Source organism: Periplaneta americana, chromosome 3 (assembly GCF_040183065.1).
Source record: "Periplaneta americana isolate PAMFEO1 chromosome 3, P.americana_PAMFEO1_priV1, whole genome shotgun sequence".
In the NCBI taxonomy this organism is placed as follows: Eukaryota; Metazoa; Arthropoda; class Insecta; order Blattodea; family Blattidae; genus Periplaneta; species Periplaneta americana.
In genome coordinates this window covers 27,751,490-28,039,392 of record NC_091119.1, presented here as the reverse complement: position 1 = coordinate 28,039,392, position 287,903 = coordinate 27,751,490, and the positions used below count along the sequence as shown (strand labels likewise).

General features: G+C 36.1%; 4 protein-coding genes across 7 annotated transcripts; all 4 read left to right on the top strand.

Annotated features, from left to right (window-relative positions):
* The first annotated feature begins 1,209 nt into the window (after positions 1 to 1,209).
* LOC138695882 (cytochrome P450 9e2-like) lies at positions 1,210 to 43,839 on the top strand. 2 transcript variants are annotated; one of them, XM_069820222.1, is made up of 8 exons: positions 1,210 to 1,353; positions 28,352 to 28,755; positions 30,289 to 30,453; positions 32,446 to 32,651; positions 34,339 to 34,519; positions 38,502 to 38,723; positions 42,787 to 43,041; positions 43,335 to 43,839. In XM_069820222.1, the coding sequence occupies exons 2-8, from the start codon at positions 28,362 to 28,364 to the stop codon at positions 43,508 to 43,510; spliced, it is 1,599 nt and encodes a 532-aa protein (XP_069676323.1). In that variant the 5' UTR covers positions 1,210 to 1,353; positions 28,352 to 28,361; the 3' UTR covers positions 43,511 to 43,839. The 2 variants fall into 2 exon arrangements, with proteins under 2 accessions (XP_069676323.1, XP_069676324.1); XM_069820223.1 differs by lacking the exon at positions 28,352 to 28,755 and having other exon boundaries at positions 1,300 to 1,353.
* A 4,923-nt stretch (positions 43,840 to 48,762) lies between these two features.
* On the top strand, positions 48,763 to 74,930 carry LOC138695881 (cytochrome P450 9e2-like). Of its 2 annotated transcripts, none has more exons than XM_069820220.1 (8): positions 48,763 to 48,893; positions 55,099 to 55,502; positions 59,954 to 60,118; positions 61,636 to 61,841; positions 64,161 to 64,341; positions 67,714 to 67,935; positions 72,164 to 72,418; positions 74,608 to 74,930. In XM_069820220.1, the coding sequence occupies exons 2-8, from the start codon at positions 55,109 to 55,111 to the stop codon at positions 74,790 to 74,792; spliced, it is 1,608 nt and encodes a 535-aa protein (XP_069676321.1). In that variant the 5' UTR covers positions 48,763 to 48,893; positions 55,099 to 55,108; the 3' UTR covers positions 74,793 to 74,930. The 2 variants fall into 2 exon arrangements, with proteins under 2 accessions (XP_069676321.1, XP_069676322.1); XM_069820221.1 differs by having other exon boundaries at positions 48,873 to 49,005.
* Positions 74,931 to 114,197: 39,267 nt separating this feature from the next.
* Positions 114,198 to 218,231, top strand: LOC138697009 (uncharacterized). The gene is made up of 16 exons (XM_069822600.1): positions 114,198 to 114,256; positions 120,273 to 120,682; positions 127,714 to 127,875; positions 129,593 to 129,798; positions 136,326 to 136,512; positions 140,713 to 140,934; positions 149,643 to 149,897; positions 154,095 to 154,270; positions 172,625 to 172,779; positions 197,474 to 197,874; positions 200,129 to 200,290; positions 205,353 to 205,558; positions 208,047 to 208,233; positions 212,085 to 212,306; positions 215,288 to 215,542; positions 217,170 to 218,231. The coding sequence occupies exons 2-16, from the start codon at positions 120,286 to 120,288 to the stop codon at positions 217,337 to 217,339; spliced, it is 3,363 nt and encodes a 1,120-aa protein (XP_069678701.1). The 5' UTR covers positions 114,198 to 114,256; positions 120,273 to 120,285; the 3' UTR covers positions 217,340 to 218,231.
* Positions 218,232 to 234,461: 16,230 nt separating this feature from the next.
* On the top strand, positions 234,462 to 284,255 carry LOC138695879 (cytochrome P450 9e2-like). Of its 2 annotated transcripts, none has more exons than XM_069820213.1 (8): positions 234,462 to 234,615; positions 251,582 to 251,970; positions 254,838 to 254,999; positions 261,250 to 261,455; positions 272,407 to 272,593; positions 277,034 to 277,255; positions 278,743 to 278,997; positions 281,774 to 284,255. In XM_069820213.1, exons 2-8 carry the CDS (start codon positions 251,595 to 251,597, stop codon positions 281,941 to 281,943), a joined length of 1,578 nt encoding a protein of 525 aa, XP_069676314.1. In that variant the 5' UTR covers positions 234,462 to 234,615; positions 251,582 to 251,594; the 3' UTR covers positions 281,944 to 284,255. The 2 variants fall into 2 exon arrangements, with proteins under 2 accessions (XP_069676314.1, XP_069676312.1); XM_069820211.1 differs by having other exon boundaries at positions 234,526 to 234,656.
* The last annotated feature ends 3,648 nt before the right edge of the window (positions 284,256 to 287,903 follow it).

Here is a 287,903-nt window from a genome sequence, read left to right as displayed (position 1 = left end):
AGGGAAAGACAGACGTATATCACGGCCTGCTGGAGTATAGTAAACACAGAAAACATTTTAAAGCAACAATGTTGAAGATAGATATTTTTGTTTTCCAAATTTGCCGTCATTGAACAGAAACCAAGATGGAGATTTCGTTGCAACTAATTAGAAATTCCTCTTTCAGGTATGTATTAAACGATTTTCGCACAAAATAATGTACGATACACGAGTGGTATGTTTTCTTTCAATTCTCGGAAATCAAAAAAAGCTCTCCAACTACGTTTCGCTTTTTCAAACTTTTCCTCGAACATGAAAACTTTAACATACCGCTCTTGTAACGCATATTACTATTATGCTCGACCATGCCGCAATGTAGTAATTATACACCTGGTAGTAGCCCTCTTATGCACCTCATTAAAGTACACCTATTCATTATAGTTCAGTTGTTCAGCCAATGAGAAATCACCATTGTAGCATTATAAAAGCGCAAGTATCGATTATTCTCGGATATGCAATCGAAAGACAACTAGCGAAAAGTCACGGAGGCTGGAAATCCAATACTGTCGCAGAAGGTTATGTTCTGTTACTATAATAATTAGCGTTAATTGTAAATAATATTCAAATAAATTCAATTTGTCATCTCGTTTTTCAATTCTAAATGAATTTCCAGGTTATATAAAGACTAATGTTTATATTATTCTCTAGATTATCAAGGTCTATGACATTCGTTCCTCGGAAAAAATCAATATTTTCGCGTCTGCGCACATCTCACAATTTAGAAGGTCAGTTCCGCTCCTCACTTACATAACCATAACATGAATACTTATGAATAATTTCAAGTTAGAAATATGGTCGCGCATTAAACGTCGTATGAAACTTGACTATAATGGTAATTAAGACGCTCGTATGAAAATTATGAAACTCGCTTGCGCTCGTTTCATAAACAAACGTACTCTCGTCTTAATTACTACCATTATAGGCTCGTTGCATAATGTACTATTTTGCCGTACACATACAGCAAAGAACTTTCTAATCAATAATCTTATGTTATGAATAACAGCAGTTTACATGTAGGTATGCCAGAAAGATAATAGTAGACAATTTATTCATAAGCAATGTCTGTTCCTGGTGGAAGGTTCATCAAAGCTCGCAATACCCTTAAGAAATAATGAGACTACCAGCTGTCACTGATACGACCGCACGCCGACTGCTACGGAGTGTTATGATTGGGTGGCCGATGAGATGACCTTGGGAGCAGATTGTTTTGGTGCCATAGTCCAGAACTGCGAGGCATTTCATATTACGCTGTTCCCGACCCGGACACAGTCATCTCTCTGTAGCTGTCAGAATACACGCCCACGAAGAGAAGCTGTAAGTAGGATATTCAGTAGAGATACGGTCTTGCATTTCAGACTAGTTTACTCGTGTGAGAGAAGCTATGAGAAAGTGTTCATTCCTATAACTGACTGAAATATATAGGCCTAACTCTAATATGTTTAACAAAACACTGTTGTTTTATTAACTAGTGACAATGCCAAACTATATAGCCATAGCCATACAATTAATTAAGCGAAATCGGAACACAGTTAAACAGATTTTGACCTATAAATACATTTTGCACAAAGAAGAAAAAGCATGAAAGATTATAGAATATTATTACATTGTTTTTGTATTCGATAAAATTTTAACTGGTTATTTAAATATAGATTTCAGCAAAACATTGTTTAAAACTCGGAAAGTTACGTACGATACGTATTTTAAGCTTGTGATGCATCACAATTAACTTATTTTCGTGATTGAAATATACGGTAATTAAAAAGTGTGATTCCAAAATTCGCCCAGTTCATTTGGCCATTTCTATGATTTAATTATGCATATATAAAATTATGTTGAGATCTCTATCATCATATTTTAAGGGGAGAGGATGGTATTTTTTGGTGACAAATGAGTAAATTAAAAAACGAATTCTTTAAAATACTCTGTGATATGTGTGGAATGCATAGCATAACATTTTGTGGGTATTTGTGCCCTTATCGGATGTTGAGTCGCCATTTTTAAACTTCCTGCGTTATGGATTTTTAAATCACTCGCTCACTTTTATTGTTGTTTCCAGTAAATGAAACTTAAAAAAAAATGTGTTTTTTTTTCTTTAAAATATCCTTTGATATGTGTGGAATACATTGCATAACATTTTGTGGGTATTTGTGCCCTTATCGGATGTTGAGACGTCATTTTTAAACTTCCTGCGCTATGGATTTTTAAATCACACGTCCGCTTTTATCGGTTTCCAGTAACTACATTTTTTTGCTACATTGCCAGACAAAAATAGATATAATTTCTGAACTATTAAAGATACATGTATGAAATTTAGAACACACATTCTTTAGACTATTAGGAAACTTTTCTCTGTAACAGAATTTTGTTAATTGATTTCATTTAAAAAATACGTCCGTTTGTTTGCAAGAAAGGAAATCAGAAAATTGTTATTACATTTTAATTGTATATTTTACAAACGTAGGGGCTAATATCAAAATTCTGTTACAGACAGTTTGTAGAACATGCTTTTGCAAATACATTGCAAAACACTGTTTGAGTCTATCTTTAAAAACGGTTTAGATATATCGGTTTTAGTATAATCCTGCATTGGGTATATTTTTTCAGATTTGGGCTCCCAATTTTATTTTCGAAATACTTTTATTTGGTTGAGTTGCCACAGCTATGAGCTCTCTACATACAAAAAATTAATCATTTACACTAAATAGGAAAAAAGTTTAAAATAATACCATTCTCTCCAAGCTTATTTTCTTCCAAAACAATGTCAATCCTTATCTAAAAGTTTGTGTTATTATGCATGTCACTTGCAAACTCGCTAAGCCATTAGATCAGTAGATAAAAAAAAACTAGCCCAGTGGCTTCACAAGAAATGGACTTAACGCGTTTTGTGATAACACTCTTCAATTACAAAATTCAGAATGGAATACACTTTTCATGCAATTCTTCGCTCTTTCATCCCTACAAGTATTCTGCGATTAGTTTATTTAGGTTTGGTTCAATCTGTCATCCATAATCGGATGGGAGGAGCAACAAAATTTACACTTTCTCCGCTAATTTTGCTTCAAAGCGGATAATTAAGATGTGCTTTGATTATCCAACAAATTAAATTTATTCCTATTTTAATGCTTTCCAAATGGAACAAATACATAAATAGGCTATACAGTACATTTTCAAAATATTACTGTAAAAATCGTCTGCAATATATAGAAGAACAACATGTTTATCCTACCAGTAGAAAATTGACATGTCTTTTAGCTGAACCTAAATGTTACACAACCACTGGAATAAATCATAGCCAGAGTTACGGGTCAAGATTATACAACTCTTTTGATAATAAATCCAGACCAAGGTTATTTTTAGTTTAATAAATTTAAGGAAAAAATTAAGCAAATTATTTAGTATTCATGTTCCCTTTTCCTTTTCTCTCTTTTTTAATTTCGATATATACTATTTATTCATTCCAATTTATATTCTGGTCTTGACTTGATTCTCTACTTTATCTTCATCATTATCTCTGTTTTGTAATAATTGTATTGGTTTTATAATATTTTGTATGCTCGACCATGTCGAAATGTAGTAATTATACACCTGGTAGCAGTCCTTTAATGCATGTCATTAAAGTACACCTACTCATTAAAATACAGGTGTTTTCAGCCAATGACAACTCAGATTACAGGTGTTCAGCCAATGACAAGTCAGCTTTGTACCGTTATAAAACCCGCAAGTATCGATTATTCTCGGATATGCAATCGAAAGAGAATTAGCGAAAAGTCACGGAGGCTGGAAATTCAATACTGTCGCAGAAGGTTATGTTCTGTTACTATAATAATTAGCGTTAATTGTAAATAATATTCCAATAAATTCAATTTGTCATCTCGTTTTTCAATGTCGAATTCAATAATCAAGGTTATATCAAGTTTAACCGGATTACATCAAGGTCAATGACATTATTGTTCCTCGGAAAAAAACCAATGCTTTCGCGTCTGCGCACATCTCACAATTCATGACCTAGAACAAGGTCACTTCCGATCTTGTCAGATACAAATAAAATGTATACATCTGAATAATTTCAAGTTATAAATATGATCGAGCATAAAAAGTCGTATGAAACTCGCCTATAATGGTAATTAAGAAGCTCGTATGAAAATTATGAAACTCGCTTGCGCTCATTTCATAAAAATCCATACTCGCTTCTTAATTACTATCATTATAGGCTCATTCCATAATGTACTATTAAACTTCGTTATGTTCCATTTGGTACAAAATAGTTGTTTTTAGGAACCGTCCCCGAATACGAACTTCCTTAAACGGGTGTTTGCTATATCAGTAATATGTCGATCGTCCAGTTCAAAAGTGCAACAACTCAAAAATTGCCATTTTTTTAGTTATTTATACTACTGAAAGCCCCTTTCGGAGCTCTTTCAGATTCAATATTGAGATAAGTCATATTTACAACCAAAAAGAAAAAAAAAAAACTAAATAAACTGCTTTAGAAATAATTATAACTATGGACTTTATTAATTCATTATTAGTACATTTCGAAATATATTAATAATGAACTGGAAGATTGTGATAAACTCGTCCTGAATACTGACTCATTTCTAATTGTCGTGGTTATGAACCAGAACTCTGTTCCTTTATAAGTGATTTATTTGAAACCTTTAACTGAAGATATCTCAAAACTGGTTTTTTCGAGATATCGCACTTTTGAACTAGACGATCGATGTATTTATTTTGTATTTTAGGTAGCAATGAATACTAAATACTCTCGAAATTCTAGATGCTCGTCTTAAATACTTCACTTCAAGAGCTGTAACTCGTCAAAATTTTATTACTTTAAAAATTTGATTTCAATAATTTCTCGGATATAAGCTTTGAGAGCGATGCTGTAGAAATTGGTCTGGGCATATACGCTACGTAGAGCGATTTCTCTCACACTAATCTACGAATTTTGTTCTTATTTAGTATCCAGAAATCAAATGATACACATAAAATACAATAGTCTTCATTTGAGAATAAAAATAAATACAAGTCAGTAGTGACGATTCAATAATAATAATAATAATAATAATAATAATAATAATAATAATAATAATAATAATAATAATAATAATATTTACTTACTTACTTACAAATGGCTTTTAAGGAACCGGAAGGTTCATTGCCGCCCTCACATAAGCCCGCCATCGGTCCCTATTCTGTGCAAGATTAATCCAGTCTCTATCATCATACCCCACCTCCCTCAAATCCATTTTAATATTATCCTCCCATCTACGTCTCAGCCTCCCTAAAGGTCTTTTTCCCTGCGGTCTCCCAACTAACACTCTATATGCATTTCTGGATTCGCCCATACGTGCTACATGCCCTGCCCATCTCAAACGTCTGGATTTAATGTTCCTAATTATGTCAGGGGAAGAATACAATGCGTGCAGTTCTGTGTTGTGTAACTTCCTCCATTGTCCTGTAACGTCATCCCTTTTAGCCCCAAATATTTTCCTAAGAACCTTATTCTCAACACCCTTAATCTCTGTTCCTCTCTCAAAGTGAGAATCCAAGTTTCATAACCATACAGAACAACCCGGTAATACAGTATAACTGTTTTATAAATTCTTTCAGATTTTTTGACAGCAGACTAGATGACAAAAGCTTCTGAACCGAATAATAACACGCATTTCCTGTATTTATTTAATTTCATCCCGAGTGTCATTTGTATTTGTTACTATTGCTCCAAGATATTTGAATTTTTCCACCTCTTCGAAGGATAAATCTCCAATTTTTATATTTCCATTTCGTACAATATTCTTGTCACGAGACATAATCATATACTTTGTCTTTTCGGAATTTACTTCCAAATCTATCGCTTTACTTGCTTCATGTAAAATTTCTGTGTTTTCCCTAATCGTTTGTGGATTTTCTCCTAACATATTCACGTCATCCGCATAGACAAGAAGCTGATGTAACTCGTTCAATTCCAAACACTCTCTGTTATCCTGAACTTTCCTAATGGCTTATTCTAGAGCAAAGTTAAAAAGTAAAGGTGATAGTGCATCTGCTTGCTTTAACCCGCAGTGAATTGGAAAAGCATCAGACAGAAACTGGCCTATGCGAACTCTGCTGTACGTTTCACTGAGACACATAATAGTAGTAGTAGTAATAATAATAATAATAATAATAATAATAATAATAATAATAATAATAATAATAATAGCTTAATAAAAGTAGTAATAAATTTAGAGATTTGTGTTGTTAGGTATATAAAGTCCTAAATGAAGTATTCTATCACACGCATTATTTTTTTCCCCAAAAATTGCGCTGTGCTTTATTTTTTACAATTGCGGCTACTTGACTTTGGGTAATTCGCCCAAATGCCCTCCTCCCATTATTTATGGGTGACCGGCCGAAGCTGTAGTACATTTTTCCATTCTAGGCGTTGCCCTTGGTGCGCTGTTGAAGGCGAAATACATGGCAATGCATGAGGAAGTTGATAATGAACTATGGTAATGATAAAATACTGGTATGGAAGCATCGTCTTGTCCACGCCTGTGGGGTAAGTCAGCGCATCTGGCCGCGAAACCAGATGGCTCGACTTCGAATCCCTTATTCCCTTATTCATCTGTCTTAAAAAATTTTGGCTTCTTTTTCGATAATAATCTAAATTGGAATTTTCAAGTTAAAGAAACGATAAAAAATCTGTTCCTCCATTCACTTTTTGAGTCGCTTAAGAAACTTCTTGCCCCAGCAACTAAAACTTACCCTAGTACAAACTCTAGTAATGCCACATGTGACGTTTTTTTAAGTGACCTAAGTTCTCAGCTGTCAGTCAAGTTACAGCGAGTTCAGAATATGTGCGTCAGATACGTATGCAACATCCGACGTTACGATCACATATCACCGTCCTTCGCAAGTCTTTCGTGGCTCCGACTTAAAGAACGTAGAACTTTACACTCCTTGTCATTACTCTTTCGAATTCTGCACACTTCAACACCAAATTACCTTTCGTCTCGTTTCTCTTATCTATACTCTAACCACGACGTAAATACCAGATCACTTATCTGTGGCACGCTAAGTATACCTCTTCATAGAACATCTCGTTATTCATCATCTTTTACAGTATCCACCTCGCGACAATGGAATTCCTTGTCACAAAGTATTAGGGGCTGAAAGACAATAAACAGTTTTAAAACAGCTTAAAAGATAACCTTCTTAGCATTTCACTCCAATCATACTGACTTAAACTATTACTGTCTACATTGTTACTCCTTTCTTTAGACATGCATCCTGATAGTGATGTATTTTCAAAATTGTCTCATAATAATCTCTTTCTATTATCTAACATTATTTGAAATATATTAACATTCTATGTATTTTAGCTTAATTCTGCTACATAGTTTGTATTTCAGTGTTTAATTAATAGTTCATAGTATTTTGTTGTTTAATTCGTAAATAACTCTTGTAAACAAGTAGCTCTTATCTAAATCAAATTGTTGAATTCTTTGTAAGTTCATACATATGTATGTCTACTTTTTGCTGGTTGAGTGGAAGAGATGGCCTTACGGCCTTAACTCTGCCAGCTAAAATAAATCATCATCATCATTATTATTATTATTATTATTATTATTATTATTATTATTATTAATCCCGGTCGGGGTAAGTTATCTGGTTGAGGTTTTTCCGGGGTTTTCCTTCAACCCAATACGAGCAAATGCTGGGTAACTTTCGGTGCTGGACCCCGGACTCATTTCACCGGCATTATCACCTTCATTTCATTCAGACGCTAAATAACCTAGATGTTGATAAAGCGTCGTAAAATAGCCCAATAAAAAAATCACCGTCTTTTTCCACCAGAAATTCCACTTGGATCCTTTCGAACTCGGGATATCAGCCTGGAAAGAAGGCGCTCTAGCAGCTAGGGTATAGAACACAAAATTTTCTTATGTCAATTTTTCATATATGTTACTATTTTGTTAGCAGGCAACGTTTTGCAAGTCCGTTTGCTGAATATTATCGCAAACTCGGCTGGGTTCCAGGTTTGTTATTGTGCTATCTAATACCTGAAATTGGAGTTGAAAGGTATTACATAACAAACATTGTGTTATACAATACAGGCCATGTACACACACTTTTTTTATTACTCTTGGTTCCCAGATTCTTCATGCGTAAATATAGTACCAACCTCTGAGTATAATCCTGTGTTTACACGCGTACGTTTTACATAGAGAGATTCGAAGCCCGGTCTTTGTAACGATAAGAAAGAGCTCTATCGCTAAACCATAAAGGCTTCGTAGTGAGTAGGGTAAGGTTGCGTATATCGCACCACTTTAGCATTTATAATTTTTATTGAACAATACAATTTTTATTTTCTGCATTCCTTTACAGAAATACATTACCGGAACATTTACCTTTCATGTAAAAAAGAATCCTTGAATTTGATTTAATATTTTTGAAGTAGAATGACATTTTCGAAACACCTGTCAGTGGTGCCATTTAGGCAAATAGTTTCCTGAATAGCACCTGCGGTTTCTTAAATCGCACCTCTTTAACTGCAGGGAACAGGATGAAGGAAAGCTTTTAATATTGAACATATTGAACGGTATTTAATATGAATAATGTAATAAATGCAAATTACAAGTTTATTGAAATTAATGAAAGAGAGTAACGCATCTTCAAATGAAATTGAAAAAATAGAGCATAAATTACCTAACATTTAAACTTCCTGAATGCGTTTTTTATTGTTACACATTTGCCATGTGCTTCACCAGGCAGTTCAAACTGTAAACTGCGTCACCTTTTCTCCACGATTATCTCGAAGCCACCTAAGAACTGCTTCATGATTTAGCTGTCTGAAATGGTTTGAAGATAGAAACATCTAAAGGCTGGGCCTCTGAGTATTATGACGAGGAAGCTGAAATAGGAGCACATCATTTTCCCGAGATAATCTAGCTTCTAAATTTTTGGAATGGTTCGTATAGGTGGACATACAGAAGCAGCACTTTTTTCTATGGCAGGTTTGAGTGGCAAATAAAATGTTTGAGCTATTCGACAAATAGTTCACTGTTGATGTAACCTGAATCAGAGCAAACAAATAACGAGCCTGGAAGAACACCAGCTGATAATGTAGGATGCACTGTTTGACGTTTAAAAATGTTCATAGGTGGCACAAAAATATCTGGTACGCTTGTACAACACTCACTTGTTATATTAACGCCCTTTTCACCGCTTGATATTGCACCCAGCTGATGCATTCCTCGTTCAGTTAAAAGTTTTGGGCCTTCTTTTGTACGGCTAGAATTGCCACAGTTGCTCATATCGCACCGGTGCGAATTAGGCACCTACAAAGTGGTGCGATTTAAAAAAACTACGCCATAAGTTATTATTTCCTTCATTCTAGCCTATAATCACCACATGTTCGAAAATCCTACTACGTTAAATGTTCTTTAACATTTCTTTTAACCAATAACATCTTAAGATTATGGATTTCTTTGCCTACAGATCCGTTATTTAGTTACAAAATGTTAGCTAAATATACATCCACCTAAGCGATTATATTAAATACTCTATCACCACGTTGCTAGCACTAAGAAGTGGCAGAAATCAAGTGACATGGTGGAAGTTCATATGGTAGATTGTAACAATACCACTAGATGCCACATTACTACAGTAACTTGTTTTAAACTAGCAGTGGTGCCATTTAGGAAGCGGTGCGATTTATGCTACTCTACCCTATATGGTTTCGTGACATACAGATACGTCGCTGCTACGACTTGACTTCATTCTCGGACCTCGATGCTTAAGGCTGGTTCACAACAAATCGGGAACGGAAACGACAACGAGAACGAGAACGGAAATATTGTTAAAATAAATGTATTTAAACGTGAGTATTCACAATTACCTCTTGTGAATGCTCACATTTAAATTAATTTATTTTAACGTTAATTCCGTTCTCGTTGTCGTTTCCGTTCCAGGTTTATTGTGAACCAGTCTTTAATATTTCCCCGTGTGAATCGCGCGTTAACCCGAATGACGCAGACAAATTCACGGTACATGAGAGAGACCATTTTACGTGTCAAAGGGTGTACATTTAAGTAATGAATTCAAATTACAAACTAATTAATTAATTCTAATAAGAGTTGTCTAGGAAGGCAAATTTATGTGTTACAAGTACAGAAAAAGTTTGTGTTTAATTCGTTCTAGAGAATTTATTGTTAATACATAAATGAAAAATGCATTTCAGACCTGTTACGAAATTCAAAATATTGTAAAACAGCTGCACACGTTCTTGTATTTCAAGCATAGATTTCATACTTAATTAAAACAGTTGTGTTCTTTGACAAAATCAAGTAGACGTAAGATCCAATAAAGGAAAATTTGAAATGTAAGGACAAAAGTTGTGCATTGTAAATACATTTACTATTGCCTTTTAAGGGGTTAGGTAAAGCTTATAGTAGTTAAATTTTTTGAAACATTCAACATTTTTTCTTCCATTACTGTATCTTGTACCATAATGAAAATTGGTATGTGTAAAATACTGTCCTTCTGCTATATAAAAAAAATTATTTTTACATTTTAAAATCCTATTATTAATAATAATAATATTGAACTGCCGCCCATTGAGGATAGCCCTTACGGACTCAGTATATCCTCAAAAAAATTGAAATACATATGTAAACATAGATATTAAATTTTAAAGAAGGGAAACAAAGAAAAGGGCTTGAAAAATTACAATTGCTATTAATGTGGCACCATGTGATTAATTAGGATTTGGCAGGATTTTTTAACACAATTATCACTATGATATATATATATATTTTTTTTTTTTTTCAAAATTCAAAATGATGCCAGTTTACTGTGCAATGATGAAGCGTTTCCCTATCTATACTAATATTAAATCTGTAGCCAAAATTGTTCTGTTAATTTTCGCTTTCCCAAAACTAATTGGTAATGACAATTAATAACATGTTAAAGGAATTGCCATTGCACCAAATGAGTGCTCTCTGGATCAAAATGATCGCATTTTAATATTTTAATTACAATTTAAATTAAGTAACATATTAAACGATTTATCCTTCTATCAAACACGAATGTTCGCTGGATCAAACGTCCTATTTTAATTATGTAATTACTTTATATTTATTTCTAACGGGTGCAGCGGAGCGCACGGGTACGGCTAGTAACTCATAAACTTGTTAACTTTTTCATGTTCTCTCTCTTTTATTTTACTGCTGAAACTCATGTTTACAATATCATGCCTTTTCAACTACATTCCTTAATGAATAATATATATATATTTTTTTTTGTGTTAGAAGGATATACTGATATTTGACAATTTTTTAGATTAATTTAGTTTTTATCAGACAATCTATCAAAGGTAGAGAAGTTATCTTACATCATATTGTAGATATGACATGAATAAATACACACAAAAAATTTCATCACAGAATGTTGGATAGTTGGTGAGTTATGTGGGAAACGCTTCATCACTGTACAGTAAACTGAATTTTGGGGGGGAAAAAATTAAATCGTAAAAATATGTTTTTTCATATAGTACAAGGACAGTGTTTTACACATACTAATTTTCATTATTGTACAAGATACAGTAACGGAGGAAGAAGTGTTGAATATTTCCAAAATTTTAGTCCTGTAAGCTGTACCTAACCCCTTAAGGCACAGTTTACTTACGGTTATGAATAATTAAAGAGAATATAATATATGTAACGTTTTGTCAAGGAATTTCTATAAATAATAAATCGTCTTACAAACATAATAACTAGGAAGCAATGTTCTGTCGTGTAATCTTAAAACACTGCGAGTACAATTTTAGTCGTTCGTCTACAACCCACATGTACATTTGAGAAGTGTGTCAAGTGTATTTAAGTAAGCTTGCGTCATAAAAATTGTGCAAGTCCTCGTGGGAGCAACACTTGATGGATTATTGTCACTTATGCCACTGCCTAACGCTAAATTGGAGCTTTTGTCGGTTGAGCTAACACCTTGATGACCAGCTAACATAACATTTGCAGTCTAACTTTTTTGAAAGTTTTGTCTTAAGGTGAAGAAAGTCTATACTGCAATAGTAATATGCGTTACAAGAGCGGTATGTTGAAGTTTTCATGTTCGAGGAAAAGTTTGAAAAAGCGAAACGTAGTTGAGCTTTTTTAATTTCCGAGAATTGAAAGAAAACATACCGCTCGTGTATCGTACATTATTTTGTGCGAAGATCGTTTATTACATACCTGAAAGAGGAATTTCTAAATAGTTGCAATGAAATCTCCATCTTGGTTTCTGTTTAATGACGGCAAATTTGCAAAACAAAAATATCTATCTTCAACATTGTTGCTTTAAAATGCTTTCTGTGTTTACTATACTCCAGCAGGCCGTGATATGCGTCTGTCTTTTTTTCCCCCCAGTCTATAAATGCGAACTTAAAACAAACGGCTTCCTTAATATTACATGCATCACGAATGCAGTAACTTTAGTGGAGTTGTAGAGTTTAATTAATCTTTGCAAATATTTAAAAACAATAATTAACAGTGCAATTTAGGTGAAATTGCAGTGGTAAGTTTCCAATTTATAATTATTACTATATTGAACGTCTCTAAAAATAATATGTTAAAAGCCTAAAGCAGTAAAATCAATATGTCACTTAAGCGGTAAGAAGAGGGAAATTGTTATGTGTTAACACACATACTGAATACTGAATGTGGAATTTTAGACTTACCGCAGATTGGTTTTGTGCGGAAACCAAGCAAATACGCACGATCTCGCACAAATGTAATATTCCAGTATTCAAGATTTTATTTTATTTACGTTTTATAAGATAAAAAGTGCAGTTTCATTAAAACACAATTAACTCGAGTAGAGGCGTTATTTTATCACAGTTCCTGTCATTTGCTCTGTGATAGCAATCCTTGTTTGTATTAGTACTTCCGATATGGAAAATAAGTGCAATAACACGCTGTGACGTCATCTTATCGTAACATAAGCAGTCACCTGGTCGACTGCAGCGCCCTGACCTTCAAGGTCAAGTAGGTAGTTCGCCTTGCAGGGTAGTAGGACCGATTGCAGTAGTAGTAGTAGTAGTAGTGTTTTATACAGGATGAACCTAAGTAATGTCATTAATTGTAAGAGGTTATTCTTTAAGATATTTAAAACAAAAAAAGTTTAATACAATTTTGCTTGTTTTTCCTTCTTTTTCGAAAAAAAAATATGTGAAACATTTCCTAGCGTATTTTGGGAAATCCACTAATTTCATCCCCAATATGTTCTGTCAATTTAAGAGAGCAATATTTATTGATAATAAATAATTGGAAGAATTTTAGTTTTCTTCCCTAAATGAGCAGAAATTTAATCGGAACTAATGTAACATTTTTTAATTCCTTTGCAGAACGAAAAATTTAATTTGTTCGCATCAAATTTCTCTTTTTATGTGTGCCATTACTCCTCTCCAGAACATGATAGAACCTCTTTGGAATTTTTGAACCCCCTATACATATTTTAGTCTCTCTGCTGCACCTGGTCGTCTCCACACGAGTATTTTTCTCGAATATGGGTGTAGAGCAAAAGTCTTTCAAGAACTTCGCCATTACCACTGCCACCGGGTATATACCCATTGCAGTGTGAATAAATACATACTTACATACATACATTATTCAGTACAATTGAACTGATTTTTCTATCTCTACCACTAAAATAAGAAATTCCAGACAACCTCTGTGGTGTAGAGATTAGCATCAGAGGGCCCGGGTTGAATATTCTGGTTGAGATTTTTCAGGGATTTCACTCGACCATAAGGCAAAGCCAAGAAATTCGGGTCACAACATCCCTGAATATCACCGGCTTCATTCATTACCAAAATCATATTCCTAACAAATCAGTAATACATCTACAGACGCCACCTAGTTCACAACAATAGAACCATTCTCAACAATAGTACAACAAGCCTTCGGATTTCACCCAAAAGATTAACTCGTGATATGACCAGAGATGTTAAAGCGAGTATAAATAACAGCAAAAAAATTCCATTGTAATAATGTGAATAAACTAAAATACTGGTTACCATGGTGTCTACTGGATAGAAAAAGTAATAACTCACTTATGTATACCCAATGTTTATGATTTATTTGAGTATACAATAGTAATATACGTTACAAGAGCGGTATGTTGACGTTTTCATGTTCGAGGGAAAGATTGAAAAGGCGAAACGTAGTTGAGCTTTTTTAATTTCCGAGAACATGAAAACAAACATACCGCTCGTGTATCGTACATTATTTTGTGCGAAGATCGTTTATTACATACCTGAAAGACGAATTTCTAATTAGTTGCAATGAAATCTCCATCTTGGTTTCTGTTTAATGACGGCAACTTTAGAAAACAAAAATATCTATACTCCAGCAGGCCGTGATATACGTCTGTCTTTTTTTTCCCCCCAGTCTATAAATGCGAACTTAAAACAAACGGTAAGGTTATGTAATGATTTATTTTTTCATTTTAATATTTTAACGATATTATTTATATAACATATTGCAGTAATAACATCGGCATCTGGAATCTTGTTGATTTTTTCACGGCTTCCATAATGTTACTTGTATCAGGAATTCTATAGCTTTCGTGGAGTAGTAGACTTTACTTAATTTTTGCAAATATTTAAAAACAATAATTAACAGTGCAATTTAGGTGAAATTGCAGTGGTAAGTTTCCAATTTATAATTATTACTATGTTAAACGTCTCTAAAAATAATATGTTAAAAGCCTAAAGCAGTAAAATGAATGTCGCGCTTAAGCGGTAAGAAAAGGGAAATTGTTATGTGTGTTACGTTGGGAATACTGAATGTGGTATTTCACACTTACCGCGTATTGGTTCTGTGCGGAAAACAAGCAAATACGCACTATCTCGCACAAAGAATTTTCTATAAAAATTTATCTGTTACTTAATGATAGACAATTTTGATATGTGTGCTGGCTGTTATTACCAACTTACTATTACTATCAACTCTAGACAAACCCGTAATTCTTTCAACTCGGTAAATGTCAGGTTGAAAGTCGCATTATGAAATAGGTCACAAACGTCTCTTATCAAACCCTTCTGTACTGTCAATATTATTGTTCATGTTATCATAACACTGGTTTAAGTGCTTAAGTTAAAAGCCATTGATCACATTTTGGTGGATATCTAAGCGACATGGAGATAATCGGTAGGCCTATAGCCCTACTCTTTCATAATCACTGGTACAATATTGAGGTGAGCATCAAATCTGCCACATAATCGAAATACCATGAGCAATTGAAAGCTTCAATAAAGATGTAACCAACAAAACTGTAATTCTTCAGGAAAAAGGAAAAATTATATAAATTGAACCCACGCTCTAAGACAACTCAGGATCAGCGGGGAAACGTGCTACCGCCTGATCTATGCCGGTGTTACTTCTCCTTTACACTAGACCTATATAAATATTTACAAATTTTCAGAGGGGATTTCCACTTGATCCTGTGGAAGGTTTCCATGTCATGTTGATCATAATAGGAGTTCATTAATGTAATAGCGCATTCGGACCTGTAAAACAATGATTCAGGAAGATAATTCTTTACGTAAGGTTCATTACCTGTTTTTACAGTGACAGATGGCATTGGCAACAGAACTAACATAAGAATGAATCACGGAAGCAGAGCTCCAACGTCATGCCGACGATTTTGTGCTTCTTTTTCTAGTTATTACGAGTTTCTTTTTCAATCCATTTTTGGCTTCAGGAAGGGAAAAGGTACGAGAGATGCAATTGGACTATTACGAACAATCGGTGAAAGATACCTACAGAAGAAGAAGTGTATATAGTCTACTATTTGTGAACCTAAAAAAGGCGTTTGACAGAGTGGATTGGAACAAAATGATGTAGATCCTAAAGAAAACTGGCATGGATTGGAAAGAGAGGAGGCTATTCATTAACCTTTATATGAAACAACGAGTCAAATTCAGAATAGGATAAGAAATGTCAGAAGGAAGTGAAATGAGAAGAGAAGTACGTCAAGGATGTCCTTTATCGGCTAACCTTTTCAACATCTACTTGGAGGATATAGTGAAGAACTGTCTTCAGAACATGGGAGGAGTGATAGTAGGAGGAAGAAGAATAATAGCAGAAGAGAAGATGATAGTAAAAGATATGCTACAGAAGCTAAATGACAGCTGTGAGCAATATTTTTTTAATGAGCAAATATTTATTCAGAACTACAAAGAAGAATTCAGAATTACAAAGATTACGAATTACAAAATATAATTACTACAAACAGAAACAGAAATAAAATAATACACAAATATAAGAAAATAATATTAATAAAATTTGAGAACCGAATGAGCAGCGCCCGTGAATGGAATGTATGGAATGAAGATAAATGCCAACAACACCATCGTCATACGAAGAAAAGTAAAGAAGGTAAACATGCGAATTCTAAATGAGGCAGTAGAATAAATGGACAGCTTCAAATGCCTGAGGAGTACTATAAGCAGTAACATGAATTGCTGCCAGGAAGTCAAAAGGAGAATAGCAATGGAAAAGGAAGCTTTTAATAGAAAAAGGAGCATCTTCTGCGGACCTCTGGAGAAAGAACTAAGGAAGAGATTAATGAAGTGCTTTGTGTGGAGTGTAACAGTATATGAGGCAGAAACATGGACATTACGACGAAGTGAAGAGAAGCGAATAGAAGCATTTGAAATGTGAATATGGATAAGGATGAAGCGTGTGAAATGGAGACAGAATAAGAAATGAAGTTGTGTTGGAAAGAGTGAGTAAAGAAAGAATGACGCTGAAACTGATCAAGAAGAGGAAAAGGAATTCGCTGGGTCACCTGCCTTTTCAAAGATGCACTGGAAGGAATGTGAACGGGAGAAGAGTTCGGGGTAGAATAAGATATGAGATGATAGACGACATTAAGATATATGGATAGTATGCCGAGACTAAGAGGAAAGGCAGAAAATAGGAAAGACTGGAGAATGCTGGGTTTGCAGTGAAAGCCCTGCTCTTGGGCAGAACACTATGAATAAATTAATAGAGTAAAATATTTAACTCTATATTATTTGTACATAAGACTATAAAATGATTCTCTTTTGTGGGAGGAAAAAATAATAAAAGGTAAAGTCATCTCCTTAGAGCTCATGGAGGACCACAGGGTCACTAGAGATTAAGGGTCCCATCTTTACAGACAATCCGCATTAATGCCTACAGTAGGGATGCCAGTCTTACATACACGCCGCGTTTACTATCAAGGAAATGCCATTGACACTCAATTCTGTTACATGTTGAGTAAACCTCGGGAGTATAGTGCGACCGAAAGAATTAGACTCGATCGGGGATCCAACCAGTGACCTTACGACTTTGCAGCGTTACTCCTTAACCACGATGATAATGCATGTCCCAAAATAAAAATAACAGCCAGATATAATTTTAGAAGGGTGAATAGTATTCTAAACATAAGATGGAAATAAATGTGAACACGATGAAGACCACAGTTATCGGAAGAAAACTAAAGAATTCTAAATGAGGACAGCAATATTGAAGCATTTTGTATTGTGTAATAAAGGAAAGGAAGTTCATGCCCTAAAAACGTGAAGAATATGTATGCATTTATGCCGTAAAAATAGATAAATATGCTACAAAATATGCATTATCAGCCTGAGATTATTTTAACAGAATAATAAAGTATACGTAACTGATGTTTAAAGTCTATGGATTTTGAAGTGCTTGCCTCATTGCTGAATGCTCCATTTATGCTGTTAGAGTTCACAACTAAGCAGTGACGTATGTTTTCTGTTGTCATTCTTCGCCTGTGTCTCTCAGCATAGCTTTGTAGCGCGAAAAACTCCGTTCTATTTCACAAGAAGTAAGAGGAGCTTGCGCAAAAGCTATGAGCTGTTCTATAGAAAATTTTGTTGGTTTTTGGGGTATTTTTCCTTCGAGAATATCTTGAATTTCTTTAAGTTGATAATAGCCAGGGTTTTTGGAAAGAATATTTGCTGTTTTCTCGTCCACTTTATCTCCTACATTTCCTGGAACTGATGTTAAACTGGATATTGTTCTATCGAAATCTGCTAAAGACTGCAGTAAAGGAATACCAATTGCTAACTTGAGAGGCTCCCTATGAGGGCGTCATCGTTATGGTCAAAATTCATAAACATAAAATAGTCGTGTTTACGAGGTTACACACTTTTAAAAATGAGGGAAAGACAAATAAACATACATAATAGCCTCTGCAGTTTCCCTGCATAAATGTTAAAACATGATGTTTTTATAAATAAAGGCAAAATATGCACTTTTATACAACACAAAAGTAATATCATTGTATTCAGAAATTTGTGATTCATATAGATATTAGATAATCTTTCAGCATATTCACACAACGATAGAGAACAGATATGATATGGTATGATATGATATGATATGATATGATATGATATGATATGATATGATATGATATGATATGATATGATATGATATGATATATGATACGATACGATGTGATATGATATGATATGATATATGATACGATACGATACGATATGATATGATATGATATGATATATGATACGATACGATATGATATGATATGATATATGATACGATACGATATGATATGATATGATATGATATGATATATGATACGATACGATATGATATGATATGATATGATATGATATATGATACGATACGATACGATATGATATGATATATGATACGATACGATATGATATGATATGATACGATATGATATGATGATATGATATGATATATGATACGATACGATATGATATGATATGATATGATATGATATATGATACGATACGATATGATATATGATACGATACGATATGATATGATATGATATGATATGATATGATATGATATGATATGATATGATATGATATGATACGATATATGATATGATATATGATACGATATGATATGATATGATATATTTCTCAACATACTCGGTCCTGCTGACCCTTCACATTTCTGTATTCGGGCCAGGAATTCCTTACTTACACTATTTACAACTTTAACGCAGACGTAATGTGACCCTTGAAGCCTGATTTTTTTACTATGTCTTTCATGTCCCTTCACTTTCACTTAACCGTCCTTCTAATTTATTCATTTCTTGTCCTACTTCCCTTCTCTTATTCTCAACTATACTTAAAACTATTCCTACATTTAACTTCATTCCCCTTTTCTCATAACTAAATACTGCTTTCTTGTAAACACCGTAATACATTTAAACTTATTTAATATAGAATCCTATATATAGTTACTATTTCACTAAAGATTTAACCTATTATTAAATACACTGACTAAACACTTCTTAAGTAACACATTAGCGCTCGTAGCCTAGCACATTAGTTTCACTTTATTTGTAACACTATTTAAACAAAACTATTATTCTGTAACACTGAAAAAGTGCAACAGTCCGATTTCATTTATCCGTTACATGACTAATCCTGCTATTATTTCAACCCACTAATACACCACTTCCTGAGATTATTGTGCGAGATCGTGCGTATTTGCTTGCTTTCCGCACAAAACCAATACGCGGTAAGTGTGAAATACCACATTCAGTATTCCCAACGTAACACACATAACAATTTCCCTCTTCTTACCGCTTAAGAGACATATTCATTTTACTGCTTTAAGCTTTTAACATATGATTTTTAGAGACGTTTAACATAGTAATAATTATAAATTGGAAACTTACCTCTGCAATTTCACCTAAATTGCACTGTTAATTATTGTTTTTAAATATTTGCAAAAATTAAGTAAACTCTACAACACCACAAAAGTTACTGCATTTGTAATGCAAGTAACATTAAGGAAGCCGTGAAAAAATCAACAAGATTCCAGATGCCGATGTTATTACTGCAATATGTTATATAAATAATATCGTTAAAATATTAAAATGAAAAATAAATCATTACATAACCTTACCGTTTGTTTTAAGTTCGCATTTATAGGCTGGGGGAAAAAAAGACAGACGTATATCACGGCCTGCTGGAATATAGTAAACACAGAAAACATTTTATAGCAACAATGTTGAAGATAGATATTTTAGTTTTTAAAAGTTGCCGTCATTGAACAGAAACCAAGATGGAGTTTTCATTGCAACTAATTAGAAATTCGTCTTTCAGGTATGTAATAAACGATCTTCGCACAAAATAATGTACGATACACGAGCGGTATGTTTGTTTTCATGTTCTCGGAAATTAAAAAAGCTCAACTACGTTTCGATTTTTCAGTCTTTTCCTCGAACATGAAAACATCAACATACCGCTCTTGTAACGCATATTACTATTATCTTCTGGTTTCGCTCTCCTAGTGCGATTTACACTCTCGATACTTACCCTTCTATTACCCGCACTTATTTCACTTCCTTGTTCAATAGAGAACAAATATGCAAATGCATGAACTTCCTTTCCCTAGTAATAAGCATCATCATCAGCAAACCATCTACTGCAGGTAAGCTCAAAATTGTAAAAGCGCCGATTACACGGATGATGCTGCACTGCATAACACACAAAGCGTAGGGACTGGGCTCCGCAACTACATTGCAGCACCGCCCGTGTCATGGCTCTCATACTCTTACAAATACGGATAATAAACTGCATTTGAAATAGGAAAGAATATACACTGTAATATTCAGTTATTACATTGTGTATTATATTTAATATAGTTATGATATATCATAGATAATGTTGTTTTCATATTCCACCATACATTGCGGTCTGTTCAACATGTGGATTCTTTTCTGCAAGTAATCGGAAATCTATTTCCAACGAATTTACTGCAATGCGCAGCTGATTAGAAGATGCTCCTCTGTTAATCGGAATCTATGTTTGGATTTAGCAACTTTCATTCTCTAAAATTATTCTTCGCACACGTATGTCGAGGCGAAGGTAGCTAACATAGTGGCAGAGAATAAGCTCATCTTGGGATATTTCGTTTTGTTAATTTGTTAATACTTCTACGCTTGTAAAGTCATATTCTCTGCATTTAGTTCTGAATTCTACGTTACTTTGTAAATCAATTAACTCGTCCTGGAACTGCACTCTCACGGACTGTATTAAATTTACTATAAAAGGATTAACAAAAAGATTAATATCACTTTCCATACGTCTAAGATCACTAAATCTATGTTCTGTGAATTCAGATTTGAGTTGTTCCAGTACAGAGATATAATTAACTATATTTTGTTCAGGTACCATACATCTCTTTACAAGTTCACCATCCGTGAAGAGTTTTAGTGCCTTAGCTAATTCCCAACACACTACATAACTTGCTCCTAAACATAGACTCTACAGTAAATTCTTCGACTCTCTTCAATGTTTGGTCTTTCATTAAGTGCTTTCAATTCTTGAAACTGTAGTGCCTCTGAAAAATTATTTCATCATAACATGTATTTCTGTTGGAATATAATAATAATAATAATAATAATAATAATAATAATAATAATAATAATAATAATAACAATAATAATAATAATAATAATAATAATAATAATTGTAATAAACCTAACAATAGTAATAACAATACTACTACTACTACTACTACTAATACTAATAATAGTAATAGACCTAACAATAGTAATAACAATACTACTACTACTACTACTACTACTAATAATAATAATAATAATAATAATAATAATAATAATAATAATAACGTTGGTATATGAATACATATTACTGAAAACAGCTTCCCTGTCACTTCGGCATGTTCTGGATGGCAGAGCGTATAATGTCGTTTTATGTTACTCAGTAGTATTCCTGACAGTACCTTACAACATAGTAAACACTTTTGCGAACGCAAAACAATTAATAGTCTTCCTCCCACACTGTACGGAATGATCGTTTGCTTACAGAAGGTTTTGACTGTGTCATTGTCCCGTACTGTTCGTGCGTTTACTAAGTACTTGAACTGCCTTCCGCAGTCATCCGTCGAGCTTCGAACGAGGAACAGCACGCTCTACATTGGAAGGTTGTGATTACAGAACGTAATCGGGAGTCAGAGAATGAGCATACCTGATCTACTGGAAGCTTAGTTTTTTCGCCTTCATAACAACTCCATTCACTTTACCAATTTATTAGGACTATAATATGAAATCAGCTTATAAATTCGATTTTGTGACTTGTATCTCAGTACTGTAATTGAATACGCTTTGATTCAGCCCGTGATGTGGATGGCAAAAACAAAGAATACCTACATCCGTTTGCTAAGTAAGAATCGTGGGGCCTTGGATAGTGTGAGAATCCGAAAGATGAAAGGGAGTTCTCGCCTATGCTATGTGACCTTCAAACTTAATCATCTCTGAAAGTAAACAATGAAACATAAAAAGCGTATGACATAATAATGTTTCTCAATGAATAATTGAGTAGGGCCAGTTCGGTGTCCAGACCTGCCTTGAATAATTAGTAACGTTTCGGACATGTTTATTGCGTCACGTATTACGTCACCCCTTTGTAGAATGAAGAGCTCTTGTTGTAATCGTTGATGACAGGTCATTTTCAACAAAAACATTTTAAAACAGTCTTACTGTTTAATCATCAGTTATCAGCGGCGTGTGATGACGACATTTTCTGAGAAGCAATTCCATGGAAACACTGTATGTAGGCAACACGCATCGAAGCTCAGTCGAGCAATGGCATACATACAGGCACTGCTTCCCTTCACGTCACGCTACCGCACGCCACTGTGACAGTTATGTTTACATCCATTAGTATGCATATTTACAATACTTGAGAAAGTCTTTGTTGAAACGAGAAGAGTACCAGATCCAGGCCCATATTTATCAATGGTGAAGACAGGGGCAGTTGCCCCGGAGCGGCAGAATATAGGGGGAGGCATTTTTTAACCGTAGGGCTTGCGAAGTATTCACGAATTTTGTTATGAAGGAGGAAAAAAAATACACTTTATAAATCTGTACTTAGTCAAAATTTGTATCATATAATTGTTTCCGAAAAAAAAAATAATGATACGATAGTCCAACATGCCCAAAAGGAATAGAAGAATACTTTTGCTATAACAAAGAACGATTACAAATTCATCTGTTATCATCTCTTCCTAAAATTATTATTGGAAGTAGAGCGACAAAGCCACCGGCGTGGCTCAGTCGGTTAAAACGCTTACTTGCCGGCCTGAATGTGCGCTCGGGTGCGGGTTCGATCTCCGCTTGGGCTGATTACCTGGTTGGGTTTTTCCGAGGTTTTCCCCAACCGTACGGTAAATGCCAGGTAATCTATGGCGAATCCTCAGCCTCATCTCGCCAAATTCCATCTTGCTATCACCAACCTCATCGACGCTAAATAACCTCGTAGTTCATAAAGCGCGTTAAATAATTAACTAAAAAGAACTAGAGCGACAAAATATATTATCTTGGATAAATATAGCCCTACCAGGAAAGCTAAATAAAATATTGGCCATTTAAGGAAATCGCAAATATTATCTAAAAGGTCTTTATTCGAATAAAAGTAATATAATACAATATGTACAGATGCGGAATTAAAATATGGAGCGAGTGTTGAAGGGAGTCCACCTGTATTTAGGCAACAATTTCGCACAACTGTCCACAAGTAGCATATATACAGGGGCTCTTGTTTACTGCACACGCGCAGTATGTTGTAAGCTAAACTTACACAATGTATGTATGTATGTATGTATGTATGTATGTATTTTTGTATGTATATATGCATGCATGCATCATGCATACATACATGTATGTATGTACAGTAATGGCAAAAAAACCGGACCGACCCTTGTAGCTGATTTCAGAGCCTTGTTCACTCCAGAGCACGACAGACTGGTAACTAAGACTTTCGTGGTTGGAATCCTGCCCAGAAAGGAAACTTTTTTTTTTTTTGTTCCTTATTCAAATTTATTCCCAATACTTTTCGATTGCAGCGATATTTTACTACTTAATTAACTTATTATTCCAGGAACATGAATTTTACTAGCAAACGTAATCTGGCCACGAACTGTTGCATAACTCCTCTCAGCATATTGACAGGTACTCTATGGCAACGACCTCGTCTCGTATACGTTGTTTTAGAGCTGGAATTGTTCTGGGTGGATTGCCCCCAAACGCGTTCGTTTTGAGGTGTTCCCATATGAAGAAATCACATGCCGTTAAATCAGGTGACCTAGGAGGCCAAGCGATATCCCCTTTCCAAGAAATGACGCGGCCCGGGAACAAAGCATTCACAGCATCCATCGAAATTCTTGCGGTGTGGCTTGTTGCTCCGTCCTGTTGAAACAATGTGTTGTGGTGTAAAAAAGTTCTGTATCATTTCAACATATCACACTGAATTAATAGTCACTGCATTTCCGGCCTCATTCTCAAAAAAGAATGGGCCGATTATTCCAGTTGATGAAACCGCGCACCATACCGTTACCTTTTGGCATGAAGAGGTTTCTAAATTAATAGCAGTTTGCAGTAACGATGAGCAATATTTAACAGAACATGATAGAGACAAACAACTTGGTTACTAGAAAACGCGGAGATAGTGACGTCACCGTCTAAGGAGTCATAAATTGTAAAGGAAGTAGGTAGAGAAGTGACGGTTATATTCATTCTCACCCTCTCCATATGAACAGTATAAGTCACTCCCATCAAGTCTTTCCGTTTTACTGTATTTTATTAATTTCAAATGTATAGAAATTCTAATCTATTGCTTATTATAGACCATAGATGGGCATCGTGCCTCACTTGAGAATTAGTGTCTCACTAACCTTCATAGAGCTTATCGCTCTGAGCGACATCATGCTCACAGTCCCCGTTCCTCGCTCACGTAGCTCCTAGGCGTGGGCAGGTTCTATATCAGTTTCATAAGCAATATCAGTGGTGACATAATGGCATTACAAAGCAGTGTGTACGCGTTAGAAAACGATTATTTCATGAGAAATGGGAGGAAGAGCTTTTTGCTGTTTAGAAGGGGAGAACATACGAAGTATGTTATGCTCGAAAATCCTATTAGGCATTAATAAATTTAATATACAACGACATTACTCCTTATGTCATAAAGAACATGCTGAATTAGAAGGTAAAACAAATTAAATGTTATTTTTCGTACTATTCCGAAGAAAATTTATGATCTTGCATAGTATACTAAATACGACATTATACCTTAAACACGGTGCATTAAAAGGTACGAGGAATTAAATGTTGTTTGTACGTATTATTTCCAAAACAAATTTATAAAAAAAATATCAAATGTGCGTAGAAAACGAAATATGATTTTCTGAAATTATTTTAGGTCGAGAACGTGCAAATCTATTAAGTAATCTTGAGAAACGCCAGAATATTCAAGAAAATAAACGTAGACAACGTGATGGAATATTATTGGCTAGTTACGCAATTTCTCGCCTGTGATTTAAATCAATTCAATGATGGAGAAATAGTAAAGAGGTTTATGATTAAAGCTGCCGAATTAATTTGCCAAATTGAATAAAAGTTTTCGAGTCTCTCACGTTAACCAAGCGCTTTCCTAATAGTTCGCCACTGACCGCCTTAGCGATTACGATAAGGTGACGCAGGTCACAGCAGTTTATATTTCCCATCCTACTCTGCAATCACCTCTCCTAGTAAACAAACTATTTCAAATCGAGTGCCTCACGTAACCGAAAATTGTGCCCATGTATGTTATAGACAGAAAAAGTAGTTAAGAAGAAAATATTACAACTTTCAGTCAGGCTCACACAACATTCTTTACCTAAAATTACTGTGATATTGCTTACTGATCTAAGCGGAGAGACTACAACGTGTTCATAATTTGTGCGTGCGTTTCGTCTGCAATATTCGCCGGGCTGATCACGTAACACCATCCCTCGAAATGTTGTCCTGGCTCCGTTTAGAAGATCCTAGGAAAATCCACTGTCTTTCCCTTCTCTTTCACATATTGCATTTCTCTACTCCTGTCTATCTTGCGTCTCGTTTTCAAAATTTATCCACCCATCATAACCTAGACACACGATCACAACACTCCTCAATATTATCCATTGCCTCCCACCGAACATCCTCATATTCATCTTCTATCAGTGTGGCTGTTCCTCGGCTTTGGAATTCCCTACCGAGTAAAGTCAGGGACTGTCAGATATCAAACCAATTTAAGGATAGACTAACCAAATATTTTTCTAACAATTCTTGTTAACAATAATAGCTGTTTCAGGTTTCTCAATGTTTAATGGTTATATATATATATATATATATATATATATATATATCACAGAATAAATATTTAAATTATCTCATTATTATTATTATTATTATTACTATTATTATTATTATTATTATTATTATTATCATCACTATTCCTTACCAATGTTTATTATTGTCACACTAACATTACTTATCCAACTTTCATTATTTACTTTCATGTTGTTTTATGGTCTAGATCAGGCCTGCACAAGGTTTGCGCTCTCCGAGCCGGCTCACAGCTCATGAGCGGAATGCATATATTAGCTGCGCTCTGTATAAGGGTGGACTGGAAGAAGGGGTGATCTCGTACAAAATATACACAAAAGGAAGTACTACTACCCGTGTTCATGAAATGAGTTCCCGTTCAGTGTTTGCAAAACTATCTCGGACTATTATTAATTAATAAAGAAATATTTATTTTACACAAGTAATAAAAATTCTATAGTTAATTAAATGTACAATATTTTTATTTGTCAGTACATCAAAACCAGGTTTTATGCTGTTGGCAGCTGAAAGGAACAGTAGCCTACTGATCATAATGAAACATCAGTTACAGATGTTCGATGTCTGCCTTTATTAAAGTTGATTATAGAAAGCAGTTGCTCACAAATATAAATGTTGAGCCAAACATAGCAATCTTTTTCACAGCCAGCCTGTGTAGTCGTGGTTATTATTGCTAATGTTTAGTCTTGTAAAACTCAACTAGGCTAGTAGTATTATTCAAACGATCTTTACCCTTAGGTCACATTGAAGATCAATAAGTTCGAGCTGTAAATCGTTACATGTTAAATGATATGTTCCGTCTTTTAGATTCTTCCATACTGTACTGTAGCAGTAGCTAAGCAACGTGAAATAGTTACTGAGAATAGGCCTTACACACTCTCCTCTACCTATTCAAGTCTATGTCATTCTGACGTATCCTCCTCTCCGTTTCGGCGAGCGGTAAACACCGCTCTCCCGCTCCGAAGGAGCGCGCGCGCTCGTTGAGCGCTGTTTGTGCAGGCCTGGTCTAGATATTAATGTAATAACTAGTCTTCGTGGAATTGCCACGAGGATCGCAAGGTTAACTGCGCACGCGGTATAGACTGTATGAGAAAGGGGCGTGCAAAGGATAGATTATGCCTCTGATGTAAACACTGAGCAGTATACTGCGGTTACAATAAAACCTGTATCCTGCATTCAAGAAATATAATGAATGGTCATTGAATTAGGAAAAGTCTAAACATGTAAATATACAATTATTTTATAGCGAAATATATTAACTCTTAAAATGTAATGTAAGATACTCACATCATTCTTGAATATGTGCATTGCAGTGAAGAGTTACGTACATTTTGAGCGACTGCAAAGTAACCTCCTCCGTTGGTCACTTAAACAGTTTTCATATTGGGAAACATACGTTCAACATCACACGTTGTAATACGTGCATATTTGAAGAACGGAAAGTCACTACTTTTTAGTACACCAACTTCAGACGTCTTGTCGTGATCTGATAGTACATCATTTATAATACGAAGTTGTGAATAGACAGAATTTTTAGTAATAATGTTTCTCGACTTACATTTCACTTTTTCCGAAATTAGTGAATTGTTATTTTTGATAACGGTTTGTGATACTTTATCCACTATATTAAAGGGTTCTGAGAGTTGTAGTTTAGACGATTCTAACAGGGTGATGCTTTTGGACACGATTTTAAAATTAGAATCAATTTGGACCGGTCACATCTCTTAACATGAACTGCTTATACTACAAAACCGGAAGGTCGCTCACTCCTCTATACTACCGTACGTCGGCAACCTGACTGCATGCTGCGTGTGGCAATTTAACGAAGTCTAGTAATAACTATGTAACCAATTATATTCAATTAGAATTAGAGTCTAGCTAGGCGGAAGAGAAGTCCTACTGGCCTTAGCTCTGCCATATTAAATAAATAAATAAATAAATAAATAAATAAATAAATAAATAATGATGATGATGATGATTATTATTATTATTAAAATATTCACTGATCATGCCACTTGTTAAAATAATTGTCAATGTTTGAAATAGTACAGTTCTTATAATTATACAAAATACTCTTTTTCTTTTTTTTTTTTTTCAGAGAAGAAGAAATGGATATCACGGAAATATTATGGTCGTACTCGGCATGGATTCTTGTCGTTCTTGGATTAATGACTGCATTATATTTTTATGGTACTCGAAACTTCGATTACTTTGAGAAAAGGAATGTGGCATTCCTTAAACCAACTGCATTCATCGGTACATTGGGACCCATGCTGTTCAGAAAACTGTCTTTCCCAGACTGTACTCTGCAACAGTACAACGAGTTGAAGGGACACGCATATGGCGGGATGTTCGAATTCAGCAATCCTATAGTAATGCTTAGAGATCCTGAGCTCATCAAAACCGTCACTGTGAAAGACTTCGACTACTTCACAGATCATCGGGCTATCATCACAGAAGACTCAGATCCCTTGTGGGGGAAAGGAATTTTCAATCTTCAGGGTTAGTATGCAATATTCTTCTGACACAACAGGTGCAATAAGGCAAGTCTATTCTTGTTTAACCATCGTTTCAAATTTTATTATGCTCTTTGTATTGTATTCAGTCTTGAGGTCAAGGAAGCATGGGGATTCAAACTCTAATTTTTATGTGTTTAATAGTGTGTAGGCGGACGACCTTGCCCTTTGCTGTGCTCTATAATCTTGAAAGTTGATGATTTAAGGGGTTAGGCACATCTTACAGCAGTAAAATTTTGGAAATACTCAACTTTTTTCCTCCATTACTGTGCCTTGTATAATAATGAGAAATTATATATGCAAAATATTGTCCCTCTGCCATTGGTTGAATAACAATAATATTTCCCTCCTCCTCTGCCGGCAATGTTTACATCTCCTGTCAGACATTATGCAACGAAGTATAGAGCGGCTTATGTTAATGTTTCCTGACTGAAAGCGCCGGACTACTCACTAAAGCAACTCTAACAGTCTCAACATTTTCAGGAGTACAAACAGTTTTTTCTTTACCTTTTCTTCTTTTTTTTTTCTTTGTTGGGAGGGAGGGAATTTCCCACGCACTACGACCTGAGATCTTTTGTACACACCTGGGATGAGTTGCGTGCCCAACGATCCTCTACGCTCACCGACCTAACCACTTGACCCCCTTAACGACCGGTCCCTACCGCCAACAGAGTCCATGTACCTCTCCAGCTTCGGCAACCCCCCCACCCAAAGGCTCCCTTAACGGTTCGGGGCGGAAGTCCTCCCCCGAGAAGGTCTGCCCCGGGTTCCATTGCAGAAGTTATCCATCATCACTTGAATACAATCCACAGAGGCCGTCGACAGAGCCAGCAGCTTCGGAGGGCCGCCTGTTAAGCGATCTGAAAACCAGAACAAGTAACGGGATGATGAATGAAAGGATGATATGGGAGGAAAGGAAGTGGCAAAGATGAATGGGGTTCCAATCGCCTGTTAAAGTTACCTGATATTCATCCATAGGAGTAAAGAAAAAAAAAACCGAAAAAACCTCACCCAGGTAAATCGTCCCGACCGGGGTTCGAACCCGGGCCAACTGGGTCCGGAGTTAAACTCGTTAACTCCTCAGCCACAACGGTGGACAGGTTTCCTGTTTAGTGCTGAGTCTGTTTCTTCTCAATTGCAAACCCAGGTTTTAATCGCATGTGAAAAGACATATAAGATTTGTCTTGGATGTTTAATAGCCAAAAGTTTACTGAAAAAGTCATCTGAGCAGTTCATATGTGAGCTTTGTTTATATTATATTGTTTTAGTGTAAGAAAGTTAGATTTTCAGTGTGGAGGTATTATGCCAATTGATTACTTCTAAGTGATTGACACTGACGTCAAAATAAACATCCTTGACTAGCATACATCGCGTGTAGCAACTAATATGATCACTTGCGAAACAGTGTGTGAGAACGAAGAATTTCCGAAAACTTTAAGTTGTAACATTTGAAACTTATTTGAGAACTAACGTCTAACTCATAAAACACTCTTTCATAATGTGTTTGTATTACTTTCAGGTCATCAATGGAAAGACATGAGATCCACGCTGAGTCCTGCCTTCACGTCCAGCAAGATGAAGATGATGTTTGTGCTGGTGACAGAATGTGGCAAGCAGCTTGTTGACTTCTTAGAGAACTGTTGCCTGGGTTACACTCCAGACAAAGTCTGCCAGATAGAGAAAGGCAAATAATGTTCTTTACTCTCTTTGTGTGTTGATTATCAGAAGAGTTGTTTTACACTAATGAATGGCTGTCATAGAGGGTGTTTCAAAAAGATTGTAAAAACTTAGTGGATACGAACAATATTGCATGCAACCAGTGGCAGCTCGTGAACTTGTGGATTGAGAGAGCTGCAGTAGATTTTGGTACATACAAATTTCACTTCTTGATAGCATTACTAATAAGTATAGGACAAAAATAAATGCACTACATATCGAAAAACCAAAAATTCCCGACTTAGTTGGGAGATGTCTGTGGCATCATTTGCTAATCGCTAAAAAAAAAACTAATACCATCGATTTCAGTCTGAATTTCAGATCGGCAGACACTCAACTTGCAATCTACCAGTGCATTCTGAATTGTCTTAGAATTACCTTTCAACAGTGGCATGTTCCAAATGATTTTTGAGAGGCTCATTTAGATTACTCGCGAACTGTAGCAATCCACGAAATACGCCAGGATTCTTCGAATCGTTTTTTCATCATGTCCCCTAAGGGGAAGTACATATTGGCCACAAAATTTGATACAATCAATATTTTTTTAAAAATAATTTCACGATTTCTTCTCACTTCTTGATTATGTTTGAGAATGTTTGTTGTTCGTTTCACTTAATTGCACAGCAATATTAGTTTTGCCTAACATAGCCAATGAAACAACATTTTTTCAGGTGAGACTGCGAAGATTCGTGCATTTTGCTTTTTAGGGGCAAATGTCCTAAATGTGTCACACCACTCCTAGTCCATGCGGCATCACCACCGAAGAGGAGGCAAGGAAAACAAAATACAGATTTTTTTTTTGTTCACATTCACGTAACCACAAATGCTTAGCGTAAATTTCACTGTTACACTTCCTTACATATATGAACTATTTCGGCTGGATGAAGCTTGAGTAAGATTTAAATCGGGTAACGGACGACCCTTTAATTTCACTTCATTACATCAATCTTCTCCACAAGGGAAAGTTAGAAAAATAAAATTAATATTCTGTAATTCACACACACTCATGCTTGCAAATTTGTACTGGTTAAGTTACGGTATTAAGACGTCACACCAAAGCAATACTCAGATTTACTGATGGTCAACAATTTTCTGAAACTGGAAAAGAAGTCTCTTCCGTATTTTACGTGCTATATCAAAAGGATTCTACTCGTGCAATCATTTTGAGTTAAGGCAAATATTAGGTTATGCTGGAGGCTGGATATATACGCAATAATAAGGCAAAAGAGAATATTAATTTCGTTATATTAACTCGATAAGATTCTACAACAATAAGTATGTGAAAAGAAAATAAAAATTTTGTTATTAAGTTTCAAGGGAATAGAGAATCCATTTGACGCAACATTACAATAGCGGTGTGGGAGTGGAGGAAAGATCTTCCCTTGTAGCCTGGCTCTGCAAGCCACTGCAGCGAAATATGGGTTTTAAACAGCGGCAGTTTCCCTCTGCTTCCCCTCACCTCTCTACCCCTCGACCAAGCAAGACACACTCTCTTACGAGCTGTCCCACCCTGCAGATCCCAGGACGACTTTGAATGCAATGTCAATTCCAATACCGTCGACGCGCAAAAAGATTATGCATAAGACAATAGTACATATTCCCGGCCAGATGAAATATAAATAAATTTACCAATAAAAGCTGTAACAATTCTTCTACAAATTAAAATAAATATTATTTTTATTTTCCTGTCAAAGCAGAGAGTGCTGCAGATCCGCAGCTCTTATGGACGAGCCGCCCCTGTATACAACTCAGATTCAAGTTCAGTTAAATCTGGTATAGGCTTATTTTGTTTTTACTGCAATTTCCACACAAATCTATAACGATGATGGGGCATTTTCTCGTCTCGGGTTGTCATAAAATTTTAAAACATAATGAGTAATACCGGTACATAAATATTTGTATAAGTTACCATATTATTACTACAATTTCATTGTCTGAAGTGTCATCATTTTTTGTACAGAAGGGGACAATCTGGTGGTTGAAATGAAGGACTTGTTCACGAGGTTCACAAATGACGTAATTGCCACTACTGCGTTTGGAGTTACTGTGGATTCACTGAAGAAGCCGTCAAATGACTTTTACTTGTTGGGGAAAGAAGCCGCTAATTTTAGTGGTACTCGTGCACTTGTCTGGTTTGGCTATGGCCTTAGCCCTAAAATGATGAAGGTGAGTGTGAATATCAACCAGCAACATACAGGATTTTAAGAAATCCTTGCCCTTGTTCGTGTAAGAAATTGAAGGGCTCAGAGCCATAGCGGGCCAAGCGCCATTTATTAAAAACGGAGAAAGTTAAGTGAATACCATAGTTTAATGAACCTTGAGATACCATTTACTTTTAATGTGTATACTTTGTATTACTTGCTATATGTTTCCATTGAATTTGGTAATAACTTCACTTTAACCTTGTTTTAGTAAATGGCGCTTGGTCCACTATGGTTCTGAACCCTTCAATTAACTATAGTCGTTCTACCTCAACCCTATATTACACTATCAAATTTCTGTGTCGCAGAGGTTTCATAGATATACTTATAGACTTACTTACTGGCTTTTAAGAAACCCGGAGGTTCATTGCCGCCCTCACATAAGCCCGCCAATGATCCCTATCCTGAGCAAGATTAATCCAGTCTCTATCATCATATCCCACCTCCCTCAAATCAATTTTATTATTATCTTCCCATCTACGTCTCGGCCTCTCCAAAGGTCTTCTTCCCTCCGGTCTCCCAACTAACACTCTATACCTGCATCTATGGATTCGCCCATACGTGCTACAGTATATGCCCTGCCCATCTCAAACGTCTGAATTTAATGTTCCTAATTATGTTAGGTGAAGAATAGAATGCGTGCAACTCTGCATTGTGTAACTTTCTCCATTCTCCTGTAACTTCATCCCGCTTAGCCCCAAATATTTTCCTAAGAACCTTAGTCTCAAACACCCTTAATCTCTGTTCCTCTCTCATAGTGAGAGTCCAAGTTTCACAGCCATACAGAACAACCGGTAATATAACTGTTTTGTAAATTCTAACTTTCAGATTTTTTGACAGCAGATTAGATGACAAAAGCTTCTCAACCGAATAATAACAGGCATTTCCCATATTTATTCCGCGTTTAATTTCCTCCCGAGTGTTATTTATATTTGTTAATTACTGTTGCTCCAAGATATTTGATAAATATATACGATGAAATCTTTTACAGTGCAATATAGCATCTTTGATCACATCTGGCTGTGACGAAAGTTATGGTCATCATCATACCTTTGATAAAATCTGTGACTAAGAAGAAATAAAATGGCGGACATTAAGTACACATGCTTTGTAAAAAACCACAAAACTTTTAATATCGTATTAAGAGTCACATGAAGTGTTTCGTCATCCATTCTTAATTACTTAGCATAGGATTTTACTTCTTCACACTGAAGTTCTCTGAACAAAGTTTGATGGATTTCTTTTGTATCTTTTCTTCCTGTCCAATCTCTAACCCAGATACGTTTTTTTTTATTTGTTCTTTAGTATTAATGCAATAACCATTACTGCACTTACAGGTGCAACATACATAGAACTGTCGTGGATTGATTATTAAAACTGTGATGAAAGATATGATAAAAGCTACTTTGAATTCAATACATGATCTTGGTTCGATTCCCAGTCGGGACAAGTTACCTGGTTGAGGTATTTTGCGGGGTTTTCCCTCAACCCAATATGAGCAAATGCTGGGTAACTTTCGGTGTTGGACCCCGGACTCATTTCACCGGAATTATCACCTTCATCTCATTCAGATGGTAAATAACCTAAGATGTTGATAAAGCGTCGTAAAATAACCTACTAAAAAAATAAATACATGATCTTGCCTTTCACAGATGTTACGCATCCCACTTATACCGAATGCAGTGACCAGTTTCTTCAGATCACTGATAATGGACACCATGTCTACACGAGAGCGAGAAGGAATTATACGGCCTGATTTAATTCAACTGTTGATGCAAGCCAAGAAGGGAACCCTGCAAGATGACAAATCTCCAGATAATAATGACAAGGCCGGTAAGCTGTACCTTATAACTATGCTTCGAGACTTCGGACCCAATTGAGCAGTTCAGTGGGAAATCCGCATAACGGCGTACTGAGTATAGTGGTAAAGCGTACAGTGGGTGGGGGTACTGTAGAATGAATGTCAACAAATACGCAAAGCAAGAAAAACGCTCTGGATTTGAAGGTTCTGACGAATAATTTGGTTTTCATACAAACCTATTTTCAAACTGTGTCTGAAACTATTACACTGTTAGAAAAGTCAGAGCAAGTGATGCCGGAAGCCCTCAAATTAGTTGAGGAAATAACACAGAGAACTAATGAGACATTAAGTGCACCGGTTACAAAAGAAAATAATTAAAATATGTCTTCATAAACCTATTGATTTTCCATCTCAAAATTTGTTTCTAGACTTTAATGTACTTAACGTAAGACAAATTTATTATATTGTATTAATAAAATTGATACATAAAAATCGAAATAATTTTGAATTGTATTCTCATAGTTATGAAACAAAAGGTATGAATTCTTTAAGATTGTTTGAGCCAAAATGCAACACTGTTACAGTATTTAATCATAGTAGTAATTTAGGCCCAAGAATATATAACAAATTTATATTTAAATATCCTAATCTTGTCAATTCTAATAGTTCTAGTATTAAATTTAAAAAGTTATGTATGGATTTTATAAAAATTGAAAAATTGTAAATTTATGTACTATAATTGCAAATTGTATTGTATAATTATTAATTATAATTGTATTGTATAATTATTAATTTCAATTCAGGAATCCGTCCCTGAGCACGAGTTCTACTCTTTCAGGGGCGAGCTAAAGTTTCTCTGTATATTTTATATTTTATGTTACGATTATTGGCAAAATAATAAATAAATAAATACTGAACGTGTAAAACGTAAGTGGAAAAATAACGGATATTGAACATTGTTTAACATAAACAGCAAATTAATGGACATAAAGTCACCCGAGAATAAAGGATTGTCGCTTAGAGACTGAAATTATGTTAGGTTTTTTTTCGTTTTGCTCCTATCACGTCATGCAGCTTTTCACAGTACAAACTATGTTTGGCAGATAAGCGAAAAAGATTTACGTTTGAGACACTGAAAATGTATCTTGTAGTACATTGCAATTCGGTATTGAAACTGCACTTCCAAAAGACGGCCAATAGGATAAATGAAGAAATTAAAATTGCTACATGTTTATTTCAACCAATAACACTGTATAATTGAACACAAATGCTTATAAAAGTCAGGAGAATAAATGTTTTTCACATTCTTTTGACATTGTCATTGTGTAATGCATATTTAGTTTCAGAATGTACATACGTGTTTCCCCATACTACCGTACTCTACTCTAAATAGCAACATACCTGCAGCGAGTAAACAATCTATAGTACATGCACAGTAAACATATTGTATCGGGTTCCAAGTCTCGAAGCCTGCAGTTATAGGGAAGAGTCGGGTAGTATCGGACATCGGGTAATATCGGACAGTGCGTTTCTTTCATCTACCACCATATGGTAGCACCTGAATGACATGGTTACGTTTCTCTATGCGACATCACAGAAACGTAACCATGTCAATCAGGTACTATCATCGTGTGGTAGATGAAAGAAACTCACTGTCCGATATTACCCGATGTCCGATACTACCCGACTCTCCCCTAACTCATTATATGTTCACGCATGATATCCCAGATGGCATTTGTGAATCCGATGCTGACAGGTGAACGTGATAACCCCCAGGAGCCCAGATTCCTAGCCTTTCTTGATCAGCCCCTCAGGTCCCGTCCGCACACGAGTAGTATAATAAGCCCCTGTGGCCGGGAGCCCCAAGCCCCTTCCTAAATAAGCATTACTACTCCCTGTCTATGTTTAGTATTGAAGATGATAGAGAAATAAGGTGGTGGAATGATAGAGGGAAACGGGAGTAACCCGAAAAAACATCTGAAATGTCTGCTTTGTCCATCACAAATTCCATCACGATCTGGCCGCGTATCGAACCCGCGCCTTCCACTTGAACCACAGACACGGCTTTGCCCATGCTCATAAATGTTTGGTATTCTGCATTACAACAAAGTGAGTTTGGTGTAATAGAACTAAGTATCAAAATAATATTCTTCCAAGTAGATGTTCTCTTTGGGTATCGATCTTTCTGCTGAAGTCATACAAATATTTTTATTTGTCTCTAAGCAACCAGTTGTGACCGTTCTATTGGGGCCTCTTGCGAACTAAATTCGGTAGAGTTTTAGCTAGTGGAAGGGGGTAGTGTTTACTGAACGAAGTCAAGGCCCTATGCTTTACAGATTATCCTGATACAAATACATTATCCGAACCTTAGTAATGAGTAAAGCCCGGATGTTTATGCATTTATAACACTTAAAATAGGCACGCAAAAAAGGTAATAAAAACGTAAAAATGAGGCTCAATAAATTTTGAAAAAGGCATAATATATTTTAGCAATAAATGTAAATTATATCAACATAGCTTACATTTTTACTTCGTAGTTGACACATACTGACTTATAAAATAGTACTCTTTTTTCGTGATTAACTGTCTCTTCACAAACCTTACATACCAAAACTGTCCTAACAGTTGAAAACACATGGGAACAAAATTCACTAACGTAAGCATGAAGTTTACTTTTCAAAGGTTTGCTGAATTTAGGCATTCTAGCTAACCGATCTTATACCTTCTGTCACCTGACAATAACTGACTGTTCCTCACTCAAATTTCTTTCTCCTACAATAATAAACACGTGTAGCACAAAATTATAACAGTAAGATTTGAAAATATGAAAAGCAAACAATTGAAAATGCTACGTGACAATTTCTATGAGAACGGGCTTAATATTTAAAATTATAAAGTTGATTATTAGTATTGTGAAGACATGACAAATTTTTGTCGATCATTATTCACATTACATCAATAGTATTAAAGCACGATTATTAGCAGATTAAGCACCGAAATAAATTACAGTGAAACCTCTCATTTACGGACATCGAAGGCACGTAACAATCTTTCCGCATCTGGGAGGTGTCCTTTATTGTGAGGGAGGCTTCCCAATCTAAAAGCAATTTATAACATGCATTATATATCCCTTCATATGCGGAGAGAAAGAGAAAGGCAGAAAATAGGAAAGAATGGAAAATGCTGGGTTTGCAGCACTATGAACGAATGAATGAATATATCCCTTCTCGATTTAAATAAAATTTTATGACTTTGTTTATCCATTCGCTTCCAGCTAACAAGTTTTATAATAGCCTGCTGGGCTAGTGATAGCCTGCGAGACCCTTGTCTTCTTTCATGTTAAGGAATTTCACCCGCTTCCAACTAACGGTACTGTCTTCTTTCATGTTAAGGAATTTCTGCACAGTCCTCAAAAGTAAATTTTCCATTTTTGTAACACATTAGATCTTGAGATCCAAGTTCTGTCCGTAGTCAGGAGGTAAAGCAAACTTTAGAACTGTCAACCAGCGCCCGTGCCTGTGTCTGAGAGTGTCCGTAAACAAAGTTGAATTTATCATTATTTCTATATTTTTGAGTTGGGACATAAAATATGAAGAGTGTCCGTATCTTGGGGGTGTCCGTAAGGAGAGGTTTCACTGTACTTTTATTTACTAATGTTAGTAAAGTGTTTCATTGTTTCATATATTTAAATTTCGTATGCATTACATTACAATAAATTATAAAATTGTAAGTAAACAAGAGATATTGCTTTAAAATGACAAAAAAGGCATTATTGAATTCGTGAGAAACACCTTAAAAATGCAAAATAGGTAGAATAAAAATGACTCCATCACTTTGATTTATCCCAAATCACATTCATGTCTATGAAAATAATGATTTACTTCCACCCAGTAAAAAAGGCATTTTACAAAATATTCGGGCTCTAGTAATGAGTATAACTTTTAAGAAAGCCATTACTTATTTTGTAAAAAATAATATGCTTCCATAACAAATTTTAAAATTCTATTTCCACAGTTCTTACAGACGATGATATCGCAGCACAAGCATTCCTTTTTTTTCTTGGAGGATTCGACACAACATCCACACTTTTATGTTTTGCATCCCATCAGTTGGCAGTGCATCCAGAAATTCAAGAAAAACTTCTTAAGGAAATTGACTCAACTTTGAAGGAATGTGGGGGCAGCATCACGTATGAAGCACTCAACAGTATGAAGTATTTAGACATGGTTCTATCAGGTGAGTATGACGCTTGCAGAAGAACTGCTCAACCCCACAATATCCATTCTATACGAGCGTTAGAACGCCGCTAACAAGCTAGGTCATGAAAGGACTGCGGCCCAAGGTACTGAAACGCCTTAAGTTACGAGCGCACGGACCACTGTGTTGTGTAGATCGAAGGGAATGGGAGATTGAGAGTGCAGTTACTCCTTGCCTCAACATGTAAACATTCAGTCACAGCAGGACACAAAATGAATGTTCACGTTTACAAAGATAATATACAGGGTGTTTCCGAGGTGGTGTTACAAACTTCCAGGGATGATGGCGAAGGGCACATGTATCAATTTGGGATAAGGAACCATGGTCCGGAAATGACTGAGTCGAAAGTTATAAGCAAACATTGTTGTGTGGAAATGGAATTGTAATTTGGCACCACGTGCCCTCCTTCCCTAAACTTTTGGAACAGTCGTGGAAAAATGGTATGGGCCGGATGTCTCCTACGTGGGTACTTGCTGCCCGATACAATCTGTGAGCTTGTCTAGTGTTCCCATTGGCTCATCCGTATTCGAAAATCAAGTCTGCTTATTCCGCTCTCGTGCACTCCTCCATTTCACTAGGACTGATCGACTGGACACTGCAACTTGTACACTTGGACACTTGCATGAGCCTATGGGAACAGTAGACAAGCTCACAGATTGTATCGGGCAGCAAGTACCCACGTAGGAGACATCCGGCCCATACCATTTTTCCACGACTGTTCCAAAAATTAAGGGAAGGAGGGCACGTGGTCCCAAATTACAATTTCATTTCCACACAACAATTTTTGCTTATAACTTTCGACTCAGTCATTTCCGGACATGGTTCCTGACCTCAAATTGATACATGTGCCCTTCGCCATCATCCCTGAAAGTTTGTGACACCACCTCGGAAACAACCTGTATACATTGCATTTCTAATACAAAAAATAATTTCCTTACATTACTTACTTAACTGGCTTTTAAGGAACCCGGAGGTTCATTGCCGCCCTCATATAAGTCTGCCATTAGTCCCTATCCTGAGCAGGATTAATCCATTCAGTATCATCATATCCCACCTCCCTCAAATCCATTTTAATATTATCTTCCCATCTACGTCTCGACCTCCCTAAAGGTCCTTACATTACATGTTCAATTTATATTGTACTGTACAAGTTTTAACAATATAAAATAATCATTTGTGTGTGAGTAGAAAAGAAAAAAAATATACATTACTTACATAAAATACATTTCTTCACAATTCAACGCACCGAATTACAAGGTACATTCGCCACGTATCAAAAGAAAAGTATCTCCTACTTTCACTCAAAATAACTTTTTTCAAGAAACATTTTGAAATATCGTTGAAAGGGATGTTGGCATTAGACACTGGCAAATCAGACAAGACTCACGCCCGTAACTGCCTGCCGTCAGGCTTGGCTTCCTGTGCAGCTGCAGAGCAAGTTAAAATTTAAGACTGGCCCTTTCAGCCCTGGTTTTATAAGCCCAGTCCAGGCGGGATCCTAGAAAACCTGCCTGTGTGCTCATATTGTAGAGTGACTTGCATTCATGGAAGCCAGTCTACCCTGGTTAAGATGAAACAGTATTAGGTTGAAATCTAAGTTCATCGGCTATTTAGTCACTTCAAAAAATCTACGGCAGAAAATTCTTGATTAAAGAAACATAGTTTTACAATTTATTGAACTATAGAATATCATAAAATAATATAAATAATATATATTTCATTTTTGTGCATAGTGTGTCTAACTCAAGAAATAACGGCAGATAATTCTTGATTAAAGAAACACAGTTTAACAATTTATTGCACTACAGAATTTCATAAAATATGATACATTTCATATTCTTGCAAAGTGTATCTGACTCAACAAAATAGTATTTCGTAACTTGTGACTAGTTAAAAAAAATAGGAGAGGAGAGGAGAGGAGAGGAGAGGAGAGGAGAGGAGAGGAGAGGAGAGGAGAGGAGAGGAGAGGAGAGGAGAGGAGGAAATATGTTGAAAGAACGTTGATAATAATGAATAGTAACAACTATTATATGGAAATATTCCAATTTAACTTTATCCTTATCAACAATTAAAAGCCTCATGAAGATCTGTAAAGTGTAAAAAAATGTTTTTCATTCTTCGGAATATTTATTTGTTATTTAACTTCTGTGGGACAGATTTCTTTTTATTTATGAAGCTGAAAGTTTGAGGGGTTTGTATTAAATTTATATTACTATGATGAAAAGAAAAATGTAAGTAATTTATAATAACGGTTGGCATTTAATGGATGTTATGCTGACGAGAAATAGTTTTCTTTGTATTTATATTAACGGTACGTTTCAGAAGACGACAAATTAACTTTTCAGTAGTTTGTCTATATCTGTAGGCTTCTTTTCAGGTTTGAATGACTTGGTTGATATTAATCATGCATCTGAAAGCAGCACAGTCCGGCGCAGGTCGGCGAAACGCAACAGTCCTTTCGGGTCACTATTAGGACTGTTTGGGAGTCACGTGCAACAACAATGCCTAGAGGCATATTTGATAAAAACACAAAATGGCTGCCTTATATCAAATGGAAAACGCAACAATGTACTCGTAAATTTTGCGTTCTTCATTTTTTTCTAGATCTTCAATTTAACATTTTCTGTGAAGAAACAAATTTTTAATGTTTTTACGTAATAGACATCGCTATTAAAGTTTAGGTTAAAGTTTTGTACCGGTATTATAGAAGTTATAAATTGCAGCAGATAAAAATTTTTTACCATAAGTGATTATTAATATAAAATTGATTTAGTTTGTACTAAATATTTCAAAGTGCTCCGTGTTTTTTTTTGGCGTTCAGTGTATTTTGAGAGCCTGCACTGTTAATTCCAGAGTTCCAGGATCAAGGATTTTTCTCTGCACTATAGTCTTTCTGCCATTTATTATAAGTAGTTTGGGTTAATCACAATTAAACACCTTATAGTTCAAGTGAATATTTTGATTTAAGAAATGTCACAGTTATTTTGAAATTCCAAAATTAAGGACATTAACTCATCTGTAACATCCGTGCAAAATGTGTGTAACATCCGTGACATGGAAGATACAGCTATAAAATATTTACCGATTATGTTTTTGTGAACTAATTGGATGACATGAGATTTGCATAGCTTTCACATGGACATTATGAGAATGATTCTCTTTTTGCTTGGGGTAGAGATATGTGCTTCACACTTTTTGTCAATAAGATGTGAAGTGAGTTCACAAATCTTGTAACATCCGTGACGGAACCTTTGCTTTATTTTCTGCAATAATAATAAATTTTATTGAAACAACTTTTTCTTCTGTAAAATGATACTGATCTTCTAAATTGGTTCTAATAATAAAAGTTGATAAAAGTCATTTCATATTCAATATGTGTATATAGATGTGAGTATAGATGATCTGACATGTTTACCAAAGAGGCAAGGAAACAATGGTCGAGGACAGCAAAGAACAGAGTTTTGTGGAAAGAACTAGGGAAGGTCATCGTAAATAGATAACGTAATCAGTGTTAAGATATTGTAAATAGTAAAGTCAGTATTAGTGAAAGTGTGAGATAAGTTTTGTAAATAGTAAAGTCAGTGTTGAGAAAGTGTCAGTTAAATAGTGTAAATAGCAATCAGGGTTTGTCAAAGTGCTGGTGTTGGTATTATGTATAGAGTGCAAAAAATGAAAAAAGAACAGAGTGCTGCGACTAATTAAAGTTTAACAGGGTTATTAACCATGTCACAACAGTAGTATACACGACAAGCTCGCCTGGATTGGTTCACCAAGCGAGTACACTTGAGCCATCCCTGTTGAGGGGGTTCTAACCCCAACACAGGAGGCCTGTGCCCAACATGGGACATCATGGCTATTATTCATTCATTCATGTGTTTTAAAATAGTAAAAATGTAACATCCGTGACAACTGGATTGGCTGTAAATCATTATTATTCTTATTGAATCATCTTCTTCAAAAACCACAATTTTAGTTCTCTTTCATGAAGTATGAAGTCTCTACTTCTGCACTCTAAATTGTCAATGTTAAATTCTTTTCACAGAGACTATGAGACTGTATCCTCCTGGAGTGGGAATGGATCGAAGCTGTGTGAAACCTTACACCCTCCCTGCTGATCCCCCACTTGAAATCAAAGCTGGGGACGGTATCTGGATTCCAGTGTACGGACTTCATCGCGATCCTGAGTACTTCCCGGATCCTGAACGATTTGACCCTGAAAGATTTAGCGATGAGAATAAACACAACATTAAGCCGTTCACATACTTTCCGTTTGGGTCAGGTCCACGTATTTGCATTGGTAAGTTGTTTTCATGAACATTTTAAGGTACTTAAAAATACTGAATCCGTGGTATATCAGCTATAAGAGAGCCTAGGCCAACCAAGCGTGCGTGTAACTTTCAATGAGCCTCAGATACATGAAACTGGTACCAATATTTTGATAAACATTGTTCCTAAACATATTGAATTTCTACATGGACATGGATCTGAAATAAGCAACATCTTTAATTGTTTTTTTACATGGACTCTTTTGGCTGACTTGTAATTTATTTCTTATTTCTATGTACTTAATGTTTAATATCAATGTTACAGGTAGCAGGTTTGCATTGATGGAAACGAAAATTGCAATGGTACACATCCTTTCTCGCTTCAGCTTCAAAGTAGTGTCCAAGACACCCATACCAATAGAGATCACCAAGAAGGGTTTCAACATGACAGTTGATGGAGGATTCTGGTTGGGACTTGAACGGAGAGCTACAAACAATTAACTGAACAGTGTATGGAATCTATGCACAATCAATCAATGAAGATTTTTTTCAATGTTTTTATATTATTTCTTATGTGTGAGTGTCGCGTTAAACATTTCAGAGGTTGAAGAACGGCTATTGCACCAGGGATTCTTCTTCAGCCTACAAAATAAAATCAATTTAACATCTGTTAATATTTCAATGTACAGTGCTTTGTGAAGTCCAATATGTAAGGCTAGAGTATGTCTTCTGGTCACAACTTGATTTCAACAGTTCAAATTAAAATTGTGTCATTATAATAATCATTAAGTTACACACAATCTATACTAATAATAAATCTGTAGCCGAAATTTTTCTGGTAATTTTCGATTTTCCAAAAATAATTGGTCCTAACATATATAATTAACCGCCCTGAAACCGAAAATCGATTTTTTGAAATTTTTGTTTGTATGTCTGTCTGTCTGGATGTTTGTTACCTTTTCACGCGATAATGGCTGAACCGATTTATATGAAAATTGGAATATAAATTAACTTCGTTATAACTTAGAATTTAGGCTATATGGCATTCAAAATATTTTATTTGAAAGGGGAGTTATAAGTGGGCTTGAATTAAATAAATCGAAATATCTCCCTTATTATTAATTTTCATGAAACATAATATATAACAAAAGGTTCTTTACAAGTAATTTCCGATAAGTTTTATTCTATGCAAAATTTTTATAGGACTGATATTTAATGATATAAATGAGTTTGAAAATTACAATAACAACACCATCTAAGGCGGTGTAATGAAATAAAAAACAAATGACTTCGTCTATAAGGGGGCTTGGACAACAACAATCGAAAGCTATGAAACATACGGTAGCCTACAGAGAATGTTTCTGTGTTTGTATGAAGTAATATCGGAAGCCAAATTAACCGATTTGTATAATTAATTATTAATTCACCATTGGAAAGTGTAGTTTCTCTAGATGGACATAATGCTATAATGTTATTACAGTAACTTCTGAGTGAATCGAGGACATGTAAGATTAAAATAACTTCTTATGCACAGAAAACTTGATAGGCATTTTTTCCTGTATTTCCTAAAATAATTTTTATGACCAAATGAGTGGTCTCTGGATCAAAATGATCGCATTTTAATTTTTTAATACAATTTAAATTAAGTACCATAATAAACGATTTATCCTTCTATCAAACACGAATGTTCCCCGGATCAAATGTCCTATTTTAATTATGTAATTAGTACTTTATATTTATTTCTAACGGGTGCAGCGGAGCGCACGGGTACGGCTAATATCATAATATCATATTTGTGCTACTTGATCACCCCGAGGATCAGTGCTAGTACGGTGAGTTTTTAAGATACCACCTCAGAATCGTCTTGTCAGTAGGTGCCGCATGTTGAAGCAAGTCGATGATTCTTCTTTTCTTTTTCTTTCATATCAAACCGTGAGTTGTGCTTGTGAAGAAGGGATGTACTGACGTTCCAATTTCCATTAAATGACGCGCTATTCTAAGGAAGGCTTTATATTAGCGGCGGATTTCATTTCTTTTAAATGTTGTAATAATAGGATCGATTAACAGCGATTTAGGACAAAGACATAATACCTGAAGTCGGTAGAAGAAACAGAGAAAAGTCTGTTAACGGCACTGAAACGAGGAAGAGACAACTTGCTCTTGGAAAATCATTTCCCAAAGCAAAATTAATCAGGGATGAAAAGAAGAGTTTTTTAATGGATACAACTAAAATTATGCTTAAGGTAAGTTAAATCAGAAATTTTAATTTATATTCTAAATAATGAAATTAAAAATGAAATCTGTTTTTCCTCATAGAGAAAAAATAAATTACATTTTTTATTCTCATAGTGGATATATATATATATATATATCATATTAATCCATCTTGATTTCAAGAGTTCTTAAGAAAAAGTGGCATTATTTACTTAAAAATAATTGTCATTTGTAAATGGTGACCCCAATAAAGTGTTAGGCCTAGGCCTGAGAACGAGTACCGTAAATTCTTCTATTTGACAAACTAAATTTTATGTTTGTAAACTTCTACAAATAACTTACATATTAAGTACTGTGTTTAAATATAGCAGTAAATGTATTATTTCATATATTTTTATTTATTATTATTAGTAGTAGTAGTAGTAGTAGTAGTACTAGTAGTATTGTACCAGAACAATGGAAGGAGTCCATAATTGTACCTATTTTTAAGAAGGGGGACAAGACTAACTCTGGTAACTTTCGAGGAATATCGCTTCTGTTGTCGTCGTACAAAATGTTGTCCAATATTCTTTTGAGAAGATTAACTCCGTACGTAGATGAAATTATTCGAGATCGTCAGTGTGGTTTTAGGTGTAGTAGATCGACTATGGATCAGATTTTTTTGTATTCGACAGATATTGGAGAAAAATGGGAGTATAAGGGTACAGTACATCAGTTATTCATACATTTCAAAAAGGCATATGACTCAGTTAAGAGGGAAGTATTATATGATATGTATGTATGTGTGTATGTATGTATGTATGTATGTATGTATGTATGTATGTATGTATGTATGTATGTATGTATGTATGTATGTATTTATTTACACTGCAAGTGGGCAAGCACCCGGTGGCAGAGGTATATACAATATTAATATATTGTTATTGAATTTGGTATTCCCAAGTTCGATTAATTAAAATGTGTCTCAGTGAAACGTACAGCAGAGTCCGTATAGACCAGTTTTTATCTGATGCTTTTCCAATTCACTGCGGGCTAAAGCAAGGAGATGCACTATCACCTTTACTTTTTAACTTCGCTTTAGAATATGCCATTAGGAAAGTCCAGGATAACAGACAGGGTTTGGAATTGAATGGGTTACATCAGCTTCTTGTCTATGCAGATGACGTGAATATGTTAGGAGAAAATCCACAAACGATTAGGGAAAACACGGAAATTTTACTTGGAGCAAGTAAAGCGATAGGTTTGGAAGTAAACCCCGAAAAGACAAAGTATATGATTATGTCTCGTGACCAAAATTATGTACGAAATGGAAATATAAAAATTGGAGATTTATCCTTGGAAGAGGTAGAAAAATTCAAATATCTTGGGGCAACAGTAACAAATATAAATAACACTCAGGAGGAAATTAAACGCAGAATAAATATGGGAAATGCTTGTTATTATTCGGTTGAGAAGCTTTTGTCATCTAGTCTGCTCTCAAAAAATCTGAAAGTTAGAATTTATAAAACAGTTATATTACCGGTTGTTCTGTATGGCTGTGAAACTTGGACTCTCACTCTGAGAGAGGAACAGAGATTAAGGGTATTTCAGAAATAAAGTTCTTAGGAAAATATTTGGGCCTAAGAGGGATGAAGTTACAGGAGAATGGAGAAAGTTATACAACGCACAACTACACGCATTGTATTCTTCACCTGACAGAATTAGGAACATTAAATCCAGACGTTTGTGATGGGCAGGGCATGTAGCACGTAGAAATGCATGTAGAATGTTAGTTGGGAGACCGGAGGGAAAAAGACCTTTGGGGAGGCCGAGACGTAGATGGGAGGATAATATTAAAATGGATTTGAGGGAAGTGGGATATGATGGTAGGGACTGGTTTAATCTCGCTCAGGATAGGGACCGCAGGCGGGCTTATGTGAGGGCGGCAATGAACCTCCGGGTTCCTTAAAAGCCATTTGTAAGTAAGCACTAGTAGTAGTGGTAGTAGTAGTAGGAACAGTACCAATAGTACGTCTCTATGACTTCAAGATCACAGCAAAATAACTTGATGAGTAGCCTACTTGATAACACATACTTCATATCTCTTTAACATTAAAATTAATGCTGAATAGTTTACAATAATTAGCAAAACATGTTAACATGAGGAAAGTATACACGTAATAAGAATGATAGAATAGAATGGAATAGAGTAGAACAGAATAGAATGTTTTATTTTCGCTGGCAGAGTTAAGGCCATAAGGCCTTCTCTTCCAATCAACCAGCCTTAATCAATACAATAGTTACATACATATTTAAATTATGAATATTTACAATACACTTAAGAGATTCTCCAGTTACGTTTTAACCCTTTCTAACCCAAATTAAATTTACAAGCAACCCATGTTGAAACAAATAGATGTATTAGGACCAATTCAGTGACCAAGTTACTGGAGTGGCAACTTTTGAAACAAAACTATATTGATGAAAATGTATTGAAATAGAAGTTATCCAGCAGAATTTACCTTCATATGTAACACACAAGTATATAAATGCTATAAAGTTAATTATTGCCGTATGGTATGTATAGGTAAGAAAGGGTTAACGACTAGTACATGTTTATTTAAATCGAGATAAACCTATAAGACAAAGTGATGACTTCATTTATGAGATAATGTAATTCAATCCAGTCTATATGCAATATGTAAAGAATTATAATTAAGTTGAAATAACTAGTTGGTTAAAATGATGAGAATTAATTTAATATGAGTTTACTAGAACTGATGATTAATAAAAATAAAATGAATTATTATTATTATTATTATTATTATTATTATGAATAATGCTTAAAAGGGTGTGACAAGCACACATGCAAAAATTAATACCTTATGGGTATGAAATCCATAAAGTCCTCGCCCACCATTGTTTTAATTTCACTTAAAGAAAACCTCCCCGAAATTTTAACTGATAAGGGATCGTGTTGTAAAATAGAAAGAGCTATGTTACATTCCATAAGATGAATGTAAAAACATGCCGCTTGTATTAAATTATAAATTGTAAACTCTTGATCGAGTTAACATCTTTTTTTAAGACCACTGTCGTTCAGAGCTTTTCCTATTTGTGGGCAAACTCAATGTTTTGAAGTTTGATAAACATTTAGAAAGATAATGGCAGATATGATTCATAAGCAATGTAAGTTTCTGGAGGAAAAGTCACCAAACCTCGCAAAATTCTTACGAAGAATTTAAGAGTATGATCCCTAAACGCGTTAAGTCCATTTTTATGAAAGAACTAGGCTGATTTTTTTAACCACCGTGAAATTTTTCAAGTGACATGCACAATAACAAAAACTATTAGACAAGGACTGGCGTTATTTTGGAAGAAAAGAAGCCTAAAATATAATGACAGAAGTTCCAAACATAATCATGTACGTATATGTATAAATCATAAAAATGATCAAATGAACTGAGCTAATTTTGGGATCACTCTTCACTTCAATTAACGAGTTTCGAACAGCTGTCACTGATACGATTGTCCACTACTGCGAAGTGAGTTGTGATTGGTTGGCCTATCAGTTGACCTTCGACGCAGATTATTTCGTTGCCACAGTCAGAACTGCAGGACATTTTGATCCCGACCCGGACGCAATCATCTCTCTGTAGCAGCCAGAATACACGCCCACAGAAGGGAAGCTGTAAGTAGCCAGTAACCTTATTAAAGCAGATATGTGCTTGGATTTTAGAATAGATTTCTCGTGTACTAGAAGCAGCGAGAAAGTGTCCATTTCTACACCAACGTAACTAACAGTAAGTAAAACACTGTATTATTGTAATGTGCTTGTCAAAAACAGTTGTTTTTGTGACTAGTGACGATGATCGATTAGGTCTTTTTAGCTCAGAGAAATCGGGACAAATTTAAACAGACTGATCCATAAATAATTATATTTTGCATGAATAAAGGGAAATACATCCTCCGATTGAATTTCTGGCTGATATGTAATCTACAGGGCTTATATTATATGTGCTGACCGTTGCGCGGTGTTTTGCTTCTCGGCCGCGGCAAGCAGCGCTCCCCCAGTATAAATATGCCGTTCTCTCGGAGCAGTGTACATTCGTTCGCGAAGGTGGTTAGACAGATGACTCTAGACCAACGCATTTTTTGTGTGTAAAGTTTATTATAAATAAGAATCAACACGCCGTGTTCGTGCGGAATTTTTTCATACGTTCCCTCGTCAATTACCTTCTTCCAGAACTGTAATTAATGATTTGTGAACAGATTTCAACCTATTGGTTCAGTGCAAAACAAAGAAACACACGCGAAAACGTACAGTTATAACACAAGACAAATGAGATCAAAATGGCGCACATCTTGAAAGGCTGCCAACAAAATCACTCCCGAAATTGGCACAAGTGGAGGTTTCAATATCTTCTGCACATAAAGCATCAAAATTTTTAAAACTGTGTACACATGTCCATTGCTTAGAATAAGGCGATTCAGTAGCACGAGTATATTATTGTGAGTTTTTCTCGAGATACGTACAAGCAAAACAAAGAAGCATCAGTTGCAAGATGGCTTTAATTCTACACGGATATACCATTGTCGAGCAGCGCTCGTTTCTGCGATTGTTCATAAGCAAATGCTGTTCTTGTATGGTGAGCGTTACCTGTCACGTCAAGCTGTGTATAATTGAGTACATACTTTCTGTAATGAACAGACAAATATCGAAGACGAACACCGAGTCGGTCGGCCAGTAGAGATTATTACAGAGACAAATTCAGTGAATGCTCCTAACCGCCAACAATCAAAGAACAATCAAGAAATGTAATGTTTAAAAGTACTCGTGTCAGTGATTTTGAATTAAATCATAGTTCACCATGTAAATAGGGGAGAGTCGGGTAGTATCGGACATCGGGTAATATCGGACAGTGAGTTTCTTTCTTCTACCACACGATGATAGTACCTGATTGACATGGTTACGTTTCTGTGATGTCGCATAGAGAAACGTAACCATGTCATTCAGGTACTACCATATGGTGGTAGATGAAAGAAACGCACTGTCCGATACTACCCGATGTCCGATACTACCCGACTCTCCCCCAATTCAAATCAAATAAAAGTGATCATCCAATATTTGAAAAGTAATTGATAAACAATCAAGTTGGTTGTGTGCGCTTCATTTTTCATACCTTATTTAGCTACGACAAATCAATTGCTCTATTTTAAAATTGTAATCACTCTAATCAGTATTGAGTAAAATAGTGTTAAATTTAACCCTAACTTATCATCTCTTATTGCACGAACATTTAAAAAGTTTACTATTTTACAGCTTAAGGCTACAAAAGTTAAAAGATATTATAATATCAAATCAAATCCAAAATAAAAATTATACCGGGGTTTTCACATTTGGCTGAATAAATTGGTAAAAATTATAAAATTTCAGAGGACTAATTAATTAATGTATAAGAATTAGGTAAAATTGAAGAAGGTTCCATTGGGATTGGGCACCTAAAACACAGTTATCAATAACGCTGTAGCACTATAAAATGTACAGGTAGTATTGTTTAGGTTCACACGAGAAATAAGGAATCTTAAAGTTTTATATCGTGTAATAATAATCATCATCAACAAACCGTCTAATGGACGGTTAGTATTTCCGCCTCCAAACCAACTCCATTCACTTTTTCGATGAGGAAAACCAGTTTAGGAATTCGATTTTGTGACTTGTAATTTAATACTTTAACTGAATAGGACTTAGATAGATGGATTTATTGAGTAATATTATACATACAGATGTTATATTATCATAATTTTCTCTAAAATCCAGTGCACGGGTCTTCTGACCGTACGTGCATTGTACCTAAAGCAAGTCCTACTTTGTAGGTTTCACCCCCCTCACCTATGATTATATCCAATCACTCTCTAAAAGAACAGACATATTAAAGTGAAAATTGCACAACAAAACACATTATATAATATGTTCTAACTTAAAACAGACATAAAAGTGTATAATTGGGTAGATATCATTATCCCTTCGTCAGTTCGTATCACAAACTTCCACAGCTGCACTTCTGATCTTTCTCGCCTTCAAGAGAAACAATCCAGTTTTTTGTTCGCATTCTCTATTCCCCATGAGGTCAAAACATGCAAGCGAACTCCTATTCTGACTTAGCATCGAAGTTGGTAGATATTTTCTCCGTACTTGTTCCAATTCGACACACTGTAATAAAATATGTCTATAGGAGTATTTTTCTCTACAAAGTGGACAAAGGTGCTCTCATTCGTTGACAATTTGTTACCCTTCCATGCCCTCAATCTTAGCCACGTTAAACCTGCTGTACTGTCTTTGTTACAAGAATTTATGTAGTCACACCTCCCCCAGCTAAGCATGAGATCTGATTGAATAGGACTTCATATAGCTCGTGATATGGATAACAAAAAAAAAGAATAAAAATAATGTTGTCAAGAATCGTGGAGCCGTAGATAATGTGTAAATGCGAAAGATAAAACTGAGTTCTCGCCTATGCGATATGACCTTCAAACTTCATCATCTCTAATAACAGTCTGTAGAACATAAAAAGCATATGACATAATAATTTTGTCAATGAATAATTGAGTAAGTCTAATTCGGTATTCAGACCTGACTTGAATATTTTATTAACAACCGTTTGGACACGTTTATTTCGTCACGTATTATGACATCCGTTTGTAGAACGAAGAACTTTTAGATATTGTGTTCGTTGATGGCAAGTCATTTTCAACAAAATTTGTTTAAACAGCCTTAAGATATAATCATCAATTATGCTTACAGTCTACACCTGTGGAGTAAGGGTTAGCGCGTCTGACTGCAAAACAAGATAGCCCGGGTTCGAATCCCTGTCTGGGTAAGTTACCTGTAGAGGTTTTTCCTCGGTTTTCCCTCAACCCAATATAAGAAAATTCTGGTTAATTATCGGTGATGGACCCCGGATTCATTTCACCGGAATTATCACCTTCATTTCATTTACACGCTATATAACCTGAGATGTTGATACAGCGTCGTAAAATAACCCACTAAAAGAATAATTATGTTTACATTATTGCCTGAATACAGTACTTCAGAAAGTCTAGGACGACACGTTGATGAAATCAGACTGAGAAGTACTAAAGCTAACTACTACATAAAAACTTAACTTTAACAAACAGAGCAAATGACACTTTCAACATTTCGACGGTGTTGAACAGCAACCCGTAAGTTAAAATATTAAATTTTACAGAAGAGCGAAAAAAACGTTTAATATCTTGATACCGAACAAACATCTGACATAAGAGGATATTTAAATATCTTACTGTAAAGTTTGTATCTAAGATGTGTCTGTACAATATTCGGAAAGATTTTTTTGGTAGGGATAAAGTGAAATCTTACTTCGTTCATTTTTGACATACACGGTTACTGTTTAACACTCTTAATTTGTAAAAATACAAGAAGGAAATGACCGATCAAAGTTATACAAAATCGTTCTTTCTTCAAAATGTTCATTCGATGATTACCCCTCAATTGTTATCTTGTTTAGTACACAGAGTAACTAGTGTGAAATCAATATCCATGATTTTACTGTTATTTATTTATTTATTTATTTATTTATTTATTTATTTATTTATTTATTCTGGTGTAGTTAAGGCCATCAGGCCTTCTCTTCCACAACACCAGGAATACAAATACAATAATAGAAATAAACAGAAAAAAATACACTATATACAAAGTAAAGCTACACAAGAAATAAACAGAGAGAGAAAAAACACTATAAACAAAGTAAAGCCACACAAAAATATACACAGGTTGCAGTCACACAAACTTTAAATGAGTGATTAAGTATCATAATTAATTGTATCCTAATTAACTAACATAAACAAGAAACTTGCAATTTTAATCTAGATTCAAAAAGAAAAAGAAAAAAAAAACACAAATCAATACTTCTAGCAATACCTAAAAACATTAACCAAGACAAAATTTTCCAATTTAATTTTGAAGTCCGGCAGTCCCTGACGTCATTAGATAACGAATTCCAGAGGCGAGGTATTTCTACAGTATAGGAAGATGAGTATAAAAACGTTCTACGATGAGGGATAGAAAGAAGTGCTTGATGTCGGTTTCGAAGAGTTGTAAGAAACTGAAAGCGCGATAAGAGATAATTCGGAGTAGAAGTATGCATGATTCTAAACAGAAGAGACAGTGAATGTATTGTTCTTCGTTCCTTCAGACGCACCCATGAAAGTAACTGGAGGGAAGGTGTTATATGGTCAATTTTACGAGTATTGCAGATGAATCGTACTATTGATATAAATCTATTCTGGAAATGAGATAACAATGAAATAATGTTATTAACAATTTAATACAAATAATATATTATACGGTAATCCAAAATTAATTAAATTTATACGCTTAAGCAACTTTTATCAATGACTGGTATCTAAACTGGTCTTTATTTCATCGTCCTTAGCAACCTAACAATGTCTTTATTCACAGCACTGGGGGATTAAAAACTTTTTCCATGACAACCACCACATTAGCAACCATAAAATCCATACATTCATTCATTTATAACTTCTTCACAAACAACACACTTTCTAATTTTACTATCTTGTACTATAGCTTCACTAACGTTTGTGCGACAATTTTCACGAGTGTCATAATAATATTATCCACGAGTTGGATACAATACTTTATGGTATCTTAGCATTATAAATTGTAGGAAATAAATTATGAAAGAAATTCAATTCGGGATCCATAGTTGACAAATTGTCTTCATAAGTGCGCATCGATTAGTTGCGCTTGGCCTTGGTATTGAGTAAAGAGTACAGGTTATATTACAAATGTTCCTTTATTTTGTTAATATAGTTTCTCTGAACCACAGAACTGTTTTATGTGATATTACAAAAGTGATAGAAAATTGTTAAAAATTGGAAATAAATGATACGTTACCTTCTGTCCTGCATTTCATTTCTTGTTACGTCGCGTAGAAGTGATAACAAAGTTAGCAAGCGTTCCGGTATTACGTCATAGAAAATAAGTCATTGGTTTTATCGGCAGGCATGGTATAATAAGCCAATTACGCACGATTTTCGATGTAGTAACAACCTGTTTATAATGCTAGGATGGCATAAACTATTATTACTCGCATGTAATAGGAATGAAAAATTAACTGTTTTCTTCATAACAATATTGTAACTGTATAACGACAAAACATATTTCGGGTAAATTTTTCAATAACTATAAATAAAAAATTAACGGCAGGACAGAAGATCGACACCACATTTACATACTAAAATAGGGGGTGAAGGAAGACAAAATAGAAATGTTCAGTTTTTATGGAATAAGTAATATTCTTGGCTAACAGGGTGCTCTGAGACAAATAAGTTATATTGTTTACCTGTATTCTGTTTGGGAGTGAAAATGAGTCATCATATTCTTCTATTAGGGTCTGTGTCACAAAACATTTTGATATCAAAGTCGATAAATATCTGCTCTATAAAAAGGTACAAGATGAGCAGAATTTTTCAGCCTACCCAGTATCCTAGATCATATATGAAACAGATAGGTCGGCCTTATAGGCTTTGACGTTAACAACTTTTGTCAGGTTTACTACGCTGCCATCTAGTTATTACATAAGGAGTCACGTCATAATTCCCATTTGAATTCCATTAGCGACTGTACTGCCATCTCGTGTTCGTTTACGGCGGACGGGTGGCGATCCTGGCGGTTGTTTTCTTCAAAGTGCTGCCGATTTTAACATAGCTATGAGTTATCTGTTACATATATGATCTAGGCCAGTATCCACATCTTAGCTTCGGTAATGTAGTATAGGCGTATGTCTTCTTCACGCAGTTCTTATAATTAAACAAATTTGTTCTTGTTCTTTCAGAAACAAAGAAATGGATATCACGGAAATACTATGGTCCTATTCGACGTGGATTCTTGTCGTTGTAGGATTAATGTCTGCGCTATATTTTTATGGTACTCGAAACTTCAATTATTTTGAGAAAAGAAATGTGGCATTCATTAAACCAACTGCATTCATCGGTACATTGGGACCCATGCTGTTCAGAAAACAGTCTTTCTCAGACAATATTTTGTCACAATACAACGAGATGAAGGGACACGCATATGGTGGATTGTTCGAATTCAGCAATCCTATAGTCCTGCTTAGAGATCCTGACCTCATCAAAACCGTCACTGTGAAAGATTTCGACAACTTCACAGATCACCGCGCAATCGTCACTGAAGATTCAGATCCCTTATGGGGCAAAGGAATTTTCAATCTCCAAGGTTAGTACACACTATTCTATTAACATGACAGGTATAATAAGGCAAGTCTATCTTTGTTAAACTATTCTTTCAAATTATGCCATTTGCATTGTATCTCGTCCCTGGGTCAAGAAAGCATGGGGGTTAATATTTTGTTTTTGTTTTTTTTTTTTTTCGTGCATACCAATGGTGTGCAGGTAGACAACTTTACCATGGTGTGAATTATACTGTATGTATTCTCTGTGGGGGGCATTAAAATAAAAATAATAAAATCAGTGATCATTATTCATTCTTCGTTCTTACCCATCTCCCGCAAGGTTGTCAGATTAGTGAAATTGAAAAGTAATGCCAAAGTCTCACAAACAGTCTTACACTAAATAAAGTAGTCGTAATCTTTTCAATTTTTAAATAAAAAATGTTAATAATCACTTGTCTTATTATATACTTATTTTCTACACGTGTCTCAATTCCGTGCAAAATTACTGTGATTTCTGATTACGAAATTAGGTGTTAGGAAGAATGTAAATTAATATACTGTATAATTCCTCGTATCCCTGCAACTGTGGGACAAAGCCAGTGCCGGATAACTGATTTTGCCGGATAATTGAAAAATACGTTTATACTTAGGTTGTGTAAAGACATACTGTACTGCACAAATATTTTTTTCCATGTTGAAATTTAGTAATTTTCATATAGATATTTTAAAATAATGTTTTGAAATACCTACAATGGTTATTTTTAGTACTGAATACAGTAATGTACAGTAGTGGCAAAAAAAACCGGACCGACTCTTGTAGCTGATTCAAAATAATCCTGTGCTGTGTATTGTGTCAAACTGTGGTAATTTCAAAATGGATAGTGAAGCCAGAGGTATGTACTGTCATGTAATGTAAAAATGCGCAGTTATCTTTGCCGAATAGAGGTAGAAATGTATGACTGATGCCAGATGGAAATAAAACTCTCAAAGTTTTTTTCGTCTGTAAGTTTGAGGCACTGAAGGAAACAAAAGACGGTAAGAATCGAACAAATGCAATAAATTTCATTGTTACAATTAATCATACAAGATGGATCTGTTTGTGACTAGGAAAATTTGAATCTGTTACTCTGAAATCACCTACAAGGGTCGGTCCGGTTTTTTTTTTGCCACTACTGTACATTAATCAGTTCATAATTAAAGTAATACATAATAGCTTAAAAAATACTAAAAGTTTTCGTAAAGTTATGACAATTTTAAATGGCGGCCATGTGACGTGATGAGCAGTGTAGCCAACGTCGCAATCGCAATTAAGAAGGCGATGAAGTAGCGCTCGATGATTTGAACCTCTTTAACATATCTCTAATGTCTGCTTTTTTATATATACTATCTATACTCCAATGAAACTTTTACGCGCTAGAGAGTAACAGAGAATTTCACACTTTCCTATTTAGATTCATCCAACATCCCTTCGAAACGGGAGAGTTCAAGTGGTAAATTTAAAGATATCGTCTCTGCGCATTGTTTTCAAGGCCCAAGTGACAGCTTACCTATGCTACCCGATCTACTCCAGGAACATAATAGGGTTTTTTGTCTATGTTTTCATGTGTGAACACTGTGAGGAGTAAACACAATATGCGGCATGTGCGATCCAGGAAAACCACTCACATCTTCGTCGACTTTTCTCTTTCGCATGAATGACTTTTTTGGCGTAGCCAAAAATGCCGTTGCTTTGGTATTGCCGGTTATTTTGGTGCCGGATACGAGGGATTTTACTGTACACACATGTGAAGTATAAACACACAAAATGAGAAACAAAATAAATTTGAATGAATACATATAGAGGAAAGTGTCCTAAACCGGACTCCTCCCCCTAAAGCGAACCCCCGGTCTCCTGGCTCTGCATTCTCCTGAACTCTAGCAGAACTAAGTGTAAATAGTAGTTCAGGCTTCCACCACTCTGTAGCGGAGCACACACGTCGCCCGCTTCACTTGTTGCTTACCAGTCTCCCATTACGTGTTTTGACAGTGGAAAAAGTTTTTACATTGTGCTACATTTTTCGTTTTTTTTTTCTCCTAGATATTGGCAGGTAAGCCACTCGACCTATTACATTCTTAAATGGTAAGGTTTAAGGTTATTGCTTGTCATTAAACCGCTTAATTTAGATGTTTGGTTAAAAATCTATTGAGTTAACAAAATGTTGGTTATAATGGCGTAAACCGGACCCCCTTCAGTTGCCTAAACCGGACCCCTTATTTTTTCATGTTTAAAGTCTACCTGTATTTGTACACACTCTTATTCTCTTGGGATTCTGTTCCAAATTTCAAGAGGATAATGGGGAAGGAAGAAACAATCTTTACAGCTTACCATTCAGGGTGGATCCAAATGAACTTCTTCACTCAGTGGTTTCGACACTTCATCGAGTTTGCCAATCTTAAAAAAGAAAAACCTGTGCTGTTGCTCTAGGATGGCCACTTTAGCCACACACAGAATATTGATCTGATCAACTTGGCAAAAACAAATCATGTTACCATTGTGTCGCTGCCACCTCACTCTTCACACAAACTACAACCTTTGGACAAAACTTTCATGGGTCCCCTCAAAGTTCACTGCAGCAAGGAAATCAGGCAGTGGTTAAGGCACAATTAACATGCTGTCAGTGGACGTGCTGTCACTACAGCAGGAAATCAGAGCTTTCCAGAGAACAGAGAAGAATGTGATGTGAACAAACCCCAAGTTATTTGACACTAATCAACCATAAACATCTTCGGCAGATCAGGGTATTTCTCTGTCATCAGCTACACTTGAGGATCCTCAGGGTTCCACAGCTTCTAAGGCAAGCCCGTTTGACATCACTCTCATTTCAAAATTAAAAAAAAGAGGTTCTCGAATAGGGGGCGAAAGACCTGCAGTTCTACGGTCATCACATCTGCGTCTTATGAAACCCAATTGGTGGAAGCTAAAAAAGCTAAAGAAGCCCTGGAAGCTGAACAACAAGCATGGAATCGTGCTCAAGGACGCAAAAGCAATCGCGGCCAGGGACGTGGTTCAGCAGTACAGCCTTCAAGAAAAGGGAAAGGGCTCGTGAAAAGCGTCTGAATTTTGAGAAAAATGTGAAAGAATCAAGCACTGAAGATGAAAACAACGTGACCTCTGGAATATATGAATTGGATCTTTTCTCAGGAGTTTCCTCATCCAAAGATGATGCTTGGTGTGTGTGTTTTGTGACAGCAAATTTTCGGAGGATTCTAAAGGGGAACTTTGGATCATGTGCGCTATGTGCTGGGACTGAAAAGGACATGAACATCTGCGATTTTTGTCGTTAAACGATTTAATTCTGTTGTACGTTTTGTGTAACTTTTTTTTAAAATACATCCTATATCTCTATTTACAAACTAAAACCTGAATTGTAATATTATACTTATACTTTGTAACTAGATTATGTTTTCTCTCGTTTAATACCTTTTCCCAAATTTCTTTAGTGTTATTTTGATTGTTTTTACAAGGGGTCCCATTTCGGCAACTATTTTCAAATCGCCAAAGTGTAAGGTTATTGAAAATAATTTTTTTCATACTAATTTTTAATTATATTTTCTAAAAGTAAAATGTAAATGATGCATAACATTATAAAGTAAATATTATATGCCTTTAAAACATAACTTTTTACTATTTTATTTTTTTTTATCAAAAACAAAATGGGGGTCCGGTTTTGGGCACTTTCCTCTACGTTTTATATCGAAGCTGGATGAGTATAGGCCTAAACATAAGTATATGTTATGTTTGAATCCATAAACTAGTGTCTTTACTCGTTATCGAAGACATAATTAGGCCTACGTTTTCTTCTTCCGCACTAGAATAGTACAGCTTATCTGGTATACTCATATTATTTGTACGGTTTGGTAGGGTATAGTAAAATAAATATACGAACCAGACGATAAAAATATACTTTATGTAAGCTAAAAAAATGTTGCTTTATTTAACGACGCTCGCAACTGCCGAGGCTATATTAGCGTCGCCGTTGTGCCGGAATTTTGTCCCACAGGAGTTCTCTTACATACCAGTAAATCTACTTACATGGGCCTGTCGCATTTAAGCACACTTGCAAAAATCAAATACCATCGACCTGGCCCAGGAACGAACCCGCAGCGCTATACCAACTGCGCCAACCAGCCGTATCTAAGCTATGTTGTTTCTTAGTACAGTCGAGTTTTGCAAACGGAACTTGGACACCCTGCTACCATCCAACGGAGAAAGAGTCGGGAAACCGAGGGTGCGCAAAGACTTCGTCTTGGATAATTAATTAGATGCCAAAAGTTGTTTTTAAAAAATGTTATCTGAGCACATCTATTGTGCCAGTAAATTGCTCTAAGTGGTAGACGAAGTGTGATGAGAACAAAGAGTTTCCGTAATTCATTAATTGTAACATTTGAAACTTCTTAACAAAACTAACGTCAATATAATAAATAATATTACATAATTTGTTTCTATTACCTTTAGGTCAGCAATGGAAAGACATGAGATCCACGCTGAGTCCTGCCTTCACGTCCAGCAAGATGAAGATGATGTTTGTGCTGGTGACAGAATGTGGCAAACAGCTTGTTGACTTCTTGGAGAAATGTTGCCTGGATTACATTCCAGACAAAGCCTGTCAAATAGAGAAAGGCAAAAAATTTTTTTTATTCTTTTTATAATGCATGTTAGATCTGTAGTGTTCGGGAAAAGTGACACAAGTCAAAAATATTAATTTTACAGAAGAAGGAAAAAAACTGTCTTCATACTGATTTATGTCGATTTGATTTTCTTCTGTATGAATTATTGTAATGGGAGAAATAGCCTACTTATGTCTCTTTTCCCAAGTGAGCACATGTTCCGTAAGTTATCAATAAATTAATAAAAAATGTTTGTGGAAATTGACTTATGCCACTTTTCCCAAGCATTGCAGAAATATCAGAACAAGTTCTTTATACAGGGACATCATTTTATTTGCACTTCAATTTTTATTGTACCTGAGTTTTTGAATGTACTTCACTCCCACCCCTTCTACTAATGAAGTTCCAACTCCACACAGGACCAAGACCGCAGATAGTAAGCAGTACTGAGTTACTGAGTATAGTACGTTCCAGAAATATGTTCGCGTTTTCCAGTGACGAAAGAGCTTTCAATATTGAATCATATTTTCGCACAGGTACTGTCCGTTTGCCTACGTCGCATCCCGATTTCCCCCACCTGCTTCTGCTCGCCCCTCTGTAATAGCTGGGCTGTCTTAGCTCTTTTCTGAAAACATTAATTTCTCTTAGGAATTGGACGTTTACGTAATATTATACAGCTGTTTAATTTAACTTAAATAAAAGGGCCTCGTTAAGTAATTAACTGTCACGTGATTTCCTCCCTTTCTACAATCCTGCGGCATAACCATTTGGACGGACAGTAGATAGCATGTCTGAGTAATTTTATATTTTCGGGTCGGGCAGAAGTGAAGATTGAATTTACAGTACGTAGAGTAGGTACAGAATTATTTCAACATGAGTTACTAGTACGAAGGACGAAACTGGCAATTGGAATTAGATGCAATAGTCTATAGTGCGATAAAATGCACAAAAGAACTGAAGCCTGTATCGAAATGAACGGCCACCATTTTCAAAATTGTGTTTAAATATTCATATTATGATTACGTTTCAATTTAACTTCTTTCTCTATATTGTACGCTAATGTGCTGTAGACAGTATAATATACACCGCATAATACAGTACTGTACTTTGATTAAAGAAAAACCTAATGAAAATTATCAAACTCAAAATCGCGATATTTCCTAGTTTACGTAAATGGATGAACTACTTTTCTTCCTTCCTATACCTAGTAGAGTGATTTGTGGTTTACGCCAGTATCATCGAACTCCAGTCTTGGAGTGGGGGAGCAAGCGGCGGTGTTTCCGGTTCTCTAAAGGTATAGACAGGTTAATATTAAACATGTTAGTAAAAATAAATGATGTCCCTGTATTAATGAATGGCTGCAATATACCTCACAGTACGATACAGGCAATAAACATTTTTAAGTGCGCAGAAACCAAGTAAGTGCTTCTACTGGTTATAGTGGGATGGGCTTAATAAATAATATCGGTTTGTAAATATTTACATTTCTTAAGTTGGTATTTTGATACTACAGTTTCATTATTTTTACAGAAGGAGACAAGCTGGTGATCGAAATGAAGGACTTGTTCACGAGGTTCACAAATGACGTAATTGCCACTGCTGCGTTTGGAGTTACCGTGGATTCGCTGAAGAAGCCGTCAAATGACTTTTACTTGTTGGGGAAAGAGGCTGCTAATTTTGATGGTGTTCGTGGCTTCATTTGGCTTGGCTATGCTCTTAGCCCTAAAATGATGAAGGTGAGTATGAACATCAAGTATCAGCTTATAGAAAATGCATAAAAATTTATGGTGTGGAGAAATCCTTGTCTTTATCCGTGTAAAAAATAAACTATTGTTTGTGTACCTCGTTTTAATCGTGACAACGTTTTTTAGTTCTTTTAAGCATTCTGATTATTGTATTATGTCTCTGCTCTGTAAAGAACTTTTGATAAGGGCGCAAATAGCCATAGATGCTGACGCGTCCTTTTTAAACCCCACTAACCACTAAACTATTGCCATCTAACGTCGTTATTTAAAAAATCATCCTAAGTCACAACTTAGACACCGGTACCTTCTGACTTAGATCGTCTCGATTATAAGAGCGTATTCCGAACCTCAGCGGTGAGCAATCTGATGGCATCACGGTGTTCCGAATTTCAGCGATGACGTCACTGATGCTCCACCGGTGTCGCACCGGTGCCATCAGCTTGCAGAGGTGGTGGCAGTATCCATCAGCGAATCTAATTGGTTCTTGTGTAGGGCGGGAATTAGCAGACGAATGACATCGTGCACTGTTGTGTTATGGCGGTGTGTTCTGCTGTACTGTTTGTAATGTGCACAGCGTAAAAAAAAATTGTTATAGTCCCGTCACTCTAATTTCCGGCAGCCAATCACGTTGCAGGTCGGCTACATTTAAACATGTGCGTCTTGTGATTCGCTGATGAAGATGTTAAGCATTTCCTAAGGCTGGATAAATAATATATAATCGCCCGCCATTTTGGCTCTTTCGTTGGCGTTCGCAGAAAGCACACGAGGACGTTATTTGCCGCTCAATTATTTGCTCAATTACAGTGCGTTTGATTTATTATCATAGGAGCTACGACATGATAATGTTTAACGGTGCGGCAAATAGATCCCTCGTCTGGTAGCTCGGCAACGAAAGAAGAAAAATGGCGAACGAAACTACCTATCTAGACTTTATAGAGCCTTGACTTTCTAAGACGTAAGCAAAGAGGAGGAGTCACGCCGGGAATAACAGCGTCGGAACTATAATGGCTTATGAACGAACATGTCAACGGACCAGTTATTGGTACTGGTTCAAGAAATAAATTGTTTATGCATCTCTTTTCTTTGAGCGAGATGACAGTATGAACATTTCACAAAATTTTGCTATCGTAGCTAACAAACTTGTACAGCCGCCATGATAGCCATTGAACTTTCCAGCAGTTTTGTTCCTATTCCGCTGCAGCGTGACGTCATTGATGTCCACCGGTCCGGTGAGATTGAGAATACGCTGTGTGACATTACTAAACAAGTAAATGAATTTAAATTACCAGACACCTAGCCCAAAAAAAAAAAGACCTGGAATGACATATTTATCTTCAAAGATAAGAAACCAAGTTATTGTGTGGGTCTAATACGAATATTATTTTATGCTCGACCATGCCGAAATGTAGTAATTATACACCTGGTAGCAGCCCTTTAATGGACCTCATTAAAGTACACCTATTCATTGAAGTTCAGGTGTTCCACCAATCAGAAAATACCATTGTAGCAATATGAAAGCGCAAGTATTGATCATTCTCGGATATGCAATTGAAAGACAACTAGCGCGAGATTAGATTCATCATTAGCGCGAGATTAGATTAATAATCAGCGTTAATTGTAAATAATATTCAAATAAATTCAATTTATCATCTCGTTTTTCAATGTCTAATTGAATTTCAAGGTTATATCAAGATTAATATTTATTTTATTCTCTAGATTATATCAAGGTCAATGTCGACTTTGTTTCTCGGAAAAAATCAATACTTTCGCGTCTGCGCACATCTCACAATTTACGAGGTATTGCACAAGGTCAGTTCCGCTCCTCAGTCAGATAAGAATAACATGAATACTTATAAATAATTTCAAGTTAGAAATATGGTCGAGCATAAAAAGTCGTATGAAACTTGACTATAATGGTAATTAAGACGATCGTATGAAAATTATGAAACTCGCTTGCGCTCGTTTCATAAACATACTCGCGTCTTAATTACTACCATTATAGGCTGGTTGCATAACGAACTAATATATGTGATCACTAATGGATCTGTTCATTATAGTTGTAAGAATTTCCTGTATTATTATTTTTATTTCATTTTAGTTGGTTAAAATATTGAACAGCTTTTCTTAATTTTCCGACATTTTCTTCGGAGTGGCATACGTCCCTTTGTGAAATACCTAACACATTCAAATACTAAATTCTACTTCGAAAAAAGAAATTATTTTCAGGGGCGTAAAGTTATATTATGTAATTGTGCAAAAACAAAGTTACATACATTCAGTAGTAGGCCTATATGATCTTGCCTTTCACAGATGTTGCGTATCCCACTTATACCTAATAAAGTGACCAGTTTCTTCAGATCACTGATAATGGATACCATGTCTACAAGAGACCGAGAAGGAATTATACGGCCTGATTTAATTCAACTGTTGATGCAAGCCAAGAAGGGAACCCTGCAAGATGACAAATCTCCAGCTAACAATGACAAGGCTGGTAAGTTGCATCTAGTAACGCATTAAATTAATGTGTCACTCACGATTATATCATGCACAAATTTAATATGTAATCCATGTTTATATCTTGTGTTAAGAACCTTTGATTAGCCTACTAACTTCTCATTAAAGTAGTTTCTCTATCAATTAGTTTCTACTCGTTTTATTATAATAACGGTTATGCTAGTTTGTGAAGGAAACTATAACAGTTTCGAAATGAAATAAAGCACTGACTATACCTCTATATAACCACCGGCGTAGCTCAGTCGGCTGAGGCGCTTGCTTGCCGATCCTGAGTAGCTCTAGGGCGCGGGTTCGATTCTCGCTTGGGTTGATTATCTGATTGGGTTTTTCCGTGGTTTTCTCGAACTGTAGGCGAATGTCAGATAATCTATGGCGAATCGTCTACTTCATCTCGCTATCACCAATCCCATCGACGCTAAATAACCTAATAGTTCATACAGCGTCGTTAAATAACAAAGTAAAAACATCTATATATTCATTGGCGAAATATCACTGATATCTCCATTACATTCACAGACGAAGGTATTTGAATATAAAAATAATAACATGTACGGTAATCAATATTTACAATAGACTATTGACATTCTAATAGCTAACTAACTATACTCCGGGTCAGCCTACTTCATACCCTAAGGGTGAAATCTAACCATTTTTTCCCCCATTACTACATATGCGAGTAGATTGTGGTGATTTTCTAGTTTGCGGGTTGAATTTTCTTTTTCCAACTTCGTTTCGAATTTCGATATTGACAAATACTACAAATGATAGTGATTTTGTAACTGGTATGTTGGCAGCTGAGGCAAATATCGACAATATTTGTCGGTACTAGATTTCTGAGCCGGTTACTGGAAGCTAGTGAAATTTGAAAATACTAATAATTAATTAATAAGTATTAATATTAATACATAATAGTTATTTTATGTGTTGCATTGTGGTTATAATTCAAGATTATAGTCAGGTAAGTTTTCGGAGTTAGTACTATTAATTTCATGTAGTCAAACAAAATACACTTTTAGGTTATGTCTCGTGAGTCAATTGTTTAGTCAAACCAATGAATTTCGTATTGCCATGTTGATCCCTTTCCCGTATAGTTTACCTGCGAAAATATTTTACAAATTATTGAATTATTTAGCATAACGTTCCAACATAAAGAACGGTAAGTAAATAAGTCATTTAGTACGTAGGATCGTGTGATATCTGGTAACGTTGGCAACACTGACAAGACGGCAATATTTGCTGTTTAGGAATTGTTCTTATGTGACCCTCACTGTACAATAAGGCGGGCTGTGAGAATGGAGGAAAAGCAAACTTTTAATTTTTTACTAAAATGCAGTATTTATATATTGAACTCAATTTAATGTAACACTTTAATTTTTTCTATATTCTACATCAAAAACTTAATCTTCAGTGGTCTTGCGGCTGTTTGTTTCAAAATTAAGGGTTTCACGCCCGAGAGCGCTGGATTTCAAAGGGAGATAGTATCCTAAGCATGGCTTCCTTCAGAAGGAAAGTAAGTCTGTGGATTCTGTGTCGTTACCGATAAACGTTACCACTTCTACTGTTGCTGTACAGCTGTCAAAGAAAAGTAACCACTCTCTAGAAACTAAGTTCCCTTCGAGTATCTGCGCTACAGGAGACAGGCGATGTTAATTTAGGGTAAATTAGGGTCTGTTGGACAGTCGGGCATGTTGGACACTTTGTACTTTAACGTGTTATTGACTTCTAGCAGAATGTGGTGCCCACAAGTGGCGAGGTAACACGTTAAAGTACAAAGTGTCCAACATGCCCGACTGTCCGACGGACCCTAATTTACCCTCTATATATATACACACACAGGGACATCATTTTATTTTTACTAACATTTTTAATATTAACCTGGCTATACCTTTGGATTAATGATTGAGACCCGGAAACACCGTTTGCTACCCCTTCCACGACTGGAGTTCGATGATACTGGCGTAAAATACAAACAGATCACTTTACCAGGTACAGGAGGGAAGAAAAGTAGTTCATCCATTTACGTAAAGTAGGAACGTATTCATTATGCACTGTATATTATACTGTCTACATCACATTAGCATACGATATAGAGAACGAAGTTAAAATTAAAAATAATCATAATATGGATATTTAAACACATTTTTTAAAATGGTGGCCGTTCATTTCGATACTGGTCTTTTGTGCCTACTATCGCACTATAGACTCTTGCATCTAATTCCAATTACCAGTTTCGTCCTTCATACTTAGTAACTCATGTTGAAATAATTCTGTACCTACTCTATAAAAGAGTACCTTACGTACTGTAAATTCAGTCTTCACTTCTGCCCGACCCGCAAAGATAAAATTACTCAGACATGCTATCTACTGTCCGTTCAAGTGGTTATGTCGCAGGATCGTAGAAAGGGGGGGGAATCACGTGATAGTTAATTACTTAAGGAGGCCCTTTTATTTAAGTTATTTTAAACAGTTGCATAATATTACGTAGACGTCCAATTAATTTCTAACAGAAATTAATGTTTTCAGAAAAGAGCTAAGAAAGCCCAGCCACTAGTCTTTACAGTGGAGCGAGCAGAAGCAGGTGAGGGAAATCGGGATGCGACGTAGGCAAACGGACGACAGTACCAGTGCGAAAATATGATTCAATATTGGAAATTTTCGTCACTGGAAAACGCGAACATATTTCTGAAACGTACTATAATCACTAACTCAGTACTGCGGCCTTAGTTCTGTGTGGACAGTTGGAACTTGGTTAGTAGAAGGGGTGGGAGTGAAGTACATTCATAAACTCAGGTACAATAAAAGTTGAAGTAAAAATAAAATGATGTCCCTGTGTATATATATATATATATATATATATATAGACACACAGAAGAGCTTAAAGAACAAATACATGACCTATCAAAATTTTATATTCACAGCATCAATAAATATATAAATAAAATATATGGCCTGGGTGATATTGTACCCACTTTACCCATGTAGTAAACGAAAAACGAAGGGTTAATCTCAGTGATTGGTTACTCAAACATTTGACTGAGTCCTTGCCATGCTGCTAGATATTTTGCATTTTCTATAGTAACGAAGTAAGTATAGTGTAACAAATATAAAACGACTACTAAAAGAAGATCTGCAAATTACGATAGGCTACATGTTCTCTTTGAGTGTTCATCTTTCTGTTGAAGTGATAACAAAAATTATTTTTCGCTGCCTCTGGACAGTCAGTTATGACTGTTTGATGTGTAACCAACCATTGATGCTTTGTGTATGAGTGTTATTTTTAAGAAAACCATGATTTATTTTGTTCAAAAATAATATGCTTCTATACCCATTTGCAATATTTTACTTTCAGTTCTTACGAACGATGATATCGCAGCACAGGCATTCCTGTTTTTTCTTGGAGGATTCGACACAACATCCACACTTTTATGTTTTGCATCCCTTCAGCTGACAGTGAATCCAGAAATTCAAGAAAAAGTTCATAAGGAAATTGACTCCACATTAAAGGCATGTGGAGGCAGTATCACGTATGAGGCACTCCACAGTATGAAGTATTTAGACATGGTTCTATCAGGTGAGTATGACGCTTGCAGAAGAACGATATCTCTTCTATACGAGCGTTAAAACGCCGCGTCAATGACGCACGCGCTCCGTCATAAACAGAAACAATGAAAATGCATTTATTGTGGCGATATACACCAACCAGCCAACCAACAGAAAGTATAATTTTTATTATTATTATTATTATTATTATTATTATTATTATTATTATTATTATCTTCTTCTTCTTCTTCTTCTTCATGCATTAAGCCCTGCTAAGGCTTGTTGCGCGCTCCAAATTTATTAGTTCATTGGTCTTTCCATCGTTTTTTTGGTCTTCCTATGTTTCGTTTCCCTTCTGGTATATAATTTAATATTTTCTTTGGGTATCTTCTCTCATCCATTCTGTCTACGTGATCTAGCCATTTTTGTCTATGATGGTCTATTCCTTCATTTAGGCTAAAAATCTGTAATTGATTTCTTATGTCTTCATTTCTGATTCTGTCCCTTTTAGTGACTCCCAGAACTGATCTTAAAAACCTCATTTCTGCTGCCTGTAGTCTACTTTTATCTCTACTTGTCATTGTCCAAGTTTCACTACTATATAGAGCTGCAGGAACTGCCATAGTTTTATAAAATTTTATCATCGTATCTTTTCTTACTTTATTTTTTAAAGTTCTTTTAATTGTTCCGCATATTTTTTAAAACATTTCAACTTTATTTCCAATATCTACCTCTTTAATATATGATATTGATGATCCTAAAAATTTAAATGTATTTACTTGTTCAATTATATTATTGTCTAATACAAGTTTACATCTTAGCGGATGAGTTCCTTGAAATGCCATAGATTTGGTTTTATTTTTTGATATATCAAAATTGTAATTAATAATTATTTTATGGAGTTCAAATAATGCTATTTGTAGTGTGTCTTCATTGTCAGAAATTATTACTTGGTCATCTGCATATAGGAGTGTCATTATAAAATTCTTCCTATTATAATCAGAGGATATATTTAAATTGTTTAGCCGCTGTCTCCATTCTCGGATTGCGTTGTCTAGGTATAAATTAAATAAAGTGGGTGATGTACAGCACCCTTGTCTTAGTCCGGTGTTAATACTTGTTGTTTTAAAAATTTCCACCTCTTTCTTTTACACATATAGTTGTACCTTTGTATATTTCTTTAAATGTTTCAGTAATATGATTTGGTATACCTCTGTTAACCATTATTTCCCATAATTTTTTTCTTTTCACTTTATCAAAAGCTTTTATGAAATCTATGAATATAATATATGTTGGACAATTAAATTCTCTTCTTTTTTCTATTATTTGTTTTATAGTGAAAATGTTATCAGTGCATGACCTTCCTCTTCGGAAACCTGTTTGTTCTTTTAATAAAATTGTTTCAATAATGTTGCGAAGCCTTTGGTTTAGAATTTTTGTATATAGCTTGTAAACACTATTTAACAAGCTAATCCCTCTGTAGTTTTCCGGTTTAGTTTTATCACCTTTTTTAAATATTGGTACAATTAATGAAGTTTTCCATTCTTCTGGTATTTTATTTTGTTGCCAGCATTGATTTAAAATGTTTAGCAATCTAAACTTCATTCCATCAGGTATATATTTCAATAGTTCTGTATTTATTCCATCCTGTCCCGGAGCTTTCTTATTTTTAGAGTTCTTTATAGCTTGTTCTAATTCCCAATATTCTAAATTATCTATTTCAGTTTTGACTCTTATCTCAGGTGTGTCTAATTCTATTTCTTCTTCATATTATTATTATCGTTATTATTATTTGAATTTAGTATTACAAAATGTATTTATATATTTACAATATTGTAGTAAAACCTTCCTCCTCGACGACTGAATGTATGAACTTCTCATTAGTCCTTCAAAGTTTTTATGGAGGTATTTGGCTATTGAAAACACATTGCGACTTTGGTCTTTGATAAGGAAGTTTCTTTGACACAGAAATTAATTTCAGATCTGTAAATAAATTAATTTAAACTGTGGAATAAATTTTTACCTACCTCGGATGTGAGATTTCTTATGATTATGGTTCGGATATTCATAGAATAAACTTAATAGATATCAGATAAAATGTGAAAAATACTCTAAAAGGACTATAGGCTAATTAACATTCTACAGAATTATGGCAATACCTAGGCTCTACTATTCTATGTAGAAGGAAAATGATCGATAATAACAAAAAGAAAAACAAGTCCATTTATAGACCTACAAGCACACGAGATGAGATTTCTAAGATTTTGGAGGAGATACAATAAGGACAGATCATAATGAAGAAGTTAGAGAAGTAGATATATTTCCAATTAATACCAAATAAACTAACATAGACCAATTTGGAAAAACAGCTAGCTCTAGACAAAATGCCGCTGTCGGGAATTCCGGAGTTAGTAAACTTTTATTAGCCACGAGGAATGAGATATAGACAATGAGAGAGGAAATGCGGGGAATATTGGTAGGATGAGGAGGGTAAAGCGGAAGAACACAAGAATATATATGTATATACATTAACACGTTATTGGGTTTGTTCATCACAAATACAACTCTGCCAACAACGAGACTTGAACTCGGTTTTCTGGCTACCAAGGTGGCAGGTGAAATTGAGTACGCGGATATCAAAATGCCTAATTCATGAAAGGAAGAAGAGAAAGAGGAGTAAATAAATTTACTTTATAGGCCTAAGCAAGAAATCAGACATGATAGATATTGGTGAAGTCCCACGTTGAAAGAGTAAGGTATGTATTTTCTGTTAATGTTGAAGGTAAGTTTACGTGAGTTCATTATATCTATCAGCAATCATATATGAGAATATTTACATTAGAGATGAACAAAACTAACTGCCGCTCTCGCTAGCTGTGTTCGTTGCATTTGTCTTTCGAGTCTCGTCTCGTAACTCTTGTGCGCTTCGAGTCTCGCTCATCATTCTCGAAATAGCATTTGGTCGGCGTGGAAAGATTTCGTAACATTGAATAACATACATCACTGAAATAAATAACATTAGAAATGTTCAAATGAGACAAAAAGACAAAACAAAACAGTATCTTATTTATCAAAATGTTCTAGAGATGAACAAAACTAACTGCCGCTCTCGCTCGCTGTGTTCGTTGCATTTGTCTTTCGAGTCTCGTCTTGTAACTCTCGTGCGTTTCGAGTCTCGCTCATCATTCTCGAAATAGCATTTGGTCGGCGTGGAAAGATTTCGCAACTTTGAATAACATACATAATTGAAATAAATAGCATTATAAATGTTTAATTGAGACAAAACAAAACAGTATCGTAGTTATCAAAATGTTCTGGTTCTATTATCAGATATTACCTATGGTTATATACATAAAAAAAACAATTCTCAAATAAATTTGCATTTATAAGAAACATAAAACATAACGTTAAATAAAGTATTAATATATATTTTTTTTGTTTGAGATTGTGCACTTGATCTCAAACATATGAAAAAATATCCTAGCCTTGTAATAAGAGCCTAGTAATTAAATAAAGATTAGGGAACGGATTACTATACACTGAAAGGTAGAGATGGTGTTTCAAATGGGCTACTTGATTCTTTATACAAATATAACAGTTGCCAAAATAGATAAATGTTCAGTCTGGTTTGTGAGTATAAACTGCGACGATTCAAGGCTGCTTGACGTTCGAGAGTTGACCACTCCCGAAGTCTTGAAACACTCACATGCAATTTTTGCATCAACGATGCGACGTAGGTAACATTGTCGTGCGGGTTTTCGGCTTTGCGGGCGCTATTAGTATTACTTTCTCGATCGTTGTTCAACTCTAATTTACATCATTAATAACAATTAGAGCCTCGCTTTTCAACAACACAAAATGGATTGCATACCATCATTATATGTAACTGATCTGGTGTTCCAATTACACAGCAAGTGTCCTCTCAATGGCACATAATTTTTATATGCATTACAGTGAAGAATCTTGTTTCAACAGATGAATCATCACTTTTATAATGTTTTGCTTGTTTGCTCTTATTTTGACAAGATTCTTCTTGTCGTAGGCTCACTTTTTATTCTGATAAATTAAGACAACTTGTTCTCCATCATGTTCATTATAAGACTGGACTACGGCTTTCAAAGTTGATTATTTTTTCTAGGTTGTGTTCCTTCACAAAGTATTCTTATTGAATATTCTTCTTCAAAAACATTAATTTTAATTCTTTCATAAACATTGAAGACTCTACTTTAGTGTCATATACTGTCACATTCTTTTTACAGAGACTCTGAGATTATATCCTCCTGTAATTGCAATGGATCGAAGCTGCGTGAAATCTTACACCCTCCCTGCTGATCCTCCACTTGAAATGAAGCCTGGGGACGGTATCTGGATTCCAGTGTACGCACTTCATCGCGATCCTGAGTACTTCCCCGATCCTGAGCGATTTGACCCTGGAAGATTCAGCGATGAAAATAAACACAACATTAGGCCTTTCACCTACTTTCCGTTTGGGGCAGGCCCACGTATTTGCATTGGTAAGTTGTTTTCATTAACATTTACATTTAAGACGCTTGTAAAAATTAAATCTTTCAGACGTCCTAGGCCGACCAACCGATTGCTAGCCTCACGCCAGGGATGGACGATCATGCAACCAGGGTTGGGCGAGTAAATTACCTGTACGTATTTTACGTGTAATTTACATGTAAAATATGTAATGTAAAAAACCGTTTTATACACGAACTAATAAACTATAGTCGCGACGCTGTTATTCCCGGCGTGACTCCTCCTCTTTGCTTACGTCTTAGGAACTCAAGGCTCTATAAAGTCTAGGTAGGTAGTATCGTTCGCCATTTTTGTTCTTTCGTTCCCGAGCTACCAGACGAGGGATCTATTTGCCACACCGTTAAACATTATCATGTCGTAGCTCCTATGATAATAAATCAAACGCACTGTAATTAAGCAAATAATTGAGCGGCAAATAACGTCCTCGTGTGCTTTCTGCGAACGCCAACGAAAGAGCAAAAATGGCGGGCGATTATATTAAGTATTTATCCAGCCTTAGGAAATGCTTAACATCTTCATCAGCGAATCACAAGACGTACACGTTTAAATGTAGCCGACCTGCAACGTGATTGGCTGCCGGAAATTAGAGCGACGGGACTATAACATTTATTGATTTTGACAATATAAACGTCAATTACTTTATTCCTTTTAAGTCCTGATGAGAGAAATGTATGTTGCAGCAGAAAAAAATATATATTTTTTTTGTGATTTTATACTGTAGTTTTTACATTGATTATAACATTTGTTCATACTTACTTTCATTCACTCTAATACTTGGAAAAATAGCAATGCTTTGCTTACTTTCAGTTTGTTTGTTGGAAAAACCCCAAAACACCCTAACTAATTTATTTTTTGGGGGACTTTATATATATTATAAAACGTAACTAATAGTGAATAAACATAACATGTAGCAACTAATGTCACTTGTTAAATACATTTTGACAATTAAAATAAAAGTAATTAAACTAAAGACTTTTTACTGATTTCCCGAAAGTTTTGTTTTTGTCACTTGTTGGGTTTTAAAAATAAACGATTTTACTGATAAAGTCCTTTTTGTAATACGGTAAACTAGGATCTGTTGGACAGTCGGGCATGTTGGACACTCTGTACTTTAATGTGTTACCTCGTCTCTTGTGGGCACCACATTCTGCTAGAAGTCAATGACAGAAGTAGGCCTACTCGTGGCTACTTACGTCATTGACTTCTAGCAGAACCCTAGTTTACCCTATAATAGTTTAAGGTAATTATTATGATTTAAACATAGTAACTCATTTAAATGTAATCATTTTCCAAAATTTATGTGGTAAATGACTAATCATCATCGAGTTGGGAAGCAAGAATGAATAGACATTTTGTATGTCAGAACTTTAATAAACTTATTTTTTCAAGTCTTTTTGTATGTCAGAACACCAATAAACTTATGTTTCAAGACTTTTATATTTCAGAACATTAATAAACTTATTTTTTCAAGTCTTTTTTGTATGTCAGAACATTAATAAACTTCTTTTTCAAGCCTTTTTGTATGCCAGAACATTAATAAACTTCTTTTTCAAGCCTTTTTGTATGCCAGAACATTAATAAACTTATTTTGCAAGCCTTTTTGTATGCCAGAACATTAATAAACTTATTTTTCAAGTCTTTTTGTATGTCAGAACATTAACAAACTTATTTTTTCAATCTTCGCTTCCACTGTCATTACTATCTATGTTGGTCGTAGCCATGTGTACAGTTCTGTGTAGAAACCTTTCACTTCATTCGGTATGTACTACAAAATCTTCTTAAAGTCTCCATTTTTTTAATACTAATTGGTATCCTCGAGTTATATGCTAGGTTTGTTGGCAATTCAAACGGTAAATTTTCATCACAAACTGAACAAAGAAAGATTGAAAATAAAAGTTTTTGGAAGTTCTTTGATCTAGTTTACATTTACTACGTTAATTACGTATTATTTACGCGTATTTTACTGTAATGCAAATAACCTTTTTCACGCGTAAAGTCTCAACCCTGTCTATAACATATCCGTTCCTAAACGATCTGAATTCTCATATAAACATGAATTCGAAATAAGCAACAATATTTTTAATTGGTTGTTTACATGGACTATCATGTCTGACCATATTGCACTTAATTTCTTAATTAATGTTTAACATCAATGTTACAGGTAGCAGGTTTGCGCTGATGGAAACGAAGATTGCAATGGTACACCTTCTTTCTCGCTTCAGCCTCAAAGTCGTGTCCAAGACACCCATACCAATACAAATTACCAGGAAGGGTTTCACCATGACAGTTGATGGAGGGTTCTGGCTGGGACTTGAACGAAGATCTGTAAAACAATTAAATGAATAGTGGATGGAATCCATGGACAATCATTTAAGAATTCTCTCAGTGATTTTATATTATTTCTTATACAGGCTGGAAGTGATGTAACTGTGCAGATAGCAGAGGACAGTAGAATGTATTAAAATAAATAAAATATCTATTATGAGTGTTGTAATAATTAAGTATATGGTTAATTAGGAAAGTAGGTGGAAAGTCTGAGTAGTTTGGCAACAGCGCACCGCCAACTCACCTTTCATACACATACGAACTCGGTGTACTAGCAGCATTCCGTCCCTTAATTACTGCAGTAGGGTTTCCAGACTTTCTAATGACGGGAAACAATGACACGTGTTAATCTTTTCACTTACTTTGTAAGAAAACTATTTTATTGAAAAACGTGAAAGAATTAACCATTCCTAGTCAGTTTCCCTAATGATAGATTACGAGTAAAAACCAAAATCTGATATTACTTATCGAGTAAAACAGAGTTAACTGTTGGGAGAAAATTAATTATTTTCTGAGGAAATATTCATTTGGGACTTATATGTCTTTCTTGGAAATAACGTAACCACGTTTTTTGTAGGCTCCAATGATTTTTCATGTAACTGTACTTGGCATCGGAATGGGTTGTTATGTACCCCTCCCAAAAAGACTCGATTTTCTTGGGTATTGCTGCTGTGATACACCGTGCACTCTGATTATGAAATCACTCACTACTGGTCTGTCACCTCTCACCGCAATTCAGCTGTCGGTGTGATTCCTGACGCACATGACGTCATTCAAATTCGTTATCAGAAATCGGAAACAACTCTGTAGTATAGAATCTTTCATCAAAAGGTATGCTAATTTGCCTATTGTCCTTTTAAAAGGACACTTGTTTCTAGCTAAACCATTTACAACAAGTATGTTTCGGCACCATACATTATCGCTGGGCAAAGGAGAATTCGTGAATCCCTGTGATTCCTGACCTTCAAGCAGTATAGATATACTATCCGCAGAGCATATCTCCCTCCATCGGTACCATTACTCAGTTTACGTGTGTACAAACAAGCAACCGGCAGCAGTGGTGGAGCAATGGCTCTTCTAAACCTTCCACTTACGAAAAACAGAGATTTCTGGTGTAAAAAAAGATGATGATAATGTAAAATTTGTAATAAGTAGATATCGGATTTTTAGGCACTAAAAATTGCAGTTTTAGGCGCCTAAAATAAGCTCAAAATTTGTAAAATTAGGCTCTATTTTAATGAAAATAGGCATTTTAGGCACATCAAGGTATCATATTTATTTCTTTCACTGAAATTTTTAGTTATACACTAAAATACGCACAAAAAAGTATGTTTAAACATTAAAAAAGAATACTATATTATATTTATAAACAGAGCTGCACAAATTTAATATATTGAAACTAATGAAATAATGATTATTGATATCAAGATTACTCATTTTAAGTTATTGAAATTCAGTTCCATGCTCAGACTTTATTATAATTATCTGCACTACACCACCAGAATTTTTTCTAAATTCTCCACAGTTAACCTTTGCCTTTTGTCACTGAGAATCATTTTGAAAGCAGAAAAACTTCTTTCAACCGAAACTGATGTGAGAGGCGCAAATTTTAAATTAGGTACAATAGGAACATCAATACTTACTGGAACATTTACACTTTCCCCCGATATCACTCTTGATACTTTTTCCAACAATGAAAATCCTACATTCTTATTTAATACGTTGTCCCACTTATTTTTAACTTTTTTCCCAGTTTCGCCCAAAGCAGAATGTATGTTCACTTGAGCTTCCTTTACTATTGCTATTTGGCTACAAAGAGATTGTTTTTCACGTTCTAATTCTTCAATGCTTGCAGGTATGAAAGAAAAGTTTGATGTTATGTAGGCAATATCGTTTTTCACTCGTGAGTCATTCAATCTTTCACTGCTTTCACACACGCTGCACTATCAGTTTCAGGTAATTTATCAATAACTGTGACCACTTCTTTAAAATACTTAGAATAATACGCCACTGACTGAATACAGGTTCCCCATCGTGTAACAACCGGCTGAGGTGGGAGTGGGATATCTGGAAAGTTCTCTCTGAATATTGAATTCCTGGATGGGGCTTTACAAAAACATTTTTTTGTGTTAGAAATAAACGAATTGACAAGAGGAAATTCATTCCGGATTGTTTCAGAAACCCTGTGAAGGCCATGTGCTAGACAGGTTACATGCGTGAGGTTAGGATAAAATGTTTTAAGAAATGGAGCTGCAGCAACCATGTATGAGGCAGCATCAGTACAAAACAACAGAACTTTAGAATCGTCTATATTACCTGAGTATAAAGACTGTAGGCCTTTATTTACAAAATAAACAGTGGCTTGGCTATTCACTTTCGAAAGTTCCTTAACACATACGAGGTGTGGAATCGAAGGTCCATCAGGACTAAGTTTTCCTACTACCATATTTGCTATATACCTATTCATAGGATCTGAGGTTTCATCCACAGAGACCCATATGTAAGAATCACCTATATCCTCCCGAATGGAAGCTAAAGTTTCATTGTATATTCTGTCTAAGTAATTTTTTCTTAGGGTCGACTCAGATGGGATATTTTGTTTGCAGTATTTTTGTAAAAACTGTCTTAAAACCGGATTTTCAATTGCATTCCAGGGAATGTTAGCAGCAACAAACGCTCTGGTTAAATCAGCATAGAAATTGCTGCTGAGATTGGATGAAGTAGGCTGTGTTAGTAAAGTTTTTTGCAGTTGATTTTTCTGCTGAGCTTTAGCCTTATGAGCCGCTCCTTGCACATGCTGCTTTAGGTGGCACTTCTTTTCTCGCGAAATCTAAAAATGTAAAGTAAACTGAATTAAAATAAAATCCTAATTGTTGTATTGCCGTATTTCTATCACAAAGTTAGTGGGTTCGAACAATCAAAATTTTAAAGACCTGCAAATACTTTAACTATCGGAATTTAAAAGGTTAAAGTGTAGTGGTCTTAAAAAGAATTATACCTCAGGATAGCTCAGTCAATGTATAAATATTATAGGCCTACTCATTAAAATTAATAGAATTTATATATTTCAACTATTGTTACATACCTGTTTGCTACAAATCTTGCAGAATATTATTGTTCGATCATAAGTGAATTCTGAATATTCTGTTAGCCATTGCCAGATCAATGTAGATTTTGCACTTATATTTTTCGGCATTATCGCGTTAAACTTCACAGGAAAACGTCCTACCGCTCAAAACTTCTCAACACAAATAAGGTGAGGGAAAGAGCAACTGTTAACGAGCATTCAAATGAACCGTTGTTATTGAGATTCAATTGGACAAAAATACAAAGTTCCACTTATTGTTGCATTTCCTGGTAGTGTTAACACTAGGAGGGCCATTCTTTTAAATATTTTGTAACGGTTTACCCTACTAATTCGCAGTTTTACGACTTTTCATAAATATTTCAAAAACACTCTTTCTCCAAAAATTGTGATTTTATGACACTCTGAAGGGCAGTACAGTTAATCGGTTTCAGATCGAAAACAGTCATTTTTATAGTATAGTATATCTCTGAATCGGTAGCAGCACATGTTGTGATTGTTGCCTGCTTCAAAACTAAGGTTGGTTCTTTGTCGGCATTTATGCCTCCAAACATGTTAAATTCGGTGAAATCTATTGCGAGTGTCGTGAGATTCAAAACATTTTGTTTCCTTTATCAATGGTTTCATGGCCGGTGTGAAGCAAACTTTCCACTTTTTAAATGCCTTAAATTTCGCAGTGAATGCATGTATAAATTACAAAAAGTAAGAGTAAAATGCGAAACTTTACAGTGAGTTAGGCATTTTTAGGCGAATATTAACAAATTAGGCTCTAATAACCGTTTTAGGGCATTTTAGGGCACTATAAAACTCTTTGAATACCTTTCAATTTCCATGAAACACAAATATTAATAATTATTTTTACTTTTCTCCTAAAGAAACAAAATAGGCATTTGCCCTAGAATCCGATGTCTGGTAATAAGGTTTTCTTCGAGACAACATTAAACGGCATTATGATAGACTACATATCATGCATCATATGAAGGCTGCTAAATCGAAAGCAAGATCCTCTCTTTCAGATGATAATCCTTCGGGACAGCTGCCTATAGCTGTTACAGACATTACTTCACATTTTGAACGTATAGCCAAAGGTTGGTTTCTGTTTAATGACGCCAACTTCGGAACACCAAAATATCTTTCTGCTATAAAATGTTTTCTGTGTTTACTACGAGGGGGATCCAGGAAATAACGACCGTTCGCGCATACCCGCCGCGCAGCTGACTCCCCTTCCTTGTTTGAAGGTCAACTGGCTTCCTTAACATGTGTTCTCATAATGTTGTGAGTACTGGTTACAACAAGTCGCCATTGTGCATTTTGTGTTACTTCAAAATGAACGACGTGATTGATAATCCCGCCGACTGTGAGGTGAGGAGTGTGATTCGATTTTTGAATGCCCGACATTTAAAACCTGCAGAAATTTACCGGCAATTGAAAGAAGTGTATGGTGATATTGTAATGAATGAAAGAAATGTGAGAAAATGGTGCGAAATGTTCAACAATGGGCGAACAAATGTCCACGATGAAACTCGACCCGGACGCCCATCACTCATCACAGAAGACCTGAAGACTAAAGTGAACGACAGAATCTTGCACTAAGCTGAAAGACTTTCTGGGTGGTGGCGTTTTGGAAGTGATGAAGAGTTGAAGAAGACAGTGAACACCTGGCTTAATGAACTGGCGGCAGAGGAGTATAACACGGGAATTCTAAAGCTAGTGAACAGATACGACAAATGTTTAAATGTAGGTGGTGATTATGTAGAAAAGTAAAGGAAGCTTCAGTTATGTAACAGACTTTGTTTTTTCAAATAAATATATATTTTTAAATTATTACAACAAAACGGTCGTTATTTCCTGGATCCCCCTCGTATACTCCAGCAGGCCGTGATATACGTCTGTCTTTTTTTCCCCCAGTCTATAAATGCGAACTTAAAACAAACGGTAAGGTTATGTAATGATTTCTTTTTCATTTTAATATTTTAACAATATTATTTATATAACATATTGCAGTAATAACATAGGCATCTGGAATCTCGTTGATTTTTTCACGGCTTCCTTAATGTTACTTGTATCAGGAATGCAATAAGTTTCGTGGAGTAGTAGATTTTACTTAATTTTTGCAAATATTTAAAAACAATAATTTACATTGCAATTTAGGTGAAATTGCAGTGGTAAGTTTCCAATTTATAATTATTACTATGTTAAACGTCTCTAAAAATAATATGTTAAAAGCCTAAAGCAGTAAAATGAATGTGGCGCTTAAGCGGTAAGAAGAGGGAAATTGTTATGTGTGTTACGTTGGGAATACTGAATGTGGTATTTCACACATACAACGTATTGGTTCTGTGCGGAAAACAAGCAAATACGCACGATCTCGCACAATAGTAATATGTTACAAGAGCGGTATGTTGACGTTTTCATGTTCGAGGAAAAGATTGAAAAAGCGAAACGTAGTTGAGCATATCTGGGTTAACAAAATGGAGTCACTCGCAACAATGGACCGTAAACCAATTAAATACTGTTACACAGTCACATACAAAAATTCTGTAATAGTAGGCTATACATATTATTTTAATACTTTGTAGTATTGCTACCGACTGACATTCACATCATAGAAAATATTAACAATTGTTTATGTATGTATACATAATTTTCACTGATACTTTAGTAAATTAATTATTTATATAATTATAAATAGAGATTGCTTATGAAGCGACATAGTAACGCATGAAAAATAATTTATTTAAAATGTTATTATTGAACTTCTAGTCTATGCATCAAAGAAACATCTTGTCTTGTACTTCAGTTTCCTTAGCAGTAGGGATGGGGGAAATAATTTAAATAGCGGTGTATTGATATTGCAAAGTATCGCAAATATAATTTCGATAATCAATTATATATCAGGAAATATATCGAAACGATTATCGATATATCTTTATTTCGTAAGAAAATTAATAGATACTAATGCAATTACATTTTCAGGTGTACATTTATTACAATAAACTTTAATATTCCTTATTATATTAGCATTGAAATTAACATCATAACAGTCAAGAGCATAAATGTAAAATAATTGTAACTATAAACAACAAATTTTCATTACCATATTATTATGTACTTACTTACTTACTTACAAATGGCTTTTAAGGAACCCGAAGGTTCATTGCCACCCTCACATAAGCCCGCCATCGGTCCCTATCCTGTGCAAGATTAATCCAGTCTCTATCATCACACCCCACCTCCCTCAAATCCATTTTAATATTATCCTCCCATCTACGTCTGGGCCTCCCTAAAGGTCTTTTTCCCTGTGGTCTCCCAACTAACACTCTATATGCATTTCTGGATTCGCCCATACGTGCTACATGCCCTGCCCATCTCAAACGTCTGGATTTTAAGTTCCTAATTATGTTAGGTGAAGAATACAATGCGTGCAGTTCTATGTTGTGTAACTTTCTCCATTCTCCTGTAACTTCATCCCGCTTAGCCCCAAATATTTTCCTAAGCATCTTATTCTCAAACACCCTTAACCTATGTTCCTCTCTCAGAGCGAGAGTCCAAGTTTCACAACCATACAGAAGAACCGGTAATATGACTGTTTTATAAATTCTAACTTTCAGATTTTTGGACAGCAGACTGGATGATAAGAGCTTCTCAACCGAATAATATAGTCCCTAACCTAAATCAAAATTATGGTGGAGGTAAGGTGAGTTTAAATGACACATTGGAAAAGTGTTTAGTGAACTCTGTAATAATAAATATATATTGCAGAAAAATATGGAAACGATTATCGATATATCGCTATTCCGTAAGAAAATTAATACATATTAATGCAATTACATTTTCAGGTGTATATTTGTTACAATAAATTTACTTAAATGTTATTATTCCTTATTAGTAATGAAATTAACATCATAATAGTCAAAAGCGTAAATGTAAAATTGTAACTATAAATCACATATTTTCAATACCATATTATGTAGTCCCTAACCTAAATCAAAGTATGGTCGTGAGTGAACTTAAATGATACAATGGGAAAGAGTTAACTGTATTCTACATGGAAACTCGTATAACATTCTTAGTACTGTTTAACTCGGTTCCGGACAATTGGCCACAGAAAATTGGTAATAGGGACAATTCGCCACAGATAGACAATTTGCCACAAATAGACAATTTGCCACAAATAGACAATTTGCCACAGATAGACAATTTTCCACACCGTCCATTGTCCAAAAATGGGACCATAACAATTTATTTAAATGTGAATTAGTGGCAAATATGATAACTTTCACGTTGTCCTCCGGTTGAAAATACAACAACCACCTTTCTCCTTGTTCGATCTTAGTGTATCTGTCGGCTATAACGTTCAGTTCGTCAATATTCCTTGGTTCAGGTGGTAGGTGCAGCTTCCTGGTACGGCGCACAGTTCTTTTAATAGCTGATTTCTTTGGTAGATTCACATTGGCTTCGCTTGCAATACGCTGTAACTCATTTTGAATCATGACAGACGTTGGTTCTCGGGAAGTCCCCGCCCTTGCCTTCATGTTCTCTACACATTCCTTTGCCTTAATCCTTCCCCAGTCTGCAGAATGATTCTTGTGTTCAGAAGGTTCTTTGACGGCACTGCTTCCATCTTCTGATAACGTGACTGTTGCATGTCACAGCACCAAACAACTCCATTCTTATTTTCTGTAAGTCTCGTGTACATGTAGCAAAGCTATATTAATTTGTCAGAGCCTCTTTCTGATTTTGTGAAGCGAATTTCTTCCGCCATAGTTCCTATTTAGTTTACAGCTTCTAGATTTGTCCTGTGTTACCATAGAAATATACAGTGTGTCCACCATGAACCTGACACATTTCATTTGGCTGCCAAAAATCAATGAATGGAAATAAGTTGGTAACATGCATTGCAATATGTATAGAAACTGTGGAAATTTTGTTGGCTATTTTTAAAAACCAGCGCGAGAGGTTGTACGTGGTGCTGTGGTAGCTTAAGTCAAAATGGCGACAGCGGAAGAGCGAGCACAAGCGATCTGGTGGTATGCTGAAACAAATTCGGTGATTCAAGTGCAACGCAACTTTCGGCGCGTGTTCCAGAAGGACCCACCATCACGGAACACCATTAAGACATTGAAACAGCACTTTTTGGCAACGGGAAGTGTGGTGAAATTGCATGGTGGAGATAATGTGCGCGTATCTGAGGAGCGTGTAGCACAGTGAGACAGGCGTATGAACGAAGTCCACGCAAGTCAGTTCGACAAGCGGGACGAGAACTGCAGATGCCGAAGTCCACGGTACATAAGATACTGCATCGCTCTCTTGGGTTTCATGCATACAAACTGCAGTTGGTTCATGAACTGAAACCAGATGACGGTAATAAGAGGCAGGCATTTGCTATCTACATGTTACAGCACATTGATGAAGACCCAACATTTTTAACTCGCATTGCTTTTTCTGATGAGGCCACTTTTCATTTATCGGGCAAAGTCAACACACATAATGCGCGTATTTGGGGGTCAGAAAACCCACGCTGCATTGTGGAACACATTCGTGACAGCCCGAAATTAAATGTGTGGTCCGGATTGATGCACAATTTGATCATCGGCCCCTTTTTCTTTGCAGAACAAACAGTTACGCGCAATACCTACCACGACATGTTGGATCAATTTGTTGTGCCGCAGTTAATGCATTTGCAGCCGAACGTCATCTTTCAACAGGACGGCGCCCCACCACATTGGAGCCTGATCGTTCGAGAATTTCTCGACACACAATTTCCCGGTCGCTGGATTGGGCGTGATGGACCGACAAGATGGCCACCTTGATCACCGGATATTACCCCTCTAGACTTTTTCTTGTGGGGATATATCAAGAACAAAGTGTGTACAAACCACAAAATTCGTGATCTTCAATAGCTACTCGGCCGCATAAGAGATGCCGTCAATTCCGTTACGCCCGAGATGCTTCAGAAGACCTGGCAGGAAATTGAATTCAGGCTAGATGTTCTTCGTGCAATGAGAGGATCTCATGTTGAGGTGTACTGATTTTTTTAATAAAACTTGGTTAGTTACTCTTGATATTGCATGCATTCTTTTCTTTTTACCCCAAGCAGTATGAATTATACAGCAATTTCAAATGTGTCAGGTTCATGGTGGACACCCTGTATTATAAATTGTTGCTAATTTGAGTATTGCCTTGACTTTTAATGTGTGGCGAATTGTCTTTGATATGAATTTCAATTAAGTGGCGAGTTGCCTCTGTGGCCACTTTTCTGTGGCCAGTTGTCCCCAACCCTGTTTAGCTAGCTTGATGGACTGGTAACCACAGAAATTATTTATTATTATTCGATGTTACACATTGTTTTCAGAACAAAATGTTTCGAGCTCTAAAGGTGTCTTTACACAATGACTATAAAGTAGGCTATCAATACAACATACAATCGTCAGGAAAGAATATTAAATATTGTTAACATTTCGCTAACTTAAATATTTCGTACCTTGTTCATTTATATAACATTCCCATTACATCCATTTTTAAGAATTGTGAAGCATTGTAAGGCATGAAATTCGCATGAGCCATAGTTTTCATGGAGCCAATTTTCTGGAAGTTTTCTCTCAACAGGCGTACACACGTACATACATTCTTTCTTCTTCCAATCAGCGATTGATTTCAGAGGAGGAAGAAAAAAACAGACCAAAGTATCACTTGTTAATTTACTGAATTACAGATCAATGTCTAAACAGACTAATGATGTGTTATTGAGATTCTTTCAACGCTGAGATCCTATTTAGGTCAATCAACTTGTGTTTGTTATCATCAGTGACCTCGGCTATGTATTATGCAGACAATACTGAATAATAAAAGCATCAATAATTTAATTTCTTTATCTCACTTATGGAAAGAAGAAAAATATAAGTAAATAAATAAATAAATAACAGTGCATAATTGAATGGATTGATAAAGTAATTAAGACAAATAAGAAAGAAAAACAATTAAATCGCGATTATCACTAGTCTAGACCGCTTAAAATAAGACTAGGAGAAAAAAACATTTCAGGCTGACCTAGTGACGATATGCAGTATTGGCTGAACAGCTGAACAAAAATGAACAAAAGATCTTCCTAGTCATATACAAAAGCGGAACGAATAGATTTCGATAACTATGCTTATTCTCCAGTCATCAAATTCCCACAATTTTTCCCAATTATTTTGTCAATAGATTTCGATAAATATGCTTATTCTCCATTCATCAAATTCCCACAACTGTTCCCAATTATTATGTCAATAGATTTCGATAACTATGCTTATTCTCCAGTCATCAAATTCCCACAATTGTTCCCAATTATTATGTCAATAGATTTCGATAACTATGCTTATTCTCCATTCATCAAATTCCCACAACTGTTCCCAATTATTATGTCAACAGATTTCGATAACTATGCTTATTCTCCATTCATCAAATTCCCACAATTTTTCCCAATTATTTCTGTCAATAGATTTCGATAACTATGCTTGTTCTCCATTCATTAAATTCCCACAATTTTTTCCAATTATTATGTCAATAGATTTCGATAACTATGCTTATTATCCAGTCATCAAATTCCCACAATTGTTCCCAATTATTATGTCAATAGATTTCGATAACTATGCTTATTCCCCAGTCATCAAATTCCCATAATTGTTCCCAATTATTATGTTAATAGATTTCGATAAGTATGCCTATTCCCCATTCATCAAATTCCCACAATTGTTCCCAATTATTATGTCAATAGATTTCGATAACTATGCTTATTCTCCATTCATCAATTTCCCACAACTGTTCCCAATTATTATCTCAATAGATTTCAATAACTATGCTTATTCTCCAGTCACCAAATTCCCACAATTGTTCCCAATTATTATGTCTAGATTTCGATAACTATGCTTATTCTCCATTCATCAAATTCCCACAAATTTTCCCAATTATTTCTGTCAATAGATTTCGATAACTATGCGCATTCTCCATTCATCAAATTCCCACAATTTTTCCCAATTATTTTGTCAATAGATATCGATAAATATGCCTATTCTCCATTCATCAAATTCCCACAATTTTTCCCAATTATTTCTGTCAATAGATTTCGATAACTATGCTTGTTCTCCATTCATTAAATTCCCACAATTTTTTCCAATTATTATGTCAATAGATTTCGATAACTATGCTTATTATCCAGTCATCAAATTCCCACAATTGTTCCCAATTATTATGTCAATAGATTTCGATAACTATGCTTATTCCCCAGTCATCAAATTCCCATAATTGTTCCCAATTATTATGTTAATAGATTTCGATAAGTATGCTTATTCCCCATTCATCAAATTCCCACAATTGTTCCCAATTATTATGTCAATAGATTTCGATAACTATGCTTATTCTCCATTCATCAAATTCCCACAATTGTTCCCAATTATTATGTCTAGATTTCGATAACTATGCTTATTCTCCATTCATCAAATTCCCACAAATTTTCCCAATTATTTCTGTCAATAGATTTCGATAACTATGCGCATTCTCCATTCATCAAATTCCCACAATTTTTCCCAATTATTTTGTCAATAGATATCGATAAATATGCCTATTCTCCATTCATCAAATTCCCACAATTGTTCCCAATTATTATGTCAATAGATTTCGATAACTATGCTTATTCTCCAGTCATCAAATTCCCACAATTGTTCCCAATTATTATGTCAATAGATTTCGAAAACCATGTTTAATCATCAGTTATCAAATTTCCAAAAATATTCCCAATTATTATGAGAATACATTTTACTACCTATATTTAATGGTAAATCAACTAACTCCCATAATCATCTCCAATTGTTGTGAAAATTGATTTCGATAACTGTGTTTAATCATCAGCCATCATTTGCCATAATTTTTTTCCAATTTCTAGGTCATTAATCTTGGGTAATTATGCTTAATCCTCAGTCATTTAACTACCATAATTGTGCCCAAATTGTAACATAAATAGCTATATATTTTCATTACTTGTTAAATTCTTTTAGTTAAATTCATGTTACTCGTCATATCAGTGAATTTCAATTAGTGTAACTAATCTTCACATTTATATTCCTATAATGTCTGAAGTTCCAGAAATAACTTTAATGGAACTATGCAGAGCACACCTTATCTCACACTCGGGTGATTCTGTCGACTTGTGAGTCAGGTGTAAATAGGGTTGTCAACCCTCCCGTTATTTCCAGCGATCTCCCGTGTTTAGACCTAATTTTTAACAGTCTCTGGACTCCCATATTTTTCTTCTCTTCGAGCATTTTCTCCCTTATCATTACATAATATAAAAATTTATTGAAACATTTAATTTTTACTTGATTGAAGGTGATTCATATATAATGGATTCTGTTGTTCCAGAGATGCACTGAAACTGCAATCTCTGTAGAAATATTTCAGAGCTCACCAGTTTAAAAATCAAACAATGTTATAGTAAAAAATTAAAAAAAAAAACTAGTGAGTTGTCTTGTAAGCATACTAGGCACCAAAGCTCAAGCAGAGAGTGTTTTCTCTTATGAACAGCAAGTGAATAGATGGAAATAGGAGCACGAAACGCCTGATCAAGTCAGAACTGATTATCACACTCAACTTCAATTACTCATGTAGGGAATTTTTTACAATTTGTTTGATACTATCACGCGTGACAAAATGTCTCAAAATAGGCCTACTGTTAATTTAAGCCTAACTGCCTAAGTGTAGAATAAAGTTGCTGTTTAGTACCGCTAACTGAATTGTATAATTTGTCAATGTTCTATGTGAAATATTGTTAGTCGCTCAGTCTCCCATATTTTCTTCGAAAACAAAAATAGATTATAGATAATTATATATAATTAATATATAATTATATAATATATTATATATAATTAATTTATTCTGAATTTAATGTATTTAATATTGAACAAATTTATAAGTATACGCTGTTAAAATTTTATCATAAAAACCGTAATAAGTTTGTATTACAGACACACAATTATGACACAAGACGAAATATTAATTCAACATTAGTAGAACCTAAATGTCTCACATCTGCTGGTCTAAAGCATAGCATAAATTTTGGCCCTCGGTTGTACAATGCTTTAACTAAATTACACCCAGAACTTCTAACATGTAACCCACTAACATATAACAAGAAAATTAGAAACGTGTTAATATCTTCAATTTGATTAAATAAATTTATAGCCTATGTTTATGTATTAATCAACCTATATTATATTTGTATTCTATAATTTTGATATATATATTAGTCCTACTTTTCACGTGAGATATTATTCTTCTATAGTGTTAATATTATATAATTCCATTGCCGCTGTAATTATATTTTAGTTCCTATTTTTATTTTACTTATTTATTTATATTATTATTTTTTATTTTAATATTATATCTGAACTGCGACCGAGCACGAGCGCTGCTCATTCGGTCTCAAATTTTGTTAATACTACTGTATCTTCTTTTTATATTGCTTGTATTATTTTATTTGTATTTCTCTTTGTTTGTTTTGTAATTATATTTCTTTATTCTGTATATATTTGAAATAAAAAATACATTTAAACAATAATTAAATGAGGTTGAATCACATGTGCACCTGTAATTTTTTATCCGTGTGCAAAAATACATCTAATAAAGCTTAGATTTTAAGTTAAAAAAAAAGATACTATAACAATGAATTTACAGTATATTTGCGTTAGAATCAGACTAGTGTTGACAGCTCAGTTCATAAAAATATGATATAAAACAAAGCAGAAACCGCTGAATTGCTTATTTTCAATGCATAATGAGATTATTTTCCCACTATGAATGCTAAAAATATCCGCTAAATCCCTGTATCAGCAATACAAATTTCATAAATTTTACCTGCTGAACCAACAGTGAAAAAGCCAGAACTAGCGGGAAAACTGCTATATTGGCAACACTGAATCGGACTTCGTCGTTCAAATCGCCCGACCTACATCGTATTCGTAGACAACGGCAACGAGAGAGGCAACCATGGCAGCGGAAGGAGCTGAATTATCTCGTACGATTAGTCAAGACAAATCTTGAACAACATCGCCTGCAGTCATATCAATCTTACTTATCATCTCTATCTGAAGCTGATAACACTCTTTGGTACGCTACGAAGCGTGTTCTATGTGAGCCAACAGTCATCCTGACACTTCGGTTAGACTCTCAAATAGCCACAGAAACAGAGTCGAAATGTAACTTGCTTGCATCTCATTATCAACATGTATCCACACCAAACGAGAATAAAAATGAACAGACTACCTCTGAATTTGAAGAAGAACTTATAGAAAATATTAATAAACCGACTGTCCCAGAGAAAATTTCCTATACTACTCCACAAGAATTATCTCACTTCATTCAAAGGCTTCCAAATAAAAAATCTCCAGGCCATGATCTGATATCCATCATTGTACTAAAGAAGCTCACCAACAAAGCTCTTACTTACTTTACGATAATTTTCAATGCTGCCCTTTTAATTGGGTACTTTCCTCGAGCCTGGAAGCTTGCTGAAATCATTGTTTTTCATAAGCCTAACAAACCTAAGCACTTGCCATCAAGTTATCGACCTATTAAGCTTACTGCCCACGCTATCGAAATTATTTGAGAATGTTATTCATCATCGCATTTGTAAATTTACGTTCCAAAACAAGATAATACCAGATTTTCAGTTTGGCTTTCGTCCAAAACATTCTACAACACACCAACTGCAAAGAGTCACTGAATCCATTATAAAAGGCTTTGAAGAAAAACAGTATACTGCCACTGTGTTTCTGGATATTGCCCGAGCATTTGATACTGTTTGGCATGATGGTTTAATGCTAAAATTATATAGAATTGGTTTTCCTGACTATCTCACACGCATCGTGAAAAGTTTTTTATCTGAGCGTCAGTCCTCAGTACGTATAGATGGCATTAAATCAACGCTTCGTCCAGTTTTAGCCGGAGTACCACAAGGATCTATACTGTCACCACTTCTCTTCAATATCTTCACATATGACATTCCATGTTTACAACCGTCACACATAGCTATGTATGCTGACGATACAGTTCTCTTTTATTCTCATAGTAACCTAAATACTGCAATCAGCACTCTTCAGACATCCTTACAGGAGCTGTCTAAATGGTTCTCTGACTGGAGATTACTACTCAACATTACCAAGACAGAAGCTAAAATCTTCTCTTTAAGGCCTATTCATAATCCACCTTCTTTGGTTCTTCTAAATCAGACGTGGGCATCAGTAGTACATGTCGCACGGAGTCGAACGCAACTACGCGATCTCCCTCCCTCCACACCCCTAGCTGTTCGCCATACCGGGGTACCTGTCAGACCGGTTGAGGTACTGGCAGTCAGCGGTGGATTGCAGTAAAAAATTCTCTAAGGAAGCTCCTGAAGTAAAAAAGTCGAAAAATATTACTTCCACAAAGAATGGAAAAATGGATTCTTTTGTTGCGAAGAAGGGGAAATTGTTAGGTGCTTATGATACTACAAAACGTTACTGGCACTGAAGAAGAGCAACGTTCAAAAGTAAAATATCCACATCTTCGGAGTTTTGTTATGAAAATTGCTTCTATGTTTGGCTCAACCTACACTTGTTTTTTCAGTTGGCCACTGTAAAATCCAAATCAAGATCACGCATTTCAGACGAAAATTTATTCCATCAGCTCACAATTGCAATGTCTAACATAACTTCAAATTTTGAAACACTTGCTGATTTACGTGACGAAGAAGAATAAACGAATCCCTTCTTTTAAGGGCATAAGTTAATTGACGTAAATTGACAACAACAAAGAACTACAGCAATAGGTTTAAAAATAGCCTAATTGTTGTTTTTTCTGTTTCTTAGTAATGTGCTTGATATTTTGTTAAGAATCTGTTCTTTAATTTTATTTTCTAGTGATGTAAATTAGTGATTGATGCCCTTCCCTTTCAAAATAAATAGTTTCAGATTATAGCATTACATTTTAACTGTTGTGGAATTGTACGTTTTATGTAATTTTATAAGGTTTTTACAGTAATTGTTTAAATTAGAAATACAGTTACGTTTCAGCTTTTTGTAAAATAGTTTGCATTTGTTTTGGAAAATTTGTTATCTCTCATTGTCGTTATTCATAAAAATAACATTCAGAAAACTGTGTATCTTTTTGTCCTGCTTAATTGCTTAACTTTCCATGTTTGAATACTTCACGCGATCCACCGCTGAGTATTACGTTAACAGGTGATGCGTGTTGCAGCAATCAGAGTAGTACGGCGCATCTCTTTAAATGCCCACGTATGGAATAAGAGATTGTTAAACATTTGGGAAAAACATTTTTTTTTTCTGAAAAAAAAAAACATGAACTTTCCACTAATATGATATTATAGTTTTTTGTTACATACAACATGACCTATTCCCTCTGGAAATCTGCAAGACTATTTCACTTTCACCTTGTATGTAGGTAGTATGTAATAAACGTATATAAACCAGCATATATGCATACACTTACAGCATAATTATATAAGTAACCATATTTGATAAGTACACCATGATTCATCACCGCCTCAATCATCAATATCATAAACATTAATCAAAATCTAAAAAAAATCAGTTAAATGAATACAAGTCATCTACAATACACAATAGAAACGGGAACTCAATAATAGTAATTAAAAAAGGTCTACTAGTACGTATACTCACAGATTCTTAAAAAAAACACACACAAAGCGTGTAAAATAAACAACCCAAAAAAGTACATATCCATAAACATACGAGTATGTTCGTATTTCAAAGTTCAAATGCAAGATGCGTCAAACTCAAAAGTTCTATTCCAAACAAAATCGTAGTGACATACTATATACAGCTGAAGAGGCAAGACCTGGCAAGTGAGCTTGGCGATAGGGGAGAGAATAAGCTATCAGAGTTTGTGCGAGTTCGTGCGTATTTGCTTGCTTTCCGCACAAAACCAATACGCGGTAAGTGTGAAATACCACATTCAGTATTCCCAACGTAACACACATAACAATTTCCCTATTTTTTTTTTTTTTTTTTTTTTTTTTTAGGAAACAGTCTTATACTTCCTACATATTTCAAGCCATTCAACAAAGAAATATTCTGACATTGTATATACCACTTTTATATTTAGTTTAAAATTCTTTCAATTCCTTTTCTTAATATTATTAATTATCACAAAACTGTACACACAAAATAAGTATCAAAAGTTAAAGAATCTTAAGTATACTTGTTCAACATAAATGATCATAATAATCACAACAATAATAACATAATGTATCCCAAAATATATTCAGTGATCATATTACCAGTCAAACATCAACGATTATTACCGAACTGATAATGAAATGATACCCTTTGTACATATTGCAATTTTATATATTATTACTTTTATTACATTATTGCTATATATGTGTGTGGACATTGCTTTAACATTTTAATCCAATATTGTTTCCATACAAAGTGCTAATCGCTTCACAATAGCTGCCTGTGTTGTCTTCGGTTTATAATAAAAACTTGGCTTGAGTACAAAGTTTAAATCTATATATGTCACAGGGATATGCGCCATGTCACTAATATCCTGAATTGTAGTTTCCCAGTATCGTTTGGTCCTCGGGCACTCAAGAAAGCGATGTTGAAGATTGTCCTCTTCCTGACAATAGGGGCAAAGTAATGTTCGGGCTAATCTAATATGGTATAATTTGCTGTTTGTTGGAAACATATCTTTGACCACTCGAAACCATAGGTCTTGCTGTTTAAAGTCAAAACACTGTTTCGTATATTCTTCCAGATCCGTTTCCAATTATACACAGGAAAACGGCACACAATTTTAGGAGCTGGCAATATTCTATTCATATACTTATAAATATATTTAGCCGTGACAGAAGCTGGAATGTTTTGTGGTATGTAGCTGATTTCCTGTTTAAAAATCCGTATTTGTGGTGCATAACTTGGGAGACATCGTAAATCCGGTGGATTCTCTAATTTGGTTATGGATACCCATTTGGAGAAGAATGTGAAGGAGAAGTCATCTCCCTGTCCTTGGACGTGAAGAAGATTCCGGTAGATGAAAAGACTGAGTGCTTTAGTATAAGGGTCAAAAACTCCTAAACCTCCTTGATTTTTTGCCAGAGTTATCTGATCCCTTGGTACTCGAAGGATCTGACGGTTCCACAGAAACCAGCCTGTAGCAGAGCGCAATTTCTTACCAATTAGACTTGGAATGGGAAAAATTTGAGCAATATACCAAGCTTTCGCCAGAGCATATGTATTGATATATTGCGCTCGCTTCACTAAGTCGGCGAATCGGAATTTTTGTGCAGTCAGGACGTGACGAATAGCATTAGTGACCGAATTCCAGTTATATCGTATTGTTTGACTAAGATCGTTGAAGAAAGTGACGCCTAGGATTTTGATGGACGACTGAATACTAAGCCAACTAGGAAGTGGGATCTTGTCTTCTTTCCCGATGTACATAGCCTTCGTTTTCTTTTCATTTAATTGAGCTCCCGTTTCTTGACTATACTGTTGTATACATTCTTGGCAAAATGGTGGCATCAACTGCAACTATAGTGACATCATCCGCATAAGCTCGAATAATAGTATCTGTGTTCGTAGGGTAAATCGAGGAAAAATTATGTAATAAAGGATCCAAGGTGAGAGCAAAGAGATGCATAGAGAGAAGGCAACCTTGCCGCACCGATCTTTCCACAGGGAAAGCTTGTGTAAGATGTCCATTTATTAAAAGTTTTGAATTGCTAACAGCCATTATATTGCGTAAGCAAGCTATGAAAACTGGGTCTATGTTTAACTCCATCATTCGTTGTAGTAGATAATTATGCCTTACTCTATCAAAAGCATGGTCAAAATCAAGGGATATGAGTATATGACTTCGTTGATTTTGTTTTGCGACACTTATACTATCACGAATTGCACATGTAGCGTTGAGAATGTTTCGGCCAGCTACTGAACATTGTTGATGAGGTCCTATTATATGCGGAAAAATTGTACTCAAACGTGTCTTCATACACCTCATAAATATCTTGTAGTCACTGTTCAGGAGAGTAATGGGACGGTAGTCTAGAGCTGTCTTCGGGCAAACAATCTTGGGTATGAGGACCATTATTCCCAAACAAATATCACTGGGAATAGCAGGAGATGTCATCATAGCATTCATTATTTCTACCATTTCCCGCTCGATTATACTCCAAAACGCAATGTAGAACTCGACTGGAATTCCATCCGCTCCTGGTGACTTATTCAATGGACTAGCTTTAATAGCTGCAAAAATATTTTGTGTGGTTAAAGGCGTTGTGAGTGTAGCTGACGGCGGGTTATTCTGACTGGCTTGTACAGCATGTAACCATCTTGTTCGTACAGTAATATTTTTATAAAAAATAGACAATTTTGTTAACGAAAATATAATTTATTTTAATGGGTTAAATTAAAATATGAAAAAAACAATATCTTCTTTTCAGGATATAAAATAAACTTCATCAAAATTTTCAATTCACTATAAATAAACATACAAAATGAAAAAAAAAATGTGCACATTTTATGCAACTTTTCTGTTCGTACATCTAATCATTTTGTACTTTTCAAAGTCTTAATTGCCAACTATTACACAAAATTAATATCTTGTAACACATCCTTTGGCTTTAATAACCTCCTCACGACTTCTTTTCATTGAAGAGGCAAGTTTCTTGCAAACCTCTGGAGTGATATTCTGCCATTCTTCTGCCACTATTCTTCTGAGCTCCGGAATGGATGTTACCTTGCTATTTCGTACCCTGCTTTTCAAAATTGGCCACAAATGTTCGATAGGATTTAAATCCGCTGATTGAGGTGGCGTTTTGAGTTGGTGGGAACGTTCCAAATGAGCCAGGTCTTGACGATTCCGGCGGTGTGTTTAGGGTCGTTATCATGTTGAAATATATAACTACCCTGGAAGCCCTTTTTTTAGCACTTTCTTTCGAATTTGTCATAAGAATATTCTTGTATATCATTTTATCCATAATTCCATCAATGAAGTGTATGTTTCCGACTCCATAGGAAGACATACAAGCCCATAACATGATGGAACCACCTCCGTGTTTTACAGTAGGAATAGTATTTTCTTTCCTGAAGGCAGAGTTTGCCTTCCTCCACACTCTGTTGCAACCATCTGAGCGCAAAAGATTTATCTTCGTCTCGTCGGACCATATTACACGATCCCAATAGTTCTCCTCTTTAGAAATGTGTTCGTTTGCAACTTGAAGTCTTTTTATTCTATTTGACTCACTAATAAAAGGTTTCTTACGTGGAACCCTGCCATGATACCCGTGTTCCCACAATACACGACGAATGGTCTGATTAGACATTTCTTTTCCTATAATGTCTTGTACTTGTGAACGCAGTTTTTCAACACTTAACCTAGGGTCACATCGAATTTGTTGTAGAATGTATCTTTCGTCCCTTTCATTTAATTTTCTTTCTTTTGGTTTTCACCTCAAATTCTTCCAAGACCCTTCATATTTAAATTTGTTTACAATATGCTGAACTGTTGAATGTATATGTCCAACAATTTTACTTATTTCCCTTAAAGAATTGCCTTTAAGGGCAAATTTAACAATAACTTTCTTCAGATCTTCTGAAAGCTGCTTTCGTTTCGCCATCTCGTACAGTACTGTCATGCTTGGAAGGTAAAAATGTAAACAAGGGAAGCCACCACACAGCAATAGCAAGCACGAACCGGTCAGCGTATTTTGAAACGGTGAGATAGGGCAAGACTTGTAAGTGTACGAACAGAAAAGTTGCATATCCAACACAACGAATAATGCATATTTCTTTTTAAAATAACAACAAATGTTTTAAAGATACATTATAATTAAATATAACAGCGAATATTATAAATAAACTGCACACGGTTATATACGTGAAGAAGAAAACAAAATTGTTATCTTATTTTACAGTTAAAACGAACGTTATCACAAAAAATAGGGGCTGTACGAAGAAGATTGTTATATACTGTATATTGATACTTGGCGCAGCAACCGGTTCGGTATATAAATTCTTGTAATACTCGTACAAAACGGAACGTATTGATGGTTGTGCTTTGTGTACTACTCCATCAGCAGAAGTAATCGTGTCAATATATTTTCTTTTCCCCCTCTTCGTCTCTCGAATGACATCATACATGGAAGTCGACTCTCCTGGCAAACTGTTGGACCGGGCTCGTATCTGTGTACCTCTATCACGATCATGTTGAATTTTGAGGATACTTGCTTTAACTTTTTTCAGTAAAGTAGTTAATCGAAGTTCTGCTGAAGACGAAGCATATATGTCATACAAATATTCTTCTTGTCCTTTTATTTCCTGTTGTCGAAGAATGCTATAGTATTTCATCCATTTTCCTAATTTTTGTTTCGTGTTGACCCACCATTCTAAAATATTTGAATACTTCGACTTCTGGCGTTGATATATTTTCCACTTGTGTTCAAAAGCATCTTTGAAATCCTCTTCCTTCAATATATTAGTGTTAAGCTTCCATATTCCTTTGCCAAATGGGGTGGATAGACGTGGAATTCGTAGGGTTATTATATAACCACAATGATCAGAGAAAGCGACCGGGCATATGTCTGTACCTCGAAGATTGGACTTCAGATTCCGTGTTATATATATTCTATCTAGCCTTGAAGCACAATTATGGCTTTTATATGTATGAAGGGAGTTTTGGCGTGTTTGTGAATTTCATGAGTCCAATAGTTTTAAACCATCGATTATATTTTGGAGTTCCGGGCAAGGATGATATTCTCCGGTAGTGTCGGAGGCCTGCAAGACACCTCCAAATACTAATTGTTCACTTTTACGTGCTAACAGCGGTGTTATATCAGTCGTATAAAACTTCTGACGTTCACGCCGTTTCTGAGAGCCTGAGGGGGCATACACATTCACAATATGGATATTATCTACTCTAACTGCTATTCCCCTTCCATCAGGAAGTTTAATTACGTCTGTATATGGAATGTGATCTTGAATCACTACAGCTGTTCCTCTCTCATCGGGTAGAACGTTGGATTCTATATTATAACCAAATATGCTATTAAGGTCCGAAGTCCCGACCTCCTGCAGTAAACTAATCTGGATGTCCATATTGCGAAGGCCTTGTGATAATAACTTAACTCTACGGGGGGAGGAGATATTATTGACATTTAAGGTAAGAATATTAATGGCATCCGTCATGAATGAGAAATAAATATAGAAAGGGATTAAGGAAAGGAGAATTATGTTTAATAATCCTAAGGAGTGAGCTTTCTTAAACCAGAATGGGTTATAATGGAGCATGGTGAAATATGTCGAACTGAGTAAACATGTATCTTAGGTATGTCAATATGATAACTTAAGTGCAAGATATTAATCTGTGATTCGCAGAGGAGGAAATCCCAACTTGCTGCCTTCATGCTTATATGGGTGTAACCTACCCGCTCTGTTGCCTCCTTTGCTTGTCTTCTGCGCGGCTATGTCCTTGTGTTGAGTAGCAGAAGTTGACCTGTGGCTGGTATCGTCTGCGTCCATCATTTCATTCCACGTCTGCTCCGCTTCAAGTTGTTTATGTATATGTGAACTAGATTGCTTCTCTAATGGAACTGATGTACTACCGCCTTGTAAGTCATTCTTAACAGCTGACTGATTTCTACTTGATGACTTACGTTCATTACCGCAGTCAGAATTCAACTCAGATTGAACACGCGCGCCGTCATCTGCCTTTTGTTATCGGAATCTACACGGGTTCCTTCAATTTCATCAGCAGAATCAATTTCAGAATTCACCGGAAGAGGTGTCGTCCCCGGATTTTGCTCTGCCTCTTCATGGTCGGGAGTATTATGTTCCCGATGTTGTTCAGTTGTTAACCCATTAGATCCCGCCCCTCGAGACTTCTTGTGTTTGTCAATTTGGTGTTCCATCTCCATAATGTCAGATGGACGTGATATAATGTCATCATTCCCATTAAGGTTATCGGATGCGTCATTTTCCTTTTGTTGACTAGTATGACTTCTGAGCGAAATTGTTTATCTCGACGCCGATTCGGCATTTTTAAACAAGTCACTCATAGTAAAGACAGTTCTAGGGGCAACAGTGACTTTCGCTTTTAAGTTTCTGTTAGGACATGTATTCTGCAGATGGGATAATCCGCCACAGATGAAGCATGATTGTTCCTGGCCTGGATACGTTACATACGCCTCGTATGTAGCTACTATAATGGTGGATGGGATCGGTTAGTCAATGACTATATTAACTAGCCGTATTCCGGTATCTACATGAAATCGATATCGCGACGACCATTTTTCACTATCTATTTGTTTTACTTTCCCATAATTTTGAAAAACATTATGTAATCGTTCATTGGGCACCTCAGGGGGGATATTTAACACTCTTACGACAGTACTTTCTTCTTCCGCTGGGGAAAGCATAACGTCAACTCTATCTCCATTCTGTAAGGTTAAGGTTGATGACCCTTCGTAACGTTTCAGGTAATTCTCATACACTGTAGACGTTTTAAATTTCAAATAAACAGCATGTTGTTTACTTACGAGTTGAATTGTTTGTAGGTCGTCTTCTTGTATATTTAACTCGTCTGCTATCCACTGATGAATTTCCATAGCACTCGGACGTTACTGATCCTTGTTAAATGTTGCTTTGATTGTATGCTGCCGAATAACTTTTGTTGCCATGTTAACTTACAATGCGTAGTTGTACACACACAGAAATAAACAACACCGTTTATGCTGCAACCACTTAATATTAACTGCTTGCCTGCTCAGACCCGACGCGATGCTGGACACGTCCTACTGCAACGGCTGTGAGAGCTAGATTACCATTCTTACCGCTTAAGCGTCATATTCATTTTACTGCTTTAGGCTTTTAACATTATTTTTAAAGACGTTCAATATAGTAATAATTATAAATTGGAAACTTACCACTGCAATTTCACCTAAATTGCACTGTTAATTATTGTTTTTAAATATTTGCAAAAATTAAGTAAACTCTACAACACCACAAAAGTTACTGCATTTGTAATGCAAGTAACATTAAGGAAGCCGTGAAAAAATCAACAAGATTCCAGACTCATCATAGACTAGGGGGAAAAAAAAAGACAGACATATATCACGGCCTACTGCAGTATAGTAAACACAGAAAACATTTTATAGGAACAATGTTGAAGATAGATATATTTGTTTTCCAAAGTTGCCGTCATTGAACAGGAACCAAGATGGAGATTTCATTGCAACTAATTAGAAATTCCTCTTTCAGGTATGTAATAAACGATCTTCGCACAAAATAATGTACGATACACGAGCGGTATGCTTGTTTTCATGTTCTCGGAAATTAAAAAAGATGAACTACGCTTCGCTTTTTCAATCTTTTCCTCGAACATGAAAACGTCAACATACCGCTCTTGTAACGCGTATTACTATTATTTCATGATGCTGAATATTACACGAATCTACCGACACGGAAGTTCATCTCAGACTAATGGCGGTTTGTCCAAGTATTGTTAGAACACTTAACGACTGTTAAACCTTCAACAGTTTGTTAAATACAGTTTTTCCATTTGTTCAACAACAGTTTGGCTTAACAGATTCTTAACCGTTTGTTAACTTTAAATGTAGGATTTCAGGCCGTTAACTCATTTAACAAACAGTTAAACATGGCGGATAACACCACAGCTGTTCAGAAAAAAGTTGTGAAAATAACTTATGTTTCACTTTGAGGAATGTTTACAGTAAGGGCCGGTTTCACCAAGCTTCAGTAAATCAGTCCAAATGAAACATTAGCTAGTACTGAACATTAAAATATTTACACGAGTACGTTTATATGTGCGCTGTCTCCCTAGACTTCAAGCGGAGCAGCTATATGTGCCTCGTCGCGCTGATAATGTCATGACACTGCGATGGAGTAGTCAGCAGAGAGTTGGCTTGCCATCCCAGGGACCCGTGTTCGATTTTTGGCGATAACTTTTTTTTTTATTAACGTAACTAATTTTTATACATGTTACCTTTCTTCATTTTTTTAATTTTGTGTACTGGAACGAATTATTTCGCAACTCTGGCTCCACTAGGAGAATTTAAAAAACTCTTGGGAGATCAATTTTTTTCCCGAAATAAAACAAAGAACAAAACAAATTATAGAAAAACAAAATAAATACACATGTGGATCTAATATTTCATCCACATGCCACCGGCGTCTATCACTGCCTGGCATTTTCGGGGCATTGAGTCCACCAGATCGCGGAAATAGTTCTGGTCCTTAGCGAAATCTTTCCAGGTAGCCAGAAATTGATCCCAGAATTGATCTGGATTTTGAGGTGGGATGTCTCGATATTTGTCAATCCTCCTCTTTTTCATGCTTTTCCGTGAACCGTCTTTGAACGTTTATGGCGGTGTGCGCGGGGTGATTATCCTGCTGGAAAATTAAATTTCCATAGGAAAGAAAACGATTATAAATTCCAAGAATCCAGCTCTTTCGCTTCTGTTTTAAAGCCAGTGTAAACATATCTTATCGCTAGCTATAATATAATTCTAATAAATGAAAGTTAATATGCCAATTAAGTTTTGTTATGTTTCAAATGCACATTATGTATTAATTTACTAATATTTCTTAGGTACCGGTATGTAGTTATAATAACCACTTTCATGTCTTAAAATAAAACTCAGTTGTATGCTACCTAGTTGACTAGTTTCAGCTTTGTCTCAGCCGTTTTTATGATATTCTAACCTATGTTCAGTTTCTTCTAAAATTTTGAGTACCGGTACCACGATCTTCGTGAAGCGGTATCTTTTGTGATTTTTGTGTCATTCAAATTTTCGAAATGATCGGTTTTTAAATGGTTAACATTATCTCCATTTGACTCTTAATTTTCGAGCAGTTCCAGATATAACAATTCTGCGTCGAAACGTTCCGCATTTTATATTGCAACTAATGAATAATTAAAAATTTAAAGACGGAAATTTCTATCACTAAATTTAATGATAGTTTTACTGGTTCGTTAGGCTAAAGATGCTTGGTGAGATATAAAAATGATTTAATGAACCAGTAAATAAATTAATGAATCATTAAAACCATAATGAAGCTTTGTCAAACCGGTCATAAGACTGGTAATATATAATTTAAAAGATATTTTGGAATATTAATATAGGGAAGATAATCTTCATAAGTCAACTGATTATCATACTGACGCTTATTTCGATGCTGAGCTATTATCCATTTAATATTGAGGAAATGTGCGATCTTAACGTGGCAAGAAATTGAAGTCAGATTTGAATATCCTACAAACAGAAATAGGCCACTTGTTCCAATTCACCAGCTACTATTAACTCTAGATTCTATATTACTGGCTCTTCAACTATAGCCGATGTCAATAGTACTTCAAAATACGCAGTGAGTAAATAATAAAATGTTTCAGCAGCAATTGCTTTTTTAGGACGAAATTACATATAATTTATACATGGACCTGAATTAGAGAATTTTATATGATACGAAATTCTCCTCGGGGTTTTGTGTACAGTTGACTACACACATTCGTGTAATTATTGTCACCTGGTGGTCAAAATGCTGAGATTTTTCTAAACAGAAATTCATATTTAGCATTATAAAATATAACCATACTTATAATAATTATTATTATTCAATATGTAGTAGTCAAAGTAACTTTCATTTATCAACTCTCTGTACTGTATGAATCTTGGCTACTGTAACAGGTTACGATTTTACACATGTTTCATGACTTACTCTGCAGTACAGAATTTAAATAATAATATCAGCCAATAAGAAATTGTCTTATATATGCAAAATCATTACGAACTGCTGTTGAGTAGTTAGAATAGTATTAACAACAGTTAAAGTTAAGTGTTGGTTATTTTAAACAAAATTATGTTGGAAAAATGGAAAACATCTTAACAAAACGTTTAAAATAAACGAGCTGTTAATTTAACATTTGTTAAGCCAAATTAAACATTACTTGGAAAAACTGGCCATTAGAATCACGAAATTAATAATCAAGTCACTTAAGAATTCTTAAGAGTAGAAACTGAAAATAAAAGCTTAAAGACGAAATAATTAGCTACTAATAATACCTGTAAGAAATAAAAACATTTAAAAATACCTTAAAATCTGTATTGTATTAGCTTTTTATAACATTGTTGGAGCATAGCAGAAACCGGACAAGTCCAAAAATTCCAATTTTGAGCACAGTACAGTTCTCTTCACTTCATTTCAAGCCGCATCTATTGACATAGCAAGTTTCTACAAAAATCAGATTTGTGCCATTGAAATGGATGTTTGAAAATATAGCGTTTCTGCAAAAAGTTGATTAGTCCAACGTCTTTCTAGCAAAAAACGGATAAGCCACAAACTTATCCGGTTCTTGTTAGAAAATATCATGAAGATGGCATTAGTGTTGTCTTTTTTTTTTGTTTCACCGCCATATTAGCTGTTATTGTCGGTGTTATTGGTTAAATATTTCGTTTTACAAATGAATGATCATCAAAATGAACCAGATCCAAAAACAAGCAAATCATCAGAGTGAGGAGAATGTTGAGGTGGCAGAAGATGACAATAGCAGTGGGTGTGATGAGTGAGACAGATATAATAATAATAATAATAATAATAATAATAATAATAATAATAATAATTTATTTTTGTGGCTGAGCATAATTTGTGTTGTTATTAAAATAATAATTTTTCGATACTTGATATACCTGACGTGCCAAGAATTCAAAGACTGAAGGACCCAGATTAGAATGAGAAAAATATAAACATATCAATATTGCTTTTCTTGTTGAGGAAATCTTTGTAAAGTTGTTTATACTTTAATAAAACACTTTTAATCACTTGTTCAGGACATTGTGAAGTTTTTACACTGAAATTATTTCTTTGGTGTATGTCAATATCAATTAATATTCACATTAATATTAGTAAATATAAATTAAGCTTAGAATTTAAATTCACATATAGTTTATTTGAAAACGTTGAGAGCAAGTATCGAAAAGTTAGGGGCGTTACTCAAAGAAATTAAAAGTGTAGTTCACAAGCTATGAAGCGACTATATTCTCTTCATGTCAGATTTAAAGATTTATTAATATAAGTAAATTGAATTAATATTGCGACGTGAGATGGAAAATTTGCCATTATACATTTTTCCAGAAAATTTTTCCACCTTGCAAATAGTTGTTTTCTTCTCTCCTTACAACCTCAAGAGCCGGACATGTATTCCTCACTATATTCCTGTGTATTCAGCGTAATGCTCTGTAATGTCGCTTCTGTATACGACTACTAATTGAACAATAACATTTTCTCCGACAGAACATCGAATAAATTCCTCTTCTCATTCTGTACGAAACGTTCTTTCCTGCTCGTAGAGAGACAGAGGGTTTGTAGAGCGACATGGTACCGACCTGCTTACCTTCAGTACGTGAGCGAGACAGAGAGCAATGTACAGGAAACTCCCCTTACCAGTATGAATGACTTTGATTACACGATGTAATCACGATACGCAGTTTGTTCACCGCTGATCTACATGAAACAATAACTGCGGTCTCTATGGAGACGATGCATGACAACAATAGCAATGCCGTTGCTGTGTTACATACGTTCTGAATATTAGAAAAATGTTCAACTCATTCAGAACAGCGCTGAAATATTTTACCCACAATCGAAGAGTACTGGAGTTTGGAGCTACATCAATTGGCGTAGGGTCCCTGATAGGCACAGGATTCGGTATATACAAAATCATCACCGGCGAGAAACGGATTGGTCCTCAGGGGCCCTATCCCAAAGAGATCCTATTCAAGGATAGGCACAGGCGCCCGAAACTGCGCGAAGAGGACCTGAATACACCATCTGAGGAAGAAATCAAGGTCACCGACTATTCCAAATATCTACCTCGACAACCAGAGGAAGGACAAGAGCCAGGCCAGAGTGGCCAGGGCGGGCAGTTGGCAGGAGAAGAAACCCCACCGCCAATCTTTATTCCTCACAGCAGGAGAAACACCGGCCACTTTGTTGTTGTGGAGGGGGGTGAATTGAAAAGGGTCTACTCGGAAGAACTAGCTCCCGAAATTCCCGAAGATCAGGGACAAGATGCAAAGAAGGGGGACGACGACCCGTCCTCATCCCATCCCCCAGCTCCCCAACAATAAGGTATGAGTTTACACTTTCAACTTACAGTATAACTAATAAGTTATTTATATATATATATATATATATATATCATCATCATCATCATCATCACGGGTTGAGCCGGTAGGCCCGTTCCGTCCCCATTAGAATTGTTCTCGCCAACGAAATCTCTTGGAGCATACTTTGGAGCTTTCTTGGGAATTTGGTGATCCTCCATCCTTTCTAGATGTTCCATCCACCTATTTCGTTGATTTGTTAACTTTTGTGTTATGCTCTCTATCCCTAATTCTTTTGTGATATCTTCATTCCTCTTGTGTTGTAATAAAGAATATCCCGCCACTGATCTTAGGAATTTCATTTCTGATGCTTCTAGTCGTCTTTTTCCTCTCTTTCTGTTAAGGTCCATGTCTCTGCTCCGTAAAGTAGTACTGGAAGGGCTACTGTACGAGTTTTAACTGTGTTTCTTTCATTGTTCTTTTTCCTAAGCTCCGTCTAATTGTTCCGCATATACCTTGAAATCTATGCATCTTTTCTTCCATATCTCTTTTTTCCACATAAGAAATGTTGCATCCTAAATATTTAAAATTACTAACTTGTTCAATAATTTTGGAGTCAATAACTATTCTCGACCTTTTATGCCTTAGAAAGTATATAGAGATTGAGAGCTATTTTCCGTCATATGGCATGTTACGTGCACCTATTTTGAAGTGAAGCTATTTTTCCTCTCTTTAGGGATAGAATTACATAGGTAGTTTCCTATTTTACTACAAATGGTAATAATCGCTGAAATTATGGAACTCAAAGAAAACTATTCCCACGCTGCAAATACTCAGAATCTCCCTGTCCTCGAGACTAACAAAATGAACTCTTATGAAATCTGATAGAACGCAGTGGGGAATTATATATCAGTTAATGGCAATTCTCTTATTAGCATAAATTCAGATCGTGGAGTTACCATACTAACTTGCAAATTACTCCTTTCTTTAAAGAGTACATTTAACAATGTACTTGTACTGCAGATGTTTTTATTCGGTGCTTTAGTAAAATGAAAATATCAAGATAATACGTTGAAGAAAACTGTACCACACCGCAAATCTTCACGATCTTTCTGCTGAAAAGTAAACTGCCCCAACTAGGATTGGTACACGGGAAGGCCAGATGCCAGGGTGCCAGATTTGACGTTCGCGTATGTTCTCTGTACAGGTTATCGTCTCCCGCCTTGCCGCTCTGGGTGCCGTGTCCTATGCAGGTGCTCCAGCTCACTACGCCGCCGTCTACGCCATCCCCGCTGTTCACGCTGGAGTGCCCCTCGACACCCCCGAAGTAGCTGCAGCCAAGACCACCCACTTCGCCATCGTGGTCGCTCCAGCTGACCACGCCGCCGTCTACGCCATCCCCGCTGTTCACGCTGGAGTGCCCCTCGACACCCCAGAAGTAGCTGCAGCCAAGACCACCCACTTCGCCATCGTGGTCGCTCCAGCTGACCACGCCGCCGCCTACGCCATCCCCGCTGCTCACGCTGGAGTGCCCCTCGACACCCCAGAAGTAGCTGCAGCCAAGACCACCCACTTCGCCATCGTGGTCGCTCCAGCTCACTACGCCGCCGCCTACGCCATCCCCGCTGTTCACGCTGGAGTGCCCCTCGACACCCCCGAAGTAGCTGCAGCCAAGATCACCCACTTCGCCATCGTGGTCGCTCCAGCTGACCACGCCGCCGCCTACGCCATCCCCGCTGCTCACGCTGGAGTGCCCCTCGACACCCCAGAAGTAGCTGCAGCCAAGACCACCCACTTCGCCATCGTGGTCGCTCCAGCTGACCACGCCGCCGCCTACGCCATCCCCGCTGTTCACGCTGGAGTGCCCCTCGACACCCCAGAAGTAGCTGCAGCCAAGACCACCCACTTCGCCATTGTGGTCGCTCCAGCTCTCTACGCCGCCGCCTACGCCATCCCCGCTGTTCACGCTGGAGTGCCCCTCGACACCCCAGAAGTAGCTGCAGCCAAGACCACCCACTTCGCCATCGTGGCCGCTCCAGCTCACTACGCCGCCGCCTACGCCATCCCCGCTGTTCACGCTGGAGTGCCCCTCGACACCCCCGAAGTAGCTGCAGCCAAGACCACCCACTTCGCCATCGTGGTCGCTCCAGCTGACCACGCCGCCGCCTACGCCATCCCCGCTGTTCACGCTGGAGTGCCCCTCGACACCCCAGAAGTAGCTGCAGCCAAGACCACCCACTTCGCCATCGTGGTCGCTCCAGCTCACTACGCCGCCGCCTACGCCATCCCCGCTGTTCACGCTGGAGTGCCCCTCGACACCCCAGAAGTAGCTGCAGCCAAGACCACCCACTTCGCCATCGTGGTCGCTCCAGCTGACCACGCCGCCGCCTACGCCATCCCCGCTGCTCACGCTGGAGTGCCCCTCGACACCCCCGAAGTAGCTGCAGCCAAGACCACCCACTTCGCCATCGTGGTCGCTCCAGCTGACCACGCCGCCGCCTACGCCATCCCCGCTGTTCACGCTGGAGTGCCCCTCGACACCCCAGAAGTAGCTGCAGCCAAGACCACCCACTTCGCCATTGTGGTCGCTCCAGCTCTCTACGCCGCCGCCTACGCCATCCCCGCTGTTCACGCTGGAGTGCCCCTCGACACCCCAGAAGTAGCTGCAGCCAAGACCACCCACTTCGCCATCGTGGCCGCTCCAGCTCACTACGCCGCCGCCTACGCCATCCCCGCTGTTCACGCTGGAGTGCCCCTCGACACCCCCGAAGTAGCTGCAGCCAAGACCACCCACTTCGCCATCGTGGTCGCTCCAGCTGACCACGCCGCCGCCTACGCCATCCCCGCTGTTCACGCTGGAGTGCCCCTCGACACCCCAGAAGTAGCTGCAGCCAAGACCACCCACTTCGCCATCGTGGTCGCTCCAGCTGACCACGCCGCCGCCTACGCCATCCCCGCTGTTCACGCTGGAATGCCCCTCGATACCCCCGAAGTAGCTGCAGCCAAGACCACCCACTTCGCCATCGTGGTCGCTCCAGCTCACTACGCCGCCGCCTACGCCATCCCCGCTGTTCACGCTGGAGTGCCCCTCGACACCCCAGAAGTAGCTGCAGCCAAGACCACCCACTTCGCCATCGTGGTCGCTCCAGCTGACCACGCCGCCGCCTACGCCATCCCCGCTGCTCACGCTGGAGTGCCCCTCGACACCCCCGAAGTAGCTGCAGCCAAGACCACCCACTTCGCCATCGTGGTCGCTCCAGCTGACCACGCCGCCGCCTACGCCATCCCCGCTGTTCACGCTGGAGTGCCCCTCGACACCCCAGAAGTAGCTGCAGCCAAGACCACCCACTTCGCCATTGTGGTCGCTCCAGCTCACTACGCCGCCGCCTACGCCATCCCCGCTGTTCACGCTGGAGTGCCCCTCGACACCCCAGAAGTAGCTGCAGCCAAGACCACCCACTTCGCCATCGTGGCCGCTCCAGCTCACTACGCCGCCGCCTACGCCATCCCCGCTGTTCACGCTGGAGTGCCCCTCGACACCCCCGAAGTAGCTGCAGCCAAGACCACCCACTTCGCCATCGTGGTCGCTCCAGCTGACCACGCCGCCGCCTACGCCATCCCCGCTGTTCACGCTGGAGTGCCCCTCGACACCCCAGAAGTAGCTGCAGCCAAGACCACCCACTTCGCCATCGTGGTCGCTCCAGCTGACCACGCCGCCGCCTACGCCATCCCCGCTGTTCACGCTGGAATGCCCCTCGATACCCCCGAAGTAGCTGCAGCCAAGACCACCCACTTCGCCATCGTGGTCGCTCCAGCTCACTACGCCGCCGCCTACGCCATCCCCGCTGTTCACGCTGGAGTGCCCCTCGACACCCCAGAAGTAGCTGCAGCCAAGACCACCCACTTCGCCATCGTGGTCGCTCCAGCTGACCACGCCGCCGCCTACGCCATCCCCGCTGCTCACGCTGGAGTGCCCCTCGACACCCCCGAAGTAGCTGCAGCCAAGACCACCCACTTCGCCATCGTGGTCGCTCCAGCTGACCACGCCGCCGCCTACGCCATCCCCGCTGTTCACGCTGGAGTGCCCCTCGACACCCCAGAAGTAGCTGCAGCCAAGACCACCCACTTCGCCATCGTGGTCGCTCCAGCTGACCACGCCGCCGCCTACGCCATCCCCGCTGTTCACGCTGGAATGCCCCTCGATACCCCCGAAGTAGCTGCAGCCAAGACCACCCACTTCGCCATCGTGGTCGCTCCAGCTCACTACGCCGCCGCCTACGCCATCCCCGCTGTTCACGCTGGAGTGCCCCTCGACACCCCCTACGTAGCTGCCGCCAAGACCGTTCACTTCACCGCCCCCGCCGTCGTGGCCGCTCCAGATCACTACGCCGCCGCCTACGCCATCCCCGCTGTTCACGCTGGAGTACCCCTCGACACCCCGTACGTAGCTGCCGCCAAGACCGTCCACTTCGCCGCCCCCGCCGTCGTGGCCGCTCCGGATCACTACGACGCCGCCTACGCAATCCCCGCTGTTCACGCTGGAGTGCCCCTCGACACCCCCTACGTAGATGCCGCCAAGGCCGCCCACTTCGCGCGCCCCCGCCGAGGCTCTTGCTCTGCAGGGCCGCAAAAATCGCAGCGTTGCCACTTACGCCGGTCCCAAAAATTATAGAATATACAAGAAATAAAATTGTTGTGCCATAAAAAGAGAAAAAGGGTGTTCCTTAATTATTATCTCTACCTTTCCATTGTTCCAAGTACCAAATTTCAAAACCTTATTCCAGATCAATGGAAGGAGTCCATAATCGTACCTATCTTTAAGAAGGGGGACAAGACTAACTGTAGTAACTTTCGAGGAATAAAAAAATGTTCTGTTTTATTTAACGACGCTCGCAACTGCAGAGGTTATATCAGCGTCGCCGGATGTGCCGGAATTTTGTCCCGCAGGAGTTCTTTTACATGCCAGTAAATCTACTGACATGACCCTGTCGCATTTAAGCACACTTAAATGCCATCGACCTGGCCCGGGATCGAACCCGCAACCTTGGGCATAGAAGGCCAGCGCTATACCAACTTGCCAACCAGGTCGACTTCGAGGAATATCACTTTTGTTGACAACGTACAAAATTTTGTCCAATATTCTTTTGAGAAGGTTAACTCCATATGTAGATGAAATTATCAGGGATCATCAGTGTGGTTTTAGGCGTAACAGATCAACTATTGACCAGATATTTTGTATTCGACAGATAATGGAGACAAAATGGGAGTATAAGGGTACAGTGCATCAGTTATTCATAGATTTCAAAAAGGCATATGACTCGGTTAAGAGAGAAGTTTTATATGATATTCTTATGGAATTTGGTATTCCCAAGAAACTAGTTCGATTAATTAAAATGTGTCTCAGTGAAACGTACAGCAGAGTTCTTATAGGTCAGTTTCTGTCAGATGCGTTTCCAATTCACTGTGGGCTGAAGCAAGGAGATTCACTATCTCCTTTACTTTTTAACTTTGTTCTAGAGTATGCCATTAGGAAAGTCCAAGATAACAGAGGGGGTTTGGAATTGAACGGGTTACATCAGCTGCTTGTCTATGCGGATGACGTGAATATGTTAGGAGAAAATCCACAAACGATTAGGGAAAACACGGAAATTTTACTTGAAGCAAGTAAAGCGATAGGTTTGGAAGTAAATCCCGAAAAGACAAAGTATATGATTATTTCTCGTGACGAGAATATTGTACGAAATGGAAATATAAAAATTGGAAATTTATCTTTTGAAGAAGTGGAGAAATTCAAATATCTGGGAGCAACAGTAACAAATATAAATGATACTCGGGAAGAAATTAAACATAGAATAAATATGGGAAATGCCTGTTATTATTCGGTTGAGAAACTTTTATCATCCAGTCTGCCGTCAAAAAATCTGAAAGTTAGAATTTATAAAACAGTTACTCGTATATTACCGGTTGTTTTTTATGGTTGTGAAACTTGGACTCTCACTTTGAGAGAGGAACATAGGTTAAGGGTGTTTGAGAATAAGGTGCTTAGGAAAATATTTAAGGCTAAGAGGGATGAAGTTACAGGAGAATGGAGAAAGTTACACAACGCAGAATTGCACTCATTGTATTCTTCACCTGACATAATTAGGAACATTAAATCCAGACATTTGAGATGGGCAGGGCATGTAGCACGTATGGGCGAATCCAGAAATGCATATCGAGTGTTAGTTGGGAGGCCGGAGGGAAAAAGACCTTTAGGGAGGCCGAGACGTAGATGGGAAGATAATATTAAAATGGATTTGAGAGAGGTGGGATATGATGATAGAGACTGGATTATTCTTGCTCAGGATAGGGACCAGTGGCGAGCTTATGTGAGGGCGGCAATGAACCTCCGGGTTCCTTAAAAGCCAGTAAGTAAGTAAGTAAGTACCTTCCCATTGTTGGCTTCAAAACTGCATATGCATGCATGCATACATACATACATACATACAAACATACATACCGGTACGTACATACATACATGCATCATCTAATACATTACGTACATAAATATGGACACACAAGTCCATTTAAATAAGTTACATGTATGCATAAGTAACTACTATATATGGTGGAAGTGAAATAATCTTGCAAATTGAAAGAGACGATAGGGTACACGTAAATGAATATAAAATATGAAACCTATCTTACGTTTTGTGATTCAATGCACGGTTTATTAGAAAATTAAGTTTGAAGTTTCAGCAGTCCGACTACATCGTCGCTAAACACTCTACTCGTATACAGATGTAAGAGGGCAACGAACTCGGCGACTATCTGTGCGTAAGCTGCCAAGACGTTTTCACGCGTTCGCTTCGTGCAATGGTTTGAATTTAGGAGTTTTTAAAATTAAATATATACGAAAACTGTTCACGCTATTGAAATACTCCAGAAGGACAAATTATTCTTTATTAGATTTCCTATCGATATGGGCAAAAATCACGATTTTACTCGCAATAGTTACCGAATAAGACAGATGTGGGCATCAGTAGTACATGTCGCACGGAGTCGAACTCAACTACGCGATCTCCCTCCCTCCACACCCCTAGCTGTTCGCCATACCGGGGTACCTGTCAGACCGGTTGAGGTACTGGCAGTCAGCGGTGGATTGCAGTAAAAAAATTTCGCTAAGGAAGCTCCTGAAGTAAAAAAGTCGAAAAATATTACCTCCACAAAGAATGGAAAAATGGATTATTTTGTTGCGAAGAAGGGGAAATTGTTAGGTGCTTATGATACTACAAAACGTTACTGGCAGTGAAGAAGAGCAACGTTCAAAAGTAAAATATCCACATCTTCGGAGTTTTGTTATGAAAATTGCTTCTATGTTTGGCTCAACCTACACTTGTTTTTTCAGTTGGCCACTGTAAAATCCAAATCAAGATCACGCATTTCAGACGAAAATTTATTCCATCAGCTCACAATTGCAATGTCTGACATAACTTCAAATTTTGAAACACTTGCTGATTTACGTGACGAAGAAGAATAAACGAATCCTTTCTTTTAAGGGCATGAGTCAATTGACGTAAATTGACAAAAACAACAATGAACTACAGTAAGAAGTTTAAAAAATAGCCTAATTGTTGTTTTTCTGTTTCTTAGTAATGTGCTTGATATTTTGTTAAGAATCTATTTTTCCTTAGTTTCTTAATTTTATTTTCAAAGGATGCAAATTAGTGACTGATGCCCTTTCAAAACAAATAGGTTCAGATTATGGCATTACTTTTTAACTGTTGTGGAACTGTACGTTTTATATCATTTTATAAGGTTTTTACAGTATTTGTTTAAATTAGAAATACAGTTATGTTTCAGCTTTTTGTGAAATAGTTTGTATTTGTTTTGGAAAATTTGTTTTCTTTCATTGTCATTATTCATAAAAATAACATTTGTAGAAAACTGTGTATCTTTTTGTCTTGCGTAATTACTTAACGTTCCGTGTTTGAATACTTCACGCGATCCACCGCTGAGTATTACGTTAACAGGTGATGCGTGTTGCAGCAATCAGAGTAGTACGGCGCATCTCTTTAAATGCCCACGTCTGTTCTAAATGAACAAGTTACATGGCTCCCTAGTCAAGAAGCTGTCTAATATTTGGGAATATTATTAGACACAAAACTTACATGGAATGCCCATATAACTCGCATTGCTACACTAACCTCTTCTAGAATTCGAAAATTATACCGTTTGGTTAATAGACGTCTGAAATTGGATTGGACTGTTCAATGCTACTCTACACCTCGCTTGTACGACCTCTTTTAACTTATGCAGCGCCAGTGTGGGGGACAGCAAATAAGACACACATGCATCGCCTACAAGTTCTCCAGAACAAGTTCCTGCATACTGCAACAAATGCCCCCTGGTTTGTAAGAAATCAACAACTACATCAAGAATTGGGAATTCTTCCACTAGAACAGTACATCCATTCAATGTCAAAATCGTTCTTCAACAAACTTCCTGGTGTAACATATAACATTGGAGCAAGATCTTGTCAGCCATCTCGACTTAAAAGGAAACTCCCTCAAGACATCCTTCTTAGTGATCCTGACGACTCTTCATAAATTTAACACAGGAAATCATCATATTTTTATTCACATAAATGTTTAATTAATTATTTTAAATTAATTAGAGGAGCCTTTAGAGCCAACTTCAGCATGATATTCTGCATGTGATATTCCATAATTTAACAGTGGTCTGTATAGCAAGTTTGCTGGTCGACCAATATTAAACATAAAAAAAAAAGATCGCCTGATCAACCATCTCTTCCAACTCGTTGCGCCTGACGGTATTTTCGAGCTGCGGCAAGAGGAGGCGGTGGTGTATGGCGATGGCATCACCGCATCGTACCAACACATGAAAAATATACTTAGGGCAGGTCCACGCTTCGGCGAAATACGCAACGCCTTGCGGATAGTGTTGCCAATTCAATACAATATGTATTGTATGTATGTATGTATGTATGTATGTATGTATGTATGTATGTATGTATGTATGTATGTACGTATGTATGTATTTATTTATTTATTTACACTGCAAGTGGACAAGCACCCGGTGGCAGAGGTATACACAATATAAACAATACACAATAAAATTACAATACGCAATACAATTATATACACAATACAATAAGAATACACAATACAGTTTAACACAATAATTACAATTAATAATAAAACATAAAATAACCTAATTTTACAATACGACCTACATATGTATAGGCCCTACATAAGTTTCAATAGTCTTTCACTTCACTCTCATCTCACTCACTGTAGTGGCACTATGACACATTTCACTGACACTTTAGAACACATTTCACTGACACTCTATAACACATTTCACTGACACTATAGAACACATTTCATTGACGCTATAAATTATCACTGATCGGAACTATTCACTGCACTGTAAAACCATAACTTCACTGACTCACCTCGCTTCACTGATACAACAGTTCAAGTAAGACAAATAATTACACCCTTATGCATAATTATAAACATAACTACATTTAAGCTAAACATTTCTATATAGTCACTCATTACGAGTGCACCTCCGCACATGTGTGGACTTCGGTCCTAGGTTCATAGATATCTATGACGTAGTGCAGAGGGCGGCCACTAGAGGGAACCCAAGAGTTGGAACTTAAAAAAAAACTGAGACGATTCTTCCGACGCCGGGGTGGAAAGCGGTGTGGCTTAGTGGATAAAGCGTCAGCACGTAGAGCTGAAAACCCGGGTTCAAATCCCGGCGCCGGAGAGAGTTTTTCTCCGTTCCATTACTATTTCATCGTAAACATTTCTAGTCTAAGGCCCTCTTACACGCTATTTTTAAAAAATTTACCATTCTAACCAAGGGAGTAACTCGTCAGGCTAAATAAAATACATGTCACCTTAAAAAATTAAATGTTAAATGTTACCTTAATTTGATATAGACATTTAGCGGGTATTTTTTAGCACTCACAGCGGAAAAATAATCTAATTTTACATTTATTTATTTATTTATTTGTTATTGAACATAACAGGCAAAGCCCAATTACCATGTTCAAGATTGACAAACTAATAACATTGACAATATAGCAATTTAGCGGGTTTTTAAGAATCGAGTTGGCGACACTGCTTGCGGACTGATACTGGCAGCAACAGATCTGAAAGACAAGGTCAGTTTTACACAACGCACACTAACAAGTACGCCATCCCAGTTGTAAGTAATAATTTTGTTGTGTTATTTTTCTTTATAATATTATCTGTGGTCATATTTTAAGTATTTTCTCGTGTTCAAAAACATTGAAGTGTATTACTGATTCAGAAATATCTCCAGATTATGAGAAGAGTAAAAAAATTATGTGACCTTTGAAAACTGATATCATTTTATACTTGCTTCGAGTAGTTCGCCAACGATTAAAATGAGTTTACAACGGAATAGCAATCCTGGAACAATGAAGCGCTCTTGGCAAATCTGCTCCACCTCAGGAGAGCAACACGTAGAAAAAATCACAACAAAAAGTACGATTACCGGTACCGCTCAGTATGATAATTAATGTCTTTTAGCTAAATTTACTTCCGTCAATAATTTTATTGTATCCCTTATTTAGAATAATTTTTTTCTTACTTACTTACTTACTGGCTTTTAAGGGACCCGGAGGTACATTGCCGCCCTCACATAAGGCCGCCATTGGTCCCTATCCTCAGAAAGATTAATCCATTCTCGATCATCATATCCCTCAAATCCATTTTAATATTATCTTCCCATCTACGTCTCGGCCTCCCTAAAGGTCTTTTTCCCTCTGGCCTCCCAACTAACACTCTATATGCATTTCTGGATTCGCCCATACGTGCTACATGCCCTGCCCATCTCAAACGTCTGGATTTAATGTTCCTAATTATGTCAGGTGAAGAATACAATGCGTGCAGTTCTGTGTTGTGTAACTTTCTCCATTCTCCTGTAACTTCATCCCTCTTAGCCCCAAATATTTTCCTAAGAACCTTATTCTCAAACACCCTTAACCTATGTTCCTCTCTCAGAGTTAGAGTCCAAGTTTCACAACCATACAGAACAACCGGTAATATAACTGTTTTATAAATTATAACTTTCAGATTTTTCGACAGCAGACTCAATGATGAAAGTTTCTCAACCGAATAATAACAGACATTTCCCGTATTTATTCTGTGCTTAATTTCCTCCCGAGAATCATTTATATTTGTTACTGTTGCTCCCAGATATTTGAACTTCTCCACCTCTTCAAAAGATAAATTTCCAAATCTTATATTTCCATTTCGTACAATATTCTAGTCACGAGACATAATCATATACTTTGTCTTTTCGGGATTTACTTCCAAACCTATCTCTTTACTTGCTTCAAGTAAAATTCCCGTGTTTTCCCTAATCGTTTGTGGATTTTCTCCTAACATTCACGTCATCTGCATAGACAAATAGCTGATGTAACCCGTTCAATTCCAAACCCTCTGTGTTATCCTGAACTTTCCTAATGGCATACTCTAGAGCAAAGTTAAAAAGTAAAGGTGATAGTGCATCTCCTTGCTTTAGCCCGCAGTGAATTAGAAACGCATCTGACAGAAACTGACCTATACGAACTCTGCTGTACGTTAAGTTTTTTCTACATAATAAAAAACAAACCGTTGGAAAATTGTTTGCCGGTTCTCAAAGTAGAACGCCATTTTTTTTTATTTTCGGCTTGAAATAAAAAGCCATTAATTTTGTTTAGTAAAAACTATTTTATTTCATTTTCGTTGTTCACGAATAAAGTGACGCATTGATACTGAATAGGAACAAAATCCGTTGATCGGCCTGTTTCTTAATACGACTATTTTTACTATCTACAAACTGATAAAGAAATAACGGACAAGATGAACTGGCCTAAATTTTCTTTCTTAATATACGAGGGTTAGGGCATGAGTCATGACAATTTTTTGTGAGAATGCGGTTGTGATTCGAAATTTTGAAATATGTAGGCCTAAATGAAAGCATAGGGTATGTGTGCTAATAGGGTAGGGTAGGGATCAAACATCCCTAAACGACACAGCATTATGGTACTCGAAAGAGCAAGCTATATGCATGTGCTACTTGGAAGGACAGAGCGTATTCCGAATCTCACCGGTGAGCAATCCGATGGCATCACGTTGTTCCGAATTCCACCGATGACGTCATTGATGCTCCACCGGTGTCGCACCGGTGCCATCAACTTGCAGAGGTGGTGGCAGTCTCCATTAGCCGCCATCAGTGAATCTGATTGGTTCTTGTATAGGGCGGGAATTAGCAAACGAATAACATCGTGCACTGTTGTGTCATGGCGGTGTGTTCTGCTGTATTGTTTGTAATGAGCACAACGTAAAAACAATATGTTAATGGCTTATGAGCGAACATGCCAACGGACCCGTTATTACTACCGGTTCAAGAAATACATTGTTTATGCTGTCTTTTCTTTGAACGAGATGGCAGTACGAAAATTTCTCAAAATTTTGCTAGCGTAGCACAGACAACAACTTGTACAGTCGCCATGACAGCCATCGATCCTTCCAGCAGTTTTGTTCCTTATTTCGCTGTAACGTGACGTCATTGATGCCACCGGACCGGTGAGATACGGAATACGCTGACAGTGTCTGTAGGCCTACCAGTGAAACAGGATAGGGTAGGGTCGCAATCAAACATCCATAGATGACACAGCATCATGATATGCGTATTTACATGGTAGTTGGAATAGCATTACAGCACTCATATACTTACTTACTTACTTATTGGCTATTAAGGAACCCGGAGGTTCATTGCCGCCCTCACATAAGCCCGCCATTGATCCCTATCCTGAGCAAGATTAATCCAGTCTCTACCATCATATCCCACCTCCCTCAAATCCATTTTAATATTATCTTCCTATCTACGTCTCAGCCTCCCCAAAGGTCTCTTTCCCTCCGGCCTCCCAACTAACACTCTATATGCATTTCTGGAATCGCCCATACGTGCTACATGTCCTGCCCATCTCAAGCGTCTGGATTTAATGTTCCTAATTATGTCAGGTGAAGAATACAATGCGTGCAGCTCTGCGTTGTGTAACTCTCTCCATTCTTCTGTAACTTCATCCCTCTTAGCCCCAAATATTTTCCTAAGAACCTTATTCTCAAACACCCTTACTCTCTGTTCTTCTCTCAAAGTGAGAGTCCAAGTTTCACAACAATACAGAACAACCGGTAATATAGCTGTTTTATAAATTCTAACTTTCAGATTTTTTGACAGCAGACTAGATGACAAAAGCTTCTCAACCGAATAATAACAGGCATTTCCCATACTTATTCTACGTTTAATTTCCTCCTGAGTGTCATTTATATTTGTGACTGTTGCTCCAAGATATTTGAATTTTTCCACCCTTTCGAAAGATAAATCTCCAATTTTTATATTTCTATTTCGTACAATATTCTGGTCACGAGACATAATCATATACTTAGTCTTTTCGGGATTTACTTCCAACCCTATCGCTTTACTTGCTTCAAGTAGAATTTCCGTGTTTTCCCTAATCGTTTGTGGATTTTCTCCTAACATATTCACGTCATCCGCATAGACAAGCAGCTGATGTAACCCGTTCAATTCCAAACCCTCTGTGTTATCCTGAACTTTTCTAATGGCATATTCTAGAGCGAAGTTAAAAAGCAAAGGTGATGGTGCATCTCCCTGCTTTAGCCCGCAGTGAACTGGAAAAGCATCAGATAGAAACTGGCCTATACGGACTCTGCTGTAAGTTTCACTAAGACACATTTTAATTAATCGAACTAGTTTCTTGGGAATACCAAATTGAATAAGAATAACATATAAAACTTCTCTCTTAACCGAATCATACCATCATACCATAACAATCCCTCGGGTTACATTCATTGTGCGCGGCGGTCGACTCATATCTACATTACGCGTAACATCTCTCTCTGTGCGATTAACATATGACACTGTCATCCCCGTAGTGATGCGACCACATATTCGTACTATGGATGCATGACATGGCGGTGAACTCTGCACATCGGTCTCTGTGCAATAATAATATATTACACTGCCATCTTGTGATGCGACCACATAAGGTAAACATTGGTAATTTCGTGGCAGTGGTTATTTCGTGATACTTTTTCTTTGCTCTTTCGAGAAACTAACCAATGGTTTTACGAGATTCAAATTGCCGCCAAGGGATTGCATATGTTGTCCGGTTTCCAGAAACATAAAGTTACGCTTTGTGTGACTATTGTAGCTGCTTCAGCAGCTTTTATGTTTGGAGAGAGCAAGTGAGCGTCGACTTCCCAGGCGTACAAATTTTGCAGATATTTGTAATTACATTACAGGCTTATTACTAAATGTAAGCATATGATATTTGGTACTATGATTTATTATATCTTAATGAAATTTTAGGAAATGTTTTTCGAATTTTAGATACATCTGTAGTCGCCATATAGGCTTAGCTTTACTGATAGAAATCTTAGCTGTTAGAGGGGAAAATTTTTTTTGAGCATTAAGCTTTACATTTTATACTATTTTAAAAATTTTATTACAATACGAATTTTAGAAATCTGAAGATAAGATATGATAACAAAAAAAAAAGGGAGACGCAATAGGTTCAGTGTAGCTTGTGTTTGATTTGTTATCATGCTAAGTGCCAATGATAAGTGCTAGATAACTTACTTGCAAGAATTGTGACAGAAGATGGCTGCACCATTTTGGACCGGAGACAGAGGCAGACAATGGAGTGGCATCATGCAAATTCACCAAAGAAATAGAAATTCAAAAGTGCACCTTCGGCAGGAAAAGTTATGGCTACTGTGTTTTTCGATTCAGAAGGACTCTTGCTTCGGGACATCATGCCACACGGAACCACCATTAATTCTGACGCGTATGTGGCAAATCTCAAGAAACTTCAAGCTCGACTGAGAAGTGTTCGACGACATCGGGAGAAGCAGGATGTTCTGCTATTGCACGACAACGCACAGCCATATGTCAGTCACAAGACCACAGACCAGATCAGAAAATTCGGATAGACAACACTGAAACACCCGCCTCACAGTCCTGAACTGGCACCGTGCGATTACCATCTCTTTGGTAAACTGAAGGATCCCTTCGCGGAACGAGGTTAGAAGATGACTCCCTTGTGCACGCTGCTAAAGAGTGGCTCAGACGTGTTGGTCCAGACTTTTACCGTGCTGGTCTACAGGCCCTCGTTCCTAGGTTACGTAAGGCAGTTGAAAGGGACAGGGATTATGTGGAAAATTGACATTTTGTTCCTAAAGGATGTATCTACATTCTGTGAAAATGGCAAAGCTGTAGGATAAAAATATAATTTTTAAACAAATGTTATGCATTAGTTTTGGAGTTACCCTAGAAATAGGCTATAGTAAAGTCCGTAATAAAAGTGTTCACCCTTTCAGGGCAAAGAAGATCCCTTTACAATTTCAATTTTTACTTTGATTTCATTCTTAATATGTGGTGATATGTGCTGCTATATTTTCTTGCTATGAATATTAGATAGAATTACTATGTTTGAAGTCTTGTAACAATAAATGAGAATTTCATTTGACTTTAATGAATTTTTCCACAATTCTTCTACCTCTCACGAAATTATCAATGTAATATCACGAAATTACCAAGGTTGTCACGAAATAACCAACCTTCTAGCTAAAGTTGTAAAAGTGGTTTTTGGCACTTGTTCAAGAACGTGTCCAATCTTTTATGTCTCCAGATTTGTACAGCAAATTATCGTCTTTTAGATGTGAAAAATCGGAATAAGGATATACCGGTATTTAGACATTTGCATTTTAAATTAATTTTCATGAAATTATCAGGAAATTACCTATGTTTACCCTACTACGGATGCCATATGACATACGACACACGGTATTACGTGATACCATCTACTGATTTTCAAATAACAAATTAATTGCCGTAACTTATGGATCAATCCTCGTGTTACACCATTCGTAATTTAGTGAATATTAAATATGAACAAGATTAGTCTACTTTAATAGTTTAGGAAAAAACAGTGAAGACAGACAAATGACATACCAGAAGCCACTTCTCGGTACAAGAAATGCTAACAGCTTGTATTTTCGTGAAAATATCGATATCAGCATCTCAATACTTCTTCTTTATAGCTATTTGGCGTGATGAGAAACTAATATTGGGGAGCGCTAGAAATGTAAAAATCGCAGAATAATGCACATTTTCTTTTTATGCTCAGGAGCAAGATTACCATGCTAGACTGGACGTGGTCGTTCTGTGATTGGATCATCCTCTTCGCCGTTCTACTGGTATTGCTCTACCGAATCTACCGGTTGGGCACCCGCAACTACAATCACTTCTCCAAACAGAATGTGCCGTTCATCAAGCCTCTTCCGTTCGTGGGCAACATGGGACCGACCATCACGAGGAAACTCTTCTTCCCGCAACTTATGATAAAGTACTACAACGAGCTCAAACATCACCAGTACGGCGGGATCTTCTTCTTCCGAAGACCTGCTTTGCTCATAAGGGACCCGGAACTCATCAAGACTATTACCATCAAGGATTTCGATAGTTTCACCGACCATATGCCCATGTTTTCAGATTTCTCAGACCCTATATGGTCCAGAGGAGTCAGCAATCTTAAGGGTAAGGCAATATTCAGAGCGACCCATCTATACTAATAATAAATCTGTAGCCGAAATTTTTCTGGTAATTTTCGATTTTCCAAAAATAATTGGTCCTAACATATATAATTAACCGCCCTGAAACCGAAAATCGCTTTTTTGACATTTTTGTCTGTCTGTCTGAATGTTTGTTACCTTTTCACGCGATAATGGCTGAACCGATTTATATGAAAATTGGAATATAAATTAAGTTCGTTGTAACTTAGAATTTAGGCTATATGGCATTCAAAGTATTTTTTTTAAAGGGGGGGGTTATAAGAGGGCTTGAATTAAATAAATCGAAATATCTCCCTTATTATTAATTTTCGTGAAAAATATTACATGACAAAAGTTTCTTTAAAAATAATTTCCGATAAGTTTTATTCTATGCAAAATTTTTATAGCACTGATATTTAATGAGATAAATGAGTTTCAAAATTACAATAATAACTCCATCTTAAGGCGGTGTAATGAAATAAAAAACAAATGACTTCGTCTATAAGGGGCCTTGGACAACAACAATCGAAAGCTATGAAACATAGCCTACAGATAATGTGTCTGTGTTTGTATGAAGTAATATCGGAAGCTAAATTAACCGATTTGTATAATTAATTATTAATTCAACATTGGAAAGTGTAGTTTCTCTAGATGGACATAATGCTATAATGTTATTTCAGTAACTTCTGAGTGAATCGAGGACAGGTAAGATTAAAATAGGTTCTTATGCACAGAAAACTTGATAGGAATTCGTTTCCTGTATTTCCTAAAATAATTTTTATGACCAAATGAGTGGTCTCTGGATCAAAATGATCGCATTTTAATTTTTTAATACAATTTAAATTAAGTAACATAATAAACGATTTATCCTTCTATCAAACATGAATGTTCCCTGGATCAAATGTCTTATTTTAATGACGTAATTACTTTATATTTATTTCTAACGGGTGCAGCAGAGCGCACGGGTACGGCTAGTACACAATATAACCCAGAAACACAGACGGAACCATGAGAGCATGGATTTTCTTCCTCGGAAATTTTTTATCTAGACCAGCGTCGTGCATTACAGGCGCTATGTTCGGTTCAAGCACAGTCTAGTATATACAGTCGCGAAGCTCAATACGTAGTAAATATGCAAACATTAGATAGTTGCTCACCACTAGGGTCGCTAATATCGCCTCATTACAGGCAATGCAAAATAGTACCGTCACAGTCTATTGTTTCTAGCAACCTCAAAACTCAAGCTTCGTGACTATATATAGTAGACTGTGGTTCAAGTTTGTCGAGTATGGAAGTCAGATATTCGCCATCTTCGCTCTGCAGTAGGAGGCCTGTCGAGTTTGTTCCGCCTTGTTATAAAAATATTAGGTTTCCTGCACTCCCACTCTTTCGTGTTTTAACCGCTTAAGGATTTTGTGATTAGTTTTTCACTTGAAATAAGACGAAGTTTTTAATGTCTTGGTTGCCTCTCTCATATTCGAACAATGCAGGACACTAAGGCTGGTATTCATAGTCGACACATTCGATTAAAGTGTCCTTTGGAAGACGCAAAGTATCACTTTTCCGTTGCACAGTCGACACTTTGGTGCAAAGGAACACTTTGGATGAAAGTGTAGTTCCGACCACACTTTGAGCCGAAAGTGACACTTTGTAGAAAAATGGCGGACATCTTGGAAGTTGTCGAATTATTTATTAAAACGTGCGGAAGAGATGGCACAATTAGTGGACAATGTACGAAAGCGCTACATTAGAGATAGGCCTAAAGACAATCCCGTGGAATTTTATAATGATATAGAATTAAAAAAACGGTTCCAATTTGATAAAGAAACTTATTGAGATTGCTTATATTTTCGATGACTGGTTGACAAAAGCGAATAATAGAGGTTTGCCAGTGCCTCCAATAATACAATTATTGACTGTATTAAAATTCTATGCTACAGATATTTACCATATATATATATATATATATATATATATATATATTTCTGTAGTAACATTCGTATATTTATAACCTCAATTCGATGAAATGATAAGTAGGTAGATATGCCTATATAACCTATTTTTTATTACTGAAACGAATTTTTTAACTTAAATAATATTAAACTAACTTCAATCTAATGTAGTCATAACTATCTTAAATTAGCATTGAGAGACCTCACGTGCCTGCCTTCTAAGCAGATTCCATAATTATATTGAGTTTAAAATGATTTTTATTTTTGTTGACACCTGTATTTTGAGATAAGATTTATCTTGATGTTGATATAATCATTACTGTTTTGATACCGGTAATATATATTTTCACGCCGGTAAGCAATACCGGTAATATATATTTTCACGCCGGTAAGCAATACATCTCTGTCTCTAGTTCATATACAGTCATAACCTCACCATGAAAAGAGATCTCATACTATTAGGCCTATTTTGTTATGCATTGTAGAAACATTTGGCATTCAAAATATTCCTGAAGAGCAGGCAATAATGGAAACGAGAGAGAGAAAATAATAATAATAATAATAATAATAGCAGTAGTAATGTGTTTATTTCATTCTTTTTTTACATCTAGTCAGTACTCAAGAAAAAGACAAAAATAAAAATAAAGGAAATAACACGATATATCATTGAAGCAGATACGTATATAACCTAACCTAACGATATAAATTTAATTATTTATATATATATATATATATATACACACACACACACACACACACACACACACACACACACACACAAAACTTAACCTACTCAGTCCAACTTAACCTAACTATATAAACTAATAGAAGATATGTACAAAATCTAACTGAACTATATAAATCAGTGGAACGGATACATACAAAATATAACTTAGCGACATAAATCAATGAAAAAGATATGTACAGAACCTAATCTAACTTTATAAATTAATGGATCAGTTATGTACTGTACAAAACCTAACCTAATTTCACCAGCAGTATCACTAATTATTTAATAAAATGTTATACTGTATATCTGTGACTGAAATAATCTACTATCGGCAACAAAAACTATAAACTGAAATAAAACAACTTTAAATATATATTTTCTTTCTCGCGCGATCAATTAGGCTCCCAATTCAAATCACAAGCATTGTAATTTGTAGGTTATACGTCATTAATTTGTTATTGTTTGTTCACTTGTTTTGCAAGGCATTGTGGGACTTCTGTTACCAACCAAATTGTAACTCTACACTTTGCTGGCGTAAAGTGACACTTTGTAAAGTGCACTTCTTCAATCGTCTATGAATACCACTATACCTTGCCCAAAACTACTTCCGACTTGACAGTTTACAGAGAAGGGGGAGCAATGTTATCATGTTTCCCTGACGGCCTTATCTCTACCAGGTTAAATAAATAAATCTAATCTAAATCTAATCTAATCTAATCTTTCGTGTAAGCGAGCGCGCTGCCGATAGAGTGCAGTAATGAACGTCTGACATGAACACATACATTTATAACCGATTTGTTGAACACTAGGCATTAAAATTTGTGTACATTATTATTTTTATTAGACTATTATTATTGTTATTATTATTATTATTATTATTAGTAGTAGTAGTAGTAGTAGTAGTAGTAGTAGTAGTAGTAGTAGTAGTAGTAGTAGTAGTAGTAGTAGTAGTAGTAGTAGTACTCTTCAATGTAATACCGTTAGAAAGGCGTTGAAAAAAATTGTAAACTGTAAAGATATTTATGATTAAAAATCTGCACGGCCTTTTTCTTTTCCAATATCGATAACAGTGCTCTTATTAATTTTAACACAAGCAGCAGTTCTCATTACGACTTGCGCCAAAGGTAAAAGAGGCCCGCCATTATCTTTTTCCCTCTCAAAATACTCTCTTACATTACACACCATCTCTCGCGCTTGACTCTAACAGGGCATCTTGTCCAATATTCTTTGTTCTCCGCCTGTCTTTTCTTCCTTCCGACATTGCACAAGTCATCTGTTTAGAAAATCTCGCAGAAACTAGAAAACACACACTAGTCACACACTCCACCAATGACAACGAAGATAATACGTATAATATATTTTAGCACAATAATTATCGGTACGCTAAAACAATAATACAACTAAATAATATCTTTAATTCACACAAAGCACGCGCTAACCAGCCAACTCAAAGTCATTCCGGGCGACTGTATTCACCACTAGGCCGTGCTATTCACGTGAAACTTGTAAACATAGACACGGCAACACCGTCCCGTTACCATGGTTACGCGTCTCTCGTGATTGGTTGATTTGAATGGTTCCCATGGTAACATGTTAAAGGCGCCATTTGTCAGGTCGGAAGTAGTTTTGGACAGACCATAATATGAAAGAGCCACTTTCGTCAAAAGTGTCACTTTGCAAAGTGGTGATATAAAGTGTCGACTATGAATACCAGCCTAAATAAAGTATCTAGCTTCATATACTCGTACAGAGCATTGGGCGGCTCGCTCTGGGTCGATAAAACGCAAGCGACTTGCGGTAAAAACGGCGACAATTTGATCTAAAACCTTCAGCGTAGTTCAACATACTGTATATAGACTACCAAACTTATTAGCTAATTGCACACAATTGCATTTTAAGGGGGAGGCAGAGGTGAAATTTTCGAACAAAACTGAAGAAAAAAATGAAAATTTGTTTTTTTCCATTTTTATTATCTTTATTTTCATATTCCGATGTTAGTTTTTGATTTTGTGCTCTTAAAAGTATGAAATTAAAACCAAGATAACTGTATTACTATATTATTCCCATAATAAACTAATACTTATCATTATTTATATTACCTTCTCTGAACATATAAATAAAAAGAAATATTGAAAATTTCTTAAAATATGGTGCATGGAGCATTTTATATCTAACGATATAAAGTTTTATAAAATTATTAATATTTACAGAACTATTGTACTTAGAAAGTTGAAACTTGGTATGTCCATTACTAATAACATACTTAGTATCTATGACCAATTTCAAACAATTCGGATAAATTGTGTGGACTTTGAAATATTCACCTCTGCGTCCCCTTAATTTGATACTAACCTATGTTACAGAAATTATTCAAAGTGGTGTCTGTTTTCATTCACACATTTCTGACATATTATGAATTTGAAACTGAATCGAAAAAAAATACTCTTTCGTAATTCTTCTAATTTTTAATATTACGTTGTCTTCAAGTTCGTCTATAGCGTTGGTTTGTTCAGATAGACTAAATTTTTTAGGGTTACTGAAAATAAGTTGCAAACGGTTAAACCTGTGGAACGTGCGGGTCATAATCTTCTATATCACCTTGTCACTAAATAGCGCCTTTTTAATTCCAAAGAGTCACTGGTAGTCTGGACTGTGGCACAATCTTCTTGAAAACATGCATTGAGTCTCTTATTATCTCAAAACAATTAAAAAAACGGCGAAAATATTTGTATGCAGTAGTTCTGTGTATTTATTATACATACTGTACCTTCAAAAAGTATGTTACCCTATTATACTCTTTGCACTCATGAAACTTTCTACGTCAATTCTGTCAAAATTCAACGGAAAAGTGTGTACTATTCTAGGAGTATCTGTGCTCCAGTATCTATTTCTCTATGAAGCAACGTGATCACGCCCACCGGCGTAGCTCAGTGGACTGAAGCGCTTGCCTGCCAATCCGGACGTGGGTTCAATTCTCGCTTGGGCTGGTTACAAAGGATGCTATTTATAGATATTTCGCTAACCCGCGCTACGAGCGTGCTAAACTAGCCCCGGCTATCGACTGGTTATTTGCACAGGATTCATATCATATCATATCATATCATATCATATCATATCATATCATATCATATCATATCATATCATATCATATCATATCATATCGCTAACACTGGTTTATGAATACGAAAAACGTTATTTCGCTGATCATCCACAGGAAGATCGCGCTAAGAATGTCTATGAATACGGCCCCTAGTCTTTCATTTAGACCTCTGTCACAGATTGTGTATCTATAGCCTGCGTTTGGAAGGCGGAAAGAAAATATTCGTTATGAACACGATAATTGCAATTGTACAACTACAAGTGATAGGGTACGCTTAACAAACAAACTGAATATACTTACCTAATTACTTATTTACAAATGACTTTTATGGAACCCGCAGGCTCATTGCCACCCTCACATAAGCCTGCCATCGATCCCTTTCCTGTGCAAGATTAATCCAGTCTCTATCATCATATAACACCTCTCTCAAATCCATTTTAATATTATCCTCCCATCTACGTCTTGGCCTCCCCAAAGATCTTTTTCCCTCTGGTCTCCCAATTACCACTATATGCATTTCTGGATTCGCTCATAAGTGCTACATGCCCTGCCAATCTCAAACGTCTGGATTTAATGTTCCTAATTATGTCAGGTGAAGAAGACAATGCGTGCAGTTCGGAGTTGTGTAATTTTCTCCATTCTCCTGTAACTTCATCCCTCTTACTCCCAAATATTTTCCTAAGAACCTTATTCTCAAACATCCTTAACCTATGTTCCTCTCTCAAAGTGAGAGTCCAAGTTTCACAACCATAAAGAACAACCGGTAATATAACTGTTTTATAAATTCTAACTTTCAGATTTTTTGACAGCAGATTAGATGACAAAAGCTTCTCAACCGAATAATAACAGGCATTTCCCATATTTATTCTGCGTTTAATTTCCTCCCGAGTGTCATTTGTATTTGTTACTGTTGCTCCCAGGTATTTGAATTTTTTCCACCTCTTCGAAGGATAAATCTCCAATTTTTATATTTGCATTTCGTACAATATTCTGATCACGAGACATAATTATATACTTTGTCTTTTCGCGATTTACTTCCAAATCTATAGCTTTACTTGCTTCAAGCAAAATTTCCGTGTTTTCCCTAATCGTTTCACGTCATCTTGCATAGACAAGAAGCTGATGTAACCCGTTCGATTCCAAATCCTCTCTGTTATCCTGAACTTCCCTAATGATTAAAAAAATATATATTTTTAGAGACAAATACAAATTAATATCTTTTTTTTTTCTTACAGGTCAGCGATGGAAAGAGATGCGGGCGACTCTAAGTCCCGCTTTCACATCCAGCAAAATGAAAACCATGTTTGTGTTAGTATCTGAATGCTGTCAACAATTTGTGCGATATCTCGAGGAAAGCAGTAAGCATCCAGATCACGAAGGGTACAAAATACAACAAGGTGGGTGTGTAGCCTATAGTGATAATTTGTGTTCCATTTGTAGACAATAGGTAAGTATTATAAGTCAACTAAAATAGCCCTAATTATAGAGCAAACATTGGTAATTTCGTGGCAGTGGTTATTTCGTGATACTTTTTCTTTGCTCTTTCGTGAACTAACCAATGGTATTACGAGATTCAAATTTCCGCCAAGGGATTGCATATGTTGTCCGGTTTCCAGAAACATACAGCTACGCTTTGTGTGACTATTGTCGTTGCTTCAGTGAGCTTTTATGTTTTGAGAGAGCAAGTTTGCGTCGACTTCTCAGGCATACGAATTTTGTGGATGTTTGTAATTACATTACAGGCTTATTAATAAAGGTAAGCATATGATATTAGGTACAAAGATTTCTGGTATCTTCATGAAATTTTAGGAAATGTTTTTGGAATTTTAGATACATCTGTAGTGGCCATATAGGCTTAGCTTTACTGATAGAAATCTTAGCTGTTTGAGGCGAAATTTTATTGAGCATTAAATGTTACAATTTTTAAAATAGTATAAAATGTATTACAATATGAATTTTAGAAATCTGAAGACAAGATGCGATAACAAAAAAGAAAAGGGGGATGAGTTCAGTGTAGCTTCTGTTTGATTTGTTATCATGCTAAGTGTCAATGATAAGTGCTAGATGACTTGCAAGAGTTATGACACAAGATGGAACATGGCTCCACCATTTTGGACCGGAGACAGAGGCAGATAATGGAGTGGCATCATGCAAATTCACCAAAGAAATAGAAATTCAAAAGTGCACCTTCGGCAGGAAAAGTTATGGCTGCTGTGTTTTTCGATTCAGAAGGACTCTTGCTTCTGGATATCATGCCACATGGAACCACCATATGTGGCAACTCTCAAGAAACTTCAAGCTTGACTCAGTCGTGTTCGACGACATCGGGAGAAGCAGGATGTTCTGCTATTTCACAACATCTCACAGCTATATGTCAGTCACAAGACTACAGACCAGATCAGAAAATTCGGATAGACAAGAGTGAAATATCCGCCTTACAGTCCTGAACTGGAACCGTACGAATACCATCTCTTTGGTAAACTGAAGGATCCCTTCGCGGAACGAAGTCAGAAGATGACACCTTGTGCACGCTGCTAAAGAGTGACTCAGACTTTTGGAGTTACCCTAGTAATATAGGCTAGGCCCTATAATAAAGTTCGTAATAAGTGTTTACCCTTTCAGAGCAAAGAAGTTCCCTTTTAAATTTCAATTTTTACTTTGATTTTATTCTTATTATGTGTTGATATGTATTTCTATGTTTTCTTGCTATGAATATTAGACGGAATTACTATGTTTGAAGTCTTGTAACAATAAATGAGAATTTCATTTAACTCTAATGAATTTTTCCACAATTCTTCTATCTCTCACGAAATTATCAATGTAATATCACGAAATTACCAAGGTTATCACGAAATAACCAACTTTTAAGCTTAAGTTGTAAAAGTGGTTTTTGGCACTTGTTCAAGAACGTGTCCAATCTTTTATGTCTCCAGATTTGTACAGGAAATTATCGGCTTTTAAATGAAAAAATCAGAATAAGGATATATTTACACATTTGCATTTAAATTAATTTTCATGAAATTATCACGAAATTACCAATGTTTACCCTATGTAATTGCAATATTTTTTTTTCTTTTCTTCGCCAATAATTTTATTTACGTTTGATATTTTCAGATGGTGACACTCTGATCTTAGAGTTAAAAGATTTCTATACCAGATATGCCAATGATGTCATCGCCACCACCGCGTTTGGTATTGGTGTGGACTCGCTGAAGCAGCCGAAGAACGAATTCTACATGCTGGGACAGGATATCACTAACCTCGGAGGTCTGCGAGCTTTCAAGTGGATTTTCTTCGTCATGATGCCGAAGCTCGCGCAGGTCAGACTAATTTCTCAAAGTATAACTCGCTTCACTGCACTTCCTCCTTCCTTCCAACGCCTTCAGGTATGTTAGCTTACATCCTCCACGAATTTGGATATCCAGGAATTGAAATCTGATGCAATGAAACTTGTAATGAGGAATTTATTGCCCTTGCAATATTAGCATGACTGGTCATTGGTGTTGATTAAACAACAATAGCTGTTTTCTGTATATTTTAGGGAAGACTCTATTAAATAAATTCAAATAGCAACACTGCTTTTTAATTAAACACATCTAAATAAAGCAATCAATAATTATTGGTAATGGAGCATAGAAACTTTTATTATGATCTTGGGAGCTAAACTTGACGATTTATCATAAATAGAGCCCGGATGTTTAGGCATTTATTTTGATTAAAATAGGCCGGCATTAGGCACTAAAATAGTAAAAATAGCCAATGAAATAGGCATTTATTATTCATGGAAACAGACAAAAAATGAAGGGTCGAGAGCCATAGTGGGCCAAGCGCCATTTATTAAATACGGAGAAAGCAATAGTTAAAGTTAGGTGAATACCATAGTTTAATGAAGATTGACATATCATTTATATTTAATGTGCATACTTTATATTACTTGCTATATGTTTCCATTGAATTATGGTAATAAATTTTATCCCTTGTTTTCTACTGTTTTAGTAAATGGCGCTTGGCCCACTATGGTTCTGAACCCTTCAAATAGACAAATAGTTAATAAACTATCCCATACGGTACTCACTTTGGTTGGTTACATGTCACAAGAAGATGTTTTTTTAAGTTGCCAACTGTCATAGTGAGCCGCCTATCAGAGAAAATTTTTTCTACTTCTACTGAAGTGATTGGAGCAATCTTAAAACAACTTATTTCAAAAGGACTGTCTCTACTTTCTTTCAGAGATCGGGAAAAATCGGTTGTGTATTGTCTCAAAAAGATGGGTGTGAGAAGGGATTAGAGACATCAAAGTACGCGTGACTTGTGCGTGCAAGCGACAACAATAACGCGACCTGGAGACTTGCTTTTAATACTTCCCTCATCACCTTTCTTTCGCTGGCAGACCCCGAAGTGACCTAAGCACTGAGGGTTATACTGTTCAAACTTCTTTGTTAAGTGACATAAAAGATGGAATCGGTAGGGGAAAAATGTTTACGACTTCTTGGAAACATATGTATTGCTAGAGAATAAGATTCTCGGCAAATATTTGTCTGAGGTGAATATATATTTTTTTAATTTGTACAACCGTTATTTTTTGTTTTTTTTTATATAATTTATGTGCGGTTTATTTTAAGTGCATTAAAAATATAGGAAATGTACAATGTAAAAAGGCTATAAACAGGCAATTACCTTAAAATAGGCAACGGGAGCTAAAATAGGAAAATGTGTGGAAACGTGTTTATCTATAATAGGTCTTTCATATAATAAATAAATAAATAAATTTAGCCTGCTAGATCCCGTAAGGGCAAGGGTCTCATGATTGACAGGGCTTGGCTCAGTAGACTTCACTCGTTAGGTGAGCTGGTCCTAAGGAGTGATATCAGCGATCTTGGGTGCACTACTTCGTTTCTATGTACAGATACATACACTCAATTTAAAAAAGGCATTTTGCCTAACATCCGGGCTCTATTAAATTACATAAGTTAGGTCAGATGCAACAGTGTTCATGAGTAAGATAGTTATATATAATAAAAGTAATATAATACAGTTATATGAACCCTTTTTAATGATTGAATAAAATTAATAAAATCGGTTAAAAACCATACATGTTTCGGAGGAATGCTCCTCCATCTTCAGTGGTACTACCACTACCAATCATTAAAAAGTGTTCACATAACTGTATTATATTACTTTCATTATATATAACTATCCGGGCTCTAGTCATAAATTTAGTTAGTGATACAGCTAATATCCTAAATTAAAAATAGTGGTACGTCATGGAAAAAGGTTGAGAACGGCTGATATAACGGGAAAGGTTTGCGTTTAAGACGAGCTGACACTATAAGAAAAAAACTTGAAAAATGAGCATTTTGACAAAAGAACATCCTGAGGAAGTAAACGTTATTTCTATAGCTTTGCTGCAGATCTCACCCAGGCCCAAAGTTCCATGAGGCCCAGCATTTAATCTGCCTAAGTGATGTGGGAATCCACTATTGTGGTCAGGATGTTATCTCGGACGAAACTCTTTTAGGGCCCTTACACACGAGCGACTTTTTCCGCCAAGGTCGACTGCAAAAAGCAGTCGACATGGGCGACTCTGCAGTCGACACGGGCGGTGTGTGTCGTCGGTTCCGGCGGCAGTCGAACTGCAAAAGGTGTGTCATTTTTCACTCGTAATATAATAATGGGAAAAGTGACAGACGATGCAGACCTAGGAAAATTTTATCTGAATCCCCTGAGAGGTCTGAGAGAAGGAAAGCTAGAAACATACTGCAGGCCACCAGCGTCATTCGGCTAAGGTGCTTGCCTGTCGATCCAGAGTTGCACTCGGGTGTGGGTTCGATTCCCGCTTGGACTGATTACCTGTTTGGGTTTTTTCCGAGGTTTTTCTCAACTGCAAGGCGAATGTCAGGTAATCTATGGCGAATCCTCGGTCTCATGTCGTCAAATAACATCTATCACCAATCCTATCGACTCTAAAATATCTAGTGGTTGATACAGCGTTGTTAACTTACCACACACACACTGCAGTCTAAACAAAGGAGTAATTTCTCTTTCTGACACAGATAAGCTTGGCAGATCAGGGAAAGAAAGATGCTGCTAATTTTGTGAAGGAAATTACAATTACTACACCGAAACGTGTCACAAAATAAAAAGAGCGTACATGTCAGCTGTTATAAAGCCTATTCCACTAACTCCTGAGAAAGTTTTGCCCTCTTGTTACAAAATAAATATTTTACCTCTAACTCCTGTACAAAGTTTGATCATAATCTGATAAATAGAAGGAAACTTATTAAATTTGTCTAAATTCACCCCTATAATGGGATAGTTTCCTTTGCACAAATATAATTGGAGCTTGTACACAAAACAAATATGTTACCCTTAATTACCATACAATTTTGATGAAAATCTGTTTCGTATGAGAAAAGGTATTAATTTTATCTAAATTCACCCCTACAATGGGACAGCTTCTTTTACACAAGTATAATGAGAGTTTGTATACAAAACAAATATACTGCCTATAACTACTGTGCAAATTTTAATGAAAATCTGTTAGATAGGAGAAAAGTTATTAATTTCCTCTAAATGCACCTCTTTCTCTCAAACGTAACAAGAGTTGCTATACAAAACAAATATACTACCTGTAACTCTGTACAAAATTTCATGAAAATCTGTTTAATAGGAGAAAAGTTAATAATACGAGTAGTTGTTAATTTTTCTATAAATTCAGCACCTATAAGGGGTAGTTTCCTTTATACAAACATAATCGGAGTTTGTATACAAAACAAATATACAACCCATAACTACTGTACAACGTTTCATGAAAATATGATAGATGAAGAAAACTTATTAATTGTTCTCTAAATACATCCTCCGTAAGTGTAGTTCCCCTTGTACCAACGTAATCAGTTTGTATACAAAACAAATATATTACCGGAAACTATTGCACAAAGTTTTATGTAAATCTGTTACATATGAGAAAGTTAATAATTTCCTCTAGATGCAACACATAATTTCCCTTATAAAAACATAATCAAAGTTTGTGTAAGAGACAAATATACTACGTGTAACTACTGTATAAAGTTTCATGAATATCTATTAAATAGGATAAAAGTTATTGATTTTCTCTAAACGCACCCTTTATAGCGGGTAGTTTTCTTTATACAAACGTAATCAGAGTTTGTATACAAAAAATGTACTGCTTGTAACTACTATACAAAGTTACATGATAATCTGTTAAATAGGAGAGAAGATATTAATTGTATCCAGCTAGATGTAATGTTTTGAACCATTGCGTGTCGCCGACCTTGGCGACTAAAAGCCGTCCGTGTGTAAGCAGAAAACGCTGCCGCCCGTCGCGGGGACCGACTGCAAGACAGCAGCTGCAGTCGGTCTGCCGTCGGGGTCTGCGCTCGTGTGTAAAGCAACCGGCGTTTTCCATTTAAATACATTACCGACTGCATCCTCGCGACAAGCCGCTAAGGTCAACTGCTTTTTGCAGTCGACCTTGGCGGCAAAAAGTCGCTCGTGTGTAAGGGCCCTAAGAGCTATACGGAGTGATGAAATACGCAGTTGCCTGTTTTAGTACATCAATTCTAGGAATATCCAATGCCCAAAACTTGTTATATTTTCAGATACCTGCGGAGGGCAAAATGTGGACAACATTGCTCTATTGTATAACTGTCTCATTTCACAAGACCATGTAACAGAAATTGAATACTAGTATTTGATTTCTGGTATAGTTGTCGCTCTTTTGGTAGGGATTTTGCAAAAATATAAAAATTCAATGCAAAAATGAACTGAATTTGTACACTCCAGAACGGTGGATAGACATAATAGCAAAATGTGGCAGCAAAAATTTATCGTTACAAAGCACATTAAAGCGAAATTTATTACTTACTTACTGGCTTTTAAGGAACCCGGAGGTTCATTGCCGCCATCACATAAGCCCGCCATTGGTCCCTATCCTGAGCAAGATTAATCCATCCTCTATCATCATATCCCACCGCCCTCAAATTCATTTTAATATTATCTTCCCATCTATGTCTCGGCCTCAATGCAAGATTCGCCCATACGTGCTACATGCCCTGCCCATCTCAAACGTCTGGATTTAATGTTCCTAATTATGTCAGGTGAAGAATACAATGCGTGCAGTTCTGTGTTGTGTAACTTTCTCCATTCGCCTGCAACTTCATCCCTCTTAGCCCCAAATATTTTCCTAAGCACCTTATTCTCAAACACCCTTAATCTCTGTTCCTCTCTCAGAGTGAGAGTCCAAGTATCACAACCATACAGAACAACCGGTAATATAACTGTTTTATAAATTCTAACTTTCAGATTTTTCGACAGCAGACTGGATAACAAAAGTTTCTCAACCGAATAATAACAGGCATTCCCATATTTATTCTGTGTTTAATTTCCTCCCAAGTATTATTTATATTTGTTACTGTTCCTCTCAGATATTTGAACTTCTCCACCTCTTCAATTTATTACTTAACAGGCCAAAATTTATTGATCTAAGTACATCTCTTATGGAGTACGGTAATTAATATTTTTTCTACAAAAATGTATTTTTTCAATAAGTTTTCATAACAGAAAAATTGTTATATAATCCACAATTTGAGAGGTAGAGTGATTGGGTTTAAAGTAAAAACTTCATTTTCAAAGGCATTTGTTCCCTGTAGCTATCAAGATCAGGGGGTTTCACATAAGTATAAAGTCAGGAGTGAAACATCTGTTTTAAAGGGATGTCTTTAAACTTTTGGTAGAAGCTGTATTTTAAAAATCACAAGGATTTTTTTACTTTTCAAAATCTGCTTTAAAGATTGTCTTTTTATTTCAATAACTGATATCCGGGACGTATTGACTGCCTCCAATGGCTACTGACACATTGTCTATCACTTCATATACGTTTTCATTAGGAGCTTCTGGCACTCCAAAAACAACGACATTGTCCCTGCGTGAATACTGTTGTATTGTGGTGTAGTGGATACTCTTTTACTATCTTCGGGATTATGGGTGGGGTCCTTGGACCCAAGGAGACGAAGTAACGTAGAGTAGAATTTCTAAGTTGAGTAAATAAATGTAAGATGGTTTATTCTGGTATATAATCCTGGTACGTCTGTCACAGGATCACAGACGTATCTCACACAAGCAATGATACAGAAAGACATTATTTTCCCCTTTACACGGATATTTATAGACTAACTCTCAAAGTCACTCAAGGATTAGATCAAAGTACAATTCTGATGAAATGGTCTCAAAAGTTTCGTGGAGATCTTTCGAGAGTGTTCTATCAATAGCTGATGCAACATACCGACTCAGTATCATCATTGTCTGTGGTTCAGGGTTCGATAATACGCTGGAAGAATGATTGAATTTTGTAAGAATAAGTTGGCGTAACATCGGTGTAACACCACAGTATTTCACTTATCTCCTGCTTCAGCAATTCGTTCTCCTTCGTTAGATTCTTGATTTCTTCTTTTTCTGACTTCAGCTCCTCGCTAAAGACATCAAATTTATTCGAAATAAATTCTACTGATTTCTTGAGGTCACTCACTTCCGCGTTGATGAAGGATTTAAACTCCTCAAACATTTTCTTCATAGTATTGATGACAACACTATGATCGTCCGCCACTTTTTTTTCCTCGGATGTCGATGCGTCACTTTTGTTGTTCCCTGTTTGCTTCCTAACCATTTTCACTTTTATGACACTCTAGGAGCTTTACAAAAACACGTCTGGCCTTCACTGTTGCTCGAACTGGACATAAAATGAGTACATAACCTACACAAAACGTGTCAACTTGTTAATTGGTAGACTTGAGATCCACTTTGAGCTAAGACGTGCTCTTGCCCGCAGGCTCTCGGTCTGAAGTTGATGCCGAAGGAGGTCTCCGAGTTCTTCACGTCGCAGGTGCTGGACACAATGGCCACGAGGGAGCGGGAGGGCATCGTGCGACCCGATATGCTGCAGCTTCTCATGCAGGCGAAGAGAGGCAGCCTGCAAGACGAACACTCTGACCACGAGGTCAAGGACACCAAGAAGCGTGAGTATACAGCGACATTGAGCCGCAGTTTTGCTTCCTCCCCTCTTATGTAATCGTACTTTTATAGTCGCGACGCTGTTATTCCCGGCGTGACTCCTCCCCTTTGCTTACGTCTTAGGAAGTCAAGGCTCTATAAAGTCTAGGTAGGTAGTATCGTTCGCCATTTTTGTTCTTTCGTTGCCGAGCTATCAGACGAGGGATCTATTTGCCACACCGTTAAACATTATCATGTCGTAGCTCCTATGATAATAAATCAAACGCACTGTAATTCAGCAAATAATTGAGCGGCAAATAACGTCCTCGTGTGCTTTCTGCGAACGCCAACGAAAGAGCCAAAATGGCGGGCGATTATATATTAAGTGTTTATCCAACCTTAGGAAATGCTTTACATCTTCATCAGCGAATCACAAGACGCACACGTTTAAATGTAGCTGACCTGCAACGTGATTGGCTGCCGGAAATTAGAGCGACGGGACTATAGTAAACAACAGTGCCACAATTGCTGACTGACGAATTACGAGACACCAAGGTAAAATGATTTGTCTGCCCAAACTCTTTAGCGTCATTTTTAGCATGTTTCTTATTCTATAGACTACCTTTCTGTTCCCTTTCCTATTCCTTCTCCATACACTCTGCAATACCACCACGATTATTATTATTATTATTATTATTATTATTATTATTATTATTATTATTATGTGTGTATCTAATGCCTATCCATTAAACTTGCTTGATTCGGGTTCCGCATATTGCGGATAGATGGCAGGATTGTGATCAATTTTCAACTTGTACACCACTTCGGCGGACCACACTATAGGGTAAAGTTGCCTATTTAATAAAGTCTATATTTATTCCGAAATTGTAACAAAAATTTTCAGGTAACACCTAAATGACGTTATTTGGACCTTTTGCTACAGTTTTTACAACATTCAGTGTCAACAGTTTCATAAGTTTGGTATATAATATATCATTCTTCAATGTTATACAGTGGCTCCTAAATCCGTGACAGGGATCCAAATTCCGTGATACTAAAATAATCCTCATTAAATGCTCAGAAAACAAACGTGTATCTGGAAAAATACATTAAAGTCATGGTATATTGTTTTCATATGGATTAAGCAAGAAATTACAATATAGAAGAAGGGCCTAAGTGACAAATTTAATAGAAAATGCTTGTGTAACTACAGGAATACACATTACATATTAATATACTATAAACACAATAAACTGAAAGTTAAATTCAATACAAAATTAAATTTGAATAAATTGAATTAGAACATAATTATTTCCCATTATTTATATTCCTAATAACAGCAGTAATTAAGTTAAATACATGCCCTTTTATTTCATTATAATTATAATTGACGTTTTCTATAACTTATTTCTATTATTATTTCCACGAAACATTTTCTTTCATAGACATTAATTGTTACAATTTAGCGTTGGCATCACTGGTCGAGAGAGCCAGGAGGGGGAAATATGAAAATAAATCCGAAAATGGGAAAGCTCCTGTAGCATTGTTATTGTCTCATAATGTTTAAATAATCATACACTTTGATTCAGCTGACTATAATCTACAGTAATATATAATTTGTATAATGCTATATTAATTCTTACCTCAAATATAAAATGTTTCTTCAAAAGCGATCACAAGAGAAAGGAAAACTTACTGGTCAACCACCTTTCACTGAACAAAAGCTTCTGCAGTCGACTGCTTCTATTCAAAAAGCGGGCAATCAATAGAATTGAAAAGAAGACATCTCCTGGCATCTGTTAGGTATTTCAAAAAGTTAAACGTCAGAGACTACAACTCCATGCAGTCAATTTAAATTTTATCACGAGATTAGGGGTACCACGGAATTAGGCACCTTTACCCTACATGAAGTGTATCTCTCGTGTACTAGTGTGAGTGTGTTTATAACTCTTCGTGTAAGTGATCTTCTCTTAGTATAAATCGTCCTTATAAAATTACTTTTGTATTTATGCTCAATTTCGTAAGGCTTCTTCTCTTGATAAAAATTGCCCTAATAAAATTATGTTAGAATTTATACACAATCCTATAAGACTGCTTCTCTTGATAGAAATTATCCTAATAAACTTGTATACCTAGGAGTGATAATAGACAGTAGAGGAAATTGGAAGTTGCAGAATGAATTGGCACGGAATAAAGGTAAAAATGCGCTCCAAGCAGTAGACAGATGCTTAAATAAATGGCCGAATATTGGGGTGAAGAATTTGGTCAACATCTATAATGCACTAGTATAATCAAAGATATTACATAATATTGAGATCTGGGGTAGTAGGTTATCCAGCAGAAACATCGATAAAGAGCCAAAATGTGTAAAAAATTTCTAGGAATACCGGAGAATGCTTATAACCTGGCAGCGTTACTAGAGATGGGAACCCATTCGAGTCCGGGAATTATTCTAGAAAGAAAAATCAAACATTTAGGTAATATTCTACGTAGGAATGATTCGGCAGTTATGAAAAACATGTATCTTTTGTATGAAAGCCGCTAATTGGAAATCGAATTGGCTGAAAGAGCTTGAACGAGAAATAAACAGATTAGGTCTAAATAGGCTATGGAGAGAAGGTGAGTCTATAAACACGAAAACTATTGGAAGAATAGTAAAAGAGAGGGCAAACGAAATTTCGAGACAAGATGTTTTTAGTAGTATTAAAGATCTAGAATCACTAAAATACTATAGGGAGGTTAAGCAGTTTTGGGAACAGGAAGAATATGTTAGACTAAATTCAAGGGAAGAGAGAACAGGAATGGCATGGTGGAGATTAGGATCTGGAGACTCAAGAATAAGAGAGGGAACGTAGAGAAGGATAAATGTCCTTTGTGTGGCTTAGCTGAAGACGAAATGCATATTGCGTTAAAGTGACAGGCAACGAATGATTTGAGACACAGTTGGGTGGATAAAAAATTTCTACAAATAAACGCTATAGTAAGTGTTCGCGTAGGCTTCCGCGGCTGGTGAACATGGTGTGTAGATAAGCTTCAGGTCTTCTACCGCGTTGTCTTGGTGTTATTGGCTGACGTTTCGACCGCTGTGTTGTGGCCATCTTCAGAGCAGTTGTTGGATAAGGAGTCTGCCAGCTCTTATATATATATATAGTAGTCTCGATGGGGGGGAGTACTTGCTGTGATAGGTCGTAGATTCCAATATCCCAACAGCATCAACAAGGACGAGGGGTTACAACTCAGCAACTCATGGGGAAGTCTATTCCAAGATCATACTTAGAAACGAGAAGCCAGGTCTCCACATGTACGCGGCGCCCCCCCCCCCTTCATCCGGACATCGGGCACGGTATCAAGGTCACTCTTTCGGACCTTATGAGGGCCAGTATTTAATATGAATACTCCCCTTGACACAGACTCCAACCGGATTGGACCACGTAGGACTAAGCAGATGCCAGAAGGAGAACCTACGACCTATCACAGCAAGTACTCCCCCCCATCGAGACTACTATATATATAAGAGCTGGCAGACTCCTTATCCAACAACTGCTCTGAAGATGGCCACAACACAGCGGTCGAAACGTCAGCCAATAACACCAAGACAACGCGGTAGAAGCCCTGAAGCTTATCCACAAACGCTATAGTAGCTTATAAAAAATGGTCACCTACACGTCAGCAATCTGCATAAATTAGGAAAATTTCTTTTTAGAGTTAAAATAAGATGGGAAGAGAAAGTCAAAGCTCTAACAGAGATGGAATTATAAATGTTGAGCAGTCACACGATAATAAACTACGAAGAGTAGTCAATAAAGTTAACAGAATAATTCTTAAGAGATTGAGCATAAAAAATGAAAAAACTAAAGTAGGAGTTTTAAATACAAAAGCTATACTTATTAGTTGATTATTATTATTATTATTATTATTATTATTATTATTATTATTATTATTATTATTATTATTATTATTGTAAACAGAGGATACTTATAGGTTCATTATGTATTAGTTTGTGTTATATTTGTATTGAGAGTGATGGCGGATTAAGAACTGGAATACATATAATCCGTCATGACGTGAACAAAGATTGATGAAACAAATAAATAATAAACTTGTATTTGAATTTATTATTTACTTTTAACTAGCATTAGTGAAAAACTGTCAGTTGTCACTAGTTGGTTACGACTATACCGTACGGATCAATTGCATTCCCAAGTATAAAATGTTCTTATTTGTAGAACTTGATGACACGGACATCATAGCCCAAGCTCTTCTGTTCTTCCTCGCTGGTTTCGACACGGCCTCCACTCTCTTGTGTTTCACCTCGTACGAGCTGGCATTGAATCCAGAAATACAAACTAGACTGCAGCAGGAGATCGACGAGACACTTAAAGAAGGCGGTGGGAAATTTACTTACGAAGCGGTGAACAGCATGAAGTATCTCGACATGGTTGTGTCAGGTGGGTTCCATAATAATAATGTAAAAAATTTGCTATTAGGATTGTTAAACTGACAATAATAGTCTAGGAAGAGGGAGTATTGCAGAGAAGTAAGTCCGAATTTACATGTTGTTACCTTTAATGTCGCCATTTTTATGCTAAGGGACCTGCTGTTCGCTGTAAATCTCATTATTGATTCAAGAGTAAATGACAAAGACTTTTGTGACGTATGTTCAAATTTTTGCATTCTTGTAAAATTACACCGGCCTGCAAAGCAACAATTTGGCGGCAAAAGAATGCGCCGATTCTTGGTCATTAGAAAATTCAAGTACTAACGCGCCGTTCACAAGTGTAAACGAACTGCACTTCAATGCATTGCTGTTTTGTTTGTTCATTGAAAATCGTCTGTCCACAATATGGTCAACTTCGCGTGGTGCATGAGACGTAAGGGTAACATGTCTCCTTTCTGTATACCTTCAGGGGCGTATGCATGGGGAGGGGCTACCGGGTTAGAAACCCCCCCCCCCCGTTAACTTATAAAAATGACATATTTAGATTTGAGTAGTTTTTCCTTCTCTAATTTTTCACTGTCAGAGTAACAAAGTCTACATCGACATAAGACATAGCCCTCCTACCCCTCCTTCACTGTCAGAGTAACAAAGTCTACATCGACATGAGACATAGTCCTCTTACCCCTCCTTCACTGTCAGGGTAACAAAGTCTACATCGATATAAGACATAGTCCTCCTACCACTCCTTCACTGTCAGAGTAACAAAGTCTACATCGACATAAGACATAGTCCTCTTACCCCTCCTTCACTGTCAGAGTAACAAAGTCTACATCGACATAAGACATAGTCCTCCTACCCCTCCATCACTGTCAGAGTAAGAAAGTCTACATCGACATAAGACATAGTCCTCTTACCCTCCTTCACTGTCAGAGTAACAAAGTCTACATCGACATAGGACAGTCCTCCTACCCCTCCATCACTGTCAGAGTAACAAAGTCTACATCGACATAAGACATAGTCCTCTTACCTTCCTTCACTGTCAGAGTAACAAAGTCTAGATCGACATAAGGCATAGTCCTCTTACCCCTCCTTCACTGTCAGATCAACAAAGTCTACATCGACATAAGACATAGTCCTCTTACCCTCCTTCACTGTCAGATTAACAAAGTCTACATCGACATAAGACATAGTCCTCCTACCCCTCCTTCACTGTCAGAGTTACAAAGTCTGCATCGACATAAGACGTAGTCCTCTTACCCCTCCTTCACTGTCAGAGTAACAAAGTCTACATCGACATAGGACATAGTCCTCGTACCCCTCCACTGTCAGATTAACAAAGTCTACATCGACATAAGACATAGTCCTCGTACCCCTCCTTCACTGTCAGAGTAACAAAGTTTACATCGACATAAGACATAGTCCTCCTACCCCTCCATCACTGTCAGAGTAACAAAGTCTACATCGACATAAGGCATAGTCCTCTTACCCCTTCTCCACTGTCAGATTAACAAAGTCTACATCGTCATAAGACATAGTCCTCTTACCCTCCTTCACTGTCAGAGTAACAAAGTCTACATCGACATAAGACATAGTCCTCCTACCCCTCCTTCACTGTCAGAGTAACAAAGTTTGCATCGACATAAGACGTAGTCCTCTTACCCTTCCTTCACTGTCAGAGTAACAAAGTCTACATCGACATAAGACATAGTCCTCGTACCTCTCCTTCACTGTCAGAGTAACAAAGTCTACATCGACATAAGACATAGTCCTCCTACCCCTCCATCACTGTCAGAGTAACAAAGTCTACATCGACATAAGGCATAGTCCTCTTACCCCTCCTTCACTGTCAGATTAACAAAGTCTACATCGTCATAAGACATAGTCCTCTTACCCTCCTTCACTGTCAGAGTAATAAAGTCTACATCGACATAAGACATAGTCCTCTTACCCTCCTTCACTGTCAGAGTAACAAAGTCTACATAGACATAAGACATAGTCCTCCTACCCCTCCATCACTGTCAGAGTAACAAAGTCTACATCAACATAAGGCATAGTCCTCTTACCCCTCCTTCACTGTCAGAATAACAAAGTCTTCATCGACATAAGACATGGTCCTCCTACCCCTCCATCACTGTCAGAGTAACAAAGTCTACATAGACATAAGACATAGTCCTCCTACCCCTCCATCACTGTCAGAGTAACAAAGTCTACATCAACATAAGACATAGTCCTCTTACCCTCCTGCACTGTCAGAGTAACAAAGCCTACATCGACATAAGACGTAGTCCTCTTACCCCTCCTTCACTGTCAGAGTAACAAAGTCTAAATCGATATAAGACTTAGTCCTCGTACCCCTCCTTCACTGTCAGAGTAACAAAGTCTACATCGACATAGCATAGTCCTTCTACCCCTCCTTCAATATAATCCCTGTGTTTGGTGCTGTGGCACGTTGGAATTATTATAATGCTATCTTTACTATAAAGAGATCTACCGCCTAGTACCGACCTTGTAATAAAATGAAGCCGATACAATGTGAAATTTAACTTATGAAACATATTGAAAAGGTCGTTTTGATAGTTCTGCAGTGAAAATGTTAATAGCCTATTGTGCATTATCATTTTAAGAGCAGTATTCACTCGTTCGTTAGTTCTGGAAAAATGTATTCGAACAGATAGAACTGTCGAGCTATTTTTCAACATATTCCCCACAGGAATTGAGACATTTGTCATACCATGGTACCGACAAAGAGGCGCAGACGGCTGTCACAACTGATTCTGATCCCCAGACTTCTCCGACACAGAGATACAAAATTTGATTCCACGATATGAAAATTATGGTAGGGAATATGTTGGAAAATAGCTCAACAATTGCTTATCTGTTATAATAAATCTTTACATGAAGCGAAACTTATTTTTACGGCTCTCGTAATATTGCGCTGATTTGCCAAAACTTGTACAGGGACATCACTTTATTTTTACTTGCATTTTTATTGTACCTGCGTTTCTGAATGTACTTTTTATTTTTTTTATTTTAGTAGGTTATTTTACGACGCTTTATCAACATCTCAGGTTATTTAGCGTCTGCATGAGATGAAGGTGATAACGCCGGTGAAATGAGTCCGGGGTCCAGCACCGAAAGTTACCCAGCATTTGCTCATATTGGGTTGAGGGAAAACCCCTAAAAAAACCTCAACCAAGTAACTTGCCCCGACCGGGAATCGAACCCGGGCCACCTGGTTTCGAAGCCAGACGCGCTGACCGTTACTCCACAGGTGTGGACTGAATGTACTTGACTCCCACCCCTTTAACTAATATCCTTGCTCCCGTCAGTCATACAAACTTACTGTCGCTGTTGCATTCGAAGTCTGCTAGCAGTGAAGTAAACATTACAGAGTATAGTGTGTTTCAGAAATATGATTGCGTTTTCTATAGAAGAAAGAGCCTATATTATTGAAGCTTATTACCAGGGAAGGTAATTATGGAGATTAATTTTGTCATTTGTGTATTTTAATTTTAGTGTCGGAGGAGATTGTTGGAGATTGATTTGTAATCTTGTCGGATATTAATGGAGATTTTGGAAAATACAATTAACTCAGTATGAATATTACTTTCTAAACAATTAACATCAAAGGTTCGTTAGATTCTGGTAAAGGTGCGGTATGGCCAGTAGACAATATTTGTTGGATTGAAACTGTATTTAACACACATTCATTAAAATCCAAAGAAAAAAAAACTTGCAGCCCTCAAATTAACACTTTCAAATTATTTGTGAAATGTTGAATTCTCCGTCTTTTGAGTTCACTAATGTAATCAGAACACCTGGAATACCATGTAATGTATCCTACTTGAATGTGCAACAAATTCAAATGAAAAAAATGTCCGAAAACGAACTCAGAATATGAAATTCGCTATAAAAAGACGCAATAATAATAATTCGCGAATGTGTTTATATTTCGCTATTAGGACTCTATTTGCCGTTTTGTCGTGATTGTTTTATCCGCATATTATTAATCAGAATCACTTAATTAGTAAAGATTAGTAAAAATCTATAGTATATCTATTATGTCGTGATTTTCGAGATCTCCATAAACACCTGGCCCTGCTTATTTCGCACAGGTACGGCGTGTAGTATGACTGAATAACTTAATCTGTGTGGACTGAGCAGAAGTGAAAATTAGAGTTACCGAAAGTACGGTAATATGCTGAATAAAGTAGCCATTTATAATGAATAAAACCACCTGAAGAGTTGAATTTGTGAAAAAAAAACTGTTACTACTCTACTGTATTTTGATAAAATACCGTAAAAGTAATAAACAAACTGAAAATCGTAATATCTTATTTACCTGCAAGATAAATGAATACACTACTTTCCTCTCCTCCTATAGCTAGTAAAATGATTTGTTTACATATTGCACTAGCAACACCAAGCACCTGTAATGGAAGGGGGTAACAGTGTTTCCGAGTATAGCCAGGTTAATGTTAAAAATGTTGGTAAAACAAAAGTGATGTCCCTGTATAAGCACTTGTTTTGACATTATTAATATGGTGAAAGAATAAAAAACAACTTTTTGATCTGCCCCCATGAGAATGTTTGCTTGTAAGAAGAAGGCAGAAAAGAGGAAAGATTGTAGAATACTGGATTTACAGTGAAAAACTTCGTTAATACCGAATTACGTACTGTGCTCCAACCACGAAAAAGTCTCTGCCGGATGAGACGAAGGAGAGTAATGCTGTGGATGAATGTTGTCATAAGATGTCACAAGGTCACACACGTGGGTACTCTTATCTCTATTGGCTAGCTCTCACAGCACAAACCATAACATTGATACAGACATATTGATACTACCCTAATTACAAAATTAGATCACAGTTAATCTCCTGGTCTTTTAATCTCTCCATACAGGAAATAACATATTCAGGAGAGCGCATGGTTTTTAAACTGGCGTTATAACGGTAATATTATTTATCTACTTCGTTCCAATAGATGACGCAATAGTAAGCACATTCTTTTCACGGTTGATCTCCTGGTTGGAGAACAGTAAGTTATTCTCATTATTAGATACGAGAATCTCATGCGAATGCATGTTTCTATAGGAACACAGAACATAGCTCAAACTTAGTACTTATCCATTTCATTACTCTCCGGTTCCAAATATGTGTACTTTTTCCGTTCATATTTGAATGTTTTGGCCTTTTTAGGGATAATAACATACATAATGCATATTTAAGCAATTTTTAGTTTAATGATGCATATAATATACATTATATTCTGTTTAAATCCATGTTTAATGGTTTTGAGTGGACACCTCAATTTGTCGGTTTTTATGTACCTTATTTTCATATTCAGGAATCAGGATTGAAGAAGAAAAAGAAAAAAAACTAAATATCAGAGAAATGTTCATTCTAGTTTGCACTCATAACTTATTGCGATGTAGAAAGGTCATTCTGGTCTACAAAAACATATTGACTGACAAGCATAGGAACCTTACAGAAATCAATTTAGAAATGTAGTTAGTTGTAAACTGCGCAAAGAAGTGAAGTGAAATCAGAAATTTTGAACAAATATGTAAGTGCATATTTTAATGTGTTTTTCGCCTGATAGTGCATGTTTAATAGTTTGATAGTGCATGAATGCATGCATATTTTGGGATTTTGAAGTACATGAAATTCTCGTCTCTACTGGGTGTTCAGTTCAAAGTGTGTCATGGCTCGCTGTATGCCGTCATATGGCTAGTCGATGAGCCTAGAGAATTCAATCTTCCTACACTTCCGCAGAGGTGTATTACATATGTGTCAGAGAAGTTGCATAGCAAGTACGGCGTTCATTCTGAAGAGTACTTACTGATATGTACGGCAATGCCGGTAGTGGCAGGAATGTGAAATGTTTGGAAACATGTACTGAGATGGGTTTTTTCTTACTATCAGGATATGAGGAGTGGGTTAAGACGATTTCTTACGTATTTGTTGACATTAACTTCGACGGTCAACATGGACACGGAGCATTTGATTTGTGTTGTGGAATGTTGCCGTACGCAACCGATAACAAATACCCTGCGTACGACTTGGCCGCGCAAAACACAGTTCGAAAGAGGTTATGGTAACACACAGACCGTACAGACCGCCATCTGTTGCTACGACGTTCAAGTTATACAGTACACGTTCTCAAGTTCAGGTTGAACGCCTTGATTAATAGGCAACTTCTCTGACATAAAAGCTGAAACTCGCTTCAAATTGCTGACTCACAATAGTGACGTCATGACACACTTTGAAATGAACACCCAATACTCATTATCACTATGAATTAATGGGCAGGGCATGGTTGCGCCCCACGGTCAGATAAGATGCAGCAGATAAAAAGGGTCCCTGTTTTGTGGGCATAGTTGCGCCTCGTTCTCATCAGGTAGAGAAAAGGGGCATGGCATAGTTGCGCCCCGATGAAATAGGTAGAAAAAAAGACATTACGGGCGCTCGAGCCTCGTAATCAACCAATCTTATTGATTTCTTAATCTATTTAATATTCATTATCGATACCGTTAAAATGAACATCTTGAAGTTGGCAGTACTTTATTAACTGCTTTTTACTGTTTACGCAAAGATTATCGATAGCCTATCACAAAAATGAACACCATGAAGTTGGCAGTGCTTTTTTAACTGACATATTCAAATGAATTTCATGGGTCTCTCAGAAATGTCTTCCATAGCTTTTCTTTTAATGTTGTTTATGTGTAAGTCCGCAGCGTGGTTACGATCAATTTTGCTATTTAAAATAACACTTTTTTGTCTATAACACACAACAAATGAACTGCATTTTTTGTTTGTACAGCGATACCACTATAATACACTCAGGGACAAAAAAAAACCGGACACTTCTATATTTGCTTGTATTTTGTTGTCAATTATTTCAAAATAAAACAAAACCCATTTAAACAAAATAATGTTTCATTTAGCACCTTATACGACAACATTTGAAAAAAAAATCTCTAATGAGAAAATTTAGAAAAAATTACAAAGGGCGTATAACTATGGAATCCTTTGGTCTAACTGTTTTTTCATTTTATGGTGCCTTAAACATTAAAAACTCTTTTTAGTAACGGGTATTACCCCCTCTGGCTTGAATAACTGCATCCATATGTCTTGGCATGCTCTCAATTTGGTTAGCAATGCCTTCTTGAGGATTAAGTTCCCATTCTTCGCCAAGTGCTCGCCTCAACTCTTGTAACGATTCTGGTCTCGGTCGTCTATTCTTAACACGCCGTCCCAGCATGCCCCACACGTGTTCAATTGGGTTCATGTCTGGACTCCTTGCTGGCCATGGAAGAACATGGATTCTCACTTCTTGGAGATAATCTCCGACCGCATGGGCAATATGCGGCCGTGCATTATTAAGCATTAAAACAAAATTATCGCCTACAAATTGGCCAAATGGCACAACATGATCAGTCAAACATTCATTTATATACCTGTCAGCTGTTAGTCTTCCATTTTCAACAAAAAACCAACTCTGTACGAGCATCCGTACACACTCCTGCCCAAACCATCACTCCACCACCTCCATACGGCACATTTTCAGAAATGCAACACTGTGAAAATCGTTCTCCCCTCCTTCTCCAAACTCTTTCACGTCCATCAGGTGGGCACAGATTGAAACGGGACTCATCGGTAAACAGAACACAGCTCCACTGTCCATTTCTCCAATCCCTGTGATCATTTGCAAAACGCAGTCGTTCAACTCGATGCATCCTGAGAAGTCTGGGACCAGTTGCAGGTCTACTTGATATCAGTCCGCTTGCTTTCAACCTCCTTCTAACTGTTTTGGCCGAAATTGGACGTCCATGCAGGTTAACAAATTGCTGGGCTACACTAGTAGCTGGCAGGTTGCGCTCCCTAAGAACTCTCAACACCATATACCTGTCTTCATTTGGATTTGTATCTCTTGGACGACCCGAACCTGGTCTTCTGGTATATTCTAGGGTCTCTCTATACCGTTTCATGGCATCATGGGTTGTGCTTCTAGCCATATTCATAACATTTGCAATGTAACGTACACTGCGTCCATCATCGTTAAGGGCTACAGCTCGAGCCACATCTTCAGGTCGCATCTTGTTTTAAGACAAATGATATAACCCCACTTAAACTCAGAAAATGTAAAAATAAAGAAATAACGAATGATAACGATAATGAAGCACAAAATGGTTGAGACAAAATTTGTTATAGCTGAGACTCCGAAAGCAATGGTTGTAATGGCTTGTTTATAAAACAAAAAACAATCAACAATGTATACACGTCTCCATAACAACAGATGGCTACAATAATATTGTATGAGAAGATAATGGTTTGCAAAATACCAGAAAATATTAAAGTGTCCGGATTTTTTTGTGCCTGAGTGTATTTTTAAGTTATTTATTTTATGACAATCACTTTTATGTGTACTACTTCCATCGGGGCGCAACTATGCCATGTCCATTCTGCTACCTGATTTCTTCGGAGCGCAACTATGCAATGTCCATTCCGTTACCTGATTTCTTAGGGGCGCAACTATGCCATGCCTAGGCTTCCCAATTGACCGCGGAGCGCAATTATGCCATACCGGAATTAATAAAGCTTACTAATTTCAGTTAGTGATTTCTCATGAGGGAAGAAGGTTCATCATGAAATTTGGCTAGCACAAGAGATCACTTGTGGAAAATTAAGCAAAAACATATTTTTTTGAATCCAACAGAGACTCTGAGGCTGTACCCGCCTGCCGCGGCTGTGGACCGTGTCTGCGTTCGACAATACACTCTGAATGCCGACCCTCCCTGCGAGATGAGCCCGGGAGAAGCCCTCTTCATCCCCATCATTGGCCTGCATCGCGACCCCGAATACTTCCCTGACCCGGAACGCTTCGACCCTGAGAGGTTCAGCGAGGAGAACAAAGCTAAAATCAACCCCTTGACGTACATACCTTTTGGAATGGGACCCAGGATCTGTATCGGTGAGTGTGAATAAACCTGAGTCTTGTTGTGGCCAAAACACTTCATAAGCTAATGCAAGACGTACAGTACATAATAGATATATTCCTTACAATGCTCCACTAATTTGGGCCATGTGCTCCATGACAAGGAATAAATCAATTATGTATGCCTTTTTTTTTTAATCTCTGTCGTCTTAAAAATTTGTAAAGATAATCAGAATTAATTTTTTTTCTTCTGTGGGGACGTGAGCATTTATAACTACGATATCGCACCATCTACCCTTAAGTACTAAATACGATAACCTGTCACTGATAAATTCGACCTTTTTTACTGCTGATTCTATTCTTTTATGTACAAAGAATCCTGTTCCTAATTGGTGATTAATGTTTCCTTCCCCATAATACAACAAGTAATCGCCTATTTGTGATATGCCATTCCCATCTAACCTAACCTCTTGTACTCCCACGAAGTCTACAGCAGAGTCCGTATAGGCCAGTTTCTATCTTATGCTTTTCCAATTCACTGCGGGCTAAAGCAGGGAGATGCATTGTCACATCTACTTTTTAACTTTGCTCTAGAATATGCCATTAAGAAAGTTCAGGATAACACAGAGGGTTTGGAATTGAACGGGTTACATCAGCTTCTTGTCTATGCGGATGACGTGAATATGTTAGGAGAAAATACATAAACGATTAGGGAAAACACGGAAATTTTACTTGCAGCTAGTAAAGCGATCGGTTTGGAAGTAAATCCCGAAAAGACTAAGTATATGATTATGTCTCATGACCAGAATATTGTACGAAATGGAAATATAAAAATTGGAGGTTTATCCTTCGAAGGGGTGGAAAAATTCAAATATCTTGGAGCAACAGTAACAAATATAAATGACACTCAGGAGGAAATTAAATGCAGAATAAATATGGAAAATGCCTGTTATTATTCGGTTGAGAAGCTTTTGTCATCTAGTCTGCTGTCAAAAAATCTGAAAGTTAGAATTTATAAAACAGTTATATTACCGGTTGTTCTATATGGTTGTGAAGCTTGGACTCTCACTTTGTGAGAGGAACAGAGATTAAGGGTGTTTGAGAATAAGGTTCTTAGCAAAATATTTGGGGCTAAGAGGGATGAAGTTACAGGAGAATGGAGAAAGTTACACAACACAGAACTGCACGCATTGTATTCTTCACCTGACATAATTAGGAACATTAAATCCAGACGCTTGAGATGGGCAGGGCATGTAGCACGTATGGGCGAATCCAGAAATGCATATAGAGTGTTAGTTGGGAGGCCGGAGGGAAAAAGACCTTTGGGGAGGCCGAGACGTAGATGGGAAGATAATATTAAAATGGATTTGAGGGAGGTGGAATATGATGGTAGAGACTGGATTAATCTTGCTCAGGATAGGGATCAATGGCGGGCTTATGTGAGGGCGGCAATGAACCTCCGGGTTCCTTAAAAGCCAATAAGTAAGTAAGTAATCAGAATTAGTTAATTCGTGTAACATTTTATATATGAGTAATTAATGCATAGGTTTACCTTTATTATTACCATGTTTATTCTCTTCATCTTAATTTCCATTTTTATTTATTTTTATTCTTCTATTCTAGTTCGTCCTAACCTGTTACAAATATTTGCCCTTGAATTTCTAAATTTTGTATTTTTATGTCGCTAATTAATAAATATTTTGATACACCGGGTGTTTCAAAATGAATATCGAGGTTTTAAAGCTTTGTAGTATTTATTACATTTAACATACAATTATAAATAATACACCAAATGAAATAGCAACTCAAACAGTTTGCTACAAGTGCTCAATGTGAGCACCATTCGTCACACGGCACACATCGGGTCGATAAGCTAGTTCTTCCCTAACCTTGATCAGTGTGTCTGGAGTAATTGTTGCAACAACTGCTTCAATCCTCTGTCTTAAGTCTGGTAGGTATATGCATGAATCCCCAAAGGTAAAAACCGCATGGCGTAAGATATGGTGAACGTGGAGGCCATGCGAAACAAGCTCTGTCATTCGGCCCCTGTAGGCTGTAGAGCTTGTAGCAACTGAAAATGATAAGGACTTAGTTGTAAGCGTCTGTTTAAAATTCTCCACACAGACGTCGCTGGAATTGCTAATTCACGACTAGCCTTCCGAACAGATTTCTTGGGGCTACGCGTAAAAGACTCTCTCACTCGTTCAACGCGCTTTCTGACGGCAGACAGAGGAAACATGCATGCGCGTACAAAACTGTTTGAGTTGCTCTTTCATTTCATGTATTATTTATAATTGTATGTTAAATATAATAAATACTACAAAGCCTTAAAACTCCGATATTCATTTTGAAACATCCTGTATTAGAACGTACCGTTATTCACCACATATTATATATTTCTGTTAATTTCCTGACCACATACTCCATATTTTCCTGATCCTGAGCTATGATTATTTGGTCACTAGCGAAATGAAGATTGTAAGTAAATAAATGTAGGGGAAGGTTGCCTATATCGTACCACTTTTCAGTTTTTCTTTAGCCATTTCTAAATGGGAAGGAATTTTAATTGCATACACTGCTAAACATTGAGACAGGACCTTGGGACACAAAATATATTTTTTTCAGAATTTTTAAATAATTATCAATTGTTTTAAAAGACATTACTTAAAACTCTTGCAAGTGGTACGATTTGTGCGCCTAGTTTCCTAAATCGTACCTATAGGTTGCTTAAATCGTACCCATTTGTAAAATTCACAATTTTCAAAATAAGAACTACATAAAAATAACTTATTTCATTATATTATTGTCATTTACTATGACATTTTATTAATACAAATGAGAAACAAAGATGTTTTAAGATACAGAGATTTTTGTAATATATAAATCTTAAATAGGCTATTATCGAGATCTAATAAAACGAAAACACGAAGGGTCACTCAAGATTAAATCATATTTAATAGCTGTATTCCTCCCGTTGACGGATCCATTTGCAGGACGACCCGCACCTCCCTTTGTTTTGCCCATCAAATATCGCTTGAAAATCGATTTTGGGATTTTGTACTTACGGCAACATTCATTCAATCCCACTGCTCCGGATCGAAATTCATCCACTGCCTTAAGTAAAGCACTTGGTTTCGATTTTCCGTATTCTCGTTTGGTCATTATTTATTCTGGAATTTGAAAATATTATGCACCTAACGTTATTTGTTCACGTTGCCAAAATCGTACTAGTACGATATGAGCAACCTTTTAAAGGTACGATTTAGGAAACCAGCACTCCAAGCAAACTATTCAGATTATAACCTGAACAAAGCTGTTACAGTGACCATTTTTACCGTTTAAATAATGCAAACAATCTAATATACTAGGTGTAATAAAACACATTCATTAAACTAACTCAATGTTTCAATAAGAGCTTACGAAAGAGTAACAAAATCTTATATGAGAAATCAGAACTTACTATTAAGCACGATTTACTACAGCTGTTGTCTTGGTTGAAAGGCGGGAAACTGAACGAGTGTTTCTATTTGTATTTCATAGAAAACTCCCCAGATGGTCCCTACATGCAATACTTTCCTCAATATTAATAGTGGTACGAGTTCGGCGCCGGTACGATTTAGGCTACTTTCTCCTATTTTAAACTTGTATACCCATCCGTGAACATTTTCTTCTCTAAACTTGCAATATTTCATGTGTATACATTTTAAATAAAGATGGTGATATGTAACAACCTTGACGTAATCCTCTGGTGACTGGAAATTCATTAGACAATTATTTTCCTATTTTAATATTTGACACTAAATTCTAGTACAAATTTTTTATAGCTCGAATAATTCGCTCATTCATTCCCATATTTCGAGATACATTCCATTATTTTACAACTGGAACTCTGTCATATGCCTTTTCTAGTCCCAGAGTATGTACTCTTAACAACGGAGCGGAATTTGATTTGCAACCTGGTCGACAAAACACAGCTTTCATCCGAATAATTTCTTCTGCCCCTCAATCCTTTTCCACTACAAATTCATTCCACAAAATCACTTGTTTTAATACTGTTTTTTCCAAAAAGCGTCGTTCATTTTAGCCCCACCTCAAATTGTATTACAGAAATTTAACTCAAGTGAGACAGGAGGGAAGTGCTTGTGATATAAGAAATAAAAAAAGAAAGACAATGCATAGGGTTACAATTTCTAAATACGAGCAAAATGAAGGAACCTTCTCTTATTGTTACAGGAAACCGATTCGCTCTGATGGAAGCTAAGTTGGCAGTGGTGCACCTGTTATCCCGGTTCACCTTCAAAGTGGTCGCCAAGACACCTGTTCCTATCAAGATCGTGCAGAAGGGGTTCAACATGTCGATTGACGGCGATTTCTGGCTGGGACTGGACAAGAGGAGCAGAAGTATTTCCTGAGTTCATATCGCTTAAAATGATGTCCGTGGCACTTACATAATTTCTATCGTGCGTTCTAGATATACTCCATTATTTTCTACTTTGCTGTTTCCACGTCTTAAGATGCCAATGGATGTATTTTATGAAAACATTGCATTGTGAACGTTACATAGGAATTTTTTAAAAGAAAAAAATAATAAACATTTTTAAAGCATAGCACAATATTTTAATTTAATACACATATTAATGTAACACGCCTTAATATGACAACGTTTATTAACCTTTTTCTTATACACTTTTAACATAATTTTTGCAATTATCATTAAACTGCTCAAAAATGGCTATGTAAATTATGAGGCATATTTAAAAGCAAACTTACAAATTAAACCGAATCCTTTAACTCTATTAAATATAGAATATAATCTAAATTTAACATAAGAAATACTGAAATCAGAAGTAAACACTGAAATACTAAAACAATTGTCTTTAGAGACAATTAATATTAGGTACCCTCCACAAAACCGGCTTCATTTATACACTGACGGATCCTTGATCTCCAGAGAACAAGGTGCCGGTGCAGGTGTTACATGCTGCCTCTTCTCACTTTATAGATCTCTTGGATATGGAACAACAAGTTTTGATGGAGAAATCGTTGCAATAAGTGAAAGTTTCAGGAATCTTCTATGCCACATCAATAAATTTAAGAATGCAGTTATATTGTCAGACTCCAAAGCAGCTATTCTATCAATAGTCTCTAAACACACACCTTCATCTCAAACAGCAGAAATAACTAAAATGCTCTCTCAATTATTATCACTCAATAAAAGAATTGTATTCCAATGGATACCATCCCATTGTGGAATCCTGGGAAATGAGAATGCGGATGCTTTAGCAAAGAAGGGCAGCACTGCTATTTACAGACCTGTTACTAAATCTACGTATTACTCTGTGAAAAGATTTATTAAATCTACATACTTAGACTTCAACAAACAAAATTTGATAACACAATCCCAAGGGAAAAAATTGAACTCTCTGCATAAAAATCCACAGTTAATTCCCGATTTACCACGAAAATCGTCTGTAGCTGCATTTAGATTGGCAACAGGCCACGATTGTTTGGCCAAACACCTGCATAGAATTGGAATATATCAGTCCCCTAACTGCCCATTGTGCAACTCAAACCAAGAAATGGATTCGGAACACCTCAAAATCTGTGTTTCAGTGGCTGGCCATGATAATATCTTTGAAAAATACTGGAGTGCAAGAGGTCAAATGACTTTATTGTCAAACGCCTGGCATTAGAAAACAACAACAACATATTATGAGGCATAGGATGTACGAAAACCTGGGAAATAGGGGAACTGATTTGAAACTTGAAAGTATGGCAATAGTAAGACTAATGCCGTATTATGTCAATTTACTGGAGGAGGAAGTTCCCCGGACATATTTCTGTTAAAAGTAGCGACAGTGGAGAATCCGCGGAGAGTTTGCCTTTTCACAGTATTTCTGGACGTGAATGATCCCCTAACAAATGCTTTGTGTTGTTTACATGAGTGTATGATTTTCTGCACCTTCATAGGCCTACATCTATAAAACCAGTGTTGAAACATAATGTTTTATGTTTTTGAAATCGTCGTCATCATCATCATCATCATCATCATCATAATCATCATCATAAGTACCTAGAGAATTGTAATATTTAACATCTGTAAGTTTGTAATATATTTTACAATGATACTGAAATTTAAAAAATGTTAAATGTTATGTTTCATTTAACGACGCTCGCAACTGAAGAGGTTATATCAGCGTCGCCGGGTGTGCCAGAATTTTGTCCCGTAGGAGTTCTTTTACATGCCAGTAAATTTACTGACATGAGCCTGACACATTTAAGCGCACTTAAATGCCATTAACCTGGCCCGGGATCGAACCCGCAACCTTGGGCATAGAAAGCCAGCGCTATACCAACTCGCCAACTAGGTCGACTTTTGTATTTATATTATGTGTATATATGTATGTATTCCTTTAAATATATATATTTTCCTTAAATATATAAACGTTATTGATATTTTTTATTTTACTCCTTATGTAGACAGATGTACACTGCTCCGTCGATTTAGTAGAATTCGTTTGAGTCTAAAGAAGGCAGGAAACAGTACAACGTGGTGTGTTGTGACGAGAATCCAAGCCCCCGCATAATGGTAAGGCATCATGTCACAAACACTTTCAAGTCTGAGTAATTCTGACAAAGTAAATATTATTCAACGCCTTGAAAACAGCAAAAATGTTAAGGATAATGCTGGAGAGAGTAAGGTAATATTTATTTATTTTGTATTTATTTATTTAGTTATTTATTTATTTAATCCTTTATTTTTTATTATAACATGTTTAAATTCTATACGGTGGGATAAACATCTTTGGAAGGATACCAAAAAATATATTGGCAAAATGTTGGTTGAATCTGTATTAAACTACGGAAATGAAATATGGGTAACGAATGCATATTATAAAAAAAGAATTTTGGCCGTAGAAATGGATTATTTGAGACGAAGTGCTAGAGACTCCCGCTTGGACCACATTAAAAATGAAGAAATTAGGCATAGAATGGATGCTGAAGAGACAGTGTTAAATAGACTAGAAAATAAGAGTTTGAAGTGGTTTGGTCATCTGATGAGAATGGGTGAAGATAGATGGCTAAACAAATTTACAAGTGGAAACCTCAAGGAAGAAGAGGAAGAGGTAGACCAAAAAGAACTTGGGGCAACGAAGTAATGGAGGTCATGCACAAGAGGGGGTTGAGGACTGAAGACGCACAAGACAGAAGGCTTTGGAGGATTGGCACAGGAAGATGGCAGTAGCTGTAGAATCCTGAAAAAAATATATATATATACATATATATATATATATATATATATATATATACTAATAATAAATCTGTAGACGAAATTTTTCTGGTAATTTTAGATTTTCCAAAAATAATTTGTCCTAACATATATAATTAACCACCCTGAAACCGAAAATCGCTTTTTTTTTTATTTTTGTTTGTATGCCTGTGTGTATGTTTGTTACCTTTTCACGCGATAATGGCTGAACGGATTTCGATGAAAATTGGAATATAAATTAAGTTCGTTGTAACTTAGATTTTAGGCTATATGGCATTCAAAATACATTATTAAAAGGGGGGTTATAACGGGGCCTAAATTAAATAAATCGAAATATCTCGCTTATTATTGATTTTTGTGAAAAGTGTTACATAACAAAAGTTTCTTTAAAAATAATTTGCGATAAGTTTTATTCTTTGAAAAATTTTGATAGGGCTGATATTTAATGAGATAAATGAGTTTTAAAATTAAAATAACTGCCATCCAAGGCCGTGTAATAAATTAAAAAACAAATGACTTCGTCTAAAAGGGACCTTGGACAGCAACAATCGAAAGCTGTGAAAGATAGCCTACAGAGAATGTTTCTGTGTTTGTATGAAGTAATATCGGAAGCTAAATTAACAGATTTGTATAATTAATTATTATTTCACCATTGGAAAGTGTAGTTTCTCTAGATGGACATAGCTAATGCTATAATGTTATTACCGTAACTTCTGATATAATATGATATAATATAATATAACATGTAATATTATATAATATAATTTAAGTTATTTGAAGGGTTCGGAACCATAGTGGGCCAAGCGCCATTTACTGAATACGTAGAAAACAAGGGTTAAAAAGAAGTTATTACCATAATTAAATGGACACATATAACAAGTAAAATAAAGTATACACATTAAAACTAAATGATGTCAATGTTCATTAAACTATGGTTGCATGTAATAACAATTAAGAAACATGTTAAAGGAATTGTCATTGCACCAAATGAGTCGTCTCTGGACAAAAATGATCGCATTTTAATTATTTGGATGCAATTTAAATTAAGTAACATATTAAACGATTTATCCTTCTATCAAACACGAATGTTCACTGGATCAAATGTTCTATTTTAATTACGTAATTACTTTATATTTATTTCTAACGGGTGCAGCGGAGCGCACGGATACGGCTAGTATATATATATATATATATATATATATATATATATATATATATATATATATATAATTTATTTGTTTATATATTCCTTCATTCATTAATTCATTTCTTCATAACTTCACTCACTTCTTTCTTTCTTTACTTATTTATTTTATTTATACATATCAACCATCCCATATCATAAAGATAAATACCAACTTCACGATATCAGTGTTACGGGATTGATGTTTGGAGCAAGAGAAACGATACCTAACTTCTCTTCTCAATTGTGTAAGACCCTAGGACTGCACAAATCGTTTTTGAATGAACTGGCCCCCCTCATAATTAGAGAGTCAGTCAAACTTTACGAAACCACTTAGCTATATGGACTCTAATTCAGTGTACTGAAAAAACTGACGCACCATTATCATTTTTCTTTCTCTTATTAGCTTTCATTACTTCTTTACTTGTAACTTTTTTTTATTCTGTAAACTGCCATTGTTTGTTTGTTTGTGTACTTGCTTAACTTTTTTCTTACTCTGTTATCTTTCATCATCTATTTGTTCTTGTATTATTTTGTATGCTTTGTCTAATGGCAGCCTCTAATTTCAGGAAGCTCTAGTAAATAAAAATATATACATATATATTTTTTTTTTCATTCATTTATCCATATATTGATAGTCATTTATTATTGTGTGTATGTATATATATATATACAGGGACATCATTTTATTTTTACTTCAGTTTTTATTGTACCTGAGTTTTTGAATGTACTTCATTCCCACCCCGTCTGCTAATGAAGTTGCAACTCTCCTCCACACAGATCCAAGGCCGCATACAGTAAGCAGTACTGAGTTAATGAGTATAGTACGTTCCAGAAATACGTTCACGTTTTCCAGTGACGAAAGAGTTTTCAATATTGAATCGTATTTTCGCACAGATACTGTCGTCCGTTTGCCTATGTCGCATCCCGATTTCCCCCACCTGCTTCTGCTCGTCCCACTGTGGGCTGGGCTGTCTTAGCTCTTTTCTGAAAACATTAATTTCTGTTAGGAATTGGACGTCTACGTAATATTATACAACTGTTTAAAATAACTTAAATAAATGGGCCTTGTTAAGTAATTAACTGTCACGTGATTTCCCTTCTTTCTACGATCCTGCGACATAACCACTTGGACGTACAGTAGATAGCATGTCTGAGTAATTTTATCTGTGCAGGTCGGGTAGAAGTGAAGACTGAATTTACAATACGTAAAATATTCTTTTATACAGTAGGTACAGAATTATTTCAACATGAGTTACTAGTACGATGGACGAAACTGGTAATTGGAATTAGATGCAATAGTCTATAGTGCGATAATATGCACAAAAGAACTGAAGCCTGTATCGAAATGAACGGCCACCATTTTCAAAAATGTGTTTCAACATCCGTATTATGATTATTTTTCAATTTAACTTCATTCTCTATATTGTACGCTAATGTGCTGTAGACAGTATAATATACACTGCATAATGAATACGTTCGCATGGATAACTCAGTTCGGGAGTAAAAACACTTATTGTTAATACTGTACTGTATTTTGATTAAACAAAAACCTAATGAAAATTATCAAACTCGAAATTGCGATATTTCATAGTTTACGTAAATGGATGATATACTTTTCCTCCCTCCTATACCTAGTAGAGTGATTTGTTTGTACAGGGACATCATTTTATTTTTACTAACATTTTTAATATTAACCTGGCTATACCTTTGGATCAACCGGAAACACGTTTTCTACCCCCTTCCACGACTGGAGTACGATGATACACAAACAAACCAGGTTCGTACTTAGTATCAGTAACTCATGTTGAAATAATGCTGTACCTACTCTATAAAAGAGCACCTTACGTACTGTAAATTCAATCTTCACTTCTGCCCGATCCGAAAAGATAAAATTACTCAGAAATGCTATCTACTGTCCAAGTGGTTATGTCGCGGGATCGTAGAAAGGGGGGAAATCACGTGACAGTTAATTAAATAACGAGGCCCTTTTATTTGAGTTATTTTAAACAGTTGTATGGGTATAATATTACGTAGACGTTCAATTCCTGACAGAAATTAATGTTCTCGGAAAAGAGCTAAGACAGCCCATCCACTAGCCTTTACAGAGATGGAATAGATGCGAGTGGTGGAAACCGGGATGCGACGTAGGCAAACGGACGACAGTACCTGTGCGAGAATGATTCAATATTGAAAGCTCTTTCGTCACTGGAAAACGCGAACATATTTTTGGAACGTACTGTTTACTATGACCGTAAGGCTACTATGACTATATATGCGGTCTTGGATCTGTGTGGAGGACGGGTTGAACTTCATTAGTAGAAGGGGTAGGAGTGAAGTACATTAAAAAACTCAGATACAATCAAATTTGAAGTAAAAATAAAATGATGTCCCTGTATTTTACGTCAGCATCATCGAACTCCAGTCGTGGAAGGGGGTAGAAAACGGTATTTCCGGTTCTCAATCCTTAATCCAAAGGTATAGCTAGGTTAATATTAAAAATGTTAGTAAAAATAAAATGATGTCCCTGTATAAACAGTGAAGATGACGTTCAAAACTGCGCACCATGTAGACACAAAATCTTCATGCATGTTAATTGAACGGTCGTTTTAAACTTGATTATTTCAATATTCCTCCCAGATTGCATGCGTACGCGCATAGAAAATTGAACCATGTAGAATGTGTAGATGGAGCTTTTTGGTACAAACTTCCTACCTATGGTTATACTTATAAATAATGCAACGTGGGAGGAGAAACTTGAGCTCTACCGTAGATTCAATCCAGCGAGAGCGACGTGTCATTGACACGGGACGGAAAACGCAACACAAGGTCACCAGCTGTTTACAACATGGAGTCAAGGTCTCTCGCGTTATATACAAATCAATTACGTAACGGCTTGCTACAGTATTGGATTTCCAGCCTCCGTGACATTTCGTTAATTCTCTTTCGATTGCATATCCGAGAATAATCGATACTTGCGGTTTTATAACGGTAGAAAACTGACCTGTCATTGGCTGAACAGTTGTAACCTGAGTCGTCATTGGCTGAAAGACCTGATCTTTAATGAGTAGGTGTACTTTAATGACATGCTACCAGGTGTATAATTACTACATTTCGGCATGGTCGAGCATAAAATAAATTATATCATTAATAATAAAATAAAAACCTATAAAAACTAAAATAATTCTAAAAATAAATACAAAAATAAATTTAATAAATTTAATATATATATATATATGTATATATCATAACCTAAGATAAATAAATTATATCACTGACACCACATATCAATATTTTATTATATTAAACTACTTAAATAATTATATTCAAAATGCAACAATATCACTATTCAAACTTAATACATTTAAAGAAAATCAATGCAAAAATAATAATAAATACTAACGTGAATAACCTAAAGAATATCAAGAGCTAATGCTGGGTAATTTCGAACCTGGAGCCTGGAATCATTTCGCCTACATTATCACCTTCATCTCACTCAGGCGCTAAATAATAATCACAGCGGTCGATAAAGCGTCGTAAAATAATCAATAAAAAAAGAACGGATTTCCAATGTAAATAATCTGAGAATGGATTCTGGTTCTGTCAGAACTGTAGGCGCTACTGAATGGATTTTCTTCATATACAGAATGAACAGTAACTATTGTCATTAATACCAGGGGGTTATTCCTTCAGATATTTATTTAAAATAAAAATGTTTAATGGAAATTTGTTCGTTTTTGCTTACTTTTCGAGATAATAATTATTTTATAGGAAACATTTCATAGCTTGTTTTGGGAAAGCCATTGACTGAATTCCCAATATGCTCACAAGGGACCCAGATTATGATGATTGAATTTAATGAAAATGCATATTTAAGCTAATTTTCGCTCGTTAAGAAACATGGTGATAGTCGTTCGTTTCGCTTTCCCCTCGTTTACGAAATATAATAACTTGAAAATCGTTGCTACTTATACCGCTTCTTGCGCGTACTCGGATCCTCATAGTTCCACGACACAGGATCACAGCTCTCACGCGTGTCATATGATTGACGAATTTAACATTGTATATATTATTTTATAGTAGACTTATCTGAGAAATTCCAGCATCAATAAATTTTACATAATGTGTGCACTACTTCTTTACGACGATTTTCTGAAATAGAAAATCATTAGAGTCAAATATCTTACTTGTAGGATTATAAAGAACGCGTTTTGCGTGCAATCCAGACAATGAAAACGTATTACTTATTTGGATAAATATTATGTAATTTCATTTAAGTAGGGTAGCTTATGTCTTTTGAATAACAGTTCGAAAAATGAACTATAAACGTCACTATCACTCGCAGCATAATAAACGAAAGAATTGTTACATAATACAAAACATGTATCAGTAAATGTCATCTTCGCTATCTTTATTCCATTTACTGTGAAAGCCAATGTAAATCTAACCTTCGAACGCATGACTTTCTTATCTATGTTGGGAGCAAAGTGCGAAAACTTCCATTGGGATTTTATTTTGACCAAACTTAGGTTTGGACGCCTAATATTTCTCAAAGCCCGAAATTTGGATTTTGGCCTTTTAACCCAGATATATCGGAATATTTCACTGAATGGCAAATTTTATGAAATAACTTCGCATTGAATTGATTATCATGAAACAAATTCTGGGTATATTATCATAATCAGACATAGCATCTTGGGGACCGATTGAGGGTAACACTGTGTATGCAAATTGACTGAATGCTGGAGCAAGAGCGGCGTATGTACACAACAGACTATGTAAGGAGGAATACTATAAAATAAACAATTATTTATTCACCACGACACACATTTAGCTACCCGTCAGTACTCTACTTATCTGCATAGATAGTGCAGCTGTAGTACATCATGCCGAAGAAAAAGGGATATAAGAAGCATCAATTTGTGACAGAATTTGGAAACGAGTATGGAGTGAATGGGGAATATATTGTATGATTTGAGGCTTTCTCGGCGTTGGTTCGCTAATATGTTTTCGCGGGATATCAGCCGAGTTAAAATTTGGGAATGTTCCAAGCTTTCAACTGCTATCTCTGCAGCCATCTTCAAGGAAGTAGTGTCTTGGAAAAATCGAAAAAGAGAGGAGAATTGGGAGGACAAATTTAAAAGGTACGCAAAACGCGTCCTTGCAAAGGGTCCGGGGCTGCAAGAAACTAAATATGTGAGCTCCAAGCCTGTTGGCCACTAGTCTCACTCCGGGTTACGCTTCTCCAATGAAGGAGCTCTAGAAAATTTTGAAGGGGAAAACCGAAAATGGACGTAACCTCTTAGGTACCACATACGCGAGGGGGACGGAAATGTGATCAAAGGAATCACGGGACGGGACGAGGAGGAGATGGCTGGTGTAAATCTGCACATTGAAATGAAGTGTGTCATTTCGCAGTGCAGGAGGAGTCGAGAAGACTCTGTCGTCTGTTGTTCGATGACAAGGCAAGTGAAGATCGCCAGGAGAGACGCCGTGAATTCTGAATCTGCAAATTGAAAGGTTCCCTGTCCTTTCGCATTGCGACTATATGAGTGACGTTGCACATGTATTTCGTAATTTTATTGACTCTGAACTAGGCATTAAGTTGTTTGTTAGGAAAAAGGGGTATTTATGGGGAAGGGCATATAGGTCCGTGGTCCATGCTATTGTGTTAAATCAGCTGCAGAAACAAAATAAACTCATAAGACAAGTTCTTTTTATTACTTCACGTGTTTAATTATTATCAGTGGTCTTTAGTTTTTGTGTTATGAGCCAAACAAAAGAGAAAAATTCATTTAAATTTGCTAATAATTATGTGTTTGTTCAGGGAACAGCTAGGTTTACTTTGATGTGAACTAATGTGAGACACTTTAATCACTTACATAATATAATTAATTAAGTACAGCAATTAATAACTTGTTTTAAATGTGAACGATGTAAATGAACACAGTCTATGTATGTACACATCTATAAATAAATACATAAATATATTATGGAAGTGGCAATAGTAAAATGGATCGCAATAAAACAAAATTATTTACACTGACTACCTGCTTTATGAGTTTACATATTACAACGGGCGACTGTAAACATTTTAAGTGTTTCAAAAGAAAATTGTCTTCTTTTTCTTTGCCACTATTACATAATACTGATGTCATGGCTATTAAATATTTACATTATTTGTAATACAAATTTCCATAAATAGCAATGTTATTGCAACCTAGCAATTATATAATAAGCACAGCTGCTTAATACAGTATAAATTTATACTACAGTAAATTATTTCCGTGGATCGTTTTTAACTGTTACATTTTTTTTAAATTAAGTTTTGTTTATTTCGTAGGGTCACAAAATAGGTATTTATAGTATAAGTATTAATAGTGTCATTTTATTTTGTGTGTAGCGTTAGATCTTAAATATCCGCTTGATGCCCTGATTGCGCATGCCTAGTACTACTCTTAGAATTCTCATCTTTGTACTCAAAATTTGTTTTCTTTTGTCTGTTTCTGCTCGAGATACGAGTCCATAAATTGGGACTCCATTCATAAGGGGTAAACATATATACACAATATACAGAGTGGGAGGGATATACGTGCAAATATTTTGACACTTGTTTAAGAAAAATGCAAGTAAATTAACGCCCTATTTACTTTTTCCCTTGCCCTTATAGTTTTCTCATAAATGTGTCACGTATTTTATGGTATGATGTTTATGAATGGTATTACTATGAAACGCCTGTTAGTTAGACTATACACATGTCATATCATTATTATACTTCAGCATAAACAGTTAAGGGGAGAGAAGGATTTTTTTGGTAAAAAATTTAGTAAATTAAAAAAAAACATTCTTTAAAATACTCTCTGATGTGTGGAATACACTGCATAACATTTTGTGGGTATTTGTGTCCTTATCGGATGTTGAGACACCATTTTTAAACTTCCTGCGCTCTGGATTTTTAAATCACAATCTTCCTTTGATTGTTGTTTCCGGTAACTTCGTTTTTTTGCTACAATGCCAAACAAAAATGGATATAATTTCTGAACTATCAAAGATATATGCATGCAATTTAGAACACACATTCTCTAGACTATTAGGAAACTTTTCTCTGTAACAGAATTTGCTAATTGATTTCATTTTAAAAATATGTCTGTCTGTTTGCAGAAAGGGAAATCAAAAAAGTGTTATTAAATTTTAATTGTTTATTTTACAAATGTAGGGACTAATATCAAAATTGTGTTATAGACGGCTTGTAGAGTATGCTTTACAAGTGAAATATAAAAAACTGTTTGAATTTATCTTTAAGAATGCCTTAGATATATCGGTGTTAATAAAATCCTACATTGGGTACATTTCTTTTTCAAATCTACATAAAAAAAATTAATATTTTACATCAAATATGAAGAAAGTTTAAAAAAATACCGTCCTCTCCCCGAGTGAAATTCGAATGTATTACAGTACAAAACAAATCAAGAATGTAATCCCATGTGCTAATGTAAAAGGTGATTATGTTTGGATACATGATAAATCATTAATTTGATAACTGTTACATCCCAATGATCTTCATGGACAGTAGATAACCCCTACAAGCTTAGACCTCCGCGTAACTATGGTTCGTCCCAGGAATCTGTAGAATAACGTCACGCATATCTGGGCACAGTCTATCTGTGCCGGAGTGTATTGCGGGCAGCATCAGCCAGAGGCCGCTAAAAGGGTAATATACTCGTGGTAGAAGGTAGACTAGAGTTCAGATAGAAATGATCCTGCAAGCGATTGCTCGCTTCGTTCAAGCAATGCCTCCCCCCAGAGCAGTCATTGGCCCTAGCCCTCCCACATACCACTTGCGCAGAGGTCTTGTTTTGTCTTTCTACTCCACAGATCCCTGGGACGGACCATAGTGAGGCGTTCGTAAAGAAAATCGCCTGGAAGTATTAACTAACCTAAAAACATGGTGTTTTTCATGTCTAAAAAAGTAACTTCGAAGACCGAGAAATTTTTTACATAATGTGGTTCAGTATACTACCACGATTATTATTATTATTATTATTATTATTATTATTATTATTATTATTATTATATTATTATTATCTCTAAAAATATATGCACGTATACACCTCCCACCCTATGTGTATGTATGTATATAAGGCAACAACGATCAAAGGTTTGAAAACTTCAGGTTACCTCAGGGATGCAACCTATAAAAAATAAATATGTTACCACTATGAGGTCAAATATAATACATGTATTAATCTTTAAAGTTTGCATCCATGAGATAGCCTGAAATTCTTAAACCTTTGTTAGTTTATTGCCTGAACTCATTGCACATTCTGCTATTCCTGTCATTTTATAATTATCACTTCAATAAATTTCCATAAATTACATCCAATTTGCCATGTCAATGCATTTCAGTAATTATGCCTAAGTCAGGCGCTACATTTTCATAATTTTGACTAATTTTTACCCCAAATTATTTCAGTTCACTATGCCTAATCTTCAACATTAAATACCCAAAACTGTTCCCAATTTCTACGTCAATAGATTTCTATCGTTATGCCTAATAATTCAGTCATTAAACTCCTATACTAGTATCTAATATCTCTGATTGGGATTTTGGCTGGTATGTACAGTCTTATAAAAAAGTTTTGTAGCACACATACTTTACAAGTCTCAGAAAGGAGGCAGTGTGCATGATCAGAGGATGAGCGACCTGGTTCACAAGAGGATTATTTCAGGTAATAAAATTAGTTTTGTTTCGTTGTATGTCTCATCATGCCCACTGCCTCCTTTCTGGGACTTATACAGTATCTGTGCGACAGCACTTTTTTCTAAGATTGTACATCTGTTATCAGGCAGTACGTGTTCATAATGCGTGTGTTCGTTCCATTTGTAATGTCCGCTACTACGACCACATTTCGCCTTCTTTCGATAAATTATTGTGGCTCAGGTTAAATGAGAGGAGAAAGTTACATTCCCTTTCTCTCTTATACCGAATTTTGCACACCTCTACTCCTTCTTACTTATCTGTCCGATTCCACAGTCTTTCTCGGTATCATAACTTAAATACTCGGTCACAATATGATAACACGCTAGAAATACCACTGCACACATCATCTCTTTATTCTTCATCTTTCACTGTTGCTACTTCTCGTCACTGGAATTCTCTGCCGCCTGAAGTCAAGGGCTGCCGAACTTTAATTTCCTTTAAATGTAAATTAGAAAAATATCTTATGATGAGTTGCCAGATCTAACGTGTTGCAAATGTGTTCCACTGTATTTATTTTAATTTTATTATTTTTTTTTGTTTCTTATTTTTATTATCTAAATCGTGTTTATTTATCACTTAATGCCAATATGTATCCCACTATGTTGTTTTTATTATTAATCTATTTTTTGTGTACATTTTATTCAATTGTCGGTTTCTGGTTTGATTATGTAAATCCTACTTAATTGTAATCTAATACTAATATGTATACTAATGTGTTTATTTTTATTTTTACTGTGTACATTTTTCTTTTTTTTATTGAATTATCGGCTTCTGTTTTTATGTGATTCGTATTTGATTCTAACAAATTAATATGTATTTCACTATGATTATTTTTATTTTATGAGGTAAATTTTATGTAACTACCTCTTTTGATCTCATTATGTATGACTATGTAATTACTTAATTCCGATCAAGTTTTATGTTCAACTGTGTAAGCAAGTTTTAATCCTGGTTGAGTGTAAGAGAAGGCCTTACGGCCTTAACTCTGCCAGGTTAAATAAAGCCATTATTATTATCATTATTATTATTATTATTACATATCACTTGATATTTGTTAGAGGAAGAAAAATTGTTTGTGTATACATCGGATGTCTGAATAGTGTAATATGTTAAGTTACTAGATAGCGATATAAGCAATGGAAGGAGAAAGTAAGTGCCACCGTACTACAACATCTCTTGGTTTATTGTATCAAGAGTGATGCCTTATTCTGTCACTTATGAGGTCCCAAACTATTGTAATTTATTATTAATTGTCAATATTGAGTGTAATCAGTTACCACTGCCACCGGGTATTTACCCATTTGCAGTGTGAATAAATACATTGTGTCCCGCTTAGAGGGATCGAGAAATAAATGCTCACCATTTAAAATCAGAAGAAGATATCGTTGTGATTTACATCTGACAAGACGCAGAAATTGTCCAAGTTTATGCACCAATGGTTTGAAAACAGTTGCATGTTCATGCGCATGCGCACCTAACGTTTATCGTGGAAACAAGCCTGGCGCCATTCAGTAGAACATTCCGTCATTGGACCATTCTTCTTCATCGAGGCAACAGTCACAGGGAATGTGTATCTGGACATGTTGCAGAACTTTTGTTGTCAATCAACTCCCCCCGAATCGGTTTTTCAGCAACATGGGGCTCCACCCCATTACTATGGAGCAGTGCGTGGCTTCTTGAATGCAAACTTTCCCAATAGATTGATCGGAAGAGGAGAACCCTTGCCTGGCCACCTATGTCAACCGACTTGACGCCCATTGACCTTCCTCTGGGGCTTTGTGACAAGTGTTGTGTACCAACGTGGTCCAGTTGACACTTTGGAAAAACTGAGACAACGTAATATATATGCAGTTGCGCTAATCACTCCACAAATGTTATGGAACACTTGGCAGAAGGTTGAGTACCTTCTGAATGTCTTGAGGGTAGCTCGAGACGCACACATCGAGTTGCACTGACCATTCTCCGAAACTCGGAGAGTTTTTACATCAAGCTGTACAAAAATTTGTTATAAAACCATTATTTATACTTTAAATTAGCACTTATTTCTCGATCCCTCTAAGCGGGACACGCTATACTTACATATACATACATCTTCGGACAGGTGACTAAAAAACAACAGTTGTGTCTGTTACGTCAATAGATTTCGATAACTATGCTTAATCGTCAGTCAAGAAATTCCTATAATAATTATGACCAATTGTTATGTCAACAATAGATTTGTATAATTATTCCCATTAAGCACATCATTTCCCATAATCTTTCTCAATTTCGATGTCGGTAGTTTTCGGTAATTATACTTTATCGTGTCACTAAACTATTATAATTCTGTCCAGTGGCGTAACTTACACCCCTGCAGACCCAGCGTTGCAGGGGGGTCCGAGGCCAGGAGGGCCCGAAAACGTTCAGTGGTGTTACTGCCGCATATTTGGAAATGAGCTCGAATTACAGTTCAAGGTCCACATTACATATTTTCCATAACGCATAGCCACTCTTTTTACTCTCTGGCATTGGAAATCTGTGATAATGACCGCCATCACTGGACCCGAGGATGCGCATACAATGATCGAACTGGTAGTACTTCGCACCATACACCCCCATCGATTGCCTCAGTAGACTCGCCCACAACCATACTGCAGTGACGCCAACGTTGAAAATATGACAGTGACTTTTATGGATGTAGACATTGTTTGTCGTGGTGCATTTTCATGTCATCAGGTTGCCAGCCGTAGTTGCAGCATATAAACAGTAAACGCACATTGAAATAAAGAAGTTTTGTATAGCAATACGTCTGCTTGTTACTAGATTTAATTAATCATTTTTCTCGTGTTTTGTGGCAATGAAACCTTTTAAAAGTAATTATTGAACATTTAAGTGACGCATAAAAACGCAAAAGGAAAAGAGAACTTGAAAAATCTGTTTCGAAATTGACTAAAATAGACTCAGTATTTCGATCAAACAGTCAAGCACAAGCTATTGCACACAAATTCCACAATTTGGGACATCTGGCCGACATCTACGGCTGACCACTAAGATCCAGAATACAAAGCAGAGGTTAAATTAAAAATACAATATGATTGCGGAGAGAATAAGATACAATGATAAATTTAAAATAAAGTACAATTTGATTTCGAAGAAACATGAGATGGAAATACAATGTTCCAGTACGATGACTCACGAAAGACTTAGTGCTCTCAGTGTATTAAGTATTGAATGTGAAAAGGTCCAAAGTATTGATCTAGAATTCTAGATGATTCGATTGAGTAATTTGCTTCTCGAAAGGTCAGAAGAAAAAATCGCTACTTAAACTAAGCTTCACATTAAATTTATCTTAGGTAGGCCTACTATTGTGTAATTATAGCCTTAGTAAAATAGAAGTTATATCGTTTAAACTTTTTTTTTCAGTTCTGGTCACTTAATTTTGTTTAAAAATGGAGTATTTTGCTCTGCTAAATTATTTTATTCAAATTAGATGCAAAAATAAAATTATGAAATATGAAAAAAAAAATGGCAGTAAGAAAAGGGGCCCAGATATTTTTGTTGGGGGCCCAGCTAGGGGAAATTCGGCTAATTCCGCAGTACGGGTAATTCCGCAGTAGTGCATATATGATTTTACTTCGGCTTTACAATAGCGTGAACGTAAGTTTTGAGAGGCTGTCAACAGGAGGCATGTCCTCTGCAGTGCTATAGAAAAAAATCAAGGATATTGGTAGACACCTCTGTCGGCAATACAGTGAAACATCGAAAGTTGGCTGTTTTTCGTGTTTTGCTACACAGCTGTGAAGAAAGTGAGCATTGTTACATATAAATTCTTCCTTTTACGTTAATTTCATAATGTACTTCATAATTATATAATACTGCGGAATTAGCCAATTCCTATTGCGGATTTATCCGCACTGTTGCAGAATTACCCGAGTTGTTCCTTTTCAACTGTAATGTATGTGCAACTAAATATATTTGCATTTTAATAGGTCTCTCTATCTCATTTGGGAATGAAAGTTTTCGTCCATGTCTACGTACTGGGACTTGCAAATCACAGAAACCTGCAGAAAAGTATTTTCTATTATCCATGTGCTAAAAAGGATAAATGTTCATCTTCCCTCTTGCTTAAAAAAAGTCCCTTGTGCAGACGCTTGTATTTCCCTATTTTGGCTATGCTGACATTTTACTGACTGACCTTTCCAGCGACAACAAAACGAAACTTCAACGTGCTCATAATTTGTGTGTACGTTTTGTAAGCAATGTTCGTAAATATGATCATATTATCCTATCCCTGGAAACAATAGGTTGGCTTAAACTAGATAAGAAAAGAAATTTACATTCACTTCTCTTTCTCTTCGAAATCTTGAACTCTTCTATTCCTTCGTACCTGTCGTCTCGCTTCACTTACCTTTCTTCCCACCACAATCTGAACACACGCTCTCGCCATGAAACAATACTAACAATACCGTTCCATCGCACCTCCTCATACTCATCCTCTTTCACAATAGCCCTGCCAAGACTCTGGAATTCGTTACCTGCTAGCATCAGGGACTGTCGAAATAAAATTGAATTCAAACGCAAACTTACTAGGCAGTTGGTCAGTAATTGAGACTCGTTCAGACATGGTTTCTTATAAATAGTTCTCTTAATCTATCACAAAATATTTCAATATCCGGTAACTTCATCACTATAGATTTTTGTTATTCTAGGTTTAATTTGCAATTCAGTGAATACAAAAATATTCTTTGTTCTTAACTTGTATGATAAAATGTCTAGCTTTCATTAACCAGGTAATCTTGTCGTACTTTAATTTTTATTGTAATTGTAATTGTAATATTAATTGTAATTTTATTGTTCATATTAGAGTTGTAATCCCCTGGTAGAAGGGCAGAGAAGGCCTGACGGCCTTATCTCTACCAGGTTAAATAAATAAATACTAATACTAATACCTTGATAATATTTTTCAATAAACATTTTGATAAAAGTATGATAGATTTACTTCTTAATATTGCGGAATTAGCCGATTCTCCCCTATAAAAAGTTACGGCACTGATTCTGTCCAATTCTTACGTCAATAGATTTTGATAATTAGGCTACGTTCAATTTTTTTCAGTAAGATTCCTGTAACTCTGCTTTATCTTCAGTCAATAAAGTCGCCCCATTGTGTCTACTTGTCACGTCAATAAATTCCAATAAAAATTTGTAACAACTAATCTCCACATAAGACATTAAAGAATATAATTGATATGCTCAAAATGGCAAAAGTTCCAGAAATACGAGTGACTTCAATAGAAATGTGCAGAGCATTTATCTTATCTCATGCTCAGGTGATTCCTGTCGACCTGTGAGTAAGGTGTGAAGACACGGAGCTCATGACTTAGTCAAAGTCCGAAGATCAACAAACCGAATGACTCGATCATCGGACGTATATCGAAAGCGACGCCAAAAATGGATGAGGGATTCAAACAATGAATTTTCACTGTACTTGCATCAGAATCGGACTAGATGTTCAGATCGCGTGATGGTAATTGCTAGCGACGGCAAGAGGTGGCGGTAGTGTATTGCGATGACATCACCGCAACGTACCAACACATGAAATATATATAGAGGAAGTCCATGCTTGGGTGAAATACACAACCGCTTGCGAACTGATACTAGCAGGAACAGAGTTTACAAGAAAGATTAGTTTTACACAACGCACACTGCAACATTCGTCATCCCAGCTGTAAGTTATAATTTTTTTGTGTTATTTTCTCAATATGTAATCATTATGTTTCGGATAAAGTAGTTGTAACAGGATAGGGATGCTTGGTCTGTGAATTTGTTTACAGACATCTGTATTGTACATTCACTGATGTTTTAGCTAGAGCAGTGGTTCCCAAAGTGTGCTCCGCGGATCCCTGGGATCCGTCAACACTTACCAGGGGATCCGCGGTTGATAATATATTTTTTGAAATAAATAATACAGTAGAGCAGCCGTGGCGAAAATGCGATCGTGCGCCGAGCCACTGTGTAACCTGCAACGTGCATAGCACCTATGGAGGGAGGCGGACACTCGAAGGGGAAGTGAAGCAACAACGGTTTTTCAATTTCCCTTACGTCAAGCACGTAAATAAAATTTTGTACAGTACAAGGCTACAAACTAATGTTTAGTACGTGTAACGAAGAAAGAAATGAACAAGAAAACATAGGACACATTATCACAACCTAAAATTAATTGTCTTCAGAATGTCTCTGCCACAGAGTTTCAAAAATCAGGAATTATGTCGCTTACTGCCAGTCGTAGTTGATCACGAAGGTATTTGTCTGTTAGTCGTGATCTAAATTTGGTTTTTACTATTTTCATTGTTGAAAATAATTTTTCACAAACGTAAGTTGTACTGAACGTGGCTTCAAAAGAGCAAACGAAAGAACGAAGGTTCGGATATTTATTTTTTGGCAAAGATTTTAAAAGTTCAACATTTGTCAAGTCCTTACATCTAGCTTTCATTTAACATCATATTGTAAATCTGTGAGTATAAATTGAAGATCTAACCGCATTATTCGTACGTCTGCTGAAAAAGGAGCGACGTACAGAGATGATGATGATGATGATGATGATAATGATAATAACAATAATAATAACAATAATAATAACACATAACCTTTTAATGTTTCATCAGTAACATGTAGTAACTTATAATGCCGTTTTATGTTATACAACCGTTTTCCTCGTAATACTTGTGAGCAAATCATACATTTAATATTCTCATCATATTGGCAGCAAAAAATGCGTCCTCCCATCCTACTTGAAACTTTCGTTTTTATAGAGGTACATGGTTTCGAGAGAGACATTGCGACGATACACCACTCGCAGGTCAGAGACAAATACAAATGGAACGGAGTTTGACTCGAGTGAGTGAGAGGGTTGGAGTTGGAGAAGGTAGGAAGCAAAGGAAATGCACAGCTATCATTGCAAGCCACAATGTGCTCGTGAGTCGCATTTTCGCCACGGCTGCAGTAGAGCATCAATTATCCGAAACAATTGGGGACAGGTGTTCGGATAACTGATTTTTCGGATAACCGATCATTTACGAAAACAAATTGTGCCGGTATCATAGGAACAGTATGAAACAAAGTAACACTGATATTAAACACAAAACTGTACACACAGTATATATTTTATATCACACATCTTACAAATAACACAAAACTGACTAGCTTAGTTCAAAATGGTCATTAAAGTAGGCGTACAGTTTAGGAAAAGACGTCCACTTTTTTTTTTCTGAGCTGAGACTTTTTTGCCGCTAAATCTCGCGAAATTTCTACATGGCGCGCGCGCAAATTTGAATTTGCTGACTGCTGGAACGCTTTCGGTTAATCTATGTTTCGGTTGATCGGTATTCGGGTAATCGATGCTCTACTGTATTATAATATTACCGTTTTTTTCTCTACGCGATTGTACAGTACTCTACGCTACTGTATTTGTGAAAGTATATCTGCAAGGGTAGATGACCAGATCTCACCATTGCGTGAGCTGGCCTTCGAGCTGCTGTGAAAAGAGCTTCTCAACCGAATAATAACACGCATTTCCCATATTTATTCTGCGTTTAATTTCCTCCCGAGTGTCATTTATATTTGTTACTGTTGCTCCAAGATATTTGAATTTTTCCACCTCTTCGAAGGATAAATCTCCAATTTTTATATTTCCATTTCGTACAATATTCTGGTCACGAGTCATAATCATATACTTTGTCTTTTCGGGTTTAATAAACTAGTGTGAGAAATGAAGTTTTGTCAATTTAAGGGTTAATAACCATGATGTCTTTGATTCCGAGCATAATAATATTAATTAAATATTACGAATAATCTTAATTTTCATATTATACAGTGTCGTCTCAATGAATCGGTGGCTAATAAAAGACAATAAAAATGACAGTTCTACAATTTCAGAAACCAGTCGATTACCTTGTCATGTATCGCACCCCAGAGCTGCTACTTTATAAACTGTTGAATAAAAATAAACGAAAATGTGACGAAATAGAGATTTAGCAAACTTTCTGTCACCGAATTCTGGTGAAGCCTACTTCAGGAATATTCGGAAATTTCTAAATATGCAGTGGCGAAAGTCCTATTTTCAACAACATATCTGTGCGAAATAGAATTTTCACGATGTGCAGCAACAAAATCAAAATTCCGTCATCGCCTGGATGCCACATCAGATATGAGAATTCAACTTTATTGCATCTCCCCCAACTTGAAAGAAATTTGTGAGACGAGGAAACAACACCGTTCCTCACATTAGCAATTTGAAGATATTTTTTTATAATTATTATGCATGTAATTACTGAAAAAAATAGACGCAGTTTATAAATACTACTGCATGTTTATGAACTTATGGCTATGCATAGTAATTGATGCAGTTGTAGACATATTGCCGATTTAAATACGTGTAGACTATAATATGGAGGCATACTGGTATTAAATTTATAACTATATCAATGGGTTAGGTCATCTTACAGCAGTAAAATGTTTGGAAATATTCAGCATTTTTTTCCTCCATTACTATATCTTGTACATACTACCAACAACAAACTTAAAATCTCTTTTTTTTGGCCCACTTACTAAATTACTGCTTATACTGCTATAAGAATTACATCAAGTTATGGTTGCAACTTTTTGTGTATGTTCAATGCTCCATGTTTAATAAATTGCAATAATCAAGCTAAATATTGTGAATGAATCTAAACCAACTAAAATAATTCATGTACTACCAACAACAAACTTAAAATCTCCTTTTTTCTTGCCCACTTACTAAATTACTGTTTATACTGCTTTAAGAATTACATCACGTTATGGTTGCAACTTTTTGTGTATGTTCAATGCTCCATGTTTAATAAATTGCAACAATCAAGCTAAATATTGTCAATGAATCTAAACCAACTAATATAATCGATGTACTACCAACAACAAACTTAAAATCTCCTTTTTATTGGCCCACTTACTAAATAACTTTTTATACTGCTATAAGAATTACATCAAGTTATGGTTGCAACTTTTTGTGTATGTTCAATGCTCCATGTTTAATAAATTGCAACAATCAAGCTATTGTCAATGAATCTAAACCTACTAAAATAATCGATGTACTACCAACAACAAACTTAAAATCTCTTTTTTATTGGCCCACTTACTAAATTACTTTTTATGCTGCTATAAGAATTACATCAAGTTATGGTTGCAACTTTTTGTGTATGTTCAATGCACGATGTTTAATAAATTGCAACAATCAAGGTATTGTCAATGAATCTAAACCTACTAAAATAATTGATGTACTACCAATAACAAACTTAAAATCTCCTTTTTATTGGCCCACTTACTAAATTACTTTTTATACTGCTATAAGAATTACATTAAGTTATAGTTGCAACTTTTTGTGCATGTTCAATGCTCCATGTTCAATAAATTGCAACAATCAAACTAAATATTGTCAATGAATCTAAACCAACTAAAATAATCGATGTACTACCAATAACAAACTTAAAATCTCCTTTTTATTGGCCCACTTACTAAATTACTTTTTATACTGCTATAAGAATTACATCAAGTTATGGTTGCAACTTTTTGTGTATGTTCAATGCTTCATGTTTAATAAATTGCAACAATCAAGCTAAATATTGTCAATGAATCTAAACCAACTAAAATAATCGATGTACTACCAACAACAAACTTAAAATCTCCTTTTCATTGACCCACTTACTAAATTACTTTTTATACTGCTATAAGAATTACATCAAGTTATGGTTGCAACTTTTTGTGTATGTTCAATGCTCCATGTTCAATAAATTGCAACAATCAAACTAAATATTGTCAATGAATCTAAACCAACTAAAATAATCGATGTACTACCAATAACAAACTTAAAATCTCCTTTTTATTGGCCCACTTACTAAATTACTTTTTATACTGCTATAAGAATTACATTACGTTATGGTTGCAACTTTTTGTGTATGTCCAATGCTCCATGTTTAATAAATTGCAACAATCAAGCTAAATATTGTGAATGAATCTAAACCAACTAAAATAATCGATGTACTACCAACAACAAACTTAAAATCTCCTTTTTCTTGGCCCACTTACTAAATTACTGTTTATACTGCTATAAGAATTACATCAAGTTATGGTTGCAACTTTTTGTGTATGTTCAATGCTCCATGTTTAATAAATTGCAACAATCAAGCTAAATATTGTCAATGAATCTAAACCTACTAAAATAATCGATGTACTACCAACAACAAACTTAAAATCTCCCTTTAATTAGCTCACTTACTAAATTACTTTTTATACTGCTATGAGAATTACATTAAGTTATGGTTGCAACTTTTTGTGTATGTCCAATGCTCCATGTTTAATAAATTGCAACAATCAAGCTAAATATTGTCAATGAATCTAAACCTACTAAAATAATCCATGTACTACCAACAACAAACTTAAAATCTCTTTTTTCTTGGCCCACTTACTAAATTACTTTTTATACTGCTATAAGAATTACATTAAGTTATGGTTGCAACTTTTTGTGTATGTTCAATGCTCCATGTTTAATAAATTGCAACAATCAAGCTAAATATTGTCAATGAATCTAAACCTACTAAAATAATCGATGTACTACCAACAACAAACTTAAAATCTCCATTTAATTAGCTCACTTACTAAATTACTTTTTATACTGCTATAAGAATTACATTAAGTTATGGTTGCAACTTTTTGTGTATGTCCAATGCTCCATGTTTAATAAATTGCAACAATCAAGCTAAATATTGTCAATGAATCTAAACCTACTAAAATAATCCATGTACTACCAACAACAAACTTAAAATCTCTTTTTTCTTGGCCCACTTACTAAATTACTGTTTATATTGCTATAAGAATTACATCAAGTTATGATTGGAACTTTTTGTGTATCTGTAGTTTACATATTAGCACGTTTATAGTGATTTTCCCATGCCTGCATGTGTGTCACATAGATCTCCTATATCCAAAACTGAATAATCACAAAGCTAGTTGAGCGAGAATAGTTAGATTTTCTTGCATTTCCTAACGTTATACGATGCCCAAGCACTACGCATGTTATAATCAAAGTCCAAGAATCCGTAATAATATTTACATATCAGATACTATCTTACAGCTGTGCGTCTGATGTTTGCTCGGTTGTTATTGCCTGATAATTTTTATGCACAGAACAGTGTTTTCATTCCTTAAGAAGGCATGATTGATTGCTATGTTTTTCTATCATTTTATTACATTTAATTGAAATATGTGCATCGTTAGTCGTATCCGAATGGTTAGAACGTAGAATGTGACACTGGTGACCCGATCGAATCCCGGTAATGCAAGTGGAATTTGTACTGGACAAACATTGTGTTTACGGGTACCTACTCCTGTTCCCTCTTCATTAATTGGAGGTCAAAATGTCCAATGCAAAATGTCCATATATAGAAATGTCCATACATGAAAATATCCACACTATAGTTATTATTAAAGAGCGGATTTCTATGTAATTAAATATTATTTTTGCGTGTGGTAAAACACAATTAACAAAGTTAGCAATTCCGAACATGAAGTTTCAAGTTTGAAACCCGAATTTTATTTCACATAAAAACACACTTTTCACGAAAAAATTATGTAAATACAGATTTTCAAGAAATCTATTATAAACACATAAATCTTGGAGTTTTTTTACTTAACTAATTTTTTACAAGAACTTTTTAACATTTTAAAACTAAATCAATTAAGTTACTCAGAAGTGCGTTATATTTTTAAGAATTCTTGGTTGCTTCGTGTTTCTAAGCGCTGTGTGGTGTATCCGTGATCCATTTTGTAATAGTATCGCCTCAAGTTCTGAGAACTGCTAGGTAGCATATCAGTGTTATTATTAGAGAATAAATTAACATGGACAAGGAGGAGAGATCTTGCAACACATAATTAGGAATGTTTATTGTTGCTGAAGATGATTTCATTCCACGCTTTGTTTGTGAAACACAACAGATAAGAGCTCGGGTATGAACATTATTTAATTTAAACAAATCTCTCGACTCTCGCTCATGTCCATCAAGTAAGGCAATACGTCATGTTGTGATTCCCTGTTATCGGGCTTCATCAATCGATATCCTTCAAGATATACTGAAAGATGGTTGTTTAAAAAACGATTTGGCTTTCCTATTAGCAAATCTAAGTTTTTTGTGTGGCATCATAAAAAACTCGAAACATCCGAAAACCTGTTGTCTGAAACAGGGAGGTGCGTGCCGTGAAAATTAAACTGTACTCGCTACCAGGTTCAGAAGTAGAAGTACTAAGGGACAAATTCCAGAATGTGTTTGGGAAAAACAGTGGATATAAAAAAAAATGTGTAAAGCTGCTCAAGTATTGGAGGATGTGCCTGTAGGTGAAATTGACGGTGTTTGTGTTTGTGACATTCCTCTCTTTAAATATGCACGTCTGACGTCCTGTGATGTGGAAAGATCGTTTTCACAGTATAAGTCGTTGTTCAGAGATAATCGGCATACATTTGTGATGCCTAATTTGGAGATGACCTTTGTTGTTCACTGCAATTCTCGGCCAACTACTAGCACTCAAGTGTGGTTGGTGAATACCTAGTAACATTTTTTTTCCAAGATAAGTAAGGTATTTTTGTCATATTTAAAAAAAATATATATATATATTTTTTTTTATTTTTAGCAAATATTTTCGTACTTTTAGCACATAAAAATCCGCTCCTTAGTTATTATTGTCCACTCAATTACATTTTTATCGTGTACAGTAGTGTCAAAAAAACCGGACCGATCCTTGTAGCTGATACAAAAGAATCCTGTGCTGTGTATTGTGTCAAACTGTGGTAATTTCAATATGGATAGTGGAGCCAGAGGTATGTACTGCTATTTAAAGTAAAAATACGCAGTTGTCTTTGCCGAATAGAGGTAGAAATGTAATATTGAAGCCAGATGAAAATAAAACTCTAAAAATGTTTTTTTCGTCTGTAAGTTTGAGCCACTGAAGGAAACAAAAGACCGGAAGAATCGAACAAATGCAATAAATTTCATTGTTACAATTAATTATACAAGATGAATGTGTTTTGTGACTAGCAACATTTGAATCTGTGACTGAAATCAGCTATAAGGGTCGGTCCGGGTTTTTTTTTTTGCCACTACTGTACTTTCTACTCCTCGATTTTTTCCACGAAAGAAATTCGATATTCAAAACAACAGTGTCAGCACACCTCTTGGCTTGTTTGCGCACCGAAAGCCGCCCGTTTTATTTGCATCTACGTCGACAGAGTAAGGGAAATTCGCCCAGAGTTTCTTTTAAAACAGCGTATTCTTACTACAATTTCGCAAAACTCAATTAAAATTGTATTTCACTGAAATTTAATACGTATAACAGCGAATTACGTATAGGTACATGCATTAGTATAAATAAGGTTTTTAAATAAATTTTTTCCGGGTCCTGCAACCTCTATTGGGCATATTGTGCCTTACTCTTCTATATTCTGGAATGATTTTTAAACTCCTAATAGTCACGAATTTTTGGGATATCATGACTGAACTATGTGGTGCCAATTGCATGTCTGAAGGCACCGGTGCGTGGGGAAATCTACTAGAGTGCTCTTCCTCTCCCGATCGGCTTCTCAGACATAATACTCCATCATGCTGTACAGTTCTTGGTCAGAACTACTGAAATGGTGATAATAAACATTAAAATGTGGAGTGACGGTGAAATTATGGAAGGAACCTAAACAGATTTTGCACTCTAAATGTTTGCTATATGCTGATGATGTTAAATTGTATAAAGTCATTGACAAACAACTAGACGTTTTCGATCTACAGCATGATTTGGACAGACTATATAGATGGAGTATCGATAATTTTCTTCTGTTAAATCTTAATAAATGTTGCTTTATGACATATTCTAAAAAATAAGACAGTTGCTAAAAATTCGTATATGAAATTAATGGTGTGAAGTTACCTAGAGTAGAATCATTTAAGGATTTGGGTATTTATTTTACACACAACTTATGTTTTAAAATGCACTTAAATCACGTCCTAATTGATGCATATAGAAAATTAGGATTTATAATCAGAAATACAAAAGAATTAAAAAATATAAATACTATTGATACTCTATATAAAACTCTAGTTAGGAGTAAGCTAGAGTATGCGTCTGTAATATGGTCACCTCAGTTCCAGTCCCATCAGATGCAAATAGAAAAGATACAGAAAAGATTTTTACGTTATTTATATTTTAAAAAACATCACGTGTCGTCTTATGAAAAGCAAATTTCATATAATCAGTTACTTTTTTAATTTAATTATAAAACTTTACAATCTCGACGATTAATAAATAGTCAAATTTTACTCTATAAGACTGTTAACGGTATATTGAATAACTGTGATTTCCTTAAATTCCTTCAGTTCAATGTAAAAAGAACAGAATTACGTCATAGACAACCTTTTGTTATTACCATTCCTAGAACTGTTTTCTTCAAGAACTCTCCATTGTTTGTTATGTGTAATACTTACAACTCTCTGTCTTTAAACTGTGATTCTCAATTAGATTTCAATTTAACAGCTGAAAAATTTCATACAATATTAAAAAGAATCGTATTTCCTTAGATATTTAAATTATGAAGAAGTGAATTATGTTTTTACTCTAGATTTTAAATAATTTTACATTATTATATTGGCATTTGGCACTATATTAACTGCAATATTATATTCTAGCATCTATTACCGTTATGTATTTTCTTTCTTACGTTTGTGTTGTTTGTTTTGTGTTTTTTTTCTTATTATGTATTTTGTGTATCTGTGTAAGCCACTTGTAATTGGAAGCCTGCTTCTGTTGGTGATGGATTTAAAATAAAATAAAACAGGAGAACCTGGAAAAAAAAATTTAAGGAGCCTTGGCTTTGTTCACCACATATTGGATTCCGCTATTGCCGGGATTCGAACACGAGTACGCGTCATCTTAAGCCACTGCTCTCCCTACTGAACTACCAAGGCGGGTAACAGTCTCTTAGTTCAATAAAAATTTTACAAATTATAGCGTGATCGAACAGTAAGTTTTTCCTTCCATGAGACGCTCAATTATGACTGGGTACATAATTATAGGGAAGTTACAGTAAGCAGCATCTGCCGCAGAACAGTGATGTTGTTTCCGATCTCTGATAACGAATTTCAATGACGTCATGTGCGTCAGGAATCACACCGACAGCTGAATTGCGGCGAGAGGTGACAGACCAATAGTGAGTGATTTCATAATCAGAGTGCACGGTGTATCACAGTAGCAATTCCCAAGAAAATCGAGCCTTTTTGGGAGGGGTACATAACAACTCTTTCCGATGCCAAGTACAGTTACGTGAGTATCATAGGAGCCCGCAAGAAACCTGGTTTCCTTATTTCCAAGAAAGGCGTTTTGTGTGTACCTAATAAGACTGGCAAAGCTCGGATGAGATTAATTCCAGAGTGGAAAAAGCAAGCAAATCCACCCCCCGTCACAAGTCGCCGCACCCCATGAGATGATACAAATTAATTCCATTGGAGCTTTACCAATCTTATTAAAACACAGAAGATGCCTTTCTTGGAAATAACGAAACCTCGTTTACTGCAGTCTTCTTTTATTTTCACTTAACTGTACTTGGCATCGGAAAGGGCTATGTACCACTCCCAAAAAGGCTCGATTTTCTTGGAAATGTATGCTGTGAGTCGCCGTGCACTCTGACTATGAGATCAAACACTACTGCTCTGTCACCTCGCGCCACAGTTCAGCTGTCGTGTGACTCCTGACGCACATGAAGTCATTCAAATTCGTTATCAGAGATCGGAGACAACCCTGTAATTAGGGTTCGGAAGTTGATGACCTAAAAATCACAGAAAAATGACTTTAAATTTCTTAAAATATGATATTAAAGTTTAAAAAAATGATCAAGATTGTAATAATAATAATAATAATAATAATAATAATAATAATAATAATAATAATAATAATATCATTGAATGTCTCCGAAATCATGCCAATGTACATTTAAATGTTAGAAGGAGCAGAAATTCTCAGACATGGCTCTTATTCAGCATTGTACTAAAGAGCCATCACCATTTGTAAGGTCTTGAGTTTGAAATATCGCCGGCTACTTTATTTTCGGCATTTTTACGTCTTCACTCGAGAGATACAATATGCTGACTGCGGGCACTGCGGCTGCAGTATTTGTCCTGTTGCATGTTGCACGTGACACAGGTGATCAGCAGTCAAGGCTGATGCAACCATAAGGAAAATTTCTGTATGACGTAACCGAATTGCGTAAGCAATCTGCAGTAGATTATATATATTATTTTCATGTACCCATCCCGGTGTCGGACAGAATCGTCTCAGTTTAAGTTCCAACTCTTGGGTTCCCTCGTGATTTAAGACGGCGCTTATTCCGTCGGATCCCGGCCAACTAGTCACTCATAACGAGTGCACCTCAGCACATGTGTGGACTTCAGTCCTACGTTCATAGACATCTATGACGTAATGCAGATGGCGGCCACTAGAGGGAACCCAAGAGATGGAACTTAAACTGAGACGATTCTCTCCGACACCGGGATGGGTATCCGGTGTGGCTTAGGCCCGTATTCACCAACGTCAGTAATATTTGCTATTATCTCAGATTTCTAAAACTCTGGTAATACCATTATCTCGGATAACGCTCAGTTCTATATTCACCACATAATATATTAACCTGGTTTTCAAAAACGGAGTTTTCGTTTCAGACTGCATTTGATAGTTAAATTTTTCATAACGACGCACGGAAAGCATAGAGGGAAACAATTGATTAACGCCATGCGCACTATAAATTCATTGTAAGAATAAACAAGTTTACGAGTGTATATAGGTTAGGTGTGCGAAAATAGTTTATCTACCGTAAGTTATGGCTAGTGTTGATCAGAAACGTAGAAAGAAACCTAATATGACTCGTTGTACACAATTATTGAAAATGGTACTGTCGTGACTACTGCCTGGCCATCTAGCCACTATGTCGCTAAATTCCATATTAGCATTACATATTGCTTGCACATTTAGCGAAAAGTAAGTCTTTCTGTTTCGGAAGAGTTCCGCATTATTACCTCCAGGGGATCGTATCCTAATATGGGTACAGTGCATTGCTCCTATTACTTTTGGAAATCTGGCTATGTTGTAAAAACGCATCTGCGTTTGAAGTACAGATTGAGGTGTTTGCGGAAGATTAATATATTGGCATCGTAAAGCAGCTATGGCACTGCTGACTCTATGTACAATTCGGGAAGCTGTAGACTGACTCACACCAGCGTAATCTGCAACGCTGAGCTGGTCACCACCAGTAGCGTAAAATCTTAGTGCTAGTAGCAGCTGATTTATGGGCGATACAGCTTGATTCCTAAAATGGGTGAAAAGTAACTTCAATGTAATTTTAATTTTCTTAATTTTATGAAAAAATGTAAAGATACATAGCCAACTACGATGCCTGTCAATACGATCGTTAGTATGCATGTATATGCGCGTGTGTGTGTATTTATAGCACTAGCTTATAGGTATATAAATTGGGTAACTACAGAGAAAGGAAGCGAAAAGTTACCGCACTATGCAGAAGACGTCGGGGAACAGATTGTCCGCAACCCATTGCTCGACTCACCGGTCAGCTGTAACAGCGCGGGCGGGCCAGGCGTTCAGTTTTATTACGGTAGGCCTAAAATTCCAAGTGGTGAGGATTGAGTGTGTGGACAGCGGGAAGCGTATGGAGTGTTTAGTTGACGAGTAGGTGTTTAGTGAGTGCACGTTATTACGTAGTGTTGCATTAATACACTTGTTATTGAACATTATTTGTGTTCGCTGTCAGTATGGTGACGTATAGTATTGTACAACGAATATTTCTAGTTAAGACATTTCTCCTAAAAAACAAATCTTATGACTGTTGTACTGTTCGCAAATTTCTACATCAGTTTCGTGACGCTGCAATGCCTTCGAGACAATACATAACCAAGTTATTCAGAAAATGGCGAGAAACTAATAATTTAGGCCTACCGTAATGAAACTGAATGCTCGGCCCGCACGCGCTGCTACAGCTGATCGACGTCCCCTGTAAAGTGCGGTAATTTTTGCTGCCTCTCTCTGCTATAAACAATAGGTATTGTAGAGAATTCAGCTTACCTATTTGTTGTAAATTCCAGATTATGTTCTATCATTGATAAGACTGATAAAGCTGAAGTTTTAGATAATCTAAAATGTGTTACAAAGTCTGAGTCATCGTAGTCCTCAAAGTATGTGGCGCGTTCTTTTAGCCACCTGGACGTCGTCTTTTGTACTCTTGGCCATATTCCTCATCACTGTCATTTTCCCTTTCATCAATTAAATATTCCAGTTGTCTACGAGCCATCTTGTTATTTCGATTATCTCAGTTTTTCCTACTTTATCGGCCAACATTTCTCCGGTAAAATTTTAAACCGAGATAATCCCAATTAACCGAGATAATTTTGTTGGTGAATACAAATGTAGCCATTATCTAAGTTTTTGTAGCTAAAAACCGAGATAAAATTTTTACCGACGTTGGTGAATACGGCCCTTAGTGGATAAAGTATCAGCACGTAGAGCTGAAAACCCGGGTTCATATCACTGTGCCGGAGAGAATTTTTCTCTGTTACATTACTCTTTCATCGTATGACGCAGAATATCTGCATGGAAATATCATATGTACTTCGGTACATGAAAATAATATATATATATATATATATATATATATATATATATATATATATATATATATGACATGCGTAAATCACTTCGTGATTTAAGACGGCGCTTATTCCGTCGGATCCCGGCCAGCTAGTCACTCATAACGAGTACACCTCAGCACATGTGTGGACTTTAGTCCTACGTTCATAGACATCTATGACGTAGCGCAGAGGGCGGCCACTAGAGGGAACCCAAGAGTTGGAACTTAAACTGAGACGATTCTGTCCGACACCGGGATGGGTATCCGGTGTGGCTTAGTGGATAAAGCATCAGCACGTAGAGCAGAAAACCCGGGTTCAAATCACTGTGCCGGAGAGAATTTTTCTCTGTTCCATTACTCTTTCATCGTAATCTGCAGTAGGTTCCCGAATATAGACTACTACTATACTTAAAAAAAAAGTCCGTTCAGAAGCAGAAACGGGTATATAATAAAAGACCGAAAAATACAAAATAAATATAGGCTATAGGCCTATTGATTCGTACTGAAGTGAAACGAGTTTATATTGCATCGCGCATTTTTTGTGATGTCTCAGAAAAAAAAAAGATATTTCATCAACTTCCGAGTCCTAGTGATAATTAATATGAATGTGAAAAGATTAGAAAAGGGACAAAAACTGAATCACTGACATTGATTTTGTAGTGCGGGCGTGGTGCTTCATATTATCGAAGTGCCTTGTGAGAGCAGCAGTCAAACAACGGAATAGTGTGAGTTTCAACTTTCATTCAATTAGCTTGTACTGTTTGAGGAGAGCACACAAGATAAGTGACACCGCATCCGGTCAGAGGGCCAGCGTTGTAGACAGAAGAAAAACTGTGAGACGGATAGTGGGCTGGCTTCGAAATTCACTGGTATTACGTCTTACTTTTTATATTAATGTTACAAATGCATTTTAAAAAATACAAAGATCTTGGTCTGTCGCTATGCCTTGATGGATAGTGCGTGCGCTTCTAAACTAATAGGTCAGGAATTAAATCAATGGCTGGCATTAGTATTGGTATTTATTTATTTAATCTGGTAGAGATAAGGCCGTCAGACCTTCTCTGTCCCTGTAACAGGGGATTACAACTACAATAATATGAAAGAGTGCTATTCATAGACATTTCGCAGCACGCACTACGAGCGTACTAAGCTAGCCCCGGCTATCCACTGGTTGCTAGTACAAAATTCAAATCATATTCTATCGCTAACACTGGTTTATGAATACGAAAAACGCTGATCATCCACCGTAAACCCGCGCTAAAAATGTCTATGAATACGGCCCAAAAAGTCCACACCTGTGGAGTAACGGTCAGCGCGTTTGGCCGCGAAACCAGGTGGCCCGGGTTCGAATCCCGGTCGGGGCAAGTTACCTGGTTGAGGTTTTTTCCGGAGTTTTCCCTCAACCCAATACGAGCAAATGCTGGGTAACTTTCGGTACTGGACCCCGGACTCATTTCACCTGCATTATCACCTTCATTTCATTCAGACGCTAAGTAACCTAGATGTTGATACAGCGTCGTAAAATAACACAATAAAATAAAAAAATATGAAGAATAAAATTACAATTAATATTAAATTTACAATTACAATTACAATAAGAAACAAAGTACGAAAAGATTACCTGATTAATGAAAGCTAGACAATTTATCATAGAAGTTAAGAACAAAGAATATTTTTTGTATATACTGAATTACAAATTAAACCTAGAATAACAAAATTGTATAGTGATGAAATTACCATATATTGAGATATTTTGTGGTAGATTAAGAGAACTATTTACAAGAAAGCATGTCTCAACGAGTCTCAAGTCCACACCTGTGGAGTAGCGGTCAGCGCGTCTGGCCGCGAAATCAGGTGGCCCGGGTTCGATTCCCGGTCGGGGCAAGTTACCTGAGGTTTTTCCGGGGTTTTCCCTCAACCCAATATGAGCAAATGTTGGGTAACTTTCGGTGTTGGACCCCGGACTCATTTCACCGGCATTATCACCTTCATCTCATTCAGACGCTAAATATATGTTAATAAAGCGTCGTAAAATAACCTACTAAAATAAAAAAATTAACGAGTCTCAATTACTGACCAAGTGCCAAGTAAGTTTGCGTTTGAATTCAATTTTATTTCGACAGTCCCTGATGCTAGCAGGTAGTGAATTTCAGAGTCTTGGCAAGGCTATTGTGAAAGAGGATGAATATGAGGGAGTGCGATGGGATGGTATTGTTAGTACTGTTTCATGGCGAGAGCGTGTGTTCAGATTGTGGTGGGAAGAAAGGTAAGTGAAGCGAGACGATAAGTACGAAGGAATAGAAGAGTTCAAAATTTCGAAGAGAAAGAGAAGTGAATGTAAATTTCTTTTCTTATCTAGTTTAAGCCAACCTATTGTTTCCAGAGATGGGGTAATATGATCATATTTACGAACATTGCTTACAAAACGTACACACAAATCATGAGCACGTTGAAGTTTCGTTTTGTTGTCGCTGGAAAGGTCAGTCAGTAAAATGTCAGCATAGTCAAAATAGGGAAATTACAAGCGTTGCACAAGGGACTTTGAGCAAGAGAGAAGATGAACTTTTATCCTTTTTAGTACATGGATAATAGAATATACTTTTCTGCAGGTTTCTGTGATTTGCATTGGGATTTCTTTAAACTCCTTGTCACTTCTTTTGTGAGGTTAGCGTGAATATCTTTTTAAATTGATGTGTATTTTCCATACCGGAATAAACAACTCATCTTGTGCATATTCCTCTCCTTTTAGAATTGTGCGCTACAATTTCTCCTCTTCCCTACTGTTTCTTCTTCACTGCTGCTAAAGTTTAAACCAGCAGAGTTTTTTTTAACCTTTTTCAACATGTGGCACACTAAAGTTTTAATTTAAAATCCCGCGTCACACTCACATAATCCGAACGAGTGATTCCTAAATAGGAGGGATTTTTCATACAAACATGTAAAATGTAATATATATTTTAACGTTGATTCATACTGACACATATCGGAGAAGGCTGCAACAGTGGTTTTTCTCGGGGTTCTTCCGTTTCCACAAATTAAGTATCTACATTATTCCGTCTACATCTCTCCATTCAGTCATCATTCCATAGCTTTCCCAGAACGCCGGCTGCCGATGCATGGAGGGGGCTGGCCTAGGGACGAGTGAGGTTTCTTGCTCGAAACCTGTGTACTCAGCAAACCTTACTGTGGTCAACCGATGTGAGATGGGAATGTGCCTAGTTTCAGGGTCAGCGCAATAGAATTAATAATGTCGCAGTGATGGGTCTAGTGCAGAGATCTCCAAAAAGCGTATCGTATTGTAGGGCCGCGATAAGTAGCGAGCTGAGCTCCCTAGTCTGAGAATGACCCCTGATCACATATGTATGACATAATCGCGATAACAGAGCCGCCTTGACAGCGTTCTACTATAATACTACCGTACAAAAAACATTCGCTCTACAGATGAAGTGAATTTCCGCAAATGATAACAAGACAACTCTCTATGGCTATAGTGGCAAACTTTTATTTATGCTCATAAGCTCATTACTGAAACTAGTGTGTACTGCACAAATTCCTTATGACGTTATTAAACATTAAATAATAAGTAAGTAAAATACGACGTTGTTGTTGTTGATGATGATGATGATGATGATGATGATGATGATGATGATGATGATGATGATGATGATGATAACTTAGTTCGTTATTTATTCGAAGTCTTCAAATATAAATCTGCAGTTGGATGGTTCACTTTTCCAGATAATTTGACAGGTGTTATTTGTTTTTAAAACCATCTAAAGTGTTCAGTATATAGCTAATTTACCAAATTATTTCAATGAAAGATAGCTTGTAAATCAACTCTGAAATTTCTGAAGTACGAGTAATTAGGCGTACTATCATTGTAAAATTTCCTTACAGGAAAAAGTAAATAATCGACTTAAAATTTATTTTTAAATAATGCGAATTATTGGTGAAACAGCAATGAGCTGTAATGACAGTAGAAACAAAGTCTTAGCTCTTTTTACCAGGAGTTGTTTCAATGTCATCTGGTCGCTCGCTAGCCATTTTCCGGATTCTCATGACTCTTGCATTACTAACGCCGGCGTATTTAGCAGCTCTGGACGTAGCCTGCCTTAGGGGAGCGATTAGCCTCTTGTTTCGAGCCTCTTCGTCACAAAATTCTATTATATTCTTTATAATCTTCCTTTCTCTACTGTCTATTATTTGGCCACGCCGTCGAGTTGATCTTAGTTGCTCCATTGCTAAATACAAACTGTGAGGAGGTAATGTTTTCGTACTGGTGATACTCAGTGTTATCTGAGGTCCGCAGAATGCACACAGAGGTGACGAGGTTGTCATCTCTTTTCCCCACTTCTCCGCTCTCAGAAGACGCTACTTATCGCGGCCCTACAATATTTCGTGCTCTCGATGCAGCCCGCCGAACACAGTGTGCTGTAAGGGGAAGAGACTCGTACCTCAACAGATGGGAGCGATCAGTGGGGGATCGCGGCAACGGTCTGCTTATGTTTACAAATAATAACATCAAAAGAATAAGAAATATCATACGTTTGTATATTATTTTGACATACTATGAAGCTGGATCCCCGTCTGTTGCTGTTGACACAAGCCATTGCAAATTCAACCTCTTCTGTTCTATGGTGCCTTTCAGTGCCTGGAAAAGATCTTCTCCAGTTGTATTTTGTAATTACATCTAGAAGACATTCAGACACAGTAAAATGTTCATTAACTCCTCGGATGAAAATGGCTAGGTGAGCTTTGTCATTTCTATCTGTGCTTTCGTCCAATGCAACTGAGTAAGCTACAAACTGGTTAATTGTGGTTTCGACTTCAGATTCAATTACATTTACAATCTTGAAATTGGTTCTCTGAACTGTAATTGGAAACAATTTAATTTTGTCAAACTTTGACTTTGTTCTGGACATGGTATTTTAGTAACGTCCTGTATGCACGATTTTACAAATGATTCTTCTGTAAAGGGCTTCATTGACTTTCCAATATTCCTAGCTAGAACATAGCTAGCAAGAAGCTTTTATTGTTTAAGACTGAGGACACGTATGTGATTTGTGTTTGTATTTTCTTGTTTTATATTTATCTAAATATTTGTAGGCCTACGCACTTCACCTAAAATTAAACGAAAAACTATATGTATGTCATGCGGAACTGAGTGTAAACGTTTTGTAATACACTGATTATTATGTATAACCAACAGTTATACAGATAGCCCCAAAATAAATTCTTTTCACATGTCCCACATACCTGTAATTGTATGATATTCTTTGTGAAGAGTCGAGTATTGTCGTCGCATGTTGAATTTTAACACAGCCTTAAGAATTTTCGAACAAATTAAGCATTTCACATTCTCCCCACTAACTCAAAAAAAAAAAATGTCTCTGCCTATTCATCCTTGAATGTACTACGTCCATGATTAGAAGACATTGTGAAAATGTGGAACACTCCGACTAACACAATGATAATGGCAGTCCGCCACTGCTCTTCGTTTGCGCATAAACATTGAGTACAGTACAGGTGGGGATGGGTGAGGCGAAGCGGCTCATTACGTACTGCCTTCGGTTCCATTCAGGGGCTTACTCGTGAGTACGCTTTTGGAGACGTCTGGTCTAGTGCCTCCTCCTTAAAATTAAAATTAATTTAAATTCAATAATGGTACGATATTCTAACTTTACTAACCTGGAAACCCTGGCTGAGCATCAGTCATTCTCTTCTCTGTCGTTTGCACATTACGCCACTGTATTTACAGAATGTTGATTTGTTCCACTTATGTTGAAAGTTGACTTTTGTGGACTTATTTTTTTACCACTCTTTTCACTTTTACTTTTCCAATTTTTGTTGCGATAACCTTTATTATTTTCATTTTCTCGCGGTACACGGATGAAAATGCTGATACAGTATATTCTTCAGAATGATTGTTAGTTTAACCATATGTCTTGGACTTGTCAAAATAACCAAAAAGTTATAACCAAATGTGACAAGTGAATTTCTTCATAAACAATACACTATACACAGGCTAAAACATTCACTCCTAATTTGCTTGTCACTTGTCACAAGTCACTTGTCTCTCTGTTTAGGGAACATAACAGTCTGAAAGTTTGTAGGCCTACTTCTTGTCGCTAGCCTCCTGTAAGTAGTCGTTTTAAGAAACAGGTTCCAGCAGTTTAGGACAAATCACTGCACATACAATATACAGACGAGTGGCATGCACAAAATTAATTTTACATTATAAGGGATGCTGAAATGTACATTTTCGTGAAAATTTCAAAATCGATATTTTGCAGGACCTTAATATTCAGTCTCCATTCTCCGTACAATGAGGAAGTAAAGTTAATCCACTTCTGTGAATATATTTTTCACGAAAGGAACTTGACTTCAATCACCGACATATTTACAAATTACAGAGAGAAAACAATTATAAGGGAAGTTTTCCCGAGTAAATAAAGAAATCAGTTACTTTGTTCGTAATAAATCACACAGGCTACAACGGAGATCGAATAGTATCATGCAGTTTTGTCATAAAATATTTAACGTGAAATACTTGTCTCGTGGATTAACAATTAATTTTTGTGTTTATGAAAAACTCTGTTCAAAACCGCTTTCAATTTCGTATCATTGTATACGGTGAAATATAATGATTTTGTTGTCAAATTAGACGTACGCTAATTTATCTTTGTTGATAAAAGTGGATAAGAACATTAAGACTTTTAGACATCGCGCAGACAAACATGATTAAGCCAGCACGATTTTAATCTCTTATCTATAATAAAAACAAATGAAAGTAGCCGATTATCTTTGGAATTAAATTTCGTAGAAATTCCATATTATCAGACACTTCTATTACATAACAACAGCAACGGCAGTAGTAGTTGTAGTAGTAGTAGTAGTAGTGTCAATAGTAGTAGTAATAGTAGTAGCAGTATCAGTGGTAGTAGTAGTAGCAGCAGCAGTATCAGTAGTAGTAATAGTAAATAGTAGCAGTATGAGTAATAGTAGTAGCTATTGTTGTAGCAGTAGTAGTAGTAGTAGTAGCAGTATCAGTGGTAGTAGTAGTAGCAGTATCAGTCGTAGTAGTAGTAGCAGTCGCAGTATCAATAGTAGTAATAGTAAATAGTAGCAGTATGAGTAATAGTAGTAGCTATTGTTGTAGCAGTAGTAGTAGTAGTAGTAGCAGTATCAGTAGTAGTAGTAGTAGCAGTATCAGTGGTAGTAGTAGTAGCAGCAGCAGTATCAGTAGTAGTAATAGTAAATAGTAGCAGTATGAGTAATAGTAGTAGTTATTGTTGTAGCAGTAGTAGTAGTAGCAGTATCAGTGGTAGTAGTAGCAGCAGCAGCAGTATCAGTAGTAGTAGTAGCAGTATCAGTAGTAGTTGTAGTAGTAATAGTAAATAGTAGCAATATGAGTAGTAGTTATTGTTGTAGCAGCAGTAGTAGTAGTAGTAGCAATATCAGTGGTAGTAGTAGTAGCAGCAGCAGTATCAGTAGTAGTAGTAGCAGTATCAGTAGTAGTTGTAGTAGTAGTAATAGTAAATAGTAGCAGTATGAGTAGTAGTAGCAATATCAGTGGTAGTAGTAGTAGCAGCAGTATCAGTAGTAATAGTAGCAGTATCAGTAGTAGTTGTAGTAGTAGTAATAGTAAATAGTAGCAGTATGAGTAGTAGTAGTAGTTATTGTTGTAGCAATAGTAGTAGTAGTAGCAGTATCAGTGGTAGTAGTAGTAGTAGTAGTAGCAGCAGTATCAGTAGTAGTAGTAGTAGCAGTATCAGTATTCGTAATAGCAGTATCAGTAGCAATAGTAATAATAGCAGTATCAGTAGTAGTACTAATAATAGTAGCAGTAGTAGTACTAATAATAGTAGCAGTAGTAGTTGTAGTAGTACTCTCAGTAGTAGTAGCAGCAGTATTAGTAGTAGTAGTAGTAGCAGTATCAGTAGTAGTAATAATAGTAGCAGTATCAGTAGTAGTAGTAGCAGTATCAGTAGTATCAGCAATAGAGAATTAACAGAGGTAGAGGCAATGATATCATTATATTTTTTCAACAACTGGTTCTATACGCTAATAAGTGAAAATTCCAAAATTTTAATATAAAAATATTAAATAGGGTAATAATACGCGGCTACAAATAAAGGAAAATTACAATGCAGCATACTATTGTATAATTATGCGTAGAGTAATTTAAAAAGCTCGCAAATGCTGACTCGTGTCACGAAGGAGAGTACAGATTATAGGCCTAGAGGGTAAAGTTGCTTAATGCCGTGATAACCCTAATACCGTGATACTTTTTTTAAAACTGAATGTCAGTCAAAGCTTTCCCGTTCGATCATAGCGCCAGAAAGAGTGCATCTTTCTGCTATTTTTTAGATATCGGTGAACTTTCAAGCAAGATACCCAATCCCGCTATAGTCAGTGGAAAGGATGTATCACAGAATTAGGGATATCACGGCATTAGGCAACTTTACCCTACTGTACAACACCAACCAACTAGCTTTGAATATATGATCATACAGACATATTGTTTGAAACATACGAAGAGAATCTGGAAATACTCTGATACCCTCTCTATTAACTCAAAAAAGCTGAAGATTAGAATTTTAAAACAGTTATGTTACCGGTTGTTCTGTATGGTTGTGGAACTTGGACTCTCACTTTGGGGCTAAGAGGGATGAAGTTACAGGAGAATGGAGAAAGTTACACAACGCAGAACTGCACACATTGTATTCTTCGCCTGACATAATTAGGAACATTAAATCCAGACGTTTGAGAAGGGCAAAACATGTACATAGCACGTATGGGTGAATCCAAAAATGCATATAGAATGTTAGTTGGGAGACCTGAGGGGGAAAAGAAGTAGAGACGTAGATGGAAGGATAATGTTAAAATGGGTTAGAGGGAGGTGGGATATGATGGTAGGGACTGGATTAATCTTGCACAGGATAGGGACCGATGGCGGGCTTATATTAGGGCGGCAATTAACCTCTGTGTTCGTTAAAAGCCATCTGTAAGTAGCTAAAGAATTATTGTTTATTAAATATGTTGCATGTAAAGGTATGGGAATATTAGGCAACTGATGTTCCGAAAATTTTCTTCCCCCCACTGCTACCTTAAATTTCTAGCTGCGCAACTGATTCGAATGAATTCTGTATGGGCTATTCCATATGAAATCGACAGAAATACAGAGAAAATTGGCCTTGCAATTTTTAAATACAATGAAATTTTTTTCTGTCCTTTGACAACTGTGATACAATGCTTTGTGCAAAGTTTGAGGCATCAGAACTTCATAGTGTTTAAATTAAAAATATTTAAATTTATCGTATTTTCATAAAATTAGCAACTTTAAACTATTATGGCTCCGAAACCCTTTCACCCAATGATCAAAATCATGGTTTATTTTGATGCTGAAAAGTTAAAGTTTATATTGACATGTAAACAGTTTTTCTTGCTTTTTATGGAAATGGAGAAATTTAGATTTTTCTTAATTAAGACACCTTTGTCCACGAAAAAAATATTTTTAAAATATATGGTTAGATTCCGCATTGAAAGTACAAATAAACACGTATTTTTTACTGGTGCAACGTTAATAAGAAAGTATTGAAAAATCAAATAAATAAAATAAATAGTACGCGCGTGAGCTAACCAGCTGACTGTGAGGCGGGAGCTAGCCTAGGCAAGCAAGGCCAGGAGACATAAATACGTGATGTTTCGTCTAGTAGCACATAGCTGGGCTAGCTTTATCACAGGCTTTCATGAACACAGGAGTAAAATGACGCCCAAACCTCGCTTGTCTTCAGCTCTCGGCCAGTGCTTTCTGTACTGGGCCGTTCAAGTCCAGGCGTGTGCAAATAATTTATTTAATACCCTCGAAACTTATTTCCATGACACTAAGCAAACAATGCGGAATCCCTCTTAAAAATGCAAGTTTTTTCTCAATATTTTTTTACATTTTTACAAACTGGCAAAAAGCCTAAAAGTAAGTAAAATCAGATTATCTGTCTCTTTGTGTTCAATAAAAATAAGCATTACTTCTTATCATAACCTACCAAATGTCAGCTTCAAAATGAGCTCTCGTACAATGTTCTGCAGTAAATGATTCCAGAGTTCTGAACGCTGAAAGAGGCTTGTTTTTATAAAATATGCTAAATTTGTCGCTCAATAGTACGAAAACAGTTTGGCTTTCGATAGTATATTTTTTAAAATGCACTGTCCTCAGCACCTTGTATAAATAGGGAAAAAATTAGAGTATTAAAAAAATGCGAGGTTTTTTACTGATCGATTTCATATGGAATAGCTCGTATGCAGTTCTGTAACGTTGGAGATATAACTTCGAACACACAGTGTAATGCCCAAAAGATTGCTTTGGAAAGCAATCACATTAAAAGCATAAAATGTCGTAGTCATGTAGCTTATTATGTTTACGTTGTAACGTCAGTAAACACTGAAGTGATGAAAGTTACGTGGCTTTGTTATGAAGATAGATCAAAACACTACCTCACGACGGACCTTGGTCACAGCTCAAGTGGGATGCATCGCATGATGCGGTGGTGTGATGATTGTTCTTACGTACCAGATGTCTCTTGCCTTATGTGAGTGGGTTCTTTGATAGCGCAAGGTTGATTTGCATTAATGAGAAGACTGAAGTACAGTCGGCATTATGTAAAATATACAATACGTTGACTCTGGACCCACGTATAACGGGTTAAAACCAAGATGAGGGCGATGGATTTAAGGTAAATAAATCCTAAGTACAGCTCATGTGCGATTTATAGCATACATATAAATGATTTTATCCATGTTGAATCTTGCGTACACTACTTTTAACACTTATATATATATATATATATATATATATATATATATATATATATATATATATAAATTATTGGTTGATTGGCAAACTCACTCGTGTTAAATTACATAAGCAACTGTGGCTTACAGATGTTTCGGTGCTTCTTCACATCATCCTCAGAGCCTACTAGATCTCGGCGTCATATCGAACTTCGCTGCCTGTTGTGGGGATGCGTTTGAGTGTTGAAAAGTAGAGTCAAATAGTGTGTATGTTCTGAAATTGATCTGAAATCGGACCTAAATAAAAAAACTAAAGATAGTACACAATAAAAAGAAGTAAAAGCCGAATTTCTCTATACATTTCAACCAACTCACAATGTACTTTCATCACAACTCTATTCATCAACTCAGCTCTTAAAGTAAACATTTAAAATCACACTTTTCAACACGCAAACGCACCCCCACAACAGGCAGCGAAGTTCGAGATGACGCCGAGATCTAGTAGGCTCTGAGGATGGTGTGAAGAAGCACCGAAATAGCTGTATGCCACAGTTGCTTATGTAATTTAATACAAGTTTGTCAATCAACCAATCATTTAATGATTTTATATTGAAATATTCACCTTTAAGATAAATCCAGAGCGTAAACGTCGGAACTACAGTATTTGTCATTCTCGAGAAAACTATTTTGCATGACATGACGGTCTGATCGGAGAAATGGATGCAAATGCGCCCCAGTAATCGCGTTAAAGTCAGCTTTTGCTTTGATGTTTTAGGAAATAATACGAACGACGACAGATTAATTGAATATGCCTAAGACATGCTAATCTAGCATTGATGTTGGCCCATGATTTGTAATGCATTCTGTTTATGCTCAGGAGCAAGATTACAATGCTGGATTGGACGTGGTCGTTCTCGGATTGGATCATCCTCTTCGCTGTTCTACTGGCTGTGCTCTACCGGTTGGGCACCAGATACTTCAATCACTTCTCCAAACAGAATGTGCCGTTCATCAAGCCTCTTCCGTTCGTGGGCAACATGGGACCGTCTTTCACAGGGAAAGTCTTCTTCCCCCAACTTATAATGAAGTGCTACAACGACCTCAAAGACCACCAGTACGGCGGGATCTTCATGTTTCGGAGTCCTGCCTTGCTCATAAGAGATCCGGACCTCATCAAGACTATTGCCATCAAGGACTTTGATAGTTTCACCGACCGTCGAACCCTGTTTTCAGAGTTGGCAGACCCTATCTGGTCCAGAGGACTCGTCAGTCTTAAAGGTGAGGCAATATAAACTTATCTACTGAACACGTTGTAACTCAGATACAGTAAATCAAACGTGAGATCCTAAATTTATTCTTAGGAAATTTATTATCTGGAGTCATATATAGGTACAGATCATTTGGTTCAGATTCTGGCCCGATGAAGCGGGAGGGGCAATTTCGACCTGTAAACTCCAGCGCAGTTCTCACATATAGCCTAACTTTTTAATAATAGTACGAAGTTATTACATTTTTATTAGCCTGTATTACGAAACTTGTTCAAAGTAGTGTCACACATTGCCGACATGTTTTGATTAAATTAGAAATGGCACGCAAAATTTCTCCTCCCATCATTCTTCTAATTTCTGATCTTATGTTGTCTTTAAAGGTCCACTGACAATGAAAATTAAACTTAACCGCAACATAAACACAGAAGTTTGCGCCCAGGCTACTAAATGGGATCATTCACAATGATTCACATAAGCGTTAACATAAACATAACCGTAAGACGTTAACATAAAAGTTTGCAAACTCCAAACTTTCATGCTTATAGTTACGTGATTTGCAAACAGAACACAATCGTGGAGCGCTGAAGTATAAAGTATATATGACAGAATATGAGGAAATGGCGTCGTTGTTATGTTTCCATGGTTACCAAGTATGTTTTCTGTTGTGTTTATGTTCCCATCGTGAATGATGGTATGACTTCTTGATTTTACCGTAACGTAAGAAACCTTAGCCCATGTACTGGGTTTTTTCCGGAGGGGAGAATTACTGAGAATTGACCGTCATAATAAAATTCGCTCCATGATTGCCAATGAACTTCGCCGGGCTGATAAGTATGAGGTGTACGAGGAAATTGGGTGCCTTTCTGCTGACGGTTCAACTCGAAGAGCAGATATCATTATTATAGACCGAAAAAAAATTGTGGACTCATTCTCGATCCCACAGTCCGTTTTGAGAACAGCGAGGAACAACCTAAAGAAGTCTGCAAAAAAAAAAAACGGGCAATTTATCTGCCATGCTGCAGCGATTTGTGGACCAAGTATAACATTAAGACATGGGACGTTATAGGAATTATGACTGGGGCTAGAGGCACAATCCCATGGGAGTCCGAAAATTAAAAGTTCCTGACAGCACCTTGGACATGATATCCTCCACTGCACTGAAGTCGTCAATCAACATAATTAATCGTCATTTATATCCTTTATAAAATATAATTTGTCTTGTAGCTTAAATTTTTTGTTGCATTTCCAATAAATTTTTCAATGATAGCCTACCTAACTAGCGTTTCTATTAAAGAAAAAATTAAATTAAATATAAATATTCATTTAGAATTGATTAGGAGGCCGATTATTAAACCCTGGTTGGAACGTCCATCAATTATTATTATTAAGTTAACGCTTACGTTATGTTTAATTTTCATTGTGAATGAGCCTTAAGTTCGTCTCTATTGTGGGAATCATTCATAAGTTATAGACAGAGGCCGAAATGACAGAGTATGTGAAAATGTGTGTGTAACGAACATTGTCAGCATTATAATTATTAAGAATGCTGGAACAGAATATTTTTCAGACGAAGTGAGTGAAGAACGTACAATAGATTTGAAGTGAAACAATGGCAGAAAAAAAAATATATATATATAACCTGGCGTCTTGGAAGCGATAACGGAATATACAATATCATTATGTACGAGATGATTGAAATTACCTGCTTATCGACTATATTTTATGGTGTCAAGCATAATTTTATATTTAAATCTGCTGTCTTGTGTTGTAACTGTAACTCAATGGAAGATACTTTAAGGTATCGAGTGTTATTATTGTATTACTGGATCTGTGGGCTGTACTTTATGATATCGAATATAATGTTTCTTTCTATTATCCAAGAAAAATTGAATAGGAAATGAAGAGTTCGCGGGAAAAACGATGAATGTCACATTTCTGTTAAGGATTAGATAATGATCTAATTGAGTCTATAACTGCAAGATGTAGTGCTGTTTCTATGGAAAATAAAGGAAGGGATTACTGTATTCGTGGTGATAATTCTCCTTTTTTCATAAGAACAACATTAAATTTCGTAGTGATCCATTGAATTAGATAATGACATCAACCTTAACAAAACTGTGACATTCATCGTTTTTCCCGCGAACTCTTCAAATACTTTTATAATGCAACACAATTGTTACGCTCAACTAGAATGTTAAATAAAAATGAGTTAAAATATAAACAAATTTTAGCGCAAATTAATAGCTATCTCTTTTCTCTCACAGGTCAGCGTTGGAAAGACATGCGAGCAACTCTGAGTCCCGCTTTCACATCCAGCAAAATGAAGACAATGTTTGTGTTGGTGTCTGAATGCTGTCAACAATTTGTGCGATTTCTGGAGGAAAGCAGTAAGCATCCATCTCAACAAGGCTGCAAAATAGAGCAAGGTGGGTGCGTACACTCAATTTGTGTTCGATCTGTAGGCAATACAGCAAGTTTTATAAATACCTCATAGAAAATATCTGCAGTGCCTGAGAAAAGTGACATAAGTCAGTTTCCACAAACTTTTTTTGATAATTTATTGATAACTTACACTGGTTTATGTCGATTTGCTTTATTCTGTATGAATTATTGTAATGGAAGAAATACTTATGTCTCTTTTTCCAAGCGAACAGATGTTCCGTAAGTTGTCAATAAATTATCAAAAAAGGTTTGTGGAAACTGACTTATGTCACTTTTCCCAGGCACTGCAGATATAATGTATACAAGGAAATATGAAAAAAGGAAATTAAGAGCAAGAAAATTATAAACTCTCCCGTTCATTTAAGATATTTTGGAGGTATAGCTATGTGAGCTCCAATTCTGTGGGTCAATTGTCTCACTTCGTGTTACGCCTGTCCATTGGCATTGTTTTCAAACTAACATTCTGAAGCCAGGATGAAACCTACTCTATTATTATTTTAGGTCCGCCGATTTAGGTCTCTGATAGCGCGTCTGCCTTCAGATTAGCCGCCCCGGATTCGATTCCCGGCGGAATCAGAGATTTTCGTGTAAAATTTCTATCTCGGGACTAGAAGAGATGGTGGTGCACAATTCATAATCACTAGGACGTTAATCCTGACGGTCCCTTGGTGCTATTCGACAGAAGTAGGCTACGTGCCGGCACCAGATTTCATCATCATCATCATCATCGAAGACGTGTGCAACTTGTCACAGTTCTGCTATCTATCCGCAATATGCAGGTTGCGAAACCTGAATCGCGCAAGTAAAGTGGGTAGGCATTGGATATAGGTCTCGCAAGCACGGAAGGAATGCGAATCACTGTGATAAGGAAGGGCGGGCGACAGGAAAGGTCACGAGATAACTTAAATGATATTCAAGAGTACAGTCGGAAGAGAAATGACATCGATAGAATCAGTCTTGCGTTGTGATAGTTACATTACGACTTTAGTTTGTTCCATTGCATGTGAATACGTGTCTTGTATCGCACGGTATTATTATTTCATTCGTAAACATATGTTGCGCGTTTAATTAGCTTCGAATTTTTCTCTTGCTACGTTCTTTATTTCCACAGCGATGCTCTCATCTGTTCATCTTCTTGGAAGAGACAGTACTTCTATCGGCTCGCACCTCTCCCCCCTCGGTGTACCAACATACACACGTCAAAACAGACAGCAACGCCACCATTGCTTTTCGGTAATAGTTTCTTGCGCGAGCTGTACACACCATTATTATTATTATTATTATTATTATTATTATTATTATTATTATTATTATTATTATTATTATTATTATTATCATTACTATTACTATCATTATTATTATTATTATTATTATTATTTTCATTGATCTTTTAACCTCCCTTGTTATAGGTCTTACACACCACAGGGAAGGAGTAATTACATAGACACACACACTAGAAATCGACGTATTCGTGAGCCTTCCCTAGCCTGGGGTCAGCAAAACGTACGACTTTTACTAATATACATTTATTAGTGGGAAAGTTGATCCATTTTTGTTGGTTATAAGTAGACTTCGTGGAATTGCCACGAGAATCGCAAGGTTTACTACGCACGCGGTATAGACTGTATGAGAAGGGAGCGTGGAACGGATGGAGTATGCCTCTGATGTAAACACTGAGAAGTATACTGCGGTTACAATAAAACCTGTATCCTGCATTCAAGAAATATAATGAATGATCATTGAAATAGGAAATGTCTAAACATTTAAATACACAATTATTTTATAGTGAAACATATTAACTCTTAAATGCAAGATACTCGCATCATCCTTGAATGTGTGCATTTCAGTGAAGAGTTACGTACATTTTGAGCGACTGCAAAGTGAACCTCCTCCGATGGTCACTTAAACAGTTTTTATATTGGGAAAAATGTACGTTCAACATCACACGATGTAATAGGTGCATATTTGAAGAACGGAAAGTCACTACGTTTTAGTACACCTACTTCAGATGTCTTGTCTTGACCTGATCCTATAATACGAAGTTGTGAGTAGGCAGAATTTTTAGCAATAACGTTTTTCAACTTACATTTCACATTTTCTGAAATTAGGGAATTGTTATTTTGGATGACGGTTTGTGACACTTTATCCACTATATTAAGGGCTTCTGAGAGTTGTAGTTTAGACGATTCTAACAAGGCGATGCTTTTGGACACGATTTTAAAATTAGGATCAATGAACAGAATATCTTCCAATAGCTGTTCAGAAGGCAATGATTTTACAGCTGCAATAGCGGAACTGTCTGTGATATCCAATGCATCAATTACCTCCATTATTTTGCTGTAATGTTCTGCATAATAATTAACAGCATCCAACACGTTCCCCAACGGGTCAAGACTGGCTGCGGGGGTAAGGGTATTCCAGGGGAAATTATTTGGAACAGCAACACTGTCATTGTAGTAGGCCTAGTTTGATTGAATTCTTGTCTGCACTGTACAAATGTTAAGCTTTGACTATTCCAACAACAGTAATGCAAAAACAAGTGCTTACATAGATATACATTAGCTGTAGCTGCTCTATCTATTTGGACCGGTCACAATTCTTAACATGAACTGCTTATACTACGAGACCGGGAGGTCCCCCACCTTCTCTATACTACCGTACATCGGCAACCTGATTGCATGCTGCGTGTGGCAATTCAACGAAGTCTAGTTATAAGATTAAATTACCTTAGGAATAATAGGACACAACATTATCAAGGAACATCCATGCATGCTCGAGGCGGGATTCGAACCCACGAACCTTCGGACTGCGCCTCATAAGGGGGGCGTGCTTAAAACCGCGTAGGAACCTGGCCCGGCACTCCATTATTAATAGTAATAATTTATTGTCATTATCCTGAACAGTGCTATTACGTTGATCCCTAGATGGGAGTATATCTTACCCACACAGATGAATATGCTAAGGTTCGCTGAGTAGTTTTCGAAATGAACAATCACAGTTTTCTCTAGAATAGCCCGCTCCGATCATTGCTATGGTCAGGGAATACTACTGAATGACTATCTATCAGATGGATGAGCGACATGCAGAAGCGTGAATCCTTATCGGTTGTGTATTTCAAACGAATCCGAATGAAGTCAGCTTCATTGATAAGAAACAATCAGAGGAATTATACAGGGTGTTAAAAAAAGTATCCCATATTTTAGGAGGTGATAGTATGGATCAAAACAAGAAAATAATGTCTAATAAACATGGGTCCTATAACACATACTTTCTGAGATCTGAACACTTGTTCTTAGGAGGTCCTCAATGTGACGTCCATTCATGGCAATGCATTTCTCTGCCCTACAACACATCAGACTACAAGATAATCATACCGTAGATGACACCCCTGGCATGGAATAATGATATGTCGCAAGGAATACTGAAAACAAATGTCTGGTTGCGGATATGAGTTGGGTTCAACAGAGATGATGATGTGAATTTTCGTAATCAGCGTATGTGGGCTGATGAAAATCTCCATACAGTTGAAGAAACAAGGCATCAGCACCGATTCTCAATCAACTTTTGGGCAGGCGTCCTTGGTGATAGGTTAATATGACCATATGTGCTACAACAGAGATTAACTGGGGATCGTTATCAGGACTTTCTTATTAACGTATTAAAACAAATTTCAAAGAGTGCGTGATTCCTTACGCCGAGAGGCAGAGAAATGCATTGCCATGAATGGACGTCACATTGAGCACCTATTATAAACAAGTGTTGATATCTCAGAAAGTATGTGTTGTAGGGCTCAAATTTATTAGATATTATTTTCTTGTTTTGATGCATTCTAGAACCTCCTAAAATATTGGATACTTTTTTTGAAGACCTGTATGTTGAAAGGCTTCTCGTTCTTCCAGAAAATCAATATTAACATTTTTTGTTGGGAATATATGTTTTTATGTGAAATAAAATTCGGCTTTTACGCTTCGAACTTCATATTCAGAATTTTAATTTCGATCATTGTGTTTATCACGTGCAATAAAAATATTTAAATAGTTAGAATCCACTACCTGTTAATAAAAGCAGATTGACAACAGGGCCAAAAATGAAGTAGAATTTATTTATTGGGTTATTTTACGACGCTGTATCAATATCTAGGTTATTTAGCGTCTGAATGAAATGAAGGTGATAATGCCGGTGAAATAAGTCCGGGGTCCAGCACCGAAAGTTACCCAGCATTTACTCGTATTGGGTTGAGGGAAAACCCCGGAAAAAACCTCAACCAGGTAACTTGCCCCGACCGGGATTCGAACCCGGGCCACCTGGTTTTGCGGCCAGATGCGCTGACCGTTACTCCACAGATGTGGACATGAAGTAAGATACACTCTCAAGAAATAAGATAGCTACATCACAATACATTTCTCCTTCTGTCATCAGTAATTTTATTTCATCATCATCAACAATACGATTTAGGCCCATTGGCCTGTTTCGTCTCCATAGCAGTATTAAAATTGGTCTTTCCAGCGTTTTCTAGGGCGTCCGATTCGTCTTCTCCCTTCCGGTTTATAATGGTGTAGTCGGTATGGAATGCGGGTTGGTTCCATCCTAGATATATGTTCATGCCGTTTATTCCTATATTCTATAATATTTGGCATATTTAGTTCCTGTCGTATGTCTTCATTTCGCTTGTGGTCCAATAAGCTATATCCTGCTATTGGCCTTAGCAGTCTCATTTCAGCTGCTTCTACTCTCGTCATTTGTTGAGTTGTCATAACACCATTTTTCCGCTCCATAGGTTAATGTTGCCATTGTTTTGTAAAATTTTAAAACTGTGTCGGTCCTAACTTTCTTCCTTAGTGTTCTTCTTATCGTGCTAATTAACTGCTGGAATTTAGAGAGCTTCCTATCTATGTCGTTAATTTGTTCATATGATATCATGCAACCTAGGTAATTAAAACAGTTCACTTGCTCTATGATTTCATTATTAATAATTATGTTTGTTCTTAATGGCGTTGTTCCCTTAAAACCCATCACAGTAATTTTATTTATGATTGATATTTGCAGATGGTGACACTCTGATCTTGGAGTTAAAAGATTTCTATACCAGATATACCAATGATGTCATCGCCACCACGGCGTTTGGTATTGGTGTGGACTCGCTGAAGCAGCCGACGAATGATTTCTACATGATGGGACAGGATGTCACCAATATGAGGGGCATGCGCACTCTGAAGTGGTTTTGCTACGCCATGATGCCCAAGATCACGCAGGTCGGTTATACTGATTAGTTTCTGTGAGATTTTAGTAATGAGATATTAGAAATACTCGCAAGGTTTTGAAGGAAAATTAATGAAAAAGTGCTTGTATACCAATGACTGTCCTAAGACAGGTCTGAACCTCCTCACAAATGAAACAAACAAGGCACCACTTATGAGGCAACTAAACCAAGAGATAATGGGATAGGGTGATCAGTTCCTTTCCTCCTCCATCGCCAGCTAGATATATATTACACTAATCAGTCTTTAGATGTATACAAACAATTATTATTCCTTTGACACATTTCGATAAGTAATATGTATTGCCTAATAATTTAAGATAGGAATTTACCCACAGAGACTACAAGGTTAGGTATGCGTATAGTGTTCGTTCTACGCACGAGAAACATATTCCCATTCAATTGCTGCAATACAGAACATTTCAGTTGTAACCAGTGGCGGCTCGTGACTTTTCAAACGTATGTGCTACTATAACAAGAATAATAATAATAATAATAATAATAATAATAATAATAATAATAATAATAATAATAATAATAGCACTCATCCTAATAACTAAAATTGAAGTCCATTCTCCTTCCTTTTGGGGAACTTGTCTATCACCTTAGTATTGAAAAATGTTATGTTTTATTTAACGACGCTCGCAACTGCCGAGGTTATATGAGCGTTGCCGGTGTGCCGGAATTTTGTCCCGCAAGAGTTCTGTTACATGCCAGTACATCTACTAACATGAGCCTGTCGCATTTAAGCACACTTAAATGCCATCAACCTGGATATATGTCTAATTTTATGAACTAGAAGAATTGAAAACGATGGCTAAAAACCACATTTATAATACAAAAAATAAATGTTTCATATTTAAATACAATTTTAATAAATGAAGTTTTAGGTACTAAATACGTAAGTCGGCTATTCTGTTCTGGCTACTCTTTGGTGAGCACAGAAGGGACAGCAATTTGATGAGGTTTTCGGTGCTTGCGGGGAAGTGATAAGGGCAACTGAAGCATGTGCATTTCTCCATGTCGACTTCTTTCCTGTGCTTAGCACATCTCGCATTGCAGTGGAGGGTGAATGATGGAACGTGTCAAGGCGGACGATTCAAATGCTTTAACAATATGGAATGGAAACATACGGCAACTATTTAAATTAAACAAATATTTTTGAGGTTTTAAAACAAAACATATTTTTCTCTCTTACTTTTATTATGTGCTGTAGCACATGAGCACATAAGGACCGGCCGCCCCTGATTGTAACTTGGCCATACCTCAGACTTCAAGTCATTCATGACGTAACGATAGTCTAAGCACAACTAACCTAATATCCTCATTTACTGATAATAGATGTACGTACCAGACAGAATCACAATCAGATGACTTAATATTTATCTTTAGCATGACTTGTGGTTTGTAGGCCATCTCAAACCCCAAACTCCACTCCTCTGAGCGCGAGATCTTATATATTCGGTCAGTTACGGCCAAATGTTACAATAAAAACAATTAACAACATAGGTACCTCAGTCATAACATCATACCGGATGAAATTATGAAGTAATTACATAATTAAAATACGGCTATTTGGTCTAAGGAGCATTCGTTTTCGTTGCAAGAATAATTCGTTTAACATGTTTGTAAATTAGTCTTGAATACGTTGCGCTGCTGGAAAAGTTTTTCTTCCGGAGATTCAAGATCCCCCACAACCAATTAAAAACTTAGGTAGGTACTAATAGTAGTACATCCGTTATCAACACACGTTTTAAATAATATAGGGCAGTACAACACCTTATTTCAAACTGTATCGTTTAGTGACAAAGCCTTCTTCCAGCTAAGAGTAACAATCTTCACTTCTCAGAAATATATTCTATTTCAGACACTGTTAGGTCTAACATAACACCAAGCTTAAAAGTAGAATTAATTGAACAACTCCACAACCCATTGCATGGTAATAACAGTTACATTCATAGTTCTAAATAGAACTTTGAAAGTAATTCAGAAGCAAACGATTTATTGATAATAAATTATTTGTTAACTAACAATAGCAAAGCTGTATTTGGAAATATAACAGATTTAAGTCAATGCTATTTATAACAAGTGCAGCGAAGCGCGCGGGTACGGCTAGTAATAAATAAAAACCAATTCTATTTCATTTAATTTAATGTGTGCTTCACATTACGCAAACCAATTAGGTAATAGGAGTATTATTACTTACCCAGTTGCATAATGAATGTGTTTATAACATTTTTATTAGTGATGTAAAATACACATTAAATAATCAAAGTGGATAAATATAATTACTTTACTAAAATAGTAGTATATGTTTAAAAAAAATACAACGATTTTTACTGATTCAAAATCATCTTTAAAGATTATAATTTCAGGCATATAACTGAACATAAAATCAATACGCTATCTTCACGGAACATGTAACCTTGTTAATCAGTAGAGTTGAGACCTCCGTCTGAGCTATGACGTGCTATCGCCCGCAGGTTCTCCGTGTGAGTTTGATGCCGAAGAAGGTCTCCGACTTCTTCACGTCGCTGGTGCTGGACACAATGGCCACGAGGGAGCGGGAGGGCATCGTGCGACCCGATATGCTGCAGCTTCTCATGCAGGCGAAGAGAGGCAGCCTGCACGACGACCACTCTGACCACGAGGTCAAGGACACCAAGAGACGTGAGTGCATAGCGACAATGAGCCGTGGTTTTGCTTCGTCCCCTCTGATATAATCGTTACTTACATACAAATGGCTTTTAAGGAACCCGAAGATTCATTGCCGCTCTCATACAAGCCCGCCATTGGTCCCTATCCTGTGCAAGATTAATCCAGTCTCTATCATCATACCCCACCTCCCTCAAATCCATTTTAATATTATCCTCCCATCTACGTCTCGGCCTCCCCAAAGGTCTATTTCCCTCCGGTCTCCCAACTAACACTCTATATTCTGCATTTCTGCATTCGCCCATACGTGCTACATGTTCTGCCCATCTCAAACGTCTGGACTTAATGTTCCTAATTATGTCAGGTAAAGAATAAAATGCGTGCAGTTCTGCGTTGTGTAACTTTCTCCATTCTCATATAACTTCATCCTTCTTAGCCCCAAATATTTTCCTAAGGACCTTATTCTCAAACACCCTTAATCTCTGTTCCTCTCAAAGTGAGAGTCCAAGTTTCACAACCATACAGAACAACCGGTAACATTACTGTTTTATACATTCTAACTTTCGGATTTTTTGACAGCAGACTGGATGACAAAAACTTCTCAACCGATTAATAATAGACATTTCTCATATTTATTCTGCTTTTAATTTCCTCCCGAGTATCTTTTATATTTGTTACTGTTGCTCCAAGATATTTGAATTTTTCCACTTCTTCGAAGGATAAATCTCCAATTTTTATACTTCCATTTCGTACAATATTCTGGTCACGAGACATAATCATATACTTAGTCTTTTCGGGATTTACTTCCAACCCTATGCCCTTACTTTCTTCAAGTAGAATTTCCGCGTTTTCCCTAATCGTTTGTGGATTTGCTCCTAACATATTCATGTCATCCGCATAGACAAGCAGCTGATGTAACCCGTTCAATTCCAAACCCTCTATGTTATCCTGAACTTTCCTAATGGCATATTCTAGAGCAAAGTTAAAAATTAAAGGTGATAGTGCATCCCCCTGCTTTAGCGTGCAGTGAATTGGAAAAGCGTCAGATAGAAACTGGCCTATACAACTCTGCTGTAAGTTTCACTAAGACACATTTTAATTAATCGAACTAGTTTCTTGGGAATACCAAATTCAATAAGAATAGTATATAAAACTTCTCTCTTAACCGAGTCATACGCCTTTTTGAAATCTATGAATGATTGATGTACTGTGCCCTTATACTCCCATTTTTTCTCCAATATATGTCGAATATAAATAATCTTATCAATAGTCGATCTATTACGCCTAAAACCACACTGATGATCCCCAATAATTTCATCTATAGTCAGGATCAGCTTACTTAATACCCTAAGGGTGAAACCTAACCATATTTCCCCTATTACTACATATGCTAGTGGATTATAGTGATTTTCTAGCTCTTAGGTTGATTTTTTTTTTCACCTACTTCGTTTCGAATTTCGGGTACTGACAAATACTACAACTGATAGTTATTTTCTAACTGTTATGTTGGCAGTAATCATTTCGGTTTGCAGTATAGGAAACTGATGAAAATGTATGTAAGGAAATACATTTTTAGGTTAGGTCTCATGAATCGTAAACTCTTTAGTCAAAGCAATAAATTTAATGTCATACAAAATACATTTTAATATTAGATCATACGAGTCCTTATGACTAACATAATATCCGAGAAGTCCAGGAAGAAAACGTATTATTTCATAAATTATTGAATCATTTAGGAAACACCTCGCAACATAAAGATGAGATGTGGTAAATATAAGCAATACATTGTTATTGTTAATAATAATAATATAGTATTATTATTATTATTATTATTATTATTATTATTATAAAATTAATTCAGCCCAACATGGTTTTACTAAAGGTAAATCAACAACTACAAACTTAGTATCCTACCTTAATCTTGTTATGCCTGTTGTTGAAACGCAAGGTCAAATTGACTCAATTTATATCGATTTTAGCAAAGCGTTTGATGTTGTACCTCACAATATTTTGATAAATAAATGAGAAAACTTTGGTCTCTCTTCTAACTATTTGAGCTGGTTTGAAAACTATTTAACTAGTAGACAATGTTGTGTTCGTCTAGGTGATTCTCTCTCGGACCCATTTAATTGTTTATGTGGAGTTCCCCAAGGATCTACATTGGGCCCTCTATTATTTTTATTATTTATAGATGACATATGTAAAAGAATAAGTTCAAACTACCTGTTATTTGCTGATGATCTCAAAATCTTTCGCTCAATAAATAGTCCTGCCAATTGCCAAACTCTTAAAAATGATATTAACTCTATTGAACTTTGGTCTGACAATAACGGAATGAAAATTAATGAATCAAACACTTTTGTCATTTCGTACTCACGAAAAACTACTTCCTTAAAATTTAACTATTCTCTTAACAACGTCTGTATTATTAGGAAAAATTCTATTAAAGATCTTGGTGTATTACTCGATTCTAAATTATACTTTCACGATCATGTTCAATATAGTTATAATCATTCAATAAGGATGCTTGGTTTAATAAGGTCTATAACTTATTCTTTTTCTACTCCAGAGTCACTATTAATTCTATACTTTACTTTGGTTCGATCTAAACTTGAATATGTATCTATAGCCTGGAATTCCATTACTTCAACTGATTCGGTTAAATTGGAAAATATTCAAAGAAAATTTATTTCCTTATGTGCTTTTCGATTTATACCCAATTCCTCTGACTTTAACTATGAGATTACCTGTAAATATTTTATCTGTTGTAGCCTTTATTCTAGACGTCAAAACCTTGATTATCAATTTCTTTGCAAAGTTATCAAGGGTGATATTGATTGTGAGTCTATCATAAACAATATCAGCCTTCGTATTCCTACAAAAGGTTTAAGATTTCAAAAAAATTTTTATAACGGAAATTCAAAATCACTTTCTCCAGTCTGTACATGCATAAAATATGCCAATTTGCATGGGCACAATTTAGATCCTTTTAAGGTATAGTTTCGTTTTGATTTTTAGTATTTACTGTTCTTGTTACGAATTTTATTTATGTATGATTTTGTTTTTTTAAGATATTATTTATTTGTTTTTGCACCTTTGTATCTTCTGTTTGTGTATTGTGCTGAACTGTAATTGGCCTCTGGCTGTTGTTCAGCACTCAAATATTAATAATAAATAAATAAATAAATTATTATTATTTCAATAGGCTACGTAGCATTGTCATTTCATCCTCTTTGGTGGTATCTGGTATTAGTTGGCAACACTGAAGAGATGACCAAATTACACTTTTAGGAATTAACACTTACGTAATCTTCACTATACATATGGAGTTAATTTTCTCAAAAGGATATTCGACAAAATTTTGTACGACGTCAACAAAAGTGATATTCCTCGAAAGTTACTACAGTTAGTCTTGTCCCCCTTCTTATAAATAGGTACGATTATGGACTCCTTCCATAATAATAATAATAATAATAATAATAATAATAATAATAATAATAATAATAATAATAATAATAATAATAATACAAATCACTGGATGGGCTCAGGCCCCACGGGCCCATATAAGTTGGCGCCACTGCTTACAACAAAATAATATTAGACATTTTGCAGTGGATTGCATAGTTATATTACTGTAGGCCTATATGTCTGGAGCTTATATTATTTATACCCTATAATGGAGAACCAAATAGATACACAATTTTGTAAGGCTTCTTCTCTTGAGAAAAATTACTCTAATAAAATTACGTTTCAATTTATTTACTTACTTTTAACTAATACTCGTGAAAGAAAGGCAGAAATGTCGGTAATGACTGTGCCGGACAAACCAATTTGCATTCCTAAGTATAACATGTTCTTATTTGTAGAACTTGATGACACGGACATCATAGCCCAAGCTCTTCTGTTCTTCCTCGCTGGTTTCGACACGGCCTCCACTCTCTTGTGTTTCACCTCATACGAGCTGGCAGTGAATCCAGAAATACAAACTAGACTGCAGCAGGAGATCGACGAGACACTTAAAGAAGGCGGTGGGAAATTTACTTACGAAGCGGTGAACAGCATGAAGTATCTCGACATGGTTGTGTCAGGTGGGTTCCACGGTATAAAATAATGATAAGAAATCTTTGCTATTAGACTTGTTAAGCTGACTAATAGTAGGACTTAGCTCTTCCATTTCCTTCCTTCGCATAACTTACTAACTGTATTAACTGTATGGTCGCCATTTTCATGCAAGGGAGCTGCTGTTTGTCATTATCATTATTAATCTGAATTAATAAAACTTACTTAGTAATTTCTCATGAAAGAAGAATGTTCATTCATGAAATTTCGACTAGCGCAAGAGACCACTTGTCGAAAATTAACCAGAAACTTATTTTAGTATTAGTATTTATTTAGTATTAGTATTTATTTAGTTATTTATTTAACCTGGTAGAGATAAGGCCGTCAGGCCTTCTCTGCCCCTCTACCAGGAGATTCCAACTACAATATCAACAATAAAATTACAATTAGTATTAGATTTACAATTACAATTACAAATAACATTACAATTAGTATTAAATTTACAATTAGAATAAAATCAAAGTACGAAAAGATTACCTGAATAATTTAAGCTAGATAATTTATCATAGAGAAACAACGAATATTTTATATTTACTGAATTACAAATTAAATCTAGAATAACAAAGTTTTATAGTGATTAAATTACTGAATATTGAAATATTTTGTGATAGATTAAAGAAACTATTTACAAGTAATCAATTACTGACCAAGTGCCTAGTAAGTTTTCGTTTGAATTCAATTTTATTTCGACAGTCCCTGATGCTAGCAGGTAGCGAATTCCAGAGTCTTGGCAGGGCTATTGTGAAAGAAGATGAGTATGAGGAGGTGCGATGGGATGGTATTGTTAGTATTGTTTCATGACGAGAGCGTGTGTTCAGATTATGGTGGGAAGAAAGGTAAGTGAAGCGAGACGACAGGTACGAAGGAATAGAAGAGTTCAAGATTTCGAAGAGAAAGAGAAGTGAATGTAAATTTCTTTTCTTATCTAGTTTAAGCCAACCTATTGCTTCCAGGGATGGGGTAATATGATCATATTTACGAACATTGCTTACAAAACGTACACACAAATTATGAGCACGTTGAAGTTTCATTTTGTTGTCGCTGGAGAGGTCAGTCAGTAAAATGTCCGCATAGTCGAAATAGGGAAATATTTTAAGCTCTACCGTAAAAATTCTCGGAGTGCATTTCGAATCTAATGTCAATTGGGATACACATATTAAATATACATGTAAGAAGGCATTCTCTATTCTCCATTCACTAAAAAGATTGTATCATTATCCATCTAAATTAAAACAGACGCTGGTACAGACACTCATTCTACCTCACTTCGATTATTGCGACGTTTTGTTCAGTGATCTCAGGATTGATTCCGCTCAGAAACTACAGCGTGTTCATAACGCGTGCGTCCGCTTCATTTGTAATGGTCGATACTACGATCATATCTCACCTTCTTTTGAGAAGTTATCATGGCTTAGGTTACATGAGAGGAGAAATCTGCTCTCGCTTTCTCTCTTGTATCGAATTATGCGCACTTCATCCCCCTCTTATTTATTCGCTCGTTTTCATATTCTCTCTCTCGCTATCATAATATTAATACTCGATCACAACGCGATAACACGCTAGAAATTCCACTTCACACATCATCTCTGTATTCTTCATCTTTCACTGTTGCTACCTCTCGTCACTGGAACTCTCTGCCGCCTGAAGTCAAGGGCTATCGAACATTGAAATCTTTCAAATCGAAGTTAGAAAATTATCTTATGACGAGTTTCCAAACTAACTTACTATTATGACAAGTGTTGTATTGCATGTTTCCACGTTTCACATTTTTTTATGTTCTAGTGATATTTAACTTATTTTATCTTTTTGTTTTCATATTTCCTGATAATGGTATATCTATAATGTGATAACTTGAGCTATATATAATCATAATTTTCCTTACTGTGTGTACTTACAATATTGTTTTCATTGTATGCTTTGTACTTCACTATTTTATTATTACTATTATTATTATCATCATAAATAACTGTCTTATTTTTTTATACTTTGTATGTCTCATTTATTTTGACCTGCTGTTCACATTTTATTATGCTTTTTCCTTTCTTTCTTTCTTTCTTTCTATATGTTATATATTATGTCTGATTTCTACTTACTTGCTGTTTACATTATACTATTATTATTATCTTATTCAGTTTTTTGTGTAAAATTGTAGTGTTTTTGTAACGCAGTTTTACTCCTGGTTGAGTGTTAGAGAAGGCCGTATGGCCTTAAATCTGCCGTGTTAAATAAACCATTATTATTATTATTATTATTATTATTATTATTATTATTATTATCATCATCATCATCATCATCAATAACTGTCTTATTTTTTTGTACTTTGTATGTCTTATTTATTTTGACCTGCTGTTCACATTTTATTATGCTTTTTCCTTTCTTTCTTTCTTTCTTTCTTTCTATATGTTATATATTATGTCTGATTTCTACTTACTTGTTGTTTACGTTATACTATTATTATTATCTTAATCAGTTTTGTGTGTAAAATTGCAGTGTTTTTTGTTACGCAGTTTTACTCCTGGTGGAGTGTTAGAGAAGGCCGTATGGCCTTAACTGTGCCATGTTAAATATACCATTATTATTATTATTATTATTATTATTATTATTATTATTATTATTATTATTATTATTATCAATAACTGTCTTATTTTTTATACTTTGTATGTCTTATTTATTTTGACCTGCTGTTCACATTTTATTATGCTTTTTCCTTTCTTTCTTTCTTTCTTTCTTTCTATATGATATATATATTATGTCTGATTTCTACTTACTTATTGTTTACATTATACTATTACTATTATTTTATTAAGTTTTGTGTGTAAATTTGTAGTGTTCTTTGCAACGCAGTTTTACTCCTGGTTGAGTGTTAGAGAAGGCCGTATGGCCTTAACTCTGCCTTGTTAAATAAACCATTATAATAATTATTATTATTATCATTTTCTCCAATGCACAGAGTCTTTGAGGCTGTACCCGCCTGCCGCGGCTGTGGACCGTGTCTGCGTAAGACATTACACCCTGAATGCCGACCCTCCCTGCGAGGTGAACCCTGGAGAAGCCCTGTTCATCCCTATCATTGCCCTGCATCGCGACCCCGAATACTTCCCCGATCCAGAACGCTTCGATCCTGAGAGGTTCAGCGAGGAGAACAAAGCTAAAATCAACCCCTTGACGTACATCCCTTTTGGAATGGGACCCAGGATCTGTATCGGTGAGTATGAATAAACCTGAGTCTCGTTTTGGCCAAAAACCATGAGAAATAACGTCTGGATAAGCAAACACTTCATAAGTTAATGCAAGACGTAGGCCTACAGTACATAATCGATACATTCCTTACAATCCTCCACAAATTTGGATCGTGTGCTCCATGGCGAAAAAGAAATGAATGATGAATGTCAAATTTTTCGAAGATCTTTATAGTCTTCGAAATTTGTATAGTTAATCTGAATTCATTCCTCTAATTTTATGTTGAGCAATTAATCCACAGGTTCTAGAAAAGGAGAAAGAATTTTCAAAAGTATAGAAGAGTCGTGGTTAAAATGAATCACGCGGCAGTTTGTAAGAAACTGCGTGAACTCCAAGCTGGTTGGCCATTGGTGTCAATACGAAGTTACAAAATTTTGCATAAAAAACGTAACTTCTTTGGTTCAACATAATGTAGGTGCGGGAAAAGACAGGGTACCAGTTGCAAATCAAGCTTTCAGATATAACTCCCTATAAAGTGGATTTGGATGATTTCGTTAACAGAAAACCACAATTTAAGTCACACAGAGCTAGTGTGCACTCAGTGTTGGTTGCTTGACGGTTTTCAGCCCACTTTGAGGTCTGTGGATGTAGAGGGAAAACTTGGATCTAGGTCTGGTAGAGTTACCGGGTAGCTCAGTTGGTAGAGCGTTGGTATGTTTAACCAAAGGTCCCGGTTCGATATCCGGCCCCGGAACAATTTTTCCCTTGAAATTATTCAAATAAGCTTTAGAGGGAGTTATACCTGAAAGCTTGATTTGGATAATACACGTCACTATTCGTTAACAGAAAACCACAATTTAAGTCACACAGAATTAGGGTGCACTCAATGTTGGTTGCTTGACGGTTGTCAGCCCACTTTGAGGTCTGTGGATATCGAGGGAAAAATTGGCTCGGGGTCTGGTAGAGTTACCGGGTAGCTCAGTTGGTAGGGCTTAGTACGTTTAACCAAAGGTCCCGGGTTCAATACCCGGGTCCGGAACAATTTTTCCCTCCAAATTATTCAAATCAACTTTACAGGGAGTTATACCTGATAGCTTGATTTACTTAATACACGTCACTGTTCGTTAATAGAAACCCACAATTTAAGTCACATAGAATTAATGTGCACTCAATGTTGGTTGCTTGACAGTTGTCAGCCAACTTTGAGATCTGTGGATATAGAGGGAAAAATTGGATCTGGGTCTGGTAGATTTCCGGGGTAGCTCAGTTGGTAGAGCGTTGGTACGTTTAACCAAAAGTCCCGGGTTCGACACCCGGCCCCGGAACAATTTTTCCCTCGAAATTAGTCAGGGTACCAGTTGATCTCAGAGGAAAACGATTAGCCAGACCGATTTTCAGATTAAGGTCAGAGCCTGGCTCGAGGAGACAATACAGACTTTCACTGGAAGGTCACTAGCCAACGAGATGATCCGTGATCAGTCTGTGAAAGGTGGGGAAGCACAATCGCGGAAGATATTACTACTGTTTCACCTGAAAACATTACTTCCGAACTCATGTGCTTGAAATATAAGAACCAAAAAGATAAAGATAATACAAAGAGTTGCAACTTTTAAATTGGAGCAAAATGAGGGAAACTTCTCTTAATGTTACAGGAAACCGATTCGCTCTGATGGAAGCTAAGTTGGCAGTGGTGCACCTGTTATCCCGGTTCACCCTCAAAGTGGTCGCCAAGACACCTGTTCCTATCAAGATCGTGCAGAGGGGGTTCAACATGTCGATTGACGGCGGTTTTTGGCTGGGACTGGACAAGAGGAGCACTTGAACGAGCTTAGAAGTCTTTTCTGAGTGCATATTGCTTAAAATGGTGTCCGTGACACTTACATAATTTCTACTGTGCGTTCCAGAAGTATAATACTCCATTATTTTCTTCTTTGCTAATTTCACGTCCAAAGAAAAACATCATGAAATAAGCCAATGAATGTATGTTATGAAAAAAAAATGTGTATTGTAAAAATCGGCCAATTACTTAAAACGATTTAAAAGGACAAATTAATTTTTTTTAATCTTAGCACATGATTTTAATTTAGTAAACATATTAATATAGCACACTATAATATAACATATAAAAACTATTTTCTTATAGACTTTAACATATTTTTTCCAATTATTTTAAAATTGCAAAAAAAAATGCTGTGTATGTATATATAGGCCTAAGTTATGTACGAAAACTTAAAAAAAAAAATTCTTTAAAGTAAGCGTACATTAGGCCTAAGATTAATGCTATATTATGTCAATATACTTACTGGAGAGAGAAGTTTTCCTTACAGTGGGGGAGTCTGTGGAGAGTTTACTACTGTATTCTGGCAGTATTTTTGGACGTGAAAGACGCTAACAAAATAATTAAATATTTTGTACTTTTTATACGAGTGTACGATTTTTCCGCTTCTTCATACATGTATATAACTATTGTGAAAACATAATGTTTATGTTCCTGAAATCATCGTCGTCGTCGTCGTCGTCATCGTCATCATCATCATCATGATCATCATTATCATCATCATCATCGTCATTATCATCATCATTAAGTACCTTGGGAATTTTAATATTTCACTTATGTAAGTTTGTAATATAATTTACAATGATAATATAAATGTTTTATATTTATATTATGTGTATATTTGTATATATTTCTTTAAATAGATATATTTTCTTAACATGTGTACATTTTATTGATGTTTTATATTTTATTCGTTGCGTACGCAGATGTAGGCCTATCCTTAATGATCCTTAACAGTCTGCGGACCATATGTCAAAGTCTGTCTTAATATAACCACAAAAAGAAGGCACATGAAAACATTAATAACCAAGCTTTCCTCCTTACCAATCCTGCTCTTTAAATTGGTGTGTCTTTATTATTGAATCTTTCTGACGACAGAGTTCGTAGACAGTATATTATCAAGGACAGTTTACATATATTGTGTCCACATATTCTGCAAGATTTATAAGGAAAACAATATTAATTGACGTTTCTGTCTAAATGCGCGGTACTTTTGACAGAACATCATATGAGGTGCTTAGTGGTTCCCATTAGGGTCAAAATGACTATCTCCCTATTTGAGCTCTTTGCTCTTTTCTCATTGATCCCGTTTTTTTTTTTTTTTTTTTTTTTTGCAATGCACTAATGAATACTGTGCTTGTATTTTATCCATACAAATCAATATTGATATCTAATGTCAACAACAAATACACATGTAGGCTATACATCTTGATTACACAACTTTTAACACTATATCACTTCGGAAAACGTATTATGTGTTTTTCACGTGTTAAATTCTATCGTACCTGGTTTACATGTTTCGGCCTGCTATTGCCATCTTCAGAACTGGCTGTTGCTGGTCTTGGCGCCTTTTGTTTTGTTTCCTGTGTGGGTGTGTTTGTGCAATGTAATGTGGAGTCAAAGAGTGCGTGTGTTCTGGAATTGAGTTGTGTGTTGAGAATTTCATTTGGATGTGTTTTTGTATGCCTGTATATTTCGTATTGTTCTAGTGTGTTTAGTTCCTGGCTTTTTCGTTGGATGTGTAGAATTGCCATGTCTGTGTTGATGTCTCTGTAGGTGTGGTTAGCATTTGTGATGTGTTCTGCATATATGGAAGTATTTTGTAATTTTATTATCGCTGTGATGTGTTCTTTGTAACGTGTTTGAAATGATCTGCCTGTCTGTCCTATGTAGAAGTTGCTGTAGGTGTTACATTTGAATTTTTATACGCCTGTGTGGTTGTATTTATTTGTTTGTGTTGTTTGTTTGTTGAGATGTTTTTGTAGCGTATTATTTGTTCTGTATGCGATGTTATAATTTAATTTCTTGAATGAGGTTGCAATCTTGTGTGTGTTTTTGTTGTCGTATGTTAGTGTGATGTGATGTGTTACACGAACTTTGATATCCTCTTTCTTCTTGTAAAGGGGCTACTCCATGTTGGTTAGACATGATGCTCACCTTTATTTCTTTCTCGCTTTATTCTACTTGTCGGTAGTGAAGAATTGTCAATTTCACTGCTGATAAGATCTGAATATTTTCTAATATCAGTGCCTCCTTCCTCATTACAAGCTGAACAATGTCTGTCACTAACTCTGCTGCGGCTTGTAGTTGAGCTCGGTCGGAGTCCTTGCAATCTTCATCTCCAGAATCTGCATCCGTTATCCTCAGGCAGACCAATGAATATATCTGCCCCGTATTTTGGGATTTCGGAAGAATCAGATCTCTCGAACTATCCTAGAATTTAGATTACTGTTAGACCAGTGAGTCTGAAAAGAGGGAATAATTATGATTATGGAAACTGTAATGAAGAATCTCAATTTTCAGATGGGGCCAGTAGGGGACTCTCATGAAGAGAATAAAAAGACAAAACGGGGTCATTCTGATTGTTATTCACACCCGGCTCTCATAGGTGCCACTAGTGCCGAGAATTATGAACTACTTAGTTCGTCAAAGACTATCCAGAGTGCATTCCAAGCGGTGAGATATAACATTACACAAATAAAACAATGTTGTAAAAGAAAGCGGTAATAAGCCTGAGATATTCTGAGAAATGCTATCAGAATTATCATTCCCAAAAGCACTCCTAATCCTAACACAAACTTCTATTGAGGCAGTTGTTCCTAAAAACATCACTCAAAAAAATAAGAAGAAAACAAAATGATTTCATAATGAAAAGCTATGTAAAAGATAATTCTCGAATAAGTGCTTAGTGGGTCGTTATCGACTGTACAGCAAATAACGTAAATATTGACAAAAACATACAATATACATATTCTCCTGAATCTTCTTGGCAGGAAACACTGATTGTTAATATAATTCACGAATTGAGCAGAGTTTTTACTCACTCTTGTTTCTCCAAGGCAGACGGTAGTTGCGTCATGTTTATTCGACAAGTTCCCGCGCAATAATGACGTGGTCTGTTGGTTTTCCGCGTCTTTGTGCATCTAAGGAAAGTAGACACGTAGTGTTGCCTAGACTAATTCGCGTGAAAAATAATTTTAATCGATGGGTCGAAAACGATCCACCTGAGCATAAATATAAATGTTCGTCCTTGTCAATTTCTACTGATTTTGCAGCTCACATTCCACTACCCTACTAACTAACGTTAACTGCATATAAGGTATGTGTAATTTCAAAGAAATATAAACAGAACACATTCGCAATCAGGTCCTGAGAGACTGCTCGCTTCCTTACATGGCACAGTTAGGCAAAAATCTTACTTACAAATGGCTTTTAAGGAACCCGAAGGTTCATTGCCGCCCTCACATAAGCCCGCCATCGGTCCCTATCCTGTGCAAGATTAATCCAGTCTCTATCATCATATCCCACCTCCCTCAAATCCATTTTAATATTATCCTCCCATCTACGTCTCGGCCTCCCCAAAGGTCTTTTTCCCTCCGGTCTCTCAACTAACACTCTATATGGATTTCTGGATTCGCCCATACGTGCTACATGCCCTGCCCATCTCAAACGTCTGGATTTAATGTTCCTAATTATGTCAGGTGAAGAATACAATGCGTGCAGCTCTGCGTTGTGTAACTTTCTCCATTCTCCTGTAACTTCATCCCGCTTAGCCCCAAATATTTTCCTAAGCACCTTATTCTCAAACACCCTTAACCTATGTTCCTCTCTCAGAGTGAGAGTCCAAGTTTCACAACCATATAGAACAACCGGTAATATAACTGTTTTATAAATTCTAACTTTCAGATGTTTTGACAGCAGACTAGCTGATAAAAGCTTCTCAACCGAATAATAACATGCATTTCCCATATTTATTCTGCATTTAATTTCCTCCCGAGTGTCATTTATATTTGTTACTGTTGCTCTAAGATATTTGAATTTTTCCACCCCTTCGAAGGATAAATCTCCAATTTTTATATTTCCATTTCGTACAATATTCTGGTCACGAGACATAATCATATACTTTGTCTTTTCGGGATTTACTTCCAAACCGATCGCGGCAAAAGCTAGTACGGCAATTAAAATCAGTTTTCTTTCAGTAGTAAATATACCTATATTTTGCAGAACTTTCATGTGGAATTTAATATACAAAAGTTAATAGTTTAAAATAAAGATAGAAAAACGCATAAATTAAATTTACCCATTAGAGTTCTACGAAATGTTTATTTGGCCATTATTCAGTCTATCATTCAATATGGTATAATTGTTTTTGGTGGAAGTACAAAAATTAATCTAAGTCCGTTAAATTTACTACAAAAACGAATAATTAAAATTTGTTTGAAGAAACGTTTCGATTATCCAACTAAATTAATTTATTCTGAATTTAATGTATTTAATATTGAACAAATTTATAAGTATACGCTGTTAAAATTTTAACATAAAAATCGTAATAAGTTTATATTACAGACACATAATTATGACACAAGACGAAATATTAATTCAACATTAGTAGAACCTAAATGTCTCACATCTGTTGGTCTAAAGCATAGCATTAATTTTGACCCTCGGTTGTACAATGCTTTAACTAAATTACACCCAGAACTTCTAACATGTAACCCACTAACATATAACAAGAAAATTAGAAACGTGTTAATATCTTCAATTTGATTAAATAAATGTATAGCCTACTAGTGGCTTGTGCAGGAAATGCTGCAAACTAAGTTCATTAGATGTTCAAATAAACATTTTTCAGATTTATTTTCAATGAAGAATACCAGACATTCGGAAAGTTATTTGCTTCCATAACAATGAAAGATACTGTCTCTCGAGCCAATACTGAAGAGAACAACGCATATAAATATCTACACCACACCGCCATTAAATATATGAAGAAGACCCAACCCCACTTGATTAATAATTATAAAAATATTTATTTTTTATAATATTATTATCTTACGTAAGTTTTATAGCTTTCAGTAACATATACTATATATACTATAAAGTCGCCACTCAGTAAAATATAGAAATCAAAATCTAATTTAAGTTGTTCTCTATATCTTCTACTTATATAACCCCAAAACGTTTCACATGGTTTCACTTTCATATCATCAATATAGCATTAATATGTATAATTAATGAAAAATAGTTACATCATGGCATTAACTACAATAATATTTCATTTCTAATGGTAATAATGTCATCAAACCACCTCAAGTTTTGTAGTTTTTAATATCCAATACACAGCTGTACTCAGAAAATTACACACCACAGAATCGAACCTGTAAATTATTTTTAGTAAGTTAAGTTTTTAATAACCAATTTAATTTGAGCTCTAAATATGTCAGCATTCTTGCAGATCATGGCCTTCGTGTAATATTGTTTATTGTAGTGTGTGTTTTGTTTTATTCTGAAATGCGGCACGGCCGACTTGATGTTCGCTTCGCTTCTCCTTTACAAAAAAGGGAAGGGAATATCAAGTCGGCCGTGAATGCTATTAGCTAGTTCTCAAAACTGACGACAGATGGATTTTGGAAAATAAGAAAATTATGTTTAAAAATTGACATTTCACTTAAAACTATTATTTTTCCGAAAAACTTTGAGTTCCAAGCTTCAAAATGAGGGGTCATTTATTAAAATCCGTCCAACCGTTTTCCCGTAATTTCCATTACCAGTTCAAATTATATATATATATATATGTATGAATTAATCAACCTATATTATATTTGTATCCTATAATTTATATATATATATATATATATATATATATATATATATATATATATACAGTAGCGTGCAAATTAATCCGAACTACGTAATTACTTATGCAAAAACACTCAAACGGGATAAAAACAGGATCTAAGACATACCTCAGTAATCTATGTGGCCTCCCTTGTTCCTAATAACAGCTCTGAGGCGATTTGGCATGGATTCCACTAATTTCCCACAAATATTCTTCATTTCTTTATCGCGAAACCGTACACCAAAGAGGGCAGAAATCATCTTCTCCTTTGTAGAACAATCCATTTTTTGCATTCTTCTTTTGTAAATTGACCACAAGTTCTCAATGGGGTTGATGTCGGGTGAGTTGCCTGGCCAGGGGAGTACCTGAATATTCTTCTTGTTGAAGAATTCTGTAGTTTTTCGAGACGTATGGCATGGTGCCAGGTCTTGTTGGAACACACCTCTGCCATCCGGAAATGATTTTTGCAGCTGGGGTACGATTCTGGTTTCCAATAAGTGAATATATTTTTCAGAATTCATCATTCCCTTGATAGGTATTAATGCTCCAGGCCCTTTATGTGTAAAACAACCCCAAAACATTACTTTAGGGGGGTATTTGCGTGCTTGTTGGAGATGAGCTGCTGTTACTTTTTCGGATCCTTTCCGTAAGTAAGAAACACGGTGGCCGTGGACCTCGAAATGAGACTCATCGGAAAAAAGTACATTCTTCCAATCATTCATTGTCCAGTGTTGATGTAATTTTGCCACATTAAGCGTTTTTTGCACATAACAGGGGTTAGCAGTTGCTTAATAGGCTTACGAGCCCTTCGTCCAGCATACAAAAGCCTACGCCGCACTGTTGTGACATGAATATTCGCCCCAGTGGTAGCCATTAACTCGCGGGTTAAGTCGACAGCAGTTAGTCTAGGATTTAATTTACTTTTCCTGACAATTAAACGATCATCTGCAGGTGAAGTCTTCCTTTTCCGGCCACAGTTTCCTTTTTTCTGGGGTGTGATGGATCCAGTGTCCCTGTATCGTTTTATGATCGAATTAACAGTAGCCAAACCGATGTGACATTTTGCAGCAATTTGCCTCTGTGTCATAGAAGAATGCTCTGCTAATGTTATAATTTTAGACCGTTTTCGTGGAGTTGTATCCATTTGTGAAGACGACAGAATGTACACAGGATTGCAGTATTAAGTCTTCAACACAACTGAAATGCTTATAAGTAGAAAACGACAGGCAAAATGTCACATATTACAAAAAAATAATAACGACAGACCTTCAACAATGGAATTACACGTACTACAGATGTCAATTAAAGCGGTATGAGCAGCTGTGAGGCCAACAATGACAGAAAATGTAAAAATATGTCGTGTTCGGATTAATTTGCACGCTACTGTGTATATATATATATATATATATATATATATATATATATATATATATATATATATATATAGTCCTACTTTTCACGTGCGATATTATTCTTCTCTAGTGTTAATATTATATTTTATAATTCCATTGCCGCTGTAATTTAAATTCTAGTTCCTATTTTATTTTACTTTTTTATTATTATTTTTTTCTATATTTCTCTTATATTAATATTGTATTATATAATTTCTGTAACTGTAATTTTAATTCTATTTCCTATTTTATTTTATTTGATATTCTCTTATAGGCCTATTAATATTATATCTGAACTGCGACCGAACACGAGCTCTGCTGATTCGGTCTCAGATTTTGTATCTCCTTTTTTATATTGATTGCATTATTTTATTTCTATTTATCTTGTTTGTTTGCAATTATATTCTTTATTCTGTATATTTAAATTTAAATAAATAAATAAATAAATAAATAGAGAGACGATACAAATAAACTAAAACAAACACACTTTTAAGTACAATAAAACAGTCATTGGTTTATTGACTTTAAAAAGACGAAATGAATACATAAATTAAAAACGCTTCTTTTGTAAAACAAAACTAGTCACTGGTTCACTAACTTAAAAAAAAAACGAAATGAATACATATATGAATTAAATACTGTTCTATGCATACTAAAACTAGTCATTGACGGATTCAAAGTACAGAATGAATACATTATATGCTCTTCTATTCATTACAATATTAACCTTGTCATTAGTTCATACACTTTAAAAAAATACAAAATGAGTCCATAAATTAAATAAAGTCTTCTATATATGGGTATAACAAAACTAGTCATTGGTTCTCTGACTTAAAAAAAAAAATTAATACATGCATTAAAAATTAAAACACACATTTGTGTGTAATAAAACTAGTTACTAGTCAATTGTCTTTGAAGAAATATTAAATAATAATGGCAATAAATTTATTTCTAGAACAAAGATACATATACTGTATATTTATTTTAGGAAATCTCTCTAGCACTCCATATTCGTGATCTGGGCACATTCCAGAAAATATTTTATTAATCAGTCGAATAAAAATAAAAAAAATTAAAATAAAAACATATTAAAATAATTTGAATTTTATATTTTCTCTCTAAATAATAATTTTAATTCTTTTTTTTTAAATAAGAAGCATTAGCAAATTGTATGTTTGGGAATTTAACTGTTATCGTGCTACAAATCCTTGGACCGAAATATAAGCTACAGTTGTGGACATTTACGTTCTGTTAACGTAATTCGAACCAGCTACTGTCGACTCCTCGCAATGTAAAAGCCGACTGTCGTACACCGCGATCGGCAGGGAAAGAATACTATATTTGCACGTATTAAAAACCTCTTACGTTCTTTATTTATATAATATTCGCATTGTATCCATTATCAAGAATTAAATTTATTATTATTTAATACTTCTTTAAAGTTAATTAACTAGTGACTACTTTTGTTATACACAGACATGTTTTAATGCATATATAATTTTTAAAGAAATCAAGGAGTGAGACAAGGTTGTAGCTTATCTCCCCTATTATTTATAATATACATGAATCACACTATTAAGGAATACTTACTTACTTACTTACTTACTTACAAATGGCTTTTAAGGAACCCGAAGGTTCATTGCCGCCCTCACATAAGCCCGCCATCGGTCCCTATCCTGTGCAAGATTAAGCCAGTCTCTATCATCATACCCCACCTCCCTCAAATCGATTTTAATATTATCCTCCCATCTACGTCTCGGCCTCCCTAAAGGTCTTTTTCCCTCCGGTCTCCCAACTAACACTCTATATGCATTTCTGGATTCACCCATACGTGCTACATGCCCTGCCCATCTCAAACGTCTGGATTTCAAGTTCCTAATTATGTCAGGTGAAGAATACAATGCGTGCAGTTCTGTGTTGTGTAACTTTCTCCATTCTCCTGTAACTTCATCCCGCTTAGCCCCAAATATTTTCCTAAGCACCTTATTCTCAAACACCCTTAACCTATGTTCCTCTCTCAGAGTGAGAGTCCAAGTTTCACAGCCATATAGAAGAACCGGTAATATAACTGTTTTATAAATTCTAACTTTCACATTTTTGGACAGCAGACTGGATGATAAGAGCTTCTCAACCGAATAATAACACGCATTTCCCATATTTATTCTGCGTTTAATTTCCTCCCGAGTGTCATTTATATTTGTTACTGTTGCTCCAAGATATATGAATTTTTCCACCTCTTCGAAGGATAAATCTCCAATACTTATATTTCCATTTCGTACAATATTCCCGTCACGAGACATAATCATATACTTTGTCTTTTCGGGATTTACTTCCAAACCGATCGCTTTACTTGCTTCAAGTAAAATTTCCGTGTTTTCCCTAACCGTTTGTGTATTTTCTCCTAACATATTCACGTCATCCGCAAAGACAAGAAGCTGATGTAACCCGTTCAATTCCAAACCCTGCCTGTTATCCTGAACTTTCCTAATTGCATATTCTAAAGCGAAGTTAAAAAGTAAAGGTGATAGTGCATCTCCCTGCTTTAGCCCACACTGAATTGGAAAAAGATCAGATAGAAACTGACCTATAACACTATTAAGGAATAGAGATTGAAACCACATGGAAGTATACCGATAAGTCGTTTGTCCCAAATAGATACTTTATTATTTGCTGATGATATTGTGTTTATGGCAACTTCAGAATAGTAATATACGTTACAAGAGCGGAATGTTGACGTTTTCATGTTCTCGTAAATTAAAACAGCTCAACTTCGTTTCGCTTTTTCAATCTTTTCCTCGAACATGAAAGAAACATACCGCTCGTGTATCGTACATTATTTTGTGCGAAGATCGTTTATTGCATACCTGAAAGACGAATTTCTAATTAGTTGCAATGAAATCTCCATCTTGGTTTCTGTTTAGTAACGCCAACTTCGGAACACAAAATATCTTTCTTCAACACTGTTGCTGTAAAATGTTTTCTGTGTTTACTATACTCCAGCAGGCCATGATATACGTCTGTCTTTTTTTTCCCCAGTCTATAAATGCGAACTTAAAACAAACGGTAAGGTTATGTAATGATTTATTTTTCATTTTAATATTTTAACAATATTATTTATATAACATATTGCAGTAATAACATCGGCATCTGGAATCTCGTTGATTTTTTCACGGCTTCCTTAATGATACTTGTATCAGGAATGCAATATGTTTCGTGGAGTAGTAGACTTTACTTAATTTTTGCAAATATTTAAAAACAATAATTAACATTGCAATTTAGGTGAAATTGCAGTGGTGAGTTTCCAATTTATAATTATTACTATGTTAAACGTCTCTAAAAATAATATTTTAAAAGCCTAAAGCAGTAAAATGAATGTCGCGCTTAAGCGGTAAGAAGAGGGAAATTGTTATGTGTGTTACGTTGGGAATACTGAATGTGGTATTTCACACTCCTACTGCGTATTGGTTCTGTGCGGAAAACAACAAATACGCACGATCTCGCACAAAATAATTTACAACGTTTATTTACAACTTTAATCAAATGGCAGAAAATTTCAATATGGAAATTTCAACTGACAAATCTAAAGTGATGGCTGTTTTAGGAAAGGAACCAGTCCGTAGCAAAATATGCATCAATAATAAAATCATCGAACAAGTCAAAAATTTTAGTTATCTCGGTTACCAAATTTCATATGAAGAAGAAAAGGATTTGAATGAGAAAATTATTAAATTCAAGAGAGCAATGGGGATAATTAATCAGATATTCAAACCAACCTTAGTACAATAACACACGCGCACCAGAATTTATAAAACATTGGCCAGACCTATACTCTGTTTTGGTAGTAAAGCTTGGACGATTCGTAATATTGATTCACAAAGATTAACGGCGGCAGAAATGAGATTTATGCGTCGTACAGCAGAATACACGAGAATGGATCACATTAAAAATTTTGACATTATGAAAGAACTGCATATTGAACCGATTACGGAATACATACAGAAATACAGACAAAACTGGAGATTACATGTCATCAGAATGCCTCGTTTTAGAAATCCACGCCAAATTTTAAATTACCATCCTGTGGGGAAGAGATCCTTGGGCAGACCGTTCAAGCGTTGGCAAGAGACCGTAACGGGCCACTAGGCCCAATACATGCAAGGATGATGATGATGATGATATAATTTTTAATTTTTTTCAAGTCAGTGAACAAATGGCTACAGTAATTTTGTTACGTATAGAAGTTTAAAGAGTAATTCATAAGAATAACATTGGAGAAGTCATTCATGTCGGCATAGGTGTAAGGCAAGGCTGCGTGTTATCACCGCTCCTCTTTAACCTGGTCTTTGATGCATCTCTAAGAAGAGTGAACGTTTCCCCTAGAGGAATCCGTTGGGGGCTCTCCGGTAAACTAGAAGATCTAGACTATGCGGATGATATCTGTCTCTTAGCTCATTCCTTTAAAGATATGAAAGCCAAACTGCAACAATTGGAAAAGGAAGAACAGAAGGTGGGTCTTCAAATCAATATTAATAAAACCAAAGAATTGCGCATAGGTACCAATCAACCTACTCTTCTAACTCTAAGCAGCGGCGTAATTGAAAATGTGAAGGAATTCTCATATTTAGGCAGTATAGTCTCCCAGAATGGTGGTACAGATAGCGATGTGAGAGTAAGAATAAAGAAGGCGAGATATGCCTTTGGGCTGCTAAAGCCTATATGGAAGAGTGCTGCCTATACAATAAATATTAAACTGAGAATTTTTAACACAAATGTCAAATCCGTGCTTTTATATGGCTGTGAAACCTGGAAAATAACTAAAACTATTATCAATCAACTACAAGTTTTTATTAATAGATGTTTGAGAAACATATTAAAAATATTCTGGCCGGTCCAGATATCCAACGAAAACCTATGGTTAAAAACTAAACAAAAACCAGTTGAATTTGAGTTGAATTTGAAATTCGGCATAGGAAGTGTGGATGGCTGGGACATACACTTCGCCGACCTCCAGATGACCCCGCCAGGAAGGCATTGGATTGGAATCCGCAGGGCAGCAGAGGAATTGGCAGACCCAAGATAACATGGAAACGAACTGTTCTCACAGAAGAAAAAACGATGGGGAAGAAATGGAGTGAGATTAAGGCGTTGGCCAGGAATAGAGTCAGATGGAGAAGCTCTCTGAGAGCCCTATGTTCCACCTAGGAATGATGGGAATATTGATTGATTGATAGAAGTTTATACTTCATTTACGTACTCATTTTGTATTTTTATAAGTCAATGAAGTAATGACTAGGTTAATATTATTATGCATAGAAGAGTATATATGTATTCATTCTGTACTTTGAAAAAGTGATTGATGCAATGACCAGTTTTATTATACAAATTTGTACGAGTCATAGTTTTCATGATCGTAAGTTTCTTTAAGTTTTCCTGCACCAGACTTACACTACATTCTTTCTTCTTCCAGTCAACTATTCAGTTAAGAGGAAGAAGAAATAAACAGATCAAAGTATCACTTGTTAATTATACTGAATTACAGATCAACGTCTAGACACACTAATGACGTGTTATTGAGATTCTTTCAACTCTTAGATCCTATTCGGTCAATCAGCTTTTGTATGTTATCATCAGTGGCCTCGCTACGTATTATCCAAACATTGAATAATAAAAGTGTCAATTGAGGCTTTTAGTACAAGAACCAGTTAAGTCCAGAAAAACCACTTTTGGGATAAATGCAAAAAACAAAATCTGAATTTTTTAAAAATTGTAAAAAGGTAATTATAGTAAACGATTTTTTTATGTTTTATGTGTGTCATTTATGAAAATGAATCAAAAAGTGCAGGAGGTGTACATTTTAAAATTAATAATTATATATTTATTTGTACCTACCTGGTTTTTGCGCCAAATACTTAAAATATGACATATTACTTGCAAAAGATCATGAATAACAAAATATAAACAATAACTATCATAATTTTATTAGTAATTATTAATAATCTTACAGTACGTTTTACATACGAATCATATCAGAGTTAGTGTGCACTCAATGTTGGTTGCTTGACGGTTGTCAGCCCACTTTGAGGTCTGTGGATATGGAGGAAAAAATGGGATCGGTGTCTGGTAGAGTTCCCGGCTAGCTCAGTTGTTGGTAGAGCGTTGGTACGTTAAACCAAAGGTGCCGGGTTCGATAACAATTTTTCCCTCGAAATTATTCAAATTAACTTTACAGGGAGTTATACTTGAAAACTTCATTTGCTGGAGCAAATACTTGCTTTTCTTAAGAAACGCTACCCATTGCTGTATTCCTTTTTATGTATGTATGTATGTATATATTTTTATTGGGCTATTTTACGACGCTGTATCAACATCTAGGTTATTTAGCGTCTGAATGATATGAAGGTGATAATGCCGGTGAAATGAGTCCGGGGTCTAGCACCGAAAGTTACCCAGCATTTGCTCGTATTGGGTTGAGGGAAAACCCCAGAAAAAACCTCAACCAGGTAACTTACCCGACCGGGAATCGAACCCGGGCCACCTGGTTTCGCAGCCAGACGCCCTGACCGTTACTCCACAGGTGTGGACTGTATGTACGTACGTATGTATGTATGTATGTATGTATGTATGTATGTATGTATGTTATGTATGTATGTATATTTGTATATATATATATATATATATATATATATATATATATATATATATATTCTTTATCTTATTTTACTCTTAGTGCTCATGCATTTATTTCTATAGGTTGCATCCCTAAGGAATCCAGAATTATCAAACTTTTGATCGTTTGTTGTCTGTTCTCATTCCACAGTTTGCTGTTGGTGATATTTTGTAATTGTCACTTCAATAAATTTTCTTAAATTATCTCCAATTATCTTGTCAATGAATGAAATGTCAGTCATTACATTTCCATAATTTTGACCAAATTTCACGCCAAAATATTTCGGTGCACTATGGCTACTCGACAGCATTAGGGACCCATAACTGATTGAAATCTCTACGTCAATAGATTTCGATTATTATATCTAATGGGGTCATTAAATTCCTACATTTGTTGCTTAGCTGTTACGTAAATAGATTTCGATAACCATGTTCGACTTTCAGTCATCAAATTTCCATAATAATAATAATAATAATAATAATAATAATAATAATAATAATAATAATAATAATAATAATAATAATAATAATAATAATAATATCTTTCATTTAACAACGCTCGCAACTGCAGAGGTTATATCAGCGTCGCCGGATGTGCCGGAATTTTGTCCCGCAGGAGTTCTTTTACATGCTAGTAAATCTACTGACATGAGCCTGTCGCATTTAAGAACACTTAAATGCCATCGACCTGGCCCGGGATCGAACCCGCAACCTGGGCATAGAAGGCCAGCGCTATACCAACTCGCCAACCAGGTCGACAAATTTCCATAATTGTTCCCAAATCTGATGTCAATAGATTTCGAAAACCATGTTTGATCTTCAGTCATCAAATTTCCATAATTTTTCCCAATTCTGATGTCAATATATTTCGATAAACATGTTCGATCTTCAGTCATCAAATTTCCATAATTGTTCCCAATTCTGATGTCAATAGATTTTAATAACCATGTTCGATCTTCAGTAATCAAATTTCCATAATTTTTCCCAATTCTGATGTCAATAGATTTCGATAACCATGTTCGATTTTCAGTCATCAAATTTCCATAATAACTGTTCCCAATTCTGATGTCAATAGATTTTGATAACCATGTTCGATCTTCAGTCATCAAATATCCATAATTTTTCCCAATTCTGATTTCAATAGATTTCGATAACCATGTTCGATCTTCAGTCATCAAATTTCCATAATTGTTCCCAATTCTGATAACAATAGATTTCGATAACCATGTTCGATCTTCAGTCATCAAATTTCGATAATAATTGTTCCCAATTATTATGTCAATAGATTTCGATTACCATTTTCGATCTTCAGTCATCAAATTTCGATAATAGTTATTCCCAATTATTATGTCAATAGATTTCGATAACATATTCGATCTTCAGTCATCAAATTTCGATAATAGTTATTCCCAATTATTATGTGAATAGATTTCGACAACCATGCTTAAACGTTAGTAATCAAAGACCCCACGATTATTATGTCAATAGATTTCGATAAGCATGTTCGATCTTCAGTCATCAAATTTCGATAATAGTTGTTTCCAATTATTATGCTAATATATTTCGATAACCATTCTTAAACGTCAGTAATCAAAGACCCCACGATTATTATGTCAATAGATTTCGATAACATGTTCGATCTTCAGTCATCAAATTTCGATAATAGTTATTCCCAATTATTATGTAAATAGATTTCGATAACCATGCTTAAACGTCAGTAATCAAAGATCCCACGATTATTATGTCAATAGATTTCGATAACCATTTTCGATCTTCAGTCATCAAATTTCGATAATACTTGTTCCCAATTATTATGTCAATATATTTCGATAACCATTCTTAAACGTAAGTAATCAAAGACCCCACGATTATTATGTCAATAGATTTCGATAACCATGTTCTATCTTCAGTCATCAAATTTCGATAATAGTTATTCCCAATTATTATGTAAATAGATTTCGATAACCATGCTTAAACGTCAGTAATCAAAGACCCCACGATTATTATGTCAATAGATTTCGATAACCATTTTCGATCTTCAGTCTTCAAATTTCGATAATAGTTATTCCCAATTATTATGTCAATAGATTTCGATAACATATTCGATCTTCAGTCATCAAATTTCGATAATAGTTATTCCCAATTATTATGTCAATAGATTTCGATAACCATGCTTAAACGTCAGTAATCAAAGATCCCACGATTATTATGTCAATAGATTTCGATAACCATTTTCGATCTTCAGTCATCAAATTTCGATAATACTTGTTCCCAATTATTATGTCAATATATTTCGATAAACATTCTTAAAAGTAACTAATCAAAGACCCCACGATTATTATGTCAATAGATTTCGATAACCATGTTCGATCTTCAGTCATCAAATTTCGATAATAGTTATTCCCAATTATTATGTCAATAGATTTCGACAACCATGCTTAAACGTCAGTTGTCAAAGACCCCACGATTATTATGTCAATAGATTTCGATAACCATTTTCGATCTTCTGTCATCAAATTTCGATAATAGTTATTCCCAATTATTATGTCAATAGATTTCGATAACCATGCTTAAACGTCAGTAATCAAAGACCCTATTATTATATCAATAGATCTTAGTAACTACGCTTAATTTTAAGTGAACAAAATCCCACAATCGTGCCCAATTATGCAAATTGATTTCAATACATCAGCTTCATTTCCCATAATTTTTTCCAATTTCGATGCCATTATACTTTGGTAATTATGCTTAATCGTCAGTCAAAAATTAACATAATTGTACCCAAATGCTACAACAACAAATTCGTATAATCATGTTCAATTCTTTTAGTTCAATTCCCGTACCTGTGCTTCATCTTCAGTCAATAAAGTCCTCCCATTGTGTCTACTTGTCACGTCAATAAGTTTCTATAAAGTGTGGCTAAAAATTAAATAAAATATTAACGAATAGAAATAATATGATTACAAAGTCACAAGTTCCAGAAATAACTTTAACGGAACTGTGTATTGTATCTTATCTCAAGTTCAGGTGATTCCTGTCGACCTGTGAGTCAGCCGTCAGGTGTAAAGACATGAAGCTCATGGCTTACTCAATGTTCGAAAATCAACAAACCCAGTGGGTGGAGCACAGGGCTCGAAAGAGACGCCACAATAGATGTTAGATAGCCTACTAACAATGAAAATTTCACCATACTTGCGTCAGAATCGGACTTGACGGTATTTCCGAGCGACGGCAAGAGGTGGCGGTAGTGTATTATGACATCACCGCATCGTATCAACACATGAAATATAGAGAAGTCCACGCTTGGGCGAAATACACAACGGCTTGCGAACTGATACTGGCAGCAACAGAATCTGAAAGGCAAGGTCAGTTACACAACGCACACTGCAACCTTCGTCATCTCGTTGTAAGTTATACTTTTGCTGTATTATTTTTCTTCATATTACATGAATCCTATAGATTCAAATCCTCTGTATCAACTTTCACAAATTAAAGGATTTTGACAGTAACTGGTGGCAAATAGAGGACATTTTCAAAATAACGGTGACTTTTAACAAACCGTTTGCTTTAAATTCAGTGGCTTTTTTAATTCAAACTATATAAATCATTAGAATTCAATCTTAGCAAGCAATATGTGGGCTTAACTCAATTATGAACAAAATGGTCTTTACGGAGTTTTGAATCTAGAAGAGGATTCATACGTGATCATATTTTAAGTATTTTCTCGTGTTCATCAACCTAGAAGTATATTACTGATTCAGATAAGTATATCTCCAGATTGTGAAAAGAGTGAAAATTATCGGTCTTACTAATAAACCGTGTATAGTTTTTATACTAGACTTATGCAGAGTTGGGACAGAAAACGTCACTAATAAACCGTGCATAAGCGATGGATGTATAAACAGCCTGTAATTATACATAGGAATTGCTTTGCAATAGTTATATACACGAAACTCCTTGTTTAAAGCGTTGTATATAGAGAAAAATAACCGCCCCTTTAACAGCTGTTCGTATCGATTGTCATTTTAATATGATGATGGTTGCCTTGTAACCACAGAAGAACAAACCAAAGAGCGCAGAATAATTAGAATCATATTGCTGTAGTTGTACCCTTTGATCAAAATACAGCGTAGTAATCGATCAGACCCAGTTATACTATCGATGCTTAGCGCTGAACACTATAATGCGCACTATCGAATGCAATAGAGAACTTCAGTTATTCTATTACCTTTCGTAATAATATACACAACGTATGTAGTGATTATTAGTAAGGAATTTACACACAACTTGTAAACGAGCTATTCATTGTGTAAGTATAAGATAATTAAACATCTACATAAGATTTTTTATTAATAAGACCGTATGTATGTATGCATGTATGTATGTACGTATGTATGTATGTATGTATATTTTCTTTAATTAAAGGAAATGACAATTACATCTCTGAAGTTTTCTTTGTAAATTTGTTATGTTATATGAACTTTTATATAGGCGTGTAGACTGTGTGCTTGAAAGAATTTATTGAACCTTCAAAAAGTGATTGCAATTATGTGTGTTATCATTCAGCCCCGGGTTCTTAGGCTCGAACCCATTATACCTATGGTAGGAATCTCGAAATATTTAGTTTCATCTTATGTTTCAAGTACTAGCGAAAAAAAAAATGCTAGCATTTAATAGGATCTAAAAGAACCTAATTTGAAGGTTGAGACGAAAACATCCAAGCTTAGTCAGGATTTATGATCCTGTTTCCTTTTTTCTGTTTCGTTTTCTATTTATTTCATTAGGCTTATTTATTAACAAGGAGAGTCGTTAATTGCAACAACAAAGTAGTCAAGATTGTCAGTCTTCTAGTACGCCGGTTTTTAAACTTCATAAGCTCCTTTCACACGATGTGCATTTATGTGCATTTTGTCCGACTCCTTTACACACTAACTTTGTACATTTGCTTTGTACAAGGTAAGAAATTATTCATTATTTTCATATATTTAAACTATTAATTTTTTTATTTACAAATTGATAAAAGGTCAAGTTTAGTTTAACTTTTGAAAAAAAAAAGCTTTGTTAATAATAATTGTTTCTCCGCAATGAAATTGTACTTTATTTTTAAATTCATCGTTGTTTTGTATTCTTCCCGCAAATAATATCGTATTTTATTTTTAAGTTAACCTCTGCTTTGTATTCTGGATCCTAGTGGTCAGCCGTAGATGTCGGCCAGATGTCCCAAATTGTGGAATTAGTAGTATAAACAATTTTTATGAGAATAAAATTAAGGTACATTTATTACTGGGATTTTAGAGTACTTTTATTATATTTTTCATAATGAAATAACATAACAAATTTAGTTTTGAAAACTCACTATTAGCTCTCGAATCCGCACTTCAAGAATCAATATTCTAGTGTATTTCAAATGAAGAAAAGGATCAGAATTTATTCCGAATTTGTGGTGAAAAGAACTCAATTAAGGTGTATATTATTTTAATGTACCGAAGTACATATGATATTTCCATGCAGATATTCTGCGTCATAATACGATGAAAGAGTAATGGAACGGAGAAAAATTCTCTCCGGCGCCGGGATTTGAACCCGGGTTTTCAGCTCTAAGTGCTGACGCTTTATCCACTAAGCCACACCGGATTCCACCCCGGCGTCGGAAGAATCGTCTCAGTTTTAAGTTCCAACTAGAGGGAACGCAGAATATCTGCATGGAAATATCATATGTACTTCGGTACATTAAAATAATATATATGATATGCGTAAATCACTTCGTGATTTAAGACGGCGCTTATTCCGTCGGATCCCGGCCAACTAGTCACTCATTACGAGTGCACCTCAGCACATGTGTGGACTTCGGTCCTAGGTTCATAGACATCTATGACGTAGTGCAGAGGGCGGCCACTAGAGGGAACCCAAGAGTTGGAACTTAAAACTGAGACGATTCTTCCGACGCCGGGGTGGAATCCGGTGTGGCTTAGTGGATAAAGCGTCAGCACGTAGAGCTGAAAACCCGGGTTCAAATCCCGCCGCCGGAGAGAATTTTTCTCCGTTGCATTACTCTTTCATCGTTAATTAAGGTGGTCAAACCGTCATTGTTGTACCTCTCTGAAAAGTTGTATAAGTAAATAATTATAATAAAAGAATGTTTCTACTCGTAGCATTAAAATTAATATCATTAATTTTCTATTTGCACCCTGCATTGACGACAAAAGTAAAATGATGATGATGATGGTGATAGCATGGAAATGTAATTAAGAATTAAAATTTACCGATAGCGTATTAATATCCTCGTTTTATGCACAATGATAAGATATACAAGTATTTCAACTGAAAGCGAAGAAAAAGTTGTGAGCGGATCATGATACATTCATTAAAGGAAAGAATAAATTAGAGTGAAAATATTCTCAAACAGGCGTTAGCTGCTTTTCATTGTTTGTGTGGAGAGAGGAGGAGGTAGGTTAACTTTAATTATAATGAGGATCACGTAAAAGACTAATTTTGCCGTCTCTTCAGTGTTGCCAACTAATACCAGATATCACCAAAGAGGGTAAAATCATAATGCCATGTACAATAATAATAATAATAATAATAATAATAATAATAATAATTATAATTATAATTATAATAATAATATACTATTAACAATAACGATGTCTCGCTTAATTACAACTCATTTTTATGTTGGGAGGTGTTTTCTAAGTGGTTCAATAATTTGTGAAAGAGTAGGCCTATATTTTCCTCCTGGACCTCTCGCACTTTGTGTTGGAAATTAGTAGATTAATATGATCTAATATTAAAATGTATTTTGTCTGACAGCATGAAATTCATTCACTGCTTTGACTAAATTTACGATTCACGAGACATAACCTAAATATGTATTTTCTTTGATCACGTGAAATGATTAGTACAAACTCCGAAAACCGAAAAGAACACTTACTTACGCCTAATAATTTTGTTATTCTAGTTATAATCTAGTTATAAATGCGTGTTATTATTCGGTTGAGAAGATTTTATCATCTAGTCTGCTGTCAAAAAATCTGAAAGTTAGAATTTATAAAACAGTTATATTACTGGTTGTTCTGTATGGTTGTGAAACTTGGACTCGCACTCTCAGAGAGGAACATAGGTTAAGGGTGTTTGAGAATAAGGTGCTTAGGAAAATATTTGGGGCTAAGAGGGATGAAGTTACAGGAGAATGGAGAAAGTTACACAACGCAGAACTGCACGCATTGTATTCTTCACCTGACATAATTAGGAACATTAAATCCAGACGTTTGAGATGGGCAGGGCATGTAGCACGTATGGGCGAATCCAGGAATGCATATGGAGTGTTAGTTGGGAGACCGGAGGGAAAAAGGCCTTTGGGGAGGCCGAGACGTAGATGGGAGGATAATATTAAAATGGATTTCAGGGAGGTGGGATATGATGATAGGGACTGGATTAATCTTGCACAGGATAGGGACCGATGGCGGGCTTATGTGAGGGCGGCAATGAACCTTCGGGTTCCTTAATAGCCATTTGTAAGTAAGTAAGTTATAATCTCCATGTGAATTTTCTATCGATCACCTAAGTGTATGTATCACATCATATGTTATGTTTATTTACACTATCTGACTATAATCTTAAGTAGTAACCACAACGCAATGCAATATATAAAATAACTATTATGTATTAATATTAATAGGCCTACTAGTATTAATTAATTATTAGTATGTTCGAATTTCACTACCTTCCAGTAATCGGCTCAGAAATCTAAAACAATTGAATTTTCAGAATTTGCACTGCCGACAACAGCTGTTTCTGCTGCCAACATAACAGTTAGAAAATCACTAGCAGTTGTAGTATTTGTCTGTATTAAAATTCGAAACGAAGTTGGCAAAAGAAAATTCAACCTTCAAACTATAAAATCACCATATCCACTAGCATATGTAGTAATGGGGGGGGGGGGGAATGGTTAGGTTTCACCCTTACGGTATTAAGTAAGCTGATCCGGACTATAAGAAATAGCCATAAGCATAAGGCTGCAGTGTAAGCCTTTGGGTCTGTCCTCCGTATAAGAGAGAGAGAGAGAGAGAGAGAGAGAGAGAGAGAGAGAGAAAGCAACGGCCAACGGATGTCTCCTACTGTCATGCAGACTAATGAGATGTTTACAACTGAAAACCTTTGTCATTATTTCATTTCTATATCGTCATTGAGAAGCACGAAATAACTGGTTTTCTTTGTTGTACTTAATTGACAGGTAAGTGTTTTCATTGCAATCTAAGAAGTACTAAAGATTGGTGTCAGTGATGTAAGGTGTCTGCAACCGAAATGATTTTTAGGCTTTGCTGGAAGTATGATGTGTTAATTTTTAATGTTGTGACGTATATAAAATTGTTTTTATTTCCCTATAAAATGCTTTAAAAAATCTGGTAGAAGATGTCGAACAATAACGCAATGCTTTAAATGAATTTGTATGTGAATGCGTGGTAAAAATAATTATAAATTTGTTAATATTTAAACTGCGAATACACGGAATCATTTCGCCATAAATTAATATAATTTTACAGGGATATAATTGGTCATTTACGAGTATTTTAAGATGTACGATATAACGTTTAGGTGCCTAGTTTTCTCCTTACTCACTATACATACTAAATTATGCGAAAAATCATTCTTAAATTTGCATACTATATAGTGCATTCGTCTAAAAACAAATTATGTTTAAAAATTGAAATTCTGTGTAGAAATTCACAACTTGTCTACTTCACAATTTGATTATCAACAGTAATCTCACTAGAGGTTTTGATTTATCTAGAGAAAATCAAAACTCGAGTGGGATTGAATTGACTATTACACGATTATAAGAAATTATATAAAGATTAGAAGTAACGAAGTTCTCCAATACAATAAAATATTAATTGACTTACGAAAATACAACTGTCTTCAAATGTATTATTATACCATCTCAACATTACAAATATTACGCTAGGTGCATGCTAGATGGCAGTAGTGAGTTATGATTACTAGCAAGTAGCATAGTAATTAATTTTCTTTAACAAAACCTATTTACATTTCAATTTATAAAATCATATTTTTGTAAAAGGCAAGGGTCCAAGAGACCTGGTATTTTTAATAAAAAAAGCAAGTAGCAATGCCTTTTTAATCTATATCACGATGGCAGTGTTACTAGTCAAGAAGGCGTTGTTTATTCAGTTTCATTTTTATTAAAACAGTTTCATTCCACTTCAATTATCCGAATCCCAGTAATCAACGTCACTTTACAGATGATTTTCAATAAATCTTAATATTAAACAACCTCTGATACGTGACTATCCATAATATCATATAGCAGAAGCTATAACATAACCCAAATAATATATACAAGTGTTAGAAAAGTTTTAATTAACGACGATGACATAAAAAATAAACATGAATAATTTTAAAAGGAATAATTATTGAATGTAAAATTTTCAAATTTGAATGTTTTAGTGGTTGGTGGTTCAGTTGATGTTATATTGGACGTGTGCGTAAAAGAAGTGAACTCGTTGATGTGCGTGGTGTATCCCTCAACTTATTCAGGATTTCCGAATGGTGCTCTTCATTTATTTGTAAATAGGATTTCAGGGAAGATGCATAGGTATGACCAGTGATTTTTATTAATTCCTGTTCTTGAATTCCAATGCGAATCATATTTTAAACTGCTGTGCATCGACTGGAGTCGTTTGTAATTTTTTTTTTTTTTGACGTCCAGACCAGCGCAGTTTGAAATGTTGACAAATAAAGAAACAAATGCTAGGGACGCGATAAAATTAAACAAATGCTAGGGACGCGATAAAATTGTGCGATAAGCAGCCATGATTGGTTGAAATACGTCCTTTCGTACCGTTTTATTGGTCAAAAGTAGTATGACGTAGTAAAAGTGTAATAGTCATTGTAATATCTGTTTACAGAAATTATGAAGTTTAATTAGAGTGGTTTTTGAATAATCAAATGAAAATGTTTCAACACAACTAATCACTGAAACGTTATTATTTATAATAGTGTATTTTGAAGATTATCTTCTTTATATAACACAACGAGTGTTGATGGTTTTTCGATAATTTAATTAAGCTTAACAAAATGTATGTTGTCATGATATTTTTCGAGACCGAAGGTCGAGAAAAAATTGTCTTATGACAACGTACATGAGTTTAGAAGCTCAATTAAATTATCACAGAGAAAATATCAAGCACTAGTTGTATTCAGTAAGATAATTACGATGAGAGAAGGGTGCCATTTTTATTGTAATTTTTATAATATAATCACGATGTTCATGTTCATGGCAGTGACTTACCTCTTTCATCTTCGCAAAAGACACAAATTTTATTATCTTTATTCAAGGAAAACAACGCGGATATCTGAAATTTAATTTATTTAACACAACTGAACATTTCAGGTTATAGTAACATAATGAACCGCCATTAATCAATAGTAGAATGCATGTTTCCTCTATCGTAATTGAATGAACCAGAGATAGTAGGGTAAACAAATGAACGTAAGAGAAAAAATTATCGGTTATTAATTTTAGAGCACAATGCTATGTTCTATCAGTATAATCAGATTTTCATGACACTATTTTTCAATATAGTTGCCATATAAGTTAAAGTACTTGTCATAGCGTTGGAGTAGCTTGTGTATTCCTTCTTCATAAAAGGCCGTGAGTTCCTCGTTGTCATTGAAGCTCTCTGGTTAACCAGTTCATCTTGGGAAAGAGGCGGTAGTCGCTCGGCGCCAAGTCTGGACTGTAGGGGGATGTTCGAAAGTTTCCTATGTGTACTTGTCCAATAAAGCCTTTGTGCAAGCGGCAGTGTGAGACCTCGCATTGTCATGGAGAAAAATAACACCGTTGGAAAGCAATCCTCGGTATTTGTTTTGGATTGCTTTCCGAATCTTCTTTAGCGTTTCACAATAAACATCTGCTGTTATTGTGGTCTCGGGCACCAAAAACTCTGTCAACAATACTCCTTTTTGATCCTAAAAAACTGTAGCCATCATCTTTCGGTTCGAGAATATTTGTTTGAAATTTTTTGACTTGTTTAGGGATTGGGTGTACATCCACTGCTTTGACTGTTCTTTGGTCTCAGCATTCACAACTGTACCCATGTCTGATATCCTGTCACGAATCTGTCCAGAAATTGATCACCATCATTGTGATAACGCTGAAGGAATATTAAGGCCAAGATCATTCTCTTAGCTTTTTGCTTGTCAGTCAGATTTTTCGTCACCTTTCGTGCACAAAATTTGTGGAGACCTAACCTTTCCGTAACAATTTCATAGAAATTTGTGCTTGAAATTTGTGAAAAATTTACAGAGGGTTCATAAATTGTGAAACGACGTCTTTCACGCACAGTTTGTTAAATTTGTTAAACGAGTTCACCAGTCACAACTGAATGTCGTCCTTGACCTCTCTCATTGTGCACATCTTCACGCTCATTCTTAAATTTTCTGCACTATCACTCATAATGTTGCCATAAACACGACACAATCGACAGTGAATCTCAGCAGCGTTAACTCCTTTTCCGTGAAGAAATCGAATAATCAAACGGACCTCACAACTCGCGGGACGTAATAGTCGTGTCCATTTTATCAACAGCTGTTTCTCACACACTAATAAACAGAAATGAGTGCGCGATGCATGGGAGCATTATTACGTCTTTACTCGTGGCTATTGCGCAAGCGCCATCTTCCTGCAACGATCTAGCAATCCACAGTCGACAATCGGAAGTTGATTTCTGAATAGCTTTCGTATAATATTGAGTGCCTTAAAAAGTGCGCAAATTTTACACTGGAATGCAAGACTTATCAGAGCCGGAAATGTTCCAGAGACAGCTCATCGCTGAAAATGATTATGCTATCGGTATTTCTTTTGTCAAGTTAGGCTGTGTGGAAATGTTATATGGCCTTGCAATACGTATTCAGACACGTGTGGAAGCTCCAGTTGCCGGAAACGGAAGTATTTAGAACAAAATGCCTTCATGGTAACCTGATCTACACAACTGGCTTCGTATGGGTGAATGACGAACAGTCGAGTACCCACCATTTCACAGATTATACGAAGGATCAAATATATTGCTCCTTCACTGAGAAGATGTCAGGTGTGTATTTTCAAGATGATAAATATCTTCGGTACTGATACCTACGTGGAAGAGTGAAGTCTGGTTTCAAGTGTTACATAGATATATAGAATGTTAAAGAACCCTGCTGATATTTGTTGTACAGTACTGACAGACCCTGTTATGAGGGAGAGATTCTTGCAGACGGATTTTCAGCCCCAACATTACCATAGATATATGTCGACCAGTTCTCTAGGCAAGTTATAAGGGGGATCGAACTAATAAGGTAGGTGTCCCTGATATGGCCATGCTAAGGTTTGAGAATTTTTCTAGCCGCCATTTTGAAAAAAATGTAAACCACTTTTATCTTACTCGTTCTCAGTCTAATGGACTTTCTTAAAACAATTTCCTTTCCCCATAAAAATAGTTTTAATTGTCCAAAAAGTCCCAAATTCCAAAAGTGTACCTAGTGGTCATATCAGGAACATGTGCACATGATATGGCCACACTTGTTCCATGTTCTACAAATCGTGATTGTTTTAGTTTGATAGCGCAGTTGTGCTAAAATTAAATAATTTTGGTGTAAAATAAATAAATACGACACAATAATATTTTTTTATAATTCAAAACAGGGTTTTCCATTAAAAAATTAAGTTTTTTTTCTTACAATACAAAATTTTTTGCATAATCCCAGCTATAAGGCATGCAAATTTGTGAGGTGAAAAAATAAAAGTGAAATGAACTTGATATGGCCATGGTGCATTTTATATGGCCATATCAGGAGCAGGTAAGCTTTCACGAAAATCGTTTGATTATGAACAACTCGTACAAGATACGCCATCAACGACAACACCAATCAACAGAACATTAAAATCTGAATGGAGCACTATGGTTTTCATGAAACAAGTCTTTGAAAAACATGCATAAAACAAACGAGACTTACCAGAGAAAAATAAGAAGAGGTCACATGAAAACCGCAAAACAGGCAACTGACGCCATATTGCTCAACCTGACTGGATAGAAAACGATCAAGTGATATACCAGGATGCCCTTTCACTGGATCCTGCTGCAATTTAGCAGATTTTTTGGTTAACTAACAATAGGGGGTAGCCATATCAGGAACATGGCCATAACAGGAGCACCCATCTTACATATATCGGTAGGCAGAATTCACCCTTAAACCTAGTGCACGGGTCTATCGACCTACGTGCTTTGAGCAACCGGCGTTACTCTGACAATTAATATGAATGTTGGAAGAATATGAAAAGAGAGACAAAACCTGGATCACTCGCGTTGATTTTGTAGTGCGGGCTTAGTTTTTCATGTTACAGAAGTGCTTGATGGAGCAGCAGTCAAACCGTATTGTGTGACTTTCATCTTTCATTCAATCAACTTATAGCCTATTGTTTAAGAAGACCACACAAGATAAGTGACACCGCATCCGGTCTGAGGACCAGCGCTGGAGAGAGAGAAAAACAGGTCAATCGCATCGTGAAGTGGTTTCAAAATTCATTTATATCTACTAATTTTACAAATGTATTTTTAAAAATCATACAAGATCCTGGTCCTCCACTATGCCTTAATGGATAGTGATTGCGCTTCCAAACTAATAGGTCTGTAGTTCGATTTCCGGCGTCAGAAGAATTTTATCTCCATTCCATGTGACTGTTTGTCCTTGCCTTGCACTTATCCTGTGGCATCTCCGTGGCTGTTCTGCATCGTTCCGATCTTTAATAAATAGGTAATTAGTGCCCAGTTATTATTATTATTGTTATTATTATTATTATTACTAATTATCCAATGTGGATTTAAAATGGATTATTAAAATGGATTTGAGGGAGGTGGGATATGATGATAGAGACTGGATTAATCTTGCACAGGATAGGGACCGATGGCGGGCTTATGTGAGGGCGGCAATGAACCTTCGGGTTCCTTAAACCCATTTGTAAGTAAGTAAGTATTATCCAATGTGGATAACCCTATTTCACCGCACAATGTATGTGGGAGTTTAGGTTGTTATATACAGAAATACTCCAATAGAAATTATAAAGTTTTAAATGTTTTCTTTATGAAATTGTTGAATGACGAATTGCAACACTATCTCTTTAATATCTCCGCAATTGGTTTAGAAAAGTTCACACCACAAGATACTAAATGACCCAGTAAGTTGAATCTCTTCCTGCTATGAAGAGGAGAGTCATATAAGAGGTGAGCAATTGTCTGTTGTGATGCACCTCATTCACACATGTATCCTTCTACAGAGGGAATTTTGAATTAGTGACCAGTTAGCAACGTTTGAATTGTAAACAAAGCTTTATCTAAGTTGCATTAATTAAAATATGCTAGTTAACTGAAATGATTCAGTCTCCATTAAATGCTTGTTTTGTACTTAAAATTTTGTTTACAAAGCCATGTTAAAAGGGTTTTTAAGAAGCTGTTCAGTCTTATATAGTGCAAAAATTTCTGCCCAAGTAACTAGTAAATTCCTGCGTCGATACTGGAGAAAGCCAATGTTTTCCTACTTAATACTTCCTCAAGGATCAATATTAGGTCCCCTACTTTTTCTAGTGTTTATAAATGATCTTGCCCCCCCCCCTAATAAAAGATGTAGGTCATCCCATATTATTTGTAGATGACACAAGTATAGTAATTACAGCCAATAACTCCAACACATTCCAATCTTCAAAAGAGGAAATTCTCTTCAAAATATGTGACTGGTTCTCAGTCAATAAATTGGTATTAAATTGTAACAAAACTAATATAATTCAATTTAAATCCTGTGCAAATTCAACTTCGCAAACTTCTAGCGCAATTAATTAACAACAGATCCCTATTAGAAACAACGACAACCAAATTTCTTGGCTTAAAAATCGATAATGTGTTAAATTGGAAAAATCATATTAAAGAAATTACCCCCAAACTAAATTCAGCTTGTTTTGCTATTAGAACTATGCAAAAGATAGTAAATATCAATACCTTAAAAACAATATACTTTGCATACTTCCACTCGGTAATGAGTTTTGGAATAATATTCTGGGGAAATTCCACAGATAGTAACAGTATATTTCTATTACAAAAAAGAGTAATTAGAATAATAGTAGGTGCCGAATCTAGGGAATCTTGTAGGACTATTTTTAAAAAACTATAAATAATGCCCATGGCTTGTCAGTATATATTTTCATTAATAGTCTTCTTCGTATGTAATCGTGAAAACTTTGTAACTAATTCAACAGTTCATAGCATAAATACACGTCAAAGAAATGACTTTCATACTCCATCGGCAAGTCTATCGTGCTATCAAAAAGGAGTGCGTTATATGGCAGTAAAATTTTTTAATAGCCTCCCTATCGATATAAAAAAATGAAACTCAAAACATAAGATTATTTAGGGCCAAATTAAAGAAGTACCTAATTTCTCATGCCTTCTATTCTGTAAGTGAATTCATGACATTCAATAACACTTCATGAAATTGATACTAAAACTATGTGTTGTACTAGTAGATTATATTGTAAATCTCGTCTGTATATATATTTCATCTAGACTGTGACTATAAATTAAGACTTTATAATAGTATTAAGTTTTTTGACTTGTTCCATATTCTAGCTGTAAAGCAATGTATGAATACCATGGAATGTTAATAAATACAATACAATACAATACAATAATAACACTCGGAGCAAGTCATCTGCAATCGGCAAGCAAGGTATTTAAGAGTTGTTAATTTATTATAAAAAGTGAATTTCATACAACGATAATGCACATTAATCTTATTTCCCGAAAAGGGTATATCTATCTACAAAATACAATACATGAAAGAATGAATGAATGAATGAATAAATAAATAAATAAATAAATAAATAAATAAATAAATAAATAAATAAATAAATAAATAAATACGTTAGTAGGTAGGTAGGTAGGTAGGTAGACAACTATTAACATATAAATAAATGGATAGATACATAGAAAAATAGGTAAATGAATGCGTGAATGAGTAAATAAATAAATACTTAAATAATTCATTCATACATAGTGTTCTCCCCAAGGGCAGGACTTTCACTGTAAACCCAGCATTCTCCAGTCTTTCCTATTTTCTGCCTTCCTCTTAGTCTCCATTTATCTTAATATCGTCTATTATCTTATTTCTTCTTCTGCTCCGAGCTCTTCTCCCGTTCACAATTCCTTCCAGTTCATTCCTTCAGTAGGCAGTTTCATCTAAACCAGTGACCCAGCCAATTCCTTTTTCTGTTCCTGATCAGTTTTAGCATCATTCTTTCTTCATCCACTTTTTCCAACACAACTTCGTTTCTTATTCTGTCTGTCCATTTCACACGCTCCATCCTTCTCCATGTACACATTACAAATGCTTCTAGTCGCTTCTCTTCATTTCGTCGTAATGTCCATGTTTCTGCCCCATACAATGCTACACTCCATACAAAGCACTTCACTAGTCTCTTCTTTCGTTCTTTCTCCAGATGTCCGCAGCAAATGCTCCTTTTTCTATTAAAAGGTTCCTTGACCATTGCTATTCTCCTTTTGACTTCCTGGGAGTAACTCATGTTACTGCTTATAGTACACCCCCAAGTATTTGAAGCTGTCCACTTCCTCTACTGTCTCATTTATGTTTCTCGAGTTTACATTCTTTACTTTTCTTCCTTTGACTATGGACTTCGTCTAGTTGGCATTTTCTTCATTCCATACTGCTCACAGCTGTCATTTAGCTCCAGAAGCATATCCATTAGTATCATCTCCTCTTCTGCTAACAACGCCATATCATTAGCAAATCTTATGCACCTTATTCTTCTTCCTCCTACTGTCACTCCTCCCATGTTCTGAAAACAGTTGCTAACTAAATCCTCCAAGTAGATGTTCAACAGGGTAGATGATAAAGGGCATTCTTGATGAACTCCTGTCCCTATTTCGGTTTCTTCTGACATTTCTTTTCCTATCTGGACTCTGACTCGTTGTTTCATATAAAGTTTATTAAGCAGCTACCTCTCTTTCCAATCCACGCCAATTTTCTTTCGGATTCACAAAAGTTTATTCCAATCCACTCTGTCAAACGCCTTTTCTAAGTCCGCAAATTTTATATACAATTCTATACGCAAATAAATAAATAAATATTATCTTAAACTCTCCAGTGATATCCTTAATATTTGCGCCGTTTTCAAGGCGTTGAATAATATTTATCTTGTCAGGAAATAATCAGGCGTGAAAGTGTTTGTGACATGATGCCTTACCGATAAGCTGGGGCTTGGATTCTCGTCATAACAACAGACCAATCCTCGTGTTACATGTGCATCATTCCTGATTAATTAACTAGTGGAAACTTAATATGAACAAAATTACTTCAATAGTTCAGGAAAAAACGTTGAAAACAGACAAAGAGATGAGATGCGAAAACCAACTTCTCGGTATTTTCGTGAAAATCTAGATATCGCTTTTGAAGCGTCACAATACATTTTTTTTTTTAGTTGGCATAATGAGAAACTAATTTTTGGGAGCGCTAGACCTGTAAAAATGTGTATGGCCATGAATGGGCAACTCGTGCTCACAAAGTGCTAAAAAAAACCTTGAAAGAGAGAAAGACAGACGGAGCCAGCCGCAGCAGTTACAAGTTGTTTGTAGTTTCGCTGCAAAAGCAGTTCATTGCCACGGTGTGCTCTGACGGCTAATGCAGGTGGTTGTGATATCTACTCCATGATTTGGATTTCAGAATGACGCAAGGTAGAATAATTATAGTTATTTTAGACAAACTGTACCTAAACACACATAACAAAATTATATTATTTCCTAGCTTTGTAAACTAGTTTAGTACTGGAAACACAACCTAAATATACCTTTTCAAGAGACAACAAACATAGCTGCAACACTTATTTATTATTATACTATTTGTTAATATTTATTATTATATGTCTTATTTGAAACATAGAACGCGAGAATTTACATGTCTTTATACATTAAAGAGTAGTCCTCTGTTTTCAGAAATGTAATAGTCTATATTCGCAAACAAACACAAATTCAAGGAAGTATTTTTCACGGCAGATGAAATAAACTTACTTCTAAGCTCTTTCTCTACATTGAGAGCTTTTACATTTCTTTCTTGTATTAAATTCTGACTCAAGTACATACAGTATATATGGAAGCAAAGAGTATATTTGGAAATTCTGACTTAGGCAGCATTATGAACAATTCGATTCCTGATTTCGCTGGAATCTGAGTGGCGTGCTGTTCTGTAGATTTATCAATTCAAGCTATAAACTTTCAGTATCTGCTATCGGCTGTAAGCCAAAAGGATTTCAGAAAAATCTCGATTCCTTGTAAATTGCCACTGTTTCTCCAAACTTACCAGTGAATTCTGCTGTAGGTCTTGAAGTAGGGTCTTATATTTGATAAGAAGAATTTCTTATCACTCTTCAAGATAGTTCGTAATGAAAGAAAATGAAATTATCTATGTTCTGCATGATACTGCAACATTTCAAATTTTTCCATAAATGCTCTTAGCTAGTCGATCATATGTCGTGCAATTCTGTAACTCGCACGCACAACTTGCTAACGATATTTGATATCAGTCTCACCTTGTTGATATCCCATTTTTATCTTTATCTATTCTAAAGCAGATCTAGATAGTATTTCTTTACTAAAACCTTCACTGTGTTTATTTATAACATAAAATGCCATGCGTAAGAAAGTTAATAGAACATAATACAAGCTTTACCTCCTTTCTTAATAAAAAAATATTTCTCTTTCGACTCATCACTAAAGGGAAATGATCTGGGGATAATATTGTTTTTCACTTAAAACGAGCCGCCACTTACTGCAGACGCGAGCAAACTTTTATACAGACACTACAGTACAGAGTCCGTTCTAAAGTAGCCACGTTCAATTAGTAGGCTAGCGGTGTCAAAGAGGACGGAAGCTTTGTAGTTTCAATAATTTTAATTATGTCGCGCTGTCCATTGTCGTCGAGTCTTTTGAAGGCCGCTCTAATATAGTAGCCTCGTTTAATTATTAGGCAGCGGCATTCCTTTTAAGATTTGTAGGTCTTTATTGCATGCACCGATAATAAAATGAAAATGCGACGTTGTCACGTTGACAGCGCGACATAATTAAAATTATTGAAACTACAAAGCTTCCGCCCATACACTCCGCGTGGAGTATTGGAGCGGCCTTCAAAAGACTTGACGACAATGGACAGCGCGACATAATTAAAATTATTGAAACTACAAAGCTTCCGTCCATAAACTCCGCGTGGAGTATTAGAGCGGCCTTCAAAAGACTTGGCGACAATGGACAGCGCGACATAATTAAAATTATTGAAACTACAAAGCTTCCGCCCATACACTCCGCGTGGAGTATTGGAGCTGCCTTCAAAAGACTTGACGACAATGGACAGCGCGACATAATTAAAATTATTGAAACTACAAAGCTTCCGTCCATACACTCCGCGTGGAGTATTGGAGCGGCCTTCAAAAGACTTGACGACAATGGACAGCGCGACATAATTAAAATTATTGAAACTACAAAGCTTCCATCCATACACTCCGCGTGGAGTATTGGAGCGGCCTTCAAAAGACTTGGCGACAATGGACAGCGCGACATAATTAAAATTATTGAAACTACAAAGCTTCCGTCCATACATTCCGCGTGGAGTATTAGAGCGGCCTTCAAAAGACTTGGCGACAATGGACAGCGCGACATAATTAAAATTATTGAAACTACAAAGCTTCCGTCCATACACTCCGCGTGGAGTATTGGAGCGGCCTTCAAAAGACTTGACGACAATGGACAGCGCGACATAATTAAAATTATTGAAACTACAAAGCTTCCGTCCTCTTTGACACCGCTAGCCTACTAATTGAACGTGGCTACTTTACTCCACGCGGAGTGTATGGACGGAAGCTTTGTAGTTTCAATAATTTTAATTATGTTGCGCTGACCATTGTCGTCAAGTCTTTTGAAGGCCGCTCTAATACTCCACGCGGAGTGTATATATAAACCAGAGTTGCAAATTTTAGCAGTGTTTCTTGTTCCATGTTATATTAATATATAGCAGCAACAAACAAGACGTGACAACGTCGCATTTTCATTTTATTATCGGTGCATGCAATAAAGACCTACAAATCTTAAAAGGAATGCCGCTGCCTAATAATTAAACGAGGCTACTTTACCTGCACTGAGGTTGTGTTCACACTTCGAGAGCACGAGTTGCCCACCCATGTGTATGGCTAATGATTTATAATGCACATGTTCTGCTTATGCTCAGGAGCAAGATTACAATGCTGGACTGGACGTGGTCGTTCTCGGATTGGATCATCCTCTTCGCTGTTCTATTGGCGGTGCTGTACTGGTTGGGCACCAGCAACCACAATCACTTCTCCAAAAAGAATGTGCCGTTCATCAAGCCTATTCCGTTCATGGGCAACTTGAGGAGAAACCTCTTCTTCCCCCAGCTTATAATAAAGTGCTACAACGACCTCAAAGACCACCAGTACGGCGGGATGTTCTTCTTCCGAAATCCTACTTTGCTCATAAGGGACCCGGAGCTCATCAAGACTATTACCATCAAGGACTTCGATAGTTTCACCGATCATCGAACAGTGTTTTCAGAGTTGTCGGAACCTATCTGGTCCAGAGGGCTCTTCAGTCTTAAAGGTAAGGCATTATCCAGATCGGGCCATATACAGGGACATCATTTTATTTTTACTTGCATTTTTATTGTACCTGCATTTCTGAATGTACTTCACTCTCACCCCTTCACTAATGTCCTTGCTCCCGTCAGACACACAAACTTACGGCCGCTGTTGCATTCGAAGTCTTCAAGCAGTGAAGTAAACACTGCAGTGTATAGTGTGTTTTATAAATATGATTGCGTTTTCTATAGAAGAAAGAACCTATATTAATAATATCGTACTAAAAAATTATATTCAAGAAACGATAAATTCAATTTCAGAGAATATGCTTCAAAATGTTTTTAATAATATGCGTACTGAATTGAAGCCTGCATTGTAATGAACGGCAACCATTTTCAGCAACTTGTTTAAAAATTCAGATTAGCTTTTTTTGAATTGAGGTGGCTAGAAGCAAAGGAATGCTAGTGACATTTGTGAGTTAAGTGCACCCAGTGTAAGCAAAAATATCTAAAATTTTTGTGGCAAAGGGATATTTTAATCGCATCACACATTAAAATTTAAATAAAAAATTTCACCGATTTTACGAAAGCTTAAATATTTAAACCCCATTTTCTCAAAAGTAACTTAAGTGCACTTACAGCCCTTTACTTATGATCCCCTCAATTTAAATGCACTCTCTATATTGTATGATAACATCAATAATTAATATGCAAAATAAAGTAGACATTACATAACGAACATAGCCGCCTGAAAAGTTGAGTTTTTGAAAAAAAAAATGTTACTACTCTACTGTATTTTGATAAATTCCGTAAAAGTGATGATGCAAACTGAAAATCGTAATATCGTATTTCCCTACAACATAAATGGGTACACTACTTTTCTCTCCTCCTATACCTAGTAAAATGATTTGTTTACATATTGCACTAGTAACATCAAACTCCTGTAATGGAAGGGGGCAACAGTATTTCCGAGTATAGCCAGGTTAATGTTAAAAATGTTGGTAAAAATAAAGTGATGTCCCTGTACAATATAACACAGAGACACAGACGGAACCATGAGAGCATGGATTTTCTTTCTCGGAATTTGAAGGATACAAGGAAAGAACGAGCTTTGTCCACGAAGCAAATTGTTCAGGAGAGCAGTTTACTCTGTCTTCAGCATATTATTTCCTTGTATGCAGAATCAGAAATCTGTCATGCCACTCAAACCGTGCACATTATCGCAGTGTTTCGTACGATTAAACAGCATGGAATCCTATTCCACACAGCACACATAACTCTTTTTTTTTTTTAAGTGAACAAAGCTCGTTCTTTCCCTGTACCTTTACTTATTATCTAGACCAGCGTCGTGGATTACAGGCGCTATGTTTGGTTCAAGTTTCTCGAGTATGGTGAAGTTCGATATTCGTCGATGTTACTTTTATAAAAATATTCGTTGTCCTCCACTCCCAACCATTCATGTTAAATCCTGACACGCCTGAAAATTCTCTCTAGATTTCAAGTCGATCCCAGTCTGAGGTTGGGGGCTTTGTGAGATTCTGCGATAACAAAGCAATTTCATACGTTAACATTTCTCTAACTACTCGGCAAATATTTAATTTGTGGACCCCAACAAGATCACCCAAGCCTGCCTGAAAAATTCCAACAGCATAAAATCTCAGCGCTATTAGAACATTATTCACAGAAGAAAGTGGAAGGTTTCGATTTGTCTGTTTCAATTTTTGAAAATAACAAAACACACGAATCCTTACTTAACCTAAATCTTTGCTCAAATTCTCTGTCATATAAAAACAATTCATGTCTGTCACGGAAATGCCTTCTCCATAATAATATTTTTTCATTCTAAAATTTCTTCATCAGATGAATCCATTATGTCGAAAACAATATTATTACGCTATAACTATTTACTATATAAATTCCAGTAACTGCACTATAAAGAGAATAACATAAATACTTGATCAGTGATCAGCCACTTAACCAGAAAAAATCTGTTGATCAAGTCTGATGGAAGATTGATCTCCGATCAAATACTGATTGTTCTTTCTGCAACAGAAATAGAACTGATGGCCAATCAAACCCTCCTTGATCGCCAATCATAATTTGATCGGTGTTTTTGCAACCGGGCTAATAATCGTGCTTTAATATCCTACATGACTATTGATGTAATATGAATAATGATTGATAATACACAGTTACAAAATAATGTCATGTCTTCACGATATCAACAATCAGCTTTATAATTTCAAATATTAAGCCCGTTCTTATAGAAGTTGTCACGTAGCATTTTCAATTGTTTGCTTTCATATTTTCAAATCTTACTGTTACAATTTTGTGCTACACGTGTTTAATATTGTAGGAGAAAGAAATTTGAGAGAGGAATAGTCAGTTATTGTCGGGTGTCAGAAGGTATAAGATCGATTAGCTAGAATGCCTAAATTCAGTAAACCATTGAAAAGTAAACTTCATGCTTACGTTAGTGAATTTGGTGCCCATGTGTTTTCAACCGATGGAACAGTTTTGTTTGTAAGTTTTGAGAAAAGACAGTTAATCACGAAAAATAAATAAATAAATATTTTATAAGTTAACATGGTCAACTATGAAGTAAAAATGTGAGTTATGTTGATATAATATAACTGTATTGCTAAAATATATTATGCCCTTTTAAAAATTATAATGCCTTTTTCAAAATTTATTGTGCTTTTTTTACGTTTTTATTGCCTTTTCGCCTGCCTACTTTAACTGTTACAAATGCCTAAACATCCGGGCTCTATTCATTATGAATCGAATATTGAAATTACACAACTCAAGTGATAGGGTACGATTAACAAAAAAGTTTAATGAAACCAAATAAAATACAAAATATTAATATTGTATATATTTCCTCTTACAGGTCAGCGTTGGAAAGAGATGCGGGCGACTCTGAGTCCCGCTTTCACATCCAGCAAAATGAAAACCATGTTTGTGTTAGTATCTGAATGCTGTCAACAATTTGTGCGATATCTCGAGGATAGCAGCCAGCATCCACATCATGAAGGCTACAAAATAGAACAAGGTGGGTGTGTATAGTGATAATTTGTACTCCATTGTAGACAATGCGGCAAGTGTTATGAATAGGGACCGTACCACAGTCTAGTACAGCAGTGGCGAGAACGTGACTCGCGAGACGTTGTGGCTCGCAGTGATAGCTGTGCATTTCGCTTGCTTCTAACCTCCGCCAACCTCCACCCTCTCACTCACTGGAGTCAAACTCCGTTCCATTTGTATTTGTCTCTGACCTGCGAGTGGCATATGTCTCTCTCGAAACCATGTACGAAAGTTCCAAGTAGGATGGGAGGACGCATTTTTTTGCTGTCAATATGATGAGAATATTAAATGTATGATTTGTTCACAAGTATTACGAGGAAAACGGTTGTATAACATAAAACGGCATTATACAACATGTTACTGATGAAACATTAAAAGGTTAAGTGTTATTGTTGTTGTAATCATCATCATCATCATCATCACCTCTGTACGTCGACCCTTTTTCAGTAGATGTACGAATAATGCGGTTAGCTCTTCAATTTGAACTCACTGATTTACTATGTGATGTCAAATGAAAGCTAGATGTAAGGACTTGACAAATGTTGAACTTTCAAATCTTTGCCGAAAAATAAATATCCGAAGCTTCGTTCTTTCGCTTGCTCTGTTGAAGCCATGGTCGCTACAACTTACGTTTGTGAAAAATTATTTTCAACAATTAAAATAGTAAAAACCAAATTTAGATCTCGACTGACAGACAAATACCTTCGTGATCAACTACGACTGGCAGTAAGTGACATAATTCCTGATTTTGAAACTTTGTCGCAGAGACATTCTGAAGACAGTTAATTTTAGGTTGTGATATTGTTCATTTATTGTTCATTTCTTTCTTCGTTACACGTACTAAACATTAGTCTGTAGCCTTGTACTGTATAAAATTATATTTAAATGCTTGACGTAAGGAAAATGAAAATCCGTTAATAAATCAGACAGTTGTTTCACTTCCCCTTCGGGTGTCCGCGTCCCTCCATAGGTGCTATGCACGTTGCAGGTTACACAGTGGCTCGGCGCACGATTACATTTTCGCCACCGCTGGTCTAGTAAATACACTCACGAAGCTTGAGTTGTGAGGTTGCTAGGAACAATAGACTGTGCCGGTACTATTTCGCATTGTCTGTAATGAGGCGATATTAGCGATCCTAGTGGTTAGCAGTGGCGTAGCATGAAATTTTGAGCAGGGGAAGCTAAATCAAGTTGTCTTTCATGCAATATGAGAAAACGTATTACAAAAATACAGTCTTAAAATAAATAGTAGTCAATTTCAAGTCAGCAGTCGAAGATTGGTTGGAACATAGTAAGTAACACCAATGATACGTAATAAAATATGATTTCACGGTTCACACATATCTCTTAACAAATAGACACGTAAACGTATAACATTAGCTCACTCCCTGTCATACTTAGAGAAATCACAATATTAGTATAATTACGTAAGTATGCGTCTGTCTTTTGGTTGTGTTCTTCATTGACAGCAAGGGAGTCGCTCATTTTTTTTTTAAATCACACTTTTGTTCGTAAGTCAGTCTTGATAATACAATTGTCCTAAAAAAATTCAAGTAAATTAGTGTCAGGAACTGTTATTTCGCTCATTATTTATTATATCAGCCACAATGCACACTAACACTTCAACTGAACACAACTGACGAAAAGGGATAACTCGGAAACTACTTATTTTAAATGTTAAAGCTAGCTTCTTGCGAGCCTTGCGACTAGGGTAGTTTAGTTAGAAAGGGATGGAAAATCTGCGGGGTGGATTACATAGAAGAAACCAGTCTGCTTGGAAGCTGGTGTGTGCAGGCTTCTTGTTTACTGCTGCATCACAAATCATCCTGAGCTGCCGCATCACAATATTTAACGCATAAATATAAATTCTATTAAAATTAATAAATAATTTTCTCCATAAACTGCAGGTTTATTATGAAATTATTATTCACTGGGGAAGCTAAGCTTTTTAGCTTACATTGACGCTACGCCACTGGTAGTTAGCAACTATCTATGGATGCATATTTCCTACGTATTGAGCTTCGTGACTATATATACTAGACTGTGATCGTACTTTCTTCCTTGAATCTACAGGATGCTATTGAAATTATGGTGGTGAATACTGAAATAGAGGGTCACGATAGTTGGCGGACCAAATCCAGTGGTACCTCGTGTTATCTAAAGATAAAATTAATGTGAATATTGACTGGCGACATCTCACAATCACAAATATCATGAGATTCACATTCATAAAAATCTCTGCGGATGTAGTACAAGGTGAGTCAATGAAACGGGCGATTTTCAGATTCGTGTCTTTTCGGCTGTTGTCGGGTATTTTAATTGTTACATGGAACAGTCTATTCTTCATTCGATAGCAGTTGTTTAGCCTATAACGTGCTTTTCCTGTTAAACCATATTATAAAAATAATGATACTTTCATTGCTGCCCAACGGCTATTTCGACGTCATTACAATATCCATCGCAATGATCCGATACCATCAGCCCATGCAATAAAAATCTGGACTCAGAACTTTGAAGTAACTGGTTCTCCGTTAAAAAAGTCTCCAGATAAGAAAGATCTGTACGTACCCCGGAAAACATCAACGCCGTAAAGGCTGGTTCACAATAAATCGGGAACGAGAACCAGAATGAAAACGAGAAGCGGAGGACGTGAATATGAAAACTTTTGATTCGCAATAAACCGAGAACGTAGACAACTATGCATATCGATATGCATGTCAATGACGATATGTAAAATCGATATTGCGCGTTCTAATGTTATTTGTTTATAATTGACCAATGGTGTTCTCTCATGAGTACATGGCAGCCAACATAAACACAGGTTAACCAACTTCGAAATTTTGACTGAAACATTTCATTAGGTACGGTACTATAAATATGCCCATGCATCTTTATTATCACAACCTATTTTAAGTCTACCATAACGTAAAATAATTAGAGAAGAAACATTTGTAATAGAACAAAATTGAACACAACAGTAGTTATTGAATTGAAGCATGAATATGTAGTGTTTAATACAACCAATATAGTAATAAAATATGATTCACTTACGATCGGTGTTCAAAAATGCAGCTATTTTTTATTGGGTTATTTTACGATGCTGTATCAACACCTAGGTGCAGCTATAGAAAGCCACGTATTCTCCTTCATTTTCTCATTTTTATACGAGGCGCGCCGCTTATCGTAAACGTGAGGATTTTCCTCTACACTCAATATTAGAATCTCATCAAATAAAGCTTACTCCATGAGGTACAGCACAGAACAAAATAATGCATAGGTTATGTCACGGTCTTCTTGCTACAAAATATACGACGACAAAATAGCTTTTGGATGGCAATAGAATGAATCTAGTGGGCTGTGATCGGAAACGTGAACGCCAAAGTTGAAACTTAGCCAACTCTCCGTTCCCGATCCCGGGCTCCGGCAAGCTTTTCGTTAATTGTCAATGCTCACATTTAAATGTACACATTTTAACAATTTTACCGTTTTCGTTCCGATTCTCGTTTCCGGTTTATTGTAAACCAGCCTTAAGAGTTGCTATGATCCGAAGTCCTAAACGTTCTGCCCGTCGTCATGCAATTTCACTTAGCTTGTCAAACACCAGTAATATACGAAGAATTCTTTATAAGAACTTACACATGCATCCATACAAAATTCAGTAGTGCAAACATTAAAAGATGCTGATAAAATAAACCGCATAACTTTTTGCCAACAATTCTCGGATCAAAATGTTAACGAAGACATTGCCCACAATATGCTGATGAGTGATGAAGCTCATTTTCATCTCTCTGTATACGTCAAAAAACAAAACTTTCGATACTGCTCAACAACTAATTGTTACGAAATGCATGAGGAACCATTACACATTGTCAAAGTCACAGTTTGGTGTGCAAGAGCGTCATTTGAAATCATCGGTCCTTATTTCTTTGAGGACGATAACAGGACATCTGTTACTGTAACATCACAGCGATATATCCGAATGATTCAGAGAATTGTTGTCTCCACAAATTGCCAATAGGCCTAATCCTCTCATCAATAGAAACACGTGGTTTCAACACTTAGACTTGAAGAATGTGTGCAACGAAACGGGTCCCACCCGCGGAATGTAATGTTCCGAAAATAAGAATTTCATGAGGTACAGGTAAATGATATTGTGTATACTTTAAATGTAAATTGAAAGTTTCGTTTTTTTTTAGTCGGTTATTTTACGATGCCGTATCAATATCTCAGGTTATTTAGCGTCTGAATGAAGTGAAGGTGATAATACCGGTGAAATTAGTCCGGGGTCCAGCACCGATAGTTACCCAGCATTTGCTCATAATGGGTTGAGGTAAAACCACGGAAAAACCTCAATCAGGTAAATTACCCCTACCGGGATTCGAACACGGGCCACCTGGTTTCGCGGCCAGACGCGCTAGCCGTTACTCCATAGGTGTGGGCGAAAGTTTCGTTTCAAAGTAGTCAGTGCAATAATTATTAAAGTTTTAAAATCTCCCGTTCCATTGGCTCACCTTGCATAATACGATTAAGAAATGGACCAAATACGAAGCAAGCTAATAATAATAATAATAATAATAATAATAATAATAATAATAATAATAATAATAATGGTATCCCCGTAGCATGCTATGAAGGCACTTAGGGGGCATGGAGGTAGAGCCCATGCTTTCCATGACCTCGGCACCACGCTCTGACCGCCTTTTACCCCCGGGAAAGACCCGGTACTCAATTTTATAGGAGGCTGAGTGAATCTCGGGGCCGTTCTGAAAGTTTGGCAACGAGAAAAAATCCTGTCACTACCTGGGATCGAACCCTGGACCTTTCAGTCCGTAGCCAGCTGCTCTACCAACTGAGCTACCCGGCCGCCCAATAACAATAATAATAATAATTATTATTTGTTTGCTTCTTCGTTTGTTCTTTGTTTCTTATTTTCTTTCCTTGTTATGTTTTCCTTTGTTTGTTTGTTTTTTGTGTTTTCCTTTGTTCTGTTGTTTCGTTTATTCAATTTATTGTTTTATCTTATTTATTTATCCACTTATTTATTTACTCATTCATCCACTGATTCACTCACTCACTCGTTCACTCAATCATTTATTCTGACGGAGTTAAGACTATCAGACCTTACCTTCCACTTAGCCAGAAACAAAAGAAGCTTATATAATACCAACCCTGGGCCATAAGCTTGAAACGGTGGAACCAAAAAGGTGTACTAGTGTGGCCGTCAAATTACCCATAGTTCATCTCTTTTTCCGGCTGTAATGTTCGTATTATTACGATTACTAATTCTGTTTTGTGTTGTGACTATTTTGAAAGTCTAGTAAAATTCAGCGGGTGTTATTTTTATAAAAGCTAATATTCTTTTCTGTTTGTGGATATAGTGAACAGTAATAAAAGAAAGTAGAAATGAAGTGTTCAGTCCATGTAACCATAACACGTTTAATAAAGCTACACTGAAATGTACATGGATATAATAATCCACCAATTTACTCCTGTTATTTCCACAGCCATTCTAAGCCATTTACGTATGACAAAATGTAATTTTTGGAGCTTCATATGTTAGATCATAGGTGGATATATAGTGCAGTTAAGTGTAATTTTTTAAGTACCTGGCTTTCTAAAATACTGTACTATACAGAAAAGTACCTACATTTTTTGGGATAAATTTCAGAACACGGATATCTTCCTTTTTCTCTTACTACAAAATTCCAACCTTGTGCACACGAAATAAATTATTGGCAGTGAAACGTGTCTTTTCGTAAGCATGGTGATGCGCATTTACCAGTATTAGGCCATGTAGCAACTACATAATGATAAAATAATAATAATAATAATAATAATAATAATAATAATAATAATAATATACTCTTTGAAAACGCTGTACCCTATATTGATATTTTGGTTTAGCTGTTACACCACACACGTAACAACTAACCATTAATAAAATTTGAATTAGAAATTTAAATTCCGCCATGTGAAATAGCAGCTTATAGCAGAAGTTATATGCTTGGTGGTATTTCGCGAAGGATTATGGGGCATAAAAGGTGTAGTTTGATGTCACATCCGTCCCATCGATGTCAAACATTTTTCCTTGGATCGCTCACTCCTTTCTTTTTATCCTCGAAGTATAATACTAAAAGCTCTAGAAATAAAACAGCTACATCACAATACCTTTCTTCCTTTTCTTCACCAATAATTTTATTTATGTTTGAAATTTGCAGATGGTGACACTCTGATCTTGGAGTTAAAAGATTTTTATACCAGATATACCAATGATGTCATCGCTACCACAGCGTTTGGTATTGGTGTGGACTCGCTGAAGCAGCCGAAGAACGAATTCTACATGATGGGACAGGATGCCACTAACCTCGGAGGTCTGCGCATCTTCAAGTGGATTTTCTTCGTCATGATGCCGAAGGTCACACAGGTCAGATTAATTTCTCAAAGTATAACTCACTTTACTGTACTTTCTTCCAACACCTTCGGTACGTTAGCTCACACCCTTCGCTAATTTTGATATCCAAGGATTTGAAAATCTGATGCAATGGAACTAGTAATGACTCATCCAAAATAAAAACTAATGTTCGCCTCTGAGAATAAATTTTGTTACTGTAATAGGTTATTTTGATCAAGAAATTATATTATTAAAATCATAATGATTTAACAAAGACAAATACCAGGGCATTCAATAAGTAATGGCAACAGTGCTTTAAATCAATGCTCATAGCGGTGGGCATAGGAATCTTCTAGTACAGCGTTTCTCAAACTTTTTTGAAGTGGGGACCATTTTTTAAAGTCAGAACAGTTCCGCGGACCACCTTACTCTTGTTGCCTTCGAAAGCAAATTTATAATTTTCGTAGCATATTTTAATACCAGTATACTTTATTTTAAAATTGAATTAAGGTTCGGTACTTTGGTCCTCTGTTATGAATTCGGGTGGTCCCTGGCTGGGTTACAGGCGTGGCGCCAGATGTGCAGGGAAAAGATGGAGAGAAACATCACGTGTATAGTGCTTTAAATCTCTCTTTTGTTGCTGAGAGTAGAGTGGGAAGTCGGTAGACGGGTAGGGTAATAAATTTCATAAAATGTCTGTACTGGGAGAAAAAGTGAAATTCGATTACCATGTGTTATTTCCAAACTCTGAGATTTTAAGATATAGTGTGATACGCAATTCATTTGAATTGTATTTTTTCTGCCTTTTTTGAAGGGCCACAGTGGTCCGCAGACCATAGTTTGAGAAAGACTGTTCAAGTACATAATAGAGGGATGATTACTGCATAAATGTGCAATATTAAAAGTCTTTAAGTAACCATATTTTGTGAATATAGGGACTGTTTCTGATTTGTATTAAGTAATACCGCCCTAAAATGTTCAGTAGGTATGAACAAAGATTCTTCATAAAAGCACAAGTTGCAAGAGGAAAAAATACGGCATTACAAGAAGGTTGTGGGAGAGAAGTCCAACCGTAACGAAGTATTGCAAGTTTGGGGGGGGGGGGGAGCGAGGTATTCGCTTGCAATCAAGAGTTTACATCCAACGAGCTTTAGACCGATTAGTAAGAGAGGTGTCCAGAAATGATGTTGCATTGATATTCGCCATCTTGCAAGGATTTGCCAACATATTGCTCACACGGTAGGGGACTATGTTTGAAGTATGTAATAACAAAAGTAACAAAAATTAATTTAGCGTGAAACAGTAACTACTACTTTCCGAATGTCCTGGTATATTAAATTGAATTTACAGATTTAGAAAAACTTTAAAAACATTGTATCCCCAAACGAGGTTGATGTTAGTGCTTTCTTCCAATGACCTCTCCGTAAAAAATCTTGGCTTCTTTTTCGATAATAATCTAAATTGGAATTTTAAAGTTAAAGAAACGATAAAAAAAATATGTTCCTCCATTCATTGTTTGAGTCGCTTAAGAAACTTCTTGCCCCAGCAACTAAAACTTACTCTAGTACAAACCCTAGTAATGCCGCATTTCGATTATTGTGACATTTTGTTAGTGACCTAAGTTCTGAACTGTCAGTCAAGTTACAGCGAGTTCAGAATATGTGCGTCAGATACGTATGCAACATCCGACGATATGATCACATATCACCGTCCTTCGCAAGTCTTTCGTGGCTCCGACTTAAAGAACGTAGAACTTTACACTCTTTGTCTTTACTCTTTCGAATTCTGCACACCTCAACACCAAATTACCTTTCGTCTCGTTTCTCTTATCTATACTCTAACCACGACGTAAATACCAGATCACTTATCTACAGCGCGCTAAGTATACCTCTTCATAGAACATCTCGTTATTCATAATCTTTTACAGTATCCACCTCGCGACAATGGAATTCCCTGTCACAAAGTATTAGGGGCTGCAAGACAATAAACACTTTTAAAAACAGCTTAAAACATAACCTTCTTAGCATTTCACTCCAATCATACTGACTTAAACTATCACTGTCTACATTGTTACTCCTTCCTTTAGACATGCATCCTGATAGTGCTGTATTTTCAAAATTGTCTCATTATAATCTCTTTCTATTATCTAACATTATTTGAAATATATTAACATTCTATGTATTTTAGCTTAATTCTGCTACATACTCGTAGTTTGTATTTCAGTCTTTGATAGTTCATAGTATTTTGTTGTTTAATTCGTAAATAACTCTTGTATACATGTAGCTCTTATCTAAATCAAATTGTTGAATTCTTTGTAAGTTCATACATATGTATGTATACTTTTTGCTGGTTGAGTGGAAGAGAAGGCCTTACGGCCTTAATTCTGCCAGTTAAAATAAATCTTTAATATTATTATTAAAATTATTAATTTCTACTTGTATATGCGAAAATATTGAAACAACATTTACTGAAAATGACGTTGCAAGTATGCCAAACTGAGGTGCAAGACTTCCCAAATTCCGGAATATTGATTCCAATATTGTCTATGCAACCCAACAAGTACAGTACGCGGCATGCACGTTTCCCAAGCAACCAAGTATTTACTTATTTTATATGATAGTTTGACATATTGTATATTCAGTGTTGGGGTTAATGTTGCAATTATGGTTCTCACAACAGTGAAGGTGTTTATTATCTAGCATTATTTCCAGTCATACGGAGTACTGAAATTACAAACATAGCCTACTCTGAAAATCAAGATAAGTCATTATAATATGCAAGGTGACGTAAGACTGATTCCGTATCACGGAACTTCTCGACGACAGCTAACATTGTTGTGTTGTTTGGTGCCGCAATGTTAAATCGCTCCTGGTACTGCTCACGTGGTGTAAGCTCGGCTGGGTCTAGGAATTCTCGTCACCGGAGATGTCGTCATTATGCCTTTTTGTCACCGATTACGTTTAATAATTTATTAATGCATCTTGAATCTTGCGTACACTACTTTTAACACTTAAATATAAGTGAGTGATTAAATGGCAAAGTTACTAGTGTTACCACACAGGCGTATACAAACTAACATGTAATAGTTGGGACAAGTTCTACATTGGACAGACAGGCAGATCATTCCAAACACGCTACAAAGAACACATTAAAGCAATAACCAGAGGACACAATACATCTACATATGCCGAACACATAACTTACTAATGCTAACCATACATACAATAACATAAATACAGACATGGAAATCCTACACATACAACCCAAGAACCAAAAACTCAACACACTAGAACAATATGAAATATACAGACACACTAAAACACACCCTAATTAAATTCTCAACACACAGATCAATTTCAGAACACACACACACACACTATTTGCAAATCTAGTCTTTTAGGTAAGGCTCCCTGTAAAGCAGATTTGAATAATTTCATGGGAAAAATTGTTCCGGGGCCGGGTATCGATCCCGGGACCTCTGGTTGAACGTACCAGCGCTCTTTCCAACTGAGCTACCCGGGAACTCCACCCGACACCGTCTCAACTTTTCCCTTTATATCCACACAACTCGCGTGGGCTGACGAAACGCCAGAGACCCACATCGAGTGCACACAATCTCTGTATGACTTGGAATTGTGGTTTTCTGTTAACGTACACAGTGACGTATATATTATGCAAATCTAGTCTTTCAGGTAAAGCTCCCTGTAAAGCAGATTTGAATAATTTCAAGGAAAAATTGTTCCGGGGCCGGGTATCGATCCCGGGACCTCTGGTTGAACGTACCAGCGCTCTTTCCAACTGAGCTACCCGGGAACTCCACCCGACACCGTCTCAACTTTTCCCTTTATATCCACACAACTCGCGTGGGCTGACGAAACGCCACAGACCCACATCGAGTGCACACAAACTCTGTGTGACTTGGAACAGGCAGCGATGTCGAGATGACGCCGAGATCTAGTAGGCTCTGACGATGGTGTACAGTATACACCGAAACAGCTGTAAGCCACATGTGCTTATATAATTAACACTAGTAAGTTTGCCATTTAATCAATCATCTAAATTTATTAATGTTTTATTGGAAAAATTTAGGATTTAGATAGGATTAGTAGGATCACAGAACGATATCCTGATTATAGAGAAGATGGTGATGTTCTTACGTACCTCAAAGCCATCGGACATAATTTAGGTGGCAATTTTGAAATAGGCCTATAAATCATGTAATATTTTATGCAGTATGGCAAATTTGAAACATTAATGACATAACATTTTATACAGTGTACCTATGAATATTTTACTTGTCAAAATAAATTATTATTTTTAACAAAAAGTGTACCGGTGACCAAAATATCGACTGATAAAATTGCAGTGACTAGGTGGTACAATGACGGGAGTTTCGGTGACGAGAATTTCGCTTCCCAGCTCGGCACATTCTGACGCCCCACTCCGTATGATCTGAAAATATAATTCTCGACAATAAACACCTCCTCTCTTGGGAACCATAATTGCAGAAATCAACACAACTCTGAATTAACAATATGTCAAACTATTATTATACTACACTAGTGGCTTGTGCAGCAAGCAAACTAAGTTCGTTAGACGTTCAAATAAACATTTTTCAGATTTATTTTCAATGAACAATACTTGTCTTTTTGATAGGCATTTGCTTCCATAATAATGAAACCTACTCCCTCTGAATGGATTTTTTTAGGCCAAATACTTTTTCTTGAACCTATCGAACTTCAGTTTTTGAGTTTCAACGCGAAAACGCAAGTATCAATGTCAGGACGATAGCAGTAGCTATTTCAGGTCATTGTGGATTGTAGGCAAAAGTTAAAAAAATGTCAGGTTTGCTAAGCTTTCGAACAATAGCATTTTCGTATAGCTGCTGCATGTAGAACTTGAAATGTAGAGCGTAAAATCATTTTATCCTACTAAGTGATCCTGCTGAAATTATCTGGAGACTACAAAATTTTCTAAGCCCCTTATTTTATTAGTAAGTAGGCCTGATACCTTTTTATCTTTCCTTAGGAAATATAATTTTTGCGCTCTCTTGAGCCAATACTGAAGACAATGACACATATCAATATCTACATTACACCGCCATTAAGTATATGAAAAAGACCCAACCCCACTGGGTTAATAAGTATAAAAATATTTGATTTTTAATAACAATATTATTATCTTACTTAAGTTTTGTAGTTATATATAGCAGTCACTCAGTAAATTATAGAAATGAAGATCTAAATTAAGATATTCTCTACATATACTTACATAACTTCAAAACGTTTCACTTTCATGTCATCAATATAACATCAATATTATGTACAATTAATGAAAAATAGACGCATTATGATATTAACTGTAATAATATTTAATTTCTAATGGTAATAATGTCATCAAACCACCTCAAGTTTCGTAGATTTGAATATCCAATACACAGCTGTACTAAGAAAATTATACACTGCAGAATCAGTTCTTAATAACAAATTGAATTGAGCTCTAAATAAGTCGGCAATTCTGCAGGTCATGGCCTTCGTGTAATAGCCTATTGTTTATTGTAGTGTGTGTTTTGTTCTGAAATTCAATCAAGTCGGCCGTGATTCAATAAAATTAGTTCTCAAAAGTGACAACAGATGGATTTTGGAAAATAGGAAAATTATGTAGGAAAATTGACATTTCACTGAAAACTACTATTTTTCCGAAAAACTTTGGATGCCAGGCATGAAAATGAGGGGTCACTCATTAAAATCCGTTCAGCCGTTTCCCCGTAATTTCCATTATCAGTTCAAATTATGTATATATATATATATATATATATATATATATATAATTAATACTTCGTTGCTAGGGAAACGTTGACAGCAGACGAGCAAAAATTTCAGTGTTTTTGTTTTGCCGCATAATGTTTATGTGAATATTCTTCAAGCGTGAAAGAAAACATTTGATAGAAGCGAGCTTTGGAAAGCAGTCAGCATTACAATTTAAATGACGTTCCTATAGGCTTACTATCAGCTTCAAGATAATTATTTTCACGCACATTTTAGTGATTATCTTTTATCTTCCCCTCAAGATATTGAACCAGTTTGTATAAATGACCGCTCGAACCTGAATCTACTTTCCGTATTGGAGCTGAGTGACAACCTTATCTTTCATTTCCATGAACTCTTCCTCAAAAAGTTAGAAAATTCTGATAAGCACCTTATCCTTATCCAGCCACCTCACAAGGGTAACAGGTTGGAATAGGATATGATCTGAAATACGTATTACCTAGTAATACTTACATTTACAATAACAATCATTATTATTCTATTAATGACTTCAAAGTACAGTATTTTACTAATGACTCCGAAGATCAAATTCTGACTTTTTTATCTTTTATACATTGAGTGCAAAAAAACTGTTATTAGCGATTATTACAGATAACGGAGTTATTGACTGATAAGTGTTCCTGCCGATCTGAAGCTGCACTCGAGCGTGTGTCCCATCCTCGTTTGAGTTGATTTCCTTGTTGGGTTTTTTCTGAGGTTTTCCTCAACCGTAAGTCGAATACCAGGTAATTTGTGGCGAAACCTCGGCCTGATCTCGCCAAATACTTCTCGTTATGACCAATTCAATCGACACTAAATAATATAGTAGGTGATAGAGTCGTTATATAACCACCTTTAAAAAAGGCTATAGACCAGGCTTGCACAAGATTTGCGCTCTCCGAGCCGGCTCACAGCTCATGAGCGGAATGCAGATATTAGCTGCGCTCTGTATAAGGGTGGACTGGAAGAAGGGGTGATATCGTACAAAATAAACACTAAAGGAAGTACTATTACGAGTGCTTATGAAGTGAATTCCCGTTCAGTGTTTGCAAATTATCTTGGACTATTATTAATTAATTAATAAATATTTATTTTACAGAAGTAATAGAAATTCTATAGCTACTTAAATGTACAATATCATTTTGTTATATTTTTATTTATCAGTACATCAAAACGAGGTTTTATGCTGTTGGCAGCTGAAAGGAACAGTAGCCTACTGATCATAATGAAACATCAGTTACAGATGTTCGATGTCTTCCTTTATTAAAATTCATTATAGAAAACAGTTGCTCACAAAAATAAATGTTGAGTCAAACATGGCAATCATTGTCACAGCCAGCTTGTGTAGTCGTGGATATTATTGCTAATATTTAGTCTTGTAAAACTCAATCAGGGTAGTAGTATTATTCAAACGATCTTTAGGTCACATTGAAGATCAATACGCTCGAGCTGCAAATCGTTAAATGTTAAATGTTACGTTCCGTCTTTTAGATTCCTCCATACTGTACTGTAGCAGTAGGTAAGCAACGTGAAACAGTTACTGAGAATAGGCCTACACACTGCACTCCACTAGATAGCTGAGTGGTCGTTTCCCTCTCCTCTACCTATTGCAAGTCTATGTCATTCTGACGTATCTTCCTCTCCGTTTCGGCGAGCGGTAAACACCGCTCTCCCGCTCCGAAGGAGCGCGCGCGCTCGTTGAGCGCTGTTTGTGCAGGCCTGCTATAGACTAAGGACATAAGATACTATCAGAGATATTAAAATATAGAACTGTAGGAAGGTGAGATATACGAACATTCAGAATTAATCCTTACCTTTCTGATTGATTATTTAACGACGCTGTATCGACTGCATCATAGTTATACGCGTATTATTTTCGTGAAAGTGGTGATAAGGTTGTATTTGGCGCGATAAATAAGAGGATTCGACGTAGGTTTACTTGACATTCGTGTTCCAGTTGGAAAAATCCTTAGAAAAAGTCGAACGAAGTCATCAGCCCAAGCGGGATTAGAAATGCACGCACGACCACAGACAAGGAGTTCGAATTCAGCTTGTTAACCACTGATTTGCGTCGATGGCGCCTAAACAGTACAGCTTGATTATTATTTATTATTACCATTATTTGAGGAGCTTCTTTTCAAAACGATTCTCGACAATTCCCTGTGGGCAGTCACGAAAAACGTTTTTAGGTCTAAAATTTCTTACCAGCTGGGCAAGAGACATTATGAAACCGAAGAGGGTGAGTGCATTTAGAATCAAATGGAAGCATGAGACTCTTTGATTCCAAAGCTGGAACTAATATTTTGTAGCAATTTTGCTGTGAAAAAGAGTCAATTTGATTCCAATAGTCACATTTAACGCAGGATTTTAGTGGTTTAGAGAGCGTTCTGAATCCAAATAATGACATTTGTATGTAGAGTTATATTTGAAGAACGCATGGACACAGGGAACTAATTTTCGTTATCAGGTGGACAAGAGACGTTTTGAAAATTAGTTCTCCATTTATTATTATTCACTGTTTTTATTATTATTTATGATGATTATTATTTATTATTATTATTGCTTACTTACTGGCTTTTAAGGAACCCGGAGGTTCTTTGCCGCCCTCACATAAGCCCGCCATAGGTCCCTATCCTGAGCAAGATTAATCCAGTCTCTATCATCATATCGCACCTCCCTCAAATCCATTTTAATATTATCTTCCCATCTACATCTCGGCCTCCCCAAAGGTCTTTTGCCCTCCGGCCTCCCAATTGAGGGGCTTAGAACAAAAACCAGGTAAGTGACGGAAACCTAGTTTTGAGGAAATTACAGTTAAAGTTCTACATGCAATGAAATATTATACACTAGTTTGGTGAAATGATGCCCATATAGCAGCACTGCACAGTGTGATCACTTACCTGATTTTATCGCAAAGAAACATCCTTTTGGGCTATCACAACACACACTTATCTCATTTGTTTAATAATGTCACTTACCTGCTTTTAGTTCTAAGTCCCTCAATTAACACTCGATATGCATTTCTGGATTCGCCCATACGTGCTACATGCCCTGCCCATCTCAAACGTCTGGATTTAATGTTCCTAATTATGTCAAGTGAAGAATACAATGCGTGAAGTTTTGTGTTGTGTAACTTATTATTATTATTATTATTATTATTATTATTATTATTATTATTATTATTATTTGTGCAAAAAGGATCATTATTAGATTTGAGAAACAATAACTTCATCAGAATTCCAGTGACGAAGAAAACATTACTCATTCCTTATTGAAGGATGTCTCGATCCACAAAAAAAAAAAATAATAATTTCTTTGTGCGTCATAGAGCATGTCATGCCTAATGCAATTTATTACTTTTGAACGAAATACGCGCAACATTAACTCAAAGCATAAAACATCACACATTGCGTGATTATGTAAGATTTAAACGAAGGTCAGTGTTATATCACATGTTGTCGTCTCGGTAACTCCGTTGACAGAGCGCTGGCTTATAACGAAAGCGGAACACGGTTTAAATCTCAACGATAGCGGAGTTATATTTATTACTTACTTACTGGCTTTTAAGGAACCCGAAGGTTCACTGCCGCCCTCACATAAGCCCGCCATAGGTCCCTATCCTGAGCAAGATCAATCCAGTCTCTATCATCATATCCCACCTCCCTCAAATCCATTTTAATATTATCTTCCCATCTACGTCTCGGTCTCCCCAAATGTCTTTTCCCTTCCGGCCTCCTAACTAACACTCTATATGCATTTCTGGATTCGCCCATACGTGCTACATGCCCTGCCCATCTCAAACGTCTGGATTTAATGTTCCTAATTATGTCAGGTGAAGAATACAATGCGTGTAGTTCTGCGTTGTGTAACTTTCTCCATTCTCCTGTAACTTCATCTCTCTTAACCCCAAATATTTTCCTAAGCACCTTATTCTCAAACACCCTTAACCTATGTTCCTCTCTCAAAATGAGAGTCCAAGTTTCACAACTATAAAGAACAACCGGTAATACAACTGTTTTATAAATTCTAACTTTCAGATTTTTTGACAGCAGACTGGATGATAAAAGCTTCTCAACCGAATAATAACAGGCATTTCCCATATTTATGCTGTGTTTAATTTCCTCCCGAGTATAATTTATATTTGTTACTGTTGCTCCCAGGTATTTGAATTTTTCCACCTCTTCAAAGGATAAATTTCGGATTTTTATATTTCCATTTCGTACAATATTCTCGTCACGAGACATAATCATATACTTTGTCTTTTCGGGATTTACTTCCAAACCTATATCTTTACTTGCTTCCAGTAAAATTCCTATGTTTTCCCTAATCATTTTTGGATTTTCTCCTAACATATTCACGTCATACGCATAGACAAGAAGCTGATGTAACCTGTTCAATTCCAAACTCTCTCTGTTATCCTGGACTTTCCTAATGGCATACTCTAGAGCAAAGTTCAAAAGTAAAGGTGATAGTGCATCTCCTTGCTTTAGCCCACAGTGAATTGGAAACGCATCTGACAGAAACTGACCTATACGGACTCTGCTGTACGTTTCCCTGAGACACATTTTAATTAATCGAACTAGTTTCTTGGGAATACCAAATTCAATAAGAATATTATATAAAACTTCTCTCTTAACCGAGTCATATGCCTTTTTGAAATGTATGAATAATTGATGCATTGTACCCTTATACTCCCATTTTTCTCCATTATGTGTCGAATACAAAATATTATTATATATTTATATTAATTATATATAGTTATATTTATTAATTAATTCATTATTTATTTAATCTGGTGGAGTTAAGACCATGAAGGCTTCTACACCACACTACCAGAATACAAATAGTAGTTGTATTTGCGGTGGACAAAGCAAATGTTTTGCATATTGTTATCTGCCTCAGAAAGCGATTTCTCCTGAACTACTGGATGAATGTTCCTCATACTCAGTCACTCTAGATGTCACTTTATCTACTAAATCTACTTTATCTACTAAAACAATCATTATCTACTTAAAAATTATAAAGATTTTTGACTTATTGAAAATCAGCTTTAAAGATTATCTTTTTATTCCAATAACTGGACATAAAATGAATACACAATCTTCACGGAACATGTAACCCTGTTAATCAGTAGAGTTGAGACCTCCGTCTGAGCTACGACGTGCTATTGCCCGCAGGTTCTCCGAATGAGCGTGATGCCGAAGAAGGTCTCCGAGTTCTTTACGTCGCTGGTGCTGGACACAATGGCCACGAGGGAGCGGGAGGGCATCGTGCGACCCGATATGCTACAGCTTCTCATGCAGGCGAAGAGAGGCAACCTGCACGACGAACATTCTGACTACGAGGTCAAGGACACCAAGAGGCGTGAGTGCACAGCGACATTGAGCCGCGGTTTTGCTTCCGCTCTTATGTCATCGTACTTTTAGTAAAGAACAGTGCCACAATTACTGACTGACGAACACTCCATGTTAAAATGATGATATTGTCGGACCATCGGATCTGTGCCCCTTCAGCGCTGTTGTCGTTCTTGAAAAAGTTAACGCCTGTACTCACTCCATTCCACCCGCTTTCCTCCTACCACGTTTAACAATAGGCCACGAACCTTGCCGAATAGGGATGTTGCCAAACTTCCGTCAAATTGTGTCATAAATAACTGGTCCTCCATGCTAGAATATCATTTCTTTCAATCTTGTATTTCTACAATTTTTAAACCTAAATCCCATGTCTCGAATCACTTTCCGCAGCGTTTCTCTCCAAGCTTGGAAAATATTGTCTCTCGCAACCTTCAGTAATTTCTTCAATGTCGGAACTTCATTCCACACGGTATAAAATTCTTGTATCTTTCTTCTTAAAAAACATCGGTTCATATCATCTACAAGAATTAAAGGTTCCCTTGGTCTGTTCCTCCCTGGTGATTCTAGCTTTTCATCTCCTGCACAGCCTCCCTCTCTCCTGATTTTCTTTGTTAGGTGCTCTGACCTGCCTATATAAATTATAAATTACATAAAAATGTTGTATTATTAGTATTAGTTAAGTAAGTAATTTTAATACGTAATCAATTGAAATAGAATAAGCCCCACCTGTGATCGCAGCTGCTCCTATCGTTGCCCGATTTATAGGAAACAGATATTGACGTGTTTGTTTCTCTTAATCGCAAAATGCTATTACGTACTTGCTTAATAATATTTCTTTCACCACTCCGTGCTACAGTGTTCATATTGAGTTGACAACACTGGACTGCAAGTGCAAATAAACTGTCCCGCAAGAAGGCTCAAAATTGTGAGTAGTGGGGGAGAGAAAGGGAGAGAGCTAGAAAAGAGAGAAATAGGAATTCAGGGAGAGAAATGAATTACCGAGGCTGAGAAGGAATTAGGGTTCAGTTCGCATATTTTACGGGGGCACAGATCCGATGGTCCGACAATAATAACAATGTTTTTCTTTAAAAATGTATAATCTTATTTGAAAACGTATACTGATGAAAAAAATTAAATTATAAATGTATAGGCCCCTCTACAATCATATAATCAATGAAAAAGCCAAGAACTAACAGTTCACTGATCACATTACATTTGTTATTTCTTCCCCCACTTTCTCTGCGTTATTTTGTTCCCCACCCAGACCCTACAGATCACAAATAGAAGCTCAGTATGTTACTTTGTCCGGTAAAGTTTTCATTTAAATGCTAAAATTGGAGAAGTCAAGTTTTGAAACTATACCTACGAGCAGGCACGTTTTCGAAACAACATAGTTGGATAATAATACATTATGCAACGAGCCTATAATGGTAGTAATTAAGACGCGAGTATGTTTATGAAACGAGCGCAAGCGAGTTTCATAATTTTCATACGAGCGTCTTAGTTACCATTATAGGCAAGTTTCATATGACTTTTTATGCTCGACCACATTTCTAAGTTGAAATTATTCATAAATATTCATGTTATTCTTATCTGACTGGGGAGCGGAACTGACCTTGTGCAATATCTCGTAAATTGTGAGATGTGCGCAGACGCGAAAGTATTGATTTTTTCCGAGAAACAAATGTCATTGATTTTGATATAATCTAGAGAGTAAAATAAACATTAATCTTGATATAACCTTGAAATTGATTTAGACATTGAAAAACGGCACGACAAATTGAATTTATTTGAATATTATTTACAATTAACGCAAATTATTATAGTAACAGAACATAACCTTCTGCGACAGTATTGGATTTCCAGCCTCCGTGACGTTTCGCTAGTTGTCTTTCGATTGCATATCCGAGAATAATCGATACTTGCGCTTTCATATTGCTACAATGGTGTTTTCTGATTGGTGGAACACCTGAACTTTAATGAATAGGTGTACTTTAATGAGGTCCATTAAAGGGCTGCTACCAGGTGTATAGGCTAATTACTACATTTCGGCATGGTCGAGCATAAATTTACTAAAGATTTGATTATTTTTGGTCTTACAGAATATCTGTTATGGTAACAATTAATATTTGAGAAAAATTCTTTCTGGCGCCGGGGATCGAAACCTGGTACTTGGTTCTACGTACCAAGCGCTCTCACCATTGAGCTACGCCTAAGTCCATTCCACAGCACCAGATCGAACTCCCCTCCTACAGTGTTATTTCCCTTAGTGGCCTGACTCCAAGTTGGGCATGTGTGTTGACGTTAATGTTCAAGCCAACTGTCATTATATAAGGAGCGCACTCAGCTGAGTGACTAATGGCCGGGATTCCACAATAAAGTGCACAGTAATCTGTTGTTAGAAGAATTTACTAAAGATTTTATTATTTTTGGTCTTACAGAATAATATCTGTTATGGTAACAATTAATATTTGAGGAGAAAAATTCGTTCTGGCGCCGGGGATCGACACCGGGTACTTGGTTCTACGTACTAAGCGCTCTCACCATTGAGCTACGCCGAAGTCCATTCCACAGCATCAGATCGAACTCCCCTCCTACAGTGTTATTTCCCTTAGTGGCCTGACTCTAAGTTGGGCATATATGTTGACGTTAATATTCAAGCCAACTGTCATTATATAAGGAGCGCACTCAGCTGAGTGACTAATGGCCGGGATTCCACAGTAAAGTGCACAGTAATCTGTTGCTAGAAGAATTTACTAAAGATTTTATTATTTTTGGTCCTACAGAATAATATCTGTTATGGTAAGAATTAATATTTGGATTGGACTTCGGCGTAGCTCAATGGTGAGAGCGCTTGGTACGTAGAACCAAGGACCCAGGTTCGATCCCCGGCGCCGGAGCGAATTTTTCTCCTCAAATATTAATAGTTGGATAAGCTATGATTTGGAAAGAAACAACACAAAAATCTTCAATGCAAATTAAATTTTCTATTTCAAGATTTCAAATCAAAAGTTATACATCTTTAATGAAGTAATTTAATGTCAATGATGAGTAAAAAGCTAATAACTTACTAAAAAAACTTAAAATACTCTCATAATTATAAAGTCAATGTAAATTAAATTTTGTATTACATGACTTCAAATCAAAAGTTATACATTGTTCATTAAATAGTTTAAGGTCAATGATTATTAAAAAAAAATAGATTGCTTACTAAAACAATTGAAAATACTCTCATAATGAAAAAGTTTTCAAATGTTCTTCAGCACAATGAACTGATTCAGAGTCTGGTTCACCACAACAGTCAACAACTGATTCAACATTCTGGGGTTTATCAGCACGATTTGCATTCAGGAGGTTCATGTAGAAAGATAATCCGGCCTAATTTTTCCATCCATTGCCGAAAAGTTTTGTTAGAAGATTGTTAATATCATTTAATTTCGATGCTTTAATGTTGTTCCCTTTGCGATAAATTGAGGCTCAATATAAAAAATGTTGTCCCCCTTTTCGACAACACTTCTATGAAATACGGAGTAAGTAAGTTATGGAACACCTTTTGAAGGATCAGACACATTTTGGCACATCAACCATATTTTTCCTATTAAATTGAGTGAGAGAAGAGACATATGAAAAGAAAATTCCTAGCCTTTTAATAAAGGCCTGGTAATTAAATAAAGACTGGGGAACGGATTATTATACACTGAAAGGTAGAGATGATCTTTCAAATAGACTACTTGATTATTTATGCATACATAACAGTTTCCAAAGTAGATAAAAGTTCCGTCAGGTATAAACAACTGTGGCGATTCAAGGCTGCTTGATGTTCGGGACTTCGGGAGTGATCAATCTCTTGTCGCCCTCGGTAGCATAGTTGGTATAGCGCTGGTCTTCTATGCTCAAGGTTGCGGGTTCGATCCCGGCCGAGGTCGATGGCATTTAAGTGTGTTTAAATGCGACAGGCTCATGTCAGTAGATTTACTGGCATGTAAAAGAAAAAATTCCGGCACACCGGCGACACTGATATAACCTCTGCATTTGCGAGCGTCATTAAATAAACCATAATTAAAAAAAAAACAGCCGACCTGGGTGGCGCAAGCCGTAGAGGCACGCAATGACTCTACAGCATGGTCCGAAGGGTTGTGGGTTCGAGTCCCGCCTCGGGCATGGGTGTTGTGTTGGTGTTAGTTTAGGAAAAAGAAACAGAAACCTGCAAAACAGCAATCTTTAGGAAAAATGGCCTCTGGCCGGATATAGAAAAAAAAATCTCGACGTCTCGAAACACTCACAAGCAGTCTTTACGTCAACGACTCGTCGTATAAAACATTGTCGGGCGGGTTTTCGGCTTTGCGGGCGCTGTTAGTCTTGCTTTCTCGATCGTTGTTGATCTCTAGTTATGGCTATGCCGTACGGACCAATAATTGCTTTACTGAGTATAACATGTTCTTATTTGTAGAACTTGATGATACGGACATCATAGCCCAAGCTCTTCTGTTCTTCCTCGCTGGTTTCGACACGGCCTCCACTCTCTTGTGTTTCACCTCATACGAGCTGGCAGTGAATCCAGAAATACAAACTAGACTGCAGCAGGAGATCGACGAGACACTTAAAGAAGGCGGTGGGAAATTTACTTACGAAGCGGTGAACAGCATGAAGTATCTCGACATGGTTGTGTCAGGTGGGTTCCACGGTATAATATTGTGAAATCTTTGCTATTAGGACTGTTAAGCTGACATTAATAGTCTACTAATAATGACTTAGCTCACCTATTCATAGTTACATGGCTCATCTGTTCCATCTCATATGTACAATATACCGTTTTCATTATACACTAGGACAGTGATGTCAAAGCAAGCGCATTTTTCTGACCTTGACGTCGTGCGCGGGCATTAAGCGCTGGGTATGCTAGGAGGAAAAAAGCAGCCTGTTGGATTAAGAAAACAGTGGTGCACAAACTTCAAACGGAACGTGAAATTTTATGTCGCTATTTTTATATGGCTTCTTTTTGTTTGTTATTTTCTATATCGTCTGTAAAACAAAAGTACTAACACCTATTTCTTAGCCTAATATTGCAGTTGTGTTTTAAACGTTAATAACAAAATAAAGAGTAAAGAAGGAATATTCACACAAATTCCATAATAACTACAACTATACTGTACTAAGTGAATTAAAAACATCATTCATAAAGAAAGTGTTATCCCAAAGAAAGACACTGAATATGACATGATAAGTTGAAATTGATGTTGATGGTATCTTTAGCCTTATAAAAGTAATCAAAACAATATTATAGTACAAAGCAAAGTTGTCTAGGTATATGTTTTAACTGTAACTAATATTACATAATAAAACTCTTATCGCATTATGCTTTTAGGTGATATTGGTGCTCAACTTTCTGTTATGAGAATATTAAATTATTTCGAAATCTGCTAAGCTATAGAGCTGACGCTTTACCAACACATATGCACATATCTTTTGTTTGTGATGTAACAATATTTGCTTTGTTAATTCATTTCCTTACAACATTTTTCCTGCGAGTATTTTCAAACATTTTAATACACTATCTTCAGTAATACGTATTTACGATATGTTAGATTTACGAAAACATTGTTTTAGTACCTGTAAGGCTACTAAACGAACATATCTGAAAATTTCACTTTTCTGTAAAAAAAGTTGAGAAAATATTTATTTTGAATAAAAAAGCAAACTTGTGAAAAATGAGCATTAAAATTAAAACTTACATTCTCATAATGCACTTATACTTCTCAGACAAATCTAAAAATTAACATGGATACAGTTTTAATAAGTTCTCCTCCCTTTATCCATTGAATCAGTGCTGGCCATCCCTGTATATAGCTCGACCAAGCGGTATATACTAACTCTTTCGTCTGTCTCTTTCCTTTCCGTTGTAAAGCGCTCAGGATCTCCTGGGCTCTAAAGCTCTCGCTCGCTCCTATGGGCATCAGGTGACATCACTGCACTAGGACATTGTTTGGCTGTGAATGGTTATAATTTTGAGGGTCTGTTGTAAAGTGTGGTTCGTAATATTCTTTTTTTTTTTTTCAGTTTATGGCCTACTCAGCTTGATTTTGCATACTTATTTGTGTCAAGTTTGAAGTTCACGAAACAAGTTGTAAATAGTTAAAACATATTTCCTCGAATCCACAGAGACTCTGAGGCTGTACCCACCTGCCGCGGCTGTGGACCGTGTCTGCGTTCGACAATACACTCTGAATGCCGACCCTCCCTGCGAGATGAGCCCGGGAGAAGCCCTCTTCATCCCCATCATTGGCCTGCATCGCGACCCCGAATACTTCCCTGACCCGGAACGCTTCGATCCTGAGAGGTTCAGCGAGGAGAACAAAGCTAAAATCAACCCCTTGACGTACATCCCTTTTGGAATGGGACCCAGGATCTGTATCGGTGAGTATGAATAAACCTGAGTCTTGTTTTGGCCAAAAACCATGAGAAATAACGTCTGAATATGCAAACACTTCATAAGTCAATGCAAGACGTACAGTACAAAATAAATTTATTCCTTACAGTCCCCTACAAATTTGGTCCATGTGCTCCATGGCGTAAAAGAAATCAATGATGAATGTCAAATTTTTTCAAAGATCTTTATCGTCTTCAAAATTTGTAGAGATAATCCCAATTAATTCATTCGTGTAACATTTTTTGTTTCAGTAATTGAGAGTATCAAGAGTTTTCCGCGAAAACTAGTGCTTTGCAATCATTAGAGGGGGATGAAATTTTGATTTCTATAATGCGAGTATATTTATGTACAGTAGTGGCAAAAAACCGGACCGACCCTTGTAGCTGATTTCAGAGAATTGTTCACTCAGAGCACGATAGACTGGTAACTAAGACTTTCGTGTTTGGAATCCTTCCTGGAAAGGAAACTTTTATTTTGTTCCTTATTCAAATTTATTCCCAATACTTTTCGATTGCAGCGATATTTTACTACTTAATTAACTTATTATTCCCAGAACATGAATTTTACCAGCAGTCGAAAAGTATTGCGGATAAATTTGAATAAGGAACAAAAAAAAGTTTCCTTCCCAGGCAGGATTCGAACCACGAAAGTCTTAGTTACTAGTCTATCGTGCTCTGGAGTGAATAAGGCTCTGAAATCAGCTACAAGGGTCGGTCTTGTTTTTTTTTTTTTTGCCACTACTGTACTATTGGCAACACTGATTGTAATGTTCGCCATCTATTCATAAGTGATAACTATAGTAGTTACACTTATGAACAAATTATCGGTTAGTATCGATTAGTCGCGGTCAGATTTCTTTGAACGCTAGTGTACGTACGAACATACTTAAACCATACACATACGTAAATATCAAGTTCCTAGTCTCAGGACGTGTCTTCTTACCAACTGAGCAGAATTTAATTATATTTGCAATCTTGTGGACAAAGTGAATATGGTACACTGACGTTCAAAGGTATCCTATCTACGATTTTTTGATCGGGTAAACGAACCTTCTAACAACGGGATAAGTCAGAATCAAAGATATGAAAAATTGAAAAACTTTGAAAGAGTTCCGCTACTTGGGGTAGGTGGCACCATTATTGAGAGCCGTTAAAAAGTGTCAGGAAAAAATAAATATGCAGATTAAACTATAAACTATTCTTCTAATAGACAATATCAGCGGTTTCCAGCCAAACTTAGTGTTGTTTTATAATCAGTAGAGTGAAATGAAAAACTGAATTCTATAACACGGGTATATTTATCTATGATTGGCAACAGTGACTATTATCTTCGCCATCTATTCATAGAAGTAATAACTAAAGAATCCACACTCACACCAACAAATTATCGATCACTATCGATTAGTAGTGTCAGATATCTGACATTCTGGAATCCTGGGAAATGAGAATGCGGATGCTTAAGCAAAGGACAGCACTGCTCCTTACAGACCTGTTACTAAATCTACGTATTACTCTGTGAAAAGATTTATTAAATCTACATACTTAGACTTCAACAAACAAAATTTGATAACACAATCTCAAGGGAAAAAATGGAACTCTTTGCATCATAATCCACAGTTAATTCCCGATTTACCACGAAAATCGTCTGTAGCTGCATTTAGATTGGTAACAGGCCACGATTGTTTGGCCAAACACCTGCATAGAATTGGAATATATCAGTCCCCTAACTGCCCATTGTGCAACTCAAACCAAGAAATGGATTCGGAACACCTCAAAATCTGTGCTTCAGTGGCTGACCATGATAATATCTTTGAAAAATATTGGAGTGCAAGAGGTCAAATGACTTTATTGTCAAACGCCTGGCATTAGAAAACAACAACATATCTGACATTCAAACATATCCGACCTACGATTTTATGATCGTGTAAGCGATCTTTCCAACCAGGGGATAAGTCAGAACCATAGTTATTTCTTTTTAATTGGTGGCACTTTATATGCCTGTTTCAATAAGTTCCAGGTCTCTTATGGACCCTTGCCTTTCGCAGTCGTATGGAGAAATATGATTAATGTGACACTGACGTTTTCATCTTCCTTTTAGCTTCATCAGTGATGGAGATAAGTGAGCTGAGTTTAGTAAGTGAAGGGTGATCACTGAGCAAAGATATTAAAATTGACAAACTTTGAATGAGTTCTGCTAGTTCTCAATACGTGGCACCATTATTGTCAGTGAAAAAAGTGTCACGCAAAATGTAGATTAACCATAAATTATTCTCATAATTGACAATATCGCGGTTTTCAGCTAAACCCAGTGTTACTTTACTATCAATAGAGTAGGGTGAAAAATTGAATTCTATAATGCGGGTATATTTATCTACGATTGGCAACAATAACTGTTATTTTGGTCATCTATTCATAGAAATAATAACTAAAGAATCAACACTTACACCAACAAATTACCGATCACTATTGAATAGTAGGGTCAAATATATTTGAACGTCAGTGTACACATTTCCTCCGAATACTTTATTCTCCCCCTAAATCTCTCTCCAACAAAACTTCATTCCACTATTATTCAAAATCATCAATGTATTAATTTATCTTAATGTACAACAAGCTCTCTTAATTGTAGTTCTACTGCAAATATTATTCAAGTAAGACAGGATGGAAGTGCTTGCGATGTAAGAAGTAAAAAGAGAAAAACAATGCAAAGGGATACAAATTCTAAATTGGAGCAAAATGAGGGAAGGTTCTCTTAATATTACAGGAAACCGATTCGCTCTGATGGAAGTTAAGCTGGCAGTGGTGCACCTGTTATCCCGATTCACCCTCAAAGTGGTCGCCAAGACACCTGTTCCTCTCAAGATCGTGCAGAAGGGGTTCAACATGTCGATTGACGGCGGTTTCTGGCTGGGATTGGACAAGAGGAGCACTTGAACGAGCTCAGAAGTCTTTTCTGAGTGCATATCGCTTAAGATAGTGCCTGTGGCGCTTAAAAATCTCTATCGTGCATTCCACAAATATAATACTACATTATTTTCTACTCTGAAAATTTCACTGTCAAAGAAAAGCATCGTAACATAAGCCAGTGAATGTCGTTTATGAAAAAATTGCACTATGAAAGTCAGCCAGTTACTTAACAAGTTTGAAAAGACAGAAAATTGATATTTATTAAAAAGCATTACATGATTTTATTTTAGTAAACATATTAATATAGCACGCCATAATATAACGACATTTAAGAAATTTTTCTTATAGATTTTTAATATGATTTTTTGCAGTTATCTTAAAACTGCGCAAAAAATGGCTATGTACTGTATATGTATGTAGCATAGGATGTAGGAAAACCTAACGAGAGAAGAGAAACTGATTTTAAATGAACATTAAGATTAATGCTGTATTATGTCAAATTTCTGAAGGGGAAGTTTTCCTGACATATTTCTGTTAGAAGTAGTGACAGAGGAGAATCAGCAGAATTTACCATTTTGGCAGTATTTCTGGACGTGAAAGACTCTAACACTAGTATATTGTGACACAAGTGTGGAAAGTGAGATTTACGGGAACGAGGATGACTCTCGTCTTTTCAATTTAACACACATAGGCTATATTGCAGACTATTTTTTTGGACGATCGTAATTTAAATAAAAGCATGTATGAAAATGTATATTTTTCTAAATAAAGACTTCATAAGTAATAATAATCAACGAGCACAGAATACATAGAGTAGACAAGAACAGGTGAAGCCGCTCTTGTGGACAGTCGCTATCAGGATGCTACCAAAACATTGACTTCCGCTTAGCACATCGACAGTTGATTGTGGTGCTTCATCGTTGTTTTAATTTATCATCATCATCATCATCATCCTTCATGCATTAGGAAATTTATTCCTGTAGCAGCTACTGAAAATTGGTCCATCCATCTTTTGACTGGTCTTCCAATATCTCTTCTTCCCCGAGGTTTATACTTCCAAAACTTACATATATGGTATCCTGTCCTCCTGCATCCTTGAAATGTGAGACATCCATGTATTTCTATATTCTTCTAGTTTATTGTTTAATTCATATATCTCAAGTTCTTCTCTTATTTCTTCGTTTCTTTTATGTTCTATTTTCCTGCAACCTACTACGCTTCTAAAAAATTTCATCTCATTTGTTTGTAATCTAGGGGCATCTCTCTTTTTCATAACCCATGTTTCGCTTCCATATAGAAAACTGGGCACTGACATCACCTTATAAAATTTTAATAATGTAGCTTTTCTAGCTTTTGATTTCAGGGTTCTTCTTATTCCATTTATGTAATTAAATTTTTCTGTTTTTTTTTCTTTTTGATCATAGTCTCCTTTATAAGATAAGGTAACGCCCAAAAATTTAAATTTATTTACCTGTTCTATGATACTCTTTCCTATTACTATTTTAGATCTTACAGGAGATTTGCCACAAAATTCCATAGTTTTAATTCATAAATGAACTAATTTCAAGATGCCTACATATGGAATTCCTATTATCATAAGATCTTCTATAACGTAATAGCTATTTTTAAATGTTTTGGTAGCAACAAGATGGCGTCAGGTCCATCAAAGCCGCTTCATTCCGTCCAATGGTATTAAGATGCTACTGTCTACTCTATGTATTCTGTTCTCGTTGATTACAATAACAATGATTTCATTTGTTTCTATAACAACCGAGAACGTGCGGTGTTATCAACTTAAGGCTGGTTCACAATAAACCGGGAACGGAAACGATAACGAGAACGAGAACGGAAATATTGTTAAAATAAATTAATTAAATTTGAGCATTCTCAATTAACTATTCTGAATGCTCACATGTAAATACATTTATTTAAAATTATTTCCGTTCTCGTTGTCGTTTCTGTTTCCTGTTTATTGTGAACCAGCCTTTACGAAGCACGCAAACAGCAGTCGTAAGTAGGGGAAAAAGGGCATGATCGTCCAAAAAATAATTAAATGTTTTTTGTTCTTTATATGAGCGAACGATTTTTCTGCACTTTTGTACATGTATGAAATTAGTGTGAAAACAAAATGTTTTATATTCCTGAAATCATCTTCGTCGTCGTCATCATAATCATTATCACCATCATCTCCATCATAAGTACCTAGAGAATTTTAATATTTCACTTCTATAAGTTTCTAATGTATTTTTTTTCAAAAATACTGACAATCTTTTGTATTTATATTATGTGTATGTATGTACTTATGTATTCCATTAAATGTATACATTTTTTTCCTTAAATATACATGTTTTATTGATATTTATTTTTGTGTAGGCAGATGTAATCCTTAAAAGTCCTCAATAGTCTGCAAGTTATATGTCAATAAATTCTATCATAAAATGAAAACTAAGGAAAGTAACATGAAAACATTAATAACAAAGCTTTTCTCTTTACCAGTCCTGCTCTTTAAAAGGATGTCTCGTCATTGCAAAATCTTAGTGACGACAGCTTTCGCAGATATACTAGTAGAGTCAGAAAATACCGGAACTTCGGTTGGCAACGCCATGCTCTATAGGCAACACTCTGCCCTTTCAGTGTGGTATGTGACCTACTTTCCAGGCGTATAGACTCAGTGCAGCTGTGCATGAGAATGCGGAAACGAATCAAAATACAGTGCAGCTCTCAGCTTCGTTTTATTTACGTCAATATCTATTTTATTACAAAATATTTACAGTACAGATTTAGGTTTATGTCATACTTAAAAGTATATTAATATCTATTTTATTACAAAATAATTGTAATGAAACTTAATAATGATTTTACAGTTAGCTACATATGAAAATCAAATGAACTTTAATTAGGGTAAATTAGGGTCTGTTGGACAGTCGGGCATGTTGGACACTTTGAACTTTAACGTGTTACCTCGCCACTTGTGGGCACCACATTCTGCTAGAAGTCAATGACGGAAGTAGCCCCACTCGTGGCTACTTCCGTCATTGACTTCTGGCAGAATGTGGTGCCCACAAGTGGCGAGGTAACACGTTAAAGTTCAAAGTGTCCAACATGCCCGACTGTCCAACAGACCCTAATTTACCCTATATATTGAAGAGGACAGAAAATATCTATTTAGATTTTCATTCACATCTCGATCTCTCGATTTAATAGCTACCTGTGAGCAACAACCATAACAAGAAGGATTTTTTTTTTAAATGAGCAGTGGGTGATTAAGTACCAGATCCTTTACTTAGGACCCTTGCCTTATAAAGAATCTGAAGGGTGGCATATGGTTAGTTGGATAATGATTATTGTTGCTTAACTAATCTCTACTAGCAGCAGATTAGTCAGATGGACAGTGTTGGTTTGATATTAAGGTGTAAGGAATGTATTTGAGAAAATCAGAACAAGGAGGAGCAAAATAGTTATTATCGTTGACAAAGAGTATATTCCGTCGATGCTGCTGCCACCTACAGGCACATTAGTTGAAAAAAGGCTTTAAATCAGATAATTTAAAAATATCAGGCATAGAAACAGGTTACAAAAAGGACATTTCTTGATTTTTAAAAAATCCGCACGAACCCCGGACAAAGGCCCAAAAAAGGAGGACATGTCCGGATAAAAGAGGACTTTGGGCCCTATTTCACGAGAGTACAGATTACAAATTGCAGGCACACAACTGTACAAGCTGTTAAAAAGGAACATATTTTCTGTTTCACTAAAGTACAGGTAAACGCTTGTAAGTGGAAGTGAATTTGTACAAAGTTACAGACGTTATTTATACAACTGCACAGGCATTTCTTGAAAAGAGTACAAATTAGTATATTACACTAGTTGGGTGCCATTACAATTCTACCTACCTTCGCAGGTAGGCTAATTTATGTACAAGTGATTGTAAAGTGAATATTTTATACGGTGTAACATGCTTGATAGTTGTTCCGAGGAAGAAGAAGATCATAATGTGTTCGTCGGCGTAGAACATTTAAAGCGCGAACAAATGTGTATTTTGATAATGTCTTCGAGTTGGATGAGAGATTTAGAATGACTTCAGTTAAACTGGCACTGGCTTGAAAGATGACGTCACTTGTGCACCATCTAGTGCAATTGTATTTTTCCTTATACAAATGTACTAATATTTCGTGAAATGCATGTTGCACAAGTCTTGTCAAAATTGAATATTGTACTTGTACAATTGTAACTTTTAACTTATTATTTCGTGAAATAGGGTCCTGGTCACCCTAACCATATGGTTCCATTATTCATATACCACTATTCCGTAACACTTATATTCCGTGGTACTACCTGTACGTTTGGCATACGGCAAGAGCCCGCCTGTAGTACCCAGACAACCCACATCTCACGCGCATGTTCAAATTTTCGATCTTTTTATCGAGAAAACCAAATAAAATATCAACGTGAATTATTAATCATTCAACACTCCATTGCATCTAATATTAATAATAATAATAGTCTTATTTTCCCTGGCAGAGTTAAGGCCATCAGGCCTTCTCCTCCACTCAACCAGGATCAAATCACATACAGAAAAAATACATACCGGTATACAAATACGAACTTAAAAATAATAATAAACATAATTGAGTAAAAAAGAGAGATTGAATACATATACACAATCAGCATTAACTTTGAAATAACACAATAAAAAAAATATATATGTAATAAAAAAGAGACTGAATACATAATCACAAACAGAAAAATACATTCTAGTATACAAGTATTAACTTAAAAGAAAAAAAAAAGAATTAATACATATGAATATAATCTCACAACTAAAGGAATAGTACAATTAGTATGATCAGCACAGCACGTGTTACATTGAGACAATGACAATTACCTAGATATAAGTGTTAATGGAAAGATAAAGTAATGACTGTGTAAAATAATAATAATAATAATAATAATAATAATAATAATAATAATAAATAAAAATTATACCTAAAAACTAGTTCTGTGCATTTAAAATATTTCTAAACAATCTAATTTTAAACAACTGACGACTAAGACTACCCCTTGATGGTAAAATACAGATATCTCTATTTCAGATGCTTCCTCCTCACATAAATTTTACGTAATGGAAACATTTAAAAGTACCGGCATATGGGTACGCTTCATACTCGAATTTAAATACCTCCGGACTTAAAAGCGTTAACAGATGCATTCAATAGCTACCTCTGGAAGAGAAGCACACCTGCAAGTTAAGTCCGTCCCACAATGTAATGATGACGTAATCTTATGGTAAGTATATTTTAAATTAATAATTATTTACGATATGAGAATCGTAACGTTTCATATTGCAATACGAGTTTGGAAAGTTGTCAAACGAAGCCGCAGGCAGAGTTTTTCACATTTGTTCAAAAGTCTTTAACATAATTCGTAGAAATTCCTTTAGTTTATTTTGAAATCAGTATCCTTGTTGTAGCGCACCTCACATCAAATAATAATTTTATCACCAGTCCGTTAATGTAGGCCTATATGACATTTAGTTTAGGTATTACCTACAGCGATATATTCTCATGAAATGTATCGGTACAGAAGCATCATTCTAGCTCCTGCAACGCGAAGAAAATTACATCATGACCTTGAGTTTTGTTCTAGTTAATATTACACTTCACCAATCCCTTTTTCTTTTCTTTATTTTAAATTGACATAATGACCCGTTTTCCTTACAGACATTCTCTCTCTCTTTCTCTCTCTTAATATCTGTCTCTCTCTCTCTCTCTGAACAGTAAATATGCTTTGTGCGGTTAATATCACGAAGTCGAAGCAATTTGTAAGTTGGACAAAAGTATTTTAAGAATATGAAAAGACGTGTAATGATAGCCTATAGCTATAGGTAAGAAAAGAAAAAGAAGCTAGGGAAAGGAAGAAAAATAAATATGATGAATAAAGAGAAATAAAATTGTGTAAAGAAAACATATAGGCTACCGGTAGGGAAA

What these genes read in the sequence shown, in the direction of transcription:
- LOC138695882 (XM_069820222.1), top strand. Translation starts at nt 28,362, where the DNA reads ATGGATATCACGGAAATATTATGGTCGTACTCGGCATGGATTCTTGTC. An exon ending in AGTCTGCCAGATAGAGAAAG is followed by an intron (nt 30,454 to 32,445) that starts GCAAATAATGTT and finishes TTTTTTGTACAG; the next exon opens with AAGGGGACAATCTGGTGGTT. An exon ending in TTAGCCCTAAAATGATGAAG is followed by an intron (nt 32,652 to 34,338) that starts GTGAGTGTGAAT and finishes TGCCTTTCACAG; the next exon opens with ATGTTACGCATCCCACTTAT.
- LOC138695881 (XM_069820220.1), top strand. Translation starts at nt 55,109, where the DNA reads ATGGATATCACGGAAATACTATGGTCCTATTCGACGTGGATTCTTGTC. An exon ending in AGGAATTTTCAATCTCCAAG is followed by an intron (nt 55,503 to 59,953) that starts GTTAGTACACAC and finishes TATTACCTTTAG; the next exon opens with GTCAGCAATGGAAAGACATG. An exon ending in AGCCTGTCAAATAGAGAAAG is followed by an intron (nt 60,119 to 61,635) that starts GCAAAAAATTTT and finishes TTATTTTTACAG; the next exon opens with AAGGAGACAAGCTGGTGATC.
- LOC138695879 (XM_069820213.1), top strand. Translation starts at nt 251,595, where the DNA reads ATGCTGGACTGGACGTGGTCGTTCTCGGATTGGATCATCCTCTTCGCT. An exon ending in AGGGCTCTTCAGTCTTAAAG is followed by an intron (nt 251,971 to 254,837) that starts GTAAGGCATTAT and finishes TTCCTCTTACAG; the next exon opens with GTCAGCGTTGGAAAGAGATG. An exon ending in AGGCTACAAAATAGAACAAG is followed by an intron (nt 255,000 to 261,249) that starts GTGGGTGTGTAT and finishes TGAAATTTGCAG; the next exon opens with ATGGTGACACTCTGATCTTG.
- LOC138697009 (XM_069822600.1), top strand. Translation starts at nt 120,286, where the DNA reads ATGCTAGACTGGACGTGGTCGTTCTGTGATTGGATCATCCTCTTCGCC. An exon ending in TCTCGACATGGTTGTGTCAG is followed by an intron (nt 140,935 to 149,642) that starts GTGGGTTCCATA and finishes TGAATCCAACAG; the next exon opens with AGACTCTGAGGCTGTACCCG. An exon ending in GGGACCCAGGATCTGTATCG is followed by an intron (nt 149,898 to 154,094) that starts GTGAGTGTGAAT and finishes TTATTGTTACAG; the next exon opens with GAAACCGATTCGCTCTGATG.